The 288,358-nt window shown below is 39.6% G+C and overlaps 1 protein-coding gene and 1 non-coding gene across 4 annotated transcripts; one reads left to right on the plus strand and one right to left on the minus strand.

Moving 5' to 3' along the window:
- The first annotated feature begins 10,785 nt into the window (after positions 1-10,785).
- Positions 10,786-219,150, plus strand: DOCK11 (dedicator of cytokinesis 11). Of its 3 annotated transcripts, XM_061137481.1 has the most exons (54): positions 10,786-10,984; positions 61,335-61,451; positions 61,528-61,617; positions 62,283-62,365; positions 63,530-63,599; positions 64,737-64,832; positions 78,419-78,553; positions 80,954-81,131; positions 81,536-81,615; positions 83,080-83,163; positions 87,740-87,880; positions 89,100-89,312; positions 99,124-99,246; positions 100,845-100,927; positions 103,968-104,090; positions 104,293-104,369; positions 107,181-107,365; positions 107,457-107,522; positions 109,222-109,314; positions 111,303-111,426; positions 116,136-116,257; positions 116,864-116,950; positions 119,054-119,143; positions 125,064-125,182; positions 126,725-126,794; positions 126,875-127,000; positions 128,035-128,106; positions 129,021-129,167; positions 132,195-132,278; positions 136,019-136,130; positions 136,646-136,684; positions 138,585-138,763; positions 145,727-145,843; positions 147,423-147,498; positions 148,328-148,437; positions 151,027-151,138; positions 157,767-157,833; positions 159,123-159,170; positions 160,739-160,881; positions 162,095-162,210; positions 164,945-165,082; positions 168,671-168,853; positions 172,461-172,574; positions 174,811-175,026; positions 175,116-175,173; positions 184,230-184,336; positions 193,608-193,730; positions 202,529-202,642; positions 203,176-203,322; positions 210,097-210,307; positions 210,680-210,870; positions 211,311-211,411; positions 212,873-213,011; positions 218,660-219,150. In XM_061137481.1, exons 1-54 carry the CDS (start codon positions 10,883-10,885, stop codon positions 218,780-218,782), a joined length of 6,264 nt encoding a protein of 2,087 aa, XP_060993464.1. In that variant the 5' UTR covers positions 10,786-10,882; the 3' UTR covers positions 218,783-219,150. The 3 variants fall into 3 exon arrangements, with proteins under 3 accessions (XP_060993464.1, XP_060993466.1, XP_060993465.1); XM_061137483.1 differs by lacking the exon at positions 172,461-172,574; XM_061137482.1 differs by lacking the exon at positions 136,646-136,684.
- On the minus strand, positions 187,608-187,714 carry LOC133053204 (U6 spliceosomal RNA). The gene has a single exon (XR_009692139.1). It is a non-coding gene; the product is annotated as a U6 spliceosomal RNA (small nuclear RNA).
- Positions 219,151-288,358: the final 69,208 nt, after the last annotated feature.

Genomic DNA, 288,358 nt, shown 5'->3' on the forward strand with positions numbered 1-288,358 from the left:
CTGAGCCATGCTCAGATTTCTGATCCACAGAAACTGAGATTATAAATGTGTCTTCTTTTAAGCTGCTAAATTTGGAGGTAATTTGTTGCATGGCAAGAAAGTACTAATACATTGTATCTTGCAGGTCACTCAAAGTACAAACTGGGCAGGGCATAAGGACTGATTAGAAAGATTGGCTGGTATTTTACAAATAGATTGTAGCCAGGCACAGCGGAAAGCGGGGGTGAGGGATGGGGTGTCAGTCGAGAGGCCTCTGAGATAATCTAGGCAAGAGATGCTGGTGGCTGAGACTAGGGTGTGGTATCGGTAGAGATGGTGAGAAGTGTTTGGATCTTGAAGGTATTTTTGTGTTTGTTTGTTCAGCCATACCACTTGGCATGCAGGATCTTAGTTCCCTGACCAGGGATCGAATCCATGCCCCCTGCAGTGAAGTGCAGAGCCCTAACCATTGGACTGCCAGGGAAGTCCCTCTTGAATGTATTTTGAAGGCAGAGTCAACAGGACTCACTGTTAGATTAGATGAAGGCTGTGCAAGAAATAAGAGATGGATGACTCTAAGCAGCTAGAAAAGAACTGTCATATGCACTGAGATACAGGAAATTATAGAATAAGTAGATTTGTGGAGAAAGAATAGGAGTTAGGCTTTGGGCATGCTTAATTTGAGGTGTCTATTAGACATCCACATAGGGATGATGAATTGAACATACAAGTCTGGTGGTTGAAGCTGGAAATATAAATTTGAGAATCTGCAGCATTTAGGTGATAAAATGTTAAAGTCCTCTTGCTCTCCACTCCCTGGACCCTACCATGAGGCCCCCACTGTCTCATGTATAGGGGTAAAGAGATACATACACAAATATAATTTTTTTCACAGTTAGAATTGTTCTGCAACTTGCTTTTGAAGTTTTTCTATGTAAGTACATGCATATATGGGCTTCCAAGGTGGCACTACTGGTAAAGAACCCACCTGCCAAAACACTCTCCAACATGAATCACAGCAGGATCCTCTATGACCCACCTCCCAGAATATTGGAAATAAAAGCAAAAATAAACAAATGGGACCTAATGAAACTTAAAAGCTTTTGCACAACAAAGGAAACTATAAGTAAGGTGAAAAGACAGCCCTCAGATTGGGAGAAAATAATAGCAAATGAAGCAACAGACAAAGGATTAATCTCAAAAATATACAAGCAACTCCTGAAGCTCAATTCCAGCAAAATAAATGACCCAATCAAAAAATGGGCCAAAGAACTAAACAGACATTTCTCCAAAGAAGACATACAGATGGCTAACAAACACATGAAAAGATGCTCCACATCACTCATTATTAGAGAAATGCAAATCAAAACCACAATGAGGTACCATTACACGCCAGTCAGGATGGCTGCTATCCAAAAGTCTACAAGCAATAAATGCTGGAGAGGGTGTGGAGAAAAGGGAACCCTCTTACACTGTTGGTGGGAATGCAAACTAGTACAGCCACTATGGAGAACAGTGTGGAGATTTCTTAAAAAACTGGAAATAGAACTGCCCTATGACCCAGCAATACCACTTCTGGGCTCACACACTGAGGAAACCAGATCTGAAAGAGACACATGCACCCCAATGTTCATCGCAGCACTGTTTATAATAGCCAGGACATGGAAGCAACCTAGATGCCCATCAGCAGATGAATGGATAAGGAAGCTATGGTACATATACACCATGGAATATTACTCAGCCGTTAAAAAGAATTCATTTGAATCAGTTCTAATGAGATGGATGAAACTGGAGCCCATTATACAGAGTGAAGTAAGCCAGAAAGATAAAGAACATTACAGCATACTAACACATATATATGGAATTTAGAAAGATGGTAATGATAACCCTATGTGCAAAACAGAAAAAGAGACACAGAAGTACAGAACAGACTTTTGGACTCTGTGGGAGAAGGCGAGGGTGGGATGTTTCGAGAGAACAGCATGTATATTATCTATAGTGAAACAAATCACCAGCTCAGGTGGGATGCTTGAGACAAGTGCTCGGGCCTGGTGCACTGGGAAGATCCAGAGGAATCGGGTGGAGAGGGAGGTGGGAGGGGGGATCGGGATGGGGAATACATGTAACTCCATGGCTGATTCATGTCAATGTATGACAAAACCCACTGCAATGTTGTGAAATGGTTGGCCTCCAACTAATAAAAATAAATGAAAAAAAATAATAAAAGCAAAAAAAAAAAAAAAAAAAAAAAAAACCCACCTGCCAATGCAAGGGACATAAGAGACCTGCGTTCAATCCCTGAGTCGGGAAGACTCCCCTAGAGGAGGGCATGGCAACCCACTCCAGTATTCTTGCCTGGAGAATCCCATGGACAGAGGAGCCTGGCAGGCTGCAGTCCATAGGGTCTCAAAGAGTCTGACACCATTGAAGTGACTTAGCATGCATGCACATGCATATATGGGGCTTCCCAGGTGATGCTAGTGGTAAAGAACCTGTCTGCCAGTGCTTGAGATGTAAGAAATGCCGGTTCAGTCCCTCAGTCAGGAAGATCCCCTGGAGGAGGGCATGGCAACCCACTCCAGTATTCTTGCCTGGAGAATCCCATGGACAGAGGAGCCTGGTGGGCTCCTTAGGGTTGTAAAGAGTCGAGCACAACCGAAGCAACTTAGCACGCATGCTATATACATATACATATATATGTGTGTGTGTGTGTATATATACATATATACCTCATTTTAAAAAATAGCTGTAGAGAATTCCTTAGTATGAATAAATCATGTTATGTCCATGTATTCATTCATTCACTCAACAAATATTTTTTGAGCACCTAAGCACTGATCTGATGGCATCACCGACTTAATGGACATGAGTTTGAGCAAACTCCGGGAGTTGGTGATGGACAGGGAGGCCTGGTGTGCTGAGATTCATGGGGTCGCAAAGAGTCGGACATGACTGAGCGACTGAACTGAACTGAACTGAAGCACTGATCTAGGGATTGAGGATAAAGTAGTCCCTTATGGATGGATATTTAGATAGTTTCTAATACTTGGCTATTATTAACATTGATACAATGCGTATGTTTACGCAGGTATCTCAGTTCACATGAGAGAGATTTTATTTGGCATTGATTCATAGAAGTGGAACATCTAGGTCAAAAGGCTCAATGACATTTCTAATACTTGAATCTCAAGTTCAATTAAGATAGGACTAACATTAAATTAAACATTAGGATAGGTAAATTTGTGATGAAATCAAAGATACTTAACAATGTGGAAATCACCCAATAAAATGCTCTGCTGGAAGCTGTAGGATTGCCTCTACAATTTCCCTTTATTATGAGAGTGTGTGTGCATGTGTGCTCAGTTGCTAGTCATGTCTGACTCTTTGCGACCCTATGGACTGCAGCCCACCAGGCTTCTCTGTTGGAGTGGGGTGCCATGCCCTCCTCCAGGGGATCTTCCCAACCCAGGGTTTCCAGATCCAATGCCAGACCCACGTCTCCTGTTGTCTCCCTGCACTGCGGACAAATTCTTTTACCACTGAACCAGTGGGGAAGCCTATTATGAGAGTGTAGTATGGAATGAAGCAGGGCAAAGGCTAATAGAGTTCTGCCAAGAGAACGCACTGGTCATAGCAAACACCCTCTTCCAACAACACAAGAGAAGACTCTACACATGGACATCACCAGATGGTCAACACCGAAATCAGGTTGATTATATTCTTTGCAGCCAAAAATGGAGAAGCTCTAAACAGTCAGCAAAAACAAGACCGGGAGCTGACTGTGGCTCAGATCATGAACTCCTTATTGCCAAATTCAGACTTAAACTGAAGAGAGTAGGGATAACCACTAGACCATTCAGGTATGACCTAAATCAAATCCCTTATGAATATACAGTGGAAGTGAGAAATAGATTTAAGGGACTAGATCTGATAGATAGAGAGCCTGATGAACTATGGACGGAGGTTCGTGACATTGTACAGGAGACAGGGATCAAGACCATCCCCATGGAAAAGAAATGCAAAAAGGCAAAATGGTTGTCTGAGAAGGCCTTACAAATAGCTGTGAAACAAAGAGAAGCGAAAAGCAAAGGAGAAAAGGAAAGATATTCCCATTTGAATGCAGAGTTCCAAAGAATAGCCAGGAGAGACAAGAAAGCCATCCTCAGTGATCAATGCAAAGAAATAGAGGAAAACAACAGAATGGGAAAGACTAGAGATCTCTTCAAGAAAATTAGAGATACCAAGGGAACATTTCATGCAAAAATGGGCTCAATAAAGGACAGAAATGGTATGGGCCTAACAGAAGCAGAAGATATTAAGAAGAGGTGGCAAGAAGACACAGAAAAACTGTACAAAAAAGATCTTCATGACCCAGATAATCACAATGGTGTGATCACTCACCTAGAGCCAGACATCCTGGAACGTGAAGTCAAGTGGGCCTTAGAAAGCATCACTATGAACAAAGCTAGTGGATGTGATGGAATTCCAGTTGAGTTATTTCAAATCCTGAAAGATTATGCTGTGAAAGTGCTGCACTCAATATGCCAGCAAACTTGGAAAACTCGGCAGTGGCCACAGGACTGGAAAAGGTGTTTTTATCCCAATTCCAAAGAAAGGCAATGCCAAAGGATGCTCAAACTACCGCACAATTGCACTCATCTCACATGCTAGTAAAGTAATGATCAAAATTCTCCAAGCCAGGCTTCAGCAATATGTGAACCGTGAACTTCCAGATGTTCAAGCTGGTTTTAGAAAAGGCAGAGGAACCAGAGATCAAATTGCCAACATCCGCTGGATCATCAAAAAAGCAAGAGAGTTCCAGAAAAACATCTACTTCTGCTTTATTGACTATGCCAAAGCCTTCGACTGTGTGGATCATCACAAACTGTGGAAAATTCTGAAAGAGATGGGAATACCAGACCACCTGACCTGCCTTCTGAGAAAACTGTATGCAGATCAGGAAGCAACAGTTAGAACTGGACATGGAACAACAGACTGGTTCCAAATAGGAAAAGGAGTACATCGAGGCTGTATATTGTCACCCTGCTTATTTAACTTATATGCAGAGTACATCATGAGAAACGCTGGGCTGGAAGAAGCACAAGCTGGAATCAAGATTGCTGGGAGAAATATCAATAACCTCAGATATGCAGATGACACCACCCTTATGGCGAAAGTGAAGAAGAACTAAAGAGCCTCTTGATGAAAGTGAAAGAGGAGAGTGAAAACGTTGTCTTAAAGCTTAACATTCAGAAAACTAAGATCATGATATCTGGTCCCATCACCTCTTGGGAAATAGATGGAGAAACAGTGGAAACAGTGTTAGACTTTATTTTGGGGGGCTCCAAAATCACTGCAAATGGTGACTGCAGCCATGAAATTAAAAGACACTTATTCCTTGGAAGGAAAGTTATGACCAACCTAGATAGCATACTAAAAAGCAGAGACATTACTTTGCCAACAAAGGTCTGTCTGGTCAAGGCTATGGTTTTTCCAGTGGTCATGTATGGGTCAGAGAAGGCACTGGCACCCCACTCCAGTACTCTTGCCTGGAAAATCCCATGGATGGAGGAGCCTGGTAGGCTGCGGTCCATGGGGTCGCTAAGAATTGGACACGACTGAGGGACTTCACTTTCACTTTTCACTTTCACGCATTGGAGAAGGAAATGGCAGCCCACTCCAGTGTTCTTGCCTTGAGAATCCCAGGGACGGGGAAGCCTGGTGGGCTGCCGTCTATGGGGTCGCACAGAATCGGACACGACTGAAGTGACTTAGCAGCAGCATATATGGATGTGAGAGTTGGACTGTGAAGAAAGCTGAGCACCGAAAATTGGTGCTTTTGAACTATGGTGTTGGAGAAGACTCTTGAGAGTTTCTTGGACTGCAAGGAGATCCAACCAGTCCATCCTGAAGGAGATCAGTCCTGGGTGTTCATTGGAAGGACTGATGCTGAAGGTGAAACTCCAATACTTTGGCCACCTCATGCGAAGAGTTGACTCATTGGAAAAGACCTGATGCTGGGAGGGATTGGGGGCAGGAGGAGAAGGGGACGACAGAGGATGAGATGGCTGGATGGCATCACCGACTCAATGGGCATGAGTTTGAGTAAACTCCGGGAGTTGGTGATGGACAGGGAGGCCTGGCGTGCTGTGATTCATGGGGTCACAAAGAGTCGGACACGACTGAGCGACTGAACTGAACTGAACTGAGTCATGCCCAATTCCTATTCATCTTCAAGGTCTAACTCAAACACCCCCTTCTACAGAAAGCCTTCAATACTCCTAATCACATGTGATCTTGTGATCTTCCTTTTCACCTCGAGTATGGTCCTTATCACATACTTCCTTGAATCATAAATACATTCTCCAAAAGGCTTTTTTTTCCCCTAAAGAGAATGGACAGTATATTTAATTCATCTGGCATCATCTCTCAGTGCATAGTACAATGTTCAATGTTTGTGTAATTAAACAGAAGCCCTAAAGCAAGAGAGTGAAACCTACAGTCTCAAGAATAAGTGAGGATCCTACATAATGACCAGATGGTGTTTGCATACCATCCGTGTGACATATGCTTTCCATGGCTCACAAAGCTCTGTAGAAATTGCCTACTTCTCCGATTCCATCTCCTACCACTCCATTTCTTTCTATGCTTCAACCACGCTGGCCTTTTTTTGTCTTCTGGCTTTGAACACACTAAGTCTGCCCCCATCTCCATGCCTTTGTATCTGTCATTCCTTCTACCAGGAGTGCTCTACCTCTAGATCGCTACTGGCTGCTTCTTTTCCTTCAAGAATCTAACAATTTTTACCTCCTCCAAGAGGACTCCTTGACCATCTTTTCTAAAGTAGGTCTTCACTTAGACAATGAACTTATGGTTGCTGGGGGGGCGTGGCGGGAAGGAACCATTAGGGAGTTCAGGATGGACAGGTATTCACTGCTATATTTAAAATGGAGGGATTTTGGGATTGACAGGTACACACCACTATATTCAAAATGGATAACCAACAAGGTCCTACTGTATAGCACAGGGAACTCTACTCAATGTTATGTAGTAGCCTGGATTGAAGGGGAGTTTGAGGGGAGAATGGATATCTGTATATGTATGGCTGAGTCCCTTCGCTAGTCACCCAAAGCTATCACTACATTGTTTATGGCTATGTGAAAGTGTGTCTCTTAGTTGTGTCCAACTCTTTGTGACCCCACGGACTGTAGCCTGCCAGGCTCCTCTGACCACGAGATTCTCCAAACAAGAATACTGGAGTGGGTTGCCGTTTCCTTCTCCAGAGGATCCTCCCAACCCAGGGATCAAACAAGGGTATCTGGCATTGCAGGCAGATTCTTTACTGTCTGAGCCACTGGGAAAGCCCTAATCAGCTATACCCCAAAACAAAATAAGAAGCTTAATAAACAAAATAAAGTAGGTTTTCAACTCTAGTTACTCCCTATTCTATCATCTTAACTTAATCCTCCACATAGTATTTTTCACTTTCTGAAATTAACATGGTCATCTGCTAGCACTAGCAGGTAAGCTACACCAGAAGAACCTTGCCTGTCTTGTTCAACCCTGTATACTTCTTTTTTTTCCCAATTATTTTCATTAGTTGGAGGCTAATTACTTTACAATATATACTTCTAATGGCTACAACAGAGTCTGTAGCAGTAACAATGCTTTTGGCTGAAAGAAACAGAATTTTCAGCTAAAGGTTGCATAAACCATAAAGGTTTACTTTTCTCAGAGGTAGGCAGTACTAGGTAAGTTTGGTTCAACCGTTCAATGCTGTCTGGATTCTGGATCTGCTCCTCTTTGATGGTCTTGGACTTCCCTTGCGGTTGGAAAATGGCTGCCAAGAGCAGATGCATCACCAGAAAAGATACCTCTCAGGGAGAAAGGGGATATCTTCTCAGGGGAGAAAGGTGGGCGCTTTCCTCTCACACTTCTCTTTTATATTCCATTGGCCCAAACTGAATGGGAGCTAAGACCATTACTCTAGTAAAGGATAAATATTCAACCTTGAATATTCTTTGGAAGGACTGAGGCTGAAGCTGAAGCTCCAATACTTTGGCCTCCTGATGCAAAGAGCTGACTCATTAGAAAATACCCTGATACTGGGAAGGATTGAAGGCGGGAGAAGGGACGACAGAGGATGAGATGGTTGGATGGCATCAACTCAATGGACGTGAGTGTGAGCAAACTCTGGGAGTTAGCAAAAGACAGAGGAGCCTGATGTGCTGGAGTCCATGGAGTGTCAAAGGGTGAGACACAACTTAGTGACTAAACAATGACAACTGGTAAAGGAGAGTGAGGTTATCATGATTTTCTTTTTAACCAGTCATAATTCATCACCTGGAGCTGCCTTTCATCACCTGTCTGCATTTCTTAAGCCCTGTGGCTCTGCTGATACCAGAAATAAATCTGGGCTCCCTTAGCAAGGAAAAAGTGTTATGGCTGTTGTGGAGGTAACCAACAGTATGGAACACACAGGTACTCGTGGAACAGAGGCGTGAATTCAGGCTGATCTACCAACATTCAGTGACTAACAAATTTTGTACACACATGCACTATGCAAAGCCAAGATCAGTGATAAAAGGCTTTTACCTTTAAAGGACTTCCAGGTCCCAAAGTCTCTGGAACCTTTGTCTATGCTTTATTGGGGCTAATGTGATGGCTGCTGAAATAGACATGCTGCTAAGAGATCTGGCCTTCCCTGGATTCACAGAAGCCATCAACCATGCATGCCCTATATGTAGGTGTGACTGCTTGGTCTTTGAAGATGGGAAAAGGGGGGAATGTGCCCTTATGGTGGTAGTAGGATCCACTTAGAAGCGCTGCATGGCTCCACAGAAATGACTGGCCATTTTCAAACTCTCAACACATTAAGTAACCAGACAAAACTGCTGCAGTTAGCAGATCCTCACTTTGCACTTGAGGAGGCTTTACAGGGTCACAAGTACTTCAAGATTCACATCCTTATTTCTGTCTTGTTCAGTTGCTAAGTTGTGTCTGCCTCTTTGTGACCCCACGGACTGCAGCATGCCAGGCTCCTTCGTCCTTCACTATCTTCTGGAATTTGCTCAAATTCATGTCCATTGATTCGGTGATGCCATCTAACCATCTCATCCTCTGCCACCCCCTTTTCCTCCTGCCTTAAATCTTTCCCAGCATCAGGTGACTCTTTGCAATGAGAAATGAGTTGACTCTTCGCATCAGGTGGCTGAAGTATTGGAGCTTCAGCTTCAGTCCTTCCAATGAATACTCAGGGTTGATTTCCTTTAGGGTTGACTGGTTTAATCTCCTTGCTGTCCAAGGAACTCTGAAGAGTTTTCTCCAGTACCACAGTTGGAAACATTAATTCTTCAGTGCTCAGCCTTCTTTGTGGTCCAACTCTCACATCTGTGACTACTGGGAAAACCATAGCTTTGACTATACCGACCTTTGTTGGCAAAGTGATATGATGTCTAGTTTTGTCAAAGCTTTTTTCCTAAGGAGCAAGCATCTTTTAATTTCTTGACTGCAGTCACCATCCACAGTGATTTTGGAGCCCAACAAATTAAAATCTGTCACTGCTTCTACTTTTTTCCCTCTTATTTGCCATGAAGTGATGGAACCGGACGCCATGATCTTCATTTTTTGAATGCTGAGTTTTAAGCCACCTTTTCCACTCTCCTCTTTCACCCCCATCAAGAGGCTCTTTAGTTCCTCTTCTCTTTCTGCCATCAGAGTGGCAGTGCCATCTGCACCTGTGGTTGTTGGTATTTCTCCCTGCAATCTTGATTCCAGCTTGTGATTTATTTCTGTCTTAAGCATCTTTATTTTACATCTCGGTTCAAAATATGTTCTTTGATTCTTAGGAAACAATTTCTTGGAAGGTGAAGAGGATAAGGAAAGGAGTGGGAAATGGAGAGGTGATAGGAGGGTGTGTAAACGCTTCTAGAAGATCAGTAAATCCTCTGGACTCCAGGTAATTGCCTTCCCAATACCACCCTCCTATCCGCCCCCCCCCCCCCTTCCCCGCGCCCCGGCCCACAGCCGCCTCTGCCGAACTAGACAACCTGCCAGAGGTTCAGACCCCCACCACCCAGCTGTTCCCTGCCCTGGGCGGGGTGGGGGGTGGGTTCGCTACAGCAACTTTCCTCTCCGAGGTTGCCCCCCCGCTCAAACGTGAGGAGGACCGATGGGTAAGAAAACGGTGTGGGCAGGAGGTGACCCAGGCACAACGCTCCGGCCGGAAAACCGTTCTCCCTCCTTCGACCTCTGACATCTGCGCGATCCCTCCCGGGCGAAGCACACAATAGGCGGCCGCTCCTTCCCCAGCCGCCCCGGCGCCCCTGCCCTGGGGGCTTGAGGGGTGGGGTGGGGGGGTAGGGTAGAGTTCCCCAGCCCTCCTGCGGGCTCTGCAGCCTAACGGGCGGGAAAGGCGCGCTGGAGTAGAGCGTACTGCACACTTGGCGACTTTCCGTGTCCCCCCGCCCCCGCCACCCCCCAAATACACATGAAAAATGAAGCAGCCAGATCTCCCCTCCCGGATGCGGCTGCACCAGCAACATCAGCTGCGGGCGGAGCCCGAGCGGTTGCCACTTCCCCCCTCTTCCCTCGTGACCCCGGGCCCCCCTCCCGCGCTCCCCCCGCTCCGCGCACCCTTCCCCGCCAGACACACCCTCCTCCTCCGGCGGCTCGCGCGCGGAGCTCGGGCTCTCTAGGGGAGGGAGCGGCCGCTGCTGCGGGGCAGGGCTGCGAGCGAGCGAGGGAGGGCGGGGCCGCGGGGGGCGGGGGGCGGAGCCGCGGGGGCCGCGCCGCCGCCGAGCTGCTATGTGGCCGGCCAGCCGGCGTGTAAACACGGGGAGCAGCCGCGGCCGCCCCGGCCCGCGGCACTGAGCACGCCCGCCGAGACCTGCCCGCCGCTGCCATGGCCGAAGTGCGCAAATTCACCAAGCGGCTCAGCAAGCCTGGCACGGCGGCCGAGCTCCGGCAGAGCGTGTCGGAGGCCGTGCGGAGCTCCGTGGTGCTGGTGAGTGACCGAGGGGTCCCGGGGGACACGCTCCAGGCGAGGACGACCGGGCGGCTTCCCCCCCGCGCGCGCGCGCGCGGGGCCGGCACCGGGACGGCGCAGCGTGTGGCCGCCCGGTGCGCTCCGCGCTTCTTTCTCCGCTTCAGTAAGTTTTTGCCGCGGCCACCCCTCGCTGGGGGTCCGAGTCCCAGGCGCCCGCTGACAGCGCCGCGGTTGCCCTGCTGCCCCGCACGGCGGAGGAGGCGTGCGCCCGGCTGGTCGCCGACGGGCCATCGGGGGCTCGGAACCGGGGCCCGGGAGGGGAGCGTGAGCTGGAGAGCGGACCCCGCTCCCCGAGACCCGGCACAAAGAGCCTGCGACCCGGGTGCGGCGAGATCTCGATTCCCTCCTGGCCGCACCTGAGGCAGCCTAGGCGGAAGGATGCGATGAGCGTTTTGCACACACACGCGCGCGCGCGCGCACACACTCACACTCACACACCGTGTACACACACAAAAAAGAACCCCACCCAAAAAGCCCCGGGCGCCCAAGCTCCGGCGGGCGGTTAGAACAGAGGAAGCGTAGCGACTTCCTCCTGCTCCTGGGGAGAGGGTGGTGATGGGTGTAGAAGGGGTGCTGCTGGCGCTGCCGCCCAGAAGGGAGCGGATTGGCGACAACGGGGTTCCGGGGCGAGTGGGCGCGGGCTCGGCAGCCGCAGGGCCAGGGTGTCCCCTGGGACCCGGAGCGCTCCAGAGACGAGGAGATGGGCCCACGGGGTTTTAGGAGAAGATGGTGTGCGCTAGTGCGGGGATGGAGAACCTGGGCTCAGAGCCCCACCGCTCAGGGCTGGGGGATGGGGATTGGAAAGCACGCTGACCCCTTGGGAACCCTTCTGTTGCACCCTCGGGTTGTCAGACTCTGGAGCTCAGCGGACGGGTACTAACGGGCCCCTTCTGTTTTCAAGACGCTTGTTTCCAATTTCCTGGACCAGCGATCAAAACCTAAATAAGCAATCAGACTGGTTAATTACTGTTTGTTTTGTTGCTTTGGCTGGTTGTTCGTTTTCGTCTCTCTACAGTCCCTCTACCTTACAGCAAGTTATCTGCTGTGTTTTAATTTCACCATTTAAGAGTGAGCTCTTTTTGTTAAAACAACTTATCATCGGAAGGGAACTTCACAGCTTTTCCTTGTAATTTTTCTGTTGATCTTGTAGTATCTGTGATAAAACCAACATAAAAGGGAGGCCAAAAAAAAAAAAAAAAAAAAAAGGGGGCCAGGGACCTGATCCCAACTGTGGAGAAAGTTGACATTAGTGGGAGTTCTGGAGGAGGATCAAAAGCAAAATATGTACCTTTGAGATAAAGATCTGATCCCTAATAGCTACAACTGTGCAAAGCCAAGTGACTTTAAAGAAATCTCTTTATCCTGGCTGGAACCTTGAAAGTTTAATCCTGCTATTTAGCAGAGCTAAAAACCCAGACCTTTAATGTTGTTTTAATGGACTTGGCTTATTGTGTGTCTCACTGATTGTAGAATGAGGTCCTGTTGGGGTCAGATTGGAACCTCGATTGTCAGCACAGCCCGTTAAGATTGGAAGGCAAGCTGTGTGTAGGGAATTTGTACCAGGGCTCTTATCTCGGGTGATTGTTAACAAGTGATTCAATCTCCCTAGCACAGGAAACCCTTTTCTAAATTCAGGAAGAAAGAAAAATCTCTCTTAAGCAGGATGGCTGGCCCTCTACCACACCCTGTGAAGCGGACAGATGGTCTCAAGAGAATAAATGGGCCTCAGCAAACCTCCACTGGGATTTGACCAGCATTTGACCTGCCACCCTCAGCAGCATAAAGTTAACATTAGCATTCTTGCTCAGGTTTTCGGGTTTGAAAAAAGATTTGGGGTAACACAGGTACCTTCCTAACCACTGACTCTTTGGCAAAGCTCAAAAAGCTGTTAGTGGGAGGAGCCTCCAAGGAGAGATGCTGCCAACCTAGCTTACTTGGGACCAAGGCCACAGACTTTAACAGGCAAGGCACAGAAATATTTATTTATTCCTTTGGTATGTAGTCCACACTGAAATTTTGGGAGGTGGGGAGAACTGATTCTAGGAATCTAAATCTATATCTGTTGAGTCCTTACTGTGTGCAAGACACAATCCTAGATGCCTTAAAATGATGAGTGAATGTGGATGACTTTATTTTCATTTGTTTCATTAGTTTCAGCCTGGATTGGGTGTACATATGTGTTTGTCAGGAGGATGCCCAGATTATATACATAAGTCAGTTATAGATTATTCATAGCACATTAATGAATGCTGTTTTAAAGTGGTTCAGTCAATTAAGAAATGAGGAAACAATCGTAAAGGAGTATACTCTCCTAAATGGCTCTCTTTCTTGGCCCCTGCTTTCCTGACACCAAGAGCTCATTAAGCAAAGCCACGCGTGACTGGAGAGTGAGTAGACCATGCACATTGCAGCTGCCGACATAATGTCTGATTCTTTTCTGATTTAAGATCCAAAATGTTTATTTGTGACAACTGAGGTGGGATTTATACTTGCTGCTGTAAACCCACGACACTCAAGTTAGGGCTTCAGCATGGAGTCACATTCATTAGATTCCAATATGGAGTCATTCCTGCAGCAGATTAAGCTTTCTTGTGGTGTATCTTTTACTAGAAGTTGGAAAACCCACCAAGCTGAACAAATATACAGAATTTCCTGTTTAGGTGGTTTGTTAAAAAAAAAACAAAACAGTTATACCCTTTTTGGCATATTGCTAACATCATTCAGTTTTGTTCACTGTTTGAAAAATTCAGAAGGCCTGGGCTATATATAGCATGTAGTTGTGTATTCAGACCTTCATCCAGTTATCAGTACTTCCTCGAATCTATTAACTACATAATGAAGCAGAGAAAGAAAGACCGTTTTGTGGCTGCATTTTCCTGTAAGTTCGGCATTTTTATGAAGGATACTTTTTTTTTTAATGAAGGATACTTTTAACCCAAGCAAAGGGATAATTACAGAATTAACCACTGGCAGAGATTTCTCAAGAGAGACTTGGGGAGGAATATTATAACCTGAGAGTGTATGTGATTAACTGAGAAGTGTTTACATATATACACACATTTTAGAATGCAGAGTTTTAACGCTGTTTTTGTTAGAATTCAGGATGGAGCTGTTTGTGTATGGGAGAACAAAGCCATTTGATAAACCTTTTGTATTCTGGATGCCCTGGGAGGAGTCCCTGTGTCAGCCTGGGAAAGTCACCTAGTAGGTGTTTCAAAATTATTTGCTTGCTGCTACTGAATATACCCTCAATTCCTTGTGCGCCAAAGGATCAGGAAAGAGTTGCTAGATATTACGGGTTGTAGCCTCTTGAGGCAGGGCAGCGCATGCATGGTCCCCAGGCTGGCCCCATTGCACACAAGGCCAGTAGAGAAAAGCTCTCCACACACACACACACACACACACACACACCCAGGAGTGTTCCTTAGGTTCGCATTTAGGGAAGGCCTGAAAATGAATCAGCTCCCCTGCGCCCTCTTCCCAGGGGAATTTGTGGAATATACTTAAATGAGTGCAAAATAATAAAGCCATTGCAATGGGTTTTGACCGCCTGCAATGCAGGAGACCTGGGTTCGATCCCTGGGTCGGGAAGACCCCCTGGAGAAGGAGATGGCAGTTCACGGTAGTATTCTTACCTGGAAAATCTCATGGACAGAGAAGTCTGGCGGGCTACAGTCTATGGCAGGTCACAAAGAGTCCGACATGACTGAGTGACTAACACACACACACAGACACACACACACTCCAGTTCAAAGACTTAGCTGGGCTCTCAATCAAATAGTCTCACTGCTCCTGTTGGCTTTTCCAGGTTTGGAAAAGGAAGGATCTGTCTGCAAGCCCAGTGCAGAGGTTACTTAGAAGCATCAAAGTACAATTTGTTTCTTAAGCTGAAGGTGTTAAACAAATTTATCATACAAACTTTTAAATAATTATTTCACTTATCCATATTTTAAAAACATTTCTTGACATCAGTAATATAAATCTACATAATCATGTGTAATGACTACCAAAAATTGCACTGTTGGTGGATTATAGGTAATCATCCTTTATTGTTTGATACCTTGAGAAGCTATAATTTTGTGGCATTCTGAACACAAGCTTTCCCGGACAGTAGCTACTGGCCATCTGTGGCTATTTACATTTGCCTTTGAATTAATTAAAAAATTAAAGTTAATTAAAAATCAGCCCCTAAACTGTACTTGCCACAGTTCAGGTGCTTAATAGCCACATGTGTCTAGTAGTTGGCAAGTAGGACAGCACAGAGAGCAAATTTCCATCACTGCAGAAAGTTCTTTCGGATAGTGCAGGTATAATCATGGATTTGAATGAACATCTTTGAGCAGGCACTTTCAAACTTGCTAGATTATCCCTCTAGGATAAATTTGTAGCATTGGAATTGCTTGCTCCAACATTAGATACGTATTTAGCATTAAAAGTTCCCCTTAAACCTGCTGTTAAATTGTGCTGCAGAATGTTATTACCATTTATTGTTTCGTCACCAGAATGTGTGAGTGTTCCTCCCCCCACCCCACATACCAGCACTGGCAATTAATATTTTTTAACCTGTGCAATCTGATAGGCGATCAATGGCATATCACTCTTAATTTGCATTCCTTTCATTAGTCTTGAAGTGGAACAGGTTTGCATGTGTGACTAGCCATTTGTATTTCTTCTTTTGAGGATTCGAGTGAACCTTCTTACAGACCTATTTCCTGGTTTGTAATCCTTGCACTAACGGTCTCTAGCCGTAAGATTCTGTTTCGATAAGTCTGGGGTGGGGCCAGGCATCTGTATTTTTAAAAACAACCCAAGGTGATTTTGATGTGCACAGAAACACAGATCTAGGCCACTTGCCTACGCAAGGCAGAAATGTCCCCTGTACCACCCCTGACAAACAGTGACTAGCTTCTCCTTAGCTGCTCTCCACCTATGAGAGGCCTGGGTAAGACTGTTGCGATAAAATGTGTTCTCTGTAAGTTCCACTGCTAGGCTAGGCCCAGCTCTGCCATTTGGAGCCACACAGAATATGTTTGCTTCCTCTTTCACATGACAACCCTTCAAATATTTGGAGACTGCCACCATGGAATTTTAAAATTCTCTCTTCCCAAAGCCAAACAGCCTTCATTTTGTTCCTTCCTCACATGATTTGGTTTCAAGATGCTTTACCATCACATTTGTCTTGTTTGGGCTCCTTTCCAAGGTTTCAGTGTCCTCCTTAAAATATGGAAGGCAGAGCCCAGTTTCAAGAGTCAGACCTGGGCTTGAATCTGCCCTCTGTCACTAGCTTGCATTGTGAACTGAGGCAAGTAACCAGATCTTGTTGTCCTTATCTGTGAAATGGGGGTAGATAGTTGTCCCAAACTTGTGGAGTTCTCGTGGGGTCAAAGAAAGTAATATTTGGAAAGTGTCTGATGTATAAGTGATTCATAAAGGTTAAAGAGAAATCTAATAACAAAAAACTGTATTCTGGAAGGGTCTACTACAGATTACAGTAAAGAAGGAAGCAGTATTTCATACCCATTTTGGATATGAGCCAAGAAGTCAGGGACTTGGTGGCAGATACACTGGAAATAATATGGAGGATGGGACCTGGTGCTGGGTGCCTGGAGGCCAGGTAACTAGTTAAAATGTAGCTCTATGGCTCTGAAGAGGGACAACAAAGGCATAACTGAGGCAGTGACAATGGAGATAAGGCAGAAGAGGAGTGATAAAATCAACAGGATTTAGTGATGTCTTGAAGGGGGCATTGGAGGGGGGAAAGGAAGAAATGGGAGGAAGAGAAAGCGGATGGGGAGGGGAGATGAGGTCAAGATGGCTGAGGTTTGTCCACCCGGGTGACCTGGAGGGTCAGCGTGTTCCATGAGAGGGGAAGGGAGAGAGTGTGTTTTGGCAAAGGACTGGGGTTGTTGAGGGCCCAGAAGAGTGTCCCAGATGGGATCAGGAAGGGGAGGAAGAGCCAAGGTTGAGCAGCTGGTGAGGTGAGATTGTAGGAGAGATTAGCTGATTGAAGAAGTTTGCACCTTTGCGGGTGAGTAGGGAAATGGGAGACTGGGCAGCAAGTAGCGGCCTCTCCAGACTTCTTGGGAAGTTAGGTCACCCCCTGGGCAGCCTCCTGTCCAAGGGCTCAGCCTGACTAGCCTCCTTCCCCCAAAGAGGCTGGAGAGCATGTTTCCTGCCCTGGAGGGACTCTCAGGCCCGGAAGGGAGATGAGATGTATGCAAATGACTGAAATAGAGAAGATGGTGGTGTGGCTTCTCTCTTCAGCTAGTTACATCATTTCTGCCCAGGGCCCTGTGACGATCTTTTTTTGTGATTCTTAAGGGTTTTTCAAGAGTTTGGTCCTTTCTGGGCTCAACAGTGTTAAATAAGCCTCTGCTAATTAAGTGTTCTTCTTGGCATTGCCCACATTTACTGAACTACAGAGGCCTTTTTTTTTTTTTTTTTTAAATAAGAATAGAGAAAGTAAATGGCAGTTGTCTGACGCTGAGAAATCCGTATACAGTTTACCTGCGTCACACATCTTGCCATTCCTTGACTTGACCTCTGTGAGCTGCCGAAGTCCTCGCTATCTTCCTAGATCCCCAGTGCTCCACCCTGGGAGCCCCCCTTGCTAGTTTGTTGGAATTCCATTCAGAGGTGTCTTCACCTCTCTGCTTTTGCTTTCTTCTGACACATAAAATCATAAGTAAGTATGTTGAAAAGTTATTAGTTTTTTTTTTTTTTTGTCATTTTCTTTTTTCTTTCTTTCTGAAACACAGAAGGGAAGGCCAGAAACCACAGGCGGGAGAAAGCGCGAGAGCGGTTTCCCCTTTTCTGTAAATCCTAACGGTCGTTTGATGATACATCTCTGTTTGGGATTTAGATCTCTTGGTTTCCTTCAGCTTTTGTCAGACTGCAGCGGGGTTCATGGTAACGTTGGCCTGTCCTTATATCAGCTCAAAGCCAGATGCCTTTCCAGCTCTTGTAGGGCCGCACCCTGCAGGCTCCCAGAGCAGTAACTGGGCCAAAGGGACAGTTTCATTCAGCTCTGTTGCCTGTGACGCGTGTTTAGTAGGGCAGAGTAGGCTCTGAAAGCTCACGGCCCGGGTTCAAAGTCCAGCTCAGTGGCTTATTAGCTGGGTGACCTTGGGCCAGTTTTTTAACCTTCTGGGCCTCGATAACCCTCTTGTGGGTTTGTTGAAAGGCTTCAGCGAGTTGCATGTGAGGCACTGGGGACCAGGGCTTGGAACATGGAGGGCACTGAATGACTGTTGGCCTGCATTATTTTTCCTGGACTTGATGGTGTGCAGGAGGTCTTTTGTGTATGTGTGACAAGTCAACAGACAATAGTAAATGGGTAGAAGGGAAGCAGGTACCCTTGCCTTAAAAAAATTATTTATTTATTCATTTGTTTTTGGCTCTGCTGGGTCTTCATTGCTTCGTGCACTTTTCTCTAGTTGCAGCGAATGGGGGCTACTCTCTGGTTGTAGTGCTCGGGCTTCTCTTTGCGGTGGCTTCTCTTGTTGTGGAGCATGAGCTCCAGACACACAGGCTTAAGTAGTTGTGGGACTTGGGCTTAGTTGCTCCATGGCATGTGGGATCTTCCCAGACCAGGGATCACACCCCCATTTCCTGCACTGGCAGGTGGATTTGCAGGTGGGTTCCGACTGAGCCACCAGGGAAGCCCTGTTGTTCAGTTGCTCTGTCGTATCTGACTCTTTGCAACCCCATGAACTGCAGTATACCACGCTTCCCTGTCCATCACCAACTCCCAGAGCTTACTCAAACGCATGTCCATTGAGTCGGTGATGCCATCCAACCGTCTCATCCTCTGTTGCCCCCTTCTCCAGTCTTCATTCTTTCCCAGCATCAGGGTCTTTTCCATGAGTCTTTTTCCATCAGGGGCTTTTTCCATGAGTCATCAGGGTCTTTTTCCTTCGCATTAGGTGGTCAAAGTATTGGAGCTTTAACTTCAGCATCAGTCCTCCCAATGAATATTCAGGGTTGATTTCCTTTAGGATTGACTGGTTTGATCTCTTTGCAGTCCAAGGGACTCTTAAGAATCTTCTCTAGCACCACAGTTTGAAAGCATCAATTCTTTGATGCTCAGCCTTCTTTATCATCCAACTCTCACATCCATACATGACTACTGGAAAACCATTGCTTTGACTATATAGACTTTTCTCAGCAAGGTGATGTCTCAGCTTTTTAATATGTTGTCTAGGTTTGTCATAGCTTGAAGGTTAGGAATCCCTACTCTTGCTTTTTTATTTCCTTGCTCCAGATAATGCCCCAGAGGGTGAGCTACAATGCATGGCTGAGCCAAGAATCATTCCCTCTTGGCAGAATAAGCTGGCTGCCCATGAGGTCCTGGGGAACCACCATTCTCAGGTGGACTGGGTCATATCAGAGAGCCCAGTGGATGTGAGGTAGGACTCTGGGTTTTTGGCAGTTCTTGCTTTCAGACTAACCAGATGAATGAGTAGGAAGGCTAGTTGTCTAGTGGGGAGGAACATCCCATCCCATGTCCGGGGAAGGTTCTCTCGTCTGGGGAACTTATGACTGGCTCTTTATCATGGTTCCTGCAAAAGCATGGCTAGAAGAGCATTGGGCTCTGTATGGAAGACTAGAACTTCAACACCCCTTCCTTTCCCTCTCAAAAATTTATTAACCTTCATTTCATGCATTCATCCTTACTTCAAAAATAATCAAATGAATATTGACATTCAAATGCCTTTTTAAAGATGTATTGTGGAAACATGTAATTTTAGTGGGCACGTTTCAAGCTTAAAGGTCTCCTAAGAAATTAATGTCCTTTTCTACCCAGTTATCTTGGTTTTGCAGTAGCAGGGTAAGTTCTTTTAGGAATGGTGTGGACAGGTTTCCAGTGTGGTCGATATGGTAGAAAATACGCCAGTTGTTCCAGGGACGTGAGGTTTATCTATTGTCTCTGCAGAGCCTCACACAATCATGCCAAAATTTGCTATTAATGATTTCCTGCCATTCTTTGCCACCTTATTTTTATTGCCCATTGAGTTTATTGTTGACAGGAAGTTATATTTTGGCCTTTCTCAACAGCTTATGTCAGATTGTGTTATGTTTCAAGCTGCAGAGAAATGTTTGAAGGTATTCTGATACTTCAGTTTTTCTCTCCTGTTGCTTTCCCTAGTGACTGAAAGATCGGACTGGGTGAGGTTTAACTAAGAAGTCAAGTGTTCTTCTAAGCCTCTGAGACAGAACATCTTTATTTGAAGTGCTTTGGTGAAGTGTGTCAGGAGGCTGGGGAATGCCTTTGTACGAAATGATGGTTGGACAACGAAAAGACCTTGTATTTTTATAGCCCTGATCTTAGGAAGAATTAAAAAAAAACTGCAGCTATGTCTCTGACCTCCCTCACATGTTCTTCCAGGTCACTATGAAATGCATACTGCATTGTCGTCACCTCTCTCCCATCAGAAGGGAACAGAGGCATGGTTTCAAGTGAGGCAGGCTGTAGGCCACCCATGTTTGCTAAATGACAGAACAGGTAATGAACTCCAGGTGTCTCAATTTCTTTGGCATAAGCAGGTAAAGAAGCACTGGCTCCCGGGCCAGATTCCACAATAGATTGGGTGGAGGAATCTCGTTTAGTGTGGTTTGGGTGATGATCTCCTCCTATTGGGAAACAGTGTTTATTTCTGAACAAGCTGAGGTCTCTTTAATGGGAAAGTAGAAGGTGAGGACAGAAGGAAAAAAAGAGGGGTGTTGTTGTTATTGAGCAATGTAGGCAAGATCAGTATAGATTTTTCCTTGCCAAAGTTAGCCAAAGGATTTTGAGAACTGTTTGCCATTGGCCATTCTTCCTTTCTTTGCTATTTGAATAATGATATGGGGGAAGAAATATCTCCAGGACACTGGTTCAGCCGAGGTACATGGGATCATTTTCAGGGAATTGTTTTTTATGGTTTTTTTTAGTGCTGTCCAAAAATAACAACATATATATTTCTCTCCATGCCTTTTATATGAGCAGTTTAGTTTTCCCACTTGTCAAACTGCCAGCTTTATGCCTTACAGGACCTGCTGTCAGTGTTCATAGCGTGAGTAGAAGAATGTTGTTGGCAAAACCAGTTTATTTTCATAGGTTAACAAGTTCTGAAGGCTTCGGTCCATTAAATGATTTCCTAGAGACCTGAAGGAGGGAATACCACCTTCTAAGTTGCCTAACTTCCCACCCAGAAAGAACTGAAATCCAGGAGGGCTCTCCATCAACTGTTGCAAACACTGAACCAAATAGTTGTTGGAAAGCTCATAGGAGCTACAGCTCTCTTCTGCCAGCAGAGTGTTTAGCTCATGCTCTAGTGCTTGTGCCACAAAGAAGGTACTCGCTGCTAACCTCACCCTGGGGGAGAATCACTCCCCCACTGTGGGTGATCCACGTGACTGCTTACGGAGGCGCTCTGCCTCTTATCTTCCCCTTCCAAACAAAATGAAACGGTCTGGCTGAATTCTCACTGGGGAAGTCAGAGGAGAATTCTGCAGGGCTTTCTCACTTCAGTTCTGTGATTGATGCCCAGCTCCCTTGCCCGGCTGCCTTTGTGTGGAGCGGGATCTCCTCGGATGTCCACTGCCAACCTGGCATCACCCTAGGTGCAGAGCCCTAAGCAGGGGACATTGGAAAACTCATTGTATTCAAAGCTTGGGGGTTGGGCCTTAAGTCGTCTAGGCTGTTGGTTCTGCCCTGTCAAATCCACTGCTGGTCCCTGGGTTTGATCTTCTTTCTTGTCCCCAGGGGTTGCTGTCCCTGTGTCCTGGGCTTGACCCCATATCTGACCCTCTGTCTTGGTTTGCCAGTCAAGTGCCCAGTTCCTCTAGGAGGGTTCTCATCTTGTTGCTGATCCAGAGAAGGACTGCCCTACCCTCACCGTGACTGCACAATAGCTTGAGCTTAGCAGGGGGTCTGCTTAGAGAACTCAGAAGAGGCAGAGTACTTCCAGGAGGAGTTCTAGCGGTGGCCCCGCTGAGATGCTCATTAGACGCCTGGTCTGTTAAGTTTCCTCTGGCCACTAGAACACATCGCCACAAACTTAGTGTCTAAACCAGCACAGGTTTATTAAACTCACAGTTCTGGAGGTTGGAAGTCTGAAACGGGTTTCACTGGGCTAACGCCAAGGTATCTGTAAGTCCTCACTCCCTCCCAGAGGCTCTAGGGGAAAGCTCTTATGGTGCCTTTTCCAGTTTCTGGGGGCTGCCTGCATTCCTTGGCTCATGGCCCCTTCCTCTCTCTTCATGCCAACAGTGTCTGGTCAGGTCTTTCTCACATCGTGTCATACTGAGACTGCTTCTGTCATCACGTCCCCTTCACTGATTCTCACTCTCCTGTCTTCCTCCCTCCCTGACTTAGAAAGACTCATGATTACATTGGTTCCACCAGGATAACTAGTGAGGGTAATCTCCCCATCTCAGAATCCTTAATTTAATCACATCTGCAGAATCCCTTTGCCATGTAATATAACATAGTCACAAGTTCCAGTAAATAAGAAGGGGGCATCTGCCTAGTGCTCAGGCATTGCTGGAAGTTGAGGAATGGTGATCTTAGGGTGGATGAGGAACACCATAGGGTCTGGAGGAGGGTCTGATAGACTGGCACACTGTGAACCAGGTGCGGAAATCTTCAGAGTTAGAATGAGAAAGCACAATCCCTTTTGAGAATTTTGGCCGGAAGAAAGCAATATAGGTTTGCAGTCTGCAATTTCAGTTTGGATGTTTTCTTAAATTCTTCATAATTAAAAAAAAATTTTCCCACACAAAAGTCTCTCAGTCTGGAGTTCTTGTAAGTGGGCACTGCTTTCAGACTTGAGGTGTTTCAAGATACAAGCTGGCCAGACACTTAGCAGGCACTTGGCCAGTTCAGGCCTATGGAATTTTCCACCCCCAGCTAAAGAGTAAAGAGGTAAGGGTGCGTGTGTGTGTGTGTGTGTGTGTGTGTGTGTGTGTGTTTAAAAGAGAAAAGGATGGTTTCACATCACAGAGCATAACTGTTTCACTGACAAGCCCAAGACACCTGTCATTTGTCCTGTGGAGAGGCACTTCACCCATCCTGATGGTCAAGTTAGACTGGCCATGGCCCTCCTGCATATTCAAGGTAATTGATGGACTCTTTCCCAGAAATGGGTTTCTAAAACACATGATTAGAGAAGCAGAGAGAAGGACTGGAAAATCTCTCTGATTCCTTCTGGCTTCATGATGGTTTCAGTTGAGAGAGAAATTGAAACTTCCTCTCTCATTCACCAAGTCCAGTCACTGCCATCTTAGACACACCACAAAAGCTTCCTGGCTGATCGCATTTTCACCAGCCCTCCAAACACTGGCTATGATAATATCCATGATGAGCTGATGGCAGAGAGCCCGACTGCCCTGAAGAAGCACTCTATCATCGATGTGGATTGCATTTTCTATTTTTACATCAGTTCTAATTGGTCATGGCTATATTTCTCTGAGAGCTGGCCTATCTTTTTCCAGGCCCTTGAATAACTGGTTGAAATGTACTAAAAAAACATTATGTAAATTTGGGGGTTGGGAAGCCCCCAGATTTTGATTAAAAATCTTATAGACAAAATATATGTTAACCATCTTCCCATTTTCTTGTTCCATTTTTCCTTTCCTTTCTGCTTAATAGGAAAACTGTTCCAGTTCTCCTTATAAGCCATCTCCATAAAAAAATTCAGATGTTTTCAGTGGAATTACCATAAAAATTTTTTCCTAATGTATTTATATACTGCTTATCTCTAGAATGTGAAAGGGTATTAACTGTAATCCTGTTTAAATCTTCTTTAGAAATGGATGTTCATTTTCATGTTACAGGCTCTTGCCCTTCAACCTGGCTTATTTTATTGCAGTTAATTTCACATTATTTTACTGACTTACTCCTTTCTAGTTTGGAGTTTTTTTTCTTTTTTACTGGCCCTCATCTGAATTTCATGGCTTATGGGCAGTTAGGCATTAGATCAATGAGCTTTGTGACAGAGTTGATGCCTCAGGACTCTGGAACATCTGGGAGTGTGGTATATACCAGAAGCAACTATAGAGCAAATGTGTTGTTTGTGAGTGAGTGAAAGGAGAGAGAGAGAGAGAGAGAGAGAGAGAGAGAGAGAGAGAGAAGCTGAGCTGTGAGAGATAGCAAGCTGCCTGAGCTGAAGGAAAAGATAGATACTTTGCTTCGGGTCATGGTAAAATCCCAAGGGAAATGTTTCTAGAACTGTTGCTTGAATTGAAGAGAAGCAGAGAATCTATTTCCACTGATTTCTTTTTAATGGATTAAATCTACTTAGAGCAAAGTTGAGGGTGGGGTGGGGGAAGGGAGACAAAGACTTAATCTGAAGAAACTAAAGGATAAAAATAAGAAGGAAGGAAGGGATTTTTTTCCCCCTCATTATAGTAGACCAGGAGTCCAGAGATGAAAATATTAACTATTTAATGAGAGTAGCCAGAATATCTTTAGATTCAGACAGGGAGAAATCCACCCCTGTAGAAACTGTACTAGGCAAATGGGACAGTTGTGGGTGGGACCAGAGCGGGGGTGAGTAGACATTCGGGAGACGATAGCAGTGCACCCTGTCAACTCGCATAATTCAAGACCCCAAAATTAATAAGTGAAGGAGTGTGCAGGACACTTGTGTGCAGCTCTCTGCTGTATATGATCGTTGGGACCCAGTTCTCCAACTCGAGGGTTCAAGACTTGAAACCTGCGAAGGCCAGATTTCTTTTGGGAGTCAAGGGTTGGCTGGCTGTCACTTCCTCCATTTTCCTGTAGAAGAAGGGCCACAGTTCACACCAATCCAGACCCATATTTCTCAAGGCAGCAAACTCTGCTAGACAGGAATATCATTGAGGCTGCTACTGAGACTTGCTCTGAGCTCAGCGCCCACTGGAGCTGGATTCCTTTGGCCGACTTCGTGCTCTCCCTATCAGATTTCCTTTCTTTCTCTTTCTACCTTCAACTGTCCCCTGACTGTTCCCCCCTCATTCTGATTTTCCTTAGTTGATGCTCCCAGCGGTGCTCACTTCTCTGTACTGCGATCTTCCAGAAAAAGCTTCTGTAGATCTGGCTCTCTGGCTCCAGTTGCACCACAACTTTCCCATCTCCAGCTCCGTGCTCTGGAAACTTCCTTCCACTGTGGGCACTTTCTTACTCGCCCCCTTTCATCTTTTTCTCACCTCTTCCTTCCCTCTCCTCCATGTTTGGCCATAAAGTGTTCTCCATGGGACAAGGCCATCGCTGTGTTTATTTTTTTTAACCTTTTCTTTAGCCAAGGATGGAAAATTCCAAAGGCCTGAGCTAGTGATGGCTGGGTTTCTTTTCTGGAAATTCAATGGCCTGGATGCTAAGGGAATGTCGTGGAGCTACACATCTGGCAAGGTTGTCCCCTAAAATGTCCTGGCTTTGGATTTAGTTCCAACTAAAAGAAGCAGAGGTTCTGTCTGCGGAATTATGGAATAAGAATGAAGAGTTTAAGAAATGATATAATTACAAGTCCAGAGCCTAGTTTACGTCACTTTGTGTTTTTTTGAGTTTTTTTTTTTTTCTTTTTTTGCTGCGTTTCATTGGGAAAGAGTGGCCTTTGGCTTAGTAGGCATTTCAAAAGTGAAACCTTCCACATGAGACACAAATGAAGTTCCTGCAGCTCATTTTAATGGAGGATTTTGCTTTCTTGGGGTGATGAGTTGGCAGAGGCCATACACATTTCATAGCAACAGGGGTTATTGCAGAGTGTCTCCTGGGGGGCACCAGAGTCCTCCCAGTTGACACCAGGTGGAATGGAGCAGGGCTGCCCCACTGTCACGGTTTTTGTCCCTCCCCTGGAGAAATCCCTTAGGCAGGATCCTGTCTCCATGTCCCTAGGAGTATGACATACCAGAGTGGATCATCTTGGCAACAAGCAAGATGTCTTGAAATAGCTAGAAACTGAGCTCCCATTCTGCTACCTCTTAGGAAAGATGAGGGAAAAGGACAAAATCCCCAAACTCAATTCTACCTGCATTGGCTCTACATTACTGGAAATGAGCACCCAGATTTCTTAGCAGGCTTTCCTGTTCCTTGCTGTTCACCAGGAAGGCCCATCCCACTTTTGGATTCTCTTCTCCCATCACATCCCTTCCTGTTGCCTGTACTTCAGCTGCACTGGACCATTAGTGGTCCAGTAACTACTGCTCCCCCAAAACACTAAACCTTCTCATCTCCATGCTTTCGCACATGCTGATTCCTCTTCCTAGAAGGCCCTTCTGGTTCCTTCCCTGCTAAAGGGACTGTTATCTGTCTTGCAGGGTTTAGGTCAAATGGCCATCCTTCACTGCCTGCCCCCCCGCCCAACTGTACACATTTGGAACAAGTTGCCCATAGCTTCTTGCTTCTTGTATTGGTTTCCTGAGACTGCCATAAAAAATCACCACCAACTCGGTGGCTTAAGAACAATGAATTAATTCTCTTATAGTTCTGGAGGCCAGAGTCCAAAATTGGTAACACTGGGCCACACTTCCTTTGGAGAATTCAGAGCTGCTTCCATTCCTTGTCTATCCCAGCTCTGGTAGCTGCCAGCATTCCCTGTCTTGTGGCTGCATCACTCTAGTCTCTGCCTCTGTGGGTCATGTTGCCTGCTCTTTGGTAGTGGCAAATCTCCCTCTGCCTGTTTCTTTTTTCTTTTTAACTTTTTATTTTATATTGGAGTAGAGCTGATTTACAATGTTGTGATAGTTTCAGGTGAACTGTGAAGGGACTCAGCCATACATATACATGTATCATTCTCCCCCAAACTCCCCTCCCGTCCAAGCTGCCACATTAATACTGAGCAGAGTTCCCTGTCCTATACTGTAGGACCTTTTTGGTTATATTTTAAATATAGCAGTGTGTACATACCCATCCCAAACTAACTATCCCTTCCCTCCACCCTTCCCCCTGGCAACCATAAATTCATTCTCTAAGTCTGTGAGTCTGTATCTCTTCTGTAAAAGAGTTCATTTGTATCATTTCTTTTTAGATTCTGTATATAAGGGATGTCATACCATATTTCTTCTTCTCTGACTTACTTCACTCAGTTTGATAATCTCTAAGTCCATCCTTGAGGCTGCAAATGGCATTATTTCATTCTTTCTCATTCCCTCTGCCTTTTCCTTATAAGGATGTTTGTGATGGCATTTAGGGCCCACCTTGATAATCCAGAGTGATCTTGATTTCTTTATCTTGAGACCCTTATGAACTCAAACACATGTTAGAGACCCTTTTGCCATAAGGTATCATTTGGGAGTTCCAGGGATTGTGATGGGGACAAATCTGGGTGGGGGAAGAATTTTTCAGCCTACCACTCCAGTTCTCCAGTTTTAGAGAGGATTGATTTCGTTCAGCCTCATAACTATCTATGGTTGACAACTTCTCTTGTCCATTAACATGTAAATGCTTAAGGAGCAGGGAGGAGAGTAGAAGGAGCTAATGGATAGTTGTCTGAGTGCCAGAAAGGCCCAGTGATTCCTCTGACCCTCTGTGTTACCTTGGACAGGCTATTAAACTGTGTGGAATGCTCATTTGTAAAGTGGAAATAGTATCAACCTCAGGGTGCCTTGCAGAGTTGTTTACAGTAGCAAAACAACAAAAAACAACCAAAAACAACACCCCTTACCCAAGCTTCAACAGCCTGAATGTTCAAAAGTAAGGGATTGGCAAAATGTATATCCACACGCCAGAAAACCATGCAGTCAATAAAATGACATCTCTGTTTATTATGGACATGGGAACAAGTTTAGAGTATGAAACAGCATGCAAAGTATGATTGTATTTTTTTAAAATAACGCATATGTGATAATATATGGTTTTAGTTGCTTAACCACTCTGTACCTCAGTTTTCTCATCTGTAAAATGGAGACAATGGTAGATAGTTCTGACTTCACAGGGTTGTTGGAAGGATTGAGTAAAAGAATACAACGGAACAAATAATGCCTGGAACATAGGAAGCACTGAATAAATATTTGCTGTTAGTATTATTGTTATATTCAAAGAAACATTCTCAAAGGGAATGCCTGTGTTTATAATACATGTAGGTATATAGAATATTAACAGTATGTATCTGAGTGCTGAGATTATGAGTAAATTTTTTTCTTATTTTACATTTTCTGTTCTTAAAATGTATTATTTCTGTAATCAGAAAAAATATTGATAGAATTCAAGAAAAGCTCCATACTTACTTTTCAGGCTTGCTATAGTTCGGTGACACATATAAATGCATATGTGTATGATAGTATCTATATAGTAATTAGCATGGTGCTCTTATTATTAAAATAGTTTTTCCTATAATCTTACAGCTGCTTGTTCATTGCTTTCCACGTTTCACATTCTCTCATTTGAATCAATAAAATTAGGACGGTCTAGAAATTGAGACTTCAATTCCCATTTGCTTTTCATTTCAATCTGCTTAAGTATTCTCCTAATTGTGATCATAGTGGGTTCTCTATAAAGTGAAGTTTCAAAGGGTTTATGTATACATATTCACACATATATGCCTGTAGATCTGTATATATCTATTTAATGTTTCATATTATCTTCACAATTTTTGAGAGGCAGAAATGCCTACCCTGAATTTTCTGAAATGTGAATTAAAATTGCTCTTACCTTTCTTGCCTGTGACCTGTGTCTTAGGTTTGTTGATACTGTAGTCATCCTTTGCTGCCATTAATATAATCAATCACTAGAGAGGCTTAAATTTCAAATAAAACTATTAACGGGTGATATGCATTGATACTGCAAGGATTTATGGTTGCCATTTTCCTGATTTTGAACAGGATTACAGATTACAATAGTATGTATCTTTGTTCTGTTATTTAAAAACAATCTTAGATTTCTTGAGGATTTGAAACAAATGGATGGCAGAATTGGGGATGATTTAGGAAGGAGCTTGGAAATGGAAGGTCTTGCCTCTGACATTTCAGATAATTAGATGATGATGCAGATCTTGGTAGGCAGGATCTCTTTTTCCCTCTGTCCTGTGTGCTCCCCCATTTTTTCTATCAGTATGCACATGCTTGAATTCATTTTTTTTGGGTTGCTTTTGTCCTCTGTCTTTTCCCCACCACATTTCATGCTCCATTTTATTTCTAGCACCCATGCTGATCATAATATAAAAGTGGTTTATAAAAATTGATTTGTGGTATTTAAACTGAGCTTTGAATATATGCATAACTTAAAAGTAGCAGAGAGGGAGGCCTGAATTGGGTGAGCGCAGAGGAATTTTAAAGCAGTGAAACGATTCTGTATGATACTCTAGTGGGAGAGACATGTTGTTATATATTTGTCCAAACCCGTAGAAGATACACCACCAAGAGTGAACCTTAGTGTAAGCTATAGGCTGCAGATGATTAACATGCATCAGTGACGGTTCATGGATTGTAACGGAAGTACTGCTCTGGTGGGGGATGTTGACGATGGGAGAGGTTGTGCTGTATGTGTGGGCAGGGGATACATGGGAACTGAACTCTGTACTTTCAGTTTTGCTGTGAACCTAAAATTGCTTGAAAAACTAGTCTATTAAAAAAACACCACACATGAAATATTTTATTTTTAGAAAAATAAACGTAATTCTTTTGTGCTTGTGTGGATCTTTAATTTTTTTTCTTTTTTTTCTTTGCCTGTTAACGGTCCTAATTGCCCACCCCCCACCCGCCATCCCTGGTAGTTTGGAAGGTTGCATTCCTAACCTCTCTTGCCAACTTGTCTGGTAAAATTGTGAAGACTAACAAATGTGGATTGAATACTTTGAAGGCTTTGGACGAAAAGTGCTAGGTAAAAAACAAAGCAATTTTATTGTTAGAATAGGGGAATAATGAGTCAGAAATTGTAAGGTCAACTCCTCACTGTACGACCTTGGAGGCAATGAAGTGGGTATTGAAGAACCACGTGAAGACGTACCTGTAATTAAATTCAAGCTTTGGTACAGCTGTGTTTGCTCAATGACGCCCATGTGCAAATCATATCATTTAGCATACATTAGGGGAATCTGATTTTTGAATACATTTGATTGGAATTCTTTGGCAACGCAAACAAAACCCTTTTGTAATGCAAATGACCACCCGAAAACTTTTATCTTTTCTAAGGTAGGATTTAATGCTTTAAAGTTGAGACAATTGTTTTGCAATTTACAATCAGATTGTTTTGGTGCCTAGGAGTGAAGAATCGCTCTGGGAAGTTGCATTAACTCCTTCAGGCCTGAGGAAGCCATTTAGTCAATTATTGTTTCTGGGAAATAAATAATACCCTTGTCACCTGAAAGATTTAAAATAGACTTTGTAAGTGGCTCCTTAGTCTCTGAAAGAACATGACTCATTCTTTCATTGTAATCTGAAAGAAATCCAAGTGTCAGAAGACTCTGGGAAATGGACTTAAGTTATACTTCTAAACATCGATACTAGAGCTTTTAAATATTAGGAAACCAATTATGATACGGGTGAAAAGTTGATGTTGGAGCCACTGTATTAGGATGTGGATGAACGGGCAAGGGGTGGATTGGCAGTCCTTTCTAGAATATTCCTTGGGAAATTCTTGTTGGTGGCATTAAGAGTCTTGTGCTCCAGTTGACTTCTGTATACCGTGGATTGTTTTATTCTTTTGCCCACCCTGACCCCTGCATTTCTCATTGCCTCATGCTTACACATGACCTGATAACATTTCTTCTGCCAGCTTTACCGAGTGTTGCTTCCCCCATAGCAGTCTTTGGATCCATCTTCTGCAGTGAAAGGAAACTAAGGGTATTAGAACAAGTCTTGCGTTAGTGCTGGGAGATAGATTGCATTCCTATACCTCTTAAAACCGACATTCTTGACAATATGAAATGGGGCTGTGGAGGGTGAGGTTGTCCAAGTCTGGGTCAGCCATTGCCTTTCATTGACCTTGGTGGATGCCACTTAATGGAAAAATATGATCAGGGTTCACCCTATGGAATCATTGCTTAATAGCGTAGATGACTCATTGGAACTAGTGTGTTAGAAAATCACTTCCAGATGTGTCACAGAAACTTTTCCAAAAGGGAGAAATAAACTCTGGAAAACTGAGTTTGTTTTCCTTTTGATTTTTATGATCTTAGCGCCAGAATCAAATCTTCTTGTATACAGTTAGTCAACATAGAGTACGATTCTGTTCACTTACTGTGAGACTGGAACGCACATAAGTGAGGGGCTGCCTTCAGCCCGCCTCCTTCTCCTGTATTAACTTTAGTCCTCTGGTCTCCCATCTTCTCCCAGTGATGAAGGGTCTGGAAACCTTGACTAGTCCCTCCGGCATAAGCCTCATTCGTTATCATTATTAGCAAATATCTATGAAACATTCCTATGTGACGGCTCATTGCTAGGTTCTGTAAAGGGTGGAAAAAATATGTAGTTGGAGAGAAGAAGTACCGGTGGTACAGCAAAGTGACTGAGAGTGTGAGCTGTGGTATCAGCATCTGAGTTGAAATGCCACTCTCTGGTTGGAGAATGTTGGGAAAGTTACTTCACTTTCTAAAGAAGTCTCAGTTTCTTGGTCTGTAAAATGGGACAGACAGTGATAATAATACCTACTTTGTGAGCTAAGCGTGAGACCTCAATGACATAATTCATGGTAAATGCTTGGCGTCCGCTACATAAGCATTAGCTGTTATTATTCATCTACTTTGCCCCCATGTGTAGTTTGGGTGTGTTCGTGAGTGAAAGATCATGAAACATGAGCTGTTGACTGATGCCCTCCAAGAAGCAACTCCAGTGTACAATTCTGTGAGTTGCTCTTTAAGCTGATCTCACTCCAGCAGAGAATTCGCTGGCCGGTCCTATTCAGTGAATTTTGAGTTGGGCTGTCTGAGAAGGGATAATGGGTTGTCATCTCCTCAGAGGCACATAATGACAGATCTTGTAGATCATGCAATAGTCAGAAGGAAAGTATTCCTAAGTAGCCCAGCCTGGAGCCCTTGCAAAAACCAAGCCCGCTTCAACAAGGTGCCATTGGTAAATAAAATCTTAGGATTTCCAGCCTACTTATTTTTTCACAACTTTACCTGTCATCATACTGCATTCGAGCAGTTTTTTATTGAATATGTATTCTTCCCCCAGATCTTAAGCCAATATGTGTTTCTGTACTAGAATACAATCAAAACATAAATGCTTTTATTCTATTTGTTTGTCTGCTCTGGGTCTTAGTCGCAGCTTGCAAACCCTTAGTTACAGCAGGTGGAATCTAGCTCCCCTACCAGGGATCAACCCCACCCCCGCCTCCACCCCATATTGGGAACACAGAGTCTCAGCCACTGGACCAGCAGGGAAGTCCCCAAAACATTTTTAAAACTTGAAAACTGCATCAGAAGAGGAAAAGATCATACCCATGACTGTTTGGTAGAAATGGATGTCTTGGGGACTTCCCTGGAGATCCAGTGGTTGAGAATCCAAGCTTCCACTGCAGGAGACATGGGTTTGATCCCTGGTTGGGGAACTAAGATCCCACATGTTGAGTGATGCTGCCAAAAAATGTTGAAAAAATTGATGTCTCTACTTTTTCTGAAGAATTAAAAATGGTTAAGAATTTTTGAGGCTGCCACTGAAACTACTTGTAGTGGTTAAGAGTGTTCATGCCAGAAAACAGTCCTGGCTTTGATTCCTGAATGAATGAGTTTTCTATTGCTGCATAGCAAATTACCACAAATTCAACAGCTTAAAATAACACACACTTCTTATTTCAGTTTCTCTGGGTCAGAAGTATGGGCAGGTCACAGCTAGAGTCTACTCAGGGTTTCACACATGTTGGCAGGACTGTGTTCCTGTCTGGAAGCTTAGGGGCCTTTTCCAAGCTTCTTCAAGTTGGCACAGTTCAGTTCCTTGTGGTTGTAGGACTGACTGGACCCATTTTCTTGCTGGCTGACAGCTGGGGGTGGCTGTCAATTCCTAGAGGAGAGCCTCAAGCCTAGCACTGTGGACCGCTCATAATATTTCTGTCTGAAAAAAAAAAAATATTTGTCTGTTTCTTTAAGGCCAGTGGGTGAATCTCCCTCTCCAAGAAGGGCCTGGTTCCTCTCCTATGGTTCATCTGATTAGGCCAGGCCCACCCAAAATAATCTCCCTTTTGGTGACCTCAGAGTCAATTTATTAGTCACCTAATCAGGGGAATGATAGCTCATAATATTCACAGGTTGGCTTACAATCAAGGGGAGGGAATTATATACGGTGAGTAGGCTGGGGCCAAACATCTTAGGGGGCATCATAGAATTCTGCCTACCATTCCTGTCCCACCTCCCTTAGCTTCAGTTTTTCCCATTGATAAAATGTGAGTGTTGATAGTATTTTCTACCCCACAGGATTATTATGAGGATAAAATGAGATAACACATGTAATGCATTTAGCATAGTACCTGGTACTTGGCTAGCTTTCAATAAATGTTAGAATTGTGGTAGAGATGAGCTATTTTTCTTCCTCCCCTCTTATGTTTTCTTTACCCCCACCCATTCCATAATATGATGACTTTGAAAGTAGAGCATGTGAGCACAGGCTAAAGGAATTAAGGTTTTTTTTCCCCCCTAATGATTTAATTACCAAAAAAAGGGATCTCCTAAGAAAGATGAAATTTCTAAGCCAGTTGTTTTGGAATGTGTAGGTAGAGGGAGGCTTTCTACAGATATCCTTCCTCTTTGGTTCTTTGCTAAATGAATGCGTGTATAGTACTTGATTCATGCCCTGGGGTATGAGGTATGTTTCCGTGTTAGGGGGAAAGTTTCAGATATTTGTATCCTTATGAAAGAATGGTTGGTGATCAGTGATTTATAATTGAGAATATCTTTGATAACAAATGCTTACTTTGTAGAGCAGGAAATAATCAATTTACTGGATCTGCAGTGGGTTAACCTTTAGTCTTAGATATTCAACAGTTTAGCCTCACAATTGTCCTGAAATTTAGACTTCATGTATTCACATTCCAGGGGATTTGAGTGTTTCCAGGATCCAGAAGAAAATGAATATGTGGTGCTTCTTCTGATTGATTGCCTGTAGAAACTCATTAAACTTCAAAAATGCTTGGAAAATAAATTCTCACATGACAAAGAGTTGTTTAGAAGCTCTATTTTGCTGACAGGAGTAGGGAGGTGGGGAGGGAGGAGGAGGGAGAAAAGAAATGAAGGGCAGAGATACACAAAAGGCAAAATGCCTACAATTTACAGAGGATGTCACTTGAAGAGTTTGATTCTTCAAGAAGGAACTGAGCTTGGGTGTCACTTTTCACAATGAGGAGTTAAACAGTCCATTCCATTCAGTAGTAACAAATCTGTGTGTTTATCTTTCATGTGAGAAGTTTGAGTGTATATAGTCATGAACCAGCCTGAGAAAGGGTAGCATGAAATGTCTGCCTGGTGGAACTGGCGGACCTTAAAAGTCTTACAGGATCCTATGTCCTCACCACCCTGCACATCCCCACTGGGCTCACCTACCACCCCCAGCATGAGTTCCCTTTCTGGGGCTCTCACTAGCACACCAGTGTCCTATAGCACTGGCTGCCTAGGGAGAAGCCAAGCTGGGGGAGGAGATGTGCGTTGTTACCTCAGAGAGATGAAACAGTTCTTGTTTCTTTTCCTGTAAAAAGGAAGTCTAAAAAGAAGCATGAGGATTCCCATCTCCGTCTATACTTTACACTGTCTACCCTCTAAAAATTTTACCTGTGCTTTCTTCAAAAAATAAAGTTGATGAAGAACCTTTGTGTATCAGAGGACACTATCAGGAGAAAAAAAAAAGCAACCCACAGAATACCCGAAGGATTAATATGTAGACTATATGAAGAACTCCTACAACTCAACAACAAAAAAAACAAACAACTTGATTTAATAAAAAATGGGCCAGAAACGTTAGTAGACATTTCTCCAAAGAAAATAAACAAATGGCCAATAAGCACATGTAAATTGAGTGAGATATGTCTTCACACCTATTAGGGTGGTGGTTGTCAAAGAAATGGAAAATAACAGATGTTGTAGAAGATGAGGAGAAATTGGAACCCTTGTGCAATGCTGGTGGGACTGTAAAATGGTGCAGCCACTGTGGAAAATGGCTTGGCAGTTCCTCAGAAAGTTCAATATAGAATCACCGTGTTAAAAAAAAAAAGAATCACCGTGTTGCAGGAAGGGAGACCCCTTCCAGGGCCCGAAACTGGGCTCTTGTCTAACACTTGGAAATGAATTGTCTGAGGAGACACATGTGCTGACAAAACAAAAGATTTTATTGGGAAGGGGCACCCGGGTGGAGAGCAGTAGGGTAAGGGAAGTGAGGAGAACTGCCCTGCCACATGACGCACAGTCTCGGGTTTTATGGTGATGGGATTAGTTTCTGGGTCATCTTTAGCCGTTCATTTTGACTCAGAGTCCTTCCTGTGGACTCCAAGTCCATGCCTTGTTCAGCCAAGATGGATGCCAGTGAGAAGGATTCTGGGAGGTGGTTGGACATGTGGTGTTTCCTTTTGACCTTTCCTGAACTCTTCTGGTTGGTGTTGGCTTATTAGTTCTGTGTTCCTTACCAGGACCTCCTGTCATAAAACAACTCATGTAAGTTGTTACTGTGGTGCCTGGCCAGGGTGGGTGGTTTCAGTCAGTGTGCTTCCCCTAACAACTACCCCCTGAGAGACTTCATACTCAAGATACTTCTTGGGAATTGGGGCGGAGGTTTCTTTCTTCTGTAACTTCTTCCTGCTGTGCATGGGCGTAGGCCTGCCTAGCAGAGCAGAAATCTCTCTCTACCTGATCTAAGTCGAGGTATTCTTTGCCTGAAACCAGCATTCACCCTTGTAATAACAGCAATTTAGCTTGAAACTGTTGGCTCCTCTCAGAGATGAAATAGACAGAGGCCAAACAGGAGACCTAACAGGATGATCATCACTGGTCCTGAGAAACAGAAGGCAACATTTGGGGTGAGAGCTGCAGGGTGTGTGACTTTTTTCTGATTGGCTGGTGGTGAGGCAACAGAATGGTGCTCCAGGAATCTTGTATTCAGCCTGAAGTTACCATCCTCCACCTGGGTGGGGGCCCCAGTTCTGTAGAAGAACTCAAAGACATTGTTACGTATATTTTTTTGAGTAGGAACCAGGACCCTGTCTCAAGGCTGTACCACCGTTTGATTGTTCCTGCTCTGTTTCTATATCCCCTACCTTCCCTGATTAGCAACTGTTTGAATCTACCCTTTGGAACTCAGGGAAGGTCAAGGAGGCTGAACCAAGCCTATATCCTACAGACAAGAAATGGAGAACATAGAACAGATCTGTACTCCAGAGCCCCACAGAGTCCTGCTCAGTTTTAATTCAGGGAACTGGGCAACTTTGACTGTGAGAACTTCCTGTCAAAATGGGGCATAGGACTGTCTCAGCTTGGAGAATAGACACTAATTTGAAAGTATTCCTGAGTTCCAAGTCCTAGATCTGAGTCTTGTATGATTAAAATCTCAGTCCCTTGGTCTGCCATTTTGGTGTAACAGACCCAATTAGAAGTAGTTGGAGGAGTGATAATTGGAATTTTAATAGACAAAATAAATCTCATTTTTTTTGGGAATAGGTCTGAAACCCTGTCTGGACCTGGCACTTCGGGGAGGCTTATAGCCAGGTAGCCAATTGCCTAGTTTTATAAAAGGTATGGTTGCAGTTACAGGCTGCCAGCAGACATTGTTTTGAGAATGGTGGCATCCAAGCCTGACACGACTCAGAAAACTCAAGTGTTTAGCAATACAAGGTCTAGTCTGAAATTACACCCGTAGAATCACCTAGTTATTTCCTTGGATGTCTGAACCATAGCTATTCTATTTTGACTTTTAATTGTAAAATTCTCCTTAATAGCCAAAGCAGACGTCACCATTAACAATGTCAGTGTTTCTCTAGGTATGAGAAGATGTAAGAATTGGGACTCATAAAATCTTCTCCTGAAAAGATCTAACTACCTGAAGGCCTGTTCTGCCATTTTTTTCCAGAGCACAGAATGTCTCATTCCCGATTTCCACCCTGAACTCCTTTCAGGGGTGTTGAAGATCAGCAGCTGCAGTGGCCATGATTTAATCTTTGTAGAGGTAGTTGGCAAGTGTCAGTTTTTTAGTTGGCAGAGCCCCTTCTTGATCATAAACTTGACCATGATTTTGAGGGGGGTATTTCATGACCATTTTATCCCATGGTGCTGAGAATGTCCATTCTCCAGTTTGGCAAAGATTTTGTTGACAGGCAATGTGCTGGTACTGGGCTAGGCCATAAAATAGTATCCAAAATTCTCTGGACCATCTGTCTTATTAGCCCTTTGGTCCAGGAAAACATTCCCTCTTGTTGCTTCTTCCCATATCTAGAATTACACTGTTACCATCATCGATCTCATATGGAACTATATATTATTTTATCAGAGGCCTCAGTCACACATTTGGCAGTATAAGAAACAGCCAATTTTGTAAAACAGGCGAAATACAAAGAACATAGCCAGCAGTATTAGTAAAGTCACAAGTAAGACTTAAGCTAAGAGCTTCCATTAGATGTAGCCCAGTATATTCCAGGTCATCTGACTTAGTCTACTCTGTATGAATCTTTATCTTTCAGGCAAATTATATATTGGCAGTGTCTATAAGGCACATAGCCTAGTTTTATAGTGTTACTCGACTGATTTTCCTTAGTATGATTTAATTGTTTTCAACATAGAGGAGACTTTAAATCTAAATTACCATAGCCTGGTATTATCTATATAAATCTGTCCCATAATTGTGGGAGATTTTTTTTCCTTTGCTGAAACTTTGCTTGTTGTTCTGATTGAACTTGAGTAATAGAAGAAAACTCAAATTTATGGTCAGAGTCAGAGCAGGCATTATTAATTGGCCAGGTGAGGGGATCCCATGTAGTAATATCAATAGTGACCTGAATATGACTATAAATTTTTTTAAGTAAATTTTCTCAGGGCCAACTAGTTAGAGCCTTGAAGTAGAGAAATTTACCAAGGTAACCCAGAACTAGACACAGATAATTGGCCACAAACCCAACAATTGGATTGATTTTTAAAACTAGCACAGGATCAGGCCTATGATAGAAAAGCATTTGATTTATATGTAAAGGTCTAAGAAGTCAAGAAAACATTATAAATGATCATACGATCAGGTCAGGCATCTTGGGCAAACTGTCTATCTCTGATGTCATTGTCTTCTCATCCTAGTGTAGTGTAGTTTTTCCTCTAAGTATCATTTTAAGGTGAGATCAGGTCAGCTGTCCTCTCTTTAGACCAGTCCAGCGTAGGGACCTTTGGAAGTGGGAATTAATCTAAGAATCAATTTCCGGAACTTCAATTTCACTGTTCATTAGCCAGTTAGGAGTACCTGTTAAAAAGGTCCTTTCGTCCAGTTTGGAGACCGTCCTTTAAATTATGTCTTTTTCCAGTCCTGGTTGCAGCTCATGAGGCATCTGATCTTCATCCAAAGATAGATTACTGAGATAAGCTTCAGAAGTAAACTTAGGGTGTTCTTTAAGAATTCAACTAAATTTTACATTAATACCACATAACAGCAAAGAACTATCCAGGAAATGAGTCTTATTAGATGCAGACCTCCATTAACAAACTGGGATTTAACATTTATTGAAACATCTTTTTCTCCCTAAAATTACCCTCATTTTTATCAAATATAACCAAATTAAGCTTAGTTTTTTTTTAAACAACTTTATTGAGATGTAATTCACATAGCATAAAATCCTCTCATTTAAAGTAATCATATCAATTTTTTATTTTTTAGTGTATTCACAGAGTTTTGCAATCCTCACTTTCTAAAAAGGATTTTAGAAATTTATTTATTTGTGTCTGTGCTGGGTTTTTGTTGCTGCTTGAAGGCTTTTTCTAGTTGTGGCAGGTGGGGGCTACTCATTAGTTGTGGTGCACAGGCTTCTTTTTTTAAAATTTTAATTGGAGGCTAATTACTTTACAGTATTGTGGTGGTTTTTGCTGTACATTCACATGATTCAGCATGGGTGTACATGTGTTCCCCATCCTGACCCTCCCTCCCACCTCCGTCCCTATCCCATCTCTCAGGGTCATCCCCGTGTACCAGCCCTGAGCACCCTGTCTCATGCATCAAACCTGGACTGGCGATCTATTTCACATATGATAATATAGATGTTTCAATGCTATTCTCTCAAATCATCCCACCCTCACCTTCTCCCACAGAATCCAACAGTCCGTTCTTTACATCTGTGTCTCTTTTGCTGTCTCACATATAGGGTCATTGTTACCATCTTTCTAAATTCCATATATATGTGTTAACATACTGTATTGGTGTTTTTCTTTCTGACTTACTTTGCTCTGTATAATAGGCTCCAGTTTCATCCACCCCATTAGAACTGGTTCAAATGCATTCTTTTTAATAGCTGAGTAATATTCCATTGTGTATATGTACCACAGCTTTCTTATCCATTCGTCTGTTGATGGACATCTAGGTTGCTTCCATGTCCTGGCTATTATAAACAGTGCTGCGATGAACACTGGGGTACACGTGTCTCTTTCAATTCTGGTTTCCTCTGTGTGTATGCCTAGCAGTGGGATTGCTGGGTCGTATGGCAGTTCTATTTCCAGCTTTTTATGGAATCTCCACACTGTTCTCCATAGTAAGCCTAGTTTGTTTGTAAAATAGGTCTGCTGTCAGTAATTCTGGCCTGATGATTTATATAACCATAATTGATCACAGATTTTTTGTTTTGCTGAAATATTTATAGAGTCTCAGACTGAACTTTTAAAATAAAACAGGGCTGGGAAACTCACACCAAAAGCTTATCACATAACAAATCTAGGTGAATTCTTCCCTTTTTAAGGTCTCAAAAATTGCTTGAGATTTTTGTACCTGTTAGTGAGATAACCTTCCTAACTCATCTGGTAAAGTTACTGGAAACATAAGAGTTTCCAATCTCTGGAGGAGTCAGATAGAGAGAAAATATAATTGTCTTGTTTATAACATATATTTTTACTAAATTGCTGTTATAATTAGTTTGAGAGGACAGTTTTCCCTACTCCTGGAAAACACAAGATTCAAGCCTATAATTTTTCAGATAGAAACCATAAAAGTTATAAGCATATTTGTTGGTTCATTCAGTCCTTTGTTAACTTTTGTGAAGTCATTAAGTTTTCCATTAGAATACCAGGACATATTAGAATGTTAAGAACTCCATATAATTTCTAGGATACCTATATTAGTAATATTTACCATATATTACAACATGAGAGGATTTATTACTCATTTGATAATATTTTCGTGTAATTTAACCAACCAAATAAACACAATTAGTTTAATATCTCTCTTTGGGATGTTTCAGGGGCCCTCTGAAGCACCCCAAAGTTAGCTAGAGGTCAAAGGAACTTTAACAGAATTCAATTTAGGAAGTTTTATCAAAAAAATCAATTAAAAGTGTTTAGAACATTTGGTCAGATTTAGTCAGTGCTGATGGGCATATTATTTAGCTTGATTTGTCACAATGGTCATATATACTGAGGCTCAAGGTCTTGTGAAAGTTAACTCTGCCATCTTGGACCTAGTTGGCTCTAACCAGTTTTCCTATGGCTGTGTCATTACTAACAGAATCCATTTGTCTAACTAATTGCAATCCAATTTTAGAAAATACTGATCATGCATAACTCTTTTCAGTATTTTTTTATAATACCTTTTTTTTTTTACTGAAAACACACTTCTTACTTTCCTTTAGCAACCAAGAACTAACTTTTATATTAGCATTTTATAGATTCCTGAGCATAAATACTAGTGATAATTTCTAAAACCTTTGCTTTCTTAGAACATTTTAGGATGGCACCAAACATTATTCATTTATAGTCCTAAATCTCTTTAGTTTCTCTGTAAAAGGAAATTAATGTTTAGTAGTAAATGTTTCAAAATCTTATTTTATTTGGAAGTGACCTAGCTATTGAATAGACTTCCAACAGTTTAGCACAACCCTTAGAAATTTAAGTTACCCCAATCTGGAGAGATTATTTTAGACAGATATTCCTCTAAAGCATAATTATTCTTAATAGAGTTTATCTAAAAGCTCATACCTCATTTACATTTTTTTAGAAGTTTCTTCACTTGAGGTAATTTCCTTGTTGACAAACTTGTAACAGATATGATAATATTTAACATATTAAACCTAGGTACAATGAAAATCTTCTACTTAATGTTAATTACTCTAAGACATGTCTGTATTAGATAGATCAACAAACATTAATATCAGATATTTAATACTGAATATTTCCCAGTTCACATGAACTTGGAATTTGTTAATTTAGAATTATTTGATTTGTAAATGCTTACTTTTCTTTAAGCCAATTAAATAGAGCTCATTTACAAATTAATCTCAAAAATATTGTCCAGAGACAAAGACATACCGAAACATATTCAGACAGACACAACACAAGATCTAGCTTCATTTTCTAAGCTTAGTCATGAATTAGATATTACAATATAAAATTTACTAGTTTATAAGTTTTAAAGGCTTTTTTCCATTTTTCCTCAGTCTCAGGAGTTAGAGATTGTCTAGATAAGTGTTCCTGAGAGCCCTGGTCTCAAGGCACAGCAAAAGAAAATCAAGTTCTAACAAAATGGTGGCAGGTCTAAACCAAATGGTGGCCAGACAAAGCAGAATGGCCATCACAAATCATAACACAGAACACAGAGTTTAAAACACACACACAGACATGGCAGTCCTCATCAGACACTCCCTTAAATACAAGGTTACAGTCTCTCAGAAAACCTCCTATAGAGACATAGAACTCCAGATCCAAGTACTAACAGAGTAAATGAAAATATCTCAGGTCTTCAAAGATTTCAAAGGGAGGAAAGGAAGCCAGGTTGAAAGAAGAAGGGGGAGTAGGTGGGAGAGGAGGGCAAAAGGGGTGGCCTTACAGATGTCTCCTGCCACCTGCAGATATCCAGGCATTACGGGACTTTACCCTGGGCCTCCAGAGAAAGGAGGACTGGAACTCAGCCCTACCAGAAACCAGACCAGAACAGAACCAGAATTCAAGGTCTCTGCCAAGAGGAGGTTATCAGTCTCCGATCCCCAGCTCAGGCTGAGGCCCTTTGACCAATTCCTGCATCCAGGGCTGGGGACAAGAAAAAAGGGGTAGAATAGGAAGTGTTAAGGAGAGGAAAGAGAGCGGGAAGGGGAGAGAGGTCAATAAAGTCTCTTGTTCCTTACTGGGTCAGGGCACTCTGGCCAGTTGTCCTAGTCAGGAGGAGACCAGGGACAAAAGGGTCCCAATTGCGGCTGGTGGGTCTGGTCCACTCGTGGGCAAGCTGGTCTGTGAGTATCGTGAGCAGTCAGGATGTCAGTTGAAATGAAGAAGAGTCCCGCCAGAGTCACCATTTGTTGCAGGAAGGGGGACCCCTTCCAGGGCCCGAAACTGGGCTCTTGTCTAACACTCAGAAATGAATTGTCGGAGGAGACACATGTGCTGACCAAGCAAGAGATTTTATTGGGAAAGGGCACCCAGGTGGAGAGCAGTAGGGTAAGGGAACCCAGGAGGACATCTCTGCCACATGGCTCAAAGTCTTGGATTTTATGGTGATGGGATTAGTTTCCAGGTTGTGTTTAGCCAATCATTCTGACTCAGAGTCCATTCTGGTGGTGCACGCCTTGTTCAGCCAAGATGGATGCCAGAGAGAAGGATTCTGGGAGGTGGTCGGACATGTGGTGTCTCTTTTTGACCTTTCCTGAACTCTTCTGGTTGGTGGTGGCTTATTAGTTCTGTTTTCCTTACCAGGACCTCCTGTCATAAAACAACTCATGTAAGTTGTTACTGTGGTGCCTGGCCAGGGTGGGTGGTTTCAGTCAGTGTGCTTCTCCTAACAACTGTATTGTCCAGCAATCCCATTTCTAAGTTGTGAACCCCAAAGAAAAAGCAGGGGTTCATACAAATACTCGTACACCAGTGTTCCTAACAACACATCCTATTAGTGTTCATATCCTGTTATTCACGATAGGCAAAAGGTGGAAACAACCCAAATGTCCATCATAAACAAAGCATTGTACATATGTACAATGAAATCATATTCAGCCTTTAAAAGGAATGAAATTCTGACACATGCTGTAATATGGATGAACCTTGAAAATATTAATATCATGCTAAGTGAAATCAGCCAGACACAAAAGGCCAATTATTATATGATTCTACTTGTATGACGTACCTAAAATAAGCAAATTCATAGAGGCAAAAAGTAGATCAGAGGTTCCCAGTGGTTGGGTTGAAGGGGGAGTTAGGGTTTAATGACTACAGAGCTTCTGTTTCGGATGATGAAAAAAACTGGACATGGATAATGGTGGTGGTTGCAGAACAATGTAAATGTACTTAATGCCAGTGAAGTGTACACTTAATGTTGTCAAAATGGTACATTTTATGTATATTTGAACATAATAAAAAGCTAATAAAATTGATTTTATGTTTTTGGATTATAATAGCAATACATGTTTGTGCTAGAAAAATTGGGGGAAAAGCAGAAAAAAGAAGAAAAAAATCATCCATAATCTTGTCATTCAGAATACAGAAATCTTTAATGTTTTCATTTGACCATATATTTACTTTTTAAAAATGTGTTTTTTTTTGTTTTTTGTTTTTTTTTTTTAGCTGTGCTGGGTCTCTGTTGCTGTGAGGGGGCTTTCTCTAGTTGTAGTGAGCAGGGGCTATTCTTTAGCTGCGATGCATGGGCTTCTCATTGTGGTGGCTTCTCTTGTTGTGGAGCATGGGCTTCAGTAGTTGTGGCATACGGGCTTAGTTGCTCTGAGGCATTGGGATCTTCAAGGACCAATCAAACCAGCGTCCCCTGCATTGGCAGGTGGATTCTTAACCACTGGACCACCAGCAAAGTCTGACCATATTTACTTTTAACTATTCTCTTGTCAGTAAAATGACCGTCACTTTCTACCACTTCTGGTATAGGTAGTACCTAGCACCTACTTATTCCCCCATGAAATTTCAGCACCTTAGACAATCCTCAAACAGAAAAGAAACAGTAGGTGTCGAGTTGCAAAGCTGTTGAGCACATCATGGGGACTTAATGGGTCAGCAGCTCTGACTTTCCAGCTATAGTTCTATGAAAAGTGTATAAAAGGGCTTTAAAGTCTTTGGTCTTTCTCTGCAACACACTGAGCCCTGGTGAATGGACTCAAGTCCCCCTTATGTTGCTTGTGGCATTCTAAGAGAATCTGAGGGCTCTTTTTTTTTTATCGTTTTAAGGTGAGATTTTATTAATAGGAAATATTAATTATGGCAATTTGAAATATAGATAGAATAAATTCTTTGTAAAGTTTTTATTGAAAATTTTTTTATCATTTTAAGGTGATATTTTATTTATAGGAAATATTAAATTATAGCAATTTGAAATAGAATAAATTCTTTGCAAAGTTTTTGTTGAAAAAACCTTCTGAAAAGTTTTTCTTGTCTACAGAAGGATGCCTGCTTACAGTTCATAGAGTATTACAATAGGAAATGTCTTCAGATCATTTCTGGTTTCATGTACTTGACTCAATCAGCTTATAACAGATACTTATCAAGTGCCCCCTGTACTGTGCAAAGCACTAGGAACATGAAGGTGAAGAAGAATGAGAATCTGCCCACAGTGAGCTCCCAGTGCCGCAAGGCTGAGTAGATAAGGTTCATGTCTTGTACATGTAGAGGAGATTTTTTAGCAATTTTCTTTTATTTATTTTTTGGTTGTGCTGGGTCTTCGTTGCTGCGTGCAGACTTTTCTCTAGTTGCTGTGAGCATGTTCTACTCTCTAGTTGCCATGCGAGGACTTCTCATTGTGGTGGCTTCTCTTATTGTTGGAGCACAAGCTCTAGGGCACACAGGCTTCAGTAGTTGTGGTGCATTGGCTTAGTTGCTCCAAGCATGTGGGCTCTTCCTGGACCAGGGATCGGACCCATACCCCCTGCATTGGCAGGTGGATTCTTAACCACTGGACCCCCAGGAAAGTCCAAGAGTTTGTAAATTACTGATTTGTATTCGAGTATAGTTGCTTTACAATGTTGTGTTAGTTTCTACTGTTTGGCAGAGTGAATCAGCTGTATGTATATATATATTGCCTCTTTTTTTGGATTTCCTTTTGCTCAGTGCTCTAGCTAGCTAGCTGAACCGAACTGATACAATCCATGGGGTTGCAGAGTAGGACACAACTGAGCGACTTTGACTAGCTAGCTAGCTAAGTTGCTTCAGTCGTGTCCGACTCTTTATGACCCCGTGGACTGTAGCCCACCAGGCTCCTCTGTCCATGGGATTCTCCAGGCAAGAATACTGGAGTGGGTTGCTATGCCCTCTTCCAGGGGGTCTTCCTGACCAAGGGATCGAACCTGCGTCTCTCATGTCTCTTGCATTGGCAGTTGGGTTCTTTATCACTGCTCAGTGATCTGTGGTGACCTAAAAAGGGCTCTTAACTCTTGCATCCGCTCTCAACCATCCTGTCCACTGGCTGCCCCAGGGTCTTCTGAAAGGGGCTGTGGCCCTAGGGAAGAAAAAGATGCTGAGGCATTGCAGTGGGGCTGCCTCTGCCTGCAAGAAGCTGCGGTCACGTTGTGGTGTTGACAAGAAGGCAAGGCTGAGCCTTTGACCTGACCAGAGGCTGTGCCTTCTCCAGTCAATTCCAGTATGTTCTGGCAAACTCTGACGGGGTCAGGCCTGGATCACTCCCTCAGAGAGACTTCCAATGGTCAGAGGAATGAGGAAAAGGCTCAATGGTTTAGCATGGGATGGGGTGACAGAGAGAAAGCTCTAGAGCATTTCACTGGGTTCAGCCTTGAATTGCTTTCCTGCTCAAAAATGGAATAATACTTAAATGAGGGTTCAAAATTGTATTGGAGGGAGTGGACTTGAGATAAGAAATCTTTCAGTTGGCTTGTCCTCTGCCTATATATATTTAAAGCAAAGAAGTAATAATCCTGTTTTTCCAGAATGATCTTGATTGTGAAATATGTAAGCAGTGTCAGTGAAGGAATTACACTGATGATCCTCTTTAAACACAGCGGAATTCCACAAGCACACAAGTGCTGTCCTTTGAACAGTCACCATAGGAAGCCACACAATTATTTCCTAATGTCATTGCTCAAAACACAGGGAATTTTCCTCAGAATGAGTTTGTGAGTCATGTGAGATGACCTGGGCCTTTACACTATAGTCCCATCTCATGTGTCTTTTTAATCACCTTTGTTTTTTTATCATTAGATGATAAAATTGTTTTGGTAGTAAAGGAAAACCATTTTTTAAAAAACCTGACTTCTAGTGGTTTTAATTGCATTCTTCCAAGTCCATAATTAAGTCATTCTTGCCACCTGTCTCCCCTTTTTTCTGGTTGACATAGATCCAGTCATTTTAAACCAAAATGTTCTTTTTCTTAAGCTAGAGCTTTACACAGACTGTTGAAATCCCTAGAATTTTTAAACACCTTGTGTGAAAACTTGGATAAGGCTTTCTTTACCTCTTGACTTTGGGAGTGGTATGTCATACACATAGCAGTGCTCAAGAAATTTTGTTGGTGAATGCACTTGGAAATCAAAGGAATTTTTGAACACTAGTCCCAAATTCCTTGTACTCTGAAGTTTTTCATGTTATTTGGAACACTGTAACTATCAGATATCAATAGTATGAATCCAGTTTAAAAGGAGAAAAAATAGAAAAGAGATGGAGGAACATCAAAATGGTCACTCATAGTGGTCCTCTTTGAATGATGGAATTCTAAGTAACTTTTCTTTTCTTCTTTACATTTTTAGATTAAAGATCCTTCAATGAATATATATTGCTTTAATTAAAATTAAAAAAAATTTAAATTAGTATTTATTTTTGGCTGTGCTGGCTCTTCATTGCTGCATGCCCTTTCCTCTAGTCACAGAAGAGTAGGGGCTACTCTCTAGTTGCAGTGTGCGGGCTTCTCATTGTGTTGGTTTCTCATTGTGGAACATGGGCTCTAGGGTGTGTGGGCCTCAGTAGTTGCAGCTCGTGGGCTCTAGAGCTCAGGCTCAGTAGTTGTGGTACATGGGCTTAGTTGCCCCGTGGTATGTGGAATCTTCTCCCACCAGGGATTAAACCTGTGTTCCCTGCATTGGCAGGTGTGTTTTTCACCACTGACCACCAGGGAAGTCCCATGTATTGCTTTATAATTACACAAAGTCAATAAATCTTATGTAAAAAAAAATGCGACCCGTTTATATGCAGTTAGTAAGGCAGTAGATCTTAGCCTTTCTTGGATCACACACTCCTTTGAGGTACGGAAAGCTCTGGGTCCTTTTCCTATGAAGATGTTTATATATTTTTCATATAATTTCAGACTTTTACAGATCCCATGTAGCCCATCCAGGGATCATTTAGAGACTCCAGGTTAGGAACCAAATTAGAAGTAGAGAAAGTGGCACCCGGAAAGGAGTTGACTGCTAAATCAATATGGAAGGATACAGGGTTATATGAATTTTGTCCGTGCCAGTGGGGACCGCAGATTCGGTAGACCAGCCCTTGGATCAAGCTATGCAAATCAAGCAGGATGCTATTGTAAGAGAGAGGGGATTTTCCATTCGTGGAACCTCAAGTATCCTGTTCTTTAGGTCGCAGGAAGCTGACAAGCAGTAAGTAAAATCCTTGAGGAGACTGAGAGCCTAGCTGAGCCAAGGATTTGTTGTTTCCAGAAATGAAGGCCCTGAGCACCCAGTTACGATTTTCTCCTGTGGCAGGAGAGACAAGCAAGGAGGGGTTTGATGTAGTGCTGGGGAGTGGCCATGGACATGGTTCCATGAGGGGGCTATTGACCAGGGGTCCAGGTTGAAATGAAAATGAACCCAGGACAGGAACGTGATGTCATATGGAGAGACTGGGCAAGGGGGATGTTAGCCTAGTTGGAGATGGTCCTGGGGACAACATGGGGAGATTCTTTTCTAGGAAAGAGAGTTTGATCATTATGACAGTGGTCCAGCCACATGTTATAGGTAGAGGCTTGTAGAGGGAGGGTTGTGCTGAGTCTGGAGTCTTGCAATTTCATTGCATCAGATGAGCATCGCAAAATGGGGGTGCTTGGATAAGGGCTTTGGGAGTGCTTCTTGCTAGTGCTTCTTTGCATGTATGATGAATTGCACTTTGGGTTACTTTTAGGGAAGGAAGCCAGAAAATGTACCTGTAGGCACCTTCACACTGAGAAAATGTGAGCTGAAGGGAGGGGGGAGGGACGGGGAGAGAGAGAGAGGTTGCTCAGGAGGAAGTTTGGCAATGGGACAACTGTTACCAGCACAAAAAGAGTTTTGCTGGAGTCATCCACTTTCTCTCAAGTCTAAATCACATGCCCAACCAACACGATTTTCTACCCCCTGACACTTTACATTTCTTCATGCAGGTGTGCCTGTTTCTATGAAAACTTCATATATGATGTTGTGACTTTGTCAAAAAAGAATGAGTGATGATTCATATTATTAAAGTGTTCGGAAAAAAAATAAAATAAAATAAAGTGTTCGGTAGTGTGGCTGCTTTGGATGGCTACTCAAATGTGTGTATTTCAGTGAGCATTTTGTAGATTGTGATCCTCTTCAAAGATTGGAAGAGGCAGAAAATCTTTTTATTTTCTTTTCGGTTGTACTGGGTCTTTGTTGCTGCCTGTGGACTTTCCCTAGTTGTGGCGCACAGGCTCCTCATTGTGCTGGCTTCTCTTGTGGTGGATCACCTGGGCTTAGTTGTTGTGGCATGCACAGGCTTAGTTGCCCCACATGTGGAATCTACCTGGGTCAGGGATCAAACCCATGTTCCCTGCAGTAGCAGGTGGACTCTTATCCTATGGACCACCAGGGAAGTCCAGAAAATCTTAATGTTGAGATTAGAAAGGTAATCACAGTGGTTTCATACTTTGTTCGTTCAGTCATTTAAAATAGTAATTTGAGGGTGATGAGGATAGAGCCAAGAATAAGACAAAGACCCTCGAATCACAGAACTTTCATTCTAGTGAGGGGAGAGGCGGAAAAGGAAATGGGCACCATAGCACTTCATCATGGGACTAAGATGAGGAAGGAGGTACAGGTACTATCTCTGGGTTTGAGGAGGTGGGTAGCACTGTGTAGGAGGGAGTGGCCATTTGTACCTAGAGAGATGGGCAGCTTCATGAAGTCTTGCGGTGGGGTTGTGGGGAGAACTGGAAGAGGAGCAGAACTGGTAGAGGAGCAGCAAAGGTGGATAACACAGCCCTTAGGAGCTCTGCCCACGGGGTGGGGGGTGTGTGGATTAGAGGGCGGGGTCGGAGGCTGGGAGTGGAGGCCAGAACTTAGAAGCCTTACTAACCAGAGCAAGCCTTTTTCTGTAGGCTATGGTTTTGTTTTTTAATTAAGAAAACTTATTGCTAATTATATTAATATATTCTGTATTTCTCAAGGAAAACGTAGGACATTTTTATTCAGTCCTTCCCATTGTTTACCCCAACATTTTTCTCTGCTTTGCAAATCACCAACTCTGCAGGCTGTGTTGACCCCTTGAAGGGGTTTAAAAAAAGAAATACTATGATCCACCTTACGTTTTGCTGAAAATTTAACCATTTTGAATCAAATTAGCCATTGAAAAGGTGTGGGAAACACATGAAGTGCAAATTGGCAGTTGATATTTTCAAAATAAAATGTTCTGGCAAATTAATCTCTGCCACACAAGGAAGATGTGAGCAAGCACTTCTTTCTCTGTGAAAGAAAAGCTCCTCACAGAAACAGAACCCTCACTTTATTTTCCTCAGTAGTTTTGTATGCAACTCTAATGAGTAGTTTTCCATAATTCTGTGTATTGCTCCTGGAAAATGTAGACAATGGGGCAAATTTTCAGCCTATGCTGTCATTTTATGGATTAATTTCCATTAGCGCTGACCTCCTGGCTTTCCATGCATAAATACGAGTAAAACATCTGTTCATGTCATTCCCCTGCTTAGAAACCTCTGCTGGCTCCCCGTCGCCTATACTAGGAATCAGTCCAATCTCATGGCCTTGGCATCTGTGGTCCTCCGTAATCATGCCTTTCCAGCTCATCTCGACCATTTCTCCTTATTCTGTGTGTCCCTAGGCCCTTTGAATACACGAATTCTCATCCTTTTCTATTACTTCTGCTCTCGTGTTTGTCTGCCATGCCTTTCTCCACCTTGCCTGCCATGGGCAGTTTTATTCAGTCCTTCAAGGCTCAGCACACATGTGACCTCCTCTGAGCCTCCTTCACCCATAGAGTTAATCTGCATTCCCACAGCATTCTCTGCATCCCCTTATCCCGTCATATTTTAACTCTCTATTGAGAAGGTCTGTCTTCTCTCTCAAGCTCATGAGTTCCTGAAGGGCAGCACCCACATCTTGCCCATCTTTGTTTCCTCAGCTCTGTAGCCCACTGCCTGACACAGGGTGGATGCTCCGTGACCGTCAGAACTAAGCTGTATGTTTTGTGTTTCTGTAAGAGCTCCAGAATGGCCCTCAGGGAGTGACAGGGCAGCAAGCCTCACTTTTGTACCAGGCCAATTGTGGACTCTGGCTGAAACCTGGGCTCCTCACACACTGACACCTAAGCATTCTAGTGAGGGGCACATGGTTGCTGTACTGGGAACGCCTCTTCCTAAATAGTGGAGGGTTTTTTTCAAGTATAAGGAAGTGAAACTGGTTAGGAGGGAAGAAAGAAACAAAGATTACAGATAGGCATTTTTTTGTTTGTTTAGAGGAAGATGTGTAAAAGCGCTGAGTAGCCAAGGGGTGGTTACCTGAAGGATGCTGATCTGATTTAAAAGCCTTTCCTAAGGGTTGACAGTTGCCAAGTTCCCAGGAGCTGTGCCCCAGTGAGACCCCGTGAAGCTGGAAAATGCAGACAGGAAAGTGAGAGATGAATTTCTGGACGGATAAGCACTGGAGAGGTCATTGAAACGTACTAACCTGAGAGTAGGCTCTGAACTTGATTAGGCTCTGCTCAAGCAGCATGGGAGTGACTGTGGACTGAACACTGTGAACAGTCCGCCCAGGACGTAGGAAGGACAGTAAGATACGGGGCATGATAAGCAGCATGATGTATAGACTCCTGCCTCACATCACCAAAAGGCAGAACCCACTGGAAGGGCTATCTCTTTAATCACAAATGGGTAGATAGGATAAACATGGCTCAGGTCACCGTATACTGAAATAATTATATATACCAAGAAGTAGGGCATCTCCTGATTTTTTAAAGAAGTAAACTTAAGAAAAATCAAAGGAGCTCTCACTTTATTTCACATAGCTTTAGAATGTATTATGAAGTGGTGTAAACTGAAAATATTCAAAAAAGGCAGAAAGTGTGGGAATAAAAGTGTGAAAGTGTTAGTCGCTCAATCATGCCGACTCTTTGTGACCCATGGACTGTAGTCCCCCAGGCTCCTCTCTTCTCCAGGCAAGAATGTTGGAGTGGGTTGCCATTTCCTTCTCCACGGAATCTTCCCAACCCAGGGACTAAACCCAAGTCTCCTGCATTGCAGGTAGATTCTTTACTGTCTAAGCCACCAGTGAAGTCCACTCCCCAATTTTCCCTCCCCACAAAAAGAGAAAAAAAAGGCAGAGAGAATTTCAATTAATGGATAGATCCAATATGGCTGATTATGGAAAAGGAAAATATTTGTAGAAAGGTGTGTCTTCAAAATGGGGCCCATCAGTTTTCTTTACTTCATTGTCAGAAGCAGATTAATGGAATGGGTAGACCTGTGGTTGGATCCAGGGTGGAAAATGATGAGTGGCTGATTTATAGATTACAGAGCTTTTTAAATGAAATAGACTTGTCCTGTTGTGTTCAAATGACACAAACAGGACCTTTGGGTTTTTCTGTTTTCATGGAATGTAAGTAATCTAGCAATCTAGCTGGCTCAATCCGTATACCTGTTGAACATCAGTGCATTTTACATTTTGTTCTGCTTAAGAATGCAAGGTATCTTATAGTTCTGTTTGTCAAATTCAGGAAAAAGTCGACAAGACTTCTTCTATGTCATTACTGGAGTGGGAACCAAGATCTGAGGCGGGTTTTAAATTATTTGATGGGTACATAGTCTAATTTCTTCTTGCATGAATGAAATTTTTTTATCAAGAATTATTACTTTATTTGCATGAATGAATTATCTGCAATAATTTTGTATGTCTATATGAACTTGTTAAATTCTTTGGTTAGTTAGAAAGAAAGCCATTACATGTGTAACCAGGTTGCATTTTTCTTTTTGTCAATAATGGTTTGCTAAATAATACCACCTGACCTGCCTCTTGAGAAACCTGTATGCAGGTCAGGAAGCAACAGTTAGAACTGGACATGGAACAACAGACTGGTTCCAAATAAGAAAAAGAGTACGTCAAGGCTGTATATTGTCACCCTGCTTATTTAACTTATATGCAGAGTACATCATGAGAAACGCTGAGCTGGATGAAGCACAAGCTGGAGTCAAGATTGCCAGGAGAAATATCAATAACCTCAGATATGCAGATGACACCACCCTTATGGCAGAGAGTGAAGAGGAACTGAAAAGCCTCTTGATGAAAGTGAAAGAGGAGAGTGAAAAAGTTGGCTTAAAACTCAACAGTCAGAAAACTAAGATCATGGCATCTGGTCCCATCACTTCATGGGAAATAGATGGGAGACAGTGGAAACAGTGTCAGACTTAATATTTTTGGGCTCCAAAATCACTGCAGATGGTGACTGCAGCCATGAAATTAAAAGACACTCCTTGGAAGGAAAGTTATGACCAACCTAGACAGCATATTAAAAAGCAGAAACATTACTTTGCCAACAAAGGTCCATCTGGTCAAGGCTGTGGTTTTTCCAGTGGTCATGTGTGGATGTGTGAGTTGGACTGTGAAGAAAACTGAGTGCCGAAGAATTGATGCTTTTGAACTGTGGTGTTGGAGAAGACTCTTGAGAGTCCCTGGGACTGCAAGGAGATCCAGCCAGTCTATCCTAAAGGAGATCAGTCCTGGGTGTTCACTGGAAGGACTGATGCTGAAGCTGAAACTCCAGTACTTTGGCCACCTCATGTGAATAGTTGACTCATTGGAAAAGACCCTGATGCTGGGAGGGATTGGGGGCAGGAGGAGAAGGGGATGACAGAGGATGAGATGGCTGGATGGCATCACTGACTCGATGGGCATGGGTTTGGGTAGACTCCGGGAGCTGGTGATGGACAGGGAGGCCTGGCGTGCTGCGATTCATGGGGTCGCAAAGAGTTGGACACGACTGAGCGGCTGAACTGAACTGAACTGAAATAATACAAAGTGTTCTTCTAGTTTTAAAGAGCTACTTCACTATTCTCTCAATTTATTCAATTCTTTCTTTTTATTTTTACCTCTTTTTGTCCTATCTTTGAGTCATTTAAATACTGATTAGCACAAAGTGAACACAAAAAGTAAGGAAGTGACTGGATTCAAATCAGTTTTCCTACCTGTCAGCCAGCATATTGAGTAAACTTATAGTTATCGGTTAAAATCAAGTTTTGGGGTATAGAGTTCATCAAAATTTTATTGTTTCATCTGTAGGTAATCTATATTGCTTTAATAATATTTGAGTTGGCTGTAATGAAAACACTTGTTAACCGAGTTTGAATTAATCATAGAGGATATATCAAGACTTGTCTATTTTGTGATTTAAGAAAATAATATAAATTCTTTGTAGGTTTTAAAAAATAGTTCTTGAGTTTGTATAAATAGCCAAATATACTTAGAAAAGTAATTTGGCACCTAAAAAGAATTCCTCCCTAGGCGAAAACTCTAAAGAGGAAAAAAAATGAGTTTTCTTTTTCCTCAGATTTAAATGCCTTTAGAACCTCATTTTGCTGATTTCTCAGAATCAAAAATCAAATTATAACTGAGATCTGAAAATGAATTCTGAAAGCTTTAGCGATCAATGAGCTGTCCCTGTCTCCTTGTGTGCTGCCATTTGGGCTGGGAAAGCATACGTGTAAGGTCAGTCTCTTTGTTTTATTGTCTGGCTTTGTGGTTCTCACGACTCTCTTCTAGGTTCTGTGGAGGATACCGAGGTGAATTAGACACGGTCCCTTGACAACATCTTACTGTTGTTTTTTTGTAATCTGATTCTGAACCATTTGAAGTTGAATCTGCCAACTCCTGCCCCAAAGTAAAAGACCTAAGGTGCTAATCCCTACTCATTGATGGCAAATGCTAAATTGGAAGCAACAACTAAGAAACGTAAAACTTCTTATCCAATTACAAGCTCCGTAAGCCAGTCATGCTCAGCATCATCAGGGCGATGAGAAGGCAAGATCTCACTTTGGAAAAAAAAAAAATAGTGTAGTTTGAGTCAGTGCCAGCAAATCCTAAATTGCCAAGTCTGTCCAAGGGAATTAAATGTGGTAGGATTGAGGATGGAGAAATGTTTTATATTTGTTTGTGTGTATTATGGTTAGGAGTACTGGTTCTGGAGACCATCAGATAGATATAGATTTGAATCCCAGCTCTGCTAATATGTGGCATTGGACCTGCCTGAGCCTCAGTTTCCTCATCTGTAAAATGGGCACAATAAAAGAACCTCCTGTGCAGAGATTTTGCAGGAATTAAGTGAGATAATAGATATAAAATACTTAGTGTATATTAATGCTTAGTGTAAGGGATAGCTAATGCACGAGACATTGTTTTCTCCTCTAGGTGCTTACGATCTCGCTAAGGAGACTAGTATTCAAAGTACCCACAATGCAATTACAGCTCTATGTGAGCAAATGCCACAATAGTTGGGAAAGACGTTAAGGGCTGTGGATGAGAGAGGTTGGAGGGTGGACTGTCACAGGAAGAATGTGAGAGCCAAGGTGGAAATTAGGAATGAGCATGACCCACGGTCTCATGAAAAGTATGATTTTCCCTTTAGCTATTTGTTAGCTGTAAGAAAGGTCGGTGTCTTGAATGAGATTTATAATTGGGTATTTGTGCCAAGATCTGTCCTGAAAAATAATCTTTATTAAAATATGTTCATGTCTATTTTGCCAAGTCAGTTGTACTAACTGAAAAGATGGCCTTCCCTCCACTAGCATCATCATCCAGTTTATATTAATTCAAAGCTTCTTTGGTACTTGAGTTCCTATTTGGAAAAAGGGAAAGAAATGAGCTGGTGAAAGGTAATCATATGATTGACAAAAGACAAGGGCATAATAAAGCCAGATACTCTTGACATGAACCTTATGAAAAATTCCTCACAGTCATGGTTCCTTTGTTGCCATGCTGTGTAGAGTCCCCCTCTAGAAATCTCTAGTCTATAGTGGTGACGTTTCTCATTTCTGCTAGTTGCAGCTCAAATTTTGCGGCTCCTTACCATCCCACCACTCTTGACAGATACCTAATCTCCAACCTTACAGAATTTATCAACAAAAGTAGAAGATGAAATGATCCGAGACCATGTATAGCCATATAGGAGAATTCTTTTGATTGCTATACATGTGAATAGATGGGCTCACACACGTTAATGTGCAAGAACACTTGTGCAGTCGTTTTGTTGGAAGAAAATGTGATATCAAAGGGTCTGACACATGTGTGGAAGCCAAATGGGGCTTCAAGTTATAACAGTTTCTATGATCAAGTTAACCGTCTTGGCTTTATCAGCCTCCCTCTCTAGACCATGAGCTCCTCAAAGTGAGTTGAAAATGAAAGCTGCTCAGTCGTGTCTGACCCTTTGCAACCCCACAGACTGTACAGCCCATGGAATTCTCCAGGCCAGAATACTGGAGAGGGTAGCTTTTCCCTTCTCCAGGGTATCTTCCCAACCCAGAGATCAAACCCAAGTCCTCCCGCACTGCAGGCAGATTCTTTACCAGTTGAGCCACTCAGGGCTAGCACAAAGCCTGGAGCTTAGCAGGGACTTGATAAGAGTGCTCTGTCCCCCAACCCACCCACTTTCTTTTCTGCATTGCTGGAAGCAGCATGTCCCCAGTGGGCCATTTTGAGCGTAAAGTGTTATTTTGAGATCTCTGTGGAGAAAGCCCTACAAACCCTGCTCCAAATGTCTGAAACAAAAGGGGAGCTAAATCCCTTAGGGGGTCTCTGGAGTCATTCCCAAGGGAGGGAAGTGGGCAATGGGTGGGAATGAAAGATGCATGGAATAACCCCTCTGTTTGAGTCTTCCTTCTTTTCTAAGATGGTTGTTATTTTCAATATGATTCTGTTCAGATGCCATTGAAACCATAGTCTGATCACAATACTGAGAAAATCAGCTTCTAACTTTTGCTCTCCATCATTCTTCTTAAACCAGTTGTTGCCGCTCTCCTTCTGGCACCAAAACTTAAATGTGGAGAAGGAGGTGGCAGGGGGAGATTTTGAATTGGCTCCATGCCCCACTGCTAAGCCTTCTGCCTGCTCTGCTCTCTCTCCCAGTGTGATACAGAAGGGATTCTGTCAAGCAGTGTTCACTGCAGACTTGCAGAAGAGACATTCTTAGCATTCTTAAGGAGAACTAGTTTCTAAAGTCAAAAATTTACCAGCGAACGAATGACCTTTGGTGTAATATCTAAACAGAAGTAACCCAGGCTGATTTTGCACTGTTGACAGAGAAATACTACATGCTTATGGTTACTTTTTAAAAATTAAATTAAAATGATACGGTTTCCAATGATATAGCATAAACCAGCTTGCTAGTAATGTGCACTTTTATTTTTACTTATTTATTATTTATTTGGCTACTCCAGGTCTTAGTTGTGGCATGTGGGATCCAGTTCTGTGACCAGGGATGCAACCCGGGCCCCCTGCGTTGGGAGTGTGATGTCTTAGCCACTGGACACCAGGGAAGTCCCTGTGCCCTTTTTAATACATGAGTGGTTGGAGGGTTGAATGTATGCTTGCATATACATATTTACATATTATTTTAGGATTGCAAACTTGGTTTTACATTGATACATACATAAGTTAAGATGATGAATGATCAGTCACACTGTACAGTAGATATTACAGGGACCACCACTAAAGCATAAAGTCTTCAGTGTTTGATGTTGGTGGTGATTCCCAGTGAGGATATGTCTTTGTACCTTCCTCTCTTTGTACCAAGAAGCAGATTGTATCTGAATCTGTACTGATGAGTTCCCTTTTTCAATCTCTGTCATTTCAGTCTATGTTAGAAATCAGAAAGTTATCTTAATTTGTGGAATTGTGCATTTCTTCACAGTTTGAGGGTTTATACATGGACGTCTATTTAGATTTGGTCCTAGTGTCCTAAGTCTGGAAGAGTGTACTGTGTCCTAAACCATGGTACAGAGATTGACGTTTAAAATTTTATTTTACTAGGGATTAGGAAAATATTGACTTAGTTTCCTCTGGGGGACTGATATGAAGTTTACTGTTTCAGTAAATCCATTTCAATGGAAAAGAGATTTGAAGACAAATATGAAGTATATAATAGCACAGAAGTTGTGGCAAAAATCTTTGAAGACTTTTTTTTAAATTTTATTTTATTTATTTTTTTTCTTTGCTTTTATTTTTTTATTATTATTATTATTTTTTTATTAGTTGGATCTTTGAAGACTTTTTACATGAGTAAGTCGAGTTGGGAGACACTGCTAAGAACAGAAGGGCTTCCCAGGTGGCTCAGTGGGTAAAGAATCCGTCTTCAATGCAGGAAATCTGGGTTTGATCCCTGGGTCGGGAAGATCCCCTTGAGAAGCACATGGCAACCCACTCCAGTTTTCTTACCTGGAGAATCCCATGGACAGAGGAGCCTGGCCGGCTACAGTCCATGGGGTCGAAAAAAGTCGGACACGACTGAGCGACTGAGCACGGACGCACACTAAAAACAGAAAAAGGCTCAGTAGTTGGAAGACCTGGATTTGAATCCTGATTCTACCGTTGGATAGAGACAGCTGATCTTAAGCCTCTGAGCCAGTTTCTTCATGTGTAACTTTGAAACAATAGTATTTTCCTTGTCTATTTCATGGGTTTGAGTTAAGAAACAGGTATAATACATATTGAAAGTGTTTTCTTAAAACTTTAAAGTCATTTTGGAGTGAAGCAACACCCAAACCCCCAATAATATAACCAACAAGTTACTTCAAGCGCCCTCAGGAATCAGTGACTATGAACTTTCAAAGGCAAACCTTTTTTTTTCTCCTACATGGTGAAAACTGAGTAGGTTCCAAATTTAGGCCGACGGTTTTCCTGTCACTACTTAGGAAGAGAAGACTGAAACATATGCTTGCTTCTCTCCAGATTATATAAGTGCTTTTGCCTTTTACTTAACGCTGCTACAGAATTTAGAGAAGTACACAGTGGGAGCTTGCTATGATTTGGATGTTTATAAAGTACCATTTATTATAACACAGTGTTCTTGCATTATGAGGAAAGCACCTTTTCAGGCCAGTCAGTGCACGAACTGGCAGGAAGGCAGTGCCCAAACCTGAAAGGAAGACCCTTTTTGTGTATGATAGAAGCTTTATTTAGGGTAACCCTGTAAGTCTGATCATCAAATGATAAAGCCAAATTGGAAAGTTAGATAAGCGTTTTGTGTTCTAGACTGCCAGGCAAGGGGATATATTGTATACACATGGCTGATTCACTTTGCTGTACAGTAGAAATGAACACAGCATTTTAAAGCAACTCTACTCCAATGCAAATTAATTTTAAAAAAGTATACATAGACCGCCAGGCAGAGCTGCTATTAAATCATGATAATTCTAAAAGTCAAAGGTTTTCATTGTCTCTGATGCCAACAGAGTTACACTGAATCCTACTGGAAGGGAAATGTAGGGTGCGGTTCTTTGGGGCTGACTCCTACTGTAGCCTTTCTCTTCCACTGACAGTTTGGGCTTTTAATGCCTGGGAGAGGGCTGGAGAAAAAAAGTTCAGATCAGAGGCAGCTGGCTGATGGGAGGGAGCCCTTAGTCCTTCTCTTTTTCCTCTTAAAAAGATGAAGCTTGATTCACAGGCCTAGATCTTCTTTCAGGGGAAGATCTGTGGGACTCAGAATAGCTCCTCTACCCTTTTCTGCATTCGAGCTACCACTGATAAATAGGACCAAAGACCCAGAATGCTTAGTTGAATCAGTTTTCTATGAAAAGTGAAACCTTGTTTTCTGTAACATGAATATGTGGCCTTTAAAACACATGGAGAACTGCAAGTTTCATTTTTAGAGTGCATATACTGCACATGTAAATAAGTGGTTCATTTTGCTGTATCCTTTAGCATATTAATTTGACAACTACATTAGAAAGCTGAAGGAGGATTTTTTCTTTTTCAAAGTTACTTTGAGTAGGTACTTATGAAATTACTATGCAGAGAGATTAATAGATGCTAATCCAACAGGTTAAACATTGAAATTTGAGGGCTGTTTTTGTAATCTGTATGGGAAGATAGTTGGCACCAAAAGCAAGACTTTGAAATTTTTTTCACTAAGTCTCGCCTTCTTCGATGGGGCTTTATTCACTTTATTCTCATTTTTCTCTGAGAAATGGATCACACATTGATTGTTAGGGCTGGAAGCTGCATTCACAGTGTTCTTTCATTGGGTCCATGAAACATGGTAGATGTGGGACAAGGGGGTCAAATTTTCCTATCAGAAAAATCTCTGCATTCACAAACTAAGAGTTTTTTTCTTTTGTTTCAACTCATTTTACATGCATATCTATAGACATGATAGGGATAATCTGCTTGATTTAATCCCATGGGTTGATAATTCCAAATTTGACTTGAAATAAAGTATATCTTTGTTCAGATCTTTTTTTCCAGCAGACTTATTGGGATATAATTGAAAAATAAAAGTATATATTTAAAAGCTTCAATGTGATGATTTAATATATATGTATCATTGGGAAGTGATTACCACAATCAAGTTAATTAGTACATCTATCACCTCACATGATTACCTTTTTTGTGTGTGTGAGAATGTCTTAAGATCTACTGTCAGCAAATTTCAAGTATACAATACAGTATAGTCACCATGCTGTACATTAGATCCTCAGAACTTAACTTATAACTGAAAGTTTGTACCCTTTGACTAACTTCTCCCCATTTTCCCTCATCCCCCTGCCCTTGGCAACCACCATTCTACTTTTTTTTAGATTCTACCATATAAATGATACCGTATAATACTGACTTATTTCACTTAGCATAATGCCTTCAAGATTTATTCAAGCAGCAGAATTCCTTCTTTTCTGTGACTGGACAACCTTTCTTTCTGTCTATCTATCTACCTACCTATCTATCTATATACGTTATATTGTTAAAAAATCCATTCCTCTCTTGATGGAAACCTAGGTTGTTTCCGTGTTTTGGTTATTGTGAATAATGCTGCAGTGAACTTGGGAGTGCAGCTATCTCTTTGAGATAATGATTTCTTTTCCTTCAGATATATATCCAGAAGTGGGATTGCTGGATCATATGGTAGTTCTATTATTAATTTCTTGAGACACCTCTATACTGTTTTTGTTAGCATCTTTTAGATTTGTTGAAGGTAGGAGATGGGATCCTATTCCAAGTTCAGTACCTTGCTCTTTAGTATCTTTCTGTATTTCTCAGGCAAGGGAAGACTGCATGAAGTAGAAAGAACAGAGCTTTGGAGTCAGATGCAGGTCTAATTCCAGGTGGGCAAGTTACTTAACCTGATTTGAGTCCATGATTTCCTCATCTGTAAAATGGGGACAAAGATTCAACCTGTTTCATAGGGTTATTATGAGTCTTACATGAAAAACTGTAGAGAAAGCACTTGGCATGGTGCCTGGCATCTAGAAAGGGCTTAGTAAATGCTGTTATCTCTCTTATTAAATGAATAGCATCCTGGATTTCTCAGAGTCACTAACCCTCCTCCTGGTAACCTTAGTCTCGGGCTGGATTCTACTGTCAATGGCTGTGTCACCTGCAAGTCCCACAGGGACCCCTGACTTTGCCACCTGGAACCTCATCCTTTCATGCCCTGTCCACTGAATCAAGCATCTTCAGGACCCATACCTGCCCCAGCTATGGCAGAACTTAAGGCATTCTTTGGACAGCATGCCTGGTACCGAATGGGCACAGGGATGTTGGTATTCTCTCCCTTTCAGTTACCCAGTGAATAGTGCATACTCATTATCAACTCACAGGCTTCTAAATAGGCCACTTTTTGTTTTGCCTTAAATTCAATAAATTGTTGGGAGGTATACGGACAAGCAGAGTACAGGGCTGTCTCTCCTGAACTCTTGCCTCTGGCAGAGAGATGTGTGTGTGTGTGTGTGTGTGTGTGTGTGTGTGTGTGTGTATTTGGTATGTGTGTCTAATTATAGAGATGGTTTCTCTCATAAAAGTGTCTCCCTTAAGTGCTGATTATCAGTAATCCCTTTGGTGAAATAATGTATCTTGGACATATGACAAGGAACTTTCAGTGTGTTTGACAGTATTACTTTCTTTTTGTCTCTTATAAAGGAAAAGACCAAAGTTGTTGAGCCCTTGGACTATGAGAATGTTATCGCCCAAAGAAAAACTCAGATTTACAGTGACCCGCTCCGAGACCTGCTTATGTTTCCAATGGAAGATATATCTGTGAGTCCGCTAGTACTTCTTCAAAATTGCATTTTTCAGGCTGGTTCATATAGCAAGAATATTCTATGTCTTCTAGATCTCTGTGATCAGTCGTCAACGCCGAACAGTCCAGTCCACTGTACCAGAAGATGGTGAGAAGAGGGCCCAGAGTTTGTTTGTCAAAGAGGTAAGAGGCTCAGAGGCCACAGAAGAAAAGTCATTATTCATTCATTTAATAAATACTGTATTTAAAATACTCTTAGTGTAAATGGAAAACAAAATTACTAGAACTTAACTGACCTACACAACAAGTCTATTTGATGTGACATAGAGGATACAGCTTAAATACTTTCACATGTAGCTTGTATTCTTAGTCTTTTTTTTTTTTTTTTAATAAACTTGAATACTCTTTGGACTTGAAGCCAGAGAGTCCAAGAGAACATGTGAATTGGGATTTATTACCACCAACTGGTTTAGGAAGACATAGTTGATCCTCAAAGGAAGATCTCAGTACCAGCATTCCCCAGATGATTTTTAAAAGTCTGTCAGCTTATTGCTGCTGCTGCTGCTTCGTCACTTCAGTCATGTCCGATTCTTTGTGACCCCATGGACTGTAGCCCACCAGGTTCCTCTGTCTGTGGAATTCTCCAGGAAAGAATACTGAAGTGGGTTGCCATGCCCTCCTCCAGGGGATCTTCCCGACCCAGGGATTGAACCCAGGTTTCCTGCATTGCAGGCAGATTCTTTACCCCTGAACCACCAGAGAAGCCCCGTCAGCTTATTACCAGACATAAAAACAGTGTGCATGTACCTTTCCTACATTTCAAATTAAAGATTCCTATTTTCTTTCAGTGTATTAAAACCTATAGCACAGATTGGCACGTGGTGAACTACAAGTATGAGGACTTCTCTGGAGACTTTCGAATGCTGCCATGGTAAGTTTGGAATTTAAGAGAAACTTTCAAGAGGCGAGTTATTAAACATTTTACATTTTTTCAAACCACTTGTGAAGCTTCTCAATTATAACAGATAATAAAGCAAAACTCAAACAACCAGCATGTTTGGTAAGTGTGTTTTGGGTAATTGGATATTTTTGCTTATTGAAATTTTTTCCGAAATGGACGTGTTCACTTCTTGGCTTTGGTGCATGTATATTGACCATAAAATCATCCTTCTTTGATTCTGGATAATGTTGTGAGCATTTTCTAGTGCTGTCAGTGAAAAAGCTAGAAGACATTTGATTCAGTTTGATGGCCTCAGACATCTCTTGACAAAAAAACTTTGTCAAGTTCTTTCCAGGTGATCCAGTGGCTAAGAATCTGCCTTGCAATACAGGGGACATGGGTTAGATTCCTGGTTGGGGAACTTTGACCCCACATGCTGTGAGGCAACTAAGCTTGTGTGCCACAACTAAGACCTGATGCAGCCCAATAAATAAGTAGATAATTTTTTTTTAAGTGCATCTCTTTCATTTGAGTTGAAAGGCTGCTGGGAGCACTCTGGCCCGACAGCCAGACTGTCAGGGTTCAAATCTTATTTCTACCACTTCCTAGCTGGGTGACCTTGGGCTAGTCACTCAGTCACTTGAACACTCTTTCCTCCCCTTTTCATCCGTAAGATGATTAACCTCACAGGATATCACATGGGAGATGTTTTGGAGGAATAAGACTTGGTGTAGCCTTTGGTAGCTTTCAAGGCACTTTCCCAGAGAAGAAAACTGAGTCTTAAAAATGTCCTTTAAAGCTGAGTCCTAAGATGGTCATTCCAGGATCATATAGCAAACAGATGGAAGAGCCAGAATGACATGGGGTTGCTTTTTGGCCTGGGAAAGATAAGGTCCCACCACCACTGACAGCTCTGGTGTGCATTCCTTGCAATTTGGGCTTAGTTACGTCTTTGCTGTTGGCTGCACATGTGGGAGTCCTTTTACAGAAGGTAATGCCAGAGGGGAGAATCTGAGTTTGAAAGGGAGAAAAGGATTCCACCTTCTTATGTCTTGGCATTTTCTTGGTTGTGAAAGAAAGAAGTCTACTCATCTTGATTTGGTTTCTTTTCTTCTATTTTGCTCAGTGTCTAAGACAACTCTTTTGTATTTTCAGCAAGTCTCTGCGACCAGAAAAGATTCCCAATCATGTATTTGAGATTGATGAGGACTGTGAGAAGGATGAGGTAAAGATGGGGGCAATTGCACTGGTTTCTTCAAGGTCCCTTGTGTTGAGAGAGATTTCTCTGAGAAAAGATGAGGGAAAGAATTGTTTATGAATGATCTGGGGCAAACTTTCAAGCTAATGGGTGGTTTTTTTTTTTTTTAATTTAACATTGTTGTATTTCCAAATGGAGTTTAGGAAAAATAAAGTGAAATGGGCAGTGATGTGTGTATAAACCCATTTTCCCACCTGTGGGACACACTTGTGGAGTTGCTTTTCCCACACTGGGCATGTGGTGTGGTGATTCATCTGGACTTTCCTGCCTAATAGATCCCTTTTGGGACAGAGGACCCAGATGTCTATGACATTTTGAGGTGAAGTTTGACCATTTACATAATGCAGAAGACTTTCCCACAAGACAGCCCATATGATCCAGTAAATATTGAGTGTCTATTGTGTGCATGGCACTGTGGACTTAAAAAATATCCACAACCTAAAAGTTGAGAGTTACGTTTTTATTCAGTCGACATTTTAAGGACTTCAAGCCCTGGAGACAGCATCTCAAGTAACCCTGAAAGAACTGCACAGTGGAGGCAAAGAGGAGGAACCAGGTTATTTAGAAGTTTTGTGATGAAGGGCAGGAATTCTGAACATCAAAAGATGATTGTTAATTAAAGAAAACCAAGTTAAGGAATTTAGCACTCTTCTTTGTATGGAAAGATGCAAGAGTCGGGACTCATTGACATCATTCCTTTGATATACACCTCTGCTATCTGGAGCCAGGATCCTGAGTTTCCTCAGGGCTCGCTGCAGGGAGTGGCTGCTCCCTGATGGCTGCTAGATGGAAGGTATTCTTTCCTTCCTGGGTTCTCTCAGGGCTCACCAGCTCACCATCCTTGGTGGCTGCACTTGCTGTTGACTTTGACATCCTTTGTCTACTGATATGGCAGGCAATATTCCATTTCTCAGCACAGAGCCTTTCATCCTGTTGTTAACAATTTCAGGTTTAATCAGGCATCTTCAAGGGGGAGTGGGGAGGTGCAGGGAGAGGGAGCTTTATGCTTTGCAAAATGGGGCAGGGCCTAGTTCGTGCTCCCCAATTGTTTGATTAGATAATGGGCCAGCTGCTGTTTCACTGATGGTTTTCCCTCTGTTTCAGGATTCATCATCTTTATGCTCTCAGAAGGGTGGTGTGATCAAACAAGGCTGGTTGCATAAAGCCAATGTAAATAGCACCATCACAGTTACCATGAAGGTAGGAAGTAGTTATTATTATTATTTCATCATTTTAAGGATAGTGCCATGACTAGCCTCTCTGGAAACAATATTTCTTTTTAAAATTTTTTTAGCAAGGAGCCCCAGCAAAAAAAAAAAAATCTTTAGTGAGAGAATTCTCATAGAAGTATAGAATTGAAGAACTCTGAAACCTTAGCTAAATTTAGAAGCGTACCTTTTTAAAGAAATGTAATTATTATCTTCTGAATCAGGGTGTTTGAAAAGGAGGCTGTCAGTTGAATGAAGAAAATAGCTTTGAAACAAAAAAGGCATCAAAGGATCCTGTGTGGAAATGAATGTAAATTGAGTAGAAGAATAGGGTACTCTCTTTCTTTAACAAATTTAATTAGTTGCTCATTCTATGTTGATCACTATGGGGAAAATGTATGGATATCTAAGATGGTATTCCTGGTCTCCGGAAACCTCCAAACGAGATTTTAAAAAACAAACCAAATTAGCTACTATACCAAGGCATACCTTAGTCCTGTCAGAACTAGAGTTTTGTAGTTTGGCCAGAATAGCAACTTTATGCATGGGGTTTGTGCAAGATGAAGTTAGAAACATTGAGAGGGATCAAATTGTGCCATGAATGCCTCAGACATGAAGTTGGCTTTTGTTCAGGAGGTGGTGGAGAGCCATTAAAATCCAAAGGTAAAACTAACAAGCTACTTGAAAATTCTGAGCAGAAAACCAAATTATTCTCTGATACCAAATATAACTGTTCTTTCAGATATTCAATATCACATCATGTGGTTTGCCGAGGGTGATTCACACTTCCATTAAGTATAAAAGGTCATTCTATCTTCCACATAGCCTGCAAGCAGAAACCATGGGTGTCTACCAAGGGAAGACTCAAGTTCTATCTTAATTTAATATTTTGCCTGCTGCTTTCCATTTAGTGGTTATGTCCTGTTCTCACTTTCATTTTCAAGTGCTAAAAATAATGAATCTAAGTTGCAGAATACTTCCTATATGTCTCTCGCACCTAAACCTGTGCTTTGGCACGTGGTGAGGATAAGAAAATCCATTTATGGATGACTTGATCTGTGCCAGGCTCCATATTGAATGTTTCATATTCTGTATCTCTTTTAATCCTCATGGCAGTCCTAAGATACAGGTAGAATTATTATTCTTGGTTGACATGTGTGGAAAGTGAGGCACAAAGAAATTCAGTGATTAACCCAAGGTCATATAGCTTTGATTTTTCAGAGGTAGGATCAGAACCTACGTAGGCAGATGCCTGAGCCTATGATCTTAACCAGCATGTTGTTGGTGCTCCCTAGCTGAGTGAGTGAGATTCAAGTCTTTATTATATTTCCTATCAAAATTATCAGGTTCAGAAATGTCCATGTGAAGGTGATAATTCTGGGCAGTTTCTTAGAAAATGGTTCTATGGTTTTTGATTCAACTCTCTTCCCCTAACTTCTCAAAATATTAAAATGCTTTACCCATACTTAAGCTTTAGTCCAACATTAAGTAAATGTATGAAAATCTGGATTCCTAAAAGGAGACATCAGGGAGTTAATATCTTTACAAAACCATTCACCACAGGATTCGTTTCAATAGTGAGTTAGTCTAATGACTTTGGGACTCAGATGGTAAAGAATCTGCCTACAATGCAGGAGACCCGGGTTCCATCCCTGGGTTGGGAAGATCCCCTGGAGAAGGAAATGGCTACCCACTCCAATATTCTTGCCAGGAGAATTCCATGGAAAGAGGAGCCTGAAAGAGTCAGACATGATTGAATGACTAACACTTTCACTTATAATGACTTTAAATTATAATTTGTTTTACATATAACTTTTTTTAAAAAAAGAAATTCTTCTTTTGTTTTTTTCTATTTGGCTCTGCGGGGTCTTCACTGCAGCATGCAGGCTCTTCATTGTGGCACACACACTTCTCTAGTTACAGAGTGGACTCAGTTATGGTATGTGCGCTCTCTAGTTCTGGCATGTGGGTTAGTTGCTCTGCAGCATATTGGATCTTAGTTCCCCGACCAGGGATAGAATTTGCATCCCTTGCATTGGAAGGTGAAGTCTTAACCACTGGACCACTAGGGAAGTCCCGATATTGCTTTTTAAGGAGCTTATATATTATAAAATCCAAATGCAGTTGTCTGTAAAAGGTGTATGCTTTCAAATTTTCTATCATATAATTCATGAACTACAGATTGATTGTGGTAGGCAGAATAAAGCCCCCCCCACCCCCCCGCCCAAGACATCCATTCCCAATCCCTGGAATCTATAAATGTTCCCATACATGGCAAAGGGGAGTTTGAAAAATCACTAATCAGCTAGTAGGGAGATTAGCCTGGATTATCCAATGTAATCATAAGGGTCCTTTTAACTGGAAGACAGGAAGCAAAAGAGGAGAGTTAGGGAAAGAGATGTAAGGGTAGAAGCAGGGTCAGAGAGAGATGCTATGTTGCTGGCTTTGAAGATGGAGGAAGGGCAGAGAAATGCGGGCAGCCTCAGGAAGCTGGGAAAGGCAAGGAAGTGGATTGTCCCCTAGAGCCTTCAGAAAGGAGCAGAACTCTGCTCTCACCTTAATTTTAGCCTCGTGAGAGCCATGTCAGATGTCGAACCTTCAGAATTGTGAGATAGTACATTTATGTTGTTTTTAGCCACTAAATTTATCGTGACTTGTTATAATGGAAATAGAAAAGCAATTCACTCAGTTAGTCAAAGATTGATTGTTCAGCTTTTGTATCATCGCCCCCTGAGGTTTAAAACTCCACTACTTACAAAGGCCAAGCAGGAACCATAAATTCATGAAGTGGGTGGTGGGTCTGAGGTGACCTGGTGACCACGTGGCCTGGCTGAAGGGGACAGCTGCTGCTTGTTTCCGGCTAACCGTTTGTATGCTGCTGCTGAGCTAGGCTCTTTGCTTCCCCCCTCCTTTTTTTTATCCCCAGCTGTTCATATTTTCGCCACTTCTTTCTTCTTCTTTTTGAAAAAGTGAGATATAACTCACATAGCATAAAAACACCTATTCTTTCCAAAACCTTTACCAAACAGTAGGCAGAGAAAGGAAAAGAAGAGAGTAAATCAATTTGGTCATATGTGCTACACAGTTCTTTTTTTAAAAATGAGTGGGGGATAATTTGAAATATAAAGGCCATCATGAGCTTTGGAAATTGTCTCTGGTGATGGATTTTATTTATCCTTGCTCTTCTTTATTATGGATTCTGAGTTTCCATTTTGGATTTCTGGGAGCTGAATATACAACCTATGTTCTTCTGGTTTTTATTTCCTAAAACCATAGCAAGAAGTAGTGGATTTCCAGATTTTCTCATGGCTAGACTGGGCATGAGAGGAAGGTCCAGCCAGATTCAGTTAAAGGTATCTGAAGGATTTCACCAAGATATTTTTTTCCCTATGAAAATTGTGCTTTAACTCTTATTTAGTTTAGCATCATTGAAATTAGTGGAAACTTGTAGTGTTTACTGTGCTCTTTCTCTCTACATAAACAGAGGGCGTGTGAGTGTATGGAACAGGCAAGGGGAAGATGGGGCGTGGGTATCAGTTTTATAGTCGTCAGGCTAAAGTTGGAATGAGGGCCAAAGAAGAAGTACAGGCCAATAAACCGAGATGCACTGGAGGCCTCAGGCTCGTATCCCTAGGTGCCCTGTACGGGGTGGGAGATCATACACATCAGGCCTGGATTGGCTCAGGCAGAGGACAGAAGAACCGAGGCAGAGGGCTAGAGTTTATGAGACACTCTGAAAGGGAAAATTCTATATATTTCCTTCTACTGTGCCAATCTTTGATGTGAAGAATATTAATTCCTCTCCTGAGTGAATGGAAAGATGATTCAGGTATGCTGTTGGTTGAATCATTTTCCGGATCCTGGTGGTAGTTTGACTTTTGGTACATGCAGAGTCCCCTGCTTGCTAGGAACTCCAGCCCATGCTGGTGACAGGCTTCGGTGGCTTCAATAATGAGCTCACCACAGGGCTAGTGCTCGCAGAGTTGAGAGCAAAGAACCTTTTCTATCAGAAAATTTGCGTGTTGACAGCCCCTGCAAATTCATAGCAGGCTAACCAGGAAGCTACAGCAGAAGGCTCTGGATATTAATCATGACTCATTGGCAAATAACAGCCTACAGGAGCCATGCGTCTGCCCTCCTATTTTATCTGCATGTCTTTGATGCGCTGTGTCTTGACACTGGCCGGCCGAGCCTTCTAGGGATGACAGGGATTAAAGCAGTGCAGCTGGGTATCTTTCAGAGGGAGGTGAAGTTTACAGACCTTTATTCACTTAAAAATTTCTGGATTTTAAAAGCTATGCAAAATCAGTCCTTTGGATTGTTTGAAATTATGCACAACCACTTTAAAACTATTTTTATCAACAAGTCTGAGTCTTTTTCTTGGCCATGTTGCCTCTTAGAAAGAGGGCCATCTAATAGCCAGGAAGGAAGAAATAGAATCACGTGAGAAGGTAGAAAGAAAAAAAAAAAATGAAGGAAAGAGGGTTAGAAAAGACTCCACAAAGTCCAGTAGATAAAAGAGAATCAGAAGACTCCTACTTTATAAGGGCTTTTGAGAAAGCAAGCACATGACCTCTAATGCAATATGAATAATGTAGCCCAAGTAATTTGTACATGGGCTGCTTTAGAAAGTTCAGCCTCCCTAGCTAGCTGCCAGACAGTTTTGCAAGAACATTGAGGGCAATGGATGGGCTCTAGGGAAAAAAGGCTGGTGAAAACTGAGTTGAGCTCTTCCTATTGAAAGATTGGAAGACCCCATATTTAGGAAATAAACCTTTGTATTTTCCCCAGTATCCACCTTTCTGCCAGTGAGGTCAGATGGGATATAGTCTGCACCATTTTCTACAATTGTCATTTTCCCAGAAGTGCTTGCTGAGCTTCCCTGTTATTGGCTGAGAACTAGCCCCAAGGAACCCAGGCTACAGGAGAGCTGCTAATGACATGTGTCCCTCCCCAAGTCACAATTCTCTGGTGCCTGAGCGTGTCCTTTCACAGAGGCAGATGCTGGCAGCTTGTAGCTCTCCCAGAAGCTCTGTTGGTTGTCTGGGCACAGTGACCACTTCACTCAGCTCATAATTGCTTTTTTCTCAGTGTTCATGTTAAAACAGGACAAGCCTTGTCATAGGTGATTAATTCCTCAATTTGTACCTTCTAGATCATGAGAACACACCCCACTGCTACTCTTCAGTTCCTGGGAAAGTTCTGGAGAGCAGTTTAAAGATAGCATAGACAATAAATGATCCCTTGGGCAGAAACTCCAGTCATCACGGAAACGTCTGTGCTCTCTTTCCCAAGTAGCTAGCTGCTAGGGACATCTGCTTTTTTCAGCGTCTCTCCATATCAGTGAAGGAATTTAGTGTGGACTAGATAGCTCTGATATTGGACTTGACCTTCCTGTGGTATTTAGAACTGTTTTTCCTGAGGGATATAATGATATATGGAATAAGGAAGAATCTGATCTTGACTGTGGTTTTTCACTAAAAATAAAAAATCTGTTGCAGATTCTTGGCCAACCCTTTGGGACACCCACCTTTAGGCATCTTCTTGGCTCAATTTGGTCACATTCCTCAAGTTCCCTCCTCTCCATTCTTAGCAATTAAACATCGAAGTGTCTGGGTATGTTATCGGGGTTGCAAGTTCAGTTGCTTGATGTATGACTCAGTTCTAGTGCCCTTTCTTTCTTTTTGCACAAAGCAGAGCCATTTGTTATATATCCAAGAGTCTAAGAGTTCTCCCTCTTTCACTGTTACGGGAGGGTTTTTTGCCTTCTGCACTGGGAGAACAACAAATCAAAAGAGGCTTTTACCTAAAAAAGCACATATGAAATTAAAATAATTGCTGGGAGGCCAAGGTCACTGTGTTTATTGGAACAGGGGTAGAGGGAAGCTTTTATTTTTGATACACTAATACCTTGTATGCTCAAGTCTCCCAGTTTGTCTCTCACAGCTGACAAACAGATTGCACTTATTTTAATGGGTAAGGGATTTCTCACTAATTAGTTTTTTTTTTTAAATGTTTCCTTTGCTCTCATTCATTGGTGAATGCTTAAAGCCATTTATTAGGGGCTTCTTTTTTATTTTTTTAAATAATTATTTGACTGCACTGGGTCTTAGTCGTGGCATGCCGGATCTTCAATCTTTGTTGTGACATGCAGGATGTTTGGTTGTGGCACTCGAACTCTTAGGTGTGGCATGTGGGATCTAGTTCTCTGACCAGGGGTCAAACCCAGGCCCCCTGCATTGGGAGCTCAGAGTCTTAGCCACTGGACCACCAGGGAAGTCCCTATTAGGGGCTTCTTATGTGCCAGACACTATTAGGAATCAATGAATTCATCATCACCAAATGTATATGGAATACCTTATTGGAATAAGGTCTTGGCACTGTGGAGGGTAGAAAGAAAAAGAGGTGTATCATGTAGAGTTTGAAACCTGTTTGGGGAGATGAGACACACAATAATGATATATTGTTTAAAGGTGGTACAGAGATCCAGTGCTTTATGAGTCCAAATCACTGTGAACTGGTGTGAGAGAAGGCTTCTTTTATATATAAAAGATGTATATATATATAAAGATATATATCTATGTAAAAGATAAGTATATATACACACACACATATATATAATACACACATATATGTGTATATTTATTTATTTGACTGCACCAGATCTTAGTTGCAGCACACAGGATCGTCTGTCTTCATTGTGGCATGCAGGATCTTTAGTTGTAGCAAGAGAATTCTTAGGTGTGGCATGTGGGATCTAGTTCTCTGATTGGATCGAACCCAGGCCCCCTGCATTGGGAGCCTGGAGTTGTAGCCACTGAACCAACAGGTAAGTCCCAGAGAAGGCTTCTTGAAGGAGGTGGGACGTCAAGGAAGGGAATCAGAAAGGAGGTGAGCATGGCAGGTAGTGTGTACAGGGCAAGTATATTAGGTGAAGTTGGGTAGTCATGGGAAATAGAGTTGATTTGGTCCTTTGCTCTCTCCTTGGGCCTCAGTTTCTCTGCTGCAACATGGAGATGATAATAGTAATTACCACACAAGGTCATTATGAGGATTTCACTGATATGAGAGAAGCACTTAGTCAGAACTGTAATGTAGTAGGCACTCCACAGATGTCACAGATCGGTATTATTTTATATTATTAATAGGGCTGTGGGAGTGCCTTGAATGTCAGATCAGGCATGGGAGCCTTACCACGTATTCGGGTAACTGAGGGTGATTGGAAATTTGAGCAGGGCCATGACATGCCCCAAGAAAGACAATAAATTAATTTGTCTCTAATGAGAAGGATGTATTGTAGACCCCTCTTTTTAGACTTTGCTTCAAACTAAATAGTTAAAAAATTTTCCAGGGCCCAGATATGATAGAATTATGTAAGTAAAGCTATTTGGTTTTTAACCAGTTGTCCAGAGGGTAGACCTATGTAGTATATTAAAACCTGGTAGGACTATAAAAGGATATGGTAGAGAGTCATAAGTGATATATTAGGTTGTCAACCTATGGGTAGGGGTGCTTTAGCAGGATGACGTTCCCAACATTCTGGTGTAATTAATGGCAACTCAATTTCCTGATAAGTTATGTATGGGATTTTCTTCCCTATTATTTCTTTCATCTTTGCTTTGAACAGTTCTCAGACCCAGTGTGTCTCCTATTCTCCTGCTTTCTTCTTTTCCTCGCTGCCTCTTCTTTCCTATTTTGAGACATGACTCAGGTAAATTTCCCCCTCCCAATTTCTACATTGCTCCTGGCCCACCTAACTTTAACAAAGCCTTCAGACCATCCTTTCTCAGGGCTCCTGGTTCATTGAATTTAGCAGTACATAATTACCCTCTAGGGAACACACATAGGTTAAACACCCTTGAGATTTGTTACATAAAATGATAAAAGGCTCTCCTAATTTGAGAATACTAGGTGCTTAAACCTTCCTGCCTTCCATTATTGAATCAACCCGAGTAATAGAAGCCCTTTATTCCTGCTTCAGAAAGGGTTGTGTGGGGTAAATGTTCAAAAGGTTGTTCTCGAGCTCAGGGCCTTCAAGCTACTTGGCAGAACCTGATGCCAGAGAATAATCTCCTTTGGCTGACTCTGTTTTGTTCTTCTGGGTGGTCTGGGTAGGCCACTGGTCAGGATTCATGCTTCTCACTGAGTAAAGTGGGGCATTTTCAGCTGTGTTCACCATCTAGGAAACAATAAAATGGGGGAAGAGGAAGAAGAATATGGGCATTACAGAGAAACGCCCTTCTATTGGATGAAACCACTGGAGAATCTGCACTGGCGAATGAATTATTCATTCATTCCTCATTCATTTTGCAAAATTTTATTGCATTCCAGGCACTGTCACAGGTACTAGGGCTATAGCAGTGGATGAGATGTGGACCTTAATCGTTTTAAAAGAGACAGCAAATAGATACATAGATGAATAAGATATATTTGAATAGTGATGATTCTATGAAAAAAGATAAAATAAGATGCTGCCACGAGGGCAGGTAGTCACAGAAAGCCTTTCAGAGGAGGTAAGAGTCAAGCAAAGACCTGAAAGAAGCTGTGGATATGTGGGGGAAGAGACTTCCAGGCGGCTTTTTTGTTTGAGGAATAGCAGGTAAGCCAGTGTAGCTGCATAATTAGAAATAAAGTCCATGAGGTAACCCAAGGCCAGAGCATGCACGTCATCCCAGGCTATGGGGAGGATTTCAGGTCTTAGTCTAATCTCAATGGGAAGCCATTGGAACGTTTGGGCAGGATTCTCTGTCATTGTCCTATGATTTTGATTCTAGTTCTGCCATCGCCTTGCCCATGTGAACTTGAGTGAGCTCCTAGTCTCTTAGTTTGCTGTTAGGTAACATGTGGATAAAGATGCTAATCCCCAAGTGACATTAAAAAAATTAGCTCTTGGTTACAAAGAACTTGAGGCCATCAGATGAAAGGTATGATATAGAGTAATTACTAGGATATAATAAATATGATATGATAAATAAATATGATATAGAGTAATATAGTCATTTTAACAGCTGTCTTTTTTTCAAAATGGAAAAAAAATAACAAGGTAGACCTGTGCCCTAAATAGCAACATTAAAAAATGTCATGTTTCTGGGACTTCCCTGTTGATCCAATGGCTAAGACTCTGCTTTCCCAATGTAGGGGATCTGGGTTCAGTCCCTGGTCAGGGAACTAGATCTCACATGCTGCACCTAAGAGTTCATAAGCCAATAACTAAAGATCCTGCATGCTGCAACTAAGACCTGGCACAGTCAAATAAATAAGTATACTTTGTGCTCAGATGCTCAGTCATGTCCAACTCTTTGCAACCCAGTGGACTATATAGCCTGCCAGGCTCCTCTGTCCATGGGATTCTCCCAGCACGAATACTGGAGTGGTTTTCCATTTCCTCCTCCAGGGGATCTTCCCGACCAAGAGATTGAACTGAGTCTTTTATGTCTCCTGCATTGGCAGGTGGATTCTTTACCACTAGCACCACCTGGGGAACCCCACATTTATATAAATTTATAAAGTCATGTTTCTGATTTCCGTTTTGATTCCATATGAGAGATTTAACTTATTTGCATAGTACATCATGCGAAATGCCGGGCTGGATGAAGCACAAGCTGGGATCAAGATTGATGGGAGAAATATCAATAACCTCAGATATGCAGATGATACCACCCTTATGGCAGAAAGCAAAGAGGAACTGAAGAGCCTCTTGATGAAAATGAAAGAGGAGAGTGAAAAAGATGGCTTAAAACTCAACATTCAGAAAATGAAGATTGTGTCATCTGGTCCCATCACTTCATGGCAAATAGATGGGGAAACAATGGAAACAGTGATAGACTTTATTTTCTTGGGCTCCAAAATCACTGCAGATGATGACTGTAGTCATGAAATTAAAAGACGCTTGCTCCTTGGAAGAAAAGCTATGACAAACCTAGACAGCACGTTAAAAAGCAGAGACATTACTTTGCTGACAAAGGTCTGTCTAGTCAAAGATATGCTTTTTCCAGTAGTCATGTATGGATTTGAGAGCTGGATCATAAAGAAAGCTGAGCGCTGAAGAATTGATGCTTTTGAACTGTAGTGTTGGAGAAGACTCTTGAGAGTCCCTTGGACTGCAAGAGATCAAACCAGTCAATCCTAAAGGAAATCAGTCCTGAATATTCATTGGAAGGACTGATGCCGAAGCTAAAGCTCTACTTTGGCCACCTGATGCGGAGAACTGACTCATTGGTAAAGACCCTGATGCTGGGCAAGATTGAAGGCTGGAGGAGAAGGGGATGACAGAGGATGAGATGGTTGGATGGTATCAGCGAATCGAAGGATATGAGTTTGAGCAAGCTCCAGGAGTTGGTGATGGACAGGGAAGCCTGGCGTGCTGCAGTTCATGGGGTCGCAGAGTCGAACATGACTGTGTGACTGAACTGAACTGAGAGATTTAAGATATTCCTTTCTTCTTTGAAAAGTATCTTAAAAGCTTCCCAGAAGTTGAAACCCAACATATATCATAAAATATTTGAATGAGAAGAAATCTTAGAGATCTTATGGATCTGTTGTGGGGACAGTCTGATGTCTATAGAAATGACTTTTTAAGAAACTTCCTTACTGTGCAGACTGTATGCTTTAAGCCTGTGTGGGAAATCACTGGGGGATTGTGGCCCCCAGCTGGGAAGGCAAGTGTGTTATTTGTTCATTTCCAATAAAGTTATATGTAGATAATGAAAAACAAAAGGAGGTTACACATCGTGTAGTCTGATCCCATCACTTTACAACTGAGGAAATGGAGAGAAGGCAAGTCGTGAGGACAGTTGCACTGCTGGGGAGCAGGAGTGCTGGGTGAGACTCAAGATCTGTGATTCCAGGCATCTTCTCTCTTCCCAGATCTGCAAGCTACATTCCTACCTCAGTGTCACATTTAGACATAATTGCAGTGTTACAGGAAGTGATTGACTGTAATTTCAGATCCCTTTCCATCTCTATTGTAATGATTGTGCCTTGCTAATATTGGAAGTGCCGGCTGCCACAAAGCATCTTTGCTTGGTGAGGCAGCTGTACATGAAACAAATTTTGCAGGCTATAATTTGACTCTGTGCCACAACTGATTTGCTCTGTATCTTTCCTTCCTCTGGTGCTGGCTAAGGACTCTGCCAGTGGATTCTATAGACTGTACCACTGAGTCTATGAACCTTGAGTTTTAGAGTTGATCATGGTTCAGATTCTAATCTGGTTGTAATTTTTTATGTTAAGATTTACCTGGAAAATTTATTTTTATCGTACATAGTTTTTGTGATAACTTTTAAGAAGTGGTATTCTGTTCATTTGAAATGAGCTCATTGTGTCATTTTAGGTCTTCTGGTTCCATCAGTTTAATAACAGATATGAACCATTGTCATAAAAATAAGCAATATATACACACACACATATATAACGACCATTATGATTAACTTTTTCCTTGTATATGAATCTAGATTTCTTCAGTTACAGTTGCAGTAAACTTAAATGTGGGTAAAATGAGATCACGCAGACATACACACACACTTTCTGTACCTTTGTAATACAGTAATATTTACTTGATCGGTATTGAAAACCAAACTGGTATTTTTCTGCTTGAACTTCTTTCTACTGATTCCATATAGCCCACACAGTCCCTCCCTGAAATAGATGCTATAAGCATTTACCAGTCTAACCTGTTAGGGTGTTCCTCATACTGGTATATTTTGTCGTTCATTCTGAAATCAATGGTATTTGAACAAGTCAAAAATAACTACAAGTGTATGATTTCTTTTTTACTGATTTTCCTTAAAGGAAATGCCCTTTAACGTATTTTTATATTTTGCCTACTCATGCCATAGAGAAATAAATTGTTGATATTTTGGATACTTTGCCAGAAGTTAAGTAGTTTTCAAGAATAATCTTGCCAGATACTACTCTTTCCTTAATTAAAGTTCTTAAAATAGTCAGAGATCATACGGGATAGTCATATGGGTTATTGAAAACAGCAAGCTTAAATCTGAAAACTGACTTCTGTAAGACAAGATGCATAGGAATGCATTTCTTCAATATGATCATCAAGAGACTATTTCCTATTCTGTCTCCCCATTCCCACCCTGAAATCATTTTAGATCTCTTGTCCTGGGGAATTTTACTATAACAAATGCTGGATATATCTTGCAGTCTGTGGCTTCTTTCAGCTCTGAATCCCCCTTTCCCACCTCCATCAGCAGGTCCAAGACTCTTTAAGGGAGAATAGAGGGGCAGTGTCTGAGTCTTTGTGACCCCATGGACTGCAGCCCACCAGGCTCCTCTGTCCATGGGGATTCTCCAGGCAAGAACATTGGAGTGGATTGCCACGCACTCCTCTAGGGAATCTTCCCAACCCAGGGATTGAACCCAGTTCCTCAGCATTCCAGGCAGATGTTTACCAACTGAGCCACCAGGGAAGCCCAAGAAGACTGGAGTGGGTCTTCCCGACCCAGTAATCAAACTGGGGTCCCCTGCATTGCAGGTGGATTCTTAGCCAGCTGAGCTACCAAGGAAGCCCAGAGGGGCTTCCCAGGTGGTGCTAGTGGTAAAGAACCTGCCTGCCAGTGCAGCAGATGTAAGAGATGTGGGTTTGATCCCTGGGTCGGGAAGATCCCCTGGAGGAAGCACAGCAACCCACTCCAGTATTCTTGCCTGGAGAAATCCCATGGACCGAGGAGCCCAGGGAGCTACAGTCCAGAAGGTCACAAAGAGTTGGACACAACTGAAGCGACTGAGCTTGTACACATGCAGAGGGACAGAATAAATGCATCAGGCTGTCTTCCAGCTCTTCTCCAATTCCTGTGGATTTCACCGTGAGTTGCAGCAAGGGTACTCCTTAACTGTTAATCCCTAATTTCAAATGGATGGCCTGATCCCATTGGGCCTTTTAATGTAGATCTCAGCCTACAGGGCTTTCAGCAGCAACTTGTAGCAAGTGATGGTGCTCAGTGTTTCCCTCTGAGTACTTTCTAAGCTGGACTCTCAGGAATAGGGACCCTGGAGCAGCATAAGTGAGTGCAGTAAGGTCTGCAGGTGAGCTATAAATACATGATACAGGGTGTGTGTGTGTGTGTGTGTGTGTATTGCATATATATATATATAATGTATATATATATATATAATGTATATATAATGCAATGAATTGTATATATATATAATGTATATGTGTATATATATATATATATAATGTATATGTAAGTGTGTCTGTGTATATATATAGACACATACAACTTGGATTTGTAGTGATGTGAATGAAATAATAAGAGTCCAGTTATGGTTTGCAATTAAACAGGAAAAGGATGCTGTAGTGAAATGGATAGTGATTCATATGCATAAATGCTTTATAAACTTTAAAGAGTTAAAATTTCTCCAGATATTTGGCTGAGAGTTAAACCACTTGACTTCAAGCTCTCCATCTTAAGAAAGTGAAGATCATGGTGATTCCTAATGACTTCTCCAAGTTGTCTGCAAATTATCCAGATATAATGTCTGTGGCAAACCCATCCAGGTGTTTTGTTCAGATGCCGTGTATATGTAACAAATGTGTCATTGTTGGTTTTTTCCCTATAGGTGTTCAAGAGACGGTATTTTTACTTAACTCAGCTTCCTGATGGTTCATATATTCTCAATTCCTATAAAGATGAGAAAAATTCAAAAGAATCTAAAGGTTGCATCTACTTGGATGCTTGCATCGATGTTGTTCAGGTAGGGCTTATGGAGGTAATATTTCTTTCTCTTTCTGGAAGAAGGTTGTTGATCTGTTAAGAACCTCAGTATTTTTCTGCCTTGATGAATTGCCTCTCCACCCACCAAAACGTGCATACTAAACACTCAGAATCCTCTTCAGAATCCCACTCTCCCTCTGTGCTGCCATTCAAGTGCTTTCCTGGTCCTCTGGAGTCTGCTCCAAAGTGCCTCTTGAATCCCTCACCTTCTTTCCATTCTCACTGTCTTCCTCCTGTTCTCTCTTATCCTTTCTTGCCTAGAGTCTTGTCTTCTGCCTTCTGATGTGTTGTCGTGCTCCACTCCATCTTCCTGAGATATAGATGGGGTCCTTCACTTGTCTGTTCAAAACCTTTTGGCTCTTGATTTATTGTCTTGCATAGTGAGCTCTAAAGATCCTACCAGGGCACTGCAGGCCCACAGTGATTTGACTTTTCCTACTACCCCGCCACCCCCACCCCTGGCATCCCCTTCATACATTCTGTGCTCGCATCACTCCAGGCTAAGCACTCCACAGAGTGTCACACACATGTGCCTTTCTTATATTTGTTCCTCTGCCCAGCACATACTTCCTGTTTGAACCTTATCTTTTAAGACTTGGCTCAAATGGGCCTTGTAGCATGGAACATTTTTTGTTTTCTTCCTCACACTCACTCCCACTAAGTGGAACTATGCTCCAGTTCCCCTGTGCTACCACTGTGCTGAATTCTTCCCATTCCTTTTTCCATTATAGAGACCATGTCATATTCATGTCCGAGCCCCTTATAATAATTAGGAAAGTTGTATATACAGTAGGGGCTTAATACATGTTTGCTGATTTGAGTCACTGAAGGGGGCATGGATGTTAGGGTTAGTATAGACAGGGTGGGGAGTAGAGGACAGAGAGATGATTAAGTAGGAAATTGATTGACCAAGCAATAGGAGCCAAGACTACAGAGCCAGCCCGGCCAGGTCGACTAGAAGGGGCACTGCGTTGATGGGGAGGCAAGAGATGTCAGTTCAACACCCCCAACCTACCTGAATCTTAGTTCACAGAAGTGTAAAGTGGGATTAATCATATCTCCTCACTTTATTAAGTGAGATTGTCATGAGAAGCAAATGAAAAAACACTTTAAAATACAAAATATACAATCATCTATGTGAATAGAAGGTACCTTCTTTCATATATTGAATTAGCAAAAAGTTCATTTTTTTTTTTCTATAACATTACAGAAAATGGAACGAACTTTTTGGCTAACCCAATATATGTGTGTGGCACCTTTCTTATCTTACTGGAAAGAAGGCAGCACATACAATTCCCAGATTTTCTCAATTAGCTCTAGTGCAGTTTGACCTTCCTTTACTGGGGCTCCCAGGCTCTGATTTCCCCTCTATTTATGATTCCCTCCTCCCAAATATTTTCAAATATATAAATCTTTAGGACTTGCTACAGCAGTTTAATTTCATTCTTTACTTTGAAGATGAGAAGGAGGAACTTTCTTGGATCCTTCTTGAATAATGACCATGCGATGGAAAATTATTGATTCATGAGCCTTCCTTGAAATTAATGCTGAGGTTTGGGAGCGGGGGACAGTGTGTCATTTCTTTTGTCATGACAGAGAAAGCAGAAATATAAAAGAAGGTGTCATCATGTTTGATGAAAGGAAGAGGCTTTTCTTGTGTACTAGGATTCAGCCTAGGCCATGTCCATCATTTTTATTGAGAACCACATTTTAATATGAACCAACTACAGTCTTCTTTTATGCTTCTTTCATACTGTGATGAAAATGAATTGGATAGCGATATTGTATTTTATGGTGTGATATAAAGCAACTACCAGATTTATTTCAGGTCACATTTGAGCTTGTTTTTAAGGGCTGCTTTTGAAAATCTATAAATATGCCAGGAAAACTTCCAGCAGGGTGGAAATAGTAAAACATTGGCTTATTTTTGTCAAGTTAGTTTGATTATTTAAATGTGAAGGATGTCAGAAGGCCTTAAATGATAATACCCACTCAACATGTAGTATTTTATGTCAACTTTGTGCTTATATTTCTGTGTTCAATACTGGTGGTGGTTTGGTCGCTAAGTCGTGTCCGACTCTTGTGACCCCATCGACTGCAGCCCACCAGGCTCCTCTGTCCATGGGATTCTCCAGGTAAGAATACTGGAGTGGGGTGCCATTTCCTTCTCCAGTACTCAATACTGAGGGGGATAAAAAAGATGTTTGACATGGTCTTTACATCATCTTGGAATTTCTATTGCTTGTTGAAAGAAGCAATTCTTTCATGAAAGTATTGACATACGTATGTGCTGAGCTGAGGTAAAAATAAACTAATGAAATCTAATATTAAAGGGGTGACTAAACTAACTGAACACATGCCTTTTCTTTTTTCCTTCCAGTGCCCCAAAATGCGCCGTCATGCTTTTGAACTCAAGATGTTAGATAAGTATAGCCATTATCTGGCTGCTGAAACTGAGCAGGAAATGGAGGAATGGTTGATAACTTTGAAAAAGATTATTCAGATCAATACCGACAGTTTAGTGCAAGAGAAAAAGGAGACGGTGGAAATAGCACAAGGTCAGAATTTTTTAATGATTCATTATTGAGGTAAAGCCCTTGTGTTTAATCCATGGGAACGTCCTTTGTGTAGGGTGAATACAGAACTCTTAATCGTGAGGGTTGACCTACTTCTTGATTAAAAGTGACTGTGGAGGTTGATAGGTTTTTCTTTTTTTTTTAAAGAGTTGATGCTCCATTGGCTCTGACATATGAAATATAACCAGACTGAAAACAGATAGGGGATTCATGGCAGATTTTCAAAAGTCCATTAAAGTTTTCCCAGTGCTTTCATAATCAAAATTCTTTGTAATAAATCTAGTAGGAGAGGTTGGGGTGGGAGAGAGAGATAGTTAGGATATTCCTCTTAGGTGATTGTTAATGGTCTGCATGGTTTAGAACATCTGCTTTTAATGAATTTTCAGATGATGAAACTAGCAGCCAAGGAAAAGCCGAGAACATCATGGCCAGTTTGGAAAGGAGCATGCATCCAGAACTGATGAAGGTACACCTTTGTTATGGCAACTTGCCTTCAAGCGAGACAATGCTAATCCTGCATATTAAGGCTGTAATGCTGGATTCCATTTGGCAATGTCATTTCTAAGTTAAAAATCACAACAAATTAGTGAAACAGGTAGAGACTACAAAAGAAAAGTACACTGCTCAAGTTGGACCTGTTCAGTACCAACTAACAGTTTGGAAAGTGTTATTTTTTTCCCTAGGTTCCAAGAAATGCTACCAGATTCTTATGAATATTAATTTTATCTGCTGTTTCTTATTCAGTGTATTGTTCTTACTGTTTAGTCACTGAGTCAAGTCTGACTCTTTTAGGACCCCATGGACCGTAGCTCACCAGCCTCCTACTGTCCATGGGATTTCCCAGGGAAGAATACTGGAGTGGGTTGCTATTTCCTTCCCCACATTCAGTTTAATTACTTTGTCATTCATAAGCTAAATATTATTCATTCAAGGTGCTATTGATGTAGATTGAACATGATATTCTGTCTAATAGTTTGTATATGTTAATTTCATATGAAAATCAGAGTCTGTCTGTATGTGAATGCCTGTCTATACGTATATGAATAATTTTATCAGATAAGGATTTTGGTTAACAGACATCATTTGTGTTGATTACTCTGTTCTTTGGTGTTTGAAATTAGCCAGCTTTGAAAGTGTAGAGGTGATTATCATGTCTATGTTACTAGGTTACATATTTTACTCTATGGACTCTATACTAGATTAGGAGGTTATACCCTGTTTATCTCCATTTAAATCCTTGCCAAACCTATTTATATTTTTACTTTATTCCTCCTCCTGAGCTATTAACTTATACAGCTTTAGATGTTACTTTTTTCTGTTTTAAATTTACCATTCTTTTAAGTTTCAATGTTAATATATTTTAAAAAATTTTGAAACACACTCATGATCCCCTGTAGATTTTAATGTGTTCCCTTTGAGTCTGTCATTTCAGACCATAGAGCCCATTATGTTTTTTCCTAAAGTGATAGAATCAGAATTGTATATAATATACATTATATATATAACATATATACTCATGGATATATATATATATTATATATGTATCATGGATGAGTAACACCATGGATTAGTTCTCTTGTAATTCTCTTTTGCATCACAAGTCTCTTGTATTTCTTTTATGTACTATGGGTTGAATAATATTCTTGGTCTTAAAAAAAGTGTATAGAAAGTATAAATACTTGATTAATAGCACAGGTCATGATGACTGTAACTCTTGCCCAGCAAGCATTCTTTATCCACCTTAAGTACTTGGAAGTGGAGAAGAGTGTATATTTGAAGCCGTGTCAAGTTGCTAGGTTCTCATAAACTAGATCATTAAATAGCATTTAATACTCTTTTGAAGGAAATGAAGTAATGATCAATACGTGTGTATGTATGTGTGTGTGTGTGTATATATGTTTATATATATATTTGTCTGTTTCAATTTTAGTATGGAAGAGAAACTGAACAACTAAACAAGCTCAGTAGAGGAGATGGAAGACAGAATCTCTTTTCTTTTGATTCAGAAGTTCAGGTATTAATGATATATTGCTTTAAATAATTGTTGCTTATTCAGATAAACAGTGTATGAAATGTTGAAATCAACTGATTTTTGAACTACTGGGCATATATTTATTGCTTTATATTTTTTTGTCTTGGTTGCTTTGAATAGGTAGCTTAATAACTAATTTCACTAGGAGGGCTGAAAATATACAAATAGTCTGAAACTATATATATGTATATATATATATTCCTCTCAATTCTTTATATTGTTTTCACTTCATCTTACTCTTCAAAATCAATAAATTAAAGAATCTTTAACAATGGTTTCAGTGCTTTTAACACATTAAATACAATTGTAATCCAGTATCAGTGGAAATGTATAGTATAAGGAACTATACTATTTATTTTCCACTTTTGATGTAGGCCTGTAGAACTGGGATAATTTTCATGTCTGGTTTAATCTCACTTCAGAGGGAAAGCGGTCCAGGAAAGTACAAATTTATGTGCACATGTGTATTTCACGAGAGTGAGGCACTTTTATTACTAAGATACTACTAAATATGTAGTTAATATTTAGTTCCATGATTCTTTTTAACTTTTATTTTTTAATTTATATTTTATATTTGTGTATAGTTGATTAACAATGTTGTGTTAGTTTCAAGTGTACAACAGAGTGATTCAGTTACACATATATATGTATCTATTCTTTTTCAGATTTTCTTCTGATTTAGGTAATTCCATGACATTTTCCAATTAAATTACCAATTTTTAAAAATGGAAAACTTCTACAGTGTCTAAATGTTACAAATATTTTTCTTAATGGAAAATACTTCACAAGTAAATAAATTACTTGAGGGAAGATGAATCTTTTGGTTTTCTTTTCGGTTTTTCTACGTATTGTTGTTGTTCAGTTGCTAAGTACTATCCGACTGTTTGCAACCCCATGGACTGCAGCAAGCCAGGCTCTTCTGTCCTCCACTGTCTCCCAGAGTTTGTGCAAATTAGTGTCCATTCAGTCAGTGATGCTATCTAGCCATCCCATCCTCTGCCACCCCCTTCTTTTGCCTTCAATCTTTCCCAGCATCAGGGTTTTTTCCCAGTGAGTTGGCTCTTTGCGTCAGGTGGCCAAAGTATTGGAGCTTCAGCTGTAACATCAGTCCTTCCAGTGAATATTCTGGATTGATTTCCCTTAGGATTGACTGGTTTGATTTCCTTGCTGTCCAAGGTACTCTCAAGAGTCTTCTCCAGCACCACAATTCGAAAGCATCAATTTTTCTACACTTAGCTTTCTTTATGGTCCAGCTCTTACATCCGTACACAACTACTGGAAAAACCATAGCTTTGACTATACAGACCTTTGTCAGTAAAGTAATGTCTCAGCATTCTTTTGTTAACTATGAGGGTTACTCCATTTCTTCTAAAGGATTCTTGCCCACAGTAGTAGATATAATGGCCACCTGAGTTAAATTGCCCATTCCTGTCCATTTTAGTTCATTGATTCCTAAAATGTTGATGTTCATTCTTGCCATCCTCTTTCTGTTTGACCACCTCCAATTTACCTTGATTCATGGACCTAACATTCCAGGTTCCTATGCAATATTGTTCTTTATAGCATTGGACTTTACTTTCACCACCAGATATATCCACAGCCGAGTGTTGTTTCCATTTTGGCCCAGCCTCTTCATTCTTTCTGGAGCTATTAGTAATTGCCCTCTGCTCTTCCCCAGTAGCATATTGGACAGCTTCTGATCTGGGGTGCTCATCTTCCCGTTTCACATGTTTGTACCTTTTACTACCATTCATGGAGTTCTTGTGGCAGGAATACTGGAGTGGGTTGCCATTCCTCCTCCAGTGGACCACGGTTTGTCAGAACTCTTCACCCTGTCCTGTTGGTCTTGGTTGGTCCTATGTGGCATGGCTCATAGATTCACAGAGTTATGCAAGCCCCTTTGCCATGACAAGGCTGTGATCCATGAACGGGTTTTCTACATGAAATTTATAATTAAAATCGATGGAATTTTTTAAATAGTATGCATTATATAAGCATTACAGCTTTTTTCTCAGTGAAAATGTAGCAATAAAATATAAAATAGTTTTGGGAAGATAGATTGTGTTTCTTTTTGCTTCAAACGTTTTTCTAACTAAAATTCTTTTAGTCTGAAATGGAAAAAGTATGTAGTCTATAAATAATGTAGAAGTTTTTCCTTAATAAAAATACCACATGAAAAAATAAAATTATCTGGGGAAAATTTATTTTAAATGTTTCCTCTTTTTTTTTTCCCCCATAGCACTATTATATTATCTGTGTAAGTTCTATATTTTTTTTTCCAGAAAGTGTATAGCAGGCCTTGGGAATGTTAGTTCTAAGATATTCATTCAGAAATTTACTCATTTGAACCATGTCTGAGCCTTTGATTCCCTTGTCTTCCTGTGTTCCCCCCTCCCCCGCCATCTTGATTGCACTCTAATTGGACATGTCAGACTCTTTGATTGTATACAAAGAAGCCAATTGACTGTGGTTGAAACTCCATCCAGTGTCTTTAAAAAATTTGTGGTGTAGTGTTTTTGTGGTCATGGAACAGAACTGATTTTATGTTTGTTTATCAGTGAGCTACAGTGAGAGAAAAATTTACAGTTGGGATGAAAGTTTAACCAAAAATTGAATTCAGTGTTAATTATGGAAGACCAATTTTACCACAGAGAAATCCAGGTTGTGTGTACATTTCTAGGTAGGCAGTGCCATCCTATAATATCAGCCTTCCCTTCTGGCCAGAGTTCAGTGTCCAGAGATGAGTTTTCTACCACTGACTGTAGACAATAAAGAAACACTGACTGAAGGAGATGGTTCTGGCTTTGAACTCCTAGGGAAGGCTGTATGTCCCCACATTTGTACTCACAGTCCTCAGAAGGGAAAGGAATTGGGGGCTAGAGTGGTTTAGTCCAGTTTTCCTTCACATTCCACTGTCTGAGTAAGCTAGAAAGGAGAGCAGATAAATGGGTGGAAATTAGAATTGATCTCCATGGCAATGACTTGCCTCTGCTGGCTCCACAGATAGATAAGTGTTCAAGAGGGAGCTGTCTAGTCCCACACATTTGCAGATAAATAGACTCTGGGGGAAAAATTATGCTTTCAGGTACGAATATTATACTTTAGGCCCTTTTAAGGAGAGTTTTGTCAGTGACGCAGGCAAGGTCAGAACAGCTATAATTATCTAAGACTCTTCAGGCACAATACCTGTTTTGGCTTGAATTACTCAGGCAATTGAGAAAAATTCTTGTGTTTCTTGGCTTGACTTTTCCATACTGGCAATATATTCTGCTCAGATTCATCCAGTCACTTCCCATCTACCCTCTCTCTGGTCTTATTGAAAGTATAGTAAGTTGTGCCACAGTCTATACTTTACATTTGTGAACAGAATGTGAGTCTGTTCAGACAATTGGAATGAACAGATGAACTCAGATTGCCTGAGCTGGGTGAGCTGAGGGGGATTCAGTGAGTTTCTTTGAGGTGGGGGACAGATTCCTCCCCTGCTGGGAGGAATTTCTTGACTCCCAGTATCTTTTTTTAAGCTTTATTTTCAAGTACCAATAACTTAAAAAATATATCTCAGTGGCAGCCAGGATTCATCCCCCAGCTCTGTTAGAAGCTGAGCTCAGTGGTTTTCAGTTTCCTATGCACACGCCTCACCCTCTGTCCATCATTTCAATGTAGGTGGTCCCCAGGGTTCCAGCCTCATCCTCATCACCCTAGTTGGCACTGATTCTGAAATCCAGATCTCCAACCCACACCTTTCCTATTTTCCAACCACTTACTTGTATCCTTTCAAACTCAGCATATCCTAAACTGAAGTCATTGTCTCTACTCACCCTCCCCCTATATCTGCTGTTCATTTTTATTTCACAATTAAGTTTATAACATCACAATCTACTGAATTTCTACTAAATCTTCCAAGTTAGAGGCCATGGTGTTATTCTTGCCTCCCATATTCATTCATGTCAAATTTGTTTCATGCACAGCTCAGAAAAGAAACAAAATTCCTACCATCCTGGAACACAGTATTTTGTGGGGAGGACAAACAATAAATAATGAAGTAAATGTTAAAAATAATGTTAGAAAATTAATTAAGGAAAGGGAGTATAGGCCGTCAGAGAGTATATAATTCTATATAGGGAGTTAAGGAAGGTCTCTCTTTAGGACTGCCAATTGATTAGAGACTTGAATGAAATGAGGGAGTAAACCATGCATCTATCTTGGGAGAAGAGAGTTCCTGACAGAACAGAAAGTTCAAAGGTCCTGAGGTGGGAGTGTACTTGGTGTGCTGGAAAAATAACCAAAGAGACTGGTGGAGCTGAAACAGAGGGAGGGGGGAGGCTTGAGTGGTAGGAGATGAAATCAGAGGAGCAGGGTCAGGAGTGAGGCAGGGATTTATATCAGTGTTAGAACCTTAGTGTAAGAATGCTACAAAGGCTCATTGAATGAAAACATTAAAAGAGTTCAACTGAAGATTGGACAGAGATCTGTTAGATTTTGCAATTTTTACTTAGAGATCTATGTTCATGTGAATTCTGTTTTGGGAGAGAAATGATTCATATTATCTGTTTTTTAGAGGTTGGATTTTTCAGGAATTGAACCTGATATAAAGCCATTTGAGGAAAAGTGCAATAAACGTTTCTTGGTAAATTGCCATGATTTAATGTTCAATATCTTGGGTCATGTTGGAGACAATGCAAAAGGACCACTCACAAACGTATGTATGACTTTTTCTTCTACCTCCCTTAAACCAGTACATTAAAGAAACTAGTTTTTTTTTTTTTTTTTTTTGCTGAGAACTAATTTACTGGGTGAAAATTCCATTGCTACATGTTACAATAAATTTGACATGGAAGAATTTTATTTGTCTTTCTTTTGCCAGGATAGGAATATGTTTTCATCTTGAGAGGATTCATGAAAGTCTTACCTATTCAAAATAGCAGATAGGGTAGGTAGACTCTTGACCTTCAGAAGGGACATATTTCCAGAACCTGGAAAATCCTCAAATTTGTAAATTTTACTAGAGAATATGACTTCTGTGAAATAGCCATGAATAAGGAATACCAAAGCCATGGAGGAACACAGAGGCTGTGCAGTCAGCTTGTCTCACTCACTATTCTCATAGAGTGAATTCATTGTGTTCTGCACAGAAAATTCTAATTATTAGCTGTCACGGATCATTTGAGCTGCTTAGGAATACTTGAAACTATGAATGTAAAATCGCCAAAGAGACTGCATTTTCTGTTCACCTTTTTTTGGTTTTTTTTTTTTTTTGGCGGGGGGAGGGAGTTCTAGTTTATGTTTGAAAAGTATCCAGTGATGATTTATTCTCTTATGAAGTAGCTGAGATGCACTAGCAGACTCTTGGTGTGTAAAGGGTTAATCTTTATGCCATCTGGCATGAAATTTCTCTTTGTGACCAGCTTTCAAATGCCATCTGTAGAGAGGAATCATGTCTTCCAAAACTGCTGATGGGGCAAAGCTTTTGTCAAGTAATTTGATTTTGACTGATATTAGCTCTTATTAAATGCATAATCCAGTAAGCTGTAATATAGAAAAAGGGAAGATTTATTTCTACTGTGTAATACTGGCATTATTTTTAGGTAATTTCAATAAGCTTATGGAGAATTAAAGTTTATTCGTAGAATAATTGATGTTCTTTAAGTGTGGCTTCTGATTTCTACTCATCATTTAAAAAAATTTATAACATGAAATTACACTGGACAAAAGTTAGAATTTGAGAGTCTGTTATTTAGAAAGCTCTTTTTCATATGCAAATGAGCCATAATACAATTTAGCTGAATGTTGAATTCAGAAAGGAACTGTAATCACAGAAACTTGAAGAATAAAAAAAAATTTTGTGTAATTTGTATCCCTCCCCCATCCCACCTAAAATAAAAGCCATTGTTTAAAAATGTAATGTTTTTCATTCCTAGGTTGAACCCTTTTTTATTAATCTTGCCTTGTTTGATGTGAAGAACAACTGTAAGATTTCAGCTGACTTCCACGTAGACTTGAATCCCCCATCTGTCCGTGAAATGCTATGGGGCCCTTCAAACCAACCAGCTACTGATGGTACCCCAAGAGGCTCTTCACCTGAATCTTTCATTCATGGAATTGCTGAATCTCAGTTACGCTACATAAAGCAGGTAAGGAATCTTTTAGCTTTGGTAGCATGTTCCGAATAAGAAACAGAAAGACCCTTGGGTTCTTTCATAGTTTCAGGCCAATGTTTCAGTGTTTTCATGGGCATTCCATCTTTTGTAGGGTCTGTGTATAGCTGTTTTTCTGGTGACTGAAGTCGGAGGGGATAAAAGGGAAAACGGCAAATATGCTAATAATACCCTAGTGAAGTGGGACGTGATGGGAATCTCAAAGGAAGTATTTTGCGAGATGGAATGCAGATGACACAGACACACCCCTGGACTCATGCACATACTTTTGAGCAAGGCAATAAGTACCTGAAAGGCTGTTTTCTTTGAAGAAAAAGTTGACCCTAAAATAACCTTCCCTCTTCCATTCCCATTTCTAGTAGGTAGCTTGAATGGAGCATAAACAGTCCTTACACAAGGAGTTCTTATGTCGCAGCCGTCCTGTCTGTTACAAAGAATCCCCTTTAGAAGGAGCCGAACAGTTCCCTTGCATTTTGACCTCTGATCAGACCAGAGGCCTTAAGAGGTTAGGCAGAGCAGAACTGACAGTCTGCTTTCTAGACTTTTGCAACTGAAAGGAAATTAGTGTTGCAGAGAACTAAAGCAGGAAGAAGCAGAACAAAGTAGCTCACATTGTAAGGAGATTTATTTTACCCCAAATAAAAATGTTATTCCTTTCATGTCTTGGCTATTGTAAATAGTGCTGCAGTGAACATTGGGTGCATGTGTCTTTTGAAAAGAAAGTGAGAGTCGCTCAGTTGTGTCCAACTCATTACGACCCTATGGAATTCTCCATTCCTGGAATCCATTCATGGAATTCTCCGGGCCAGAATACTGGAGTGGGTAGCCTTTCCCTTCTCTAGGGGATCTTCGTAACCCAGGGATCGAACCCAGGTCTCCCACATTGCAGGTGGATTCTTTTTTTTTTTTTTTTTGCTTGCAGGTGGATTCTTTACCAGCTGAGCCATCAGGGAAGGATGTGTCTTTTAGAATTGTGGTTTTCTCAGGATACATGCCCTATTAGTGGGATTGCTGGGTCATATCGTAGTTGTATCCCTAGTTTTTAAAGGAATGTCCATATTGTTCTCTATAGTGGCTGTACCAATTTACATTCCCATCAACCATGTATATAATGCACTATTACTCAGCCATAAAAAGGAACGAATTTGAGTCAGTTGTAGTGAGGTGGGTGAACCTGGAGCCTGTTCTATAGAATGAAGTAAGTCAGAAAGAGAAAAACAAATATCATATATTAATTTATATATATACTATATATAATATATATTATATCATATATATAGTATCATATATCACACACATATATATTTGGAATCTAGAAAAATAGTACTGATGAGCCCATTTGCAGGGAAGAGACGTAGAGAATTGACTTGTGGACACAGCAGGGGAAGGAGAGGGTGGGATGAACTGAGAAAGTAGCACTGACATATGTACACTATCATGTGTAAGATAGCCAGCTAGTGGGAAGCTGCTGGGTAATACAGGGAGCCCAGCCTGGCGCTCTGTGATGACCTAGAGGAGTAGCGTGGGAGGGGGGAGGGAGGCTCTAGAGGAAGGGGACATATGTATAATTACGGCTGATTTGCATTGTATAGCACAAACTAAGACAACATCATAAAACAGTTATTCCCCGATTTAAAAAAAAGTTACTTTTTTTCCTGATTATAAAGATAAACACATTATTATATAGAAAATTCAAAGCATACAAAAAGTACTAAAGAAGAAAATAAAAAATCACCACCCATAAATGATAACTATTAACATTTTGGCCAACATTTTTCTAAATATCTCTGTTGTGTATATGTGAACACATACATTATGTGTACTCTTACACACTGTGTTATAGTCCTGCTGTTTTATACCTACTGTATTCATTCAACATCATTTTTATCATCCTGTATCACTCTCTGGATCAGTTACATTCTTATTAAAGAATAATATGGTGATTTAGCTTATTAGGATATTTCTAATTTTGGCATATCATAAATAATGCTGCATTATTGCATCCTTGTAGCTCATTTGTATTATCTCCTTAGAATAAAGTTTAGGCAGTGGGCATTTTGGTGTCAAAGATTATGCTCATTGATACAGATTGCCCAATAGTAGGGGACCTGACATGTGTTGTCACTCCCCTCTATGGGCTGTGGATCTGTGGTCATTTTTCCCCATGTTACCCCTCATTCCCTTGGTTTGTTACTCGACTGTGGTTGTCACATATATGAATGTTTCACTCTGATGGCCTGTGCTTCTAAAAGAAAACTTGAACAAAACTGTATTATAAGTATTGGAGAACCTGCTATTGAATTATATATTGAAAATTTTCCACACAATGCCAAATAAGTCCTTGTAAGCCAATGATGTGTTTACTGCCTTATTTCAATGTGTTCAGCTGTCTGTTCAATGCAAGAAGTTTGACTTGTAGTTTCAGATGTCATGCCATTTATAACCCAGGTTTGGAAGAAAATCAACATTTTTTTAATGTTTCTTGTGTGCCAGAATCTTCCACTGATGTCTCATGTAAACATGATTGTCTTATAAAATATAATTATGACTGTTTAGCAGATCAGGGAGGCTAAGTAAGCTGCCTACCATGGCAAAGCCAGTAGTGATGAAGGAAGGATTTGAACCTAGGTCTGTTTGAAAGACCTGAGGCAACAAAATTAGGCAGAATGTAGTTAAATGCTGATATGTATAACACATTGATCACTGAGGACAGCTTTCTTATCTCTCCTTGCTGTTCTTTGGAAATCTGCATTCAAATGGGTATATCTTTCCTTTTCTCCTTTGCTTTTCACTTCTCCTCTTTTCACAGTTATTTGTAAGGCCTCCTCAGACAACCATTTTGCCTTTTTGCATTTTCTTTTTCATAGCAATGATCTTGATCACTGCCTCCTGTACAATGTCAGGAATCTCTGTCCATAGTTTTTCAGGCACCATCTATCAGATCTAATCCCTTGAATCTATTTGTCACTTCCACTGTGTAATCTTAAGGCATTTGATTTAGGTCATACCTGAATGGTCAAGTGGTTTTCCCTACTTTCTTCAATTTAAGTCTGAATTTGGCAATAAGGAGTTCATGATCTGAGCCAAGTCAGTTCCTGGTCTTGTTTCTGCTGACTGTATAGAGCTTCTTCATCTTTGGCTGCAAAGAATATAATCAATCTGATTTCGGTATTGACCATCTGGTGATGTCCATGTGTAGAGTCTTCTCTTGTGTTGTTGGGAGAGGGTGTTTGCTATGACCAGTGCGTTCTCTTGGCAGAACTCTACCAGCCTTTGTCCTGCTTCATTCTGTACTCCTAGGCCAAATTTGCCTGTTACTCCAGGTATTTCCTGACTTCCTATTTTTGCATTCCAGTCCCCTATAATGAAAAGGACATCATTTTTGGGTGTTAGTTCTAGAAGGTCTTATAGGTCTTCATAGAACCATTCAGCTTCAACTTCGTCAGCATTACTGGTCGGGGCATAGACTTGGATTACTGTGATATTGAATGGTTTGCCTTGGAAATGAAGAGAGATCATTCTGTCATTTTTGAGATTGCATCCAAGTACTGCATTTCAGACTCTTTTGTTGACTATGATGGCTACTGCATTTCTTCTTAGGGATTCTTGCCCACAGTAGTAGATATAATGGTCATCTGAGTTAAATTCACCCATTCCAGTCCATTTTAGTTCGCTGATTCCTAAAATGTCAACTTCACTCTTGCCATCTCCTGTTTGACCACTTCCAATTTGCCTTGATTCATGGACCTTACAGTCCAGGTTCCTATTCAGTATTGCTCTTTACAGCATCGGAGTTTACTTCCATCACCAGTCACATCCACAACTGTGTGCTGCGTTTGCTTTGGCTCTGTCTCTTCATTCTTTCTGGAGTTATTTCTCCACTCATCTCCAGTAGCATATTGGGTACCTACTGACCTGGGGAGTTCATCTTTCAGTGTCGTATCTTTTTGCCTTTTAATACTGTTCTTGGGGTTCTCAAGGCAAGAATAACTGAAGTGGTTTGCCATTCCTTTCTCCAGTGGACCACCTTTTGTTAGAACTCTCCACCATGACCCGTCCATCTTGGGTGACCCTACACTGCATGGCTCATAGTTTTACTGAGTTAGACAGACTGTGGTCCATGTGATCAGATTGGTTAGTTTCCTGAGATTGTGGTTTTCAGTCTGTCTGCCCTTTGATGGAGAAGGATAAGAGGCTCATGGAAGCGTCCTGATGGAAGAGACTGACTGAGGGGGAAATTGGGTCTTGTTCTGATGGGCAGGGTGTCCCTCAGTAAATCTTTAATCCAATTTTCTGTTCATTGGTGGGGCTATGTTCCCTCCCTGTTATTTACCTAGGGCCAAACTATGGTGGAGGTAATGAAGATAATGGTGACCTCCTTCAAAAGGTCCAATGCATGCACTGCTACACTCAGTACCTCCAACCCTGCAGCAGTCCATCACTGACCCACACCTCTGCCAGAGTCTCCTGGCCTCTCAGGGCAAGTCTGGATCAGATAAATAAAGGACAGAAATGGTATAAACCTAACAGAAGCAGAAGATATTAAGAAGTGGTGGCAAGAATACACAGAAGAACTATACAAAAACGATTTTCAGGACCCAGATAATCATGCTGGTGTGATCACTCACCTAGAGCCAGACATCCTGGAATGCGAGGTCAAGTGGGCCTTAGGAAGCATCACTAAGAACAAAGCTAGTGGAGGTGATAGAATTCCAGTTGAGCTAATTCAAATCCTAAAAGATGATGCTGTCAAAGTGCTGCACTCAATATGGCAGCAAATTTGGAAAACTCAGCAGTGGCCACAGGACTGGAAAAGGTCAGTTTTCATTCCAACCCCAAAGAAAGGCAATGCAAAGAATGCTCAAACTACTGCACAATTGCACTCATCTTACACGCTAGTAAAGTAATGCTCAAAATTCTCCAAACCAGGGTTCAACAGTACGTGAACTGTGAACTTCCAGATGTTCAAGCTGGATTTAGAAAAAGCAGAGGAACCAGAAATCAAATTGCCAACATCCGCTGGATCATCAAAAAGCAAGGGAGTTCCAGAAAAACATCTATTTCTTCTTTATTGACTATGCAAAAGCATTTGAGTGTGTGGACTTTGGAAAATTCTGAAAGAGATGGGAATACCAGACCATCTGACCTGCCTCCTGAGAAACCTGTATGCAGGTCAGGAAGCAACAGTTAGAGTTGGACATGGAACAACAGACTGGTTCCAAATAGGGAAAGGAGTATATCAAGGCTGTATATTGTCACCCTGCTTATTTAACTTATATGCAGAGTATATCATGAGAAATGCTGGACTGGATGAAGCACAAGCTGGAATCAAGATTGCTGGGAGAAATATCAATAACCTCAGATATGCAGATGACACCACCCTTATGGAAGAAAGCGAAGAAGAACTAAAGGGTCTCTTGATGAAAGTGAAAGAGGAGAGTTGAAAAAGTTGTCTTAAAACTCAACATTCAGAAAACTAAGATCATGGCATCTGGTCTCGTCAACTCATGGAAAATAGATGGGGAAACATTGGAAACAGTGACAGACTTTATTTTTCTGGGCTCCCAAATCACTGCAGATGGTGATTGCAGCCATATAATTAAAAGACGCTTGCTCCTTAGAAGAAAAGTTATGACCAACCTAGACAGCATATTAAAAAGCAGAGATATAACTTGCCAACAAAGATACGTCTAGTGAAGGCTATGGTTTTTCCAGTAGTCATGTATGGATGTGAGAATTGGACTGTAAGAAAAACCGAGGGCCGAAGAATTGATGCTTTTGAACTGTGGTGTTGGAGAAGACGCTTGAGAGTCCCTTGGACTTCGAGGAGATCCAACCGGTCCATCTTAAAGGAAATCAGTCCTGAGTATTCATTGGAAGGACTGATGTTGAAACTGAAACTCCAATACTTTGGCCACCTGATGTGAAGAACTGACTCATTTGAAAAGAGCCTGATGCTGGGAAAGATTGAGGGCAGGAGGAGAAGGGGATGACAGAGGATGAGATGGTTGGATGGCAACACTGACTCAATGGACATAAGTTTGAGTAAACTTCGAGAGTTGGTGATGGACAGGGAGGCCAGCGTGCTGCAGTCCATGAGGTTGCAGAGGGCTAGACATGACTGAGCGACTGAACTGAACTGAACTGATGTATATAACACAATGGGAGTGGAGGGGTTTGGAATGTGAGGAGGCTTCAGGGGTTGAGAGTTGACTTAGAAGACGGCACAGAAGTTGTGGGACCTGAGGGAGGCTTCAAAGGAGCAGATGAGATGTGCAGAGGTAAGAACGAATGGAAGTGGCCTCACGTGGCTTGATCATTTTGCACTCTTTTCCCAGATCCAGTTAAAGATATCAGGAAGTGGTCATTTACTTCAAATAGTTGAACATTTCCTTTTGAAGAAGTCTTTTTCTTCAACTTCTTCCGTTTGGGACTAGAATGCAGTACTGTATAGGGAGAGACAGTATTAGCAGATCTGAACAGTAATCTGAGCTCAGTGATATTTTTTTTCCAGCAATATTTTTTTTCAGTGTTCCTCTAGGTATTTTATCCATATGAAGTCATTTATTTTCTCTTAATATTTATTTATTTAGTTGTGCAGGTCTTAGCATGTGGGATGTGGGATCTTTAGTTGTGGCAGTTGAACCTGGGCTCCCTGCATTGGGAGTGTGGGGTCTTAGCCACTGGACCACCAGGGAAGTCCTTGTATGAAGTCATTTAATTCTTACCACACCCTAGTAAAGTAGATAGGTGCTATTCCTATCCCTGTTTTACAGATGAGGAAACTGAGGCACAGAGCAACCAGGTGGCTCATTAAAGTCCCAGAGCTACTGTCATGAGGAAGAGGACCTGAATCTAGCTCTAGCAGGCCCCAGAGTGCAGCTCCCCACCCCACCCCCACCCCCCCGCCATTCTGCTTCCCTGTCACCCTAGAGAGGGACATGGCACTTCCCTGGCACTTGTGGGAAGTGTGAAGACCCCATCCCCTACAGCAAGGCTGTTCAAGCGGCAGCAGGATCTATAGGAAGAGGCCACCCACTCCCAGGGCTTGGTGGATGGTGGCGCTTGGGGGCTCTTCCAGGCTCTCCCCATCTGCTCCTTGGAGAGTCTTTCTCTGTAGTGGCTTCCTGAGGAGCAACAGGTAACCACAGGAAAAGGAAGAAGCTGAGTCCATTGAGTAGTTTTGCCTTCCTGACACCAACCAGCTACTGTGACCAGTCACTTCACTCTCAGCTGCCTGACAGTTCCTTCCCAAGTGCCTGGACAGAGCTCGGTGCCCCGGGTCCCTCAAGATGACCTAGGGTGGGGTTGTGGGCGAGGTGCTGACTCTTAGGAGTCTGTTTGTGTGCTCCCCAGTGGGGGGCAGCAGGTGTGGAGCTAGTGAAAAAGGGCACTGCTACCACACGGCCTGCCATGTCCTGGGGGGCTAAGCCCTGGGAACTGGAGTGGGGACACCCGGCCCATTCCTTAGAGGGAGGGGTCAGTGATGTGGGTGACAGTCACCCTGAAGAGAGGCAGGCAGAGCCATGCCCCCGTGGTGGGAAAGGAGGGCCTTGTCCTGAAGATCCAGACTCCCAGCCCACCTGGGATTCCAGGGTGTTCTCTAGCTACCCACCCCCTGTGTTCTGGGGCGTGGGGAAGAGCTGGAAGCTAAGGGGCAAAAGGCAGAGCTGCCCCAGAGAGTGTCCCCCTACCTCGGAATCCTGGTTAGTTGAACAATGAGCATCTCTTTGCTTCAGCATTCTCATGTGTCTAAGGTGCCCCATCCCAGAAAGCACTCGGCCCTGTGCCAACCTGCTGAATTTGCTCAGTACAGTGGGGCTGCTAGTGAGAGCAGTCGTCACGGGGATCACACAGTCAAAGCAGCTTCCTCTGATCAAATTGTCAAATCCTTTGACACAATCATGTTCATTTCTGGCATCAGTATAGGGAAATGGCTGGAGTACTGGGCACGGAGGGTGCTCAGTGAATGTTAGTTGTGGCAGTCAGCAGCGTTGCTCTTATCCAGCTTTATCAGGTGAGACAGTGGGAGCCTGTGTTGATAGGCTGAGTGGCTCTGTAGCCTGGGCTGTGTTGTCTGAAAGCCCTGACTGCAATCGTCACCCACTTACTCACTGCACGAACCTCCCTAAGCCTCAGTTTCTTAATCTGTAAGAAGTGTGTATCGTAGTGCCTGTGTTTGAGGGTTTTTATGAAGACAAGAAAAAAAGTGAAAAATGTTAGTGGCTCAATCATGTCAAATTCTTTGTGACCCCATGGACTGTAGCTTGCCAGGCTCCTCTGTCCATGGAATTTCCCCAGGCAAGAATACTGGAGTGACTTGCCATTCCCTTCTCCAGGGCATCTTCCCAAAGACTAAGGGAGAAGGTGCACAAAAGCTATCTAGCACAGTTATGTGACCATCGAAAGCCTGAGATCGTGCTCAAGGTGCACTGTTCAGCATACTTTCTGTGGGTTCCTCCAGCACTCTGCCAGCTGCATTTCATAGCCCAGGCAGCAGGCTGCTGGCAGAACCAAAAATCAGGTTCTGTGACCTTGAGATGTTGGTTACTCTGGTAACCACTTAGCTAATGTGCATTACTTCACTGAATCCACTCAAGAAGATTACAAAATAGCTATTCCTCTTGTCATAGCCCATTTCATAGATGGGAAATCTGAGCTATAGAGAGGATGTGACTTTATCTAAACCCATAAATAGTGGGGCCAGAATTTGAACCCAGGAAATATGACTCCTCGAACAGCTTTTAATCACTTTCTTCCATCCTTGCTGCTTGGGAATCTGAAGGTGAATCAGACATAATCCAGGACCCTTAAACGCCATTTGGATTTGGGGGGATTACTTAGTGTCCTCCACTGAGTTTTCTCTTCTTTCCTGTCTACCTCAGAGAGTTCTATCTGCAACAGATGAGCTCATGGGTCTGAAATGCTTTGAAAACTGGAACACACTATCTTAACACAGTTGGTAATATACCAAGCAGACAAAATAAAACTTGGTAGAGTCCCAATGATGGGTTTTTCCATTCAAATTCACTTGTGTGATGCTCCTTTAAGCAACAGACATCACCACCTAACAGACTATTTGGAATATATTATATTTGGAAAGAGCTAACCTGGACACGAGATGGTATAGTTGTTCCACATGGAACTTGGTAGCATCTACATTAGTCCCTGAAACAAAGTGTTTTGGAACAAAAGTAGTTTTTGGATTGTTTGTCCTCTGCCTTTACCTTGAGAGCACCAGAGCTCTTCCCCTGCAGCAAAGGAGTGTTTTCTATAGGATGATTTAGTTTTTATTCTATGTAGAACAGTAAAGTATTTTCATCCTTCTTAGCTACCTTTAGTAGTAGTTAAGGGTGAGTGAATTGCCCTGGAGTTACAGGCAGCTACCTTTAAAAATGCATGTCCTGTCCCACTTCAGAAATGCATGCTATTTTAGCCTGTGCTACTTTAAGCCAAACAATACACATTGTATTGATTAGGTGTATGGATGCACCTTGCATACACTGCCAAATACAAGAGGCTAAGCAGTCAGGGTGACACCTACACTTTGGGGACTAATAGATGTGAAACTGGTGACAAAATTGAAAATCTATATTGAAAGGAACATCAATCAAGACCTTTGAAAACTGTATGAATGGAAATGCTATCTCTTACCAGGGCTCTGGACATGATCCTATGTTGAATATCAATATTCTGTGCTAAACACACCGCTAGGAATCACTAACCAAGCAACTGTATGCATGAAATTACATTAAGGAAAAATCTAACAGAAGGAATTTTTTTTCAGGGAATTTTCTCAGTGACAAATCCACATCCTGAAATTTTCCTGGTTGCGAGAATTGAAAAGGTTCTCCAAGGAAACATCACACACTGCGCGGAACCCTACATCAAAAATTCCGACCCGGCAAAGGTATTTATAAAGATCGTTTGTGAGCATTTCAGCCAAATGCAAAATTTGCTTTTTATTGATACTTTAAATGATACTGTCAATGATGCCTCTAAAAAGAGACAATAACAACAACAAAAAACCCAACATTCTTTCAGCATGCAATATATTCTGAAAATATTGTGTGCTCTGTGAGAATGCATGTTTAAGCTTGAAAATGACTTTTTTCCCCTTTTCACATGGCAATCTGATTTTTGCTTGTTTATTAAAATCAGAGCTAAAGGCTCTTAGGCAATGTCTATTCATTGACACTGTATCCTTGGAAATAGCTACTCTTTCTTTATTCCCAGCCCTGCATATAGCCAAAGATGTCAGAGCAACGAGGGTAAAAATGACTCAAGTCCTGCAGTTTCCAAATGCCAGACTGTACTCAAATTTACTCCTGTCTCTGATGAAATGAGAAAAGAAAGACAAGATAGTGAGCCATTCATGAAGCTTCAGGGTATTCAATTTGAAGGAGTTTATTCTGAGATTTTTGCCCTTCCTACTTTTTAAACATCACACCTGTCTGTCTTTCCTATAATGTTGGTGTGTGAAGTGACAGGGATTGTGGGAAGATTGCCTAGAGGAGGACATGGCAACCCACTCCAGTATTCTTGCCTGGAGAATCCCTATGGACAGAGGAGCCTGGTGGGCTACAGTCCACAGGGTCACAAAGAATCAGACACGACTGAGTGAGTAAGCACAGCACACATCTTTAAATGGCAACCTTAAAAGTCGGCGACCCAGAAAGTTCTCCAAACTTCTGGATCATGAATTCTGAACTTTTGGAAATTATTGATCTAATCCTCTCATTTTATAAATGAGGAAAAGTCAGGTCCAAAGACGGAAAGCATTCATGGCATAGTTCATTAGCGGCAATCCAGCTTCTGAGTATTTATGAATCAGTCTGTTGTATGTAGCCTTTAGTTGTGGATCCAAGTAGTGTTTATTAAGTAGGAGATGCTGAGGAGACATATGACTAATTTGTGGGGGGAAAAGTCTCAACAATATAGATAAAAGCCTTCAGCATTCTGTATTCCTAGGGATAGCATAGAGGCAGCATTTCATAGCCTGTTTAGACTCTATAGACAGTTTATCTCCTTTGTCATCTCCCAGTATCTGTGCAAACAGCAGCTCCTGCCCACGCTAAACTAATTGCATTGATTCTTGGTCATTTGGCTTTTATCTTGGGAGTAACAAGTTCAGCAGTACCCAGAACCAACTTCACCCAAGAATGATAAGTATATGCCTGCTCCTGTGTGAAAGGAAATAGACATTAAAACTGCTTAATTTTTTCCCAGTAACAGTCTTCAGTACAAACCATGCCCTACATCTATTTTGTTTGTCTTCTGATATCTTGATGAGGGCTCTGTTGATGAGAAAATCCATAACCTTAGGAAATACTTTTATCTTGAAAAGTGGGTGGCTGATGTGTGTTGTGTTTCATTTATAACTATTTCTGTATCTTGTTTTCCTAGTTTTTGATGTTTTATATCAGTAAGTTGGGGAAATTATTTTTTCTGGGTGAGTCTCTGATAGTTTGGACAAATCTGAGCCTATCTTTTTATTTCTAACCTTAGACGGCCCAGAAGGTACACAGGACAGCTAAGCAAGTGTGTAGCCGCCTTGGACAATACAGAATGCCCTTTGCTTGGGCTGCCAGGTTTGTACAAATATATTTCTGACCCATCTATTCATGCTCCCGGGTGAAGTTGAGGGCTATTGTCCTTGCCAGCAGCATTCAGAAGTCTGTTTCTGACAAACCAGTTATATATTGGGACATTTGGGATGTGTCTCAGTCCATTCAGGCTGCCATAACAGGTTAGACTGGGTGGCTTAAACAACAGATGTTCATTTCTGACCATTTCTGAGGTTAGATCATTTCTGAGGTTAGATCAGAGTGCATGGTTGGGTTCTGGTGAGAACTCTTTTCCAGCTGTTAGACAACCAGTTTCTCCTTGTAGTCTCACATAGTGAAATGAGGGCAGGCTATCTCTCTGGCCTCTTATAAGGACGCTAATCCTATTCATAAGGGCTACATCCTCATGACTGAATCACCTCTCAAAGGCCATACAAATACCATCACCTTGGGGATTAGATCTTAACATATGAATTTGGGGGTGTAGGGGCAGCGGAGTGACACAAACATTCAGTCTATAGCAGGATGTAAAAATTCTTTCTTTTAGAATTTGCTGTGCCTCAAAGACCCTTTCATTTTTTCAAATGTCTTGCTTCAGGGAAATTTTCTTTGGCTTGGGTTACTGATCTGACTGACACCACTTAATTTTATTGCCTTTTAAAGCAGAGCTTATTTGCTAAAGTGATGGAATTTTTTTTCCAGAAAACCAGAGATTGCAGTGAATTGTGTACAATGTGCCCACTATTTTAGAGTTGGCTGGGTTTATGCTTTGAAAAGCCATCATAGAGTAATTCTGAAAAACATACTAAAAACTAGAAGGCAAAAAATGTAGTTGCTCAGTGCAAGTGTGTAATTACTTAGTAGATTTTCTTGCTTTCTGTTGACAAAGTTGGCAACTTCTTCAGGGGTAGTATATTGGGAAGTGTGTTAATTGTACCACATATCTGATGGTGGTTTACATGATTTTTGTCTGAATCTTGCCAGTCTACCTACAGTGATGACTGAAACTGTATTCCTCGCTTATACGCCCTTTGAAGTACAAGTTCACTGACTTGTTTATGGTACAGCCTGTACAGTTCACTGGAACTTCTGGGGAAAGGGCACTATGTTCTGAATAATTCAGTGAGTTTTGTTCAGTGGGTGTTGGGGAGTACCATAACGGTAGGAGATTTAAGTTCAGTAACTGTTCTAGCACTATAATAATTTCATTTTGGGAGAGCGTCTCAAAATGTGTTATATGTTGGTGGATGAAAAGGCACCTTGTCCTTATTTTGCCAACTAGTAAGAAATGCTAGCCAAGGATAGGTCAAGGGCAAAGAGTAGTGGAAGGTGTTCCTTAGCTGTTCCAGAAGGTGAAACATGCTTAGTGATGCTCCAGTGGCTACTGCTGTTACTATTGGTCAGAAAGTTCGTTCAGGTTTTAAAAACCAGAACGAACTTTTTGGCCAGCCCAATATTTATGGTAATGAAGTGCTAACTGTACAAGGTGGGCTTCCCAGGTGGCGCTAGTGGTAAAGAACCTACGTGCCAATGCAGGAGTCATAAGAGACACAGGTTCAATCCCCGGGTCGGGAAGATCCCCTGGAGGAGGAAATGGCAACCCATTCCATTTTTGTTGCTTGGAGAATCTCATGGACAGAGGAGCCTCGTGGGCTGCAGTCCATAGGGTCTCAAAGAGTCAGACATGACTGAAGCGACTTAACACACATGCACGTACAAGGCAGAGGTCTATGTGCTTAATGTATATTTCTTTTAGAGGTAGGTACTATTCTCCCCCATCTTGGAGATGAGGAATTTGAGTCACAGAAATGAAAAAAAAAATTCTTGCCTAAGTTCACATGGCATGTGTGTAAGCAGGTCTCAGAACTAACAGCACCTGAATTCAGAGCCCACAATAGACAGCCATGGCACATGCTCTCTACCCCTTTTTAGGCCACATCAGTATCTGCTTGATGCTAATGTGCTTGTAGAAAAGTAAATTGTAAAACCTTCAAAGTTAGAAGCTTTAATCCCCAGTTCTGATGTGGAATTATGCTGTTCTTTTTTTCTTCTTGAATTATTTTGGTTGTTAGCAGCAACAGGAACTGACTCTAAAGGCTTGGCTGGGATATTTAAAAGCTGTGTGATAAACCCCTGTTTACTGAAAATAAAAGGAGGTATGCTTAGAAGTAGGAATGATAGTTAGTGCCTTTAACCACATTTTTCAGAGGCTTTGCCAGGGGAGATTGTGCTTTTGGCCATAGTTGCTTCCGGTGTATTGGGTGCTTGTATATTACTTCCTGTTCTGGCAGTAAAACAGCTACTCAGAAAATGAAAGAAGAGAAGGAGGAGGGAATAATTCCAATTCATGTTAGAAATTTTATAGATATATTATAAACTCTATGTAAGTTGATCTTAAAGATCTAATTCAATTTTTATCAACTTCACTGAGATATAATTTATCTTTGATTAAAATGCACATTTATATGTCCAGGTTGATAAATTTTCACAGATGTATATAGTCATATAACTACCACCCCAACCAAGATCTAGAACATTTCTATCACTCCAGAGAGTTCCTCACATCCCTGTCCAATCAGCCATCCACTCCCACCCAGGCAACCACTGACCTTAGATGACTTTTACCTATTCTGGACTTCACATCAATGGAATCATGCAGTATGTAACCTTGTCTATGGTTTCTTGTTCTCAGTCTGTTTTTGTATTTTATCCATAATGTTGTATCAGTTGTTCATTGAGTTGTTCATGAGTTGTTCATCAGTTCTTACGTTCCATTGTAAGAATATACCACGATTTGTTTATCCATTCATTTGTTGATGAATATCTGGGTGATTGCCAGTTTGGAGTTATAACAAATAAATCTGCTGTGAGCATTCAAGTATCATGTGGAAATATGCCTAGGAGTTGAATCACAGGATCAGAGGGTAGGTGTATGCTTAACTTCATGAGAAACTGCCAAGTTATTTTCCAAAAGAGTTTCACCATTTTATGTTCCCATCACCACTATTTGATCTTAATTTAGGCATACTTTCGAGTTAAAAAAAACCCTCTGTTGCTCTTTTAGGCCCATTTTCAAAGATATTCAAGGCTCTCTGGACCTGGATGGGAGATTTTCTCCTTTGTATAAACAAGATAGTAGCAAGCTTTCCAATGAAGACATTCTCAAGTTGCTCTCAGAATACAAGAAGTAAGTGTTTTAGAGTTACTGCAGTAAATCAATAGCATAGATGAATTATAATTTCTTTGAATGATGAATGTGAGTCATATGTGGGAAAAATCAAATGTTGGAGCATTTGGATTTGGAAGCATTTGGAAGTTTGAATAAATGGTAACCAGTACACTTAGTAATCATATTTTTTGAATATAAAATATTCTTATTTTACATCTAGGCCAGAGAAGACCAAATTGCAGATTATTCCTGGGCAGCTAAACATCACAGTAGAATGTGTTCCTGTGGATTTTTCAAGTAAGAACTTACATGTTGCAAATAAACCTAAAAGGCTATGTTTGAATCTCAGGGTTTTTATTTTTTTAATGTTTATTTATTTCACGGTGCCAGGTCTTAGTTGCAGCACATGACTTCTTAGTTGTGGCATGTGGGATCTAGTTCCCTGACTAGTGATCAAACCTGGGCCCCCTGCGTTGAAAGCACTGAACTACCACTAGGGAAGTCCCTGAAGCTCAGGTGTTTTATCTTCCTAACATTTTTCTTGAGATTTACATGGTGTATTTGTTTCCTAGGGCTGCTGTAAGAAAGTATTACAAACTGGGTGGCTTAAAACAACAAATTTACTCTCTTGTGGTTCTAGAGGCTGGAAGTCAAAATCAAGGTGTCAGCATGGCCACGCTCCCTCACAGGGCTCTGAGGAAGAATCTCTTCTTCCTAGCTTCTAGTGGCTGTTGGCTAGCCTGGGCATCCTTCGGCTTATAGGTGTATCATTCTGGTCTCTGCCTCTGTCCTCATATGGTCTTCTACTAAGAGCACCAGACATTGGATTTAAGGCCCACCTTAATCCATTATGATCTCATCTTAACTAATTACATCTGCCAAGGCCCTATTTCCAAATAAGGTCACATTCTGAGTTTCCAGTGGACATGAATTTTGGTGGGACACTATTCAAGCCAGGACACATGGTGAATAGTTAGAGATTAGGAAGTAAATTAAGTTGATTTTTATCAGATGCTGTTTCATGTATAATATATGATGTGAGTGTGTTCCAGTCAGTTTCTGCTCCTTTTGCCTTGGCTGAATTTCATCAGTGAAGGGATCCAAAAGGAGAATTTCTTTTGTCTAAAGACAAGAATCTATGATCCTAGGAGAAAAATGGACAGAAGACAGAAAAGACAATTTGCAGGAAATAAAATGACTGGTAAATAATTGGAAAACATCCAGTCTCGGTAATTATGCCAGTAACACGAATGTAAATATTTCAGCATTGTGGTGTTTTTGTTCATCTATCAAATTTGCAAAAAATGAACTGTAACTGTCTAATGCCGGCTTAGTTTTGGCCAGGCACCGTCACCTATCTTAAGTAGGAGTACAGTTTGGCAAGAGACATCCATGAATGTCTGTAACTAAGGCATTCTAATTCTGACATTCTATCTATCCATTTACTCATCAAATAAACATTTAGTGAGTAAACTATTGAATACTTACTAGGTGCTTTGAAAGTATGGAGATTACAGTCTAGAAGGAGTGACAGACATTTAAACAAGAAAGCAAATGAATAATTTCTGTCTCTGATTGGGTGGGCTACTTTCAAAAAGGGTGGCTAAGGAAGGCTAACCATGTGGCCCAGCCAGCATGAGATGGTTGGGACAGTACATTCTACTCTGAGGTTGTCACATGTAAAAATCTTGAGGTGCAGCTAGCTTGGTTTGTATGCACGCAAAGGGAACCAATGAGGCTCTAGTCTAGTGCGTGATGCGAACACGGGAGATTGGAAATAAAGTAGGAGAAGTAGGAAGAATCACATCATGCAGAGCAGTGTGAAAACCATGGTAACTCCTTAAAAAACTGAATTTCATCCCAAGTACAATGAGAAGTCACGAAAGGATTATAAGTAGGAGAGTGGCAATTGACATGTTAAAACATTTAAGAGTTCAATGGATTACTTTTTCCTAAAGAAATAACTTGAAGTGTAGACAGGAGTTTATGCATAAAGATATTTTTTGCAGTGTTGTCTGTATTACAGAGGGAATTGAAAGCAACCAAAGAGTACGACACTGTCAGCGTGGTTCAGTCATGGTTTAGTTCATGTGTGGTTCAGTTCAGTTATGGGATCCTGATACCATGAAATTTTTATGCAGCTCTGCAAAATGATGTTTACAAAGAGTTCATGAAATAAGATATCAGATAAAATACCAACAACTAGGATAAAGTTCTCTATACAGTGAGATTTTTGTGTTTGTTAGATGAGACATATCTAGGAAGAAGACTACAAGAAAATATGCCAAAATATTAGCAGTAGTTAACTCTGGGTAGTGAAATGATCACTTTTATCTGTGGATCTTTACTCTGTTCCTACAGATATTCTATTGTAAGTATCGCTATCATAGGAAACCAAATCCAGTGAAAAATATTATGTCCTCAGATCTGACTCTCCTGCATATTTCTTCTCCATCAGTATCACTCTTCAGCAAGGACCAGCAGTCTTAGAGCCCCTTTAAGTGTATGAATAACCTTTATTACAAGTGGCTACCTCAGTAACATGTGCTGCTATACTTCTCTAAGGCTTTGTGTTTTCCACATTCGGGAGGATTGAATTTATTATTGGTAACACATCATAAGATCTGTAGTTTCAGAAGGCTGCCTTTATTCCATAAGTGAAAATTTGCACCTGTACCAAGTTAACTTTTTAAGAGGGACTAGCCATGAGCTAATTGGCATAAATTTACTGTTACTTCCCTGATACCAATAAAAAATTGCAGTGAAAAGCTAAATTGCAGTCGCAGGAGAAAAAATGTAATGGATTTCTTCGTAGAGTTTAAATTTGTCAAAATTATGATGTGTTATATTTGGAAAATCACTGTACGTTGAGAATGAAATAGCAATCTGCATCTGGTTTGAAGGGTTTCACTAAAATCAGCATCAGGCTACTTACTCCTACTTGTTCTTCTGGGTTCTTGAAGTGGCTGTATGCGTTTTTGTCAATCACTAAGAATTCTGTTTGTTAAACCACTCTTAGAGAACACAATCCAGGTATATTTTTTTTTTATAAATGCAGGAATGTATTAACAATTGTTGCATCTTTGCCTGTTTTTTTTTCTGCTATAGATTGTATTACTTCTTCATATGTGCCTCTGAAGCCCTTTGAAAAGAATTGTCAAAATATTACTGTGGAAGTTGAAGAGTTTGTTCCAGAAATGACAAAATATTGTTACCCATTTACCATTTACAAAAACCATCTATATGTATATCCCTTGCAATTAAAATACGATAGCCAGAAAACATTTGCCAAGGTAAACAGGATAAACTGTACATTTTGGGGTGTTACACTTGTTTATAATCTTCTCGTTTTGTGACTCATTTTGAATGATGAATCGTTTTTAGGCAAGGAACATTGCGGTCTGTGTGGAATTCCGGGATTCGGATGAAAGTGATGCTAGCGCCCTAAAGGTTTGTTTGTGATATTGATAAGCATGCATTTTTCATAGAGACAGACATTTTGGTACTAGGTAGTTTCATATGCTAAGTTTCATGTGCTTAAATGTCAAAGAAAATGCAGTAAAGTGACAAATGTAATATTGCCTTTTCTACTCTTAAACATTACCAGTAAGATTGAGTTAAATATTAAGAAATAACACAATGTGTTGGGAGCGTATATATAGCTTTAAAAAAGGTAAGCTGCATATTCCAGAATTTTTGCCTTTGCTCCTCTTGGATTTTGCCTTGCTTCAGTGCCCAATCACAAGGTCATTTTCTCCTGACAGCTTATAGTGGTACCATCAGGGGAGTTTAAACTCCTTTCTCCTTGAAACCTGAATGGGCTTCAAGCTGACAGTAGCACAGCATGACTGCTTTGATCTGAGATATGACTTCGAGTCTGTGGCTGGCCAAATGGTGCCTCCAAACTTGAATGAGTGATCTAGGAAAAGCATCTCAGTATCTGATATTGCGATCCTTAAAATACCTGTCACAGTACCTTTACAGTTTCACTCTTTATAGCCACCTTTTACTTTTGGCTCTTTAGCCCAGGAATCAGAGATCTGAGAGAGAAGTCCGAACATCTAGCCATCACAAAGTGTTTATCTGACTCCCCACGTCTCTAGCTTGAGCCTAAATCAGACAGATGGATGGCAAGTCTTCCACTTAAACCACCTAGGAAAAGAGGCTGGAATGTCCCCGATTAAGTCATTGAATGTTTAATAGCTCTTTGAGATTTTTTTTCACAGAGAAACCTAAGTCAAATTAAGGATTAGCTGGCTCAAATGAGGTGTAGGTTCTCTGATCCTTCCTTCAGTGGAGCTAAGAATAGTTTTTTCTTCATCCCCGTGCACTATCCTTTTGTATACTCAAAGACTCTTAGGTGACCTCTCTGCAGTTCCTGCAAATTGCCTTCATAACCATATTTCAGGAGAGCAGGCGAGTGTCAGTTTCATTTCTTAGCTGGCCTGGAGGCTGGCTCTGAAGTACCTGAGTGAGTCCATTAGGAGCCTGGCTCGTCGACCCCATATTCATCCTTGAACGTGTTAAGCCTATGGAAGTGAAAAACTCACACTAGAAATGAAATTGGATCTTTCCACAGAACCCTAGAAAGCCTTCCATTCATTTTATTGGTGTAGCAGCAAGCTGGTGACTCTGAAAGTGTGGCTCATAAAGTGTAAGCCCGTCTGTGGCCTAATGGCCATTCATTTTCTAATTCCTCGAGGCTAGGAATGGATCTGCTGTTGGTTCTGTTAAAACTCCTTACCTGGCCCATGCACAATGACCATTCAGCACATGTTGCTGACCGACCGAGGAGGAGCTTCTCATATTAAGAAGTGCAAATAGCATGAGAGAAGTAAGCTTGCCAGGCCTGGCTGGAGAGTGTTTCCCTTCCAAATGATTAGAAGTGTTCAGCCACTTCCTGTCAGCTAAGTTGAAATTATATTTCTTTGGTGGCAGGAAATTCAGCAGCATCCATGGAGCCAAGTTAGGCGATGTCTGGGGGTGTCTGGAGTGACTGGAAATGATTTGGAATTTACAGGCTCATGGTGAAAGCCGTGTGGGCTTGGCCATGACCCTGTGCTCACAGATGCCTGTAACTATGCGGTTCCCTAGCATCCTGTTTAAAGAGCGGCATGGAGAGTGGTGACTCTGTTTCCTTCTTTTGCAGTGTATCTATGGAAAACCTGCAGGGTCTGTCTTTACCACAAACGCTTATGCTGTTGTCTCGCATCACAACCAAAATCCAGAGTTCTATGATGAGGTAAAATACATTATTTTCTCATTGAGAAAACGCTGCGGTGGTTGTTTCTTTTCTGTTTGAATTATTTCCAGTCTTGCATCTGCACCTTCAATCCCTGAATGGCTAGTCCCATGAAAATAGAAAATGTCACATCAGAAAGAAGGGCCACTGCCTGCCTGGTGCCCTTTGGTGACAGTGGAGGCTGGGCCCACGAATGGAAGGGGCTCTGATGTGAGATAACGAAGGAAACAGACACCAGACTGGAACGGGACTTCTAGCCCACACTTGGACCTCAGCTGGCTCTGTGACCTTGAGCAAGTCACTTCCCCTCCCTGAGTCTCCAATTTCCAGAGTTTAAAATAAGACATTTGGAAGGGGTTTTCTGAAGGCCTTCCTAGCTCTTACCTCCTGTGGTTCTGCATGGGAGGGTGCAGCCTGTCTGTAAGTGAAATGCTCTGAGAGACACAGCGGTGTGGCTGGGTCCCCAGAATCCCATCGGCTGTACCGAATGCCTCAGTGCAGTGTAGACAGAGGCCATCCTCCCCGGCCTCTGAGCGCCTGTCCTCAGTCAGGTTGCCTGATTCTGTCCCTGGCTCTCTTTCTTCCCACTTCTCTGTCTCTGCATGTCTGTGTCCTTCCCAGTGTCTCTCTGAGTGTCTCTGTCAAAACCTGTGCATAGCCAGCTTATCCAAATCTGCAGGCTGCCTTTGATAGCCGCGTGTCTCCATGGAACCTGGGTGTGCATCCCAGGCCAGGAGCTCTGCTGTTTCTGCTTCTCAGGCTCCACATGTCCATCCCTGGCTTGGTCAGAAACCATCCCCCCACCCTGCTGTCCCCGGTTCCCCAGGCCCAGCTGCTGTAGTATGGAGGCCTGAAACCCCAGCCTGGGACTCGCTCATTCCTGCTTAGTCCAGTACCCCAGCCTTTGCAGGGAATGTGTTTTTGCCACCCAGGGAGGGAGTGTGTCCATATTTATGTGCAGCAGAGCATTAGATACCCAGATGGTCTGGATGCTGTGAATGGGCATATTCTGTGGTGAAATATACCTACAACAGAAATTAGTTATCACACCAAAGCCATGTCTTGTGTGAATGATAATTAGGCCAGATGTCCCATCACCAAGCTGTTTAATATATTCCTCTCTATAACCAGTGCCAGTCACTAGAGAAAGCTTGTTCATGTAGTAAGTAATCCATGTTAGGAAGCCAGAAACGGACTTTTCAAACATTCTTTATGTATTAACCAGGAAAGTGAGTGTGAGCGTGTATGTTTGCATGGGTTCCTGGGCAGGTCCACGCATGTGTGTTAAATCAATTAAATCTGTGATCTGTCTCCCACATCCTTCCCAGGAGACATTACAAACATTCTCTTGGGTTCTGATTGGCAAATTACTTGAGGTGCTTGTTTTTAAGTATTAATTTTTTGCATGAAATTCATGTGTCATGATGATGCTTTTTATTTATTCAAGAGTAAAGCTATGTTTTTCCTCTAAAGAAATGTATACAACTGTGATTTGTGGATTCCATAATATCTCAGTGACTTTTTGCTCATTTATTCATAAAGGCTTAAATTTTTTTTTCATGCAGAGGAGGGCAATGATTTTGAAAAAAAAAAAAAAAAAGGCAGGTTTTCAAATTCAGTGCACATTGTAGATGGATTGGATTCACTGACTCAGATTGAATTACATAGTATCTCTGGGCTTTAAGGATGTGGTTTTGATCCAGTGTTTCAGAAAATCCTGCTGCAAAGTTGAATCCAGGAGAATCCACTGGACTCTCCAGGAAGAGTAATAAATCAGCCCTCACAACCCTAGAGAATATTATTGTCAAACTGAAATTGACCAGAAAGGCATTTGGAATATATTTAAATGATATCTATTATTTGACCCCTTGACCTGTGATTTAGAAAATTATGTCATTGGAAAAGTATGATGAAACAGAGCTAAAGGTCTGACAGTCCCACTTGACGATGAAAACAAAATGCTCTGTATAATTTTGCTTTCATTTCAGATAAAAATTGAGCTTCCCATTCACCTGCATCAAAAACATCATTTACTTTTCACTTTTTATCACGTAAGTTGCGAAATTAACACAAAGGGAACAACCAAAAAGCAGGACACAGTTGAAACTCCAGGTACGTGTGTTCTTTATTGGAAAATAGTTGATTTACAATGTTGTGTTTGAGGTGTACAGCAGCTTGATTCACTTGTACATGTATATGCATCTATTCTTTTTTGGATTTTTTTCCCATATGACTTAAGACAGAGTGTTGAATAGAATTGCCTGTGCTGTCCAGAAGTCCTTGTTTATAATCCTTTATATCTATCTACGTATCTATCTATATTTATATCTATGTCTGTCTAATCTATCTATAAGATATCTGTGTATCTTTTAAAATTAAAAAAAAATTTAGAGTATAATTGCTTTACAATGTTGTGTCAATTTCTGCTGTACAACAATGTAAATCAGCTATAGGTATACATATATCCATGCATTCTTTAAATCTCTCTCTCTAGAGCTATTTGAAATGGAGTTGTCTTAGGATATAACCTCTTTCATCGAGCTACAGACCACTTCCCCTTACCAAAAAGTGCATTTCTGAGTTAAAATTTCCTTGCTAAAATATGAATTACATGTTCATTTTATCATCATTTCTACTCAACGTCATGTCCAAATGCTTGCCAGTGTGCTTAGATTACTGTAGGTAACATAAAGTAATATTGCTCTTCTCAGAAAGAAACCCATATTGTGATGCTATATTTTTGTTATTTCTTTTGTGTGGAATGGCCCAGCAAGCAGAATCTTCCAGCTCTACTCATTGAGAAGAGGGAAGTGAGCCAGAGCCATGGGCATTTTTGAACCCATGGGAGATTGGAATTCTAGTGAGAAGAGGATAGATTTAACAAACTTGAATAAGCATTGATAGTGAAGCCCCAGTTGTGGTCTCATTACTCAAGGCTTTAGACAGAGCAATGGGAAGCATCCTTGGGAGAATATCACAGGTCCTATGGACATGGCCCATGCCACATCCACTATGTCAGTGTAAGCATGCTTTGGGATTCAAATCCAAGTTAGCCTGTGCCAATCTTTTTCTTTCTTTCTTTTTTAAACATTTTTAGTGGAGTTTAGTTGCTTTACAATGTTACACTAGTTTCCATTGTACAGCAAAGTGAATCAGCTATATGTATACATATATCCCCTCTTTGTCATCACAGATCATTGAATAGAGATTCCTGTGCTATATAGTCTATTTTCATTAGTTAATCCATTTTATATAAGGTAGTATATATATGTCAATCCCAATCTTCCAATTCTTCCCACCACCCCCTCCCACCCTTGGTGTTCATTTGTTTGTTCTGTACATCTGTGTCTCTATTTCAGCTTTGCAAATAGATTCCTCTATACCATTTTTCTAGATTCCACACATATGCATTAATATGTGATATTTGTTTTTCTCTTTTTGACTTAGTTCACTCTGTATGACAGCCTCTAGGTCTGTCCATGTCTCTGCAAATGGCACAACTTCATTCCTTTTGATGGCTGAGTAGTATTTCATCGTATATATGTGCTACATCTTCTTTATCCATTCCTCTGTTGACGGGCATTCAGGCTGCTTCTGTGTCATTAGCCTGGACCCATCTTAAATTTGTTCACTCACTCGGCAAATATGTCTGCATATCTATTATATACTAGATACTGTAGTAGGTAATAAGGAGAAGACAGTGGAGCATCGAACATAGATCTCATCTTCAGTGAGCACATGGTCCAGTGGGGGCAACAAGATCTATGTAGACATTTATAACACAAGATAGAAAGTAGTAGTTACCAATAAAATGGTGCTATGTGATCTCAGAGAAGAGTGAGTTATTCTCTGACATCACATAAAATTGTTCAGTTCAACTGGTGGAAGGACAAGTGGCTGGGGAGTCAGGGAGGGCTTCCAGGAGGAGATGGTGTTTGGGTGAGGCCTTGAAGGGTGGGCTAGAGTTTGATAATGCAGTCATGACAGGAAGGGAGAGGATTCCAGGATGAAGGAATAGCTGGTACAGAGGCAGAGTATTGAGGGGTCTGGACAGGGAACCCCAAATAGTTCCATAGCACTGGAGCACAGGGAACTGGGGAGGGAAACATGGGAGGCCAGATTGAAAAGGAAGAGTCAGATGGTGGAAGGCCCTGAATACCAGGTTGTGGGTTTGATTTTGTTCTGTTACCAATAGGAAATACTGGAGGGTTATAAACACCAGTAGGAGATGTTTTGCAGGAAATCCAATCAGGCAGCAATGTGAGGTGAGGTGGAGCAGGAAGAAGGAAGGAAGGAAGAAACACCAGTTAGGGGGTTATTTCAGGAGTTCAGGAGAGGAAGGGGACCACAGTGGGGCTGTAAATGGCAGGTGGGTGGGGGTCAGGCGGTGAGGGTGGAGGAAAAGACAATTGCAGAGTAATATACTGGGCCTGGCAAGTGAATGGCCTCTAGAGAGATGATTCAAAGTTAGCACTGAAGTTTCAAAACTGGAAAGAAGGTATTGCCGAGTAGCAGAGTTGTGCCTAGGGATGGTGGGTTTTGACTGATGTTGAGTTTGCAGTGTTAGTGACACATCTGAGTGATGCCCAGCAGGCAGCAGTACTGAATATTAGGAGAGTCCCTTTGTGGATAGTGTGGTCATGTTCTAGATCCCCATAGAAATTGCAGTTCATTTAGGGCAGTGACCTTGCAGGTTGAGCAGAAATCTAGCAGAATAATGAGAACCTATGACAGTGTACCTCCTGAGGAAACAAACAACGGTTGCCTTATCCAGATCCTAGACAGAAGTGGGCAAGATGCTCAGTAGAGCATGAGGTGATTATTCTCTTGCTACTCATCAGTTTTTAAAATATATATATTGAAGTTATTTTTGAAGTATTACTGATTTATAATGTTTCAGGTGTATAGCAAAGTGACTCAGTTATACATACATATGTATATATACACACATATCCGTTCTTTTTCAGATTCTTTTCCATTATAGGTTATTACAGGGTATTGGACATAGTTCCCTGTGCTGTATACAGCAGGTGCTAGTTTTTAAAATCTATTTTATATAGAGTAGTGTATATCTGTTAATCCCAAACTCCTCCCCAGCACTCATCACTTCCAACTGTCCATCCTTTAAGTGGCTTCACACCTTTGAGGCAGATGGTGTGTGCTTGACATTGTACCTTATATAGCTTCCAAGCATTCTAGATAAGTTTTGACTGAGAGACACACTTGGCCATGCTCTGATTGATTTGCAGTGCAAAAATGTTGCCCAAGCAATTCCATAGAGACAGAAAGTAGATCAGTGGCTGTCTGGGACTTGAAGAAGGGGAAATAGAACGTGACTTCTGAGGGGTATGGAGTTCCTTTTGGGGGTGATGAAAAAGTTCTGGAATTAGGTAGTGGCAATAGATATAGAGCTTTGTGAATATACTAAGAACCATTGAATTGTATACTTTAAATAGATTAATTGTAAGGCATCTGAATTATATGTCAATAAAACTTTATGTAAGGAAAAAATATTGCTGAAAAACAAGAAATATCTTTTCCTTTTCCTGATTTCTGGACTGGAAACCTTTTGTCATTTGTCTAATTTTCAGTTTAACTACTTTGACAGAGTCCTTTTGAATGGTTCTTCTGCTCATGTTACTTTCCTCTGCTTTTTCTAAAAGAAAAGCCCTGTGTAAAGCATTTCTGAAGCTGTACTAGTGAAGATGCCCTGCAGGCGTGTTTTGGCGTCTGAGAAAGCCATTCAGTCTACTTGGAGAATGCAATGTATCAGTCTCTTTAAGAATTAAAGCTTTTCCAAATTAAACACGTGAATGAAAACATTCTAACCAGATTTGTGTTGACTTCTGTGTTCACACTGTAAACACACGCGCACACACACACCCACACACTCACACAAAGAATTTTAAAGTATCAGAAAGCAGTGGCTTTCAAAAGTACTCTAGAGCCAACACCCTCCCTCATATGCCAGAACTCAGTTCAGAGCAAGCCTTTTTACAGCTAAGTTATAAACACTTGAAGTCCAGAGTAATCTCTATAATGGAAATACTGACACCGCTTGACTTGAGCAACACAGATGGCTCTGGCTTTTTTAGCTTAGAACATGATGAGTTTTCTAATAAGAAGCCAAGAGGCTCTTTGGGGTAGAACTGTTAAGAAATGTAGAGACTGGAGAGGAAAATCTCTCAGTGATTCCAGTTGTAAGTACTGTGCTGTGGCTGTATTCTCTTGCTACCTCTCTTCCTTCTGTAATCAGGAAAACTGCCCAACCAAATACTGCTGTGTATAAATATAGAACATAACCCTGACTTGTGACCTTCATTTTCCATAGTCCTTTACTTACCCTAGGGTTGCTGGAAGAAATTTTGCAGCATGGTGATTGCTGTCTGATTATAGTCTCAGATATGAGACTGTAAGGGTGGACAAGAGACATCTGAATCTTGTAAAAAATAAGTCTACCAAAATGCTCCCCTAGTATGTCAAGATAATGAAATGGATGCACTTTAAAAGCTTTGAAGTGTTTTGGTATATCAGCTCACTTTGGTCTTTAAATCACTCTGTTCTATAGAAGAGCTGGGTGTTATTGTTCCCATTGTTATGGTCAAGGAGGTAGCGTGAATAACCTGTTAGTGGCCAGGCTAGGATTAGGAAGCCATCCAAACTCATTTTTTTCCCCAATACTTGGATGCCCAACACCTGGACTCTCACATACAAACCCCTGGCAGCATCACCAGCCCTACCCTGCTCCCCAGTGACCAGACATTTGTGTAGCTAATTGCATCTGCAATTTCATTTCTCATGGTTGATTATTGTCTTGGCAGTTGGCTTTGCCTGGGTACCTTTACTGAAGGATGGTAGAATCATCACTTTGGAGCAGCAGCTGCCAGTTTCTGCCAATCTTCCCCCAGGCTACTTGAATCTGAATGACGCAGAATCCAGAAGGGTAGGAAAATATCTGTATTTGTTGAAGAAATCATGATGAAATGTTATTTTTCCCTTCTTTTAAAAAATGTTATTGAAGTATAGTTGATTTGGTGTCATGTTAATTTCTGCTGTACAGCAAGGTGATTCAGTTTTATGTATATGATGAAATGTTTAAACAATAGAATACTGTTGGCATATTGGGTGGTTTGGTGTGGTTGGTGGCTGCTCAGAGTGTGGTTTGAGGGCTGATACTGGTCCACAACAAAGACAAGTATGGAAAATGAGTGTTGGGAAGTTTCTATCATAGTTTGACAAAGTAACCTCATGTCAGTTGATTCCAGTAACTTAAAATGGGACTCTTGGGCACAAAATGATTTTGTGCATGATAAAAAAATTCCTTTATATAGTCATTTTTATTGTCATTAGGAAAAGTATCTGCCTGCAAAGGATGGGAACTTCAAAATGATTTAGGATACATTTATTCTAAAGGCAGGTTATTTTCTCCAATAATACCCTATGTCTGAAGCTAGCACATTTGTTTCTGAGAAAAATGTTGAAATGCCTATATTGCTCATCTGTCCCTTGCTATGGTACAAAAACTCACATGTATGTTTTCTGTTCCCAGCAATCGAATGTGGATATTAAGTGGGTAGATGGTGCAAAGCCTTTGTTGAAGATCAAAAGCCACTTAGAGTCTACCATTTACACTCAAGTAAGTTGCATCCCATGAATTTGTCAAACAAATTTTTTTGCCACACCATGTGGCATGTGGGACCTTAGTTCCCCAGCCAGGGATCAAACCCATGCCTCCTACTTTGGAAGTGAGGAGTCTTAACCACTGGACCATGAGGGAAGTCCCCGAATTTTGTCAATTTTAATACTTAAGTTTTTTCTTGATTAAAATAGATTATATTCATTTCTACAGTCTTAGAGAAGTTGTGGCCTAAAACACTTTCTCATTACTAATAACACCATTCTTAATAATAGCTCAGATTTTTAAATTCTTCTCAAATGACCAAATCCCTTTATTCCCATTGACTGATTCGAGTCTTCCAAGACTCTGAAAAAAATATGGAGGCTATTATCACCATTTTTAAACCATATATATATATATATATTTTTTGAGCTGTTTTAGATTTACAGAAAAATTATGAGGATAGTGCAGCCACCTCCCATGTGCCCTATACCAAGTTTCCTCTACTGTTAACATTTAACATGAGTGTGACACCCTTGTTACAACTCTAGAAGCAGTATTGAGGCATAATCATTAGCTGAAGTCTGGCCTTTATTCAGATTTTCTTAGTTTTTACCTATTAGTACCCCTTTTCAGTTTCAGGATTCTATCCAGGATGGCATGTTACTTTTAGTTGTCACATTCCCTTAGGCTCTTGGCTGTGACAAGTTCTGAGTGTTTCGTTGTTTTGGGTGACCTTGTCAGTTTTCAGGACTACTGGTACTTTGCGGATGCCCCTCTGTTGGAATTAGTCTGATGTTTTTCTTATGGTTAGACTGGAGCTGAACACAGAAGATGGCAGTCAGTGGATCAGGGTTAGCTACTACAGTTTGCTCTTAGACTCAGCATCCTTGAAATTAGAATCAAGTATCTGTGAGACACCTCAAGCACCGTTTGAAAAATCATGGATGGAGAAGGTGAAGTCCATGCTCCTTGGTACAGCCCTCTCAGGTTTCCTTGGACATTCCATCCTTTTATAGGAAAAGAAACAGGGGCTCAGTCAGGTTAAAAGATTTACCCAAGGTCCCACAAATAATAATTAGAGGAAGCAGGTCAAAATCTGACTTCCATTTTTTTTCTCTTTAATCCCTTTTGTTAAAATTGGAGGATAATTTCTTTACATTGTTGTGATAGTTTCTGCTCTACCACAACGTGAATCAGCTCTGCATGCATTCTCAGTTGCTTCAGTTGTATCCGACTCTTTGCGACTCTATGGGCTGTAGCCCACCAGGCTCCTCTGTCCATGGGATGCTCCAGGCAAGAATACTGGAATGGGTTACCATCCGCTCCTCCAGGGGATCTTCCCAACCCAGGGATTGAACCCAAATCTCTCACATCTTCTGCATTGTAGGTGGATTATTTAGCAGTGGCGCCACTTGGGAAGCCTGAATCAGCTATATGTATACACATATCCCCTTCCTCTTGGACCTCCCTCCGTGCCTCTCTCCCCCCCCCCCCCACCCCAACTCTCATCCCTCTAGGTCATCAAAGAGCACAGAGCTGAGCTCCCTGTGCTATACGGCAGCTTCCCACTAGCTATCTATTTTACACATGATTGTGTATATATGTCAATTCTTCTTTCTCAGTTCATCCAGAATTTCTTGATTCTGGTTCCTGAGACAGTCTGTGCTATCCAAAGATTCAGTGTCTATAGATTTCACATAGGACATTGGACGCTGGCCACCACAGGGTCAGGTGACTCCCTTTTCTTCACCTGTCAGTTCAGACCTCTCTTCCTGCTTGTTCCATTAAAATATAGAAGCGACCCAACTTCAGAGATGACACTACTGAAAAAAGGAAACAAATGTTGGACTAGTTGGGCGTAAATGGTGGCCTACCCGGTGCACTGAGATGCATGCTGAATGGGCCTGGTTTGCTGTTTTGTGTGTGGGTTGAGAGGCCTCTGGGACTCAAGGAGGAACATGTGTGTTGGTAGCTGTAGATGCTGAGTCGGGTCATTAGAAGACCCAGGGAAACAGGCTTGCAAGATTCTGGGTGGGAGGACGGGTGGTAGAGGTGGAGAGCCTGTGTTTTGTGGGTAATGAATCAAATTTCATATGGCTGTGTCCATCTGGTTTTCAGGATCTGCATGTGCACAAATTCTTCCAGCATTGCCAGCTGATTCAGTCAGGCTCGAAAGAAGTTCCCGGGGAGCTCATTAAATATTTAAAGGTAAATGAACAGCAGCTTTCTGTGAAAGGGTTGTTTTTCTTGTCTTTTGGTTGCCATATTTTTGATGTGGGGGGGCCAAAAAAAATGAATTCTTGAAAATACTTTTGGCTGCAAATCCTCAAGAGAGCACATTCTACTGTCCTTGTCCATCAAGTGGCTGTTTAGAAGCACACAACAGAAGCGCGGCATTAGGAAGAAAATGTTTTAGCCAGAATTCAACAGCATACTTAAAAAAAAAAATCTCATGAATATGTTTGTTTCGGGTCCATAGATTGATTTTTCCAGGTCTTTTCTCATCTTGCTGACAGCCCAGTAAAGGTAGAGAATGCTGTGGAGAAAAAGGAATCACTTTTACTTGGAATAAAACATGAAATGGTTCCTGGGTCCGATCAAAAGGGTCAGCTGATAAGAGAGAACCTAGTTGCTCCATGGTGCATAGGAGTCATAAGAAATGCCATATTTTATCAAAAGTGTTGAGAATCCAAGACTCCATTGATGCCCTAACATGGTAGGACAAAGCACATGTCATAAGACCCAGCTGACAATAGCTTTTCTCTTGGCTGCTCCTTCAGTAGATCAGCCATGGCCAGTCTGAGGAGTTTTTATTTTAAATGAAGTCCTCTACAGGATTTCCCTTTCGACATATGTTAATAAAGAATGATATGAAATGAACAAAAATACTCATTTCTTTCAGAGAGGCAGTGTGAATGAGGTAACACGTGTATGGGTTCTGGAATCACGAACTGAGCTTGTACCCCAGCTCTGTCACTTGTTAGTTCTGTGATTGACCTTGACCAAGTTACTTAACTTCTCCAAGCCTTTGTTTCTTCTTCTGTCTCATAAAGATAACAGTAATACCCACTTGTATGGTGATTGTGAGGCCTCAGTGAGACAGGGCATCTGCTGTGTAGTACTCATTCCACACTTTTTTCTTGAGTACCTCCTGTGGGCCAGGCTTCATTCTAAACATGGGGAGGATAAGTGAAGAAAACAGACAATATCCCTATTTTCAAGGAGCTCACTTTATTGTGGAGACAGATGGACACTAAACAAATAAATGAATAAATATTTACATCTGCAGTCATGGTTCCAGGACCCTCCCTAGATACCAGAGATGCTCAAGTCCCTTGCAGTCAGCTCTCCATGTCTGCAGATGTGAAATATGTGGAGGTGGAGGGTCAACTGTGCATCTTATGTCAGTTGGTAATAAGTACTATAAAGAAAACCAAAATAATAGGGAAGGGGAATAAGAAGTGATAAGGATCTCTTTTTTAGATTGTCAATGAGGAGCTCTCCAGTAAAGAGACCTAAAGGAAAGGAGGGTGCCAGCCATATGTAATTCTGGGCAAGGGCTGGGAACAGCAAGTGCAGAGGCCCCAAGGAGCTTGCTTGGTATGTTCCAGAAACAGGAGGAGTTCCAGTGTGGCTGGCACATGCCAGGATAGGCCGCCCCATTGGAAAAGATAGCTGGGTTACTGGTCCGGTAGGGCTTCATAAGCTGAGATGAGATGGGAAGCTGTGAATAAAGGAGTGTGATGTAATGTCACTGTGGCTTTTAAAGAATCATCCTGCTTACCATACAGAAAATAGATTGTTGCAAAGGTAGAATCAGGCAGGTAGCCAATAAATGGTGGCTTTTATTCTTAATTAGCATTAAGAAGTACAGTAAGTCATCTAATTTCAAGTCCTTATCTTGGGTAATGTCTAGAATCCCTCTCTATATGTGAATGCCTTGTCTGCTCAGATCCGTGGCTTTATTCTTCCACTGGGGAAGCTTTGTAAAAGTTTTAACAAAATTAAATTTCCTGTATTGATATTCTTAGAATGGAGGGGGAAGAAAGGTATTCATATTTGTGTTTTTAAGGGTGTGGAATTTGTTATTTCTGTGACCTATGCTCACCCTCTAGTGGCAATGAATGAAATGCCATGTGATTATAGAAAGCGCCAAACTCCTGTATGGAATGTCAGTGCTAAAAGGGATCTTTAGGGATTTTTTTTTTTTACAGATGAGGACACTGAGGCCTGAGGACAGTGATTTACCAGTGGTTATTCAGCTGGTTAGTAGGAGATCAGAGCCGAGCATGTCTTTTGATGGGTCTTTTGACTCCTAGCCCCGTGTACTTTTTATCAAACCTTGCAATCTCTTGTCCTTGTAAATGACATTGTTTAATCACTTCATCTAACCATCCACATGCTGAGCTTATTAAGTGTTCAGTATTTTCCTAGATGCTGTGTGGCTTGCAAAGAAGAATAACTTAGGCTATTTTCCATAGGGATCTTATGACCAGTCGAGAGGGGCCATTTAAGTCAGATGACAATATAAGTCAGTAGTACAAATGATTGTCCAAAGCAATATGTAATTAAATGTCAAATGCGTGATACAGGATATAAATGCTCAGAGTTCACAAAACTGTGGAACCACTGAGACTAGAGGGTTCCCATCTTTATCCCTTTGATTCCTTCATTTATTCATTTATTCAGTCATCCCCCAAATAATTATTGAGTACCTACCGTGGGGCCAGATATTGTACTGGATGCTGAGAATATAATTGGGATAATTCAGACAACATACCTACTCCAGTTGGGGTAGAGAGATTATAAAGAAGTCCCATTAGATGGGGATGAGTGCTGTGAAGAAAATAGAACAGGTTAAAGCTCAACATTCAGAAAACTAAGATCATGTCATCCAGTCCCATCACTTCATGGCAAATAGACGGGGAAACAGTGGAAACAGTGGCTGACTTTATTTTTTGGGGCTCCAAAATCACTGCAGATGGTGATTGCAGCCATGAAATTAAAAGACGCTTACTCCTTGGAAGGAAAGTTATGACCAACCTAGACAGCTTATTAAAAAGCAGAGACATTACTTTGTCAACAAAGGTCTATCTAGTCAAGGCTATGGTTTTTCCAGTGGTCAGGTATGGATGTGAGAGTTGGACTATAAAGAAAGCTGAGCACCAAAGAATTGATGCTTTTGAACTGTGGTGTTGGAGAAGACTCTTGAGAGTCCCTTGGACTGCAAGGAGATCCAATCAGTCCATCCTAAAGGAGATCAGTCCTGGGTGTTCATTGGAAGGACTGATGTTGAAGCTGAAACTCCAGTGTTTTGGCCACCTCATGCGAAGAGCTGACTCATTTGAAAAGACCCTGATGTTGGGAAAGATTGAAGGCAGGAGGAGAAGGGAGTGACAGAAGATGAGATGGTTAGATGGCATCACTGACTTAATGGACATGAGTATGGGTAAACTCCGGGAGTTGGTGATGGACAGGGAGGCCTGGTGTGCTGCGGTTCATGGGGTCGCAAAGAGTCAGACGTGAGTGAGTCACTGAACTGAACTGAATGGGCTCTAATGTGACCAGGAGTGCAGTCAAGATGGAGTTGTCAGGGAAGACCTGTCTGAGGAGTTGAAGACATTTCAAGCTGAAAAGAACTGATGAGGGGAAGACAGCCATAGATGATAAAACTGTGTAAAAGGATGACAGACTATTGCAGCAGGTGTAAACACTTTGCAATGAGATGTGTGAAAGATAGGAAAAAAAAGCAAAGACAGCACAGCTGGAGCACACTGAGCAGCGAGGAGCAGGGGATGGCTCCAGACGAGTGGAGGATGGGGAACCCTTCATAGCTTTTTGTTCTTGGCAGTTGATTTTGTTTGTAATAGAGGGAAATGGCATTGTTGAACTTGCCTTTCAAAAAGAGCCCTCTGGCTGCTGGGTAGAGAACAAATTCTGTGTAGAGAAACAGTAGTGGTACAGGGAGACCACTCTGCAAGGAATGCCCATCTCTCTTTTTTCTACCTGATGTGATCCTACTTAACCTTGAATCTTAGAACCTCTGTCCTCTGAAGTGTGTGACATTCCCTCCTCACTTGCAGACACAGTTGCTTCTTCTTCTGTGCGTTTACTGTGTACTGTTTACTGTTTGTGTCACAGTGATTCAGTTCCATGTGTTTTCCTTCCATCGTCTGTGAACTGCTTGATGATAGGAACCACGTCCATTTGATGTGCTTGGCAATCAGAAGTTCATTCATGTCCAACTCTTTGCAACCCCATGGACTATATAGTCCATGGAATTCTCCAGGCCAGAATACTGGAGTGGGTAGCAGTTCCCTTCTCCAGTGGAATCTTCCCAACCCAGGTCTCCTGCATTGCAGGCAGATTCTTTACCCGCTGAACCACAAGGGAAGCCCACTTGGTATACCTTTATTCAGTAATACCTTTATTGAATGAGTGCATGAATGGCTTCACCGAAGTGGGGGGTGAACTTGACTGGGAAGGGTGGTTAGGACTTTGCTAAAAAAATATGAACAAAGGCACAAAGGTAGGCATGCATTTGACAATTTCAAGGAGCAGAGCAGTCAAGACACCAGTTTGGCCTCATGAAGAATGGTGAATGTTAAGGCTAAAAATGTAAGTTGGGTTTTAAGTAACTTAGACTTAATAGCCTGGGTCAGGTTTTCTCCAACTTGGCACTATTGGCATTTGAGGCAGGATGGGTCTTTGTGGTAAAGGACTGTCCTATGCATTGGAGGTTGCTTAGAAGCATTTCTGGCCTATCCACTAGATGTCGGTAGCACCTCCTCAGTCGTGACAACTGAAAATGTCTCTGGACATTGCTAGATGGCCTGGAGGGATGGGGTAGTAAAGGGGTCTCTGATTGAGAACCATTGCCCTAGCTAATGGAGAGGCATCAAAAAATTTTTTGATGGTGGCAGAAAGTGGCCTGATGTAACCACTACTTGAGGAGGATTGAGTTTTGGAAATGAGAGTTAAATATACTGAGGTTGAGGAGAAACAGTACATAGCCCTACTATTCATGGAAAATTACTGGACTATTTTGGTTATAAGTTATAGCCCTGAAAAAGGCTATAAGGGTAGAAGAGAGGGCAAAACATTCAGAAAAACCTGAAGGAAAGACTGGAGGTTCCCTAAGCTCAGTTTCTTGCATTAGTCATCTGATTGAAGAGAAGTTGCCTGGAAATCTAAGAGGTCACTGATGAGATGAGAGAGGCCTGAAAAGGGAGGGTGAACATAAGGATGGAAACATGGGGCACTCTGAAAGATGAATATTGTGTTCCTTAGGATACAGACTTGTCTGACCATCTCTGTCTTTCCCAGGGCACTAAATATTGAACTGGTGTAGAAGGTGCTCAGTGAGATGGTTTTTGGTTGGCCAGTTGACTGAGTGAGTGAATGAATGGGTGAATGAAGGAAGGAGGGAAGGAAGAAGAAAGACATTTTACTTATTGGGTTGGCCAAGAGATCGTTCAGATTTCTCCATAAGCTGTATAGAAAAACCCAAACGAGCTCTTTGGCCGACCCAATATTTTGCTGCTTGTATCATTTCTCTGTATACATGAATATATTTCTTCTTTCTGATGTTAATGTGCCAATCAGTAGAGGTAGAGTGTTAGTTAGCACTTTGAAGAAATGTATTGTGAGGATGTTAGAATGCAGAACTGCCTCAGTTTGTGGATGGAACCAGTGTAAAGCCAACCATACGTAGAAATACACTTTATTGAGTCCCGTTCTCACTGCACAGTGATGGCCCACTTCCCCCTGTAAAACATACGAATGCTGGGGCCTGGTAGGCCAGTCTCCAGTACCTCCAAACATGCCTGCTCCCCAGCCCAGTTGTTGATTTATCAAGAGTCAGTCACCTTTATTCTAAAACCTGTTGATCCCAGTTATACTTGTTATCTTCAATAGAGTATTTAATATTAAAGGAACTAACAAAATCTGAGTGCCAAAATAGAGATGTGTATAAAGTAATTGACAAAGTCCCCTATCCCTGGAAGCATGTGTTTAAAGTGAGTTTATATTCTAGTGAATGTATTTATCATTACTTAATTTTTGGTTGTTTCACCTTTGCAAGTTTTATCATACTTTGATTTTCATAACTAATAATGACTTATTTTAGTGTTTGCATGCCATGGAGATCCAAGTCATGATACAGTTTCTACCTGTAATTCTTATGCAACTCTTCCAAGTTCTCACAAACATGACCCATGAAGATGACGTTCCTTTCAACTGCACCATGTGAGTTTCGGTGTTACAATGTGAAGAATCAACTTTTGTTTCCTTTTGCATTTCTTCATTTGTCTTCCAAATGAGAACCCCACAGGCAGAAACCTAATATAACTTACCTCTAGTTTCTTCTTGGACTGAGGGACTCACATCCCTAGGGATAGATGGTACCAGAAACCACAGGATAAGTTTACTGTGTTTTCCTCAACCAGGGGCTCTAAAACTGCTGCATGTTAGAGCAACCTGGGAAGCTTTTTAAAATATCTGTTCCCAGACCATACATCATACCAGTTAAACCTGAATCTCTGAGGGTGGAACTCAGCATTGGTTTTTTTTTTTTTTTAAAGTTTCCACAATGATGCCCTAATGCAATGGAATTTGAGAATCACGCCCTTGACCAGTATTGTCTGATAGAACTTTCTTCAGTCATGGAAATGTTCTATACCTGTACTGCCCAATATGGTAGCCATTAGTCACATTTAGTTGTTGAACTCTTAAAATGTGGCTGGTGTAACTGAGGATCGGAATTTTTCATAGTAGTTAATTTTAATTTGTTTACATCACCACTTGTGACTAGCAGCTCTCACATTGGACAGAGTGGCCCTAGGCCATTAGTTTTTACTCGGAAGAATAAGAGTGTTCTTTTTATAGGAAAACAAACAAGGATATATTGTAGAGTAGGATGCAAAATGCACTTAATTTTTGAAAATAAAACAGGGGTTTTAAAAAAATTATAAGCTCACTGCTGGGCGTTTCTGGCTTTGCTGCTTCTGCTGTTGCCACAGTGTCTCTGGAGCCTCAGGGTTCAGGCTCCACACACCTGCATACTGTTTGCTCTTCTCTGCTATTGGGGATAGTCTGGTTGCTAATTTAAGAAGCATTATTCTAGTCCAGTGGTTTTCAAAAAATGTGATTCCCAGACCAGCAGCATCAATACACTTGGAAGCTTATTAAAAATGCAAATCATGGAACTTCACCCCAGACCTAAAAAATCAGAAACTCTAGGAGAGGGGTGAGCACTCTGCCCTCCAGGTGTTTCTGATGCATGCTAAACTTGCAGAACCCCTGCTGGCTTCATAACTTTAAAACTTTCTATGAATCTTAGATTTGCTTCCCATTTTAGTTCATCTCATTATACCTGCTCTGTCTCTCCCTTCCCTTCCCCCCATCTGTTGACATGCTTAACAATTTTTCTTATTCTTTTCCTTTGATTCTTACTAGAGGGGATCTCAATATTTACCTTACTGAAGGCTTTTTACTATATGGTAGCTATGAACATACTTCAAATGTGATTTAGAAAGGAGATGAAAAGAAATATCTTGGTTGCCAAAATAAAACATCCTTCTTTGGAACCAAGAAATGTATTTTACAAAGCCCTGAACATGTTACATGCTGAAATCTTTGTTGGATCCAAACTAAGATGCCATTTAACACTTTCATTATTTAGACAGTATTAGGTGTTTTTAAGGGTTAGATATGATGGTTTTATCTAACAGTCAAACTATAGTGTTTCATTGTGGTCTGACGTGCTGACTTTTGTGAATGTTGTTTCAGGGTTCTCTTACATATCGTATCAAAGTGCCATGAAGAAGGCTTGGATAATTATTTAAGATCCTTCATTAAGGTTTGTGGAGTAAGCTTTCTTTCTGAGCATTTTGTCTTATGAGAGAATTTGGTCTTATGGTTCATTCTCTTTGATTATAGTATAGCTTCCGACCTGAAAAACCCAGTGCTCCTCAGGCCCAGCTGGTACATGAAACTCTTGCGACTACAATGATAGCGATATTGAAACAGTCTGCAGACTTTTTAGCAATAAACAAATTGCTAAAGGTAAGGACACAGAGACATGCTTGCTTGATACCCTCCCATTCCAGGTCTAGTCTGTCATCATTTCCTCAAGTGACTCCCTCTTTGACCAGCACTTTGCCTGTGCATCCTTTTCCCCCAAGTTCTCCACAGAAATCCTTCATTCCCTTCACCTTCCCCACCTACCCCTTGCTCTCAGTCAAATGCATACTAGAATTTTGGAGGGTATAGATCTGGGTGAGAATGCTGTATTCATCAGTTAGCAGTTCTGAACATCCACTTTCTCATTTCTGAAATACAGGTAAAACATCTCACATGTTGTTTCTGGCACATAGTAGGCACTCACTCAAATGGTGGTTCTTATTGTCATAATTTTTACTATTCCTATTAGTAATGGTGTTAGTCACTCAGTCGTGTCCAACTCTCTGCAACCCCATGGACTGTAGCCCTCCAGGCTGCTCTGTCCATGGGATTCTCCAGACCAGAATACTGCAGTGGGTTGCGATTTCCTTCCCCAGGGGATCTTCCCAACCCAGGGATCAAACCTGAGTCTCCTGCATTGCAGGCAGATTCTTTACCATTTGAACCACCAGGTATCTGCTTGAGACTTCCCTGTACCCTTCAAATTCTCCTTACACAAACACCTCTGCTACTTGGGCTGGCCCCAGTGTTGTACAAAGGGCAGGGTTGGGTCCCTCACTGGGTGCAGGCTCTAATATGATTCATTGTCCATAGAGAATTTAAAAACAGCAATAAAGTAAACTAAAAGTTGGTTTGTTCTTATCACCACATGTAGGCAAATCAAAGCAGTGTCAGTGATAAAATACCCCTCTCCACCAAATATCCTTTGTACATCACCAGCCAGCTCTGAGGCATACTATTACCTTTTTGCCAACACAATTTGAAGATATTCTAGGGACTTGGATAGTCAGTAGCGATCACTTTAAAATGTTATTAAAGTTCAGAGACAAAATCCATAGTGATTTGTCAGCCTTTTATAAGCTTCAGGAATTTGGGTAACAATTAAAGGTTGATTTGTATTTATTTGTTTATTTTAGTACTCATGGTTTTTCTTTGAAATTATTGCAAAGTCTATGGCCACATACTTGCTGGAAGAGAATAAAATTAAGGTAAGTAGGCTCAAGAATAATATTTAACATAGACAAAGAAGGCTAATCTTATTCACAGGTAACCATGACGTGCAAATCCTCTTTTATATTTTAAGGACTCTCAGTCTGTAGCTTTTTTCAGTTTTTCTTTAAAAAAAAAAAAAAAAAAAAGGTGTTCATATGTTTTCAAAGTCTCAGCTTCAGAGGCTCACCACATAGATTCTTCCCTGTGAGGTATTTGCCATATTAAGTACATTATCTTTGAAGCTTTCCCTTTGTCTTGTGGTTTTAAAATGTCAATGTCAAAAATATTCATTAGGAAGAACACGTACCAAATCAGAAAGAACTATTCTTTTAGAAAGATTGAAGGCATGTACAAAGTTAAAAATATTTTATGTAAAAAAAGACAAAAACCAAAATCTCTTTATGTAATGCGTGTGTTCCTGGAATATGCTGTATATATACCTTTAGTTGTATTTTCAAACTCCTTCAGAAGTACAAAGAAATTTTAGCTATAGGCATTGAAAGCTAAGACCTTGTGAAGTAAAAAATAATCACTTCATATTTACATTTTTATCAATATTTCCACAGAACAGATTTACTGAAATTAAAATGCATGGATACATGTATACTTTGTGTGTCAGGAAAAAGATGGAATGAAAAACGATGTGTCTGTATCTCAGGAGCACAATTCCAAAGTTGGGTCAGAATGACCGACTCTTATTCATGATTTCAGTCAGTTATAATATTAAAGGTCCAGATAGGTGCTATAATGATCTAAAGTATATATTTAACTAGCCATGTCTTTTTTAATTTGGGAGAAAAAGTATACTCCAGTTAAAAACACATTTACATACAGTATGTGTTTGAAAATAAAACACTGATTTAGACCTTTCACAACTCTTTTTTTTTTTTCTCTGCCAATTTAATTGAAGCTTCCAAGAGGCCAGAGGTTTTCTGAGGCATATCATCATGTCTTACATTCACTGCTTCTTGCAATAATTCCCCACGTGACTATTCGCTATGCAGAGATTCCAGATGAGTCCAGAAATGTCAATTATAGTTTGGCTAGCTTCTTGAAGGTGAGTTAAAGGCATCCAGATCATGGTAAGGAATTATTCTTCACCAGTATGGTCTTTAAAGCCAAAGGAAAAAAATTACCCACTTTCTAGAGACTTGGCTGGGCTGCTGGAGGAACTATTGATTGAATTAATCCATCAGTTTAGTTAAATAACCATGTTTGATTCCCCACCTCCAATGGCTAATTAATTAAATCAGAGGTCCCACACAGGAGGCTTAGCCAGAAGGAACATCTTGCTGCTTTTGCATGCTGTTTTTCAAATATATTCATTTGAATGCCTTTAGGTGGGGCATTTACCTTCTAGGTTGCCATGGTCTGCACCACTCCTTAATAGAACCCCTGACACTCTATACATTTAAAATCATTTCTCTGACCCTGTTGGCCTTTGAGTTTGTAACTCTTGAACTAAAAGCAAATTCTACATGTTGCTAATATAATCACCATCTACTTGTTGCTAATACATGTAAATGAAAATTGTTAATTTATGCCAGTAAGATTATTTTGAGACATACCAGAAGCTGTTACACTTACGAACGATAGTACATTCTCACTGTGCTGTTTTGTCATTCTCAGTATGTAAGGGGCAATGCTGGAATGCGATAGTTCTAGAAAGTGGGTAATAGCGATATTTGATTTATTGCAGAGAAGGGGCCTAGATTTGTAATGCACTTAGTTCTTACTTCTTTCTACTCCCCATCTTCTCAGAGCCCTTCATCTTGTCTCAACCTTATTTTAAGAACCTCGCAGTCAATAATCTAGCCAAGCAATTTTAATATCTAACATACCCTTGTTTTTTATTAAAAATTCACACTAGGTTTCAGATCTCCAGAGTGTGATTTTCTGATGTAATACCTCTCTTTGCCAGAACTAAAATAAAGTTTTAATACTATTACATGAGCCCTTTTGTGTATTAAAAACCAACCACATATCTTTTTAAAATAAAGGTGGGACTATCTGAAATATAAGATCTGTTTCTTTCATGGAGTTAAAACTTGAAATTTGCTATGTTAGGGAGAAGAACATAGTTGATTTAATAGCAGTATTGACTTCATTATAAGTCAACAAACATTTGTCTGTCTTCTATGTGAGGGTCCAGAGATGAGAGAGGCTGTCTCTGTAATTATATTCCAATACATATACATGATAAAGTGTGATGACTATTATACTGAAAATATAAACAACAAAATACAATAGGAAAACAAGAAAGGGGGGGATTATGACCAGGTAGTATGAACAGAGACTAGAAGAACAGTTCCCTGAGACAGGGATGAGAGTGTTGTAGGTAGAGGATTCATGAGCAGAGATGAGATATGTGTGTTCAAGAATTGTTTTGGGATGAGCAAGAAAGTCATTGTGCAGAATTTAGGTTGTCTGGAGGCAGAGGTGGAAAGGCCATCTGATGCCAAATGATGAAAGGCCACGAATGTCAGGCTGAGGAATCTAGATTTTGAGCTGAATACCATGGAGCTATCTACCAAAGCCTTTGAAAGAAGTGAGGAAAAAGCCAGAGTCAAGGCAACCAGTTTGAAGACTAGTCCATCCCCCTTGTCTGCCTGGCAGGGTCCATTCATCTTTTAGGCTCAGCTCTTCCCTAACCTTCCCGCATAGGGCTGATCACCTCTGCTGTTGTTTACCCGTCCTGTCCACACTTCTGGAACTTTTTATTGTGCTGTATTTTCATTATTTATTTGTCTTTACCATTGGACAAGACTAAAGACCATGGGTTATTTTATTTGCCTTTGTATTTCTCTAGAATGTAAATATATTGTCTCAAACCCAGTAGATCGTCAAAATGATCTTGAATGAGTGGTAAATAGAAGCCTGTCTCATTAATCCAGGTGAGAGGTGATGAGGCAGGGAAAGCTGAAAGGAGAGGTGACAAGATGCAAACAGCTGGTTAATCAAATACTGAGTTCCTTCTATTTCCCGGGAATGTTCTGGGTACAATGGGGAATGTAAACAACGTATTATCCTCTTTAGGTGAGAACAGCAAAATAATAAGTAAAATATAAGCTACTATAAAGTGTTTCAAGGGCCCTGGAGATTAATGAAGATGGGCTTCATTGAAGATGGGCTTCATCGAAGATGGGCTTCATCACTGAAGAATGGGCAGGATTCTGTAGAAGTAGTGATAGAATTGCTAGCTAGACCTGGTATGAGCAGTAACTCAGAAATGGGAATGCACAGTGCATCTTGAGGGGATAATAAATAGATAAAATGGGAAAAAGAAGGTTGGGACAAGACTGTGTTTTCCCTGAATGCCAAGCTGAGGAGTTTGAAATTATATTAGAGCCAACAGGGAACTATTGAAAGCTTTTGGGAAGAAAGGTGACATGATTAGGGCTAAGACTTACAGATTAATCTGGAAGCAGTTGGATGGAAAGATTAGTGGCAGGAAGACAGGTCAGGAGGATAACTGCAGTTCTGCAGTTGCAAGGTAATGAAAGCCTTAACTAGGAGAGTGATGGCAGGAAAATATGAATAACTAGTATGGCTATCACACAAGAAGAATGTTTTGTAAGCCAAGACTTCACAGAACCTAAAGAAAAACTTCCCTTTTGGCCTGAAATGTTCACATAGGCAAGCCCCCTTTTCAATAGCTGACTGACCACCCTATAGTTCACTTTGAGCATGAACCAAAATGAGGCAGTATAGCTAAATAGAGTACATATATATGTATATGTATATATATGCATGTATGTATTTGAATGTGTATATATGTATATATATTTAAAATATTTATCATATATATAAGAAAATATATATCTTATTTTCAAAATAAGATTTATATATATATATATATATATCTTATTTTCAAAATAACACAGTTGAGTCCCAATTCCAATGATAAGTCATTTTCTCTTTATCTCTTTAAGGTCGTGTAAATCTTTGAAAGTTTTTCTGTTATCTGTAAAAGTGAGAATGTCATCCCGTTAATGTGAAAAAAATTTTAAATGTGTTGAATTTTGAAAACTTGACAGACTTAGAATTAGGTAACTAACTGTTCATTTTGATTTGGTTCCTACAGCGCTGTCTGACCCTAATGGATAGAGGATTTGTTTTCAATTTGATAAATGACTATATATCTGGATTCAGCCCCAAAGATCCTAAGGTAAGTTACAAGGTCATAACTATAGTGGGTGTCAAACATTAGAGTGTGAGACCAAGGGTGACATGTATTCTCCTCTGGAGGATTTGGAGCTGCTGTTTTCTTATAGGTACTTTGAGTGTAGTTGAACCTCAAAGCAGAGAATAATGGATAGGGTTTTGAGGGTCCCACATAGTCATAGTCATGGCTAAGATTCATTACAGTGACACAGTAAGGATGCTCAGCTGGATCAATAGGGGGAAAGACATTAAGTGGAGTCCTTGGCAATCTCTGTGCAGGCTTTCTGAACACCCTCCCTCCTGTTAAGGGGCACGCAGAGCACATCCTCTCTCCAGCAGTGAAAATTGAGCCACATTGTGTGCAATATTTCTCTTTAGGGAAGCCTGTTTGAGACTCAGAACTTAGGATTTTTGTTGGGGCTAGTTATGTATTGGAGGCTGGTCATAATTCTAGAGTCTTGGAAAGGAAAGACAGGGAAGCAGATGTTCACCATAAATCACATTGTTTGTTGGGTGCTGAACAGGCTGGCACAGAAGGTACAACCTTACCTTGTAGGGAATGTTTGTATCAAGATAAAATTTCCCACACCACAAAAAAGAAAATCATATGCCAATATCCTTAATGAACATGGAAAAATCCTCAACAAAATATTAGCAAATTGAATGCAGTAATACATTAAAAGTATGACATAACACGGTCAAGTTGGATTTATTTCAGGGATACAGTGATGGTTCATCATCCACAAATCAACCTGATTCATCACATTAATAAAATGAAGGGTGAAAATAATATGATCATCTTAATAGATGTAATGTGTGTGTTCCTGGAATATGCTATATATATACCTTTAGTTGTATTTTCAAACTCCTTCAGAAGTACAAAGAAATTTAGACGCTTAAAACACTTTTGACAAAATTTGACATCCATTTATGATAAGAGACTCTCTCAACAATGGGTCTAGAGGGAACATATATCAGCATAATAAAGTCCATATATGATAAACCAACAGCTAGCATCATATTCAACAGTGAAAAACAGCTCTTTTCCTCTACGATCAGGAGTAAGACAAGCATGCCCACTCTCACCACTTTTATTCAACATAGTATTGGAAGTGCTAGCCACTGAAATTAGTCAAGAAAAAGAATGAGAGGGCATTCAAATTGGAAAGGAGGAAGTAAAACTGTCACTAGTTGCAGATGACGTGATAATATATATTGAAAACCCTAAAGACCACACCAAAACTCTGTTCAAACTAATAAATGATTCAGTAATGTTGTATGATACAAAATCAGCATACAGAAATCTGTGATGTTTCTATATACTAATAACAAACTACCAACAAAATTAAGAAAACAATTCCATTTACAATTGCATCCAAAACAGTAAAATACCTGGGAATAAATTTAACCAAGGAGGTGAAAGACCTGTACACTGAAACTACAAGACATTTATGAAAGAAACTGAAGAAGTCACAAATAAATGGAAATATTCCATATTCTTGGATTGGATGAATTAATGTTGTTAAAATGCTCGTACTACCCAAAGGGGTTTACAGATTCAGTGTATTCCCTATCAAAATTCCAGTGGCATATTTCACAGAACTATTAATAGAACAAATAATTCTAAAATTGGTATGAAACCACAAAAGATGCTGAATGGCCAAAAATAGGAAGAACAAAACTAGAGGTTTCATGCTCACTGATTTCAAGCTATACTAAAGATATATTAATCAAGACAGCATGGTACTGGCATAAAAACGGATACACGGATCAACAGAACAAAACTGAGAACCCAGAGATAGACCTACACATATGCATGTGCTAAGTCGCTCACTCGACTGACTCTTTGCAACCCCATGGACTGCAGCCCCCCAGGCTCCTCTGTCCATGGGCATTCCCCAGGCAAGGATACTAGAGTGGGTTGCCATGCCCTTCTCCAGAGGATCTTTCCAACCCAGGGATTGAACCCAGGTCTCCTGCATTGCAGGCAGATTTTTTACCATCTGAGCTACCAGGAAAGCCATACCCACACATATACAACAAAGGAGCAAAGAACATACAATGGAGGAAAAATCTCTTCAATAAATGACATTGGGAAAACTGGACAGCCACATGCAAAAGAATGAAACTACACCATTATATTACATCATAAAGAAAAATTAACTCAAAATGCAGTAAAGACTTGAATGTAAGACCTGAAATCATAAAATTTCTACAAGAAAATGTAGGTAATAGCCTCACTGACATCCATCTTAGAGGTGCTTTTGTGGATCTGACTCCAAAGGCAAGGGAAATAAAAGCAAAAATAAGCAAATGGGACTACATCAAACCAAAAAACTTCCACACAGTGATGGAAATCATCAAAAGGAAAGGGCAACCTACTGAATAGGAGAAGATATTTGCAAATCATATATCTATCATGGAGTAATACAACTCAACAACAAAAACCACCTGATTTAAAAATGGGAAGAAGATCTGAATAGACATTTTTCTAAAGAAGACATAAAGATGGCCAACAGCACTTGGAAAGATGTTCAACATCACTGATCATTAGGGAAATGCAAATCAAAATGCTATCTCACAATGAGATAGCACCTCACAAACTGTTAGAATAGCTATTATTGAAAAGAAGAAAGAAATGTTGGAGAGGATGTGGAAAAATTGGAACCCTTGTACACTGTGGGACTGTTAATTGGCGCAGCCACAATGGAAAACAGTATGGAGATTCCTGAAAAATTAAGAATAGAACTACCATATGACCCAACTTTCCCACTTCTGGGTATCTATTCAAAGAACATGAAAACACTAATTCAAAATTATATGCACCCCTATGTTTATTTTACTGTGGCATTATTTATAGTAGCCAAGATATGGAAGTAGCCTAAATGTCCATCAGTGGATATATGTATAACAGAATACTACTCAGATGTAAAAAGAATGGAATCCTGCCATTTTACAATGTGGACAGACCTTAAAGGTATTATGCTAAGTGAAATAACTCAGACAAATACCATATGATTTCACTCATATGTGGAGTCTAAAAAAAGAAGTGAATGAAAAAATAAAAAACAAACTCATAGATACCAAGAACAGATTAGTGGTTACCAGAAGGGAAGAGTTTGGGGGGGGTGGGCGCAGTGGTGAAGGAGGTGTGAACTGTTCGGTGATGATGGATAGTGACTAGGCTTGTGGTAGTGATCACGTTGTACTGTATACAGATGTCAAATTATGATGTTGTGTATCTGAAACTTATATAATTAAAAAAAAATCCAATTTCCCAATTGCCTGACAATGACCAACCTTACAAGCAGGCCTTTTTAAGGAGATCAGTCTTGAGCCTGCAATGTTGACTGTCTACTGCACAGGTCACATTTCAAGGTATACCTAAAATACTAAACACTTCTGTTTTGAAAATTAATGCTCTGTATTTAATTATTTTAGAATGTGTGTGCTCAGTTGCTCAGTCATGTCCATCTCTTTGCTATCCTATGAACTATAGCCCACCAGGCTCCTCTGTTCATGGGATTCTCCAGACAAGAATACTGGAGTGGGTTGCCATTTCCTCCTCCAGGGGATCTTCCCAATCCAGGGATCGAACCCATGTCTCTTGTGTCTCCTGCATTGGCAGGCAGGTTCTTTACCACTAGTGCCACCTGGGAAGCCCATTAAAATTTAATATTTTAAATTATTAAAATAGTAAATGCCTACTATATAGGAGTTTATGTATAATTTCTTTGTGCTTAGGTTCTGGCTGAATACAAGTTTGAATTTCTGCAAACAATTTGCAATCATGAACATTACATTCCTCTGAATTTGCCAATGGCTTTTGCCAAACCTAAACTTCAGCGAGTTCAAGGTATGTATTTGTGTTTTCCATCTTTTGGAATTGTGTTTTCATTTTTTTTTTTTTTGCTAGTGCTAGTATAGTATAATATTTTCTAGTTAAACCAGTGATTCTGGAGGTAATCTCAGAATTGTTGCTATCTGAAGAACATTAACAGTTCGTTAATGGTACTCTGTATTTCCTTCTTAGTGTCAGTGGTTGTATTCATAGTGTGAAGAGATTCAGTGTGTTACATAGATTGCTGCTTAAACACAGACATCAGATACTAATAAAATTGCTCTCTGTAGTACTATTTGGATTCTTAGATGAGACTGAATTTTGAAAAAGACATATAAATGCATTTCTGCTTAATGGAGCCTCAAAAGAGAATTATAAAAGCAGAGTAAAATAGTTATATGTATGTATTAAATTTATGAAATGCCTTCAATTATCTCCATTGCTAGTTTTATTGAATGCTTTGTTGTGTAGCACTATTCTTATGTTACTATGTTTTTTATTTGTCCCTTTTCTTTTCATATATTAATTAGATTTTTTTTCATTTGCGGTGGACCGTTTGACTTCAGTAGGTAGGTTTAACTCGGTTCACTCTAAAGTAGTTTGCTGTTTTTAAAAACAATTGATTTCATGAATGGCTAAGATGGATGGGGGCCTTGTTTGCTTTTCAAATCCTCCCTAGCCAAGATGAGGCTTTGTTTAATGCATCCAGAAAAGCTAGGAGGCAGTGTATTTGGTAGCTCTGAAAACCAGCTTGAGTAATATTCCAGTGTATCATGCACACTATTGATACTATGTATAAAATAGATAACTAATGAGAACCTACTGTATAGCTTAGGGAACACTGCTCAGTGCTCTGTGGCGACCTAAATGGGAAGGAAATACAAAACAGGGGCTCTATGTATACCTATAGCTGATTCACTTTGGTGTACAGCAGAAACTAACACAATGTTGTAAAGCAACCTATGCTCCAACAAAATTATTTTTTTTGAAAAAAGGGAAAAAAATAAGCTTCAATATTGATTGCTAGAAGCATCAACTTTAAAACACCATCCTCAGAAAACATGTTTTGGCCCACACCAGCTTGGGGACTGATGGGTATCTTTTTTTTTTTAAGTGTATGTCATCTCTCCCAAGCTCGCCTCCCTTCTCTCTGACCCTGTTTAATGACTTCTTGGCCACAGTTTTTAAGGTGTGGATGAAACTACCTTATTGGTTTTATTCAAATCCCTCAAGTGAAAAAAACCTTACTGCCATTGTACAGTCGACCCAGATAAGACAACCTGAGTTAGTCTGTACTGACCCTTGTGCATAGAAAGTGATTGTGATTCACAAAAGACTATGACCAATGGCCGAAAGAACATCAGCTGTCTTGGTCTCTTGGGGAGTAAAGGCCACTGCTGAGCAGTGGTTTTAGTGATTGAATGGCTGCCACTGAAAATGGAGAAAAATAGTTAAAAACCCGACCACTCCTATTCAACCATTCCCTTATTATAATAGAGTCTGAGCATGTATAGCTCAGATACTTCCCCCATCATTTATTGATAGCTTGAGGAATTCAGGGAAAGGAAGGGGTGAGGATTTAGGATTAAATCTAATTTAGCATTTATTAAATCCTAGTTGAATATATAGCATCCTATTAAGTTTTAAAGAGACTAGAAAAGAAACAGAAAACATATCCTTCAGCTTTGTGGCCTCACTAAAATTAAAGGGTAGGGAAAAGGAAATAAAGATAGCAGAAGTTTCCTGTAGAAATGATTGTACTTGGTCACAATTCCTTCTGAGTAGTTATAAGGCAAGTCCCAACCAGGATATTAGCAGCTGGGATTTAAAGTGGATGGAGGATCTAAGAGGAAGTGAAGAAAATAGCTGGAAATGGTAATTTTATGAAATAAAAGATTTGTGTTTGTATAATGAATTTGAGTGAGATGAGGATGTTTTTCTTACCATTCTTGTACCCCATTGTATTGGGGCCAATATGTAACATTTAGTAAAACATTTGATAGTTTATACTGTTAAAACGATGCAATTGTCTAGTTTCTCTTTCTGCTTCACAAATATAAACAGATGAGTGAATCAAGTGTTGTTTAGAATTACTCCATTTTTAAGGTGTAACTAAATCTCTTCAGATATGAAGAAATGTGTTAAAACATTGCCAAATCTAGTATTCTTTCATTCTAGGTTTTATCCTAAGATTTGAAAAGCATCTAGAAAAAAAAAAAGAATTCTAGGAACTACTTTACCAACTGAAATTGTCATTAAGGCTATCATCTGGCCCCAATGATGAGTGCTTGTATCTTGTAAAATTTTGCATGCTTATTCTATATGATAAAAGAATTGTTCATATTTGTTTATAATAAAAATATAGCTCTTGCTAGCATGATCACATATTACTAAGTAATATAATACTTTAATGTTAAAGTGATTTTTGAATATTTTTATAAATGAGTTTTAAATTTCATTGTACTGCAGATTCAAATCTTGAATACAGTTTATCAGATGAGTATTGCAAGCATCACTTCTTGGTTGGTCTGCTTCTGAGGGAAACCTCCATTGCTCTTCAAGACAATTATGAGATCAGATATACAGCTATCTCTGTCATAAAGAATCTTTTGATAAAACATGCATTTGACACTAGATACCAGCACAAGGTAAGGATGTTTGTATCATCACCAGTATCACATTAGCTAGTTTCTATAAGATTTTACATTGAAAATGAAGTTTTCTGTAAGAAACATAACATGAGCATTGAGTAATTTATTTTTACAAATAATGTATTGTTTCTGTTTCAAATGATTATTGTTGTTTAGTCACTAAGTTGCCAGGCTCCTGTCTGTGGGATTTCCCAGGCAAAAATACTGGAGTGAGTTGCCATTTCCTTCTCCGGGGGATCTTCCCCACCCAGAGATTGAACCCACGTCTTCTGCATTGGCAGGCAGATTCTTTACTGCAGAACCATCAGGAAAGCCCTTAGGTTTTAAAAATACTGTTCAGTTAACTGTTGAAGAAAAACATTGGGTTTTCAAATCATGTCTAAAGAACGACATAACTCCTTCATGATTTGTTACATAAACTGATTAGAATTTTTAAAAAACATATTTATAACCCTGTGCATACTTTTAAATACCCATATATCCTTAAATATATCTCCCTAAATTTGTTATTATTGATTAATAATAAGACATATTAAATATGTCAAATATAAAATACATAATATGAAGTTTATCTTCTTACTGAAAAAATATGCATGGCTATAAATCTTATATATACTACACACTGTCTACAATGTAAAGCCACAGCTGTAGCCACTATTTGCTACACCTTTAACATATATGAGGATAAAGGGTATATTCAAGTCTTATTAAACCCTATGGGTTACAAAAATAGATGGCAAATTGTATTGAATTTAGAATAACCTAACTTACTTACAAAGGCAAAATGGTTGTCTGAGGAGGCCTTACAAATAGCTATGAAAAGAAGTGAAAAGCAAAGGAGAACAGGAAAGATATACCCATTTGAATGCAGAGTTCCAAAGAATAGCAAGGAGAGATGAGAAAGCCTTCCTCAGCGATCAGTGCAAAGAAATAGAGGAAAACAATAGAATGGAAAGACTAGAGATCTCTTCAAGAAAATTAGAGGTACCAAGGGAACATTTCATGCAAAGATGGGCTCAATAAAGGACAGAAATGGTATGGACCTAACAGAAGCAGAAGATATTAAGAAGAGGTGGCAAGAATACACAGAAGAACTGTACAAAAAAAGATCTTCATGACCCAGATAATGACAATGGTGTGATCACTCACCTAGAACCAGACATCCTGGAATGCGAAGTCAAGTGGGCCTTAGGAAGCATCACTAAGAACGAAGCTAGTGGATGTGATGGAATTCCAGCTGAGCTATTTCAAATCCTGAAAGATGATGCTGTGACAGTGCTGCACTCAATATGCCAGCAAACTTGGAAAACTCGGCAGTGGCCACAGGACTGGAAAAGGTCAGTTTTCATTCCAACCCCAAAGAAAGGCAATGCCAAAGAATGCTCAAACGACCGCACCATTGCACTCATCTCACATGCTAGCAAAGTAATGCTCAAAATTCTCCAAGCCAGGCTTCAACAGTACATGAACCGTGAACTTCCAGATGTTCAAGCTGGATTTAGAAAAAGCAGAGGAACCAGAGATCAAATTGCAAACATCCCTTGGATCATCAAAAAAGCAAGAGAGTTCCAGAAAAGCATCTATTTCTTCTTTATTGACTATGCCAAAGCCTTTGACTGTGTGGATCACAATAAACTGTGGAAAATTCTGAAAGAGATGGGAATACCAGACCACCTGACCTGCCTCCTGAGAAATCTGTATGCAGGTCAAGAGGCAACAGTTAGAACTGGACATGGAACAACAGACCAGTTCCAGATAGGAAAAGGAGTACATCAAGGCTGTATATTGCCACCCTGCTTATTTAACTTACATGCAGAGTCCAGCAGAGAAATGCTGGACTGGATGAAGCACAAGCTGGAAGCAAGATTGCCGGGAGAAATATCAATAACCTCAGATACACAGATGACACCACAGTTATGGCAGAAAATGAAGAAGAACTAAAGAGTCTTGATGAAAGTGAAAGAGGAGAGTGATAAAGTTGGCTTAAAACTCAACATTCAGAAAACTAAGATTGTGGCATCTGGTCCCATCACTTCATGGCAAATAGATGGGGAAACAGTGGAAACAGTGGCTGACTTTAGGTTTTGGGGCTCCAAAATCACTGCAGATGGTGATTGCAGCCATGAAATTATTAGACGCTTGCTCCTTGGAAGGAAAGTTATGACCAACCTAGACAGCTTATTAAAAAGCAGAGACATTACTTTGCCAACAAAGGTCCGTCTGGTCAAGGGTATGGTTTTTCCAGTAGTAATGTATGGATGTGAGAGTTGGATTATAAAGAAAGCTGAGTGCCGAAGAATAGATGCTTTTGAACTGTGGTGTTGGAGAAGACTCTTGAGAGTCCCTTGGACTGCAAGGAGATCCAACCAGTCCATCCTAAAGGATGTCAGTCCTGAGTGTTCATTGGAAGGACTGATGCTGAAGCTGAAAGTCCAATACTTTGGCCACCTGATGCCAAGAACTGACTCATTTGTGAAGACCCTGATGCTGGGAAAGATTGAAGGTGGGAGGAGAAGAGGACGACAGAGGATGAGATGGTTGGATGGCATCACAGACTCGATGGAGTTTGAGTAAACTCTGGGAGTTGGTGATGGACAAGGAGGCCTGCCGTGCTGCGGTTCATGGGGTTACAAAGAGTTGGACACGACTGAGTGACTGAACTGACTGACTGAAGTTACTTACTTGGTACTAGATGGCTTAAGGTAATATCATATTGTTTCATAATAATTTGTTCCTTTGTTTTTACATTCAAATTTAAATAAAGTCATCATGTCATTTATTTTGTGATTACTTTGGAAAGCTGACTTGGAGATGGATTTTATTCTTTTCTTATAGTATTCCCATTTGTCCTTAAAAAAAAAAAAAGGAATAAGCCTACCAGCTATATCCAATTGTATTTCTTTAATTACAAAGATTTGTTTTACTTGCAAATTTTGCCAGTTTTTTTCATGTAAATCTAGCCTAAACTAGATTTAAATGCCTTAGCTTTAAGATGTTGTTATGTACTGTGGTTTGCATTGTTTTTTCACATTATAATAACATACTCATATTTAGTGTGGTCTGCTCTATTATGTATCGCTTTGTTTTTTGTGAATGTTGGTGTTGACTTAACATAAATTAACCAATATAATGTATCAAATGAAAAGATATCTTAAAGTCTTCCATTCCAACCGAGCTTTGTCAAATCTTTAAAAGTGCCAGTTACCACTGGAGTCTGTTTTTGCCTACTAGTAGTGGGGAAAAGGGTCTTATGCAATGTGAAGGAAAATGTCTTTAGCTGTGATTTCAAAAAATTTGTGGGTAAAGTACAAAATGAACTTCCTGTTCTTGAAGCAGGAAGTTGTCTTTTTTCCCCTTGTGTCTTCAGAGGAAAGTGAAAGAAAATAGGATTTCACTAGTGTCTTACCTAGAGGTAGAATTTTAAATATTTTATGTCACATATTTGCACATTATTAACTTTTTAAAATCCTGAGAACAGTATATGTACACACATGTACACACATACCACTATTGTTATCTATAAATAACACTGCCTGTTTGAGTATTTGATGTTTTATAGTTTCTAGCCTTACATTTCGGTCTTTAATCCATTTTGAGTTTAGTTTTGTATCTGGTGTTAGGAAGTGTTCTAATTTCATTCTTTTGCATGTAGCTGTCCAGTTTTTCCCAGCACCACTTAGTGAATAGGCTGTCTCTTCTCCATTGTATATTCTTGTCTCCTTTGTCAAAGATAAGGTGCCCACAGATGCATGGGTTTTCTTTGAGGTTTTAGACTATGGGAAACATTGAAATACCCACCACATTACCCTTTCAGGGATTTCTAAAGCCCCTTCTTTGTTCAAAATCTTCTGACAGGTTTTAATTGAGTATAGGATTCTCCCCAATAAAACTTTGTTTCATGGGCCTGCTCAACCAGAGCTTCAATTCCTTTCTCTGTTCGATCCAAAGAGCTCACAGGTGACCTGAGTAAGAGGTCATTTGTCAAATACATTCACTTAAAACATGTTCACCATTAAGAATGATGCCAAGGTGAGGGCAGAGAGGGGAGCTTTATACCCCCATAATTTCCATCTGACTTCCCAAATAAAAATACAGTCAAGAAGAAATGCTTCCTGTGGAAAGGCTGCTTTGAGACTACTTGTCCTAGTATCCCACCCAGGCCTGCATTCCAACCATGTTGCCACTCCTCAGCCTTTCTTCTAATGACATTATGGAGATGTCACTGGTCCCTGTTACATGCTACTCTTAAACTGTTTTGGGAGCTCTCCTTATTTGCTACACATAGCATGAGATATCTTTCCTGCTCAGAAGCAGAATGTTCAAAATCTAACATTTATTCTGGGGCCTATATCAGTTCTTGTACTCACTGCAAATGGTACTGACAGCTGAAGAATTGGAATTTCTACTTGGACTCTCAGCATTCTTTTCCCTTTTTTAAAATAATAATCTACATACATGGTAAAAAAAAAAATCAAAATGCCTCTCTCTCATTCCCTACCTCCATGCCTCAATTCTTCTCTCTAGAAGCAACTACTGTTTCTGTTTCTTATATAAATTTCTATTTTATTCATGCACAAGCCTATACACACACACACACACACACACATATAAAATATAAACCATTATGTATTTTTATTTTTTCACTTAACAATATATTCTGAAGATTAGATCTGTATTTTAAAAAAATCTGCATAGTATGCTATTATATGAATCCATCTTATTTTGTATATCTAACCTGTCTTCTGTTAATAGATTCTTAGATGGTTTTCTGTCTTTTGTGCAGACAAAACTTTTGATGTGTTTGCCCTGACTTCATGTGTTTTACCTGTGTTCCTATTCACCTAAGAAGAGTGTAGTATCTCCTTCCCTAGTAATCACTCACTATCTGAACTGAAATGAAATCCCATCTAGAAGCTATAATATTAATAATCATAGCTAAAATTTATTGAGGACTCAGTATATGCCAGACACTATATTAAATATTAGCTCATATGAATTTATATTACTGTTACTATCCTCATTTTAGTAAAGAGAAAGCTATGGTTAAGTGATTTGACCACAATCAAGCCACCAGTAACAGGAGGGCTGGAATTCATGTGTATCTAAAATTCAAAATCTGTGCTTCTAGACTATACTGCCTCTCAAATATTAAGTCAGTTCAGTTCAGTTGCTCAGTCATGTCTGACTCTTTGTGACACCATGAACTGCAGCATGCCAGGCCTCCCTGTCCATCACCAACTCCTGGAGTTTACTCAAACTCATGTCCATTGAGTTAGTGATTCCATCTAACCATGTCATCCTCTGTCGTCCCCTTCTTCTCCTACCTTCAATCTTTCCCAGCATCAGGGTCTTCGCAAATGAGTCAGTTCTTGGCATCAGGTGGCCAAAGTATTGGACTTTCAGCTTCAGCATCAGTCCTTCCAGTGAACACTCAGGACTGATTTCCTTTAGGATGGACTGGTTGGATCTCCTTGCAGTCCAAGGGACTCTCAAGAGTCTTTTCCAACACCACAGTTCAAAGGCATCAGTTGTTTGGTGCTCAGCTTTCTTTATAGTCCAACTCTCACATCCATACATGACTACTGGAAAAACCATAGTAGGACACTGGAAAATTAGAGAACTGCCGAAAAATGGTGATGATGATGGTAGAAACTCTTGAAACCAAAGTCATATGAAAAATGAAATAATAACAGCTATTTAGCTTTGTGAAGAGTGAATTAAGACAATTCGTGATGTGTCCCCAGATATTTAAAGGGTTGCTGTATAAAGTAGAAGTGGAGTTACTCTTTGTAGATCCAAAGGGCCGAACTATATCTAGCAGGTAGAACAGCTTAAGGACTTTTCTAACAGAACCTTTGAAAGTGCTGAAGTGTTTAAGAAGTTTAAAAACTAATCATCTGTCAAAGATGCAGGTGCAGGTTTCTCTTGTCTTGAGCAGGAAGTTGAACTAGATCAGTGGTTCTCAAACCTCTGTGCACAACCATCTAGGGAATATTCCTGGGACCCAGCCCAGACCTACTGAATCAGAATTTCTTAGTGATATAGATATTCTTGACTAGGGTTATATGTTAGAACATATATTAAGAATTCCTGAAATTCACAAGAAAAGTACAAATGGCCGATTAACATATGAAAAATTGTTCATTTTCAAGAATAAATGCAAATTAAAGTAACTAAGGGATACTTTAGGTCTGAATTCTGTTGGTTAACCAGTGTACCCTAGATGCCTTATGTAAGTCTCCCAAAGTGCTGACATATGGAGGGCAGCTCATGTGCCATCACCACTATTTTTGCTGATTTGAATGATTATAAACATCTGACAAAGACTGTCTATAGCTGAGAAAAGCAGTACATAAATTAGTATAAGAGGTACCACATTAATTAAGACTACCAGTGTCCAGGTTTACTTGGATATTTACAAAGATATCGATCTCCCATGTTGTATAATTGATTTAGAGGGCCAAGATCACATTATTTTAATTGCAGCTTGACTCAAAGCAAAACTTATTTCTGGAAGGAATATTTTTTAACTTCTTCCATCTATTCATTCATTCACTTAATGTGTAGTGACCATATCCTATGTGCCTAGGCACAGAGGATGAAGCAGTGAACAAGACAGACGTGATTCCTGCTTTTATCATACTCAGCCCTCACTGGAGTTAAAGGAGAGGACTAATATGATCTGCTTTATAAGTCAACTGCTATTTAAAAAAATAAACTTTTGTCTTTTATGTAGTGATGTTTGAGGGATGTGATTTGACTATATTGTATATAAATCCAAATACCAACAAAGTTCTCTGGTAATTAGTTTTGAGACTATGAGTATAAATAGACTCAAGCTTCATTGATCATTATGGATATTAGCTCACTTTTAGTCTTTAAACAGATAGATGGAGCCAACTTTATTTGTAATATATACATATTAAATAATCTATTAAACTTTTGATAATTATTTTGCAGAACCAACAAGCCAAAATAGCACAGTTGTACCTCCCATTTGTTGGACTGCTTTTGGAAAATATACAGCGATTAGCAGGTCGAGATACATTGTATTCTTGTGCCGCCATGCCTAATTCTGTAAGTAGTCATGTGTTTCTGTTGGCATTTTATCCTGTTTTATTGACTGCATTTGGAATTAGAGTCATATGCTGTATGGTCTCAATAGTTCACCTTTTACAACATTTTAAATGTATACTTTGTCCTGCAGCAGTACTTCTCAAATCTTAATGTGCATGTAGATCATCTGGGGAATTAAGACAAATTCTAATGTAGTAGCCCTGGGGTGGGATTTGAGATTATACATTTCAAACAAACTTTTGGCTCTTTCTGGTCTAAGGACCACACTTTGAGTAATGAGGTCCAAGGGAACACCAAGAATCCCTTGTGCTCAGTGTGTTGTTTTTAAGATTTGCTGCTGTTATATGCCTTCATCTATTTATTCAACTGGAAAATTGAACAAAACATTCACTTTCCAAAATGTTAGGCTCCAGGGATTAAACTATATTCCTTCACTTCTCCCTCCCTTTGACAGCCTTGTTTCAGCACTTCTGGTGAGCGGCTTTTAACCCATCATGTTTGGTCTGTGTTTTCTTTCTCCCCTTAGAATCTTAGAGTTGCAAGGAACATTGGAGATGATCAGTCTCCCACTTGGCAAAAACAACCTTTTGCCGTAGTTGTATTTAAAACTTTCCTTCTTGCATTTGATCTACACGATTTTCTATCCACTTGTCCTGGTTTTGCCTTCTAGAGGTACACAGAGCACATCCACTTCTACCTCCACACAATACCCCTTCATACATGTCCCTTCTAAATTTTTCTTCAAACCAGCTAGCTCCACTTCATCATTTGTCATTTCAAACCCTTTACATTCTCAGTTACAACCTTCCAGACATGCTCCATTTGACCAGTCACCATTTTAAAATGTGGTGTATACTTTAGAGTTTGCCCAGTAGGGTGAATAACTCCTGCCCTACCCCCACTCCATGCTTTGTATGGCCAGAGATCCCCATCACATGTTCAGTAGCTGAGTGGGTGGCAGGTAAAACTGTTCCTCACAGCTTCCTTTGGAAATTCCCCATAATAAATGTCTCCAGATTTGTCAAGCCTGCCCTGGGTTCCTGAGAAAGCTGCTTTTAAGCCTCACTGAGGGCTTGATTGCCTATAGCTTCCAATTATGTAAATCAGCTAAATGCAGATGTTGCATCACCTACCTGGTGTCAAGCGAGTGTCAAGCGAGCCTTTCTTCACAGTCACTCATGCTTATGCTCACTCCACAACATTCGACCGTGATATGTGGAAATATTTTACTTACCTGTTCTTTCTTTTGCAGCTCAAGTTCATGTAGGGCCTCTGGTCACACCTCTCCTTCTAGTACTGCCTTTGGTTCAAGGAGGAGAATGGAACCATGTTCAGACCACACGAGTTGCAGCTTTTACCAGCCACCTAGAGTTGTATCACTTTGCCAGAGGTCATAGTTATAACAGTATACTCGGATCCATTTTTAAAAGAGAAGTCACCTAAATACCAGTACTGATACCTGATTTAGACTTTCACAGTGAGCTTTGTTTAAAATTGGGGTACCCTTTCATTCTGCTATTTCCGATTTCTTATCCTAGTGTACAAATTTGTTTGACAGAGATATCACATTGTGTTACAGGCATCCAGGGATGAGTTTGCATGTGGCTTCACTTCACCTACAAATAGAGGGAGTCTGAGCACTGACAAAGACACTGGTAAATAAGTCCTTCCTTTAAAGATTATACATGGTATGGCTGTCTAGAAATGTACCCTGTACTTCTCTATATTTTTTGAAATGTTTCGTGATAAAAACTATATCTAGCATGATCTCTACTAAAGTTTAATTAAAATCTAACTCACACTTGGTAGCCATGTTTCTTTGCTTAGGTTTCCTTGTCTCAGCTTGTATAAAAAAGTAGCTTAGTATACTAAGAAAATGGAGGCTAATGAGAAAAACACTAGTTTCCAATCCTCTTATCTGTCTCCAGTCTTGGACAAGACACTTCCCTTTTCTGGGCCAAAGTTTCCTTATCTATAAAATTATCTCTCATTGTTTGCCTTTATTTTATGACTTCCAAGGAATTTCTTGTAGTTTCATCATGTTAAAAGTGTTTTGAGGTGGAAAAAAATCACTTACACTTTATTTGGCTTCCTATGGTGTTTTAATATAGTATATAAAATTCACATTTTAGATGACCAAGATCTATTTCTTAAAATATGACTTTACCAAAATTAACCCGGTGCTGAGCCACTTCAGTCATGTCCAATTCTCTGTGACCCTATGGACTGTAGCCTGCCAGGCTCCTCTGTCCTTCTCTCTCCAGTCAAGAATACCGGAGTGGGCTGCCATGCCCTGTTCCTGGAGATATTCCCAGGGATCCAGCTTGCATCTCTTATGCTTCCTGCATTGGCAGGCAGGTTTTTAACACTAGCACCACCTGGGAAGCCCAATTAACCCAAACTATTTATGTAATAACCCAACTTATTTTTCAAACTATTTTTGACAGTTCCTCCTGTTGCTAACAAGGACTTGGCTTTTTCCAGCTTATGGGTCTTTTCAAAATGGACATGGAATTAAGAGGGAAGATTCAAGAGGTTCACTCATCCCAGAAGGAGCAACTGGATTTCCAGATCAGGGGAGCACTGGTGAAAATGTAAGACCCTAAAATATATAGGTTAACCCTGGTGATGTTTTAACTATGACAGTCTTTCTTTTTATGTAAAGAAGGAGCTCTCTACTCTCCTGTAGTCTATACTATATCTGTAAAAAGTATCCCATAATGTAGCAGTTCCTTCCTATCCTGGCAGGTGCTACTTGGATATCTCAAAAACTGTTTATAGAGGATAAGGTATTCATCTTTCTGAGTTCGAACTTTGAATCTGTAAACCTGTTCTAGAGAGGGAAGGTTCAAGTTTAAAACGCCTAAAGGGAACCCTCTTACACTGTTGGTGGGAATGCAAACTAGTACAGCCACTATAGAGAACAGTGTGGAGATTCCTTAAAAAACTGGAAATAGAACTGCCATATGACTCAGCAATCCCACTCCTGGGCATACACACCAAGGAAACCAGATCTGAAAGAGACACGTGTACCCCAATGTTCATCACAGCACTGTTTCTAATAGCCAGGACATGGAAGCAACCTAGATGCCCATCAGCAGACGAATGGATAAGAAAACTGTGGTACATATATGCAATGGAATATTACTCAGCCATTAAAAAGAATGCATTTGAATCAGTTCTAATGAGGTGGATGAAACTGGTGCCCATTTTACAGAATGAAATAAGCCAGAAAGAAAAACACCAATACAGTATACTAATGCATATATATGGAATTTAGAAAGATGATAATGATAACCCTATATGAAAGACAGGAAAAGAGACACAGATGTACAGAACAGACTTTTGGACTCTGTGGGAGAAGGCGAGGGTGGGATGATCTGAGAGAATAGCATTGAACCATGTATATTATCAATTGTGAAACAGATCACTAGTCCAGGTTTGATGCTTGAGACAAGTGCTCAGGGCTGGTGCACTAGGATGACCCAGAGGGATGGGTTGGGGAGGGAGGTGGGAGGGTGGTTCAGGATGGGGAACACATGTAAATCCATGGCTGATTCATGTCAATGTATGGCAAAAACCACTACAATATTGTAAAGTAATTAGCCTCCAACTAATACAAATAAATGAAAAAAAATATTAAAAGAAAGCCTAATATACCCTTATCACTTAAATCACTCCCTGGCAGGATTAATTCAGCTTTTTATTCTTTTCTAAGAGTAATGACCTTAACTTGGGATGAAAAAACATTAGATCCCCAAATTGATGATCTCAACATCCCAGAATCACTTAATCAGAATATATTCTCTAACTTTTCCGTGAGATTGTTTCAAGCCCAACATTAAAGTTTGGGATAGGTCAGCCTTGAGACAGAGAAACTTCATTTTAGACTGGTAAAGCCTTGTCAGGCTCTACATGAAATCATAGAACCATGTAAAATTAGTTAGAAGGGTCCATAAAAATAATAAATTCTAATTCTCAATTTACAAATGAAAACTGGGATTGTGACTTAGGGCAGCCACATAACTATGGCAGGGTCAGACCTAAACCCAAGTTTTCTAATTTCAGCACTTCTTCTAGATCATGGTGTTCTGTGTATCAGAATCATCTGGGGGACTTTATAAAAATAGATAGCTGAGCTTCATCCTGTTTCTGTCAGTCTGGGGGCCTGCTCATTTGTATTTCTAAGTTCCCAGGTGATGCTGATGCTGCTGGTTGGGAACCACCCCCTTAAGAACCACTCTGTATATACTCCCTTGAGTCTTTGCCTATTGTTGTTCAGTCGCTAAGTCATATCCAACGCTTTATGACCCCATGGACTTTATTTAATCATAAAGTTCTTATTTCACACCACTTAGAAATAAGACAACAGATACTGTCATAGGTAAGGCATACAAAGGGCAAAGAGGTTAATGACTTGCCAGTAGTCACACAGCTAGCAAGCATTCAGAACCTAGATGTTTTGCTCCAAGTAAAAGTTCTTAGTAAATCCTACATTAGTAAGTGTATAGCCTCTGCCCAGGTTAGCTCAGCTGAAAGCATTGGTTTCTAACAAGGGTAAATTCTTTAGGAGATTGTTATTACTGTATTCATATAAATCCCCAAATAAGTCAGATCTTGTCATGCTTAACTGATATTTAAACAAAAGTTACTAAATAGGAACATCACTACTTTGTAGAGGCGCCAATTTTGAAGTATTACTGGGTCCTTCTTAGTAAAATTGTCTTGTAATATCATTAAGCTTCCTTTTAAGATAGATTCTCTGAACTATTATTTAGAAGTTCTCTGAACTATTATTTAGAAGTTGAATTTTAATAAACTCTTAATGAGAGATTCAAGTTAAAAAGTTTAAAATATAAGTTTCTCCTTGACATAAAAGCTATTTTTCCTAGAATATCCACATATGATTTAAAACGTTACCTTACTAAAACACAGGACTTCGGGAATGAAACATACACAGTATATTCATGGCCATATCTTGATGAAGACTGCAAGATAATTTCCAGTGATATTACTAGGTACAGTAGCAACAAAGATTTAACCCATTTACCTTCCAAATGTGGTATCTGTGACATGCTTAGAAGTTTCCCAAACAGGACTAATTAAAATAGTTATTGAGTTAAAGGCTATGGGAAGCTAAAATACCAGCATTGTTTCACAAAAACCCTATCTTTGTATTACAGACTCGGCAGAGTTCTACAAGGAGTAGTGTATCCCAGTATAACCGATTGGATCAATATGAAATCAGAAGCCTCTTGATGTGCTATTTGTATATAGTAAAAATGATTTCTGAAGGTGAGTTACCAGCATATTAATCATAGACTGTACTCTACCTTCACAGGTTCACAAGTTCATGTAACAAATATTTGACCATCATCTGCATGTAGGAGATAGGCACATTACAAACAGAACTTTGAAGACTTTGACCTTAGAATGTTCCTATATTTTAACTTAGAATAGATTCATTTCCATCATACAGGTTTGATTCTTTGAAATAATTTTTTTTTCTTTAAAATTAGTTTCTAAAGCTTCCCTTATGGCTCAGTCGATAAAGAATCTGCCTGCAGTGCAGGAGACCTGGGTTCAATCCCTGGGTTGGGAATATCCCCTGGAGAAGGAAATGGCAACCCACTCCAGTATCCTTGCCTGGAAAATCTCATGGACAGAGGAGCCTGGTGGGCTTTAGTCTATGGGGTCACAAAGAATCAGGCACAACTGAGCGACTAACACTTACTTACTTGCTAAAGAGAGGCAATAGTTTTAGAAGTGCTAGAGTATTTTTTTCATGAAGAACATAGAATGCATTAAATGACCAATGTAAACAGAAGAAAATAACAATAACCAAAAGTCTTATTTAACACTGTAGCGTTTATTTAACCCAGGATTTACAAAATCAAACACAAACAAAGAGACAGGAAAGGTTCTTTGAGGGTAAGGAATGCTGTCGTTATCTTCACAGGACCATTATACAGATTTGTATGGTGTCAGGTTCTTTTCCAGGCTGTTCTCTTTACCTTGATGTATAATTTTATTATTTATAATTTACCATTTCATCTTTACCATATATAATAGAATATAAGCAAAGGATTTTAATAAACTGCATGTCCTTTGGAAGTAAAATCAGAAGGTTCTATCTCATTCCAAGTACCACCTTTGTTTATACAATTCCATCCTCTTTCTTCCTTTTCTACTTTTGCTCAAAAAGAAAAAATAACAATCATAAAACCACCCGAAAGACCCCCCAAAACAAAACAACCAAAAACCTAGGGGTTTCCCTGTAGCTAAGATGCTGCACTGCCAATGCAGGGGTCCTGGATTCAATTTCTGGACAGGGAAATAGATCCCACATACTGCACCTAAGACCCTGTGCAACCAAATAAATATTCTTAAAAAAAAAGCAGAAATGAAGAACATAAAAGCACCCGGGTTTTGACCATCGTAATACAGTAGTTAAATTTTAACTTATATTCTATTTAGTTTTTAGTAAATATTAAACATTTTTTGTAATAATGCAGAATATAAAAACATAAGTTGATAGTTAACTTGCCAGAGAGATTGAAACACATCAAAAGTTAGATATGAATAGTTCATTCTAAAGTACATTAATAAAAGAGCTTTAAGTAGAATCTTCAAGTACTTAGAATGTATGATGTACAGTAAAAGTCAAATCATAGTACAGTAGATTTTACTTATTTTCCATTTTGTTTTTAGTAAATATTATTTTAAACATTTTTGTAATAATACAGGATATAAAAACATAAAATGAGTTGATAGTTACCTTGCCAGAGAGACTGAAACACATCAAAAGCTAGATATGAAGTTAATTCTAAAATATATTAACAAAAGAGCTTTAAGTAAGTAGAATCTTCAAGTACTAACAATGTATGATATAGGATAAAAGTCAATCATAATACAGTAAATTTTACTTATTTTCTATTTTGTTTTTAGTAAATATTATTTTAAACATTTTTGTAATAATACAGGATATAAAAACATAAAATGAGTTGATAGTTAACTTGCCAGAGAGATTGAAACACATCAAAAGCTAGATATCACTAGTTAATTCTAAAACACATTAACAAAAGTTTTAAATAAGTAGAATCTTCAAGCACTAACAATGTATGATTTAGAATAAAAGTCAAATCATAATACAGTAAATTTTACTTATTTCCTATATTTTCTTCTTAATAAGTATTATTTTAAACATTTTTGTAATAATGCAGGATATAAAATCATGAAATGAGTTGACAGTTAATTTGCCAGAGAGATTGAAAAACATCAAAAGCTAGATATGAATAGTTAATTCTAAAGTACATTAATAAAACAGTTTTAAAAAACTAGAATCTTCAACTACTTAGAATGTATGATTTAGAGTAAAAGTCAAAGATTATTGAGACTATGTTATAAGCTTCCATGTTTTGGGAAAGAAATATGTAAAGGGCGATAACATTCAACCCTGGTGGTATTTCATTCCAAGAAATAATGAATCAAATTAACAACCATAGCCACAGCTTACTGTTTTTGTCTCCCCACAAGCTAAAAAGTGGGGGAATGTAGAAAGTGACTGCTATTATGTATGGGCTTTTTTTAAGGGTGATGAAAATATTCTAAAACTGTGGTGATGGTTTAACAAATTTTTAAATATACCATAAACTACTGTATATGTACTCTATTTAAAAGGGTGAGTTTAGGCTACCTAGCCCGCGAGGCCTCGCGCAGGCAGGTCCTGCGCTGCCCCGCGGGAGGGGCCTAAAAAAAAAAAAAAAAAAAGGGTGAGTTTAATGGCACATGAATTCACTCAATAACTTTGTGTTTTCAAAAGGCTCAAGGATACAAGGGGGAACAAAAACTGTAAGGAAAAAAGGAGCTGAATACCACCACAGCCAGGGAAAATGAGGGTGGTAGGGGGAGGAGAGAAGAAAGGGAGGAGGAGAGAGACATGCATGGCTGAGTAGTTCTCCCCTCCTCCACTCCATTACACATGTGCACACTTGCATATGTATGCAAGTGCATGCGCATGTGCGCACACACACATTGTGATAACCAGTGACACGCCACCATAAAGACTGGCTGCTTTATGTTATGGGTAAAACCATAACTGCTTTGTTTCTCGAAAAGGTCTCCTCTTGTAAATTTTGACCTTGCTTGCTCAATACTTGGTCTTTGTTAATGAGGTCTGTCCCTCTTCTGTTCTTGGTTTTTGATTTTTAAAAGCAAATTTTAATAACTAGTATACAGTCTGTGTCACATCTTCTTTTTTGTAATTTGAGTCATGCTGTATGGTATCTGTAAAGTCATACTCATTTTATTCTGAAAACTATCTGCTTCTGAATCTTTCTCAGTGTCCGTATTGTAGTTACCTTGTCAAGTCCAGTAAGTATTTCACTTTATATGTATTTCACGGTTGAACTCTTACAGTCCAGCCTTTTAGGTGTTCTCTTGGCTTTCTTCTTTTTAAGCCTTCTTATTGACTCATAAGGGCTTCCCAGGTGGCACTAGTAATAAAGAACTCGCCTGCCAATACAGGAGTCTAAGAGACTCCATGGATGGGAAGATCCCCAGGAGCAGGGCATGACAACCCACTCCAGTATTCTTCTAGAGAATCCCACGGACAGAGGAGCCTGGCAGGCTACAGTCCATAGTGTTCCAAAAAGTAGGACACAACTAAACCAATTTAGCATGGCACACACTGACTCATAGACACTAGCAGCTTAATTTCAACAAAAAGATGTAGACCTCTTATACAGAAGTAGAGGGATTCTGAAAACTAAGTTTCTTTCTTTGTAGCTGAATTTTATTAACTGGCAATAAGTCACTGTTTCAAAGTCTTAGTCATTTGCCCAACTTTTTATTGCCTGTATATTATATTCTGGGAAGTAGAATCAAAGTCAGGAATTTTCAGTTATATAGTCTGAATACAAATGTTAAATAGTCTGAATTGATAGGAAGACTGTCCTCTTGGAGAAGAAAAGCAGTCTCCTTAGGAGAGAGAGGGAGAGAAAGCTACTTCCCCCCTTTTTCTAGCCGTATCTTGACTTTTCTCTTTATTGAAGACCCCGAAGTGCAAGCCTGAGTTTCACCTTGTGGCTTATCAGCATCATGGGCTGCGCCTGTAGCTCCATTAGTATTCTTCCTTGCTGTGGACTGTTCACTGCAAGGTGTCTCGCTACTGCTCTCTCTCACTAAAACCTGAAAAACACCAAATGATGGTCTTGTCACTTCAGATCTTGAAGTATAGTCTAAAGGAAATAGATGTAACGTGCCGGTGTTTTCGCCTCTCCGTGTAAAAGGAGCAAAAATGCTTTTGCTATAATCAATCACACTTTCCTCTGAAGTTTCAGATAATGTTTCAGTAGGTAGGTCTTCTCCTGGAGAAATACTGGAAAGGCCCCGAGGGAAATCAGTCTCAGGTCCACGCTTTGGTGTGGAGATCCTCTGTGAGGAGGTCCTCTGTGTGAAAATTGATTTGCTTTGTGGATGGCCAAGCGTGGCATCAGGAAGGCTGGAGTCATCTGGAAATCCATACACTGTTTGAGGGCTGACTGTAGATGCTGAAGTAACAGTGCTAGCTGCCTTCTGACTGCCACTCCTTATCGTGCTAGGATTACTTCTGTTAGAGGAAATCTTCTCCTGAGGGCTCTCTGGCACCTTAAAGACGTCCTGACTGTAAAATGGAACCTGAAACTTGGAACTGTGCGGCTGTTTCTTTTTCCCTCTAGATTTCATCTGTTTGGTATTCGTTTGCGTTATCAGTTTGACAGCCACATGACTCTCAGGTCCGGGCGGAGGGTCCCTGATCGAAATAACTGACTCGCTCGTTTGAGACCCAGGGACGAAGTCGTCATCACTATCAGAAAAAGAACAGTGAAACTCTCGCCGTTTCATCTTGAGCTTAGCCAAAAGCTGCTTGTTTTCTTCTCTTAATTTATTCCTTTCTGCTGTGAGCTCACCAATAAACTTAAGATTTTGTTGTTGGATATCATAAAATTCTTGCTGTAGCATATTCCTGTACGTTTCATTTACTGTACAGCGATCGCATACTTTGGTGTTTAATTGACCTCGCAGGTCATGGATAGTGTCCTTCAGGGCTCTCTGTTGCTCCGTCAACTCTTTAATTCTGCATATGGAGCCTGTCCACCTCCCGTCTGACAATTGCTCTTTCCTCAAACTGGTTATTTTCCCCTGAAGTCGGCGTAGCTCTCTGTCATGGAGCTCTTTTAGTGTTAGCCAGGTTTTTTTAAACTCCTCAGAAGACACATCACAGAGGCTAACCTGCATTTTATCTCCTTCGGAAGAGCTCTGCCCACTTTCCCTGTCTTCTTCACCCACGTCCCCCGCCTTCATCTTTATTCCCTGACTGGGATTGGGAAAGACTGGAGACAGGCACCACCAAAAAATGGCGGAAGGGCCGTCAACTAGAACTGGGCCGCGAGCCGAACGAGAGTTTCACCCCTTCTACAGACCTGTGAAGTGGTCTCAGTTCACCGGGCGGGTGAGAGGATGGATCAAAGATGGCTCAGGGGTGGACAGCAGGACGCAGGTAGGGGGCTAGAAGGAGACATCAACCTCCTTTTGCCGAGAAGAGCCAAGGCACAAGGGAGGGAAGATGGCACCTTCAGGCCACCTTGTGCCCGACCGAGGACAAGGGAGACCGGAAACGCAGTGACTTCTGGGAAAGCCCCTCTGAGCTGAAGAGCGTCCCAAGAGGGGGGAGTGACTTGGAACTTACCCCTTGATTTATTTTTGAAACAAATTAATTTGACCCTATTTTAGCATCTTTATTCCTGACCGTCAGTATTTTATAATCACTGAAAGCCACAAATACCCATGGTCATTAGTAAGTTGGACATAAAGTCAAAAGTCATGCACTCTTTCCTCCCTATCACCCCTCCGTTTGGGCAACATTGCCTAGTCATCCATTCCTAGATTTAGGGGCTCTCTGGAGACTGGCAATTCTGTAACTGACTACTGTTGTGATCCATGCTAGATCTTTCCTCGTGGCTCAGTAGGTAACGAGTCTGCCCGCAATGCAGGAGAGCCAGGTTCAATCTCTGGATGGGGAAGATCCCCTGGAGAAGGAAATGGCAACCCACTCCAGTATTCCTGCCTGGAGAGTTCCGTGGACAGAAGAGCCCAGTGAGGCTACTGTTCGTGTGGTCACAAAGAGTCGGACACAACTGAGTGACTAACACTTTCACTAGGTTTTTAAAATTTAGAAGTGAAACTGCTGACACCATTTGCTATATCTGATTAGGTTAAAAATGGAATGGAAGGTTGAGTGGGGGTAATATTTTTCTTTTAAAAAGTTTCAGTGAGTGTGTTGGAAGTTAAAAAGAACAGCTCAAAAGAGAAGTATATGTGATAGGTTTAGGGGCTTTTATATCTAAAATAGTTCTTCCATGAATCTGTGTGGTATGTATGTATGGTGCTAGGACTTCAGGATTAATAATCCAAAGAGAAAGAGGAAAATAAATTATCACTTTTCCTCTCAAGTTCTCAAACTTTTTGGTTCTCCAAGCCCTTTGAGTAGCAGGCAAAGGTGCTTGACCCTACCTTCTGAACAATGCACATAAATGCACCATTTTGTATAAAGTTTTATGGAAAACCCTAGGTCTATTTCGCTTCCTGTCTTTAGGGATGATAAGCCATCAAAAAGAACATTTATAAAGTAAGTAATAATACTTGTTAAAGTTGAAAATAATTACAGATTAAGCAGTATATGTGGAATTAATTCAATAGAGTGTAGTGTGGGTATTGGGCAGTGAGATGAGATAGGAGGGCAGGATTCAGATGAGACAGAACTGGTTATGAGTTGATGGTTATTGAAACTAAAGTTACTGGTACTTTGGAATTCACTGTGATATTAATATTTGCTGTTATGGTCTCTCTTATTTCAAGCTATAACACTTTATTCCGTTTTCAGATACACTCTTAACTTACTGGAACAAAGTATCTCCCCAGGAGCTCATAAACATTCTCATACTTCTAGAGTAAGTTGTCTTATTTTCATAAAATTTCCTCTTATTTTTGGGAGCTTAATGTTTATAGTTAATGAAATATTACTCCTTTTTTGTTTTCATCAGCATATTTTTACATAATGTAGGGAATGTTAAACTATTTTCATAGTTTATAGGTTGACATATAGCTTCTTCACACGTAGAAGAAAAACATGTAAGCAAAATACTTGCGATATTATAGAAAACTCTAGCTAATAATAGCCCATCTTTGCAGACCATCAGGAATCTTTGTGTGATCTGGAAAACTGCAAGTGGCACCAGCTGTCCTAATCATTCATTTAGAGCAGATGCTGGCTTAATGGAGCCCCTTAAATGTTGGAGTTTAGCATGTGTACCCTTAGATAGAGCTGAGTAATTCTACCCACTTCAGAAATGTGTGTTTGTGTGTATATGTATATATATTCCAAGATACTTGAGGGAAAAAAGCTAGCGTTTTTTCCTAAGTAGAGGGGGAAGTTGTCCTATATCGTTTGCTGAGCTCTTTTATTGAAAGGTAAAAGAAAAATTAGAGTGATGTGTAATTTTTAAATACATTTTAAAATAAATAGTACACATATATGATATTGTATGTGCATGTCCAGCAAAACATTTGGAGAAAATATTTGCAAACAAAGAAGGATTAAAAAAAACTACTCTAATTATATTGAAATATTCACTGATGAAAATAGATGATGTTGTTGGGGATTTACTTTAAAAACATGGAGGAGGTAGTAAGTGTAGAGGGAGAGGAAAGGACCTGTTTGGGGTAGAAGTTTAAACAGGAGTGACCATGAATTGATAATTGTTGAAGCTGGTGGGTGCTGGGTATATGGGGTTTAGTTTGCTGTCCTCTCTACTTTTGTATGTTTGGGATTTTCTATACTAGAAAGTGGCTTAATGCCATTATAAAAAATGTAGCAATTGCCACAATTTTTAGGGCTTAAGAACCTTTTTAGGTGCTTATGACTATATTAGAGACCTTTGCTGTGACACACACTATAAAGCTCAAAGGATGATTTGCATTGATATGTTTTTTAAAAATATGTCATTAGAATTGTATATGAAGACCTGAGACTTTTTGGTGCTGAAGTAATTGTAGCAAATAAATGTAGAGTGATATAATATGGTTGGTGGTTGTATATTTATTTGTGTATACCAAAACATATTATTGTAATATGATTTTAAGTAGGCCATTCTTTGTAACACATTAATTTTCAAGTATTATTTGTTAAAATGCAAATTATGGTGATATAGTACTAACATGCTCCTGTTTTTCTTTCTAGAGTGTGTTTGTTTCACTTTAGATACATGGGGAAAAGAAACATAGCAAGGTAATTCCCATACCACTGCAATTTCCTCTTTTTTTTCTTCTCTTCCAACAGAGGGCAGTCTTAATCATTCCATGTAAAACCTATGTGCTTTATTTTGAGTTAGCCTTAAGATACTCATGATTTATTTAATGCTTCTCAACTCAAAGTTGAAGTTAACCTGATGTGAAGTGATAACGTTTTTTATGGTTAGACTGATGTGCGTAGTTTCCGGTCTAATCCTAGAACAGATGCTTGTCTCTTCTGAAGGATGTGAGAAAAGGCTAGATCCAGGGTATGGCAGGAAATTGTCAAGTGAGAACAACTGTCAGATGTGTACTTTTGTGTCCAACCTATCAGTATTCACCTCAGTTAGTAATGTAAACCAAAATCCCCAACAGTAATTACAACATGCATTATATATTATTTCTTTCTTCTTTTTGCTGTGTAAGTCTTAGTGAAATAAATACTTAAGAAAACGTTTGTGGGATCCTAAGGAAAAGATTACTTGCTTATTTTGATAAGATATATTTCAGAGGTAGAGGTAGTCATTAAAGGAACTTAAATAGAATTATTTTCTTTATTAACGTAAATTTCATGGCACTTCCAAAAACTAAAGAGGCAGTTTGAAAGAACGTGAAAGTCTGTCAGTCATATCTGACTCTTTGCGGTGCCATTGACCATACAGTCCATGGAATTCTCTAGGCCAGAATACTGGAATGGATAACCTATCCCTTCTCCAGGGTATCTTCCGACCCAGGAATCAAACTGGGATCTCCTGCATTGCAGGTGTATTCTTTACCAACTGAGCTATGAGGGAAGCCCAAAGAGGTGGTTTGGATTAGGTTTATTGCTGAAACTCTGGGACATCCTAATAATTCAGGTGACGATTTCTGTTGTCTTCCCAGTACTGGGAGCTGGTTGGGAACTGGTATGGTAACTACCACCATGAACCTTAACCTCTAAGATTCTGGTGACCTGCCCTCTGTGTTTACTAGAGGATGGACAAACTCTTCTTTCTCAGTCCCTGCATTACCTAGTTGTTAATTTTTTTTAATGAAACCCCCAAAATTAAAGGAAAACAAAATAAAAATGTGCAAATAGACATCTTTGTAGAATAAAAAATTCTGATCCGAGTTTAACTCCGGTCCAGAAACAGATTAGATAGTGCTCATTCTTAAATATCTGACTCCAGGAAACCACCCCCTGCCATGTCAACTCTTGAGTATCCCTCTCATTGTTTTCTCTGACTCTTGCCTTTCCTTATCTCCTGAGATAAAGATGGAATCTTCTTGGAGTATTGTCCACTCTGATATATTGTGCACTGTCTGATATTTTTGGGAAGAGGATGGAAAGTAAGAAACTCTCTCTAAATTCCTCACTTGTATTCTTGTAGTATAAGGTATTTCAAATATACAGTAAGCATCCTAAAATTCCCAGTGATGTCTCATTTAAGCCAAATAATAATTGGTAGAATATTGAGCACAGCACAGTGTTTATGTGGAAACCTAGTCATTTATTAGTTTAAAAAAATGTAACATTGAGATACAGTATTAGAGTAATCCATTTCCTAACTTTAACATTTATTTTAGGGTGCATGATGCCTGGCTGTCGAAACACTTTGGAGTAGACAGAAAATCACAAACCATGCCAGCTCTTCGAAACAGATCAGGAATAATGCAGGCCCGACTTCAGCATCTTAGTAGCCTGGAGAGTTCATTTACACTTAATCACAGTAAGTGCAGAATGTGGGTAGGGTACCCATTTGAAACAGATGTTAATACTATTTAACCTAAATCATCATACTGCTGGAGATCATTTCACATCTCTGTTTCTGTACAGTCATTTCATCATATATGAATGTAATATCAAATATGCATGGGTTGTTTTTAGCAATTTTAGTTAATAGTGAGTTCTTAGTTTAATATGAAGGAAATTAATTTTCTCATTGAATTATTATTCTTATTTTACATACAATATCTTTTATCCATACTTTAATGCAAATAATGACATTTGAATATAATAGTATATATAATATTTGTTTATAGAGTGACTATTTTTCATTCAGTGATTTTTAAGGGATCACCCGTGTTGAGTTGTCTGCAGAGGTCAGAGCACTGTAAATACTATTTTGACTAAGATGTATTTCACACAGGGTGAAATATTGACAAGTTCAATAGGACAAGGAGGAAGCTAGAGGGTCATATAAATGAAAGCTATCCTCTAAAAAGCAAATCTTAATAAAAAGTCAAAGAGTGAGAAAACGTTCATTTCCATACAGTCCTTTAGAGGTTGCATAAGAGGAAGTCAGCAGAACTGACTTTGCCATAAGGACTAATAATAAACACAAATGTCTTGATCAGATGGATGCTGAGCTACTAGACTCAGGACCTTTCAAAAAAAATGCAAGTGGTACAGCCTTCAGCTTTGTTCTTTGTCACTTGTAACAATGTAAAGAACCTATGTCTTTCAGTTGGCCCAAATGCTTTGTTTTCCTTCTGATTTAGAAACAAGTCTCATACCACGGGCATCATTGAAAACATCAGGCCATAGGGAACCACTGTACATAACATTGCTGCATTTCTATGAGTTTCTCATTTTTGCACATATAATTAGCAGCACAGTCTAAAATGCCTTCCATGTTATTTCTTAGTGACATACCTAGTTAATCACTCACATCTTGTCTACAAAGAAGTTGGCACCTATTTATTTGTTGCAGAGCTGCTGATACAGAGCTGAAGTAAAAAAAAAATAGCAGAATTGATTAACCCAGATCGTATTTTATTAAGGAGTAAATACAGCGAAACTCATTAAGTCTGCAGGTATTGAGAGCTTGGTGTCTTTTTGCTCGTCTCTCTCTCTGAGTCTTTGGGAAAGAAAATCATTCAAAACTGTTATGTGAATCCTTGTGTCATACAGTTTTAATTTCCTTTTTTTTTTAATTTCAGGTTCTTCAACAACTGAAGCAGACATTTTCCACCAGGCACTTCTTGAAGGAAATACTGCTACTGAAGTTTCCCTAACAGTGCTAGATACCATATCATTTTTCACTCAGTGTTTCAAGGTAAAAATGAAAAGTTAGGATTCAGTTGGTATCACTGCAAAGAAAATATGCAAAAATTAACTAGGCAGATGAAGCTTAGTACAGTATAAAAGCCCCCAGTGAACAGTCAGAAAACTTGGGTGGCAGATCTAGTGTGACCTCAAGAAATAACTGAGACTCATCCTTAAAATGAGAGTTGGACTATTAATAATTTGTTCTTTATTTTCCTTCTCTGTTATTTTTGTGTTTAAAAACAGGCTTTTTCATACTTTTATGAAAGTATCCAGTTAGTTTTAGCCTAAATTATGATTGAGTCAGCCTGTCCAAGTACCTGTTGAGATGAGGTGTCTTGTCAAGCCAGATGATGTCCAGGCAGACTGGCTGGCTGGCTGGCATCCCTTGTCAGGGGTTTATTGGTTTTACTCAGATGCTTGCCTCTCACTACAAATCATCATTGCTAGAATTAAAAAATATAAGAAGAACAAATTGAAAGCAGTTATCTTGCAGGGTTGTTGAAGGTGTAAAATGAGATAATGGATGGTAGAGAGCTTTGAATAAACACTATGTGCTTAGCTTAGTTGCTCAGTTGTGTCTGACTCTGCGACCCCATGGACTGTAACCTGCTAGGCTCCTCTGTCCCTGGGATTCTCCAGGCAAGAAAACTGGAGTGGGTTGCCATTCCTCTTCCAGGGGATCTTCCCAACTGAGAGACTGAACCCAGGTTTCCCGCATTGCAGGCGGATTCTTGACCAGCTTAGCTACCAGGGGAGCCCATATAACCATAATGTGAGGTAACAGTAGTGGGAGAAGTCAAAAGTGAAAACTCTTGCTGGCTCTTCGTCTGAGTTACACAGATTTTTTTTCTTTTCTTTCCCCTTCTTAAAGTAATTGAGTTAATTCCTTCAGGCCTCCAGATTTACTGTGGAAACCAGGCCTGTGCTTCTCAAAGAGTCTTATAAGGGAAAACTGAATTAGATAGTAAAGAGAAATAGACTGCAGAATTTCTGTATGAAGTATTAAGTTTGTTCTGACTAAAATTCAACCCAAATTCATTTTTTATTATGCCAGTAAATAAGACATTTGGTCTCAAGGTTTGCATTGTTATTTCTTCCTCCTAGTCAGACATTTCTTATTTATGTAACATACATCTCTTGTTAGTTGACATCTCTGTTAGATGACAGACACTGTCCTAAGTGCTTTAGAAGTATTAACTCACTTTTTTATTGTGGGACTGGAGGTAGAAAAGAGGACTCCAGGTGGGCACCAAGGATCTTTCTGAGATGATGGGAATGAATGGATTGCAATGACTGCACAACTCTGTAAATTTATTAAAAATAATTGAATCATAAATTTAAAATAGGTAAATTTTGTTGTATGTAAATTAAACCTCAATCAACTTAAAAGGACAAATATTAACTCACCTTTAATCCTTACACTAGCTTTGTTATGTAGATATTATTATTTTTCCCATTTTAAAGTGAGAAAAGTGAAGCTCACAGGGAACTTAATGTCACATAGCTAGTCAGTAGCAGATCAGGGTTTTAATCTTGGCCAGTTATCACAAGAGTCCTTGCTTCTAACCACTACCCTATGCTTTCAGTAGACTAAGGGAGGAGCCAGAAAGATGGAGCACCATTCTGGGATTCTGGCTATCAGTGTTACCATTAAATCTGTTACAAATATGCATATGGTTTTGGTTTTTTGTTGTTGCTTATGGCCAAGTTGTAACCTGCTAATTTAAGGGATAGGAGAGCAGGGCTGAAGACATTAATCAATGCATTCTTTTTTAAACAGAAAGGGTCACAAACCAATAGATACTTCTCCACAATTTCTAGTTTCTTTTATATCTCTAGTAAGTTTACAGAGCTGTGCAGTCATTACAATCCATTCATTCCCATTATCTCAAAAAGATCCTTGGTGCCCATATGCAGTCCCCCTTTCCACCTCCAGTCTCACAATAAAAAAGTGAGTTAATATTTCTAAAGCACTTAGGATAGTGCCTGTCATCTACCAAGATACATATGTTAAATAAATTAAGAAATATCTGAATTTGAAGGATGGAATAAGAGTGCAAATTTTGCTAGACAGGCGCTTTAACAAATCAAATGTCTTATTTACTGGCACAATAAAAAATGAATTTGAGTTGCACATTAGTCAGAATACTTCATAAAGAGATTGTGCAGCCTATTCCTGATCAGTATCTAAGGAACCTTTAAACAGTCTGTGTAGTCTTTCAATTGTGATACCTGTTATTATCTCTCCTCATAGAGGGTTTAACTGTCACCAGTGGCTAGATATACACTAAACATACATTTAAAAATGAATTGGATAATAGAATTTTAAAATAGAATTGATGTTTTCCTTAATTCTTACATTACTTTATTTCCATCAGAGAAATCAAAGGCTAGTTATCATGTATCCATTTTTAATTTACTGATTTCTTAATTAAGAAGCAATTTGATTAGGTTAGTAGAAAATACACTTCCCATAATAGTTCTGTATTTGCTGTGGTATACTGGAAAAAGATTTTTTTTCATCTATTTAAAAGTAAGCTATTAAGTATGGATTTAGTTTTTACAGTATTTTGAGATTTCCAAATTGAAAGATGGCAGAAATGTTTTTAGATTATGTTAAGCTTCTTATTGTTATTTTTCAAGCAGTGGTTTGATGAACAGGTATTGGAAAAGCCTGTTCTCTCATTTTAGGGGGAGCAGCATAAACTATTTGTAAAAAAAAGCTTTTTTATGTTTTCTAGAGTCAACTTTTAAATAATGATGGCCACAACCCATTAATGAAAAAAGTATTTGATATTCATCTTGCTTTTCTTAAAAATGGGCAGTCTGAAGTGTCGCTGAAACATGTCTTTGCCTCACTGCGAGCGTTCATTAGTAAGGTAAGGAACAAATCTTTGTGGCTGCGAGTGGCCTTGCTTCTTGGTAAGAAAGATGAGGGGAACAGGATCTCCAAATCTCAGATAATGAAGCCATTAAATCCTGCCTTCATAACATTAATATAGAACAGCAAAATACAGAAAGAGGGCCTAACCACGAATTCCCTAAAATCACCACGTGCTTTTAATTTCATCTTGTTATTCCTTTTTTTTTTTTCAGTAGGTTCCTTTGAGGAGTGTCATGGTAAAGTTATCAACTGCCAATATTTCTTCTCTTTGGTTTCTTTTTAAAGTATTATCATGATGAAGATATATAAACTGAGTGAGCTCATGTATAATCACTTTGAAAGCAGAGACAAGTTACAAAACCCCAGGGCCTTGTATGATATCTTGCAAGTGGTAGGCACTTAATACATGTTCAGATGAATGAATCCTTCCTTTCAGTGCTAATTGTATCTGTGAGCTCCAGATTTTCAGGCCATTTACGTCATGTAAACTAAAACTTCAGACTAGGTTTTTAGGAACAAATATGACTCAGCAAAAATTGATTTCTGGTCTGTTAAGTATCAGAAACCTAGATGGAGTTAAAATTATGGAAAGGCACAGTCTAGGCCTCCACCCTGGTATATATAACTCCAACAAGACAAATTCAGTTAACTGATTTGTGGAATAGGCTAGCTGAGCAACTTTTTTTTGTCATTATTTGTATAGCAACTTACTGTCCCAAATTGATAGAAAAGTAGATGATTTTGAAGGTTTATTTTTAAATTGCCACTCTTTAATGCAATTTTGTGAATAAAGAAATAAATGAAAAACTGAGTTCAGTGGAAGCATATGACAAGAAACTAAGGGAAAGAGATTCAGAAATAATTCATTTAATGAACAGTGACTGGATGGGTAATTAATTATTGGTGTCAGACTTTGTGTCAAAGATACAGTCTGAGGGCTTATTGTCCAGTAGAGGAAAGCACACATTGATGCACATCTACAAACACCATTAGGATAAAGGAAGCCTACAGAGAACTGAGGGTAAATGGAAGGACAGGAAACACTAATTGAGCAACATTTTTCTGCAGCACTCAAGTTAGGATTTAGTTTGGACTCAGCAATTGAGATGAGACTGAAGAGGTCAATGGGGACCAGATGGTTGTGTCCTCATGTTTTTCATGAGTTAGATTTTCATGAGTTAGATTTCATCTTTTAGATGTTGGGGAGCAGGAAAGCAACATAATTAGATTTGTGTTAAGAAAATTGTGGCAGGTATGGGAAAATCTCTTTGAATATAGTGCAGAAGCATAATCTCTGCTCTCATGAAGATTTCAGTGGGTGGAAGGGAGAGAGAAAATAGATAAGTAAATAAAATAGTAATTGAAACAAGTTCTTGGAAGGAACCAAGGTGGTGAAATAGAGGATAATGCTTTGTGGGGGTTACTTTTGATGGGTTTGTCACTTATTTTTATATTTTAACTTTTTAAATTAAGACTTTATGTTTTGAAACCAGTTTTAAATTCACAGCAAAATCCAATGGGAAATACAGAAATTTCCTATATATCCTCACCTCCACGTAGATACATACAATCTCCCCCATTATCAACATCTGCCACCAGAGTGCTGCATTCATTACAACTGATGAACTTACATTGACACATAATCTTTCACGTGGGCTTCCCTGGTGGCTTAGTGGTAAAAAGAACTCACCTGCCAATGCAGGAGATGCAGGTTCGATCCCTGGGCTTAGAAGATCCCCTGGAGAAGGAAATGGCTACCTATTCCAGTATTCTTGCCTGGGAAATCCCATGGACAAAGGAGCCTGGCAGGCTAAAGCCCATGTGATTGCAAAAAGAGTCAGACACGACTTAGCAACTAAACAACAAAGTGCACAGTGTACATTAAGTTTCATTCTTGGTGCATATCCCATAGGTTTGGACAAATGGCATGTACCCATCTTAGTATCAAACAAAGTATTTTAACTGCCCTAAAAATCTCCATCAATTCACCACTCCCCTCCCCACCACCCCCTGGTAATCAACAGTCTTTTTACTGTCTCCCCAGTCTTGCCTTTTCCAGAATGTCATATAGTTGGAATCTGGGTTTGTCACTTCTAAAATGAGACCTGAAACATGAAAAGGGGCCAGCCATTTGAAAAGCTCAAGGAAAAACACTCTGGGGAAAAGGGATAGAGCTTGAAATTCTTGGAACTGAAAGGTCAGTTTAGCTGGAACGGAGTGAATTAGCGAGGTCATCAGCATACCCGTGGCAGTTGAAGCCATGGGAGTGGTTTAAGTTTCCCTGGAGAGTCTGTACAGGAAGAGCAAGAACAACAACAAAAAGTTAAGAGCAGTGTGTTGGAGAAAAGCAACATAGAAGGGGTTGGAAGAGGAGTCTATGGAGGAGATGAAAGGGAGCAGTCACAGAAATAGCAAGAAAGGCAAGAAAGAAGCCAAAGTAGAGAGTATCTATATTATGCAATACAGAGTGGCCTAATAAGATAAGATGGAAAGGAAGTCCATCGAAATTGGCAATTACAAGGTCATTGAATATTTTGGTCATTGCCCACTCAGAGAAGTGATAAATAGAAGACTTCCTATAGCAGATTACTCTACCGCTGTGCCTTCCTTTCCTGTATTTTCATACAGGTGTATCTTGCCCAACAAGATTCATTTAATCTGGTGAAACCATTGATGAGATTTTTTCAATGCCAGCTAGAAAACATTTATTAAATGTTCATTAATAAGTGAAGAAGCATAAACAGTAAGAAGCATTGTACTTAGTGTTAAGGTGATAAAAAGAAGATAGATTCCTATAATATGGGCTTAAATTCAATATTTCTGAGAAATAATTTTGAAATAAGGCCCTAGGCTTACATTGATTCCTATAATATGTGTTTTAATCCAAGATTCCTGAGAATGATTTTGAAAGAATCTAGCTTCACACTCCCTGAAAAAATCCATTGTGTACCCTGGAGCAGCTTAGTACTCACTTGCCTAGATATGTGAGCATGGAAGTTTGCAATAAGCCTATGTTCTATGTATAGCTCATTTTCCACAAAGCAGACTGAATACCTTCCAAAAGTAGCAGTCACTTGCCTGTTTTGAGGATTAAATAGTCACTTTTGTACTTTTTCTATGCCAAACTACATTTTATTCAACACTGTTTATGAGTAGAGGATGTACATGTTTATGTTTGTGTGTTTACACTTCATCTATACTCCATTTTGTTAAAAGATCAACTTTAGTTACTGAATAGATTCTTGATATAATTTCCCCAGCATTTGGAAGTTTATAATATAAGGAGCTGTTTAAATATAAAGCAAAAGAGTAAGTAATGCAGATTGGCCTTCCCATTTTTATGGCCCAAATTGAGACCATAATCATGAAATGAGTCATCATTTCAGTCATTCATGAATACGTGCTGGTCTTTATGTTTTTATCTAGCTTGGGTTCTCCAGAGTGGTGCCCTAATCTTATGTTGATCATGTATCCTCAAAGCACCCAGCTTAGTTTTAGGGAGAATACTGTAGGCACTTGATAGTTGATTGATTTCTGTTTTATGATTTTTCAGATACTTATTTATGTTTTTCCTATTGTTTAGTTTCCCTCGGCCTTTTTCAAAGGAAGGGTAAACATGTGTGCTGCATTTTGCTATGAGGTTTTAAAGTGCTGCACGTCAAAGATTAGCTCAACCAGGAATGAAGCCTCTGCACTTTTGTATCTTCTGATGAGAAACAACTTTGAGTACACCAAAAGGAAAACCTTTTTAAGGACACATCTGCAGGTCAGTGAAAATCGAAGCTTCTCTTTCTTCTGTTCAATCTTTAGCCTCTCTACATTAAGATTTAGAGCTCCCCAGTCTAATAGAAAGCTATTAGCCACAGGTGGCCATCTAGCACTTGAAATGTGGCTAGTCTCAATTCAGGACAAATTGACTTTTGAAGACTAAGTACAAAGAAGTAAAATATTTCAATTGTTTTATATTGACTATGTGTCAAAATGATATTTTGGATATATTGGTTTAAGTAATATAAATCAAAATTCACTTGTGTCTTTTTACTTTTTAATGTGGCTGCTAGACAATTTAATATTACACATATGACTCATATCCTGTTTCTACTGGACAACACTGAGAACAGAGATATTAAGAGCATAGATTTCAGATTCCATGAATATCACATACTTTGTGACCTTAGCAAGGACTTCTTTAGTCTCTCAGTACCTCAGATGCTTCATAAGTAAAACACTGGTAAATATCCATACCTACCTCCTATGGTTATGGTGAGTATTAAAGAGATGATTAAGTAACAAACGAAGTACTTGTGTTTTGTCATGCTCCAGCATGTGCAGTTAGTTAAAAAATGAGTGAAGTCTCAAAGTTTAATGGAAAACATGGACTTTGGAAACATACCTGATGCTGCTGCTGCTAAGTTGCTTCAGTTGTGTCCGACCCTGTGTGACCCCATAGACAGAAGCCCACCAGGCTCCTCTGTCCCTGGGATTCTCCAGGCAAGAACACTGGAGTGGGTTCCCATTTTCTTCTCCAATGCACTAAAGTGAAGTGAAAGGGAAGTCACTCAGTCATGTCCGACTCTTAGTGACCCCATGGACTGCAGCCTACCAGGCTCTTCCATCCATGGGATTTTCCAGGCAAGAGTACTGGAGTGGGGTGACATTGCCTTCTCTGGAAACATACCTACCTGGACTTAAATGATAGCTTAGCTACTTACTTAATATGTGACTCTAGGGAAGTTACTCAGTTCGTCTTAACTATTTGCCTCATCTGTAAAATGAGGCCAAGTATGTTTCAGCTTGTGGGGTTTATAATGAAGGTTAAAAATAAAGTGTGTGTATGCCTAGCTCTTAATAGACACTTAGTATGTGGCAGTTGTTATTCAACATCTCCATAATTTTTTGCTTATGTGATGAAACAGGTGTGAACTGAAATACAGTTGGGAGTTCTTGGCTCAGTTGCCCTCTTTGTAATATGGGAAATGCTTGGTCATATTTCTGTCTTTAGTGCCATGGTCTGTCCCATTGCCACTGTTTGTTGGAGACTGGGTTATAAATAAGGAAACGGCCATAAGTAGCTTTTTAGAAACGTCATCAGAGATGTGAAACTCTGATAGAAGTATGTGCTTTCTGGAAAATGTTGTATCTAGTTATTTTTGGATACTAGGTCTAGCATTATATGTTAGGGTGTCTAATATTTGCTTTCATAGAGATGTCACTTGAATACCACCTTCCTCCAAAGCATTTCTGCAATTAGTGTGCTGATATTTTTGAATTTCCCTGTTAGGGTCCATTCTTCTGTGTTAAAACATCAATTTGTCTCAAGTCCTATATTCAAATAGAAATGAATTAATAAATTGCAGATTCTGATTCTAAGTGCTAAGTAAACTGATTAAGTTGTAATATTATGATTATGATCTTTTAAATCCTCATAACAGCTCTATAATGTAGGTATTGTTATTATCCCTATATTGCCTTTAAGGAAAGTGAGGCACAGGGGAGTTAATTCACTTTTTCAATGCCATTCAGTGCGTAATTGATAAAGTTTGAATCTAGGTCAGTTGGACTCAAGAGCCTGCCCCCAACTCCTACAGTATCTTGCTTCTCAGGACAAGGGGTAAAGCTTCTGGCCACTAACACCTTAGCCTGAATCATATAAGCATTCATTAAAAGGAGCCTGAGAGATTTAAAAGCACCATGCATGCATGCTCAGTTGCTTCAGTCGTGTCTGACTCTTTGCAACCCTGTGGACTGTAGATCACCAGGCTCCTCTCTTAATGGGATTCTCCAGCCAAAAATACTGGAGTGGGTTGCCATGCCTTCTTCCAGGGTATCTTCCCGACCCTGGGATCAAACCCACATGTCCTGCATCTCCTGCACTGCAGGCAGATTCTTTACTGCTGAGCCATCAGTGAGGCCTAAGAGCACCATTACATGGCATTGTACCATTAATCATTAGATAATGTATATGCTATAACATGTACTGCTGTCTAAAGTATTTAGATAGGCCCTAGTCAGAAACAAAGAAGAGAGCTGAGGCACTGGAGTTGGAAGTCTAGCACACTGAGATAGACTAGTGAAAAGAAATAAGAAACCATCAAAGAAATGTCATTTATTCCCAACTTTGCCAAAACTACTAACTAGCAAGCATATTGAAGGTAGATACCTGTATCTACCATTGTATCAGTTCACTAATTATGAAAACGGTTTCAGGTCTAGCTATGCTATGAGTTTGGAAGATTTTTCACATCAAACCAAGAGAAATCTCAATAAAATTTGAAACTAGGAACCTCCATTGATCTATAATTCTGCTTTTGTGACAATACCATAGTGTCTTGATTACTGTAGCTTTGTAGTATAGTCTGATGTCAGCAAGGTTGATTTCCCCTAGCTCCATTTTTCTTTCTCAAGATTGCTTTGGTTATTTGGGGTCTTTTGTGTTTCTATACATATTGTAAAATTTTTTGTTCTAGTTCTGTGAAAAATACCATTGGTAATTTGATAGGGATTGCATTGAATCTTCAGATTGCTTTGGTAGTATGGGTATGGTCATTTTCACAATATTGATTTTTCCAATCCACGAACATGGTGTATCTCTCCATCTATTTGTGTTGTGTTTGATTTCTTTCATCAGTGTCTTATAGTTTTCTGCATTTGAGTCTTTTGTCTCTTTAGGTAGGTTTATTTCTAGGTTTTTATTCTTGTTGTTGAAGTAGTGAAGGAGTTGTTCCTTAATTTCTCTCTGATTTTTCATTGTTAGTGTATAGGAATGCAAGGGATTTCTCTGTATTAATTTTGTTTGTATCTTGCAGCTTTACTGAAGTTGATATTTTTTTATGATATGATTTTGTCTTTAGCTTAAAATTTTTTCTGTTTATTTTTACCTGTGCTGGATTCTTCATTGCTGTGTAGCCTTTTCTCTATTTGCAATGAGTAAGGGCTGCTCTTCATTGCTGTGTTCCAGCTTCTCATTGAAGTGGCTTCTCGTGTTGCAGAGCATGGGCTCTAGGACATGCAGGCTTCAGTGGCCATGGCATGTGGACTCAGTAGTTACAGCTCACAGGCTCTAGAGTGCAGATGCACTAATTGTGGCGCAGTGCTCTGTGGCACGTGGGATCTTCCCAAACCAGGAATCGAACCCATGTCTCCAGCATTGGCAGACAGATTCTTTACCACTGAGCCCCCAGGGAAGCCCCTACCATTGGTGTTTTAATAGAAGAATTTAAACCCCTCATGTAAGAAGAAAATAAATTTTGTTGGCACTCTAATATCTTTAAAAGAAGCATTTTGTATGAGTGTCTATGGGTTTGTACATTGATGAAAACAAGCAGCATGTGTTCAAAAGACGTTTGAAAGCTGGTGTTTTCTTCTTTCCACAGATAATAATTGCTGTAAGCCAGCTGATAGCAGATGTAGCACTAAGTGGAGGATCGAGATTTCAGGAGTCTTTATTCATTATCAATAACTTTGCAAACAGTGACAGACCTATGAAGGTATGTTCTCACTTTAAGAGAAAAATTAGAACCATGTTCATTGTCAAGGGAGTTTCACTTCTCAAGGTAAACTCTGCACTGGATTCACAACTTTTATATAGTATCAAGTATATAGAATGTTAGCTTCACGAGTCAAGGTTTTGTCTAGTACATCCATGTACCTCTAGCACCTAGAACACTGCCAGGTACACAGTAAATATTTAGTATTAGTTGAATGGGTGGATGAATGACTATACTGTGTATACTTAATTATGATAGGATTTGAATTTTTTCTGGGGTTGAGTTTTAAACTTACTCAGCAAAGAAATGGGTTTTTTCTCAACTGTTGTTACCATTTGTAAGATTGGTTAGTTAAACACTGAGTTGGAAATTTCACAAAACATCGCTTTCTAGAGTTGCTAATAGCTGCTGGATCCTTTGTCAGCAGATGAGAAATGGCACAGAAGGGATTCATTACTACATGATATTCCAAGTTGAAAGAATCATCTGTTAACTGGGGCTTGCCAGAGATCCTCATTGGCAAACCCATGTCCAAGGCTATTGTTCTTAAGTAACCGTTGGCTGAGGTCAAACCCACAGCCCTGACCACCACTCCTCAGACCTACCTATATACTTCAAATCTAAAATGTTGTAAAAGTTTGTTGTTTTGTTGCATGGAGAGTAGTTTCTGTTCTTCAGTGATGTACATGTAGAAGGGAAGAAGACTCCTTTGCCAATAGAGAATGTTTCCTCCCAGAGGAATCATCCCCATTCTTGGGAAAGGTCATCTTCCAACATAATTTGACGATTTGTGTAAAATCTGGAAAAAAAAGTTTGCAGTCATAGCATACTTGATGTTTGGGACATGTTGAATCTTTGTACCAAAACATATTCCCATAGGAATGTTGCTTAGACTGAAAAAACAAAAAACACTGAATAGTGCCAGCCATTCTCAGGCTGGGAAAGTAGAACTTTTCAGGCAGTTCTACTGGTTCCTTATGAAATCAGTATATGCTCCAACTAATCCCATGAGCATAGAAATAGCTTATATCCTTTAGCATCTTTTACTCATATCCTAAGAGTATTTTCCATTTTTTACCATCCTTAAATCCATGTTATATAAAAGTTAGACTGCCAACATTTTCAAAGTAAATGGGGTCTGTTTTAGTCCTGCTTGATAGGAAATCGTTTTCATGACTGATTTGTGAAATGACAGCTTTATGCTGGTAGAGCAATCATTACCAATAAACTCTCTTACAACAAAGGTATAGATTTCTCCCAGTAAATGAAATCTCTATTACTGTATATGAAGAGACTTTATATACACACACAAACACATATCAATAATAATTTTTAAAAGTCATCTTTAAAGAAGACTCTTGAAAATCATTTTCTCCACCTTTGGTGGTATTCACATTGAAAAGCTCCCTAAGGCCTGTACCTGTCCCTACTCCTCTTCTCAGAACCCTACATATAATTGTGATTACTCCAGTGGGGTGAATAGGAAACTCTTTAACTTCCTATTTTTGAAGACTAAGGCAACCCTATAATAGAAAGTAATGATGTACTTAAGCTCTTCATAGTGTTCTGTGATTCATAAACTCTTATTTCCATAATTGGAAATTGGTTTTCAGGTTAATGCATATGGTAGTGGTATGGGTCGATGGAAGAATGACTAAGGTCATGAGCTCTGTAGCCCAACTGCCTGGATGTCAGTCCTGTCTCTACCACTTAACAACTTCACGACTTTGGCCAAACTACTTAACTGCTGTGTATCTTGGTTTTCCCATTGGTAAAATGAATTATAATAGTCTTAATTCATAATGTTGTTATAAAGTTGAAAACATGTAAAGTGCCCAGGCCACTGCTTGGTACATAGTAAGATATCAATTTTTAGTTACCATTAACTAAAATTACACAGTAAAGGTGAATATGGATTACCTTTATTGCTGTTGAATTGACAGCAGAGGAGGTAGGGTCTGAAACCGGGTAGTCTGGCTCCAGAGTCTGTGCTTCTATGTGTTAAGAATATACTGCCATCAAACTCAGTGCCTTTGAAGCCTGAGATAGTACAATATTGTTTAAAGAATTAATTTAAAACTCTTTAGGCACGCCCACATGCCAAGAACCAAGAACCGAATACCAACATTTCTGACAAGGGGTAAAAGTTCTATGTTATTCCCAGGATGGGCTGCTTAGGGCTAGAGCACACCGATAACATTGAAAAACATGTCTTTTTTGTTTGTTTTGATATTAGGCAACTGCTTTTCCCTCAGAAGTCAAAGACTTGACCAAGAGAATCCGAACTGTTCTTATGGCCACAGCTCAAATGAAGGAGCATGAGAAGGACCCCGAAATGCTAATTGATCTCCAGTATAGCTTAGCCAAGTCCTACGCAAGTACCCCAGAGCTCAGGAAAACCTGGCTTGATAGCATGGCCAAGATTCATATAAAAAATGGAGATTTTTCAGAGGTGACTACTTATGACTTTATTCTAAACAAAAGCCCTCACAAACCCCTGGAGCCCAATCTCACGGTTCCTTCTTTGTCATCCTTTTTCAGGCAGCAATGTGTTATGTCCACGTAGCGGCTTTGGTTGCAGAGTTTCTTCATCGAAAAAGTAAGATATTTCTGTTCTTCAAGTCAGGGAGAACTTCAGTTAGCCCAAGGAGTTTTATCTTTGTAGCTTGCAGCTATGAATGGCATATGATTGAGCTCTGAAAATATGCTCACCTTTCATCTCACTCTCTGTTTTTTTTTTCCACTCACTGTTAAACAGAAGTTGTTCTAAAAGAAAACTGGATTGTTCATTTGTCTTCTGCTTTCATTAAGAGTACAAGAATAAGTTAAACAGTACAGGGCCAGCCCTGATGCTCAATGTTTATTTTCCAAGACTGTCTCCCTGGAAGACTGCCACAGATTAAATTCTTCTCAGGGCTTATGGGAAACTCTGGATAACATACATCACTTATTTTCCCCTGTCTGCCCCAACTTTACCAACAACTGTCCATGAATTATATCTCTACAGCCATTTTAGTATAACAGTATCTTGGTATTAAAAGGCAGTTGCGAGGACTTCCCTGCACTCCCAGTGCAGGGCTCATGTTCTATCCCTGGTCAGGGAATCAGATCCTGCATGCCACAACTAAAGGTCTCACCTGCTACAACTAAGACCCAGTGCAGGCAAATAAAGAAAGAAATATATTTTTAAAAATGCTAAAAAGACAAAAAAGGGAGTTCACACATCAGCAAAAGGCCCTATAAGATGTCGTTTGTTTATATCCCCATCTCAAGAACAATTTGGCATCCATACATGGATGAAGTGCCTTTGTGGGAGCTGTGGGATCCAGCCCCACATACCAAGGGACCTGGGAGGAATGTTACCCACCCATGTATCAGGTAATGGGCAGACAGACCTGTGTCCTGTCCGTGGACCTTGCAGTGGCCTATGAGCTGGCTCCAGCCCCAGTCAGCTGCAGTCTAGGATCTCCTGGAGGACACTTGTTTTAGATAATCACCCATAGATGAGAAAGCCTTGGGGGAAGTCCAGAAGTCCCGTGCAGAAGTTCCAGCATGCTATTGGAGCAGAAATTATACAAGTTTGAATGCATTGAAGAGGGTGAGAGGAATAGTTTGATGTATTCATGTCACCTTTTCCACAAGGTGGCACAGCTCAGTGCCAAGAGAGACTTTCTCACCCTGATTCCTAATGCAGGGAAAGTGAGAGCATATGAAGGGGTGCTGTGTTTCCCAGCAGCACAGGATGCCCCCAAAGAGGCCCATTTCTCTCTTGCTCCATCCAGAGTACTGAGCTGTGAGCTGAATGACGGAGGCAGGAAGAGGCTGAGAGAGCAGCAGATAGGATTCTTAGAGGGCATTAATGCAAACAGACCCTACTAACCACATCATAGACTCAATGAAAAAGGCTGCCAACAAATCCCTAGAGATATTTAGCCTGTGGATCCCCCACTGGCCCACAGGCACCCCTGGTGCTCCATGTGCCTCAGCCACACCCTCCACCATCCTGTAGCTGGATCTCTGTGCTTGCTGCTGAGGGCAGTGAGAGCCAGCTCTGGCAGATGGATACTGAGCATGTGCAGAAAGCCAGCCTGAGTTTGTGGGCCAGGGAGAGACCTCAAGTAGCATCACCCTGGGGAAATCAAACGGGAGGCTGTTAACACCTGGCCTAGTGTGTTACATGATGGAGAAAAGACATACGTGCTTATGAATTCTGTCATATTTGGGAGCCAGAATTGCAGGGCAGGTGTATCCATAGAAGGTCTGTGAAAGCCTCAGAATCCCTAGCAGGACAGATGGAAAGTATTTCTCACCCAAAATCAGTCAGTAAAATTGGTTGAAGGTGGCTGCCATTTAAAATGTGAAGATAGTAATGCAAAATTTCAAGGAACATGAAAAATGAAGGAAATAGGACACCCCCAAAGGATCACGATAATCTTGTAGTAAGGAAGACATGGAGATCTGCAATTTATCCAATAAAGAATTCAAAATAGCTTTTCTAAGGAAGCACAATGAGCTACAATAAAACAGAAAATTCAATAAGATCAGGAAAATAATACACAGACAAAATGAGGAGTTAAACAGAGTTGGAAGTCTCATAAAAGGAACCAAGCATTTTCTGGCACTTATGAATACAATGAATGAAGTTAAAACTGAAATAGAGGGTATTAAAAAGAGAATGGATCAAGGAGAAGAAATAATCTGCATTAAAATACTAGACCTTTGAAATTGTCGAATCAGAGGAGAAGAAGAAGGATGAAGAGTAAAGAAAGCCTATATGATCTATGGGGTACTATCAGCAGAAACCTTACAGGCTAGGAGAGGGTAGAATGATATTTTTCAAGTTCTGAAAGAAAAAAATAACTGCCAACCAAGAATATTCCATCCAGCAAATTTGTCCTTCAGAAATGGACAGATGAGTACTTTTCCAGGAAAACAAAAGCTGAGGGAGTCCATCACCACTAGATCTGTCTTCCAAGAAATGCTAAGCAAAGTTATTCCTATTGAAATGAAAGGATGCTAATTAGTATTATGGAAACATGAAATGGATCCATATGAATGGATGAAGAAGACATGGCACATGTAGTCAATGGAAAGAAGGAAATCCTACCATTTTGACAACACAGATGGATTTGAGGGTATCATGCTAAGTGAAATACATCTGAGAAAGAGAAAGACAAATACTGTACAATCTTACTTATATGTGGAATCTTAAGCCAAACTTGTAGCCACAGAAAGTAGAATGTAGAAAGTAGTAGCCAGAGGGGTGCCAAAAATAGGGTGATTTTGGTCAAAGGGTACAAATTTCCACTTAAAGATGAATATGTTCTGGATATCTAATGTATATACTGATTATAGTGAAGAAGATTTTGTTATATACTTGAATGTTGCTAAGAAAGTAGATTTTAAATGTTTTCACTCTATCCAAAATGGTAATTATGTGTGGTGATGAACTCTAATGTGGTAGTCATTTCACAATATATACATGTGTCAAATCAACACATACACCTTAAATATACACAGTGTTCAATATCAATTATGTCTCAATAGAGCTGGGGCTGGTTGTAGGGCTGGCGGGGGGGCATCCACAAAAGGAGTCATGGTCTTAAAGGGTTCAGGATTCGACAAGTTTAATTCAGGGATCTGCCTGAAAGCTTCTCTTTCCAAAATTAGTATTGTTGACTACTGTAACAACTACTTAAATAGTAAAATAGTTGAGTTAGGAGAATAGATACACATATATATATGGCTGAGCCCTTTGCTGTCCACCTGAAACTGTCACAGGATTGTTATTGGCTCTACTCCAATATAAAATAAAAAGTTTTAAAAAAATTGATTGACATTGGGCACTGCAAAGAAATCTCCCACTGTCGATCATAATTGCCAACCTATTGGGTTAGCCAAAAACTTCATTTGGGTTTCTTGTAACATCAGATGGAAAACACTGAAAGAACTTTTTGGCCAACTCAGTATTTCCTTGAAGGCAGTCAAGTGAGTAACATTGCTGCAAAATAAAACCATCTTGTGGGAGTCACATCACTCTGGTTTTGGCTATGAGAACACAACCATGTTTTATTTTTTAATTCCAGAATTTCTATAGTTAACCAGGTATTTTTCTTCCCAAACAAAATGGCATAACTAAAATGATTCATTTTACTTGCATATTAAATTAACCACCTTCTGTTTGGTTCTGAATTTCTTTTGAGCAATCATATGTTTGAAATTGACATTCTCTAGTTTTTTCTTTTTTGTACATGTGTGGTTTTAAAGTGAAGAACGAGATTAAGTATCAAAAGAAGGCATTGTTTGAGGCTTCTTTTCCGTACATGACTGGTGTGCCTGTGAAATTACCATAAAGCAAATACGGAAATTGCACACCTTCAGTTAGAAATAAACTAACAAATATGAGAACCCTAAACACAACTAAATAAGGTTTTAGGTGTGTCTTTCAGATATATCAGGTTAATATTATCTCATCTTTTCAATTAGTAGAAATTTGAAATAAGAGTTTTATGTCTACTAAGTATAAACCTACACACATTAAAGTTAACTATATTAAAGTATTTCCTTAGAATTTTTTCAGAGGGGCAAAGACCTTAAAACTAAGCAAAAATCAAGAATTATTTCTCTCCATTATCAGTTCTTAAGCTATAGAATGATAACTAAAGGATTGGAGAAAATAGGAACTAAAATATATAAATTTGCTGTGAATTTTTTTTGACAGTAGCTTGAGGCAGCCAGCCTGAACAGCAAACAGTGTGACATGTTTCAAGAAGTGGAAACAGTTCTTTTAACCAATCATTTAAATAGTTATTTCACAAAACCTTCAAGGGTTGTTTTTTTGTTTGTTTCAGAATTTATCCTTTGTAGAAATCAAAGAACCCTTCTCTGAGTAAGAAAAAACAATGTTTTGCATTTTAACAAAAGTAATGTTAAATTTAGGAGAAGTTTACATATTTATTTATAGGTACCACCTATTTTTAAGCCTGGAAAATTCTACTCACTTAAACTAGCAAATCTTATTCTGAAATTGTGGCAGTAGTAAAATCCTTAGGGTGTCCCTCCCTTAGCTTCTTTCATTCCAATGATCCGAAACACTTGATTTTGTTAATTTTGTGATTAAAGTATGATAGTTATGCCGAGGTAAACCACTAGTGTTAAAGCACAAGTTAAACTCTTAATCTGTTACGCTGTCTTCCAGTCTGAGAAATCCATAACCTAGGTTATTCTGGATATTCACAGAGTAAATAAAAGTACATTTGAGTGCAGGACTGAAAGAAAAATTTCCATTTATACTTAAGACAAACTTATGTATCAAAAACAATAGAGCAGTTGTAGAACCCTTTGCTTTCTATCAAATATCCTTTTATGATTAAGACAAAATCTCTGACATATCAATTGCCAAAATTTTTCAGTTTTCTCAAAGTTCTATGCCATTTCTCTTGAAGTCATCATAAAGCTTTCTTTTTCATCAAGATGGAATGAAATGCTACAGCTGACACATTAGAGACAGATGTTCTCCTGTTTAGAGTGTTTAAGAAAAAAAATAGTTTGTCCCATTGAGTAGTTTCTTGAGTGAGCAAAGACTTGGTCCCCGGGCATCCTGAAGTCACCACAGAACACCAGAGAGGGGCCATTTCTAGATCCTGTTTGTCATGCTTCAGGCACTGAACTGAAAGGGAAAGTGGGGAGAGAGGTACAGTGCTCCCTGCCTCACCCCCACCCTCATACTTCTTTCAGCCAGAGCTCTTGCTCTTTGTACCAGAGATCTTAAGGATCTCAGTTTCTGTCCTTTTTCTAGGTTACTTCTAAGCGGTGATATGAGGTGTTAGTTACTCCCACTCCCAAAAATACATAATGAAAAAACAGATCTAAGTGTCCTTACTTCTACTTTTTCTGCAAACCTCAACATGTTCTAGGTGTCATTCTCCGGAGACTAGACTCATGTACCTCTTCCCCTTCTCTTCCTGAGACAGTGCACAGCTGTTTGCCCCCAGGGTAGACAAGAATCAAGTGTGCATTCTTCCACCACCACAGAGCATCCGAGATTCAGCAAAGCTTCAGGCCTGCAGAGCTCCTCCATCACCCCAGGAAAAGGAATTTCCTTTCCCATAGAGTCTGTTCTTTTCATGCCTTATAGGGTAATGTTGGTCCCTTGCCCAAGTCTTTATACCCGGGATCTGACAGCTTCAGTTCTGCGTAGCTTTTCCTTTCCTCAGTTCCTTCCCAGTTACAGCCTTTTCCCTTTCTGCCCTCCACTTGAGGCTCTTATCTCCTAATCCTCTTCTAACTGGCAGTCTTATTTTAGCAAGGGTAGCTTTCCCACCCTCCAGACTCTGCTCTACTTTGTTCACGGGACCATTTGTGCTCAAGGTAGTGGTCTACTTGGACAGTTTGCATCTTGCTTGCCCTAGGATAACATCAGGAAAACAGAAGCCACAGCTCTGAAGGGCAGAATCAGGAACCCAGGTCACATACCAGGAAGATTTAAAGCAGACCCTTTAAGACCAGGTGATATAAAGCTACACAGGGCTACAGAAGAGCCCTCAAACACATATACACTGGCCTAGATTTAGTAACTTGTTTCATCTGAAACAAGACTCAATGAAACAAGACTAAAGGGAATCCAAGTTTTCCCCAAGCATTTTGAAGACCCACAAAAAAGAGTCCTCTTATCATTGGATAGTTTGGTGGGTGTTGATAACTTAGACAAACAAGAACATATATATATATATATATATATGGATATGTGTGTTTATGTGTATATATATGTGCTTCTCTAATTAGAGATGCATCATCAGGCATAGGAATCAAGATAATGCACTTAGCAAGAAGAGTGGACTCTGAAGCTAAAAAAATCTTTAAGAGTAGTCTTTACACTAGATGATGTAGACCACAGAGTCCAAAAGTAGCTCTTAACCTGTTTGTTTCTGAGAGGAACCATAATTTACCCTCCCTCTACTTGAGATACACACCAAAAGACCCTTTCCTGAGATGCTTTGGCCCCTTTTTATCCTCTCCTGAATCCCGGCCCTCTCTAGAAACCCTGGATGTGGGAATCTTTTAGAATAAACTATCCTCTGAGTAGACAGAATTTTTCCCCCAGTCTTGGATGTAGCTGCCTGAGGCCCTCAGGAGGTTGACTCTTTTCTTTGTTAAGGACTATATTCTTTACCTGTTCTCAAGTTTTGGGGCCTCTTCCTTAACTGCCTAACTAACCCTTCACTTTATGAATCAAGTGGAATGTTTTCTCCTAAATTTCCAAAAGCTCGCACAACGCACTAATACACAACGAGTGTCCCATAGACCAAGCCATGATACGTGACCCTTTTTCTATCAGAATGCTGAGAAATCTCAGTATGAAGTTTGGCTTTCTTAAACCTTCCTTCATCCTTCTCTAGCCTCTAACACCAGGAAGCTTACCAAATACTTAGTTGTGAGAACATCATCATTTCTAAGCATCACTATTAGATTGTAGAACAGTAGATAGCAAAAGCTGTTTGTCCCCTTTGCGACCAGTGATTTTCTGCTGACTAGCAGATTCTGTTATGAGGAGACTGAATTTCCCTCTAAAGTGACAACCCACTTATATAGGGGTAAATGCAACCACAGCAAGAGTGTCTGGATGTGTTCCTAAGTGCAAAATCTGTAGAACAACCATGTGGGCTTCTATCCCCAGACTCGTGTTTGATGCTAACAGTCTGGTCCGCAATCCTACAGCAGTAGTTTTCAGCTGGGGCTCACTTCTTACCTCCCAACAGTCCAACTGCAGTCACTTACTATACCAGCTGCTAGCAATTATTTAATTTTATCTTCAGAAACCTAGTTTACTTATTGGTAGCTTTGGTAAAACAAATTTATTAAACACTTGTTATATGTTAGGTACTGCTCTAAACACTTTACATTTCATTGAATTCTTATAAGTCATTGTCATCTGTTTTACAGATACAGTCCTAGAGAGAGAAACATGTCTAAAATCGCACAGTTAATGATAAAACTGGGTCTGTCTAACTCCAAAAGCTCTGGTTCTTCCAGTGCCCCATCCTGTTTCTCTCAGGGTGCCTCATCCCTGGCATCTATTTTATTTCCTACCTCTCTTTTCAAGTCCTAGGCCACTTTTCCAATTCTCCAGTAAAACAAGGAACTAGAACTAGAGATGATTACAAAAGCTCATTCAATGTTTACCTGAAAAGTACATGCCCTCTTTGTTTAGGTGACAGACGATAAACATACACAGGATCAAAGTGTTAATAAGTTTTAGATCATAGTTCATTTCAGTTCAGTTCAGTCACTCAGTTGTGTATGACTCTTTGCAACCCCATGAACCGCAGCACGCCAGGCCTCCCTGTCCATCACCAGTTCCCAGAGTTTACCCAAATTCATGTCCATTGAGTCAGTGATGCCATCTAACCATCTCATCCTCTGTTGTCCCCTTCTCCTGTCTTCAATCTTTCACTACATCAGGGTCTTTTCAAATGAGTCAGCTCTTCCCATCAGGTGGTCAAAGTATTGGAGTTTCAGCTTCAACATCAGTCCTTCCAATGAACACCCAGGACTGATCTCCTTTAGGATGGACTGGTTGGACCTCCTTGCAGAGTCCTTGCAGTTGGACTCTCAAGAGTCTTCTCCAACACCACAGTTCAAAAGCATCAATTCTGCACTCAGCTTTCTTTATAGTCCAACTCTCACATCCATACATGACTACTGGAAAAAGCATGGCATTGACTAAATGGATCTTTGTTGACAAAGTAATGTCTCTTCTTTTTAATATGCTGTCTAGGTTGGTCATAACTTTCCTTCCAAGGAGCAAGCGTCTTTTAATTTCATGGCTGCAATCACCATCTGCAGTGATTTTGGAGCCCCAAAAAATAAAAGTCAGCCACTGGTTTCCATTGTTTCCCCATCTATTTGCCATAAAGTGATGGGACCAGATGCCATGATCTTAGTTTTCCGAATGTTGAGCTCTAAGCCAACTTTTTCACTCTCCTCTTTCACTTTCTTCAAGAGGCTCTTTAGTTCTTCTTCACTTTCTCCCATAAGGGTAGTGTCATTTGCATATCTGAAGTTATTGATATTTCTCCCAGCAGTCTTGCTTCCAGCTTGTGCTTCATCCAGCCCAGCGTTTCTCATGATGTACTCTGCATATAAGTTAATTAAGCAGGGTGACAATATACAGCCTTGATGTACTCCTTTTCCTATTTGGAATCAGTCTGTTGTTCCATGTCCGGTTCTAACTGTTGCTTCCTGACCTGCATACAGGTTTCTCAAGAGGCAGGTCAGGTGGTCTGGTATTCCCATCTCTTTCAGAATTTTCCAGTTTATTGTGATCCACACAGTCAAAGGCTTTGGCTTAGTCAATAAATAGATCATATTAGGAAACTTTCACTATACTAGGCATTGCAGATGAGGGATAATCAGAGAATGAAACTTATTTGTACGTACCTTGAGCTCATCATTTGGGGAAGAGACTGGTAGGATATATAGTTGGTAGAATTGGTAAAAAAGTTTTTTTTTTTTTTTTGTAACAGAAAATTGAACTTTGTTCCTTACCAAAAGTATGTGTTTATTTTTAAGGATAGGTAATCCATGTAAGTCTGTCTTTCATTTACAAAACACTTTTAAAAAGTAAATTTACCTCACTGCTTTTTATTTATACAGAATTATTCCCTAATGGATGTTCAGCCTTCAAGAAAATTACTCCCAACATAGATGAAGAAGGAGCAATGAAGGAGGATGCTGGAATGATGGATGTCCATTATAGTGAAGTAAGATTCCAGGGCCTACATTGTCAGATAAATTTAACTTCTTTAAATATATTTACTTTAAGAAATTATTACAGCTAACTTAATTTGAAAGGTAACTAAGGGTTGATGAACTGTAAGGATTATAACTATAACTGTATATATATATATATATATATATATATATATATATAAATAACTATAACTGTATATTATAATTATAACTGTAAGGATTATAACCCTGGGATCACATGTCCCTTTTTGGAATGTGGAGCCCTATCTCTGCAACAGTTCTTACTGTCTGGTTTTAGAAAGGTACCATGTATCATCATCCTTTCCAGTAACCAGATCACAGGTACCATACTTTGAAGACCTCTCCATAAAAAATAGAGTTAACAGTATAACAGCTAAGGAGAGGAGGCTTCCAGGTGTTCTTTGTTTTTTTTTTTTTTGTCATTTATTTTTATTAGTTGGAAGCTAATTACTTTACAATATTGTAGTGGTTTTTGTCATACATTGACATGTATCAGCCATGGAGTTACATGTGTTCCCCATCCCAATCCCCCCTCCCACCTCCCTCTCCACCCGATCCCTCTGGGTCTTCCCAGTGCGCCAGCCCTGAGCACTTGTCTCATGCATCCCACCTGGGCTGGTGATCTGTTTCACCATAGATAATATACATGTTTCGATGCTGTTCTCTTGAAATATCTCACCCTCACCTTCTCCCACAGAGTCCAAAAGTCTGTTCTGTACATCTGTGTCTCTTTTTCTGTTTTGCATATAGGGTTATCATTACCATCTTTCTAAATTCCATATATATGTGTTAGTATACTCTAATGGTCTTTATCTTTCTGGCTTACTTCACTCTGTATAATGGGCTCCAGTTTCATCCATCTCATTAGAACTGATTCAAATGAATTCTTTTTAATGGCTGAGTAATATTCCATGGTGTATATGTACCACAGCTTCCTTATCCATTCTTCTGCTGATGGGCATCTAGGTTGCTTCCCCAGGTGTTTTTAAGATGGAAAAGTTTCTGCTCTGAGCTTCATGTGGATAGTGAATAGCTGCAGTTGTCACTCACTCAATAAGACTTTGGACTTGGTGATAGAAGAGGATTAAAATAATTAGATATGGCTGATCCCTGACCTCCAGAGTCTACCTAAAGAGACAACCCACCTACACAAAATGTAGAAAAGCAAGACAGTGCCATTTGAATAATACAGACAATAGGCAGAGTCAAAGGTGAGAGATAACCTTTGGGCTGAGGAGAGTTAGGACTAGAGAGAGATTTAAAGAATGAGGATACCCTGAAGTCCTTTCAGCAGCAGCGGTGAATAGCTGGGGTAAAAGTTAAGAGGTGGGAACATGTAAGGTTTGTTTTAGGAGGAAGAGTAAATGGATCATTTTGGCTAAGCCATTGGGTTTGCATAGGGAAGAGTAGTAGTGGAGGTTCAAATTTGAGAAACTTTGAATGTCCGGGCTTTATTGATTAGACTGTTGAATTACTAGCAAAGATTTCTGAGCAGAATAATAACAAGATGCAATGAAGCAGGAGGAAAGGTTAAATTGGTGGTAATGTGGGAAATATATTGGAGGTCGATGGATGGTGGCTGGGGGCAGAGGCTGGAATGCAGGCTACCCTAAGTGTCCAGTTGTGAAGCAGCCAGGCCTAAACCCAGCTTGTGACAGGTTCAGGGAACACTCAGGAAAAGAGGAAGACTTGCTGGCTATGTAGAAGAGTCAAAAGTAGCACTGAGATTTCAGGTTTGGATATTTATAGAAAAAGGACGGATGGATGATTTTACAGGGAAGGTGATGAATTCCATTTTTTGATGAGTATTGAATTTGAAGTATCAGTAGAAGGTTACTGAAATGGAAACAACATTATGTCATTAGACATTCAGAATTGAATCTAAGGAGAGAGATCAGGGTTGTGGAGCCACATCTGGAAGTCATAGCTGTGTGAGAAGCAAAGCACACTGATAATGGGAGATAATATAGCAAGTGAAGACCAGAGAACCAAGAACTGAATCACAGTGACATTCACAATTAAGGAGTGTGAAGACCAAAAAAAGAAACAACAAAAGGAGGGAGACTGAAGTGCTTGCAGGCCCATAGAAATGAATTTTTTTTAAGATTGTGTTAAGAAACATAAAAAGCAGCAGTTTAAAGTAATAGCGACACACTTTGTACTCTATGAACTGTATTTTTTATTTTTTTTCCATTTATTTTTATTAGTTGGAGGCTAATTACTCTACAATATTATAGTGGTTTTTGCCATACATTGACATGAATCAGCCATGGATTTACATGTGTTCCCCATCCCGATCCCCCCTCCCACCTCCCTCTCCATCCCATCCCTCTGGGTCTTCCCAGTGCACCAGCCCTGAGCACTTGTCTCATGCATCCAACCTGGGCTGGTGATCTGTTTCACCCTTGATAGTATGCTTGTTTCAGTGCTGTGCTCTCTGAACATCCCACCCTCGCCTTCTCCCACAGAGTCTAAAAGTCTGTTGTATACATCTGTGTCTCTTTTTCTGTTTTGCATATAGGGTTGTCATTACCATCTTTTTAAATTCCATATATATGCGTTAGTATACTGTATTGGTCTTTATCTTTCTGGCTTTCTTCACTCTGTATAATGGGCTCCAGTTTCATCCATCTCATTAGAACTGATTCAAATGAATTCTTTTTAATGTCTGAGTAATATTCCATGGTGTATATGTACCACAGCTTCCTTATCCATTCGTCTGCTGATGGGCATCTAGGTTGCTTCCATGTCCTGGCTATTAGAAACAGTGCTGCGATGAACATTGGGGTACACGTGTCTCTTTCAGATCTGGTTTCCTCGGTGTGTATGCCCAGGAGTGGGATTGCTGGGTCATATGGCAGTTCTATTTCCAGTTTTTTAAGGAATCCCCACACTGTTCTCCATAGTGGCTGTACTAGCTTGCATTCCCACCAACAGTGTAAGAGGGTTCCCTTTTCTCCACACCCTCTCCAGCATTTATTGCTCGTAGACTTCTGGATAGCAGCCATTCTGACTGGTGTGTAATGGTACCTCATTGAGGTTTTGATTTGCATTTCTCTGATAATGAATGATGTTGAGGATCTTTTCATGTGTTTGTTAGCCATCTGTATGTCTTCTTTGGAGAAATGTCTGTTTAGTTCTTTGGCCCATTTTTTGATTGGGTCATTTATTTTTCTGGAATTGAGCTTCAGGAGTTGCTTGTATATTTTTGAGATTAATCCTTTGTCTGTTTCTTCATTTGCTATTATTTTCACCCATTCTAAAAATATGGAACACTTTACGAATTTGTGTGTCATCTTTGTGCAGGGGCCATGCTAATCTTCTCTGTATCGTTCCAATTGTAGTATATGTGCTGCCGAAGCGAGCACGAACTGTATTTTTTAAATATAAGCAATTTCAAGTTAGCTCTGGTTCATTTAGGTAAACTGATCTATGCCTAGAAGCTTTACGTCCTACCTCTTTTTTTTTTTTTTTTTTGCCTACTACTTCTCTATGAGTCTCTCTCCTCATCAGTATAACTAGAGGCACAGATGTAGAGCGCGGACTTGTGGACACAGTGGGGGTAAGGAGAGGGTGGGATGAATTGAGAGAGTAGCATTAAAACATATACATGACCATATGTAAAACAGATAGCTAGTGGGAAGTTGGTATATAACACATGGAGGTCAACCTGTTGCTTTGTGATGCCCTAGAGGGCTAGGATCTAGGGGTGGGAGGGAGGCTCCAGAGAGAGGGTACACACACACACACTTAATGACTGACTCATGTTGTGTGGCAGAAATGAACACAACCTTGTAAAGCAATTATCCTCCAGTTAAAAAGAAAAAAAGATTAATAACAGTAGGAGCCCGTCTAGGATCAAAAATGCTGGAGTGGGTTGCCATTTCCTTCTCCAGGGCCTCTTCCCGACCCAGGGATCAAACCTGGGTGTCCTGCATTGCAGGCAGATTCTTCAGCCTCTGCACCACCAGGGAAGCCCAAAATGATTAGCACATAGTATGAAATCAATAAATATTTCTTAAGTGAAAAATAATAAAATAAAGACAATAATACTATTCTGGTCACTTTACAATAAACATGAGGTTCTTTATAAGTCATTAGGTGCGACATAAATGTCAGGCTGTATCACTGACCAACTGGATAGTAAACTTTGCTTTTACTCCCAGAACTTAGAAGAGTTGATGTTTAAAATGTGTTTGCTGGATGAATTAATCATAACAGATAATCAGATACTTGAATTTTAATCCCAGTTCATTGCTTGACTGTGAATCCTGGGGTAAATTAATTCATTTTTGGGGTTTTAGTTAAACTTAGATGATTTTCATGTAAGATCTCCAGTTTGTGTGGGCTCACAGCAGAAAGATTCCAGGGAATTCATGGGAGATAAGTGGATTAGCACAACTGCAGTTATGTCCTTTTTTCCAAACAGCAGCTTCAGCTTAGTCATAGAAGTGGCCTTAAGCCTGACCCTTTTTTGTACTCCAAAGGAAAGTAGTAATATTTCTTATTAGTCAAGAACTATAATCAGTTTCCTATGTAAACACATTTGTTGGAATTCTTTTGTGTTCTACAGTAATAATTTATGTGTGCTTTTCATTTAAGGTATACAGATAGAATCATATTCTCCATAGTGCCATTTTATGTTTCATTTATATAATAGGGCTTCTTCCTTGTGCCCTAGCCAATGGAAAATAACTGCCACTGATTTACAAGTTTTATTGAAATGAAAGATACAAACTGTTGTTCATTTAGTGACTTCTTTAAGTAGGTGAATTTACCCATTAATAATTTAATTTGTTTTTAAGACTGCATTTCTGACTTTTGATTTAAAATAGTTTTAAAGATAAATTAACATACAATAAAATGCACACATATTAGGTGGACAACTTGATGAATTTTGACAGTTGTCTACACCCGTATAACACCATGGTAACATTACCACGAGAAACAAAAAAATAGAACATGTGCATTACCCCGGAAAGTTCCATTGTGCCCATTTCCAGTCAGTCTGCCTAGCCCCAATTTCTGATGTAGATTAGTTTTAACAGTATTTGGTGTCATAAAAATGAAATCATTCAGTATCTACCTTTTGTATCTGCCTCATTTGGTTGGCAGAAAATTTTTGAGATACATCCATGTTGTGGAGTAAATCATAAGTTCTTTTTCATGACTAAATATTCTATTCTTTTGATGTAACATTTTAAAACCCATTCTCCTGTGGATGGATTTTGGATTGCTTCCAGTTTGGGACTGTTATGAATAAGGCTGCTTTAAACATTCTTATCTGTGACCTTTTATGGACATATGCTTTAGTTTATTTTGAGTAAATACCCTGCTGGTTCCTCAGGATGTTTTATATGTAACTTTATATGAAATTGTCAGAGTTTTTAAAAGTGGTTGGACCATTTTACATCCCACCAACATTGGATGAGAGTTCCAGCTGTTTCACTTCCTCACCAACATTAGCTGTTGCTAATCTTTTCATATTTTTGTCATCCTATTAGACATGAAGTAGTATCTCACTGTGTTTTTCATTTGTATTTCTCTAATGACTAATGGTGTTGAGCATTTTTCATGTGGTTCTTTGTCTTTCGTGGGATGTTTGTTCAATTCTTTTGCCCATTTTAGAAACTGCATCATTCTTTTTGTTGTTGATTTATGGGAGTTATTTCTATATTCTGGATATAAGTCCATTGTCAGATAGATGTGCTGCAGATTATTTACCAGTGTTTGATTCATTTATTTGTTTTCTTCACTAAGTCTTTTATTGAGCAGAAAGTTTTGCTTTTGATAAAGTTCAATTTACTCTTTTTTAATGGTTTGTGTGTGTGTGTGTGGGTATGTTTGGTCTGAGAAATCCTTCTTTACCTCAAGACTATGAAAATATTGCCTGATATGTTCTGTTATGAACTTTGTTCCTGAGTTTTATGTTTGGGTCTATGATCTCTTTAGAATTCATTTTTGAGCATATAATGAGATAGAAGTCAAGATTCATTTTTTGTAGACAGGTATTTTACATGGTCCACACCATTTGGGGAGAAATAAAACTTCTTTCACCCCTGCTGAATTGCTTTGGCACCTTAGTTAAATTTCAGTTCTTTATATGTTTGTGATCTATTTCTAGACTCTGTTTTGTGCCACTGACCTATTTGACTGTGTTGATGCCAATATCACACTGTCTTCATTGCTGCAAGTTTGTAAGCTATGGAATAATATAGTGTTAGTTCTTCAACTTTGTTCTTTTTCAAAGTCACTTTGGCTATTCTGTATCCTTTGATTTCCATATAGAATTTCAGATCATCTTTTCTCTTTCCTCAAAATATCCTGCTGGAAGCTTTGTGGAAATTGTGTTACATTTATATATCACTACATGGAGAATGGATAGCTTTAACAATACTGAGTCTTTCAATCAAGTCTTGTTTAGGTTTTTAATTTCACCTAGCAATGTTTTGTGCTTTTTCAGAGTTGAAGTCCGTTCCTGGATATTTTGTTAGATAATGGATGTTCTGATGCTACTGGGAATAGTATTATTTGGTTTTTTAATCTTATTTTTCAATTTGTTGTTGCTAGTATACATAAATACAGTGATTCTATATGTTGATCTTATGATCTGCAACCTTGCTAAATCCTCATATTTGTTTTAGTAGTTTGTATATTCCTTAGGATTTTTTACATACACCATCTTGTCATCTTCACGGAAAGACAAGTTTCACATTTCCTGATCTCTTTCCTTCCTCTCTTTGTTTCTCTCTTGCCTTATTACACTGGCTAGCACCTTCAGCATAATGTTGAATAGAAATGATAAGAGCAGACAGTTTGACTTGTTCCCAAATTTAGGAGAAGAGTGTTCAGCCTGCAGGTTTTTAATAAATGCTCTTTATCAGATTGAGAACAATCTCTTTGATTCCCTGTTCTGGGTGGATTCTTTTTTAACATTGCAAAGGGATATTGAATTTTTTCAAATTCTTTTTCTGCAACTATTGCTAGACATCACATTTTTTCTCTTTTATTCTGTTTACATGGCTCTTTCTGTTTATATTGGATTTTTTCCTAATTGTAAACCAACTTTACATTCCTGGGACAAACATTACTAGTTTTTGATAGATTTTTTTTTTATTTCCCCAAAGTTCCTCCTTTCTACTGTTGATAGAAAATTTAACTATTAAATGTTAATATATAGATTATTTAAGTAGTAACATTTAATGAACATCTGTTTACTAACACCCTGCTAGTGACTGAAAAAAACAATATAATAAATATATTGTCCCTACACTTAAAGAGTCACAGCCTGTTTGTAAAGGCAGATACATATGTAACGGGCTAGTATAGTGATAAATATCCACCCAATGTAGTATCATAGTAGGAAAAATAGGTCTCTTGTGTCACTACTCTGTTAATTAGGAGAAGGATCCTGGAAGAAGTGAAATCTAACTTTTCTTACAGGGTTAACTAAGTGAAATCGGGATTAAAGGACACGAGGGTACAGAATGGACAAAGGCACAAAGTTAAGACAACACCATGGTGCTTCAGAGAAACTAATAGTAGTTCATCACTGTTGGAGGAGCATAAAGTAGAAGGCTGAGCTTGATGAATGATGATTTTATAAAATATCAGCCAGATCACTGCAAACCTTGTGTGCCAAATGAAGGAATTTGTCCTTAGTTCTGCAAATGATGGGGAGCCATCATGAGATTCTAAGGGAAGAGAGATATAGTCTGGTTTGTATTTTAATCAAAACCCACTGGCAGATTTGCAGAAGATAGATTTGAAGGTGCCAAGGCTGGAGGCAAGAAGATCTGTTAGAAAACAATAATGAATGACGCCCTGAATCTTAGCAATGAGAATAGAAATGGAGAGGAAGAGTCAGATTTGAGAAATATTTAGGAAGTAAAAGTGGTAGAACTTGGCGATGAACTGATTAGAAGATGAGTCAAGATTGAGAGTGTATTAGTTTCCTAGAGTTGCCATAACAACGTACACAAGCTGGGTGGTTTAAAATAACAGAACTTTATTGTCTCACAGTTCTAGAGACCAGAGGTTAGAAATCAAGGTGTCACCAGGGCCCTGTTCTTTCTGAGACTCTGGGTAGCAGCCTTCCTTGCCTCCTCCTCGCTCTGATGGTAGCTGTTGGTCTTGGATTTCCTTGGCTTGTAGCTACATTACTCCAGTCACTGCCTCTGTAGTCACATGGTGTTCTCCCAGTTTGTCTCAGTCCTTTTGGAGTAAGGCTCACCCAGTAAATCACTCCTGTAAGTCACTCCAGTGTGCTGTCACCTTCACTCATCATTATCTCCAGTGACCCTATTTCCAAATAAGGTTACATTCTGAGGCACTGGGAGTTAGGGCTTCAGCTTATCTTTGTTAAAGACACAGTTCAACCTATAACAAAGAGTAAAGTCAAAATTGCTTTTAATTTTCTAGCTCAGAGTCTATAGGATATGACCCACTGGCTAGGTGTGAAACAAAAGGAAAAGAGCTTGTTTAGAAAGAAGATGAATTCAGAATTGACTAGAGGAGATACATTAAGAGCCGTTGTAGCAGTCAGTTTTATAGGACTGAAATTCATCTCTTTAAGATAGAAACAAACTGTTAAGACATATGGATAGCATGAATAATCGGCATCATCTTTTCATTGTTGAGAACATGCTATGATGGTTGTTTTATAGTAGCTGTGATTATGGCAAGGTCAGAGATCTCTATCTTGAGGTATTATACTATCATTCTCACTGGTTTTAGAACCAACAGTTAGGAAGGAAGCATTATTGACCAAAATCACATCATTTTAATAAACCCCGATGTAACTGATGCAGCAGCTTGAAAATTGTGAAATTACCTAAAGACTCTATTAACTGTGTGTAAATATAATTTTAGTAGAAAGCAAAAATCATGGACATTTATAGGCTTAGTGGAATTTACCCTGTTAGACATTTAAATATCCTCAGTTTGGAAAAACATATCCTCTTTTAAAAGTACTTCTCAACATGTTAACCATTTGTAAGTTTGGTTAACATCTTTATTACGTGCTAAACAAAGTAAATAGTAGTTTTCTATTGTCAATATTAATTTCATACTTTTAAGAATGTGGTTTCAATTTCAAGTGTTTCAAGCATGTCATTTAGAATATATCATTACACAACTGTACTCCTGTGCATTTCCTTAAATTTAGTACATTCTGTTTTTTATTCATTTGAAATAGTTCAAACTATATTTGTGCAGAGCTCAAGTATCTCTAATTCTTGATTGCATTTTTTCTCAATACAGGAAGTTTTGCTGGAATTGCTAGAACAATGTGTGGATGGATTATGGAAAGCAGAGCGTTATGAAGTAATTTCTGAAATTTCCAAGTTGATCATTCCAATTTATGAGAAACGTCGCGAGTTCGAGGTAAGTAACTGAAACACTTGCATCATTCACCTATATATTTTATTTTGGTCTTAAATTACTACCTTAAAGAATTCTGAAAAGTCCTAAAATTCCAGTCCTACCTTATATTCATTTAAATTTTCCAAATGAAATTAAGGATGCAATGTTTAAAATATAAATTAAAATTAACATTATGACAGTTTTTCTCACAGCAGTTTTATCTAGCAATCTTCCTTTCTCCACTCATTACAGAGAACAATCCATGTTGTCCTCACAGACACAAAAAAAACTTACTGGATTTCCATGTGGTCAGGGAAGAGATATAGGTGTGAATCACTTCTTTTCAATTTGATGGTGAGGCTAAAGTTGCTAACAGATGATAGTGGGGGGATAATAAGTTACTTGGAATTACCTTTTTACGAGGAGCTTTTCCAGTTTTGTCTGCCACATAAATCTTTGATCAAGGGGAATTACTAAAGAATAGTAGTATAGCTGTTGCCACCAGGACTTTTTATATTCAAGACTCTGAGTCCATATCATAATTTTCTATCCCTGCTATGCTGGAAAGGGGTGATTTAGGACTCAAGCCATTTTTAAAAGCAAAGCAGTCTATCCTTAAATATATATAACAAGTAGCCTTTCATTGTTGAAGTGTCCCAGAAGTGGGATTGCTGGGTCATATGGCAGTTCTATTTCCAGTTTTTTAAGAAATCTCCACACTGTTTTCCATAGTGGCTGTACTAGTTTGCATTCCCACCAACAGTGTAAGAGGGTTCCCTTTTCCCCACACCCTCTCCAGCATTTATTGCTTGTAGACTTTTGGATAGCAGCCATCCTGACTGGCGTGTAATGGTACCTCATTGTGGTTTTGATTTGCATTTCTCTAATAATGAGTGATGTTGAGCATCTTCTCATGTGTTTGTTAGCCATCTGTATGTCTTCTTTGGAGAAATGTCTGTTTAGTTCTTTGGCCCATTTTTTGATTGGGTCATTTATTTTTCTGGAATTGAGCTGCTGGAGTTGCTTGTATATTTTTGAGATTAATCCTTCGTCTGTTGCTTCATTTGCTATTATTTTCTCCCAATCTGAGGGCTGTCTTTTCACCTTACTTATAGTTTCCTTTGTAGTGCAAAAGCTTTTAAGTTTCATTAGGTCCCATTTGTTTAGTTTTGCTTTTATTTCCAATATTCTGGGAGGTGGGTCATAGAGGATCTTGCTGTGATTTATGTTGGAGAGTGTTTTGCTTATGTTCTCCTCTAGGAGTTTTATAGTTTCTGGTCTTACATTTAGATCTTTAATCCATTTTGAGTTTATTTTTGTGTATGGTGTTAGAAAGTGTTCTAGTTTCATTCTTTTACAAGTGGTTGACCAGTTTTCCCAGCACCACTTGTTAAAGAGGTTGTCTTTTTTCCATTGTATATCCTTGCCTCCTTTGTCAAAGATAAGGTGTCCATAGGTTCGTGGATTTATCTCTGGGCTTTCTATTCTGTTCCATTGATCTATATTTCTGTCTTTGTGCCAGTACCATACTGTCTTGATGACTGTGGCTTTGTAGTAGAGCCTGAAGTCAGGCAGGTTGATTCCTCCAGTTCCATTCTTCTTTCTGAAGATTACTTTGGCTATTCGAGGTTTTTTGTATTTCCATACAAATTGTGAAATTCTTTGGTCTAGTTCTGTGAAAAATACCATTGGTAGCTTGATAGGGATTGCATTGAATCTATAGATTGCTTTGGGTAGAATAGCCATTTTGACAATATTGATTCTTCCCATCCATGAACTCGGTATGTTTCTCCATCTGTTTGTGTCCTCTTTGATTTCTCTCATCAGTGTTTTATAGTTTTCTATGTATAGGTCTTTTGTTTCTTTAGGTAGATATACTCCTAAGTATTTTATTCTTTTTGTTGCAATGGTGAATGGTATTGTTTCCTTAATTTCTCTTTCTGTTTTTTCATTGTTAGTATATAGGAATGCAAGGGATTTCTGTGTGTTAATTTTATATCCTGCAACTTTACTATATTCATTGATTAGCTCTAGTAATTTTCTGGAAGAGTCTTTAGGGTTTTCTATGTAGAGGATCATGTCATCTGCAAACAGTGAGAGTTTCACTTCTTCTTTTCCTATCTGGATTCCTTTTACTTCTTTTTCTGCTCTGATTGCTGTGGCCAAAACTTCCAGCACTGTGTTGAATAGTAGTGGTGAGAGTGGGCACCCTTGTCTTGTTCCTGATTTCAGGGGAAGTGCTTTCAATTTTTCACCATTGAGGGTGATGCTTGCTGTGGGTTTGTCATATATAGCTTTTATTATGTTGAGGTATGTTCCTTCTATTCCTGCTTTTTGGAGAGTTTTAATCATAAATGAGTGTTGAATTTTGTCAAAGGCTTTCTCTGCATCTATTGAGATAATCATATGGTTTTTATCTTTCAATTTGTTAATGTGGTGTATTACATTGATTGATTTGCGGATGTTAAAGAATCCTTGCATTCCTGGGATAAAGCCCACTTGGTCATGGTGTATGATTTTTTTTAATATGTTGTTGGATTCTGTTTGCTAGAATTTTGTTAAGGATTTTTGCATCTATGTTCATCAGTGATATTGGCCTGTAGTTTTCTTTTTTTGTGGCATCTTTGTCTGGTTTTGGAATTAGGGTGATGGTGGCCTCATAGAATGAGTTTGGAAGCTTACCTTCATCTGCAATTTTCTGGAAGAGTTTGAGTAAGATAGGTGTTAGCTCTTCTCTAAATTTTTGGTAGAATTCAGCTGTGAAGCCATCTGGTCCTGGGCTTTTGTTTGCTGGAAGATTTTTGATTACAGTTTCGATTTCCTTGCTTGTGATGGGTCTGTTAAGATCTTCTATTTCTTCCTGGTTCAGTTTTGGAAAGTTATACTTTTCTAAGAATTTGTCCATTTCATCCAAGTTGTCCATTTTATTGGCATAGAGCTGCTGGTAGTAGTCTCTTATGATCCTTTGTATTTCACTCTTGTCTGTTGTGATCTCTCCATTTTCATTTCTAATTTTGTCAATTTGGTTCTTCTCTCTTTGTTTGTTAATGAGTCTTGCTAAAGGTTTGTCAATTTTATTTTTTCAAAAAACCAGCTTTTAGCTTTGTTGATTTTTGCTATGGTCTCTTTAGTTTCTTTTGCATTTATTTCTGCCCTGATTTTTAAGATTTCTTTCCTTCTGCTAACCCTGGGGTTCTTCATTTCTTCCTTCTCTAATTGCTTTAGGTGTAGAGTTAGGTTATTTATTTGGTTTTTTTCTTGTTTCTTGATGTAAGCCTGTAATGCTATGAACCTTCCCCTTAGCACTGCTTTTACAGTGTCCCATAGGTTTTGGGTTGTTGTGTTTTCATTTTCATTCATTTCTATACATATTTTGATTTCTTTTTTGATTTCTTCTATGATTTGTTGGTTATTCAGAAGCGTGTTATTTAGCCTCCATGTGTTTGAATTTTTAACAATTTTTTTCCTGTAATTGAGATCTAATCTTACTGCACTGTGGTCAGAAAAGATGACTGGAATGATTTCAATTTTTTTGAATTTTCCAAGACCAGATTTATGGCCCAGGATGTGATCTATTCTGGAGAAGGTTCCATGTGCACTTGAGAAAAAGGTGAAGTTGATTGTTTTGGGGTGAAACGTCCTATAGATATCAATTAGGTCTATCTGGTCCATTGTGTCATTTAAGGTTTGTGTTTCCTTGTTAATTTTCTGTTTAGTTGATGTATCCATAGTTGTGAGTGGGGTATTAAAGTCTCCCACTATTATTGTGTTACTATTAATTTCCTCTTTCATACTCGTTAGTGTTTGCCATACATATTGCGGTGCTCCTATGTTGGGTGCATATATATTTATAATTGTTATATCTTCTTCTTGGATTGATCCTTTGATCATTATGTAGTGTCCTTCTTTGTCTCTTTTCACATCCTTTATTTGAAAGTCTATTTTATCTGATATGAGTATTGCGACTCCTGCTTTCTTTTGGTCTCCGTTTGCATGAAATATTTTTTTCCAGCCCTTCACTTTTAGTCTGTATGTGTCTCTTGTTTTGAGGTGGGTCTCTTGTAGACAGCATATATAGGGGTCTTGTTTTTGTATCCATTCAGCCAATCTTTGTCTTTTGTTTGGGGCATTCAACCCATTTACATTTAGGGTAATTATTGATAGGTGTGGTCCCGTTGCCATTTACTTTGTTGTTTTGGGTTCACGTTTATACAACCTTTCTACATTTCCTGTCTAGAGAAGATCCTTTAGCATTTGTTGAAGAGCTGGTTTGGTGGTGCTGAATTCTCTCAGCTTTTGCTTATCTGTAAAGCTTTTGAATTCTCCTTCATATCTGAATGAGATCCTTGCTGGATACAGTAATCTAGGTTGTAGGTTATTCTCTTTCATTACTTTCAGTACGTCCTGCCATTCCCTTCTGGCCTGGAGGGTTTCTATTGATAGATCAGCTGTTATCCTTATGGGAATCCCTTTGTGTGTTATTTGTTGTTTTTCCCTTGCTGCTTTTAATATTTGTTCTTTGTGTTTGATCTTTGTTAATTTGATTAATATGTGTCTTGGGGTGTTTCGCCTTGGGTTTATCCTGTTTGGGACTCTCTGGGTTTCTTGGACTTGGGTGGCTATTTCCTTCCCCATTTTAGGGAAGTTTTCAGCTATTATCTCCTCGAGTATTTTCTCATGGCCTTTCTTTTTGTCTTCTTCTTCTGGAACTCCTATGATTCGAATGTTGGGGCGTTTCACATTGTCCCAGAGGTCCCTGAGGTTGTCCTCATTTCTTTTGAACCTTTTTTCTTTTTTCCTCTCTGCTTCATTTATTTCCACCATTTTATCTTCTACCTCACTTATCCTATCTTCTGCCTCCATTATTCTACTCTTGGTTCCCTCCAAAGTGTTTTTGATCTCATTCATTGCATTATTCATTTTTAATTGACTCTTTTTTATTTCTTGTAGTTTTTTATTAAACAGTTCTTGAATCTTTTCAATCTTTGTCTCCAGGCTATTTATCTGTAACTCCATTTTGTTTTCAAGATTTTGGGTCATTTTTATTATCATTATTCTAAATTCTTTTTCAGGTAGATTCCCTATCTCCTCCTCTTTTGTTTGACTTGGTGCGCATTTTTCATGTTCCTTTACCTGTTGGGTATTTCTTTGCCTTTTCATCTTGTTTAGATTGCTGTGTCTGGAGTGGGCTTTCTGTGTTCTGGAGGTCTGTGGTTCCTTTTTATTGTAGAGGATTTACCTAGTGGGTGGGGTTAGACGATTGGCTTCTCAAGGTTTCCTGGTTAGGGAAGCTTGCGTCAGTGTTCTGGTGCGTGGAACTTGAATTCTTCTCTTTGGAGAGCAATGGAGTGCCCAGTAATGAGTTTTGAGATGGGTCTATGTGTTAGGTGTGACCTTGGGCAGCCTGTATGTTGATGTTCAGGGCTATGTTCCTGCGTTGCTGGAGAATTTGCGTGGTATGTCTTGCTCTAAAACTTATTGGCTCTTGGGTGGTGGTTGGTTTCAGTGTAGGTATGGAGGCTTTTGGACAGTCACTTATTACTTAAAGTTCCATGTAGTCAGGAGTTTTCTGGTGTTCTCAGGTTTTGGGCTTAAGTCTCCTGCCTCTGGATTTCAGTTTTATTCTTCCTGTAGTCTCAGGACTTCTCCAACTATACAGCACTGATAAGAAAACTTCTAGGTTAATGGTGAAAAGATTCTCCCCCGTTAGGGACACCCAGAGAGGTTCACAGAGTTACATGAAGAAGAGGAGAGGGAGGAGGGAGATAGAGATGAGCAGGAGGAGAAAAAAGGGGGACTAAAGAGGAGAGAGACAGATCTACGCAGCTGTCTGTTCCCAGAGTGTTCTCCGCAGCCCAGTCACCTACAAAGATTCACAGAATTGGATTGGGAAGAGAAGGGGAGAGGAGGAAATAGAGGTGTTCTGAGGTAGAAAACAGAGAGTCAAGGTTGGGAGAGAATAATCTTCGGTTTAAAAATAGGGCTTCTCTTTTTTTTTTTTTTTGGTAAGGTTATAGTGTATTGAAAATGAAAATTAAGGAGTAGTAGAGGAGTACTAGAGGACTTTAAAAGAAATTAGAGAAAAAGAAAAATAGAAAATAGAAGAGAAAAAGGAAAGAAAAAAAAGAAAAAAGAAAAAAAAATTTTTTTCCCCTAATTAAAAAAATCGTAAAAATCTATGGAAATGAAAGTTAAGGAGTAATGGGGGAGTAATAGGGGATTTTAAAGGAAAATAAAAGAGAAAAAATAAAAAAAGAAAAAAAAAAGAGAAAAAAGTAAAATTATATCTAGTAGTTTCTCTGGAGCTGTTGCGGTCAGTGTGGGTTCGGCTCAGTTTCAGATAGCTCCTCGTTTCAGCTTGCACTTCTCGATATCTACAGGCCCCTTCCGGTGTAGTCGGTGTTTTCTAGAGGGATTTTAATCTGTTGCACCCGTCCCTTCTGAAGCGGTTCCCTTTGTTTATTTGGCTTCTGTTTGCAGGTCTCTTCAGAGCCTCATTTCCGCCCTGACACAGGCGGGCGGAAGTGGACTCTTATTCAGGTAGCTAGTTCCGTCGCTCTGCGGGGAGGGGCTGGCGCTGCAGGGAGGGGCTGGCGCCGCAGGTTCGGACTGGCGCTGCCGGGAGGGGCTGACGCTGCTTTCTCCGTCTGCGCTGCTCAGGCTCCCGGCTGTTCTATATGGAGCGCGCCCCGCGCTGCGCGAGGCTCCAGCCCTCGGGTCTTCCACAAAAGCGCGGAACGAAAAGCTGCGCCTGCTCTCTCTGCCTTCCCCGTCAGAGCGGTCCAGGCAGCCAGGGGCTTGGTGGGCGCACTCTTCCCAGGTGTGGCGCGCCCACTGCCTTCCACGGACCCAGTCTCAGTTTCCGCTGGCGCCAGTCGGGTGCCTGCACCTTCTGCCCTCTGCGTCCCCAGCCCCAGTCCCCGCCCGCGCCCTGTGTCTCGCCGCGACCTTCCCCTCCCCCCTGCCTCCTGCCTCCGGTCGGGCTGGGCCGGTCCGCAGCCTGCGAGCTCTTCTCTGGATTTTCTCGGTCTCTTTGTTCTGCGAACAGCCGGCAGTGTGTTCGGGCCGGTTAATTTACTCTCTCTCTTTTGGTCTCCCACAGTTCAAGTTGGCAACTCACAGAAGCTCCCTCGGATTGTCCTCAGGGCACTCAGGCCCGGACCCTACCCCAAGCAATGCCGCCTAAGACTCCCTTCCCGGGTCGGACCTCCGTCCTTAGCTCTTTTGTCTCACTTTTTGTCTTTTATATTTTGTCTTACCTCCTTTCGAAGACAATGGGCTGCTTTTCTGGGCGCCTGATGACCTCAGCTAGCGATCAGAAGTTGTTTTGCGAAGTTTGCTCTGCGTTCAGTTATTCTTTTGATGAATTTGTAGGAGAGAAAGTGGTCTCCCCGTCCTACTCCTCCGCCATCTTGGCTCCTCCCCCCAGCACATTCTTAATATTATGCTCCCACCACCTCTCTCTAGTTTCAAAACATTTTTATCATCCCAGGAAAAACTCCATCTCCTTCAAGGAATCACTCTTCACCCCCTCCCTCACCCCACTGGTGACCACTAATCTGTTTTCCGTCTATGGATTTGCCTATTCTGGATGTGTCATAAAAAAGATGAATACAAGATGTGACCTTTTGTGTCTGGCTTCTTTTGCTTAGCATAATATTTAGAGGTTCATTCAAGTTGTAACCTATATCAGAATTTCATTCCTTTTTCATGGCTGAGTGATATTCCATGCTATAGCTATGCCAAAATCTGTTTGTATGTTTGGGTTGTTTCCACATTTTGGCTATTATAAATAGTACTGTTGTAAACAGTTATGAGTAAGTTTCTGTATGGGCATGTTTTTGTTTATCTTGGATAGATACCTAAGAGGGGAATTGCTGGGTCACATAGTAATTCTATTTATAACTTTTGAGAAACCACCAAATTGTTGTCCCTTTTACCTTCCCACCAGCACATCTGATTGGCACTTGTGTTTTGGGGTTCTTATGAGAACCTAGTGAATGTGCCATCCTAGTGAATGTGAAATGGTGTCACATTGTGGTTTTGATTTCCATTTCCTTAATGACTAATGATTTTGAACAGCTTTTCATGTCTTTGTTGGCCATTTTTATATATTCTCTGGAGAGATGTCTATTCAAGTCCTTTGATCACTTTTAAATTGGGTTGTCATTTTGTTGTTGAACTATGAGACTTCCTTATATTTTTTGGATATGAAAACATCAGATATGTGATTTGCAAACATTTTCTCCTGTTCTGTATGTTGTCTTTTCATATTCTAGATAATGTTCTTTGCATAGTGTGTTCTCTTTTTCTGAGTGTGTAGAAGAATATATTCTTTGGAAGTATATGTGAACTTGTTATAAAAGCATTCCTCACTCAGGCTTTTACTGTTATTTTTGTGTCTGAATTTTACTTTCCTCTCCTAAAGTGTTTGCATGATCATTTATTCCCATCTCTCTACATTAGGGCTCTAGCAAAGTATTTAGCTTCTCTTTCAGTCACAATAATTCAGACATAAGGAAAAAAGTAGTCAATAACACAGTATTTGTAGTGTATATACTATCATTGAGATATGAATAACATGAAGCATGATGTTTAGAATTACAGTGTTATTTGACCATTTTAAGCTCTACCCTCTCACCTAAAGTTGTTAAGGCGTTTTTTCTAACTGTGACCATGGGAGAAGGGAGTGCGAATGACCCCACCAAAACCATTTTTGGAAAGGAAATACTATTGCTTTTTTCCCCTTATGCATTTATCATAGACATTTCATAACTAACCAAAAGATAAAGCTAATTTGTTTATTCTCATGTTTTCAGAAACTTACTCAAGTTTATAGAACTCTTCATGGAGCTTACACAAAAATTTTGGAGGTTATGCACACAAAGAAAAGACTTTTAGGCACTTTCTTCAGAGTTGCCTTTTATGGCCAAGTAAGTATACTTTAGTTCATCAAGTTGTTTTCCTTTTTAAACATTCACCTTTGAATTATTAGATTACCATAGCAGCAGTTACTGGTTCTAGGATTATGTCTAGATAAAGCACCTGTCACAACAGCAGGTGTGACACTTTTCTCAGAGTAACATTCACTTTGGTTTCCGTATCTAAATCCACTAGGTCAGAGGACAACATATAAGATTTGAATGTTTCCGTCAGTTTCATTTTCAGTCAAGCTTCTTAAATGTTTATTTAATACCCAGTACTGAAAGTTTTCAAATAAAAATCAGGTAAGTATGCAAATGATGAAAAATCGAGTGTTAAAAACCTTCAGGCCAATGATATGCTCATATGACTGTGAGTTTGAAAGTTCTCATTTATTTCAGCTACAATATCTGTATGTGGCTTTTAGTACTATTATTTAAAATCTATTTCAAATACATTATTTCTGATTACTTAGTGGATGTTCTTTAAATGCTGTATTTGCTCATAATGTTTATAAATTATTGTATGTTTAACTTTATAATAGTCTTTTTTTGAAGAAGAGGATGGAAAGGAGTACATCTATAAAGAGCCGAAGCTCACCGGCCTCTCAGAGATTTCCCTGAGACTTGTTAAACTTTATGGTGAAAAATTTGGTACAGAGAATGTCAAAATAATTCAGGATTCAGACAAGGTAACATGCCCTGCATTTCAAAATCATTATTTATTAGTTCCAACTGTGGCACATTGCTTCTTACTTTTTACTTTTTTAGCTGGTGGAGGAGAGGCATGGGAAATAGAGTCTTTCCAGATCCTGAAAGAAAGGACAGGGGCTTTGGAATCGGAAAGAAGGATTCAAATCTCCATTCTCTGCCACTTGCTAGCTGTGTGAACATGGGGAATTTACTTAACCTCTCTGTGTCTCATTGTTCTCATTAGTAAAATGAACTTAATAATAGTGCCTTCCTCATAGAGGTGTTGTTGGGATTAAATTAGTTAATGTATGGAAAGTGATTAGAGTTCTTGATACATAAAAAAGCCTTCAATAACAACATAGAAGCTAGCATTTTCTATAAATGTTAGCCATTATTGTTACTGCATTGTGCCTGATTGTTAATTTCATACTGTATGATTAAAATCATCTTAGGTGGGACATCCCTAGTGGTCCAGTGGGTAAAAGCCTGCCTGCCAATGCAGGAGACACAGGTTCAATCCCTGGGCCAGGAGGATTCCACATGCTGTGGGGAAACTAAACCTGTGTGCCACAACTACTGCACTGGTTCTCTAAATCCCACACACCACAACTAGAGAGTACTCACTGCTCATTGCAACTAGAGAAAGTCCAGAAGCCACAGCAAAGAAGATCAAGTGCGGCCAAAATTAAAAATAAATAGACAAGTGAGATTTATTTAATCGTCTTATGACACATATTTCACTCTTAAGATAGCCTTAGTTCAGTAGTTATATTTGTAGTGATGTAGGTTTAGGAGAGATGCCTTGATGTAAAGATGATCCATCCCACTAGACCCTGCCAAGGCAAGGATGAGAAAGGATCCAGCAAGAGAGGCTGTTTCTTAGAAACACATAGTTCCTTATAGACAGAATTGCGGAAGAGCACAATGGGAATGGAATTCCTGATTCTCCTTAGTCACCATGGGCATGTTCAGGATGAGAGCTGAATTTTAAGGTAGGCAAGACCTTTAACACAGTGCAAGATCTGCAGGCCCCAGAAATACGCACCGAGTGACTGTGACGTGCATGATGCTCTGCAAAACACTTAATAGCCAACAGGCAGCATTGCCAGAGTGAAAAGCCCTTGGTGATGGTAAAGACACTTCATTTTCTATGATGAAAATGATGTCTTCACTTTGTAAATTTACCTATATCTTATGGAGATGATTTTATCTTGAACATATGCCTTAGACATTTAAAAATAAGTATGCTGGCAGGTCCAGAATTCATTAATATTTGGCAAAACCTCTCTGCTTCTTATCAGGTTCAGTCTTCTGTGTTGTTTTATTGAACTAAGACCACAGAAAATTTTCTCTTTTGTAGCCAGCAAGTTTTAGGCTTCTTGCCACACTACTGATACTATAAATGGAAAGTTATTAGAAAGCCAGGCTTGCAGAAAAACATGCAGTTTTCTACTTTATTCTGCCTCTGAAAATCTGGCCAACAGGCACTAATGACAAACCACCATCAGGCAGCTGGACCGCTGACCCTCTTTGTAAACACAATATTTTAGTCACTCTTCATAGGCAACAGATAAAAGAAGCAGTTGCTACTTTTAAAATCCTTCTTCTTTCTTAATGTGTGGAGTTTAAAATTTTAAACACGCTTTTACTTGCCAAAGAACAAAATCTGTTTAAGGGCACAAACAGTTTAAAGAACAATGGGCAATATTTTCTAGTATTTTAAATGTACGTTTCCCGGACCCAATAATTTCACATTTAAGATTTTATCCTGTAGATGTACACACATAAAGATGCGTGTTTAAGATGTTTATTGCTCTTAAGTTTATACAGCAAAACCTTGAAACAATCTAATGTCTCTACAGTTAAGGACATGGTACTGCCTTCATAAAGGATGTAACTAAACTGCTTAAAATATTTATAAGTTTGGATGTAAACCAATCAAAATATATTCTTTTTTATATAAATTTACTTATTTTAATTGGAGGCTAATTACTTTACAATATTGTAGTAGTTTTGCCATACATTGATATGAATATATTCTTGACAAAATATATTCTTGAGAGAAAAAGGTGAGGTACAGACATTATGGGCAGGATGATAATATTTGTGAAAACTGATATGTACATACACTCATGTATGCTTAGGAAACTTCTGGAATTATACAAAGTTGCTTTTTAAAATTTATTTATTTTAATTGAAGGATAATTACTTTACAATATTCTGATGGTTTTTGCCATACATCAATATGAATCGGCCATAGATGGAATGATACAAAAGTGTTAACCATGTTATCTCAAAGGAGAGAGTCTAGAGTCTTATGGAGAAAAAAACCATTTTTTACTTTTCAAGTGTACTTTTTGAATGTTTTACCATATACTTAGTTCATTTTTATAAAGTTAAAATCAGTCTTGACCTCTTTTTTATTTCTCTTCTATGTTTTGTCTTATTTAGATAATTAGCTTCAACTATTTCCTCAGGTTTCTCTGGAGAAATCTAGGTATTTAATGGAAAAGAAAATAAAGAATTTTTGAATATAGGCTTTTTGAAAAAGTTTTAAAAGCTACTAATAAAGTTTCTATCCCTTATCACAGTATTGGATTCGGTGTTTGCTGTGGGTTTTTCACAGTGGCCCTTGATAGGATTGTAGTCATTTCTTTCTATTCCTAATTTGTGGAGTGTTTTCATTATGAAAAGATGTTGAATTTTGTCAGATGCGTTTTCTGCATTGATTGAGATGATCATGTGTGTGTTTTTTTCTTCCTTCATTCTGTTAATGCATGTATTTTCCCCTGCACTGGATGAAGGATTCTTAATCACTGGACCACCAGGAAAGTCCCCTATACTAATAATTTTTTAACATGTTAATCTCTTACATCGTGTAGAAATAAAAAAGAATTGTGTTACTATTGTTCTGTTAATACTAGATTTTATAATTACCCATGTATTTATCTTTACTGAGACCTTCATACAGCTTTGAATTACTGTGTGATGTTCTTTCATTGTGACCATCAAGATTCCCTGTGGCATTTCATATGGGGCAGGTCTAGTGGTGACAAACTCCTTCAGCTTTTCTTTATCTGGGAATGTCTTAATTTTTCCCTCACTTTTAAGGACAGTTTTGCCAGGTATCAGTTCAGTTCAGTCGCTCCGTCATGTCCGACTCTTTGGGACCCTATGAACTGCAGCACGCCAGGCCTCCCTGTCCATCACCAACTCCTGGAGTCCACCCAAATCCATGTCCAAGGAGTCAGTGATGCCATCCAACCATCTCATCCTCTGTCATCCCCTTCTCCTCCTGCCTTCAATCTTTCCCAGCATCAGGGTCTTTTCCAATGAGTCAACTCTTCCCATCAGGTGGCCAAAGTATTGGGAGTTTCAGCTTCAACATCAGTCCTTCCAATGAACACCCAGGGCTGATCTCCTTTAGGATGGACTGGCTAAATCTCCTTGCAGTCCAGGGGAAACTCAAGAGTCTTCTACAACAACACAGTTCAAAAGCATCAGTTCTTCAATGCTCAGCTTTCTTTATAGTCCAACTCTCACATCCATATATGACCACTGGAAAAACCATAGCTTTGACTGGACAGACCTTTGTTGACAAAGTAATGTCTCTGCTTTTTATTTTTTTATTTAAAAAAATTTTTTTTATTAGTTGGAGGCTAATTACTTCTGTCTCTGCTTTTTAATATGCTGTCTAGGTTGGTCATAACTTTCCTTCCAAGGAGCAAGCATCTTTTAATTTCATGGCTGCAATCACCATCTGCAGTGGTTTTGGAGCTCAGAAAAATAAAGTCAGCCACTGTTTCCACTGTTTCCCCATCTATTTGCCATGAAATGATGGGACCAGAAGCCATGATCTTAGTTTTCTGAATGTTGAGGTCTAAGCCAACTTTTTCACTCTCCTCTTTCACTTTCATCAAGAAGCCCTTTAGCTCTTCTTCACTTTCTGCCATAAGGGTGGTGTCATTTGCATATCTGAGGTTATTGATATTTCTCCTGGCAATCTTGATTCCAGCTTGTGCTTCTTCCAGCCCAGCATTTCTCATGATGTACTCTGCATATAAGTTAAATAAGTAGGGTGACAATATACAGCCTTGACGTACTCCTTTTCCTATTTGGAACCAGTCTGTTGTTCCATGTCCAGTTATAACTGTTGCTTCCTGACCTGCATACAGGTTTCTCAGGAGGCAGGTCAGATGGTCTGGTATTCCCATCTCTTTGAGAATTTCCCACCGTTTATTGAGATCCACACAGTCAAAGGCTTTGGCATAGTCAATAAAGCAGAAATAGATGTTTTTCTGGACTCTGTTGCTGTTTTGATGATCCAGTGGATATTGGCAACTTGATCTCTGGATCCTCTGCTTTTTCTAAAGCTTGAATATCTGGAAGTTCACGGTTCACGTATTGCTGAAGCCTGGCTTGGAGAATTTTAAGCATTACTTTACTAGCGTGCGAGATGAGTGCAATTGTGTGGTAGTTTGAGCATTCTTTGGCATTGCCTTTCTTAGGGATTGGAATGAAAACGGACCTTTTCCAGTCCTGTGGCCACTGCTGAGTTTTCCAAATTTGCTGGCATATTGAGTGCAGCACTTTCACAGCATTATCTTTCAGGATTTGAAATAGCTCAACTGGAATTCCATCACCTCAACTAGCTTTGTCAGATATAGGATTTTTGATTCATAGATTTTTTTTTGTTAGCGCTTTGAATATAGCAGCCCACTGCCTTCTGGCCTCCAAAGTTTCTGATGGAAATCTGACCATCTTATTCAGGATCCCTTGTATGTGACAAGTCTTGATTTTTTTCAAAATTCTCTCTCTGGCTTTGGCTTTTGACATTTGATTTTAATGTGTCTCACCGTGCGTCTCTTAGAGTTACCCTGCTTGGAGTTTGTTGAGCTTTGTGTCTTTCATCAGATTTGAGTGTGCACTCATTATTTCTTCAGATATTCTCCCTGCCCCTTTCTCTCACTTTTCTCCTTCAAGGACGCCCATAGTGTGTATGTTCACCTGCTGGATAATGTTCCGCAGGTTCCATAGCCTCTGTCCCTCTTCAGTTTTTTTCCTTTGTGTTCCTCTCATCGATCTTATCTATCTTCAAGTTGGCTGTCTATTACTTACACCTGCTGCAATTTACCTTTGAGTCTCTCTGGTGACTTTTCATTTCAGTTATTGTATTTTTCAGCTGTAAAAAAAAAGTTTTTGGTTTCCTTTTAGATTTTCTAGCTATTTATTGATATTGACATTTTGTTGATACATAGTTTTCTTGACTTTTTCCACAAGTTCCTTTAGTTCTTTGATCATGAATTCTGTTGTTTTAATGTCTTTTTCTAGGAGATCTGCTATCAGGTTTTTTCAGTGATAATTTCTATTGGTTTATTTTTCTTTATTGAATGGGCCCATACTTTCCTATTTCTTTGTATGCCTTACAATTTTTTTTGTTGTTGTTGAAAACTGGACATTTGAATTTAATATTGTGATCTCTCTAGAAATCAGATTCTCTCCCTGTCCCAGAGTTGCCTGGGTTTTGTTTTTGTTTTTAATTGTTGTAAGCTGTGTCTGTCCCAATAATCAGCCTGAGGTGTAAATCTTCTCAAGTCTTTTCTGAGCCCATGCCTTCACCTGAGCATGCGCAGTGACTTTCTAGTCACCCTCATTTACACAGTTACCTTTGAACGGCCTAGTATTGGAAGTCCAGCTCCTAAGAGGGAATGGAGAGGAAAATGAAGAGGAGAGGAAAGGTGCTGGTCTGTTAAATCCCCTGAAAGTCTGTTAGGCAGAGGGGGAGGGCATTGCAACAAAGGGAAGAAGTGGTATAAAAATGGCCACAGCCTCTTTGACTGTCCCCCTGTGATCAGAAGCAGCAATTAGCAGTCATAGCACAAATTCGCAGTATTTGGAAGACAGGGTCTTTGTTCATCCTGGCCCCCACAAGCTGTTCTAGGAATATGCACACAACTGTCTGCCGTAGTACTTGAGGGATAAGGTATGGGTTGCTGCCATTGTGCCCAGAGTTAAAATTGAACAAAATCAAAATTAAGGCAATTTTCTGTCCAAGTCTTCCCCTGGAAGTTGCAAGTCTTCAATAGCCTCCAGAGTTCCAAAATTGTTCCATCAGATAGGTAATGACAGTGTAACTGTTGTCTCTAGAAGAAGATAGAGGTCTGGTACTCTGCCATCTTCTGAGAATCCTCTTTGTAATAGGTATGTTTTGAGGTGGAATTCAAATGTGCAGTTAGCCATTTTAACATATGGGGAACACATGTACAACCACGGCGGATTCAAGTCAAAGTATGGCAAAACCAGTACAATATTGTAAAATAATTAGCCTCCAATTAAAATAAATAAATTTATATTAAATAAAATAAATGAAAATAAAAAAAGAAATTTAATATAACATAAAAGCAAATAAAAGTAAATAAAACAAATGATAAAGCAATGCTCAACATGATCTCTGGTTTGTAAATAAATATATATGCATAGGAGAAAAGATTACAAGGAAATACATGAGAAGGTAAATGATGATCATTGCTGAGTGGTAGCATTGCAGTTTTTTCTGTCTACATTTCTATAATCTCCAAATAGGCTTATGTAACTTCTTAATAATCAGAAAGAAACAATTCTTGAAGAATGAGCAAAGACCTCTTCCAAGTGTGTATTCATCTCACGGTGTATTCAATGACACTATTCCTCAGTTGATCTCAGAGGTGTTAGTAGCTTACCTGTACCCCATTTCCCTTCTGTTGAATAAAAAACAAAACTTTCTTACTTTCCAGGTAAATGTCAAAGAGCTTGATCCCAAGTATGCTCATATCCAAGTCACTTATGTGAAGCCCTACTTTGATGATAAAGAACTCACAGAAAGAAAAACTGAGTTTGAAAGAAACCATAATATCAACAGATTTGTTTTTGAGGCTCCTTATACATTGTCAGGCAAAAAGCAAGGTTGTATAGAAGAACAGTGCAAACGCCGTACAATCTTGACTAGTAAGTAGGACTTGGCATAACTTCTTTATCTGACATGATCTTTTTTGATACATACAAGCAGCAGCTGGTCAGCAGGAAAATGTAACTAAAATGTTAACCATTTATTGTTCTGCTGTTCAGTCACTCATTTACACAAACATTCCTATGTTATTAACCATTCCTTTCCCATATATAATTATATAATTCATGATTAGTCTGAATCATCTCACAGAGAATTTCTCCTTCAGTCCTGAAATAATAAGGCACCTATTTGGCCTCTAAGGGATTTTTCCAGAGAAAATAAGGGGAGAATTAAGCAGAATACATTTTTTTTAATTTGGCTATTTGATTTGCTCTGTTAAAAACTCATTTGTCAATCTTAATCTTTAATAGCTTCAAACTCATTTCCATATGTGAAGAAGAGGATCCCTATAAACTATGAACAGCAGATTCATTTAAAGCCAATTGATGTTGCCACTGATGAAATAAAAGATAAAACTGCAGAGCTGCAAAAGCTTTGCTCTTCTGCTGACGTGGACATGATTCAGCTCCAACTTAAATTGCAGGGCTGTGTTTCAGTGCAGGTATGTTGGTTGCTAACCATGTATTAAATGTTTCTTGTTGTTCTTCTTGCTTTCATAAGGGCACAGAACAAGCACTAATTGTAATTGTCTTATACTCTGAGTGGGTGCAAAAACCTCTACATTTTTTATTAATTTAATAAAGACATTATGTTCAGTTTCTGGCCATTTTTTGTTATATCAGAGAGCTTTAACATAAATCCTTCTGACTATAGCCAAGCCCTATATTTCAATAGGAGAAATTGTTAAGTAACTTGTTATAGTATAATTTTGGCAGATGATTTGCTTTAGTTAATCTTTTTCAAATAAATTTATAGTAAGAATAGTAAATATATTTCTCAGGTATGGATTTTTAACATAGTATTCTTTTTAAAAAGAGAAATGAAAAAATTACTTTTTGATTACATCCTAACAACTCTCATTTTTCTCCTTTTGTAATTTAGGTAAATGCAGGTCCGTTAGCATACGCAAGGGCTTTCTTAAATGACAGTCAAGCTAGCAAGTATCCACCCAAAAAAGTAAATGAGTTGAAAGACATGTTTAGGTAAGTGCTTTGTAGTTTTCAGATCAGACCTCTAGTTTTTTTTTTTTTTTTACTCCATTGTCTTCTTAAGTGAAATCAAAATATTCACCAAATAATGTCCTTCTAAAAAAATTATCTGTTCCCTTTTATAACGTTTAAGTTACCTTCTAATGGTATTTTAGGTAGTGAGGAAATGTGTGATTTCTTTCTTGCTGCAGAACTATAACAATGTCCTAGTGACCCAAGGTATTAAATATGACAACTACTTCATTGCTGTGGATATTGTGACACAAACACAAGCCTTCATTTGTTATGTGATTTCCTCCTTTGCCTGATTGACCTCATGTCACAGCTTTTCCAGACCATTTAGGCTAGGAAGGGTTGGATAGGTTTGCTTCTATCCTGTATCCTCAGTTCCACTTGGATTCTGCTATTCTAGGGCATACAATAATCTTCTCTGGACTGAGCATCCCTCTAAGCCAAGGCATGTGTAAATGGTTGCACAGTAGAAAAAACCGGTTTCTTATATAAAAGAACTTACATTCAGAATAAGAGAGACAGATGATTTAAACAGACTGAGTAGAAAAGATAATTTCCACTCATTTGCTCCTGACTTATTTCATTTACTTTTCCTATCTCTGTATTATCAGCTGTTTCAGGTTACAGAGTAACCAGTACTCATTCCCTTGTAGCTCAGTCGGTAAAGAATCTGCCTGCAGTGCAGGAGACCCGGGTTCAATCCCTGGGTTGGGAAGATCCCCTGGAGAAGGAAATTGCAACCCACTCCAGTATCCTTGACTGCAAAATCTCATGGACAGAGGAACCTGTAGTCCACAGGGTCGCAAAGAGTCAGGCATGACTGAGCGACTAACACTTACTTACTTAGTACTCATTCATTCAATGTTTATTAATGCCTGGTGTGTACAAAAAGATTCTACTCTTTGCTATGACAGGGATACAGCACAAATGGTCAGTGAGGTACTTTGTTCCCTAAGATTTGCATCCTGATTATGGACATGAAACATAAAGATATGAAATAATGATAAAAAAGTTTTTATGATAAGTCATAACCTCTCTGTCCCCAGTCTTACAAGCCCAGGGCGGATACTTCATGCCCATAAGCACCCAGCACTGTACTGGGTACATAGCCCAAAATAAATTATTTTTCAATAACTGACATTATCTACAGATGTTAATTAATGTACATGCAAGCATAGCTGATATCATATCAAGTGACTGAGCAGGCAGGCTTCCCAGAGGGTATATATTTTGAGCCAGGTTTTGAGGGAGATAAGAAACCAGAAGACAAAGAAAAGGAAAGATATTTCAGATTTAGGAGATGGCATTAGCAAAAACACAGTGAGAAAATATGGGATTCTAATCTTCCTTCTAGGCAAGCTGTGGTTAAAGTAAATATTAAATTGTCAGTGAGACTTTTGAGTAATAAGTAACAAATACTTTATCTTTGATCTTTATCTATAGGAAGTTCATCCAAGCATGCAGCATTGCACTGGAACTAAATGAGCGGTTAATTAAAGAGGATCAGATTGAATACCATGAAGGGCTCAAGTCAAATTTCAGAGACATGGTGAAAGAATTGTCTGACATTATTCATGAACAGGCAAGTATTAGGGTGATTGAAAATGAAAACATGATCTGGGGTCCCTAAAGTATTACTTAGCATACCTATTAGTTTGAAATAGGATTACCTTGAAATTACTTAGTTTGTTATTTTAAAATTTGTTCTTACCCATATAAATGATACAATGCAAATCAGATTTGAAGCAATCACTGACAATTGCTTTAGCAGTTGTTTCAGATGTTAAACTATTTTGTTCTTTGTGGCACAGTGCCATTAGAAGTGAATAGTTGTGCAAGTCTGAATTAATCTACTGTGAGCATGGCTAAGGTGTCTCAAGAAGGATCCTAGAGAAGTGCAATGATTGGCTCAGTAGCCAGATCCCTAAATGAATATCCCTGTCTTAGATGTAGGAAACTGCATACAGTTGGCCTTCCATATTCGCAGCTTCCACATCCTTGGATTCAATCAATTGCAGATCAAAAATATTTAAAGAATTCATTTGAATCAGTTCTAATGAGATGGATGAAACTGGAGCCCATTATACAGAGTGAAGTAAGCCAGAAAGATAAACACCAATACAGTATACTAACTCATATATATGGAATTTAGAAAGATGATAATGATAACCCTATATGCAAGACAGAAAAAGAGACACAGATATATAGAACAGACTTTTGGACTCTATGGGAGAAGGTGAGGGTGGGATGATCTAAGAGAACACCATCGAAACATGTATATTACCAAGTGTGAAACAGATCGCCAGTCCAGGTTGGATGCATGAGACAAGGGCTCGGGGCTGGTGCACTGGGATGACCCAGAGGGATGGGATGGGGAGGGAGGTGGGAGGGGGGATCAGGATGGGGAACACATGTAAATCCATGGCTGATTCATGTCAATATATGGCAAAATCCACTACAATATTGTAAAGTAATTAGCCTCCAACTAATAAAAATAAATGGAAAAAAAACAAACAAAAAAAATTTGAAGAAAAATTACCAAAAAGTTCCAAAAAAGCAAAACTTGAATTTCCTGTACATAGGCAGCTATTTACATAGCATTTACATTGTATTAACTATTATAAAAAAATCTAGAGATGATTTTAAAATACAGAGGAGAATATGCATGAGTTATATGCAAATACTGTATGATTTTATATAAGGGACTTGAGCATCCTCAGTTTAATAACCATGGGAGAAGGGGGACAGTGGTCCTGGAACTAATCCTCTGGGGATACTGAGGGACAACTGTACTATCATTTAGGTGAGATCCTGAGTGAGTTCTAAAGTTCAGGAATTGTCTTAATACCCATGTAACCTGCAAAACTCTCTTTTTATAATAACTAGCATTTTAATATTTGACTGACTGTTAATAACAATTATAGCTAACTTAGTAAAACACAATCTGAAACATATAGAAGCAAAGATCTGCTGACCACTGACAGCCAAATTATGTCATAATTAAATAGTTAAGACTCTTATATATCTACTTACCTTAAAACCAGAGTACTCCTGAATTATCCTGGTAAATGTCATTCCTATATTAGGCTCCTGAAATCTGTGTTTACAACCACTCTATACATGGATTGTCACTCAACTATTTTAACATCTTCACCACAGATGTAAAAGTCATGTCCTGATGGTCTGGTCCCTCAGTGCCTGAGCCCTATTGAGCTTACATAATGTCTCTTTGCTTTCCTTAAGAAGGAAAACAGCCAATAAGATAAATATTTGCTTCAGAAACTCTTCAGACTCTCAATTTTTTATGACATTAAGACCCCTTAAAAGAAACAAGGATAACTACAGCCCTTTGGAGAACACATTCTTATTGCTGGTTCCAGAAAGGAGAACCTCCTATGTCCTGGTGTGAACATTTCACTGCTTGCCTGAAGACACTCCCCTGGGTGAGACCGTCACATGGAGGGTGTACTTACAAATGAACTGACCATGGTTAGTTGCAAAGGACTGCAGTGTAATGGTGGGGAGGGGGAGAAGAGAGATTTCAAAGAAAACAGGAGCTAGTTGACTATCTCTCCTCTAGCTAGAGGAGCTAGCTATCTCTCTTATGGTATCTTGTATGCTTTCTCTTAGAAAAGACTATGGGAAATTTATTACAGTTAGTCTAAAGTTGCACTGCGTGACCAGGAGTCAAATTTTCTAACCATGGTCATCTTCTCAGTATGGAGAAGCCAGGCAGCTAGACTGTCATCATCCCATCTTTCAATGAGATGAGTCATCCCAGTCTCCTACTCTCCCATTCTTATGACTGGGAATCTTGCCGGCCTGAGGAGTCTGGAAATCAGTGATCTGTTTCTTCTTTTTTTCATCTTTACTTCTGTTAGCCCACTTAGGAGTGAGTGTAAAGCATCCCAAGGCATATCTTTGCTGCTTAGTTTTCTGAGGTCCTTCCCAAAGCAGTCAGGTGATCAGGACTACTCAGGCAGGGAATCATTCCACTTCCTTTACTGTCTGTATCTCAGATTCAGCCCCTGAGTACAGTGGGGATATGCCTCTCTTCACCATCACTGTTCTGGGGTATGTTGAAGGGTTAATCACTCAGTCATGTCCGACTCTTTGCGACCCCATGGACTGTAGCTTGCCAGGCTCTTTTGTCTGTGGAATTCTCCAAGCAAGAATACTGGAGTGGGTTGCCATTTCCTTCTTCAGGGGATCTTCTGAACCCAGGGATCAAACTCGGGTCTGCAGCTTTTTAAGTGAATTCTTTACCGTCTGAGCCATTTGGGGAATACTTTAATCAAATAGACTACATAATTTGTCCCTAGAAACTGTCCAGTTTATGGGGTTCTGTTCTCCATTGTCCATAGGAAAAAACAGCAAAACTCCTCCTTTAGAAAAATATAAAACAATTATAGCATTTTAATCCAATATATATTATTATAGTTATAGTTATTATTATTGTAGTTATAGGGGCTTCCCTGGTGGCTCACACGGTAAAGCATCTGTCTGCAATGGGTTCGATCTCAGTGTCAGGAAGATCCCCTGGAGAAGGAAATAGCAATCCACTCCAGTACTCTTGCCTGGAAAATTTCATGGATGGAGGAGCCTGGTAGGCTACAGTCCCTGGGATTGCAAAGAGTCTGACATGACTGAGCAGCTTCACTGGTATATTACAGTTATAGAATTTGCATGCAACTGTATGACCTAGCCTTGAATTCTAAATTATTCAAATTGAAAGCAAATTATTCAATTTACTGCTATTATGATGATCAAGATAATTTAGAGCAGTCATTCTATACAGTTCTTTTTTGCTTGCTAAAAAACAAAATTGAACTGATGTTGTTGTTCAGTTACTCAGTCATGTCTGACTCTTTGCAATCCCATGGACTGCAACACACCAGGCTTCCCTGTCCTTCAACACCTCCCGGAGTTTGCTCAAACTCATGTCCATTGATTTGATGATTACATCCAACCATCTCATCCTCTGTTGTCCCTTTCTCCTCCTGCCTTCAATCTTTCCCAGCATCAGTCTTTTCCAGTTAGTCAGGTCTTCACATCAAGTGGCCAAAGTATTGGAGCTTCAGCTTCAGAATCAGTCTTTCTAATGAATATTCAGGGGTGATTTCCTTTGTGGTTAACTGGTTTGATCTGCGTGCAGTCCAAGAGTCCAAGTCTCAAGAGTCTTCTCCAACACCATAGTTTGAAAGAAACCATTCTTCGGCATTCAGCCTTCTTTATGGTCCAGCTGTCACATCTGTACATGACTACTGGGAAAAACCATAGCTTTGACTAGATGGACCTTTGTCAGCAAAGCAATGTCTCTGCTTTTTAGTTAGAGTCAGCTGAGTCAGTTTTAAGGATTTTGGCTTTATTCAGTGATTCATGAGTCTGGCAGCATCCCATCTGGCAGATAGGAAGGAGCTCTGAAGAGCTGTAGAAAATGGAAGCCTTTTACAGGTAGAAGGAGTCAGGTCAAGGAAGTTATTCTAAAAGAGACAGGATTGTTTCAGGCAAGGTCACCTTCCTCTGGGACACAGCAAGGGCCTGTCCAGTGAATTACCTCATTAGTGCTGACCAGGAAATTTCAAACTTGGAAGTAGTACATGTGCTTTTTTGAATAGTTAAGATTACCTGCCTGGAAAAGACTGAAACTGCAGTTAGGTTGATATTAATTCTCAGGTGATGTGGGTTTAGCACAAGAGACTCCATTTTGGACCTCTTGTCTCTGTCTCTCTCTCTCTCTTTTTAAATTTATTTGGCTGCACCATGTCTTAGCTGCGGCATGTGGGATCCAGCTCCCCGAGCAGAGACTGAACCCAGGGCCCCTGCACTGGGAGTGTGGAGTCCCATCCTCTGGACCACCAGGGAAGTCCCTTGTCTTTTTTTAACACCCTGAAATTTGGGTTTTATGAATCTGCTGTTATATTTCCCACCTGTCTTTCTCATTTAATTTCTATAAACCATGGTTATTATATTTAGTTCTAGAGACCAAATTTTAGACCCTTGATACTATATATTCTCCTATATTTTAAATTCTTCTATATTATATATTGATAGGTAACCAAGAAAAGTATTACTTTCTGTTGGTTTATATTTATGAAATCTGTATTGTCATGATGTACCTTGGTTTGGGCAAATGTTGACTTTTTAGTGAATTTTTGTAAATCAGTATTTCAATATTTCCACATAAAGGAGAGCTTTTTTTTTTTTAGTCAGACACTTTGAGATGTATTATTTCCCAAAGGAAAATATAAGCTGTTTACTGAAATGTGAGTTATCTGTTTGGCTCCATAAATGATGACTTGACCAAAAGATATGGCCTGGATATTCCTTGGCCCTTTTGAGTGTTTTCTGTTACACTATACCAAAATATGAAGTTCTTTCTCTTATAAGAGGAAATTTTTCTATTACGGATTTTATATAAGACATGATTTGCAGCAGCATAAATGGTATGACCCATTTCTGCCACCAGAAGCCAATTTGCAGGCTTAATACTGAAGTTTCAGAGCTAACTTGTGAACCTAGTATTGAAAGCTTGAAACCTAAGTTGGGACTGTACAGTAAAGAGGTTGGATGTGATGTGTATGCTATTCTTCCATCTGATCCGTGCATGAGATATCAGTTGATTTTGATCACACAAAATGGATAATTTTTTAAATGTCTATACTAATATGATTATATGTATATATTTATGAAGTTCTTCATTTCCAAGAAGAATCTTTTGCATCAATTAGTTTATATAATTATGGTGTACATTTGAAAATTTGACTTATTTTCTCTTCACTTAAAATTATTTACCAAGTCTCAGGGAAAGGGCATGGGTATCAGGATATTTGAAAAGCCCCCCAGTGAACTTGAGAACCACTCTTAGAAGATATCTATAAACTCATATCAAAAAGTTTATTGTTTGGGCTCTTGTTATGACCATCTGTTAAAAAAATTTTTTTAAGACTGTGTTACCTCTCACTCTCTGTTGAATTTTGCATTTTACAACCTTTCATTTTTCTTAATGAGTAACCAGATCTTTTTTGCTTTTTTGATATGCTGCCTTTGTAATACAGCTTTGAAGATTTGAGTCGGTAATGTTTTTCTTTGCTCTTTCTGCTTTATATCGTTTTAAATATCTAAGTGTCAGTGATAAATTGAAATATGCCTGTGATTTCGTATACACATGGTTTTTTTTTGGCTGTGGCTATTTTGCTTGTGATAAACATGCCATTTCTTTCGTTTTAGATAATACAAGAAGACCCAATGCATTCTCCCTGGATGAGCAACACATTACATGTATTTTGTGCAATTAGTGGTACATCGAGTGACCGAAGTTATGGTTCCCCAAGATACACTGCTGAAATATGAGGACATGCAGATGTCAAGTAACAACAAGATTGAACTTTCTCAGGAATATTTGGAGCTGTGCAAATGTTAAAAATTTAAAGATTTGTTATACACAGAGTGTTTCTTCCTGACACCAAAATTTTCATGCTTTCATACAGGGTGCTTACGTATTTGTAAATATTTAAGCAACTTGAAAGTGCCTGGAAAATTGCACCACTGTGCTTAGTTTGTACTTTTTTAGGTAAATCTATATACTGAGAAGTAGAGCTCAAAAACTTTAATTCGATTTGCTTAATTGTTGCTTAAAATATTAATGGTACTGTGTAAAATTGTATAATGGAACACAATAAAAGGTAAAACTTCTTTGTAATTAGAAGTGAAGGAAATAATACTTTGAACTTAGCGTTTTTCTTGACAGGAAGCTAAATTCATCATGATACTAATCCTTGGAGAAAAAACTGATAAAATTTTCACAAAACATGGATACTTCCAACTGAGGAGATAATTTGAAAGCTTGCCTTCCAGTGGTCTAGACTGGGCTAAAGGAAACAAAAGCATTATGTGAAAAGGAAAATTTCACAAAGAAAGGATATATATCAAAATACCAGGCTTACCAGTCCTTCAAATTTTGATCCAATGATGCTAGGTATTCCAGTCAGTGGTCTCTAACATACAAGACAAGGGATTCCTTTGTGGCTTAGGTTTGCCTAGCAAGCAGCCTTTGTTGCCTAAGCTTCCTCAGCTGAGGCTATCCATAAAGCTAAACAAAACACCTCTGAGATTTGCAGTTACTTCAAAGTTTTAGCAGCAGAATCTGAGGGTAGGGATTTTGTAATGATGATTGTCTTCAGTTTACAAGGTTAATAAGGATTTTGATAGAACTTGATGATCACAGCATTTCTTGGGTCAGTATACATAACCACCACTTAGCAGCTGCTGGCTAAGGATTACATCTCTAACTATGAAGAAACCTCAGATTAACTAAATAATTCAGGAGAAACCAAGATGTGAAGAACAGTTTTACCTTGAACTATCCATATAATTTTGGCTACCTTTCATGTAAACTTTAGTCCTAGATTTATTTTTCTTATGTAGTTTAGCCTATTTTATAGACATTAAAAAAAAATAAAACAGAAAACAGACACTGAAATATAAGTGGATTGTGTGAAGCTTTGGCTTTTTAAATACTCTGTGATCAATACTCTGTGATAATAATCTTAGAGATTATTATGCACCTGGCTTGGGCATATTTCTTTACATGTCATTTTTAAGCTTTCAGGGGAGCATGAAATTACTTACAAAAGATTAATTTTATATTTTAATAAGGGATTCAGAAATTCCAGAGGCAGTCGGTAATTCCTTAATATCTCGGAGTCACGTGAAGAGTTAGTTTCACCTTTAAAACTATTATATGTGGCACATATATGTAAGAAAACTGTCACCCAGAGAGAGTGCTGCCTTCTGAGAATGAGGCATCTTGGGGAAACTTGAGTATTTTTTTGTCAATGACCAGTCCCTATCCTATCCCCCAGTATATACTGTGCCCTGTGGGTCATTTTAAAAAGTTTAACAAATGACCCCTGCCCTCAAGGAAGTTTCAGTCTAGTTGAGGAGGCAAGATAGACACGAAATTAAATAATACAAGAATTAACAATATAAGACAAGATAAGTTGTCTCTGAGGACTGCCAAATGAATGACACTGTTCATGACTCAGATCATATTCAAGGGATGAGAAACTGCTGTGAGTTTTAATGTTCAGGGATAACTTCATGAAGAAAAGTAAGCCTTGAACAGGCTTTCAAAAATGAGAAGCTATTCTAGGCAGGAGGACCATCATGCAGAAAGGTGTAGAAAGATTTTGTAAAAGTTCAGGGTAATGGTGAAAGAACCAGTTTTGTTCAAGGGAGTAGTGGATGCTAAATCTAGAAAGAAAGTTCAGACCTAGATATTGGAAGGCCTTGAATACCAGGATAATAGCATTCTGACTTTACTCAATGAACAGGAGGAAACCAGTCAAGGTTTTTGAATGGAGAGATTACTTGACTTCATATTATTTTTATAAATGTAATCCTTTATATTGCTGCCAGATGCCTTTGAGTCCAAGAGAGATGGACATATGGAACCAGTTAGATAGTTATTGCAGTAATCTAATTATGAGTCCATAAGCCCACAGATGTGAACAAGAATGGAGAAGAAAGGATAAGTGCAAGAGATACTATGTAGAAAGATTGGACATGACTTATTGTTGGCTAAGGAGAAAAAAAGGAAAAGGTAAAGATAATTTTGTGTCCTATGGCCAATGAGTTCTCTAGGTCATGGCAAAATTTTACTGGATTTTTTTCACCAGCTTCCAAACTGAGGGTAGAAACGTATATAGAGTGAACACGGTGGGTTAGACTAGAGAAAGCCAACTAAGTATGCCTTGAAACACTGCATATGTTAGGTATTACAGTTTATATAGTTTAATGATTTCATGAAGTGATTTGGCGTCTACAGATGAATTCACATCAAAGAATACATTTCTGCTATACTGATTATTTTTGCAATGAAGCTTGACTCCAGGTTCCCTGGAAACTACTGTTTTGAGTCTGAACAGCTTATAAAATGTGAATAAAGTCACCATTAGTAGTGCTAGCTTATCACAAAAATGATAATCCATAGAGAAAGTAAGCAATTCCATGCAGATTTTCTGAGTAACCAGTGCACCAATGACATCATGTCCATAGATAGCATTGTTAATGTTACCATATTTATATGAATTGACTGCCTATATAAATACTGTAAACATCTTTTTAAAAATGAAACAGCAGCAGTGGTAGCAACAGCCTTGGAACCGTGACCAACATATTGTGGAACTAGAGATGACTCACTGGTTAATTAAGAAACTAAATAGGTCAGCATAATAAAAACCCAGGCCTTTGATTATAAATACTAGTTTATCTGAAATGCAGAACCTGATCAATGTATTGAAATCTTAGGAATTTCCTAACTCTTGAAAATATTAATACTGAGATATTTCAGGCTTCTCATACACAAAATGGTGGGCTCCCTTCAGTCTTACACTAACAGTACACTACTTCAGCTATCAAAACACAGGGAGAGGAGTAGAGTAAAAGATGATTAAGGGTGGGGAATGACTTTGTATCACAGGACTATTCCCCTGTCCTGGGAGTTGGCCAGTAAGAGTGCTTTGTTCATCTTGTTTGAGTGACAATGCTTTCTTTCTAGTCCCTACCCACATAAGAAAAGTGTATATGTATGTTTATCCAACTCTGGATTGATGTTGCGACTAAATTGTTCAAAGATTGTGCCTCTATGTATGGCATCTTAAGACTTTTCCAACATACTTTCTTACCTTCTGTTTTCTTCTTTATTAAGCTGTAATTTGTACACCATACAATTCACCCGTTTAAAACGCAAATTCAGTAGTTTTTAGTATATTCACAGTTGTGAGACCATCACCACAATTAATTTTAGAATATTTTCATCACTTCCAAAGGAAACCCTATACTCATTATCAGTCACACCCATTGCCCACCAACCAGTCCCCAGCCCCTGACAATCAGTAATCAACTTTTCTGTAGCTATAGACTGGTATCCTGGACATTTCTTATAAATGGAATCACATACTATGTGGCCTTCTGTGACTAGCTTCTTTTATTTAGCATGATGTTTTCAAGGTCCATCCATGTTGTAACTTGTATCAGAACTTCACTCCTTTTTATGGCTGGATAATAACTCCTTTTGTATGAGTATGTCCTATTTTGTTTATTACTTAATGAACATTTGGTTTATTTTTGCTTTTCGGCTATTGTTGATAATGTTGCTATGAACATTTGCCTACAAGTTTTCTATGGACATGTTTTCATTTGTCTTGGGCATATACCTAGGAGTTGAATTACTGGGTCATATGGTAACTATGTTTAAACTTTTGAAGAACTGCCAGACTGTTTTCTATAGTAGTTGTACCATTTTACAGTCCCAGCAGCACTAAATAAGGATTTCAATTTCTCAATATTCTCAACAACACTTGTTATTATCTGCCTCTTTGATTATACCTTCCTAGTAGGTGTGAAGTGGTATCTCATTGGGATTTTTGGTTACATTTCCCTAATGGTTAATGAAGTTGAGCATTGTTTCATGTGTTTGTTGACCATTATTATATCTTCTTTGGAAATATGTCTATTCATATTCTTTACCCATTTTTAAACACTGGTTTGTCTTTTGATCGTTGAGTTGTAAAAGTTCTTTATATGTTCTAGATGCAAGTTTCTTATCAGCTATATGATTTCCATATATTTCTGTGGGTTAACTTTTCACTTTTGTAATGGTGTTGTTGAGACAAAAGTTTTTAATTTTGATGAAGTCCAATTTCTTTCTGTTTTCTTGTCATTTGTGCTTTGATGTTGTATCTAAGAAGGCATTGCCTAATCCAAGGTCATGGAGATTTATGCCTACATTTTCTTCAGATTTTATAGTTTTTTTTTTTTTTTTTTTTACAACTTACCCATACTTTATTTACTTGATTGCAAGTCTTCTTATGGTACATAAAATGTTTTCTGTAGTTCATCTCAGCTTTGTTCACACTGAAGTGAGTTGTTTTCTATGCTCAATTGCTGCTGCTGCTGCCATTGATTTGTTTTCTTTCAGGATCATGATGGGCACTTTCATATAAAACCTTGTTTTTAATTCCTTCTCTGGCAAGTCTTTCCTGGATTCTTAGCTTTGCATAATTATACCTACAATGGAACCAGCATCCTAAAGTCACCAAGATAAATCCTCCTGCTCCGATGTCACATAATCTTCTAAATCTACCTTCCCATTCCCAGCGTCCCCGGGCTCTGGTGCAGCCGCCATGGGGACTATCAGCACCTCCGAGTTTTATAGTTTTAACTCTTACTTTTAGGTCTTTGATTCATTTCAAGCTGGATTTTGTTTATGGTTTGAGATAAGGGTTCAAATTCATTGTTTTGCATGTGGATATCCTGTTATCTTTGTATTATTTGTTGAAAAGATTTATTTTCCCCCATTGAATGGTCTTTGCACTCTCTTCAAAAATCAGTTGACCGTAAATGTATGGTTTTATTCTGGGCTCTCAGTTCTATTCCATTGATCTATATGTCTGTCCTTATGCCAGTACTACATTGTCTTGATTCCTGTATCTCTATATTAAGTTTTAAAATTGGGAAGTGCAAGTCCTCCAGCTATGTTCTTTTTTAAGACTGTTTTGGATATTCTGGTCCCTTGCATTTCCATATAATTTTTAGACTCAGATTGTCAGTTTTTGCAAAAAATGTAGCTGGGATTTTGGTAGGATTTGCTATGAATCCATAATTTAATTTGGCGAGTATTGCTACCTTAACAATATTAAGTTTCAATTCAAGAATATAAGATGTTTTTCTGTTTACTTTGGTTTTCTTTAATTTCTTTCAACAGTATTTTGTGGTTTTCAGTGTAGAAGTCTTACACTTCTTTTTTTTTAAATTTATTCCTTGGTATTTTATTCTTTTAAATACTATTATAAATGGAGTTTATTTCAAATTGTTTTTTATTTCATTATTTTTCCAATTCTTTGCTAGTTTATAGAAATGCAACTGGCTTTTTCATCTTGACCTGTATCCTGAAACCTTGCTCAATGCATTTATTAGCTTTAATAATTTTTTTATTGATTCTTCAGTGTTTTCTATATATGATTGTGTCATCTGAAAATACAGGGAGTTTTATGTTTTCCTTTCCAATCTTGATTCTTTTTGTTTCATGTTCTCACTTGGCACTTGCCTTGGACTTCCAGTAGAGTGTTAAATAGCAGTGGTAAGACATTCTTGCCTTATTACTCATCTTTTGGAGAAAGCTTTCAATCTCTCACCTTTTGGTATGGTTTTAGCTATGGAGTTTTCATAGATGCTTTTTATCAGGTTGAGGAAGTTCCGTGCAACATGATTTGCATCTGTTTTCCGATTCAATCAATTCACCTAGTAATCATATGATCCCTGTATGACATATAGGGAAATAGATGACAAATGTATTCTACTAATAAAGAGTACAATCCTTAACATGACATGTACTCTATGACATATAAGGAAATGGATGACAAATGGTTAAGAAATGTACTCAAGATACACATCAAATTGGAGATGGAACCAAAACATCTTAATTCAGAGTCCACAGTGTTTTCAGCTACTATATACTATTTCCTACAGTCTCCTGCTGCAGCTTTGTACAGAGACCCAAAAAGTTTCCTCTCTTCCACTTTTTTACTAAGAAGGTAAGCCATATAAGGGCAAAATTATCAGTCACTCAGTCGGGTCTGACTCTTTGTAACCTCGTGGACTGTAGCCCACCAGGCTCCTGTGTCCGTGGAATTCTCTAGGCAAGAATACTGGAGTGGGTTGCCATTTCCTTGTCCAGCGGATCTTCCCAACCCAGGGGTTGAACCTGGGTCTCCTATAATTGCAGGCAGATTCTTTACTGCCTGAGCCACCAGGGAATCTTCTGATTTCTCATCTCTGTTTCCTTGAAACCTAAAAGCACCTGCCAAAGAATAAGTACTTGAGCAGTTTCAAGGAAAGAAAGCCAGTTTAGATAAGCAGATGCTTCTAGAGTTTTTAGTATGGGCAAGGCAGTGTGGACAATATCCCAGCCCTCAAAGAGATTATGGTTGAGATAGATAAGACATAGTCACAAAAGGAGATATGACAAGGTCTGATAATAGCAAATCACTGATCATGACAAGTGCTTGAACAGGCAGAGCTTTTGTAGATGTAGAACAAAAGATGTTCTCATGAAGGAGGACAGCCTTAATGGATGGGTAGGAACGAGCATGTGTGTGTTAAGGAAGGACTTTAGACAGGGGTTTTAACAGGAAGTTAAAAACTTCATTTTAACTATTATATGAATGCTGACCATTAGAACCAATCACTGTAATAAGAGCTATGCAAAGGAAAAATAATAATAGAGTGCATATAAAAGCAGGTAACATTATCTTGTTCTTCTGACCCCCTTATCTTTTGCCTTAGACTCAAACTCAGTAAAGCAGGTTTTTATTTTTTTTGTCAGAACATTTGCACTCTAATTGCTTCATCCCCATGTTAGAAAAAATTTGAAGCCAACCTCAGTCAAATTTTGACCAAGAAGTCTTATTCTTTGCATATTGCAGCATTTTGTAATAATCACTGATTCTGTAGATCTCCTAAGGCTGAAAGTCTTACAGGCTCTGGACTCCTCACCCGGCATGATGAGTGTGTGCCTCTGATAGGAAATGAAGGGAAGGTATCAAACTGTTGAGGGCTACAATCTGGGAATTGTTGACTATCTGTCACAGTTTTTTGATTTACCATTGTAAGCCAGCTATATGGACGATCAAGGCTGTATTCAGTGGGTAGATATACAGGTGTGTGCTAACTCATTTCAGTTCAGTTCAGTCGGTCAACTGACGTGTTGGGCGTTTCCAACTCTTTGCAACCCCATGAACTGCAGTACAGCAGGCCTCCCTGTCTTATCACCAACTCCTGGAGATTACCCAAACTCATATCCATTGAGTTGGTGATGCCTACCAACTATCTCATCCTCTGTTGTCCCCTTCTCCTCCTGCCCTCAATCTTTCCCAGCATCAGGGTCTTTTCAAATGAGTCAGCTCTCCACATCAGGTGGCCAAAGTATTGGAGTTTCAGCTTGAACATCAGTCCTTCCAATGAACACCCAGGCCTGATATCCTTTAGCGTGGACTGGTTGGATCTCCATGCAATCCAAGGGACTCCTAAGAGTCTTTTCCAACACCACAGTTCAAAGGCATCAATTTTTCGGCACTCGGCTTTCTTTCTTTCTTTCTTTTTTTTTTTTTTTTCGGCTTTCTTTATAGTCCAACTCTCACATGTATACATGACTACTGGAAAAACCATAGCCTTGACCAGACGGACCTTTGCTTACAAAGTAATGTCTCTGTTTTTAATATGGTGTATAGGTTGGTAATAACTTTTCTTCCAAGGAGCAAGTGTCTTTATTTCATGGCTGCAATCACCATCTGCAGTGATTTTGGAGCCCCCCAAAAATAATGTCAGCCACTGTTTCCCCATTTATTTGCCATGAAGTGATGGGACTGGATGCCATGATCTTAGTTTGCTGGATGTTGAGTTTTAAGCCAACTTTTTCACTCTCCTCTTTCACTCTCGTCAAGAGGTTCTTTAGTTTTTCTTCACTTTTTGCCATAAGGGTGGTGTCATCTGCCTATCTGAGGTGATTGATATTTCTCCCGGCAATCTTGACTCCAGCTCATGCTTCCTCCAGTGCAGCATTTCTCATGATGTGCTCTGCATATAAGTTACATAAGCAGGGTGACAATATACAACCTTGACGTACTCCTTTTCCTATTTGGAACCAGTCTGTTATTCCATGTCCAGTTCTAACTGTTGCTTCCTGACCTGCATACAGGTTTCTCAAGGGGCAGGTCAGGTGGTCTGGTATTCCCATCTCTTTCAGAATTTTCCATAGTTTATTGTGATCCACACAGTCAAAGGCTTTGGCATAGTCAATAAAGCAGAAATAGATGTTTTTCTGGAACTCTCTTGCTTTTTCAATGATCCAGCGGATGTTGGTAATTTGATCTCTGGTTCCTCTGCCTTTTTGAAAACCAGCTTGAACATCTGGTTCACGGTTCACGTGTTGCTGAAGCCTGGCTTAGAGAATTTTGAACATTACTTTACTAGCGTGTGAAATGAGTGCAATTGTGTAGTAGTTTGAGCATTCTTTGGGATTGGAATGAAAATGGACCTTTTCCAGTCCTGTGGCCACTGCTGAGTCTTCCAAATTTGCTGACATATCGAGTGCAGCACTTTCACAGCATCATCTTTTAGGATCTGAAATAGCTCAACTGAAATTCCATCACCTCCACTACCTTTGTTCATAGTGATGCCTTCTAAGGCCCACTTGACTTCATATTCCAGGATGTCTGGCTCTAGGTGAGTGATCACAGCATTGTGATTATCTGGGTCGTGAAGATCTTTTTTGTACAGTTCCTGTGTGTATTCTTGCCACCTCTTCTTAATATCTTCTGCTTCTGTTAGGTCCATACCATTTCTGTCCTTTATGGAGCCCATCTTTGCATGAAATGTTCCCTTGGTATCTCTAATTTTCTTGAAGAGATCTCTAGTCTTTCCCATTTTGTTGTTTTCCTCTATTTCTTTGCATTTACCACTGAGGAAGGCTTTCTTATCTCTCCTTGTTATTCTTTGGAACCCTGCATTCAAATGGGAATATCTTTCCTTTTCGCTTCTCTTCTTTTCACAACTATTTGTAAGGCCTCCTCAGACAGCCATTTTGCTTTTTTGCATTTCTTTTCCAATGGGATGGTCTTGATCCTTGTCTCCTGTACAAACAGAATGTGGTCCACTGGAGAAGGGAATGGCAAACCACTTCAGTATTCTTGCCTTGAGAACCCCATGAACAGTATGAAAAGGCAAGAAAATATAAAGAATCCTATAAATCAATAAGAAAAAGGCAATCTAGTAGAACAATGGGAAAAAGACATGAAGAGGTACGTTACAGAAAACTTTTAATGACCAACAAACAAATGAAAAGGTGCCCAACCCATATTGATTATCATACTGATTATGGATATGATCATTAAAATATTAACTCACCCTTACTCAGACCCTGCTATGTGCCAGGCAACATTCTAAGTGCTTTCCATAAGATATCATTTCACATCCATCAAACTGGCAAAACTTTTAAAAGCACAACACATATCAAGTTTTGGCAAAGATTGAAGCAATGGGAATTTCCATGCATTGCTGGTGAGAATAGAAGTACTTTACAGAGCAATTTGGCAATATCTGGTCAAGTTGAAGATGCAGATATCTCTTCTAGATGGACATTTAGAGAAATCTATACAGATGCCCAATAATTTTCAGAGCAACCCCATTTGGAATAGGGAAAAAATGTAAAGGATATAAATGCCCTTCATCAAGAGAATGGATAAATAATCATACACACTCTGGAATTCTCTACAGCAAGAAAAATGTATCAACATGACACATGTATCAACATGAAGGAGTCTCAGAAAGTGCTGAATGAAAAACATGTTTCAGAATGATACATGTACAGATTACCATTTGTATATAGTTTTTTCTTTTTTGTATTGAGCAATGGTCAGTTAACAACATTGTGATAGTTTCAGGTGAACAGCAAAGGGACTCAGCCATATGTACACACATATCCAAACTCCACTCCACCCCCCCCCCATCTAAGCTGCCACATAAATCTGAGCAATGTTCCATGTATACAGTAGGTCCTTGTTGGTTACTCATTTTAAATATAGCAGTATGTCCATACCAATCCCAAACTCCCTAACTGTCCCTTCCAAGCATAAGTTCACTCTCTGTGTATATAGTTTAAAATTTGCAAAAAACTGTATATTATTTATGAATACCCTCACTGTAGTAGTAATATAAAAGTGCTCAAGATAACGGCACTTCTGGGAAGAGATGGTGTCTGAGAGACTGGGAAATGTGCATACAGCGTGTCATCTCTGTAACATTTTAATTCTTAAGAAAGGAAACTCAGGTAAACAAGGCACAGGGTTACAGTTTATTTTTATTTATTTACTTAAAGTGACCTTTAATTTATGAGTTGCTTTTATTTAAAAACTCCAGCCATACATTTTATTATATTTGAAAAAAATTTTCAAATTTATTTATTTGGCTGAGCCTGGTCTTCATTGCAGCAGAAGGGATCTTTTTCTTTCTTTCTTTTAAGTTGTGCAATGCAGGGTCCTCAGGTGCAGCATGTGTGATTTTTTAGTTGTGGCATTTGAGCTTTTAGTTTTGGCATGTGGAATCTAATTCCCCGACCAGGGATTGAGCCCTGGTTCCCTGCATTGGGAGCACAGAGTCCTAGCCACTGAACCACCAGGGAAGTTCCTAGGGTTACAGTTTAATAAAGTTAAGTAATGGTTATATGTGCATTCACCATGTTCATCTCTATATATTTCCATAGACTTGAAATATTAATAATAAAGTATATAAACAAATAAAAATAGTTCTGGGTCATACAGCCTGTGGCATAAGCCCTCTTGGAGGAGATCGCCAGTAATCCCACCATAGAGCCACCGAGCAGATGACCCACAAACTGCACAACATATACCAAAGAAATTCTCACACTGTTAAGAAAATCCTAGGACCCACTACAGATTTCCCAACCTGGGGATCTGGCAAAGCAACTGAGAACCCCCAGAGAATTTGACTTTGGAGGGATTTGACTACAGAACTTACACAGGACTGGGGAAGCAGACTCTTGGAGGGCACAAAGAAAACTTTATGTGCACCAAGACCCGGGAGAAAGGAGTAATGGCCCTACAAGAGATTGACCCAGACATGCCTATGAGGGTCCAGGAGTCTCTGGCAGAGGTGTGGGTCGGTGGTGGTCTGCTGCAGGGTCAGGGACACTGAGGGGGCAGTGTGTGCATGCATGGGTCATTTTGAAGGAGATCGCAATTATCTTCATTACCTCCACCACAGTTTGGTCTCAGGTCAAACAACAGGGAGGGAACACAGCCCTGCCTATCAACAGAAAATTGGATTAAAGATTTACTGAGCAGGGTCCTCCTCATCAGAACAAGACCCAGTTTGCCCCACAGTCAGTCTCTCCCATCAGGAAGCTTCCATAAGCCTCTTACCCTTATCCCACAGAGGGAAGACAGAATGAAAACCACAATCACAGAAAACTAACCAAACTGATCATGGACCACAGCCTTGTCTAACTCAGTGAAACTATGAGCCATGCTGTGTAGGGCCGCCCAAGATGGACAGATCATGGCGGAGATTCTGACCAAATGTTGTCCACTGAAGAAGGGAATGGCAAGCCACATCAGTATTCTTGACTTGAGAACCCCATGAACAGTACAAAAAGGCAAAAAGATAGGACACTGAAAGATGAACTCCCCAGATCAGTAGGTGCCCAATATGCTACTGGAGAAGAATGGAGAAATAACACCAGAAAGAAAGAAGAGACAGAGCCAAAGTGAAAACAACGCCCAATTGTGGATGTGACTGGTGATGGAAGTAAAGTCTAACTCTGTAAAGAGCAATATTGCATAGGAACCTGAAATGTTAAGTTCATGAATCAAGGTAAATTAGAAGTGGTCAAATAGGAGATGGCAAGAGTGAACACTGACATTTTAGGAGTGAACTAAAATGGACTGGAATGGGCAAATTTAATTCAGATGACCATTATATCTACTACTGTGGGCAAGAATCCCTTAGAAGAAATGGAGTAGCCCTCATAGTCAACAAAAGATTCTGAAGTGCAGTACTTGGCTGCAATCTCAAAAATGACAGAATGATCTCTGTTAATTTCCAAGGCAGACCATTCAATATCATAGTAATCCAAGTCTATGCCCTGACCAGTAATGCTGAAGAAGCTGAAGTTGAATGGTTCTATGGAGACCTACAAGACTTTCTAGAACCAACACCCCAAAAACATGTCCTTTTCATTATAGGGGACTGGAATGCAAAAGTAAGAAGTCAAGAGATACCTGGAGTAAAAGGCTAATTTGACCATGGAGTACAAAACAAAGCAGGGCAAACAGTAACAGAGTTTTGTCAAGAGAACCCACTGGTCATAGAAAACATCTTCTTCCAACAACATAAGTGAAGACTCTACACATGGACATCACCAGATGGTCAATACTGAAATCAAATTGATTATAATCTTTGAAGCCAAAGATGGAGAGGATCTATACAGTCAGTAAAAGCAAGACCGGGAGCTGTCACTCAGATCATGAACTCCTTATTGCCAAATTCAGACTCAAATTGAAGAAAGTAGGGAAAACCATTAAACCATTCAGGTATGATATAAATCAAATCCTTTACAGTGGAAGTGACAGAGAGATTCAAGGGGTTAGATCTGAAAGACAGTGTGCCTGAAGAACTATGGATGCAGGTTTGTGACATTGTACAGGAGGCAGTGATCAAGACCATCCCCATGAAAAAAGAATTGCAAAAAGACAAAATGATTGTCTCAGGATGCCTTACAAATAGCTATGGAAAGAAGAGAAGTGAAAGGCAAAGGAGGAAAGGAAAGATATACCCATGTGTATGCAGAGTTCCAAAGAATAGCAAAGAGAGATAAGAAAGACTTCCTCGGTGATCAATGCAAAGCAATAGAGGAAAACAATAGAATGGGAAAGACAAGAGATCTTTTCAAGAAAACTAGTGATACCAAGGGAACATTTTATGCAAAGATGGGCACAATAAAGGACAGAAATTGTATGAACCTAACAGAAGCAGGAGATATTAAGAAGAGGTAGGAAAAATATACAGAAGAACTATACAAAAAAGATCTTCATGACCCAGATAACCATGATAGTGTGATCACTCACCTAGAGCCAGACATCCTGGAATGTGAAGTCAACAGGGCCTTAGGAAGCATCACTAGGAACAAAGCTAGTGGAGGTGATGGAAGTCCAGTTGAGCTATTTCAAATCCTAAAAGATAGTGCTGTGAAAGTGGTGCACTCAATATGCCAGCAAATTTGAAAAACTCAGCAGTGGCCACAGGACTGGAAATGTGAGTTTTCATTCCAATACCAAAGAAGAGCAATTTCAAAGAATGCTCAAACTACTGCACAATTGCACTCATCTCACACACTAGCAAAGTAATGCTCAAAATTCTCCAAGCCAGGCTTCAACAGTAGGTGAATGGTGAACTTCCAGATGTTCAAGTTGGATTTAGAAAAGGCAGAGGAACCAGAGATCAAATTGCCAATATCTGTTGGATCATAGAAAAAGCAAGAGAATTCCAGAAAAACATCTATTTCTGCTTTATTGAGTATGCCAAAGCCTTTGACTGTGTGGATCACAACAAACTGTGGAAAATTCTGAAAGAGATGGGAACACCAGACCACCTGACATGCCTCCTGAGAAATCTGTATGCAGGTCAGGAAGCAACAGTTAGAACTGGACATGGAACAACAGACTGGTTCAAAATTGGGAAAGGAGTATATCAAGGTTGTATATTGTCACCCTGCTTATTTAACTTATATGCAGAGTACATCATGCGAAATAAAGGGCTGGATGAAGCACAAATTGGAATCAAGATTGCCAGGAGAAATATCAATAACCTCAGATAGGCAGATGACACCACCCTTATGGCAGAAAGCGAAGAACTAAAGAGACTTGATGAAAATGAAAGAGGAGAGTGAAAGAGCTGGCTTAAAACTCAACATTCAAAAAGCTAAGATTATAGCATCCCGTCCCATCACTTCATGGTAAATAGATGGGGAAACAATGGTAACAGTGACAGACTTTATTTTGGGGGGTTCGAAAATCACTGCAGATGGTGACTGCAGTCATAAAATTTAAAGATGCTTGCTCATTGGGAGAAAAGCTCATTGGGAGAAAAACCTAGACAGCATAATAAAAAGTCGAGACATTGCCGAATAAGGTCCAACTAGCCAAAGCCATGGTTTTGCCAGTAGTCATGTATGAATGTGTGAGTTGGACTATAAAGAAAGCTGAGTGCTGAAGAATTGATCCTTTTGAACTGTGGTGTTGGAGAGGACTCTTGAGAGTCCCTTGGACTGCAAGGAGATCAATCCAGTCAATCCTAAAGGAAATCAGTCCTGAATATTCATTGGAAGGACTGATGCTGAAACTGAAACTCCAATAGTTTGGCCACCTGATGTGAAGAGATGATTCATTGGAAAAGACCCTGGTGCTGGGAAAGATTGAAGGCAGGAAGAGAAGGGGATGACAGAGGATGAGATGGTTGGATGACATCATCGACTTGATGGACATGAGTTTGAGCAAGCTCCAGGAGTTGGTGATGGACAGGGAAGACTGGTGTGCTGCAGTCCATGGGGTTGCAAAGAGTTGGACATGAGTGAGTAACTGAACTGAAATGAAAAATAATCCAGTCATTTTGAGAAAAAAAATTAGAAAATGGCTGAAAAATTACATAATTGCTTCATCCAAATTGTTAACATTTTAATCTAAATTTTTCTTTGAATCCTAATATTTATTGAGCCTGTACTTCATGCTCAATCTGGATACGGGACATTGTAGATGCCTGGAGTCAATAAGACCATAATATCCTGAATGATACCCTGCCATACATTTTGCCAAAATCTCCAGCAAAGTGTTACAACTCTGTTAAGAAGTATCTTTAAAATGTAGGTTTAAAGCTTTTCACTGCACAAATATTCAATATTCATCAAAGAGGTTACCCACAGTTTTCTGGAAATGGCAGTAACTAATACTTTCATTGAGCATTTACTATGTGCGAGGATCTGTTCTAAGCACTTTATCTGTATTAACACATCTAATCCTCACAATAACTCTCTGAAGTAGGCACTGTTATTATCACAATCATCTCCATTTTCAACAGGAAGATGCTGAGGCACAGAGAAGTTAAGTAACTTGCACAAGGTCACACAGTTGGTAAATGATGGAGCCAAGATTCAGACCAGACAGTCTGGCTCCAGAGCCCTTGCTCTTAACCACTGTGAAATCTTATTTTCAGTATTGCTAATTTTACAATAATAATGCTTTCAGTTTGTTGTGTGTGGCAAATGGACATGAGTCAATAATTGAAATCCAATGTGGCACTGCCTTAATTAATTTCATTTCGTGTGTGTATGGCTTGTCTCCTTAATCAGAGAGAAAGCTTCTGAAAGGCAGACACCATGTTTTAAGACAATATTTTTTGTAGATCACTATGTCATTCGATAGTGTTATTTACCCACAGAAAATTTGCAATAAATATTTACTGAATGATTGAAGTGAAATACAAGAAAATCCATGAACCTTTCCACATGGAGGCATAAAAGGTTAATTTCCTAGGTCAGTCAAGAAAGATATTCCTCAAGAAACTTTTCTATGATCTTGGTTTTCATTAATCTTTTTGTTAACAAAAGCTTTATTGAGATATAAAGTGAATTTAATGATTTTCAGTATTGCCATTGAGTTGTATGATCATCACCACAATCAACTTTAAAACCTTACCATTATTCTGTCTCAAAAAACCCCTGTGTCCATTAACACCACTAGCAGTCCTTCCTCCTTTTCTCCCACATCTCCTCTCCGCCCTAGGCAAGCACTAAACTAGTTTCTGTCTCTAAGGACTTGCATTTTCCAGACATCTTTCAATCCGTGTTTTTTTGTGACTAACTTCTCTCACTTGGCTTAATATTTTTAAGGTGGTTGTTTTTCAGTAGCTCAGTTGTGTCCAACTCTTTGTGACCCCATGGATTTCAGCATGCCAGGCTTCCATGTACTTCACAATCTCCAGGAGTTTTCTCAAATTCATGTCCATTGAGTCAGTGATGCCATCCAACCATCTCATCCTCTCTTGTCCCCTTCTCCTTCTGCCCTCAATCTTTTCCATGAGCAGGGTCTTTTCTAATGAGTCAGCTCTTCGCATGAGGCGGCCAAAGTATTGGAGCTTCAGCTTTAGCATCAGTCCTTCCAATGAATATACCTACAGCAAACTATTATTTGGCAATAAAAAGGGATGACTCATTAACTATTTTATGCAACCAATTTACTTATGCATTGCAGGATTCCAGACATATTTATACTTAATTTAAAAAAACGATTTTGTAGTAAAGTATTCGTAACACAAGCCTTTCCATTTTAACCATTTTAAGTGTATAATTCAGTGACATTAAGTATATTCACATTGTTGCACAACCATCAGTTATATCCATCTCCAGAACTTTTTCATCATCCCAAACTGAAATGCTGTGTGCATTAAATAATAGCGCCTCACTCTTCCCTCGCCCCCAGCCTCTGGCAACTGCCACTGTACTTTCTGTTTCTATGAATCTGACTCTTCTAGATAATTCAGATAAGAGGAATAATACAGTATTTGTCCATTCATTACTGGCTTATTACACTTAGCATAAAGTCTTCAGTGTTCATCATTGTTTTAGCATGTGTCAGAAGTTCCTTCCTTTATAAGAGTGAATAATATTCCATTATATGGATATACCAAATTTTAATGGTCCATCCATCCATCCATAAATGTTAAGGCTGCTTCCATGTTTCAGCTATTGTGAAAAATGCTGCTATGAACATGAATGTACAAATATCTGTTAAAGTCACTGCTTTCAATTCTTTTAGATTTATATCTAGAAGTAGAATGGGTGGATCAAATGACAATTGTATGTTTAACTTATTAAAGAACGGTCAAACTGTTTTTCACAGTAGCTACACCATTTTATATTCCTATCAGCAGTGCCCCACCATTCCAACTTCTCTAAATCCTTGTCAAAACTTGTTCTTTTCCTTTCTTTTTAAATTGTAGCCATCCTAATGAGTGTGAAGTGGTACTTCTTTGTGGTTCTGATTTGCATTTCTCTAAGGATTATGCCATATTTTTCATGAGTTGTATTATCCAAGAACTATCTGAAGAGATTTAAAAAATCTGTTTACAAGACAAATGATCCCCACACATGTTATTAAATTTACTTATTTAAAGTCAAGTATATCTGTAACTAAGGAAACAAAATTGCATAAATATGAGAGATCCTGGGCTGGACACTGGCCACAGGTTAAGCTTCCCAGGAAGTGAACTTGACAGTTGTCACAGCTTAAGCTCCCGAGGAAGTACAGAATGCAGACTGTTAAGGTAGGAGTGCCCTTGGGATGAACACCTGTGGGAGACGGGGAAATTAAGTTGAATTGCGGTCCCCAATAATTTTTAAGAGTTTAAAGCAGTCCTGAGATCAAAAAATTTGAGAGCCACAGGCCTAGAACATATTAGGGGAGGTAAAACCCCCTCAGAGTCACTTCAAATCAAATTCTTACCTGACTACTAAAACTGGAAGACCCAGGACTTCCCTGGTGGTGCAGTGGTTAAGAGTCCATGCTCCCAATGCAGGGTCTCTGGGTTCAATCCCGGGTCAGGGAACTAGATCCTTCTTACTGCAACTCAAATTAAAAAAAAAAACTGCATGCCACAATGAAGGTCAAAGATCCCAAGTGCTGACACTAATACTTGATGCACCTAAAAATATAAAAAATTCTAATACCCACTCTCCCATTTCCTCCCTCTTTCTCCTCTATTCCTTTTCCTACTTTTTCCTAAAACTGTCTCACGTTTCTAGGTGTGTTTCACTCGGCACCAGGTCTCCGGCATATATTTTGGGGTTTTATTGTTTTTGGCTGTACTGGGTCTTCATTGCAACATGCAGGTTTAGTTGCCTAAGGGCACATAGGATCTTGGGTCCCCAACCAGGGATGGAAACCATGTTCCCTGCACTGGAAGGAAGATTCTTAACCACTGGACCACCAGGGGAGTCCCCTCCAGCATATGTTTATCTCACCACCTTCTCCATATCTTTCCTGTGGATTTCAAGAAATTAAACTGCTCCTATTTTCCACACTGGCAGAAGCATTCATTTTGGTGAAGGTAGTTATAATACAAACTATATATAGTTTGTATTTTTAGAACTTCTGAATCACAGAGAGGCCTTTTGTTACTGTACTGTTAGCATCTCATTCACATTGTAAGCTGATATTGCAATTTTGGAACAAATTTCAAAAAATACTGAGAGCATCTATTTAATGCTTATTGTGAAGAATAAAAGTATATACAAAATGGCAAAAACCACTACAATATTGTAAAGTAATTAGCCTCCAATTAAAATAAATAAATTAATTTTAAAAATTGCTATCAAAAGATTATGGGATGATTTAAGAGAATAATATTGAAACATGTATATTACCATATGTAAAATAGATGACCAGTGCAAGTTCTATGCATGAAGCAGGACACCCAAAGTCGGTGCTCTGGGACCCCAGAGGGATAGGGTGGGGAGGGAGGTGGGAAGGGGGTTCAGGATTTGGAGGGACATGCAATACCTATGGCCAGTTCATGTTGATGTGTGGCAAAACCCATCACAGTATCATAATTTTCCTCCAATTAAAATAAATAAATTAATTAAGAAAAAAGATTAGACACTCATATTTGTGGGAAGCTCATTCAAAATATGGATATTCAACACCTCAGTTTATTTCAATCCAAGGATAGAAACCAACAGAGAACAGAAAAACACCCAAAACTCTACCAAGTTCCAGTGTTTCACTAGTGACATAATTTCTCTTGAAAGAATATCATGCTAAGTGAAGAAGAACTAAATGTCCTCTTTTTGAAAGTGAAAGAGGAGAGTGAAAAGCTGGCTTAAAACTCAACATTCAGAAAACTGAGATCATGGCATCCAGTCCCATCAGATCACTGCAAATAGATGGGGAAACTATGGAAACAGTGAGAGACATTATTTTGGGGAGCTCCAAGATCACTGCAGATGGTGACTGCAACCATGAAATTAAAAGAGGCTTGCTCCTTGGAAGAAAAGCTATGACCAAACTAGACAGCATATTAAAAAGCAGAGATGTCACCTTGCCAACAAAGGTCCATCTAGTTAATACTATTGTTTTTCCAGCAGTCATGTATGGATGTGAGAGTTAGACTATAAAGAAAGCTGAGTGCCGAAGAATTGATGCTTTTGAACTGTGGTGTTGAAGAAGACTCTTGAGTATGTTGGGCTGCAAGGAGATCAAACAGGTCAATCTTAAAGGAAATCAGTCCTGAATATTTGACGCTGAAACTAAGACTCCAATAGTTTGACCACCTAATACGAAGAATTGACTCATTGGAAAAGATTCTGATGCTGGGAAAGATTGAGGCAGGAGGAGAAGAGGATGACAGAGGATGAGATGGTTGGATGGCATCCCCGACTTGATGGACATGAGTTTGAGCAAGCTCCAGGAGTTGGTGATGAACAGGGAAGTCTGGTATGCTCTAGTCCATGGAGTCACAAAGAGTCGGACACGACTGAACAATTGAACTGAACACAGGACACAGAAAAAGCAAAGATATGAAGTAAGTGGAGTGAGGAGTCATCATGGCAATCAAATACCAGCTGAGAAGAAGGTTTTTTCTTTTTATTTATTTATTTTCCCATTTATTTTTATTAGTTGGAGGCTAATTACTTTACAATATTGTAGCGGTTTTTTTTTTTAATTTATTTTTTTTATTAGTTGGAGGCTAATTACTTCACAACATTTAAGTGGGTTTTGTCATACATTGATATGAATCAGCCATAGATTTACATGTATTCCCCATCCCGATCCCCCCTCCCACCTCCCTCTCTACCCGATCCCTCTGGGTTTTCCCAGTGCACCAGGCCCGAGCACTTGTCTCATGCATCCAACCTGGGCTGGTGATCTGTTTCACCCTAGATAATATACATGTTTTGATGCTGTTCTCTCAAAACATCCCACCTAAGAAGGTTTTTTCTTTTTGGCCTGGGGAGTTTTCGCTTTTGGAAACATAATGCATTACTTTCTCCAGGCATCACACACACGCACACGCACATACACAAAATATGTAGCTTGCTAAATTTAGTCGCAGTTCTGTCACAACAATGATGACAAAGTTTTCTTCTGACCACAATATGTTTGAGTACAAATGGTTCCTCTTTCCAGGCTTTGCTTAGTACATATACAAATTCCTAGTGTGGTGACACCCACACTCTCACAGCAGGACAACTTCTTAGGAGCAGTCAGCCAGGATCCTCTCTAGGAAGAGACACAAGGAATTAAACTGTTTCTTAGCTGGTGGGTTTTGTGGCCTTATACCCATTTCATATAAACTGATGATTGCAGCAGATTCAGTTTTACCATGGTCAGCCTAGAATGACACACAAATGCAGCCCTGTGTTGGGGGGACCTCCATCACCTTGTGGAATGGGAATCAGTCAAGGTGCCACTGTCTTCTCCCGCATCTACTGTGCCATAGAGCCCCTGCATACAGACAGTTCCCCAAAGGGCTTCACCACGGAGCTGCCTTAGGGATAGAAGACTGAGCAGAAACAGGAAATCAAATGGCTGGAAAGGAGAAATGAAAGAAAAGGGACTGAAAACAAATGGGATATTGTCAGCAGAAAGGAGAACAACAGAAGTGGAACTGCAAGAGACAAGGGAACACTAAAGATGAAAGAGTATTAGAACCTCTAATAATAGTTCCCATTTAGCCGTGTACTCTGTGTTAGGCACTCGATAAATATTTCATATGAGTTTCTTCATCTCATTTAATCCTGACAAGAAACCCTGTGGTATGCACATTTTACAAAAAATAAAACGCTCTTTCAATGAAGAGCCCCCCAGCCACACACAGACATTTAAAAGAAATCAAAAGAGGAGACAATAAAAAGAAACAGAAAAAATGGGACAAACAGAAAGCACAAAACCAGATGGTAGAAATAAGTTTAAACATACTAGAACTAAACTCTATAGTTAAAAGACAATGATTGCCTATGGGATAGAAAAGAAAGAAATTTGTACTGTATGTTGTTTCCAAGAGCACATCTAAAACATAATAGCAGAGACGGGAAAGTAAGGATGTGTGGAAACATACAAGGTACACACTACTAACCAAAAGAAAGCTTATGAAGTTAGACCAATATTAGTCAAAACAGACCCTGAGGCCAAAGCATTTATACATTAATGAAAATTACATCTTAGTGATTAATAACTTGGTTCTCTATGTGCTCAATCCATCAGTCATATCCAGTTGTTTGCGACCCTTTGGACTGTAGCTCACCAGGCTCCTCTGTCCATAGGATTCTCCACGCAAGAATACTGGAGTGAGTTCCATGCCCTCCTCCAGGGAATCTTCCCAACCCAGGGATTGAACCCATGAATCTGCATTGGCAGGCAGATTCTTTACCAGTAGTGGCGGATTCTTTACCATTAGGGAAGCCCTCGATGGTTCACTATGAAGCTATAACAGTTCTAGATTTGCATGCCTCTGGTGAAATAGCTTCAAAAATACATCTTCGTAAAGCAAAAACGAACAGAAGTATAAGGAGAGCTTGATAGATCCACCATCAGAGTATCACAGTGGGAGATTTTAACATATCTCAGTTACCGACAGATTCAATAAGGAAAAAAAAAAAAAACCTCAGCAAGTGCATGGATTTGACCAACACAACCCACAGACTTGGTATAATGTAAACATACACAACACTGGACTCCATAATTGGAGAATTGTTCCTCAAACACTCATGGAACATTTACAAATACCAACTATGCATTGTGTCATATAGCAAACCTAATCAAATCTACAAGGCTTGGTATCATCCTGAGAAGTGAGGATGCAGAGGAGTTAAGTTCTGGCCTTGGTTTCTGTGACTGAGAAGTGGGGAGGCCGGGCCAGAGTGCCCACAACCATGGACCAGCGCCAGGAATGCGACCCACCATGTGGTCTAGCTGCAGTCACGCTGCTTTAAGTAGCAGAGTCAGAAAGGGCAATCCAGGTAAGGAGCTGTGGGCGATATGATGTCTTTTCACTGGGGAACTAAACCAAGATAGGTAGGTGTTGCTGCTCCCCTGCCCTCCCCCAAGCCTGGTGTTTTCCACTTGAATAGTGAGACTTCCATTCCTTGCTTGCTGAAGGAAATGTCAAACAGCCTGATAGGCAAAGTGACCTCTGGGAAGTGCAAATTAGCACACTGATGCCTGGGGGGCAGTGTCACAGTTATGCAAAGAGCCCCCACCTGAGGGAGGCACCTTGGATAGAAGGGGCAGAGAAGAGACAAAGAGGCAGGAGGGACTAGAAATTTCTGTGTTCAAATGTAAATAGTAACTATCCAACACATTCTAGACAAACAATGGAGACTTTTCAGGGCCAGAAGCTGCAGGCAACTAACATGCAAATGATATATTTGAATCTTTAAACTGAAGAGTCCTGAGCCCTGAGGCACAAGCACAGATGGGGCTGTGGAAGACTGGGCTTGATGGTGTGTAAAGACTGGTCATGGCTGGGCCAGGGAAGGGGACAGGACCTGAACAGGGCTTACCTCCAGGGTGGAGAGTACAGTGAGAAGGTGGCAGGGTTCCTGGCTAAGACCTGGGCTAGTGACCCAATGACAGCACCCCAATCTGAAGCCAAAGGAGGAGCCTTGGATTAACAACGAGGCACAGAATCCCTTCCTCCAAAGAGTCAGAAAGCAGAAGGGGGTCAGTTCCATAGAGGAAGGTTTTGCAACCTGAAGGAATGAGGCCATGGAGCCCCTGAAGGGGATTTTAAATGCTCTCAAGGGGAGAGAGAGAGAGAGAGTAGGGTTGCCAGGAACCCCGCCATGTACTTTTTGTAGCAGAGCGCCCCAAGTTGTTCGGCCCAGGGATAAATCAGCCTCCAGGCCCCTGGGATCTGATGGTGGAGCCCGCACTTTGCCTAGAGGCTGACCCTGTCCCTGACTGCCAAAACCTCAAATCATCCTTCCCCTGCCTTCTTCCCTCTAGGCAAGAATGAAGGAAGTCTTGATGATTCATCTTAGACCACCAGATCTTCTAAACACCACTTTTATTATGTATGTCACCACCTGGCTCATGAAAGTCTCCTTATTGCTTCTGAGATCCAGCAATCCCACTCCTGGGCAAATATCTGGAGAAAACCATAATTCAAAAAGATACATGCATCCCAGTGTTCATTGCAGCACTATTCACAATAGCTAAGATATGGAAGCAACCTAAATGTCCATAAACAGAGAAATGGATAAAGAAGATGTGGCACATGTATAGAATGGAATATTACTCAACCATAAAAAGGAATGAAATTGTGCCATTTGCAGAGACATGGATGGACCTGTAGACTGTCATACAGAGTGAAGGAAGTCATAAAGAGAAAAGAAAATATCATATATTATTGCTTATATGTGGAATCTAAAAAATAAAAGGCTACAAATGAACTTATCTACAAAACAAAAAGAGTTACAGACATGGTTACTGGGAAGTAAGGGGAGGGATAAAATTGAAAATTGGGATTGACAAATATATGCTACTGTATATAAAATAGACAACTAATAAGGATCTACTGTATAGTACACGGAACTCTACTCAATACTCTGTAATGGCCTATATGGGAAAAGAAGCTAAAAAAGAGTGCATATATGTATAACTGATTCACTTTGCTGTACACCTGAAACTAAGACAGCATGGTAAATTATAATCCAATAAAATTTTTTTTTTTAAAGAGTCAATTTAAATCACTACTGTCAAGTGTGAAGACATAGAGGTCATTGGGTTTCAGGACATTGATGGAGACTTACCCAGTGAAAGGTCGGGCATGTTGAGGCATGCCCCAGAAAAAGTGCCGCAGACGAGTTCCGGAGGCTGGCTAAACTTCCGGGGGCCGACCCCCTGCAGCCTGGTCCAATCAGGTGCTGACATGGAGCCCTTGGACACCAACCGCCGCTGTAGCCCGCACTTTCTTCCTTATATGGGAAGACCTGGCTTGGACGCCGGCCCTGGCTATAAAACCTCTCCCCACCCCTCATACCTCGCAGACTCCCTTTGTCTCCTCGCTCACCTGCCCCCGGGAGTTCTGCCCGAGAGCGACCGCCCAATAAAGACCTTCGTCAACGGTCCTTAGAGGTGGCCCTTTCTTCCCGTGGCATTTTCTAACACCCAGAACCTTGCTACTCTGTCTTAGGTTAAATTCAGAGGATCCCATCACAAGCCTCTTGTGTAAACAGCACTACCTTGAGTGCACCCCCACAAAATTTCTAGAAGAAAAGCACTTGTTGAAGAGCAAAGAACCTATGAGTCAATTAAACCCAGACTGATCAGGTTACATCCATCTTTATATTCTCTGTGGTGCCACATGGTGTATCTCCCCCAGACATCACAAATAAACCCAGAAGCCCCTGGTTGTTGTCCCTTCCAATCAGATTGCTGGCCCTAAGCTCCTTCTAGGTGGAAATCCTGGAATCACCCTGAACAGTCTCTGGCAGAAACAAACCTGAATCCAGTGGGAGAAATGGACATGCCCACAAACCTCTTTATTATTTGCTATAGTAGAGGAAATTTGTCAAGTGCTATGGGTACTCAAGGGCTTTCCAGGAGTCGCTAGTGGTAAAGAACCTGCCTGCCAAAGCAAGAGACGCAGGAGAGTTCAATCCCTGGGTCAGAAAGATCCCCTGAAGGAGTGCATGGCAACCCACTCCAGTACCCTTGCCTGAGAATCCACATGGACAGAGAAGCCTGGCAGGCTGCAATCCAGTGGGTTTCAGAGTCAGACACGACTGAAGCAAGTTAGCACACAGCACACACACACACACACACACACAGACACACACACACACACACACACACACACACACACAGACGTGACCTAAAAGAGCGAGGTAATAAGGACCTGAACAGAACACTGGAGGTGAGGCTGGGGGAAGAGTAGATCTGAGAAGCAGTTTCCCAACTAAGTGTTGTTGTTCAGTCGCTCAGTTGTGTCTGATTCTTTGCCACCCAAGGGACTGCAGCATGCCAGGCTTCCCTGTCAATCATCATCTCCTGGAGCTTGCTCAAACTCATGTCCATTGAGTTGGTGATGCCATCCAACCACCTCATCCTCTGTCATCCCTTTCTCCTCCTGCCTTCAACCTTTCCCAGCATCAGGGTCTTTTCCAATGAGTCATTTCTTTGCATTAGGTGGCCAAGGTGCTGGAGTTTCAGCTTTAGCATCAGTCCTTTCAGTGACTATTCATGATTGACTTCATGATTGACTGCAACTAAGTAACTGCATGGCTAATCGGTGGAGTGGGCAAACTACATAGGCTAGATCTGGGAAGGGAGGTGTCAAGGATTTAAGTTTTAGCATTCCTCTCTCACTGAGTTTTGTTGGGCATGGGGACAGTAACTGGTAGACTTTGACCTTAGAATGTTCCTATATTTTAACTTAAAATAAATTCATTTCTGTCATACAGATTTGAGCCTTTGAAATAATTTTATTTAAAAAATTAGTTTCTGGCAGTGCTGTGGGAGCCTCAGTTGGCCTCAGATAGCCAGTCCTCCACCGTCCCCACCATGGGGCCACTGCCCGAGTCCTTTGGGGCATGGTGTGGCACGCCCCTCTGCATGTTGGGACTGGGTCCAGTACAGAGAACTCTTCATCCTGGAACATGGGCACGACCAGAAAGGCAGCAGCCCCCTCGCCCAACACTGCACCACTCAACTGTGGGGAACCTGGGGGAACCTGGTGCTAAACCATTCCTAGATGACCTGCTTCTGGGTTGGGGTTTTGCATGTAGCAGAGCAGCTCCCTTGCTTCAATCCGTTGAAAGTCAGCCCTCGACACAAGGGTTTGTAAATAAAAAAGACAAAAAAATTAGTTTCTAAAGTCAGGCAATAGTTTTAGAAGTGCTAAAGTATTTTTTCATGCAGAGAATAAAATACATTAAATGACCAAGGTAAACAGAAGAAAATAACAATAACCAAAAGTCATATTTAACACTGTAGCTTTTATTTGACCCGGGATTTACAAAATCAAAAGCAAACAAAAAGACAGGAAGGATTCTTTGAGTTAAGGAATGCTATTGCTATCTTCACAGGACCATTATACAGCTTTGTATGGTGTCAGGTTCTTTTCCAGGCTCTGTTCTCTTTACCTTGATGTGTAATTGTATTATTTACAATTTACCATTTTCTCTTTACTATATATGATAGAATACAAACAAAGGGTTTTCATAAACTGCGTATCCTCTGGAAGTACAATCAGAAGGTTAACTCATTCCCAGTACCACACTTGTTAACACAATTCCTTCCCCTTTCTTCTTTTTCTACTTTTGCTAAAAAAGAAAAAAAAACCCACACAAAAATACCCCCCCCCCCAAAACAAAACAAACAAAATCCCTGGGAACTTCCCTGTGGCTAAGACTCTGTACTGGCAATGCAGAGGTCCTGGGTTCAATCTCTGGACAGGGAAATCGATCCCACATGCTGTACCTAAGACACCCATGAAGCCAAATAATAAGTAAATAAATACTTTAAAAAAAGCAAACAGCAATGAAGAACATAAAAGCACCTGGGTTTTGATCAGCATAATACAGTAAGTTTAAGGAGAGGGACATGCATTGCTGACTAGTTCTCCCCTCCTCCAATCAGTATACATGTGCACACACTTGCACACATATGCACATACACACACATGCACACACAAACTGTGATAACCAGTGACAAGCAACTGGCTGCTTTATGTTATGGATAAAAACCATAAATGCTTTGTTTCTTGAAAAGGTCTCCTCTTGTAAATGTTGTCCTTGCTTGCTAAACAGATGGTCTTTGTTAATGAGGTTTTTCCTTCTTCTGCTCTCGCTTTTTGATTTTTAAAAGCAAATTTTAATAACAGTATACAGTCTGTGTCACATCTTCTCTTTTGTAATTTAAGTCATGCTGTATGGTAACTGTAAAGTCATACTCATTTTATTCTGAAAACTATCTGCTTCTGAATCTTTCTCAGTGTCCGTATTGTAGTTACCTTGTCAAGTCCAGTAAGTATTTCACTTTATATGTATTTCACGGTTGAACTCTTACAGTCTAGCCTTTTAGGTGTTCTCTTGGCTTTCTTTTTTTTAAGCCTTCTTATTGACTCATAAGGGCTTCCCAGGTGGCACTAGTAATAAAGAACTCGCCTGCCAATGCAGGAGTCTAAGAGCCTCCATGGATGGGAAGATCCCCAGGAAGAGGGCATGACAACCCACTCCAGTATTCTTCTAGAGAATCCCACGGACAGAGGAGCCTGGCAGGCTACAGTCCATAGTGTTCCAAAAAGTAGGACACAACTAAACCAATTTAGCATGGCACACACTGACTCATAGACACTAGCAGCTTAATTTCAACAAAAAGATGTAGACCTCTTATACAGAAGTAGAGGGATTCTGAAAACTAAGTTTCTTTCTTTGTAGCTGAATTTTATTAACTGGCAATAAGTCACTGTTTCAAAGTCTTAGTCATTTGCCCAACTTTCTATTGCCTGTATATTATATTCTGGGAAGTAGAATCAAAGTCAGGAATTTTCAGTTATATAGTCTGAATACAAATGTTAAATAATCTGAATTGATAGGAAGACTGTCCTCTTGGAAAAGAAAAGCAGTCTCCTTAGGAGAGAGAGGGAGAGAAAGCTACTTCCCCCCTTTTTCTAGCCGTATCTTGACTTTTCTCTTTATTGAAGACCCCGAAGTGCAAGCCTGAGTTTCACCTTGTGGCTTATCAGCATCATGGGCTGCGCCTGTAGCTCCATTAGTATTCTTCCTTGCTGTGGACTGTTCACTGCAAGGTGTCTCGCTACTGCTCTCTCTCACTAAAACCTGAAAAACACCAAATGATGGTCTTGTCACTTTAGTATTGTCTAAAGGAAATAGATGTAAAGTGGTGGTGTTTTCGCCTCTCCGTGTAAAAGGAGCAAAAATGCTTTTGCTATAATCAATCACACTTTCCTCTGAAGTTTCAGATAATGTTTCAGTAGGTAGGTCTTCTCCTGGAGAAATACTGGAAAGGCCCCGAGGGAAATCAGTCTCAGGTCCACGCTTTGGTGTGGAGATCCTCTGTGAGGAGGTCCTCTGTGTGAAAATTGATTTGCTTTGTGGATGGCCAAGCGTGGCATCAGGAAGGCTGGAGTCATCTGGAAATCCATACACTGTTTGAGGGCTGACTGTAGATGCTGAAGTAACAGTGCTAGCTGCCTTCTGACTGCCACTCCTTATCGTGCTAGGATTACTTCTGTTAGAGGAAATCTTCTCCTGAGGGCTCTCTAGCACCTCAAAGACATCCTGACTGTAAAGTGGAACCTGAAACTTGGAACTGTGCGGCTGTTTCTTTTTCCCTCTAGATTTCATCTGTTTGGTATTCGTTTGCGTTATCAGTTTGACAGCCACATGACTCTCAGGTCCGGGCGGAGGGTCCCTGATCGAAATAACTGACTCGCTCGTTTGAGACCCAGGGACGAAGTCGTCATCACTATCAGAAAAAGAACAGTGAAACTCTCGCCGTTTCATCTTGAGCTTAGCCAAAAGCTGCTTGTTTTCTTCTCTTAATTTATTCCTTTCTGCTGTGAGCTCACCAATAAACTTAAGATTTTGTTGTTGGATATCATAAAATTCTTGCTGTAGCATATTCCTGTACGTTTCATTTACTGTACAGTGATCGCATACTTTGGTGTTTAATTGACCTCGCAGGTCATGGATAGTGTCCTTCAGGGCTCTCTGTTGCTCCGTCAACTCTTTAATTCTGCATATGGAGCCTGTCCACCTCCCGTCTGACAATTGCTCTTTCCTCAAACTGGTTATTTTCCCCTGAAGTCGGCATAGCTCTCTGTCATGGAGCTCTTTTAGTGTTAGCCAGGTTTTTTTAAACTCCTCAGAAGACACATCACAGAGGCTAACCTGCATTTTATCTCCTTCAGAAGAGCTCTGCCCACTTTCCCTGTCTTCTTCACCCACGTCCCCCGCCTTCATCTTTATTCCCTGACTGGGATTGGGAAAGATTGGAGACAAGCACCACCAAAAAATGGCGGAAGGGCCGCGGACGGAATGACAGTTTAAACTCTTCTACACACCTGTGAAGCGGACTCAGGGCACTGGGTGGGCGATCCGGCGGGCAAGTGGATGGATCGAAGATGCCTCGGGGTGGACAGGAGGGTGCGGTTGGGGGGCTGGATGAAGACACAAGTCTCCTTTTGCCGAGAAGAGCGGAGGCACATGGGAGGGAAGATGGCGCCTTCAAGCCACCCTGTGCTGGACCGAGGACCATAAACGCAGTGACTTCTGGGAAAGCCCTGCTGAGCTGAAGTGTGTCCCAAAATGGGGGGGAGGGGGGCTTGGAACTTACCCCTTGATTTATTTTTGAAACAAAATAATTTGACCCTATTTTAGCATCTTTATTCCTGACAGTCAGTATTTTATAATCATTGAAAACCACAAATACCCATGGTCATTAGTAAATTTGACATAAAGTGGAAGCCATGCACTCTTTCCTCCCTGTCACCCCTCCGTTTAGGCAACGTTGTTTAGTCGTCCATTCCTAGATTTAGAGGTTCACGGGAGACTGGCAATTCTGTAACTGGTTACTGTTGCGATACGTGCTAGATCTTTCCTGGTGGCTCAGTCGGTAAAGAGTCTGCCCGCAATGCAGGAGAGCCAGGTTCAATCTCTGGATGGGGAAGATCCCCTGGAGAAGGAAATGGCAACCCACTCCAATATCCTTGCCTGGAGAATTCCATGGATAGAAGAGCTTAGTGGGCTACAGTCCATGGGGCCACAAAGAGTTGGAAACAACTGAGTGACTAACACTTTTACTAGGTTTTTAAAATTTAGAAGTGAAACTGCTGACACCGTTAGCTATATCTGAATAGGATAAGGAATGGAAGGTTACTTGGGGGTAATATTTTTCTTTTAAAAAAGTTTCAGTGAGTGTGTTGGAAGTAAAAAAAGAACAGTTCAAAAGAGAAGTATATGTAATAGATGTAGCGGATTTTATATCTAAAATAATTGGTCCATGAATGTGTTTGTATATTGACAGGACTTCAGGGTTAATAATCCAAAGACAGAGAGGGAAAAAAGTTATCACTCTTCCTGTAAAGTTCTCAAACTGTTTGGTTCTCCGAGTCCTTTGAGTAGCAGGCAAAGGTGCTTAACCTACCTTTGGAACAATCCACATAAGTGAACCATTTTGCATAAAATTGTAGAAAGTTTATTAAAAAACCCCAGGTCTACTTCCCCTTTTGTCTTCAGGGATGATAAGCCATGAAAAAGAACATATATAAAGTAAATAAAAATAATTGTTAAAGTTGAAAATAATTACGGATTAAGCAGTATATTTGGAATTAATTCAAAAGAATGTAGTGTGGGTATTGGGCATTGAGATGAGATAGGAGGGCAGGATTTAGATGAGATAGAATTGGCTATGAGTTGAGAAACCTGTATTCAGGTCAGGAAGCAACAGTTAGAACTGGACATGGAACAACAGACTGGTTCCAAATAGGAAAAGGAGTACATCAAGGCTGTATATTGTCACCCTGTTTATTTAACTTATATGCAGAGCACATCATGAGAAACGCTGGGCTGGAAGAAGCACAAGCTGGAATCAAGATTGCCGGGAGAAATATCAATCACCTCAGATATGCAGATGACACCACCCTTATGGCAGAAAGTGAAGAAGAACTAAAGAGCCTCTTGATGAAAGTGAAAGAGGAGAGTGAAAAAGTTGGCTTAAAGCTCAACATTCAGAAAACTAAGATCATGGCATCTGGTCCCATCACTTCATGGCAAATAGATGGGGAAACAGTGGCTGACTCTGTCTTTTTGGGCTCCAAAATTACTGCGGATGGTGATTTCAGCCATGAAATTAAAAGACGCTTGCTCCTCAGAAGAAAAGTTATGACCAACCTAGACAGCATATTAAAAAGCAGAGGCATTACTTTGTCAACAAAGGTCCGTCTAGTCAAGACTATGGTTTTTCCAGTAGTCATATATGGGTGTGAGAGTTGGACTATAAAGAAAGCTGAGCATTGAAGAATTGATGCTTTTCAACTGTGGTGCTGGAGAAGACGCTTGAAGAGTCCCTTAGACTGCAAGGAGATCCAACCAGTCCATCCTAAAGGAGATCAGTCCTGGGTGTTCATTGGAAGGACTGATGTTGAAGCTGAACCTCCAATACTTTTGCCACCTAATGCAAAGAAGTGACTCATTTGAAAAGACTCTGATGCTGGGAAAGATTGAGGGCAGGAGGAGAAGGGGATGGCAGAGGGTGAGATGGTTGGATGGCATCACTGATGGACATGGACATGGGTTTGGGTGGACTCCGGGAGTTGATGGTGGACAGGGAGGCCTGGCGTGCCGCGGTTCATGGGGTTGCAAAGAGTCAGACACGACTGAGCAACTGAAATGAACTGAACTGAACTGATGGCTATTGAAACTAAAGTTATTCGTATTTTGGAATTCACTATGTTATTAATATTTGCTCATAAGTTCTCTGCTATTTCAAGCTGTAACACTTTATTCCATTTTCAGATATACTCTTAACTTACTGGAACAAAGTATCTCCCGAGGAACTCATAAACATTCTCATACTTCTAGAGTAAGTTATCCTATTTTCATAAAATTTCCTCTTATTTTTGGGAGCTTGATGTTTATAGTCAGTGAAATATTACTCCTTTTTTGTTTTTATCAGCATACTTGTACATAATGTAGGAACATTAAACTATTTTCATAGTTCATAGGTTGACATTTAGCTTCTTCATACATAGAAGAGAAACGTGGAGATGAAATATTTGTGATATTTTAGAAAACTCTAGCTAATAATAGCCCATCTTTACATACCGTCAGGAATCTTTGTGTGATCTGGAAAACTGGACGTGGCACCAGCTGTCCTAAATCATTCATTTAGAGCAGATGCTGGCTTAATGGAGCCCCTTAAACGTTGGAGTTTAGAATGTGTACCCTTAGATAGAGCTGAGTAATACTACCCACTTCAGAAATGTGTGTGTGTATGTGTATATATATATATCCATATGTATGTATGGATATATTTATATTCTAAGGTACATGAGGGAAAAAAGCTAGTCTTTTTTCCTAAGTGGAGGGAGAAAGTTGTCCTATATTGTTTGTTGAGCTATTTTTACATCGTTATTGAAGCTAAAAGAAAAATTATAGTGAAGTGTAATTTCTAAATACATTTTAACATAAATAGTACACATATATGATATTCTGTGTGCATGTCCAGCAAAATATTTGGAGAAAATATTCATAAACAGGCAGGATTTAAAAAAAAACTACTCTAATTATATTGAAATATTCACTAATGAAAACAGATGATCTTGGGGGTTTACTTTAAAAACGTGGAGGAGGTAGTAAGTATGAAGGGAGAGGAGAGGACCTGTTTGGGGTAGAAGTTAAACAAGAGTGGCCATGAGTTGATAATTGTTGAAGCTGGTGGGTGCTGGGTATTTGGGGTTTAGTTTGGTATCCTCTCTACCTTTGTATGTTTGGGATTTTCTATACTAGAAAGTAGTTTAATGTCACTATAAAAATATAGCAATTACCACAATTTTTAGGGCTTAAGAACCTTTTTAGGTGTTAATGACTGTATTGCAAACCTTTGCTGTGATACACACTATAAAGCATGAAGAATGATTTGCTTTGATATGTTTTAAAAATATGTCATTAGAATTGTATGTGAAGACCTGAGACTTTTTGGTGCTGAAGTAATTGTAGCAAATGAATGTAGAGTGATATAATATGGCAGGTGGTTGCTTGTATATTTATTTGTGTATAACAAAACATATTATTGTAATATGATTTTAAATAGGCCATTCTTTGTAACACATGAATTTTCAAGTATTATTTGTTAAAATGCAAAGTATGGTAACATAGTACTAACATGCTACTGTTTTTCTTACTGGAGTATGTTTGTCTCACTTTAGATACATGGGGAAAAGAATCATAGCAAGGTAATTCCCATAGCACTGCAATTTCCTCTTTTTTTCTTCTCTTCCAACAGAGGGCAGTCTTAATCATGCCATGTAAAACCTAGATGCTTCCTTTTGTGTTAGCCTTAAGATACCCTTGATTTATTTAATGCTTCTCAACTCAAAGTTGAAATTAACATGATGGGAAGTGATGCATTTAAAAAAGTTTTCCAAAGGGTAATGGTTAGACTGATGTGCACAGTTTCTGGTCTAATCCTAGAACAGATGCTTGTCTCTACTGAAGCTCATGAGAAAGGGCTAGATCCAGGGGAAGGCAGGAAATCATCAAGTGAGGACAATTGTCAGGTCTGTACTTTTGTTTACAACCTATCAATACTCACTTCAGTTACTAATGTAAACAGAAATCCCCAACAGCAATTGAGACATGTATTATATATTATTTCTTTCTTCTTTTTGCTGTGTCTTAGTGAAATAAATACTTAAGAAAATGTTTGCAGGCCCCTAAGGAAAAGATTATTTGCTTATTTAGATAAGATATGTTTCAGAGGTAGAGTTAGTCATTAAAGAAACTTAGATTTCTTTTATTTTTAAAAATAACTTTCATAGCACTTCCAAAAACTAAAGAGGCAGTTTGGATGGGTTTATTGCTGAGTCTCTGGGACATCCTAATAATTCAGGTGACAATTTCTGCTGTCTCTCCAGCACTGGGAAGTGGTTGGGAACTGGTTGGGAACTGCTATGGTAACTACCACCATCAACCTTAATAACTACGATTCTGCTGACCTGCCCTCTGTGTTTACTAGAGGATGGACAAAGTCTTTTTCCTCAGTCCCTGTATTACCCAGTTGTTAATTTTTTATTGAAACCCTAAAATTCAAGGAGAACAAAATAAAAATGTGGAAATAGACATGTTTGTAGAGTAAAAAAGTTCTGATCCAAGTTTAACTCCAGCCCAGAGACAGATTAGATAGGCCTCATTCTTAAACATCTAACTTCAGGGAACCCCCCCTCCCCCAACCTGTGAACTCTGAGTATCCCTCTCACTGTTTTCTCTGACTCTTGCCTTTCCTTATCTCCTGAGAAAAAGATGGAATCTTATTGGAGTATTGTCCACTCTACTCTGATATTTTTGAGGAGAGGAAGAAAAGTAAGAAATTTCTCTAAATTCCTTACTTGTATTCTTGTAGTATAAGCTATGTTAAATACATAGTAAGCATCATACAGTTTCCAGTGATGTCTCATTTAAGCCAAATAATAGTTGGTAGGATATTGAGCATAGCGCAGTGTTTATGTGGAAACCTAGTCATTTATTAGTTAAAAAATATCTAACATTGAGATATAGTATTAGAGTAATCCATTTCCTAACTTTAACATTTATTTTAGGGTGCATGATGCCTGGCTGTCAAAACACTTTGGAGTAGCCTGAAAATTGCAAACCGTGCCAGCTCTTTGAAACAGATCAGGAATAATGCAGTCCGGGCTTCAGCGTCTTAATAGCCTGGAAAGTTTATTTACACTTAATCACAGTAGGTGCAAAATGAAGGTAGGGTACTCATTTGAAACAGACATTAATACTATTTAACCTAAATTACCAGTACAGCTGGAGATCATTTTACATACATTGATATATTTGCATATCTCTGTTTCTGTACAGTCATTTCATCATATGTGAATATAAGATCAAATATGCATGGATTGTTTCTGGCAATTTTAGTTAATAGTGAGTTCTTAGTTTAATATGAAGGAAATTAATTTTCTCATTGAACTGTTATTCTTATGCTATTTTACATTCAATATCCTTTATCTGTACTTTAATGAAAATAATGACATCTGAATAAAATAGTACATATAATGTTTGTTTAGAGTGACTATTTTTCATTTAGTGATTTTTTAAGGGATTACCCATGCTGAGTTGTCTGCAGAGGTCAGAGCACTGTAAATACTATTTTGACTAAGATGTATTTCACACAGGGTGAAATATTGACAAGTTCAATAGGACAAGGAGGAAGCTAGAGGGTCATATAAATGAAAGCTATCCTCTGAAAGCAAATCTTAATAAAAAGTCAAAGAGTGGGAAAATGTTCATTACCAGACAGTCCTTTAGCGGTTGCATAAGAGGAAGCAAGCAGAAGTGGCTTTGCAATAAGGATGAATGATAAACACAAATGTCTTGAACAGATGGATGCTGAGCTACTAGACTCAGGACCTTTCAAAAAAAAAATGCAAGTGGTACAGCCTTCAGCTTTGCTCTTTGTCTCTTGTAACAATGTATTGAACCTATGTCTTTCAGTTGGCCCAGATGCTTTGTTTTTCTTCTGATTTAGAAACAAGTCTCATACCATTGGCATCATTGAAAACATCAAGCCATAGGGAACCACTGTATGTAACATAGCTACTTTTCTATGATTTCTCATTTTTGCACATATAATTACCTACACAGCCTAAAATGCCTCCCATGTTATTTCTTAGTTACATACCTAGATCATCACTCACATCTTGTTTTTTTTTTTTTCCATTTATTTTTATTAGTTGGAAGCTAATTACTCTACAATATTGTAGTGGTTTTTGCCATACATTGACGTGAATCAGCCATGGATTTACATGTGTTCCCCATCCCGATCCCCCCTCCCACCTCCCTCTCCATCCTATCCCTCTGGGTCTTCCCAGTGCGCCAGCCCTGAGCACTTGTCTCATGCATCCAACCTGGGCTGGTGATCTGTTTCACCCTTGATAGTGTACTTGTTTCAATGCTATTCTCTCAGAACATCCCACCCTCGCCTTCTCCCACAGAGTCTAAAAGTCTGTTTTGTACATCTGTGTCTCTTTTTCTGTTTTGCATATAGGGTTATCGTTACCATCTTTTAAAATTCCATATATATGCGTTAGTATACTGTATTGGTCTTTATCTTTCTGGCTTTCTTCACTCTGTATAATGGGCTCCAGTTTCATCCATCTCATTAGAACTGATTCAAATGAATTCTTTTTAACGGCTGAGTAATATTCCATGGTGTATATGTACCACAGCTTCCTTATCCATTCGTCTGCTGATGGGCATCTAGGTTGCTTCCAAGTCCTGGCTATTATAAACAGTGCTGCGATCAACATTGGGGTGCACGTGTCTCTTTCAGATCTGGTTTCCTCGGTGTGTATGCCCAGAAGTGGGGTTGCTGGGTCATATGGCAGTTCTATTTCCAGTTTTTTAAGGAATCCCCACCACACTGTTCTCCATAGTGGCTGTACTAGCTTGCATTCCCACCAACAGTGTAAGAGGGTTCCCTTTTCTCCACACCCTCTCCAGCATTTATTGCTTGTAGACTTCTGGATAGCAGCCATTCTGACTGGTGTGTAATGGTACCTCATTGAGGTTTTGATTTTCATTTCTCTGATAATGAGTGGTGTTGAGCATCTTTTCATGTGTTTGTTAGCCATCTGTATGTCTTCTTTGGAGAAATGTCTGTTTAGTTCTATGGCCCATTTTTTGATTGGGTCATTTATTTTTCTGGAATTGAGCTTCAGGAGTTGCTTGTATATTTTTGAGATTAATCCTTTGTCTGTTTCTTCATTTGCTATTATTTTCTCCCATTCTGAAGGTTGTCTTTTCACCTTGCTTATAGTTTCCTTCGTTGTGCAAAAGCTTTTAAGTTTCATTAGGTCCCATTTGTTTAGTTTTGCTTTTATTTCCAATATTCTGGGAGGTGGGTCATAGAGGATCTTGCTGTGATTTATGTCAGAGAGTGTTTTGCTTATGTTCTCCTCTAGGGGTTTTATAGTTTCTGGTCTTACATTAGGTCTTTAATCCATTTTGAGTTTATCTTTGTGTGTGCTGTTAGGAAGTGTTTTAATTTCATTCTTTTACAAGTGGTTGACCAGTTTTCCCAGCACCACTTGTTAAAGAGGTTGTCTTTTTTCCATTGTATATTCTTGCCTCCTTTGTCGAAGATGACGTGTCCGTGGGTACGTGGATTTATCTCTGGGCTTTCTATTTTGTTCCATTGATCTATATTTCTGTCTTTGTGCCAGTACCATACTGTCTTGATGACTGTGGCTTTGTAGTAGAGTCTGAAGTCAGGCAGGTTGATTCCTCCAGTTCCATTCTTCTTTCTCAAGATTGCTTTGGCTATTTGAGGTTTTTTGTATTTCCATACAAGTTGTGAAATTATTTGTTCTAGTTCTGTGAAGAATACCATTGGTAGCTTGATAGGGATTGCATTGAATCTATAGATTGCTTTGGCTAGTATCCTCATTTTCACAATATTGATTCTTCCAATCCATGAACAGGGTATATTTCTCCATCTATTTGTGTCCTCTTTGATTTCTTTCATCAGTGTTTTATAGTTTTCTATGTATAGGTCTTTTGTTTCTTTAGGTAGATATACTCCTAAGTGTTTTATTCTTTTCATTGCAATGGTGAATGGTATTGTTTCCTTAATTTCTCTTTCTGTTTTCTCATTGTTAGTGTATAGGAATGCAAGGGATTTCTGTGTGTTAATTTTATATCCTGCAACTTTACTATATTCATTGATTAGCTCTAGTAATTTTCTGGTAGAGTCTTTAGGGTTTTCTATGTAGAGGATCATGTCATCTGCAAACAGTGAGTTTCACTTCTTCTTTTCCTATCTGGATTCCTTTTATTTCTTTTTCTGCTTTGATTCCTGGGCCAAAACTTCCAACACTATGTTGAATAGTAGTGGTGAGAGTGGGCACCCTTGTCTTGTTCCTGACTTTAGGGGAAATGCTTTCAATTTTTCACCATTGAGGATAATGTTTGCTGTGGGTTTGTCATATGTAGCTTTTATTATGTTGAGGTATGTTCCTTCTATTCCTGCTTTCTGGAGAGTTTTTATCATAAGTGGATGTTGAATTTTGTCAAAGGCTTTTTCTGCATCTATTGAGATAATCATATGGTTTTTAAATTTCAATTTGTTAATATGGTGTGTTACATTGATTGATTTGCATATATTAAAGAATTCTTGCATTCCTGGGATAAAGCCCACTTGGTCAGGATGTATGATATTTTTAATATGTTGTTGTATTCTATTTGCTATAATTTTGTTGAGGATTTTTGCATCTATGTTCATCAGTGATATTGGCCTGTAGTTTTCTTTTTTTGTGGCATCTTTGTCTGGTTTTGGAATTAGGGTGATGGTGGACTCATAGAATGAGTTTGGAAGTTTACCTTCTTCTGCAATTTTCTGGAAGACTTTGAGTAAGATAGGTGTTAGCTCTTCTCTAAATTTTTGGTAGAATTCAAGTGTGAAGCCATCTGGTCCTGGGCTTTTGTTTGCTGGAAGATTTTTGATTACAGTCTCGATTTCCTTCCTTATGATGGGTCTGTTAAGATCTTCTATTTCTTCCTGGTTCAGTTTTGAAAAGTTATACTTTTCTAGGAATTTGTCCATTTCTTCCAAGTTGTCCATTTTATTGGCATAGAGCTGCTGGTAGTAATATCTTATGATTCAGTGTTGTCTGTTGTGATCTCTCCATTTTCATTTCTAATTTTGTTGATTTGGTTCTTCTCTCTTTGTTTCTTAATGAGTCTTGCTAACAGTTTGTCAATTTTGTTTATCTTTTCAAAAAACCATCTTTTAGCTTTGTTGATTTTTGCTATGGTCTCTTTTGTTTCTTTTGCATTTATTTCTGCCCTAATTTTTAAGATTTCTTCCCTTCTACTAACCCTGGGGTTATTCATTTCTTCCTTCTCTAGTTGCTTTAGATGTAGAGCTAGGTTATTTATTTGACTTTTTTCTTGTATCTTGAGGTAGTCCTGTAATGCTATGAACCTTCCCCTTAGCACTGCTTTTACAGTGTCCCATAGGTTTTGGGTTGTTGTGTTTTCATTTTCATTCACTTCTATGCATATTTTGATTTCTTTTTTGATTTCTTCTATGATTTGTTGGTTATTCAGAAGCATGTTATTTAGCCTCCATATGTTGGAATTTTTAATAGTATTTTTTTCCTGTAATTGAGATCTAATCTTACTGCATTGTGATCAGAAAAGATGACTGGAATGATTTCAAATTTTTTTGAATTTTCCAAGACCAGATTTATGGCCCAAGATGTGATCTATTCTGGAGAAGGTTCCGTGTGCACTTGAGAAAAAGGTGAAATTGATTGTTTTGCGGTGAAATGTCCTATAGATATCAATTAGGTCTAGCTGGTCCATTGTGTCATTTAAAGTTTGTGTTTCCTTGTTAATTTTCTGTTTAGTTGATCTATCCATAGATGTGAGTGGGGTATTAAATTCTCCCACTATTATTGTGTTATTGTTAATTTCCCCTTTCATATGCGTTAGCATTTGCCTTACATATTGTGGTGCTCCTATGTTGGGTGCATATATATTTATAATTGTATCTTCTTCTTGGATTGATCCTTTGATCATTATGTAGTGTCCTTCTTTGTCTCTTTTCACAGCCTTTATTTTAAAGTCTATTTTATCTGATATGAGTATTGCTACTCCTGCTTTCTTTTGGTCTCCATTTGCATGAAATATTTTTTTTCCAGCCCTTCACTTTCAGTCTGTATGTGTCCCTTGTTTTGAGGTGGGTCTCTTGTAGACAGCATATATAGGGGTCTTGTTTTTGTATCCATTCAGCCAATCTTTGTCTTTTGGTTGGGGCATTCAACCCATTTACGTTTAACATAATTATTGATAGGTATGGTCCCGTTGCCATTTACTTTATTGTTTTGAGTTTGTGTTTATACAACCTTTCTGTGTTTCCTGTCTAGAGAAGATCCTTTAACATTTATTGGAGAGCTGGTTTGGTGGTGCTGAATTCTCTCAGCTTTGCTTGTCTGTAAAGCTTTTGATTTGTCCTTCATGTTTGAATGAGATCCTTGCTGGGTACAGTAATCTTGGTTGTAGGTTATTCTCTTTCATTACTTGAAGTATGTCCTGCCATTCCCTTCTGGCCTGAAGAGTTCCTATTGATAGATCAGCTGTTATCCTTATGGGAATCCCTTTGTGTGTTATTTGTTGTTTCTCCCTTGCTGCTTTTCATATTTGTTCTTTGTGTTTGATCTTTGTTAATTTGATTAATATGTGTCTTGGGGTGTTACGCCTTGGGTTTATCCTGTTTGGGACTCTCTGGGTTTCTTGGACTTGGGTGGCTATTTCCTTCCCCATTTTAGGGAAGTTTTCAGCTATTATCTCCTCGAGTATATTCTCATGGCCTTTCTTTTTGTCTTCTTCTTCTGGGACTCCTATGATTCAAATGTTGGGGCATTTCACATTGTCCCAGAGATCCCTGAGTTTGTTCTCATTTCTTTTGATCCTTTTTTCTTTTTTTCTCTCTGCTTCATTTATTTCCACCATTTTATCTTCTACCTCACTTATCCTATCTTCTGCCTCCATTATTCTACTCTTGGATCCCTCTAGAGTGTTTTTGATCTCATTTATTGCATTATTCATTTTTAATTGATTCTTTTTTATTTCTTCTAAGTCCTTGTTAAACATTTCTTGCATCTTCTCAATCCTTGTCTCCAGACTATTTATCTGTAACTCCATTTTGTTTTCAAGATTTTGGATCATTTTTATTATCATTATTCTAAATTCTTTTTCGGGTAGATTCCCTATCTCCTCCTCTTTTGTTCGGCTTGGTGGGCATTTTTCATGTTCCTTTACCTGCTGGGTATTTCTCTGCCTTTTCACCTTGTTTAGATTGCTGTGTTTGGAGTGGGCTTTCTTTATTCTAGTGGTCTATGGTTCCTTTATATTGTGGAGGTTTCTCCCAGTGGGTGGGGGTTGGACGATTGGCTTCTCAAGGTTTCTTGGTTAGGGAAGCTTGTGTCGGTGTTCTGGTGAGTGGAACTGGATTTCTTCTCTCTGGAGTGCAATGGAGTGTCCAGTAGTGAGTTTTGAGATGGGTCTATGTGTTTGGTGTGACTTTGGGCAGGCTGTATGTTGATGTTCAGGGCTATGTTCCTGCGTTGCTGGAGAATTTGTGTGGTATGTCTTGCTCTGGAACTTATTGGCTCTTGGGTGTTGGTTGGTTTCAGTGTAGGTAAGGAGGCTTTTGGATGATCTCTTATTACTTAATGTTCCTTGTAGTCAGGAGTTCTCTGGTGTTCTCAGGTTTGGGGCTTAAGTATCCTGCCTCTGGATTTCAGTCTTATTCTTCCAGTAGCCTAAAGTCTTCTCCAACTATACAGCACTGATAATAAAACTTCTAGGTTAATGGTGAAAAGATTCTCCACAGTGAGGGACACCCAGAGAGGTTCACAGAGTTACATGAAGAAGAGGAGAGGGAGGAAGGAGATAGAGATGAGCTGGAGGAGAAAAAGGGGGACTCAAGAGAAGAGAGACACATCTATGCAGTACTCTGTTCCCTAAGTGTTCTCCGTAGCCCAGAACACCCACAGAGATGCACAGAATTGGATTGAGAAGAGAAGGGGGAGGGAGGAAATAAAGGTGATCTGGGGGAGAAAATAGTGAGTCAAAAGGGGGAGAGAGTAATCATCACACTCCTGAGTAAAAATGGGTACTGAATACTGGATTCTTAAATGTCCAAAATTGATATCAAATACTGGAAAACAAAGATTAAAAATCTAGAGTAGAGGTTAGACTCTTAAAAATACAATATTAAAAACAAAAACACAAAAAATTTAAGAAATATATATTAAGTTTGCTTTAAAAATAGGGTCTTTTTTTTGCAAGGTTATAGTGAAATGAAATGGAAAATTAAGGTGTAGTAGAGGAGTAATAGAGGACTTTAAAAGAAAATAAAAGACAAGAAAAAAAAAGAATAAAATTTTTTAATTAAAAAAATAGTAAAAATATACGAGAATGAAAATGAAAATTAAGGAGTAATAGAGGACTTTAAAAGAAAATAAAAGAAAAAAAGGGAAAAATTTTTTTCAATTAAAAAATAGTAAAAATATATTAAAATGAAAATTAAAGAGTAATAGAGGAGTAATAGAGGACTTTAAAAGAAAATGAAAGAAAATGAAAATTAAGGAGTAATAGAGGAGTAATAAGGAATTTTAAGAGAAAATAAAAGAAAAAAAATTAAAAAAAAAAAGAAAAGAAAAAAATAGAAAAATATATCTAGGAATTTCTCTGGAGCTGTTGTGGGCAGTGTGGGTTCAGTTCAGTTTCAGATAGCTCCTTGTTCCAGCTTACACGTCTCACTATCTATATGCCCCTTCTGGTGTAGTCGGTGTTAACTACAGGGATTTTAATTTGTTGTATTGGTCACTTCTGAAGTGGTTCCCTTTGTTTATTTGGCTTCTGTTTGCTGGTCTCTTCAGTGTCTAATTTCAGCCCTGACAAAAGCAGGCGGAGGTGGTCTCTTGTTTAGGTTCGCTTGTTCAGTCGTGCTGTGGGGAGGGAGGGGCACTGCAGACAAATATCATGGGCCTGTGTGGGGAGCACTCGCAGTGTTCTGGCCACACTGGGTTTGCCCCTGCTCATGGTGTGTGTGCTTTCCCCGTCTACACTGCTCAGGCTCCAGGCTGCTCTATAGGGAGCAGGCCCTGAGTTGCGTGTGGTTCCAGTTTTCGGGTACTCCACAAAAGTGCAGACTCCTTTGGGTCTGAGTTTTGTGCCTTCCCTGGCCCGAGCAGCTCAGGCAGCCAGGAGCTTGATGAGCGCAATCTCCCCAGGTGCGGTGCGCCTTATCCCCTCCGTGGTCCCAGCCTCAGATTCCACGTGCACCGGTTGGGTGCGCCTTGTGTCTGTTCTCTAGCCGCGACCTTCTCGGTGGATGTCAACCATCCAGAATCTCAGGAAGTCTTTGGTTAGAAACTGGGAGCCTGTTTGCAGTTTGGTAGGGGATGCCGTCTCTGGGGCCGAGTTTGCCCCTTTCCCCTCCCCCCTGCCTCCTGCCTCCAGCAGGGGATGGGCCGGTCCACCGCCGGCTAACTCTTCTCTTGAATTGCTCAGTCTTTCGTTTGTTCTGCCAACGGCCCACAGTGTTTGGTTAGCGTGGTTTTCGCCAGTTATTTCTCTCTCTCTCTCTCTTGCTATTCCACAGTTTAAGTTGCTATCTCACCTTAGCTCCCTCCAATTGCCCTCAGGGCATTCAAGTCCGGTCTTTACCCCAAGCAATGCCACCCGCTCCTCTCTGTTCAGCCCCCACTTGCTGGTGGCGGATGCGAGCGTCTGGGGTACTTTTCTGCTGGGAGTTGCTTTTAGCCATGTTATCTGTAGGTTTTATTTATTTTTCCTCCCAGTTAGGTTGCCCTCCGAGATTCAAAAGCTTCCCCCAGACCCGCCAGTGAGAGGGTTTCCTGGTGTTTGGAAACTTCCTCTATTATGACTCCCTTCCCGGGACGGGTCTCCGTCCCTAGCTCTTTTGACTCTCTTTTTATCTTTTATATTTTGTCCTACCTCCTTTCGAAGGCAATGGGCTGCTTTTCTGGGTACCTGATGTCCTTTGCTAGCGATCAGAAGTTGTTTTGTGCAGTTTGCTCAGCATTCAAATGTTCTTTCGATGAATTTGTAGGGGAAAAAGTGGCCTCCCCGTCCTATTCCTCTGCCATCTTAGCTCCTCCTCACATCTTGTCTACAAAGAAGTAGGCACCTATTTGTTACAGAGCTGTTGATACAGAGCTGAAGTAAAAAATAGCACAATTGATTAACCCAGATCATATTTGATTAAGAAGTAAATACAGTGAAACTCACTAAGTCTGCAGGTACTGAGAGCCTGGTGTCTTTTTGCTCGTCTCTCTCTCTCTGAGTCTTTGGGAGAGAAAATCATTCAAAACTGTTATGTGAATCCCTGTGTCATACAGTTTTAATTTCCTTTCATTTTTTTTTAATCTCAGGTTCTACAACAACTGAAGCAAACATTTTCCATCAGGCACTTCTTGAAGGAAATACTGCTACGGAGGTTTCCCTAACAGTATTAGATACCATATCATTTTTCACTCAGTGTTTTAAGGTAAAAATGAAAAGTTAGAATTTAGTCAGTATCATTGCAAAGAAAATACACAAAAATTAGCTAGGCAGATGAAGCTTAGTGCAGTATAAAAGTCCCCAGTGAGCAGTCAGGAAACTTGGGTGGCAGATCTAGTGTGACCTCAAGAAATCACTGAGACTCACCCTTAGAATGAGAGAGTTGGACTGTTAATAATTTGTTCCTTATTTTCCTTCTCTGTTATTTTTGTGGTTAAAAACAGGTTTTTTTTTCATACTTTCATGAAAATATCGTCATTTTTAGCCCAAATTATGATTGAGTCAGTTTATCCAAATACCCATTGAAATGAGGTGTCTTGTGAAGCCAGAAGATGTCCAGGCAGGAAGGCTGGCTGGCTTCCCTTGTCAGGCGCTTATTAGTTTTACTCAGATGCTTGCCTCTCAGTACATCATTGCTAGGATTAAAAAATATAAGAAGAAGAAATTGAAAGCACTTATCTTGCAGGGTTGTTGAAGGTGTAAAATGAGATAATGGATGTTAGAGAGCTTTGAATAAACACTATATAACTATATGCTTTGCTTCGTTGCTCAGTCATGTCTGACTCTTTGGGACCGCATGGACTGTAGCCCAACAGGCTCCTCTGTCCCTGGGATTCTCCAGGCAAGAATGTTGGAGTGGGTTGCCATTTCCTTCTCCAGGGGATCTTCCCAGCTGAGAGATTGAACCCAGGTTTCCCGCATTGCAGGAGCATTCTTTACCTCTGAGCTACCAGGGGAGCCCATATAACCATAATGTGAGGTAACAGTGATAGAAGTCAAAAGTGAAAACTCTTGCTGGCTTTTCATCTGAGTTACACAGATTTTTTTCTTTTCTTTCCCCTTCTCAAAGTAATTCAGTTAATTGCTCTGGCCTCCAGATTTACTATGGAAACCAGGCCTGTGCTTTTCAAAGAGGCTTATAAGGGAAAACTAAATTAGATACTAATCAGAAATAAGCTGCGGTATCTTTATATGAAGTATTAAGTTTGTTCTGATTAAAATGCAACCCCAATTCATTTTTTATTATGCCAGTAAATAAGACATTTGGTCTCATGGTTTGCACTGTATTTCTTCCTCCTGTTCAGACATTTCTTATTTATGTAACATACATCTCTTGGTAGATGACAGGCACTATCCTAAGTGATTTAGAAATATTAGCTCATTTTTTATTGTGGGACAGGAGGTAGAAAAGGGGACTGCAGATGGGCACCACGGATCTTTTTGAGATGATGGGAATGACTAGATTGTAATAAATGGACAACTCTGTAAATTTACTAAAAATAATTGAATGATAAATTTAAAATAGGTAAATTTTGTTGTATGTAAATTAAACCTCAATCAACTTAAAAGTACAAATGTGAACTGACCTTTAATTGTCACACTAGCTTTGCGATGTAGATGCTATTATTTTTCCCATTAAAAAAAATTCACTTATTTAGCTCCATGGGTCTTAGTTGCAGCACTCAGGATCTTAGATCTTCTTGGGATGCAGGATCTTTTCATTGTGGCATGCAAACTCTAAGTTGCAACATGTGGGATCTAGTTCCTTGACTAGGATTTGAACCCAGGCCCCTCATGTTGACAGTGCAGAGTCTTAACCAATGGACCACCAGGGAAGTCTATTTTTCCCATTTTAAAGTGAGAAAAGTGAAGCTCACATGAAACTTAATGTCACATAGCTAGCCGGTAGCAGATCAGGATTCTGATCTTGCCAATTATCATAAGAGTCCATGCTTCTAAACACTACCCCATTCTTTTAAAAAAGTAGACTAAGGAAATAGCCAGAGAGATGGAGCACCATTCTGAGATTCTGTCTATCATCGTTACCAATAAATCTGTTAAAAGTTGCATATTGTTTTGTGTTTTTATTTAGATCTCATCCTAATTTTTTTTCTTTCTTTTTTTTTTTTTTATTATTATTATTATTTTTTTTTCCAGTGGGTTTTGTCATACATTGATATGAATCAGCCATGGATTTACATGTATTCCCAATCCCGATCCCCCCTCCCACCTCCCTCTCCACCCGATTCCTCTGGGTCTTCCCAGTGCACCAGGCCGGAGCACTTGTCTCGTGCATCCCACCTGGGCTGGTGATCTGTTTCACCATAGATAGTATACATGCTGTTCTTTTGAAATATCCCACCCTCACATTCTCCCACAAAGTTCAAAAGTCTGTTCTGTATTTCTGTGTCTCTTTTTCTGTTCTGCATATAGGGTTATCGTTATCACCTTTCTAAATTCCATATACATGTGTCAGTATGCTGTAATGTTCTTTATCTTTCTGGCTTACTTCACTCTGTATAAGGGGCTCCAGCTTCATCCATCTCATTAGGACTGGTTCAAATGAATTCTTTTTAATGGCTGAGTAATATTCCATGGTGTATATGTACCACAGCTTCCTTATCCATTCATCTGCTGATGGGCATCTAGGTTGCTTCCATGTCCTGGCTATTATAAACAGTGCTGCGATGAACATTGGGGTGCACGTGTCTCTTTCAGATCTGGTTTCCTCAGTGTGTATGCCCAGAAGTGGTCATCCTAATTTTATTTTTTTTTTAATTAAAGGATAATTACTTTACAGATGGAGAAGGCAATGGCTCCCCACTCCAGTACTCTTGCCTGGAAAATCCCATGGACAGAGGAGCCTGGTAGGCTGCAGTCCATGGGGTCGCTAAGAGTCAGACACGACTGAGCGACTTCACTTTCACTTTTCACTTTCATGCATTGGAGAAGGAAATGGCAACCCACTCCAGTGTTCTTGCCTGGAGAATCCCAGGGATAGGGGGGCCTGGTGGGCTGCTGTCTATGGGTTCACACAGAGTTGGACATAACTAAAGTGACTTAGCAGCAGCAGCAGCTTTACAGATTTTTGTTGTTTTCTGTCAAACCTCAACATGAATCAGCCATAGGTATACATATAGCCCCTCCTTTTAGAAACTCCCTCCCATCTCCCACCCCATCCCACCCCTCTAGGTTGATACAGAGCCCCTGTTTGAGTTTCCTGAGACATACAGCAAATTCCTGTTGGCTATCTATTTTACATGTGGTAATGTAAGTTTCTGTGTTAGTCTCTCCATACATCTCACCCTATCCTCCCCTCTCCCCATGTCCATAAGTCTATTCTCCATGTCTGTTTCTCCATGCTGCCCTGCAAATAAATTTTTCAGTATCATTTTTCTAGATTCTGTATATATGTGTCAGTATATGATATTTATCTTTCTCTTTCTGACTTAATTCACTCTGTATAATAGGCTCTAGGTTCATCCACCTCATTAGAACTGACTCAAATGTGTTCCTTTTTATGGCTGAGTCATATTCCACTGTGTATATGTACGACAACTTCTTTATCCATTCATCTGTCGATGGACATCTAGGTTGCTTCCATGTTCTAGCTATTGTAAATAGTGCTGTAATGAACAATGGGATACATGTGTCTTTTTCAATTTTGGTTTCCTTGGGGTATATACCTGGGAGTGGGACTGCTGGGTCATATGGTGGTTTTAGTCCCAGTTTTTTAAGGAATCTCCTTGCCATCTTCCATAGTGGCTGTATCAATTTACATTCCCGCCAATAGTGCAAGAGCATTCCTTTTTCTCCACATGTTTTCAGCATTTACTGTTTGTAGACTTTTTGATGATGGCCATTCTGACCAGTATGAGGTAATATCTCATTGTAGTTTTGATTTGTATTTCTCTAATAATGAGCAATATTGAGTATCTTTTCATGTGTTTGGTAGCCATCTGTATGTCTTCTTTGGAGAAATGTCTGTTTTGGTCTTTTCCCCACTTTTTGATTGGGTTGTTTGTTTTTCTGGTATTGAGTTGTATGAGCTACTTGTATATTTTTTGAAATTAATCCTGTGTCTGTTGTTTCATTTGCTATTATTTCCTCCCATTCTGAGGGTTGTCTTTTCACATTGCCTATAGCACCCTTTGCTGTGCAAAGGCTTTTAAGTTTAATCAGGTCCCACTTATTTACTTTTGTTTTTATTTCCATTACTCTAGGAGGTGGGTTATAGAGGATCTTGCTTTAATTTATGTCATCGAGTGTTCTGCCTATATTTTCCTCTAAAAGTTTTATAGTTTCTGGTCTTACATTTAGGTCTTTAATCGATTTTGAGTTTATCTTTGTGTATACTGTTAGGAAGTGTTCTAATTTCATTCTTTTACATGTAGCTGTCCAGTTTTCCCAGCACCATTTATTGAAGAGGCTGTCTCTGCCCCATTGTATATTCTTGCCTCCTTTTTCAAAACTAAGGTACCCATAGGTGCATGGGTTTATTTCTGGGCTTTCTATCTTGTTCCATTGGTCTATATTTCTGTTTTTGTGCCAGTACCATACTGTCTCGATGACTGTAGCTTTGTAGTATAATCTGAAATCAGGAAAGTTGATTCCTCCAGTTCTGTTCTTCTTTCTCAGTATTGCTTTGGCTATTCAGGGTTGTTATGTGTTTCCATAGGAATTGTGAAATATTTTGTTCTAGTTCTGTGAAAAGTACCTTTGGTAACTTGATAGGGATCACACTGAATCTATAGATTGCATGTGGTAGTATAGTCATTTTCACAATATTGATTCCTCCTTCCCAGGAACGTGGAATATCCTTCCACCTGTTTATGTCATCTTTGATTTCTTTCATCAATGTCTTATAATTTCCTGTATACAGTTCTTTTGCTTCCTTAGGTAGTTTATTCCTAGATATTTAATTCTTTCTGTTGCAATGGTGAATGCGATTGATTCCTTAATTTCTTTTTCTGATTTTTCATTGTTAGTATATAGAAATGCAAGTGATTTCTGTGTATTGATTTTGTATCCTGCAACTTTGCTAAATTCACTGATTAGATCTATTAATTTTCTGATAGTATCTTTTGGGTTTTCTATGTACAGTATCATGTCATTTGCAAACAGTGAGAGCTTACTTCTTCTTTTCCAATCTGGATTCCTTTTATTTCTTTTTCTTCTCTGATTGCTGTAGCTAGGACTTCCAAAACTATGTTGAATAGTGGTGAAAGTGGGCACCCTTGTCTTGTTCCTGATCTTAGGGGGAATGTTTTCAGTTTTTCAACATTGAGAATAATGTTTACTGTAGTTTTATCATATATGACTTTTACTATGTTGAGGTAGGTTCGTTCTATGCCCATTTTTTTGAGTTTTAATCATAAGTGGTTGCTGAATTTTGTCAAAGGCTTTTTCTGCATCTATTGAGATTATACGGTTTTTATCTTTCAATTGGTTAATATGGTATATCACATTGATTGATTTGCACATATTGATGAATCCTTGCATTCCTGGAATAAACCCAACTTGATCATGGTGTATGAGCTTTTTAATGTGTTATTGAATTCTGTTTGCTAAAATTTTGTTGAGGATTTTTGAATCTATGTTCATCAGTGTTATTGGCCTGTAGTTTTCTTTTCTGGTGTTGTCTTTGTTTGGTTTAGGTATCAGGGTGATGGTGGCCTCATAGAATGAGTTTGGAAGTGTTCCTTTCTCTGCAGTTTTTTGAAAGTTTTAGAAGGATAGGCATTAGCTCTTCTCTAAATGTTTGATAGAGTTCTCCTGTAAAGCCATCTGGTCCTGAGCTTTTGTTTTTTGGGAGAAATTTGATCACAGCTTCAATTTCAGTGCTTGTAATTGGTCTGTTCATAATTTTTATTTATTCCTGGTTCAGTCATGGAAGATTGAACTTTTCTAAGAATCTGTCCATTTCTTCCAGTTTATCCATTTTATTGCCATATAGTTGTTGGTAATAGTCTCTTATAATCCTTTGTATTTCTTCATCGTCTGTTGTAACCTCTCCTTTTTCATTTCTAACTTTGTTGATTTGATTCTTCTCTCTTTTTTTCTTGATGAGTCTGGCTAAGGGTTTGTCAATTCTGTTTATCTTCTCAAAGAACCAGCTTTTAGTTTTATTAATCTTTATTATTGTTTCTTTCATTTCTTTTTCATTTATTTCTGCTCAGATCTTTTGATTTCTTTCCTTCTACTAATTTTTAGTTTTTTGTTCTTTTTCCAGTTGTTTTAACTGTAAAGTTAGGTTGTCTATTCTATGTTTTTCTTGTTTCTTGAGGTAGGATTGTATTGCTATAAACTTCCCTCTTAGAACTGCTTTTGCTGCATCCCATGTTTTGAGTTGCTGTGTTTTCATTGTCATTTGTTTCTGAAATTTTTTGATTTCCCTTTTGATTTCTTCAGTAACCTGTTGGTTATTTAGAAACGTGTTGTTTAATCTCCATGTGTTTGTGTTTCTTACAGTTTTTTCCTTGTGAAAAAACCTCATCTCATCACATAGCATTGTGGTCAGAAAAGATGCTTGATACGATTTCAATTTTCTTAAATTTACTGAGATTTCATTTGTGACCCAAGATGTGGTCTATCTAGGAGAATGTTCCATGTGCACGTGAGAAAAAGGTGTATTCTTCTGCATTTGGATGGAATGTCCTGAAGACATCAGTGAGATCCATCTCATCTAATGTATCATTTAAGACTTATGTTTCGTTATTCCTTTCCTGTCATTGGTGTGAGTGAGTTGTTAAAGTGTCCTACTATTATTGCGTTTCTGTCAAATTCTCCTTTTATGTCTGTTAGTGCTTATCTTATGCATTGAGGTTCTTCTGTGTTGGGTGCATAGATATTTACAATTGTATGTCTTCCTGTTGGACTGATCCCTTGATCATTATGTAGTGTCCTTCCTTATCTCTTGTAATATTCTTTATCTTAAGGTCTATTTGTCTGATATGAGGATTGCTACCCCAGCTTTCTTTTGCTTTCCATTTGCGTGGAACCTATTTTTCCATCCTCTCACTTTCGATCTATATGTGTCTTTAGGTCTGAAGTAGGTTTCTTGTAGACAGCATATACATGGGTCCTATTTTTTTATCCATTCAGCCAGTCTGTGTCTTTTGGTTGGAGCATTTAATCTGTTTCCACTTAAAGTAATTATTGATATATTCCTAATGCCATTGTCTTAATTGTTTGGGGTTTGTTTTTGTAGATCTTTTTCTTCTTTTGTATTTCCTGACTATATAGTCCCTTTAACATTTGTTGTAAAGCTGGTTTGGTGGCACTGAATTCTCTTAACTTTTGCTTGTTTGAAAAGTTTTTGATTTCTCCAGAAATTTTGAGTGAGATCCTTGCCAGGTAGAGTAATCTTGGTTGTAGAGTTTTCCATTTCAGTACTTTAAATATATCCTGTCATTCCCTTCTGGCCTGCACAGCTTCTGCTGAAAGATCAGCTGTTAAACGTATGGGGTTTCCTTTGTGTGTTACTTGTTGCTTCTCCCTTGCTGCTTTTAATGTTTTTTCTTTGTGTTAGTCTTTGTTAGTTTGATTAGTATGTGTCTTGGCATGTTTCTCCTTGGGTTTATCCTGTATGGGACTCTTTGCACCTCTTGGACTTGATTGACCATTTCCTTTTCCATGTTGGGGAAATTTTCAATTATAATCTCTTAAAAAAGTTTCTCATACCCTTTCTTTTTCTCTTCCTGGGACCCCTATAATTCTAATGTTGGTGCATTTAATATTGTCCCAGAGGTCTCTGAGACTATCCTCAGTTTGTTTTTTTCATTCTTTTTACTTTATTCTGCTCTTCAGCAGTTGTTTCCACCATTTTATCTTCCAGCTCATTGATCCGTTCTTCTGCTTCAGATAGTCTGCTATTAATTCCTTCTAGAGTATTTTTAATTTCAATAATTGTGTTGTTTGTCTCTGTATACTTATTCTTTAATTCTTCTAGGTCTTTGTTAGTTGATTCTTGGATTTTCTCCATTCTGTTCTCAAGTTTTTATCATCCTTATTATCATTATTCTGAATTCTTTTTCAGGTAGTTTCCCTATTTCCTCTTTGTTTATTTGGACTTTGTGTTTCTAGTTTGTTCCTTCATTTGTGCGTTATTTCTCTGCCTTTTCATTATTTTTTTTTAAACTTATTGTGTCTGAGGTCTCCTTTTCCCAGGTTTCAAGGTTGAGTTCTTTCTTCCTTTTGGTTTCTGCCCTCTTAAAGTTGGTCCAGTGGTTTGTGTAATCTTCATATAGGGTGAAATTTGTGCTGAGTTTTTTTTTTGTTTTGTTTTTCCTCTCATGAGCAAGGCTGAATGAGGTTGTAATCCTGTCTGCTGATGGTTTGGTTTGTAGTTTTGTTTTGTTTGTTGGGATGAAGCATCCTGCACAAGGTGTTACTAATGGTTGGGTGATGCTGGGTCTTCTAGTCAAGTGCTTTCCTTTGTGGGATTTCTCACCATTTGATACTACCTAGGGTTATTTCTCTGGTAGTCTAGGGTCTTGGAGTCAGTGTTCCCACTCCAAAGGCTCAGAGCTTGATCTCTGGTTCCACAAGTGGTTTGTTATGGCATAAGTGAGATTAAAACAGATATCCAGGAACGAGCAACTGAAGATGAACCTCAGACAAATGGCAGTTACAAAATCAGGCAAATAATAATTAAAATAATGGAATATACACATATACATATACACCCATAAGCAGAATCAAAACAGTCCAACAAAAACAAAGTTTTTGACCTGGCAAACAAAGGAAATCAAAAATTTGTGTAACAGTTAAGAAAAAAACTTGGAACACATGTACACCCATGGTTGATTCATGTCAATATGTGGCAAAACCACTACAATACTGTAAAGTAATTAGCCTCCAATTAAAATAAATAAATTAAAAAATAAATAAGTAAAAATAGCTTAAAATAGCTTTTAAAATTAAAAATAAAATAAAATAGAAAAAAGAAAAAAAAAGCTAACTAAAGCACAAACTGTAGAACAAAACTAAAGCAAGGTGCCAAGTGGGGAAACAAAACTAACACATATGTTGAGAGGAAAGGAAAGAAAGACTAGATATGCAAAATTAAATAGAGGTAGATAAAGAAGATTTATATACATTAAAGATTAACTGCAAAGGGAGAAAACTTTAAGAAAAGCAAATAAAGGAATAATTTTAGGAAAAATAATAATAGGTTTAAAAAATTAAAATTAAAGAGAAAAGAAAGGAAAAGGAAGAGGAAAGCAAAAAGAAAAAAAAGGAAAACTTCACAGAACTGCAAAAGCCCAACATGAAAGCAAAGGTTTATAACAACAAAATAAGTGTTATTGGGAAAAAAAGCAAAACTCAAAAGCTTAATTAGATTTAGATTTCATAGTGCCAATACTACAACGGGGCGGGGGGAATAAAAAAGGAAAAGAAAAGAAAAAAATCCAAAAGAAACTACAGAACAAGTCAAAACATAAGAATAATAAATGCTTTTCTTGAGTCACTGCTGTCAAAATCCTTTTCCTTGCTGGGAGTCACAGTCCACCTCACCTCCCTAGGGTGCCCTCCAACACTGTGCTGGTCTCTGGACCTGCTGTGGAGGTAGCTCAGATTCTAATTTGGTCCTACTTCTGTGTGTTCTTGCCTCAAATGTACATAGCTATCAGAACTAGTGCGTTTTCTTTTGTGGGAGCTCTCAATGTCATTTTATATACTCTGTAGACACAGAGTCTGCCTAGTTGATTGTGTGGATTTAATCTGCAGCTTGTACAGCTGGTGGGAAGGTTTTGGCTCTGCCCCTGGGTTTCAATTGTGGTTTTATTTCCACCTCTGCATGTGGGTCGTCCACTGGGGTTTGCTCCTGAGGCTTGCTTCTGAGGCTGCCCTAGAGGATTTGGGTTTGCCCCAGTGAGGGCCAGTTGTGGAGGTCGTGCAGCTGCTTGGGTCACAGGAGTTCTGGCAGCACCAGGTACTCAGGGGAGTTTGTGGCTAGGGCAGCAGGAAATATAGTGCTCTAGAAGGATATGGCAAACAGTATTGGCCAATACACTCCAATATTTTTGCCTGGAGAACCCCCTGACAGAGAAGCCTGGCAGGCCACAGCCCACAGGGTTGCAAAGAGCTGGAAACAACCAACGTGACCCCGCATGCATAGACGGAAGAATTTTTTTTTTTTTTTTTGGCTTGTGGTAGCTCTGCTCCAGTGAGGGTTGAGTGTGAAGGTAATGCAGCTACTTGGGTTGCAGGGACCCTGGTGGTGCCAAGAGTGCAAGGACATGGACTGTCTCAGCCGCAGGAGTTATGGCCCTATCAAAGTCTTTTTTCAAGGTTCTGGTAGCTGGTGATCAGAAAGCCTCTTTGGCTACTCTTTCTCCATAGCTCTGCCCAGTCAGGCACTTAGAGGCCCCCTTGCCTGGGGTCCTTCTCTTGTTCCATGCATCAGGCACATAGAGGGCCCCCCTGGCTATCTGTAGATTGGTGTGTCAGGCACTTAAAGGGGCACTCTGGGTGGGGTCCTACTGTGTAGTTTTGTGCATCAAGCACCTGATGGGCCAGTCTCCCTATTGTTCAGCAGCCCATCCTGGCATGTAGGAAGAGATGCTATGGTGATGGCTCCACCCCCTGCGTGTGACTCAGCACTATCGCCTTGCTTCCATGGCTGCATGGCTTTCTTCCACAGGCATTTCCCACCACAATCTCCTCACTCACATCCCCTCGGTCCATCTCTCTGCAGTCAACAGCAGCCCTCACCCTGGGATTGCTCCACAATCGCTACACTCTAGCTCCCAGCTGCTGCGCCTTCTAGGGGACTGCATCCCTGTCCAGGGTATGTATGGCTGCAGCAAGGACTGTCTGATTCTCATTACATTTAGGCTGCCATAGATCAGCTGTTTCACCCTCAGCCTTAAATGTTTCTCCTCTAACTCAGACAATTACCCCGATGTGGGGATCAGACCCCTGCACTGAAGTTCCCCCATCTGCCAAGGGCATGTCCAGTCCTAGTAACACTCTTGTTTTTCCCCCTAGTTCCTTCATCCTACTGAGTTTTTGCGTGGTTCTATATATTCTTTTCTGCTGGTCAGGTACTCCTGTCCACTCTCAGCTGGTGTTCTGTGTGCACTTCTGTGTCTGAAGGTGTATTCCTGATGTATCCATGGAGGGAGATATACTCCTCATCCACCTACTCCTCTGCCATCTTGTTTGCCACTCAAACTATCATTTCTTAAAATGAAATGGATATTCAACTGATAGGATGATGATGATGATAGTGAGCTTGAGATTCTTCATACACATGGATAGGGGAAGATTTGTTTGGTTGTTTTGAAGCTGACAGACAAGATCAAGTTCAGAGGATGTCCTGATGCTCATTGCCCTTGTAGGAGTCCATATGGGATGAAGAAGCACTGTGGGAAGAGTCCATTAGTAGCCAGCACGTTTTGGGTCTGCTTGATAATCAAGTCCAAGCTCACTCTACTTGCCACATGACAGGTCAATGAATCTGAAAAATGATGTGTTGCGGCAAGGAAAATGCTTTAATTGGGAAGCCAGCAGATGAAGAAGATGGCAGGATAGCGTCTCAAAATAACCATCTTCTGTTTTGGTTTTTGTTTTTACTTATGGCCAAGTTGTAACCTGCTAATTAGTTTCCTAAGGATTCATTAACAATGCATTTTTTCTAAACAGAAAGGGTCACAAACCAATGGATATTTCTCTACAAATCCTAGCTTCTTTTATATCTCTATTTTAGTAAGTTTACAAAGTTGTGCAATCCAAAAGATCTTTGGTGCCCATCTGCAGTCCCCTTTTCCTCCTCCAGTCCCACAATAAAAAAGTGAGTTAATATTTGTAAAGCACTTAGGATAGTACCTGTCATCTACCAAGAGATGTATGTTAAATAAAGAAGGAGTATCTGAATAGGAGGAAGGAATACAGTGCAAACTTTGAAATCAAATGTCTTATTTACTGGCATAATAAAAAATTAACTTGGGTTGCACATTAATCAGAACAAATTTAATACTTCATAAAGAGATTCTGCAGCCTATTTCTGATTAGTATCTAAGAAACCTTCAAGCAGTCTGTGTAGTCTTTCAATTGTGATACCTGTTATTTTCTCTGCTTATAGAGGGTTTAATTTGTCACCAGTGGCTAAACATATACTAAACATACATCTAAACTCAAAATGGATTAAAGATCTAAATGTAAGACCAGAAACTATAAAACTCCTAGAGGAGAACATAGGCAAAACACTCTCCGACATAAATCACAGCAAGATCCTCTATGACCCACCTCCCAGAATATTGTAAATAAAAGCAAAACTAAACAAATAGGACCTAATGAAACTTAAAAGCTTTTGCACTACAAAGGAAACTATAAGTAAGGTGAAAAGACAGCCCTCAGTTTGGGAGAAAATAATAGCAAATGAAGCAACAGACAAAGGATTAATCTCAAAAATATACAAGCAACTCCTGAAGCTCAATTCCAGAAAAATAAATGACCCAATCAAAAAATGGGCCAAAGAACTAAACAGACATTTCTCCAAAGAAGACATACAGATGGCTAACAAACACATGAGAAGATGCTCAACATCACTCATTATTAGAGAAATGCAAATCAAAACCACAATGAGGTACCATTACACGCCAGTCAGGATGGCTGCTATCCAAAAGTCTACAAGCAATAAATGCTGGAGAGGGTGTGGAGAAAAGGGAACCCTCTTACACTGTTGGTGGGAATGCAAACTAGTACAGCCGCTATGGAGAACAGTGTGGAGATTTCTTAAAAAACTGGAAATAGAACTGCCATATGACCCAGCAATCCCACTTCTGGGCATACACACTGAGGAAACCAGATCTGAAAGAGACACGTGCACCCCAGTGTTCATCGCAGCACTGTTTCTAATAGCCAGGACATGGAAGCAACCTAGATGCCCATCAGCAGACGAATGGATAAGGAAGCTGTGGTACATATACACCATGGAATATTACTCAGCCGTTAAAAAGAATTCATTTGAACCAGTCCTAATGAGATGGATGAAGCTGGAGCCCCTTATACAGAGTGAAGTAAGCCAGAAAGATAAAGAACATTACAGCATACTAACACATATATATGGAATTTAGAAGGGTGATAACGATGGCCCTATATGCAGAATAGAAAAAGAGACACAGAAATACAGAACAGACTTTTGAACTCTGTGGGAGAAGGTGAGGGTGGGATGTTTCAAAAGAACAGCATGTATACTATCTATGGTGAAACAGATCACCAGCCCAGGTGGGATGCATGAGATAAGTGCTCGGGCCTGGTGCACTGGGAAGACCCAGAGGAATCGGGTGGAGAGGGAAGTGGGAGGGGGGATCGGGATGGGGAATATGTGTAAATCCATGGCTGATTCATATCAATGTATGACAAAACCCACTGAAATGTTGTGAAGTGATTGGCCTCCAACTAATAAAAAAAAAAAAAGCAAATTAAATAAGAGACTTTTAAAACAGAATTAATGTTTTCCTTAATTCTTACATTACTTTGTTTCCATTAGAGAAATAAAAAAATTAGTTATCTTGTATCCATTTTTAATTTACCAATTTCTTAATTGAGAAGCAATATGGTTAGGTCAATAGAAAATGTACTTCCCATACTAGTTCTGTATTTGCTGTGGTATACTGAAAAAAGAATTTTTTTCCTCTATTTAAAATTATGCAGTTAAGTATGGGTGTAGTTTATATAGTATTTTGTGATTTCCAAGTTGCAAGATGGCACAAATGTTTTTAGATTATGTTAAGCGTCTTATTGTTATTTTTCAAGCAGTGGTTTGATGAACAGGTATTGGTAAAGCCTGTTCTCTGATTTTAGGGGGAGCAGCATAAACTATTTCTGCAGAAAATATTTTTTTATGTTTTGTAGAGTCAACTTTTAAATAATGGTAGCCACAATCCATTAATGAAAAAATTATTTGATATTCATCTTGCTTTTCTTAAAAATGGGCAGTCTGAAGTGTCGCTGAAACATGTCTTTGCCTCACTGTGAGCATTCATTAGTAAGGTAGGGAACAAATCTTTGTGGCTCCACGTGGCCTTGCTTAATGGTAAGAAAGATTAAGGGAATAGGATCTCCAAACCTCAGATGATGAAGCCAGTAAATCCTGCCTTTGTAAACATTAATACAGAACAGCCAAATACAGAAAGAGGGCCTGACCACGAATTCCCTAAAATCAGCATGTGCTTTTAATTTCTTCTTGTTATGCCCCTTTTTTTTTTCAGTAGGCTCCTTTGAGGAGTATCATTTTAAAATTAGCCATTGCAAATCTTTCTTCTCTTTGTCTTCTTTTTAAAGTATTTAAAGTATTATCATGCTGAAGATATGTAAACTGTGAGTGAGCTCATGTATAAGTACTTTGAAAGCAGAGACCACTTATAAAATCCCAGATCATCCCTTGTATGATCTCTTGCAAGTGGTGGGTACTCAATACATGTTCAGATGAATGAATCCTTCCTTTCAGTACTAATTGTATCTGGGGACTCCAAATTTTCAGGCCATTTACCTCACGTAAACTAAAACTTCAGACTAGGCTTTTAGGAATAAATGTGACTCAAACAGATAGCAAAGGTTTATTTCTGGTCTATTTTTGATAGATTTTAAAAAGAAGTAAAAGCATCAGAAACCAAGATGAAGTTAAAATTATGGAAAGGCACAGTCTAGGCCTCCACCCTGGTATATAATAACTCCAGCAAGAGAAATTCAGTTAACTGATTTGTGGAATAGGCTAGCTGAGCAACCTTTTTGTCATTATTTGTATGGCAACTTATTGTCGTAAATTGACAAGAGAAAGTAGTTGATTGCCATTCTTTAATGCAATTTTGTGAATAAAGAAATAAGTGAAAAACTGAGTTCAGTGGAAACATATGACAAGAAACTAAGAGAAAGTGATTCAGAAATAATTCATTTAATGAACAGTGACTGGATGGGTAATTACTGGTGTCAGACTTTGTGTCAAGGATACAGTGTGAAGACTTATTGTCCAGTAGAGGAAAGCACACATTGATGCACATCTACAAACACCATTAGGATAAAGGAAGCCTACAGAGAACTGAGGGTAAATGGAAGGACAGGAAACACTAATTGAGCAACATTTTTCTGCAGCACTCAAGTTAGGATTTAGTTTGGACTCAGCAACTGAGATAGACTTGAAGAGGTCAATGGGAACCAGATGATTGTGTCCTCGTGTCTAGGAGTTAGATTTCATATTTTAGGTGTCAGGGAGCATGAAAGCAACATAATTAGATTTTTATTAAGAAAATTGTTGCAGGTAGGAGAAAATCTCCTTAAATGTAGTACGGAAGCATAATCTCTGCTCTCATGAAGCTTTCAGTGGGTGAGAGGGGGTAGAAAGTAAATAAGTAAATAAAATAGTAATTGGAACAAGTTCTTGGAAGGAAACAAGGTGGTGAGATAGAAGATAATGATTTGTGAGAGTTACTTTTGATGGGTTTGTCACTTATTTTTATATTTTAACTTTTTAAATTAAGACTTTATGTTTTGAAACCAGTTTTAAATTCACAGCAAAATCCAATGGGAAATACAGAAATTTCCTATATATCCACACCTCCACGTAGATACATACATTCTCCCCCATTATCAACATCTGCCACCAGAGTGCTGCATTCATTACAACTGATGAACTTACATTGACACATAATCTTTCACGTGGGCTTCCCTGGTGGCTCAGTGGTAAAAAGAACTCACCTGCCAATGCAGGAGATGCAGGTTCGATCCCTGGGCTTAGAAGATCCCCTGGAGAAGGAAATGGCTACCTATTCCAGTATTCTTGCCTGGGAAATCCCATGGACAAAGGAGCCTGGCAGGCTAAAGCCCATGTGATTGCAAAAAGAGTCAGACACGACTTAGCAACTAAACAACAAGGTGCACAGTGTACATTAAGTTTCATTCTTGGTGCATATCCCGTAGGTTTGGACAAATGGCATGTACCCATCTTAGTATCAAACAAAGTATTTTAACTGCCCTAAAAATCTCCATCAATTCACCACTCCCCTCCCCATCACCCCCTGGTAATCAACAGTCTTTTTACTGTCTCCCCAGTCTTGCCTTTTCCAGAATGTCATATAGTTGGAATCTGGGTTTGTCACTTCTAAAATGAGACCTGAAATACGTAAAGAGGCCAACTGTTTGAAGAGCTCAAGGAAAAACATTCTAGGGAGAAGGGATAGCGCTTGAAATTCTGGGAACTGAAAGTTCAGTTTAGCTGGAACGGAGTGAGTTAGGGAGATCATCAGCATACCTGTGGCAGCTGAAGCCATAAGAGTGGTTTAAGTTTCCCTGGAGAGTCTGTACAGGAAGAGCAAGAACAACAACAAAAAGTTAAGAGCAGTATATTGGAGAAAAGCAACATAGAAGGGGTTGAAAGAGGAGTCTATGAATGAGATGAAAGGGAGCAGTCACAGAAATAGCAAGAAAGGCAAGAAAGAAGGCTATCACAGAAGCCAAAAGAGAAGACAGTATCAGCATTATTATGCAGTACAGAGTGGCCTAATAAGGTAAGGTGGAAAGGGAGTCCATCGAAATTGGCAATTACAAGGTCATTGAATATTTTGGTCATTGCCCACTCAGAGAAGTGATAAATAGAAGACTTCCTATAGCAGATTAACTACTCTACCACTGTGCTTCCTTTCCTGTATTTTCATACAGGTGTATCTTGCCCAACAAGATTTATTTAATCTGGTGAAACCATTGATGAGATTTTTTCAATGCCAGCTAGAAAACATTTATTAAATGTTCATTAATAAGTGAAGAAGCATAAACAGTAAGAAGCATTGTACTTAGTGTTAAGGTGATAAAAAGAAGATAGATTCCTATAATATGGGCTTAAATTCAATATTTCTGAGAAATAATTTTGAAATAAGGCCCTAGGCTTACATTGATTCCTATAATATGTGTTTTAATCCAAGATTCCTGAGAATGATTTTGAAAGAATCTAGCTTCACACTCCCTGAAAAAATCCATTGTGTACCCTGGAGCAGCTTAGTACTCACTTGGCTAGACATGTAAGCATGGAAGATTGTAATAAGCCTATGTTCTATGTATAGCTTATATTCCACAAAGCAGACTGAATACATTCCAAAAGTAGAAGTCACTTGCCTGTTTTGAGGATTAAATAGTCACTTTTGTACTTTTTCTATGCCAAACTATATTTTATTCAACACTGTTTATGAGTAGAGGATGTACATGTTTATGTTTGTGTGTTTACACTTCATCTATACTCCATTTTGTTAAAGGATCAACTTTATCTACTGAATAGATTCTTGATATAATTTTCCCAGCATTTGGAAGTTTATAAGGAGCTGTTTAAATATAAAGCAAAAGAATAAATAATGCTGATTTGCCTTCCCATTTTTAAGGCCCAAATTGAGACCTGTCAGTCAGTCATCATTTCAGTCATTCATTGATTTAATACAAATAATTGAAAACCTACTTATCTTCTTTCCCAGACCATCATGAACTCTTATTAGATCCGTGGCATTTGTAGACAGTATCTCACATTTTTGTAGACTTGTATACTGACTTGCATTGTTCTATCATTAATACATGCTGGTCTTTATGTTTTTAACTAGCTTGGATTCTCCAGAGCAGTGCTCTAACCTTATGTTGATTTTGTATCCTCAAAGCACCCAGCATAGTTTTAGGGAGAATAGAGTAGGCATTTGATAGTTGATTGATTTCTGTGATAGGATCTTCAGATACTTATTTATGTTTTTCCTATTGTTTAGTTTCCCTTGGCCTTTTTCAAAGGAAGGGTAAACATGTGTGCTGCATTTTGCTATGAGGTTTTAAAGTGCTGCACGTCAAAGATAAGCTCAACCAGGAATGAAGCCTCTGCAGTTTTGTATCTTCTGATGAGAAACAACTTTGAGTACACCAAAAGGAAAACGTTTTTAAGGACACATCTGCAGGTCAGTGAAAACTGAAGTTTCTCTTTCTTCTGTTCAATCTTTAGCCTCTCTGCATTAAGATCTAGAGCTCCCCAGTCTAATACAAAGCTATTAGCCACAGCAGGCCATCTGGCTCTTAAAATTTGGCTAGTCTGAATTCAGGACACATTGACTTTTGAAGACTAAGTACAAAGAAGTAAAATATCTCAATTATTTTATATTGACTATATGTTGAAATGATATTTTGGATATATTTGTTTAAGTAAAATAAATAAAAATTCACTTGTGTCTTTCTACTTTTTAATGTGGCTGCTAGACAATTTAATATTACACATATGGCTCATATCTTATTTCTACTGGACAACACTGCTTGAGAACATAGGTGTTAAGAGCATAGATTCCAGATTCCACGAGTATCACACACTGTGTGACCTTAGCAAGGACTTCTTTAGTCTCTTAGTACCTCAGATGCTTCATAAGTAAAATACTGGTAAATATCCCTACCCACTCTGTATGGTTTTGGTGAGGATTAAATAAGATGATTAAGTAACAAATGAAGTACTTGTGTTTTTCATCTCCAGCATGGCCAATTAGTTAAAAATAATGAGAGAAGTCTCAAGGTTTAGTGGAAAACATAGACTTTGGAATCAGACCTACCTGGACTTAAATCACAGCTTAGCTACTTACTTATTATGTGACCCTGGGGATTTTACCTCAGTTCATCTTAACTATTTTCCTCATCTGGAAAATGAGGCCAAGTATGTTTCAGCTTGCAGGGTTTGTCATGAGGGATAAAAGTAAAGTGTGTGTAGTGCCAGGCACAAAATGCCTAGCTCATAACAGACACTTAGTATGCGGCAGTTGTTATTCAACATCTCCATAATTTTTTGCTTATGTGATGAAACAGGTCTGAACTAAAACACAGTTGGGAGTTCTTGGCTCAGTTGTAATATGGGAAATGCTTGACCATATTTCTATCTTTACTGCCATGGTCAGTCCCATTGCAGTTGTTTATTGGAGACTGGGTTATAAATGAGGAAATGGTCATAAGTAGCTTTTTAGAAACGTCATCAGTGATGTGAAAATCTGATAGAAGTATATGCTTTCTGTAAAAATCTTCTAATTGTTTTTGGATACTAGGTCTAACATTATATATTAAAGTATCTAATATTTGCTTTCATAGAGATGTCACTTGAGTACCACCTTCCCTCAAAGCATTTCTGCAATTAGTGTGCTGATTTTTTTGAACTTCCAAATTAAGGTCCATCCTTCTGTGTTAAAACATCAACTTCTATCAGGTCCTATGTTCAAGTAAAATGAATTAATAAATTGCAGACTTAGAACCATGTCTAAGTGCTCAATAAACTGGTTAAGTAGTAATATTGTGAGTATGATCTTTTTAATCCTCGTAACAACTCTATAATGTGGGTATTGTTATTATCCCTATATTGCCTTTAAGGAAAAATGAGACACAGGAGGGTTAATTCACTTTCTCAAAGCCATTCAGTGAATAATTGATAAAGTCAAAGTTTGAATCTAGGGCACTTGGACTCAAGAGCTTGCACGCAACTCCTATAGTATCTTGCTTCTCAGATCAGGGGTAAAGCTTCTGGCCATGAACACTTTAGCCTGAATCATATAAGCATTCATTAAAAGGAGCCTGAGAGACTAAAAAGCACCATGCATACATGCTCAGTTGCTTTAGTCGTGTCTGGGCTCTTTGTGACCCTATGGACTGTAGAACTCCAGGCTTCTCTCTCCATGGGATTCTCTAGCCAAATGAGTTGCCATGCCTTCCTCCAGGGTTCAGCGATCAAACTCACATCTCCTGCATCTCCTTCATTGAAGGCAGATTCTTTACTGCTGAGCCAACGATGAAGCCTAAAAGCACCATTACATGGCATTATACTGTTACCATTATGTAGTGTATATGCTATAACGTATACTACTATCTAAACTGTTTAGGTAGGCCCTAGTCAGAAACAAAGAAAGGAGCTGAGATACTGGAGTTGGAAGTCTAGCACATTGAGACAGACTAGTGAAAAGAAATGAGAAACCATCAAGGAAATGTCCTTTATTCCCAATTTTGCTAAAACTACTTGCTAGCAAATGTATTGAAGGTAAATACCTGACCACCATTGTATCAGTTCACTAATTATAAAAATGGTTTCAGATCTAGATGTGCTGTGTGTTTCAAAAGTTTTTCCACATCAAACCAACAAAGTCCCAATACAATTTGAAATTAGGAACCTCCATTGATCTGTAATTCTGGTTTTGTGCCAATACCATACTGTCTTGATTACTGTAGCTTTGTAGTATAGTCTAAAGTCAGCAATGTTGATTCCTCTAGCTCCATTTTTCTTTTTCAAGATTGCTTTGGTTATTCGGGGTCTTCTGTGTTTCCATACATATTGTAAAATTTTTTGTTCTAGTTCTGTGAAAAATGCCATTGGAAATTTGATAGGGATCGCATTGAATCTGTAGATTTCCTTTGGTAGTATGGTCATTTTCATAATATTGATTCTTGTGATCCAAGAACATGGTATATCTCTCCATCTATTTGTGTTTTGTTTGATTTTTTTCATCAGTGTCTTAGAGTTTTCTGCATTTCAGTCTTTGTCTCTTTAGGTAAGTTTATTCCTAGGTATTTTATTCTTTTTGTTGAAGTAATGAATGGAGTTGCTCCTTAATTTTTCATTCTGATTTTTCATTGTTAGTGTATAGGAATGCAAGGGATTTCTGTGTATCAATTTTGTATCCTGAAACTTTACTAAAGTTGCTATTTCTTTTTTTTATGATATGACTTTGTCATTAGCTTTTAAAAATTAATTTATTTATTTAAATTGGAGGATAATTACTTTACAATATTGTAGTGGTTTTTGCCATACATTGACATGAATCAGCCATGGGTGTACAAGTGTTGCCCATCTTGAACCCCCCATCCCACCTCCCTCCCCATCCCATCCCTCTGGGTCATCCCAGGGCACCAGCCCTGAACACCCTATCTCATGCATCAAACCTGGACTGACAATCTGTTTCACATATGATAATATACATGTTTCAGTGCTATTCTCTCAAAACATCCCACCCTCGCCTTCTCCCACAGAGTCCAAAAGACTGTTCTTTGCATCTGTGTCTCTTTTGCTGTCTTGCATATAGGGTCATCATTATCATCTTTCTAAATTCCATATATATGCAGTAGTATAATATATTGGTGTTTTTCTTTCTGACTTATTTCAATCTGTATAATAGGCTCCAGTTTCTTCCACCTCATTAGAACTGATTCAAATGCATTCTTTTTAATGGCTGAGTAATATTCCATTGCGTATACATACCACAGCTTTCCTACCCATTTGTCTGCCAATGGACATCTAGGTTGCTTCCATGTCCTGGATATTGTAAACAGTGCTGTGATGAACATTGGGGTACACATGTCTCTTTCAGATCTGGTTTCCTCAGTGTGTATGCCCGGCAGTGGGATTGCTGGGTCATATGGCAGTTCTATTTCCAGTCTTTTAAGGAATCTCCACACTGTTCTCCATGTGGCTGTACTAGTTTTCATTCCCACCAACAGTGTAAGAAGGTTCCCTTTTCTCCACACCCTCTCCAGCATTTATTGCTTGTAGACTTTTGGATAGCAGCCATTCTGACTGGCGTGAGATGGTACCTCATTGTGGTTTTGATTTACATTTCTCTGATAATGAGTGATGTTGAACATCTTTTCATGTTTTGTTAGCCATCTGTATGTCTTCTTTGGAGAAATGTCTGTTTAGTTCTTTGGTCCATTTTCTGATTGGGTCATTTATTTTTCTGGAATTGAGCTGCAGGAGCTGCTTGTATATTTTTGAGATTAATTCTTTGTCAGTTGCTTTGTTTGCTATGTCGTTAGCTTTTTAAAAATGTTTTTTCTTTATTTTTGCTTGTGCTGGGTTCTTCATTGCTGTGCAGGCTTTCTCTAGTTGTGGCAAGCAGGGGCTATTCTTCATTGTTGTGCCAGCTTCTCATTGCATTGGCTTCTCTTGTTGCAGAGCATGGGCTCTAGGATACTCAGGCTTCAGTAGCCGTGGCATGTGGGCTCAGTAGTTGTAGCTCACGGGCTTTAGAGTGCAGGCTCAATAGTTGTGGCACAGATTTACTTGATTTGTGGCATGTGGGATCTTCTGGGGACAGGGATTGAACCCATGTCTCCTGCATTGGCAGGCAGGTTCTTTACCGCTGAGCCCCCAAGCAAGTCCCTAAAGTTGCTGTTTCAATAGAAGAATTTAAACCACTCATGTAGGAAGAAAATAGATTTTGATGAACTTTGTAAAATCTTTAAAAGAAGCATTTTGTATGAGTGCTTATGGGTATGTACATTGATGAAAACAAGCAGCATGTATTCAAAAGACATTTGAAAAATGACATTGAAAAAAAGACATTTCTTCTCTCTACAGATAATAATTGCTGTAAGCCAACTGATAGCAGATGTAGCACTAAGTGGAGGATCAAGATTTCAGGAGTCTTTATTCATTATCAATAACTTTGCAAACAGTGACAGAACTATGAAGGCATGTTCTCACTTTAAGTGAAAAATTAGAACCATGTTCACTGTCAGGCGAGTTTCACTTCTCAAGGTAAACTCTGCACTGGATTCACAACTTTTATGTAGTATCAAGTGTACAAAATGTGAGCTTCACGAGTCAAGGTTTTGTCTAGTACATCCCTGTACCTCTAGCACCTAGAACACTGCCAGGTACACAGTAAATATTCAGTATTAGTTGAATGGGTGAATGAAATGACTATACTGTGTATACATAATTATGATATGATTTGAATTTTTTTCTGGGCTTGATATTTAAACTTACTTAGAAAAGAAATGTTTGTTTTTTTTTTCTCAACCGTTGTTACCATTTATAAGATTGGCTAATTAAGCACTGAGTTGGAAATTTCACAAAACTTCACTTACTAGAGTAGCTAACAGCTGCTGGTGGAGAAGGCAATGGCAACCCACTCCAGTACTCTTGCCTGGAAAATCCCATGGATGGAGGAGCCTGGTAGCCTGCAGTCCATGGGGCCGCGAAGAGTCAGACACGACTGAGCGACTTCACTGTCACTTTTCACTTTCATGCATTGGAGAAGGAAATGGCAACCCACTCCAGTGTTCTTGCCTGGAGAATCCCAGGGATGGAGGAGCCTGTTGGGCTGCCGTCTATGGGGTCGCACAGGGTCGGACACGACTGAAGCGACTTAGCAGCAGCAGCAACAGTTGCCTGATCCTTTGCCAGCAGATGAGGAATGGCACAGAAGGGATTCATTACTTGATGATTTTCTGAGCTTAAAGAATCATCTGTTAACTGGGGCCTGCCAGAGATACTTATTGGCAAACCCACGTCCAAGACTATCATTCTTACGCAACAGTTGGCTGAGGTCAAACCCACAACCCTGAATACCATTAGTCTTTCCTACCCATATGCTTAAAACCTAAAACGTTGTAAAAGTTCATTTGTTGTTTTGTTACATGGAGAGTGGGTTCTGTTCTTCAGTGACGTATGTGTACAAGGGAAGAAGATTCCTTTGCCAATAGAGAACGTTTCCTCCCAGAGGAATCATCCCCATTCTTGGGAAAGGTCATCTTCCAGCATAATTTGACAATTTGTGTAAAATCTGGAAAAAAAAGTTCACAGTCACAGCATACTTGATGTTTGGGACATGTTGAATCTTTGTACCAAAATATATTCCCATAGGAATGTTCCTTTGACTGAAAAACAACAACAACAACAACAAAAAACACACACACAAAAACAACACTGAATAGTAACAGCCATTCTCGGGCTGGGAAAGTTTGCTTTTCAGCCAGTTCTACTTGTTCCCTAAGAAATCAGTATATGCTCCAACTAATCCCAAGAGCACAGAAATAGCTTATGTCATTTAGCATCTTTTACTCATACCCTAAGAGTTTATTTTCCTAGTTTTTTTTACCATCCTTAATTCCATGTTGAATAAAAGTTAGACTACCAACTTTTTCAAAGTAAATGGGGTCTGTTTTAGACCTCCTTGATAGGAAATCTTTTTCATGACTCATTTGTGAGATGACAGTTTTATTCTGGTAGGGCAATCATTACCAATAAACTCTATTACAACAAAGGTATAGCTTTCTCCCAGTAAATGAAATCTCTACTATATATATATATACATTAGTATATATATATATACACACACACACACGCACACACACACATATGGATAATCATTTTTAAAAGTCATCTTTAAAGAAGACACTTTTGAATATAATTTTCTCCACCTTTGGTGGTATTCACATTAAAAAGCTCCCTAAGGCCTGTACGTGTCCCTACTCCTCTTCTCAGAACCCTACATATAATTGTGATTACTCTGATGGAGTGAATAGGAAGCCATAGGACTGATAAAGAGGAAACTCTAACTTTGGGCTTTTGAGGACAAAAGCAATGCTTTAAGAGAAAGTAATGATCTCTTTAGACTCTTCAAGTGTTCTGTGATTCATAAACTCTTATTTGCATAATTAGAAATGTCTACAGTATGGTTTTCACATTAATGCATATGGCAGTTGTTAGATGGAAGACTGACTAAGGTCATGAACTCTGTAGCCCAACTGCCTGAGTGACAGTCCTGTCTCTACCACTTACCAACTTTACAACTTTGGCCAAACTACTTAACTGCTGTGTACATTGGTTTTCCAATGGGTAAAATGAATTATAATAGTACTTAATTCATAATGTTGTTATAAAGTTTAAAACATGTAAAGTGCCCAGGCCACTGCTTGGTACATAGTAAGATATCAATTTTTAGTTACTATTGTAACTAAAATTAAACAATAAAGGCTAATATGGATTACCTTCATGGCAATCGAATTGACAGCAGAGGAGGTGGGGTCCAAAACCAGGTAGCCTGGCTCCAGAGTTCGTGCTTTTATGTGTTAGGAATATACTGCCATTAAACTCAGTGCCTTTGAAGCCTGAGATAGTACAATATTTTTTTAAAGAATTAATTTAAAACTCTTTAGGCATGCCCACCTGCCAAGAACCAAGAACCAAATACCGAGATCTTTGACAAGGGGTAAAAGTTCTATGTTATTCCCAAGATGGGCTGCTTAGGCTTAGACCATATTGATAAATACGTCTTTTTTGTTTGTTTTGATATTGGGCAATTGCTTTTCCCTCAGAAGTCAAAGACTTGACCAAGAGAATCCGAACTGTTCTTATGGCCACAGCTCAAATGAAGGAGCATGAGAAGGACCCCGAAATGCTAATTTATCTGCAGTATAGCTTAGCCAAGTCCTACGCAAGTACCCCAGAGCTCAGGAAAACCTAGCTTGATAGCATGGCCAAGATTCATATAAAAAATGGAGATTTTTCAGAGGTGACTACTTATGACTTTGTTCTAAACACAAGCCCTCCCAGACCCCTGGAGCACAATCTCACGGTTCCCTCTTTGTCTCCTTTTTCAGGCAGCAATATGTTATGTCCACATAGCAGCTTTGGTTGCAGAGTTTCTTCATCAAAAAAGTGAGATATTTCTAGTCTTAGGGATGGGGAGAACTTCAGTTAGCCCAAGGAGTTTTATCTTTGTAGCTTGCAGCTATGAATGGCATATGATTGAGCTCTGAAAAATATGCTCATCTTTCATCTCACTCACTGTTGAACAGAAGTTGTTCTAAAAGAAAACTGGATTGTTCATTTGCCTTCTGCTTTCATTAAGAGTACAAGAATAAGTTAAACAGTACAGGGCCAGCCCTGATGCTCA

The sequence above is a fragment of the Dama dama genome, chromosome X (assembly GCF_033118175.1).
Source record: "Dama dama isolate Ldn47 chromosome X, ASM3311817v1, whole genome shotgun sequence".
Lineage (NCBI taxonomy): Eukaryota > Metazoa > Chordata > Mammalia > Artiodactyla > Cervidae > Dama > Dama dama.

What these genes read in the sequence shown, in the direction of transcription:
- DOCK11 (XM_061137481.1), top strand. Translation starts at nt 10,883, where the DNA reads ATGGCCGAAGTGCGCAAATTCACCAAGCGGCTCAGCAAGCCTGGCACG. An exon ending in CTTTTGATTCAGAAGTTCAG is followed by an intron (nt 83,164 to 87,739) that starts GTATTAATGATA and finishes TCTGTTTTTTAG; the next exon opens with AGGTTGGATTTTTCAGGAAT. An exon ending in AAAATGGAGATTTTTCAGAG is followed by an intron (nt 175,027 to 175,115) that starts GTGACTACTTAT and finishes ATCCTTTTTCAG; the next exon opens with GCAGCAATGTGTTATGTCCA.